Below are 284696 nucleotides of genomic sequence, written 5' to 3'. Positions count from 1 at the left end.
GCCCCAGGTAAGCGCCGCAGCCCCCCACCCCCTCCCAGAGTCTGCACCCCCACCCCCTCCCCACATACCCCTCCCATCCCCAAACTCTCTCCCAGAGCCTGCACTCCCTTCCCACAGCCCCCAAACTCCCTCCCAGAGTCTGTACCCCCTCCCCACACACCCCCAGCCCCCAAACTCCACCCAGAGCCTGCACCCCAATCTCCTACCCCAGACCTCCTCCCCCACCCAAACTCCCTCCCAGAGCCTTAGCCAGCTGGGGGGCGGAGTTTTGGGGGGCGGAGTTTTGAGGGCATGAGTGACATTATTGGTCCGCTGGGAGGCTTAGAGGACTGGCACTGGTTCTAAGGTAAAATGAGTTTGAGACCCCTGCTGTATGGACTAAGCTCATGTGGCCTCACACCTCTGAGTTCCGAAGATAGTAGTGCCCGTCTTAAAGATAACGAATCCACCAAAGAGCACCGTGGAAGGAACATGACCAGGGCTGGATTAAGACCTTTAGCGGCCCTAAGCACTGAAAAGATTATGGTGCCACCCCATATGCAATTCAAAATAAAAACAATACTATACTGTAACATAAAATTTTATTTTTCAAAATGACACAAAACTTACATGTAGGCTGAAATTAAAATAGCTTCTTTCTAGATTTTCTGATTGCAAAATTCTGGATAAGTTCATTGATGAAGCATGTCCACTTCTATACACAATAGGGAAAGTGAATCAAGTCTGTCCTGACACATTGTTGTTCTCAGAGGGTTTTTTATTCTTTTCAGCTGAGAAAAAGAGCGTTCTGTGGAGCAGTTAGTAATCATCAGTGTTAGAAAAATATGTAGTGCGATCTCTACATTTGGAAATACACATTGTATTCCGTCTTTCAATATTGTGTCATGAAGATCAATGTGACTGAATTTCATTTTTTCTGCTTCATTAAACTTTACGCACATATAACAGTGGAACTGCCATGCTTCTCCACAGAGATTCATGTTCAAGTCAACAGGGTATGAGTCAACTAGCTTTTGGGAACCTTGTGAATATTGTTCATCAGATAAGTGGTCTGCTAATGATTGACAGAGGTCTGCACATGTTTTCGAATCCAATTATTTTTCTTGGAGAGCTTGACTTGTGTGGTAAAAGTGTTGTAAAATTTCATTCCACATGGTCAACTTACTACAGACTCTAGTTCTTGCATCTTGTTTGCAATGTATTCTGTCTCTCGTATAGTTTCTCCCTTTTGTGATTGGTCTTCTGCTATACTTTCTAATGCATCCATAATCTTTGAGTAGGACTCCAGAATTGCACTTTTTGCCACTGCATGTGCCTCCCAGCGAGTATTAGAAAGAGATTTCAACACAGGATCATTGCCCAAATATATTTTAAGAACTGCCCATCCGTGTGCCGAGACAGAGAAAAATGTATAAAGTAACTGGACTGTTGAGAAAAAACTTACTTGCCACAGCACCCAGATGTCCACCCCACCTTGGAGTACCAACCCAAAATTGTATGAAATTTGCCTCTTCCCTCAATGTGGAGGAGGGTGTTCACAACTTCTTGCCCCTTAGTTAGAAATCACATAAACTGGGTTATATTGTAAACCAGAAATAAATTTATTAACTATAACAGGTGTATTTTAAGTAGTTAAGGAGGTAGCAGACAGAACAAGGCAGATTACTAAGAAAATAAAACAGTGCACAAAAACTAAACTTAATACACTAAAGAAACTGATTCCATGTAAGTTCTCACCCTAAATGTGGTTCTAAAAATCTTCTTCACAGGCCAGACGCCCTTCCAGCCTGGATTCAGTTCTTTCCCGCAGTTCAGTTTTAGCTATTTCCAGCAGTCATCTTGGGTGGGGTAGTAGGGGAGAACTCATGATCAGGTTTATCTCACTCCCCCCCCCTTAAATAGGATTTGCATAATGTGGGAGTCCTTTGTTTCCCTAGTTTGACCCCCCTTCCCTTACAGTGGAAAGTTACAAGAAGTCCCAGGTAATGTTTTAGAATCAAGTGACCAGACCACCGGATTCCGTAGGGCCCCGTAGCCATTCTTCACAAGCTGACTATAACAAATTGCTGACTCACTGGCACGGCGCCTCCTGATGGTTGTCCGGGAATTAGCTCTGTCCTAACCGTGGAGTGCCCTCTGCAGTTGGTGTCCCGCCCGTTGCTCTGCTCTTCGGTGCTGTCTGGGACCCGTGTTGCTCCCTGGCTTGCGGCATCCTCTTCTGGACACAGCCCTCCGGCTGTGCCCCTGTGCTGTTCTCCCCCATTCCGGGGGTGTATCAGCAGTCCTCAGTCTGCACCAGCCTTCGTGGCCAACTGCAGCCCCAAAATCTAGCCCCTTGCCTCAGTGGCAAGCCAGTCTGTATCGGGCCACACTGTTCCACAGCCAGGTGCAGTGTAAGGGGGGAGGGAGGGACCCAGGCCCCCCACTACTCTGGGTCCTGGCCCAGGGACCCTCTGGCAGCAGCCATGTCCCACCCTCCTTCTCTCCCCTCTACTGTTTGCGCTCCCTGGGCCACTTCCCTTTGGCCCTAGCACCTTCTCGGCTCTTTCTTTCAGGGGCCTCAGCCTGGCAGGTATCAGGCTGGAGCTTTCCCTCTGCTTCCCTGAGCCTGCCCAGCACTGCTCTATCTAAGGTGCTATGCCTGGGAGCCGGTCCTCCTCCCTTGCTTGTCAGGGAGAGACTCCTGTCTCCTCTGCTTTGCAGCCTTTATATAGAGCCCAGCCTGGCCCTGACCGGCTTCTTCTAAGCCTTCTCTGGTTGGCTGGGTTCTGCACAGCCGTTCCAATGGCTGCCATTAACCCTTTGTCTGCCAAAGTGGGGCAACTGCCCCACTACACTGACCCACAGGTTCACAGGAAGACTAAGCTCTTTTACAGTCCATTGTCTCTTGCTGATGGGCCATCAGCACTGTCGACCTTTTTCATTGTTGTACCTGAAGTGTTAGCAGGGGGCATCACACAAACTAGCATAGTTGAAATACAGATACATAGTCAATATTTCTAATTTCAGATACAGAAATGATAGAGGCATACAGATAGGATAATTGCATTCAGTAATCATAACCTTTTCAATGATATCTCACATGAGCCATCTTATATAAAGTATATCTCAGTTTATGTCATATTCATATCATAAGCATATTTTCATAAAGAATATGGAATGATACATCACACTTTTGTCATCCGAACTGGTGTAAAACAAGGATGTATATTGGCACCCACCCTTTTCTCCATTTTCTTAGCAGCCATGAAAACATTAACCCAAGACCGTCTACCACAGGGCATTGGCATCCAATATTGGATTGACGGCAACCTCTTCAACCTTTCTCATCTCCGTGCCAGAACTAAAATAATAGCAGCAACAATAACTCAAACTCCAGTATGCAGATGATTGTGCTGTAGTCGCACATTCAAAGGAGGATCTTCAAACAGCCCTTAATTGCTTCTCTGAAGCTTACAAAAGCCTAGGGTTAACTCTGAACATTGGCAAAATAAAAGTTCTCCACCAGCCATCCCTCGGTCAATCATCAGAGCTAGCGAGGAAGATCTACATCAACAAAGAAGAACTGGAAAATGTAGAATACTTTGCCTACCTTGGCATCCATCTGTCATGGAGGGCAGACATAGACGTCAAGATTCAGCACGGAATTTGCTATGCCAGCCTTGCCTTTGGCAGACTGTCTCGCCTGGTGTTCAATAATCACAACATCAGAATGCATAGTAGACTTTTAGTTTATAAAGCAGTGGTAATCCCAACTCTCCTCTATGGCTGTGAGACTTGGGTGACCTACAGAAAACATCTGAAAAACCTGGAACGCCAGCACCAACACTTTCTCTGAAAGACCCTCAACATAAAGCGAGAGGATCATCGCACTAATGTCAGTGTCCTCACAGAGGCCAGCATCGTCAGTGTTGAGGCCCTGATTATCCAGCACCAGCTGAGGTGGAGCAGGAACTGTGTGTGCATATCTGATATACGACTGCTGTTCACCCAACTCACCAAGGGAGAAAGGAAATGGGGAGGCCAAAAGAAATGCTTTAAAGACGCCCTCAAGATAACCATAAAGAGATGTGGCATTGACACCACACACTGGGAGACAGCAGTCCAGGAGAGGGATAACTGGCCAAGACTTGTCAGGGAGGGAACGTCCACTTCTGAGGAAAATCACCTTGCCCTGGTCACAGAAAAACTTCAGAAAAGAAAGGAAAGACAACTGTCACACAGCAATCATGGCACAACCCTGTCTTCCAACACCACCTGCAACATCTGCTAACAAGCCTGTGGCTCAAGGATCGGACTCCTCAGTCACCAAAGGACCCATGAAAAATAAAACCTGTGAAAGAGATCATCCTCGACCTCGAGGGATTGCTGACAACACAGCACACACCATTTGCACAACAGAGACCTGCTTGGGGTAAAAATAAACTAAAAATGTATTTAATAGAAAAGCCCCAGATTCAAGGATAGTGAGGAAAAGCCACCCAGACAAGCTACACAGAAAAGAAAAAGATGTAACCTCAATTCCGTACATTCAGCAAGGTCCTGCAAGCCAGGGCTGCATTGAACCTCCCTGCAAACAAAGGGCCTGGCAGATGGCATGGAGAGGGACAGAGACAGCAGGAGAAAATGGAGAAAGGCCCAGGAGTCCCAGCAGAAAAAGGAGAGGGAGATGCACGAGGACACAATGGGGCTTCTCAGGAAGCAAACACAGATGCTGCAGACTCTAGTTGACCGACAGGTCCAACAGTCACGGATTCGCCACCTTTTGCAGTCCTCAGAGAACTTTATGGGGGCAGCTCCCTACACTCCCCAACATTCACTGGGACATCATGGATTGCATCCTTACCCTGTCCCTCCACCCTGGGGGACAGCCACAGCTTCACCTACACTGACCTGTTAGAGCCATGGTTGGTGTCTGTGTAGCCAAAATATAGAGAAATGTTATTTTGTTATTAGCTGCCTTTCTCATTTTAAAGTTTTGTTCCATTAAATTATGTTAGAAATTAGTACTGTAATGTCAAAAAGAAAAGGAGTACTTGTGGCACCTTAGAGACTAACCAATTTATTTGAGCATGAGCTTTCGTGAGCTACAGCTCACTTTTCTTTTTGCGAATACAGACTAACACGGCTGTTACTCTGAAACCTGTCATTATACTGTAATGTCCTTTGTTATTTGCACATTGAGTTCTTTTGCATTGTTGTCTCACTCAATAAAGTACTATTGTTTGAAAATAAACCCATCTTTATTAGTTCCTCATACGTATTGCAGAATGTATAGTGGTACTCAAAACACCCAGTACATGTAAATGTACTGCACCACAGAACTCATATGTTCAACAAAACACCCAGTTATAGACTCATAGATTTTACAGCAAGAAGGGGCCATTGTGATCATCTAGTCTGACCTCCTGCACATTGCAGGCTCCAGAATCTCACCCATCCATTCCTGAAATAGACCCCTAACCTCTGGCTCTGTTACTGAAGTCCTCAAATCATGATTTAAAGACGTCAAGTTACAGAGAATCCACCATTTACACTAGTTTAGATCTGCAAGAGACCCATGCCCCCCCATGCTGCAGACAAAGGCAAAAAGCCCCCAGGGTCTCTGCCAACCTGACCTGGGAAAAATTCCTTCCCAACCCCAATTGCATGTGGGTAAGACCCAGTCAGATACCTGGAAAAGAATTCTCTGTAGTAACTCAGATCGCTCCACGTCTAGTGTCCCATCTCTAGGAGTTGGAGACTTTTGCTACTAGCAGTCACCGATGGGCCACATGCTATTGTAGGCAGAGTCCCATTATACCATCCCCTCCATAAACTTATCAAGCTCAGTATTGAAGCCAGTTAGGGTTTTTGCCTCCACTTCTTCCCTTGGGAGGCTGTTCCAGAACTTCACTCCTCTGATGGTTAGAAACCATCATCTAATTTCAAGCCTAAACAGGTTGATGGCCAGTTTATATCCATTTGTTCTTGTGTCAAAACTGGTGCTTAACTTAAATAACTCCTCTCCCTCCCTGATATTTATCCCTCTCATGTATTTATACAGAGCGATCATATCTCCCCTCAGCCTGGACCCTGTGATCGACCAATACACGCAGGTTTTTCTCCTTCTCTGTCGCTTCAAACTGATACATCCCCAGCTTATAGCTAAAATTCTGGTTGTTAGTCCCTAAGTGCATGACCTTGCACTTTGCACTATTAAATTTCATTCCATTTCTATTACTCTAATTTTCAAGGTCATTCAGATCTTCTTGTATGATATTCCGAGCTTCCTCTGTATTGGCAATACCTCTCAACTTTGTGTCATCTGCAAATTTTATTAGCACACTCCCACTTTTTGTGCCAAGGTTGTTAATGAAAATGTTAAATAAGATTGGTTCCAAGGCTGATCCCCGAGGAATTCCACTATTAACCTCCCTCCAGCCTGACAGTTCAACTTTCAGAATGATGTGTTTTAGTCTCCCCTTTAACCAGTTCCTTATCCATCTTTCAGTTCTCATATTAATCCCTACCTTCTCCAATTTAACTAATAATTTCACATGTGGAACTGTATCAAATCCCTTATTGAAAACCAGATAGATTAGATCTACTGCATTTCCTATGTAAAAAAAAAACAGTTATCTTCTCAAAGGAGATCAGGTTGATCTGGCATGATTTACATTTTGTAAAACCATGTTGTATTTTATCCCAGTTTACTATGTCCTTAAATACTTTCTCTTTCAAAATTTGTTTCAAGACCTTGTATATTACTGAGGTCAAATTAACTGACCTGTAGTTTCCTGGATCACTTTTTTTCCCTTTCTTAAAAATAGGAACTATATTAGCAATTCTGCAGTGATAGGGTACAACTCCTGAGTTTACAGATTCATTAAAAATCCTTGTTATTGGGCTTACCATTTCATGAATAGGCGCCGACTCCGTGGATGCTCTGGGGCACCCACAGGGAAAAATTGGTACTGGCAGCCAAGCTCCCCACCTCAGCTCACCTCACCTCCGCCTCCTCCCCTGAGTGTGTTGCGTCCCTGCTTCTCCTCCCAGTGCTTGCCACCACAAAACAGCTGTTTTGCAGCGTAACAAGTTCTGGGAGGGAGGGGGGAGGAGCGGGAACGCGGCGCGCTCAGGGGAGAAGGTGGGGAAGAGGCGGGGCCGAGGTGGGGATTTGGGGAAGGGGTGGGAATAGGAGCAGGGAGGGGGCAGAGTTGGGCCAGGGACTTTGGGGAAGGGATTGGAATTGGGGGGCGCAGGCGTGGGAGGGGGCAGGGCAGAGCACCCACCAGCACCTGCAGAAGTCGGCACCTATGATTTCATGTACCAGTTCCTTTAATATTCTTGGATGGAGTTTATCCGGTTTCATCCCAATAAGTTGTCTGAGTTTGAATTCCACCTAAGATGTGGTAATTTCTACTTTCATATCCTCATTTCTATTAGCCACACTGCCACTGCCATAGACTCATAGAATCATAGAATATCAGGGTTGGAAGGGACCTCAGGAGGTAATCTAGTCCAACCCCCTGCTCAAAGCAGGACCAATCCCCAACTAAATCATCCCAGCCAGGGCTTTGTCAAGCCTGACCTTAAAAACTTCAAAGGAAGGAGATTCCACCACCCTCCTAGTGAAAAAGTTTTTCCTAATATCCAACCTAAACCTCCCCCACTGCAACTTGAGACCATTACTCCTCGTTCTGTCCCTCAGCTCCTCATTACCCTTATTAAAAACTGAGGCAAAGTATTTATTTAGGTGTTGGGCCATGCCTAGATTATCTTTAATCTTCACCCCATCTTCAGTCTCTAGGAGTCCCACTTCTTCTTTCCTTGTTTTCGTTTTATTTATATCAGTATAGAACATTTTACTGTTGGTTTTAATCTCCTTTGCAAGGTCCAACTCTGCTTGGCTTTTGGCAGTTCTCACTTTTTCCCTACACTTTCTGACTTCCAAGTGGTAGCTTTCCTTCCTGATCCATCCCATCGTCCACTCTTGTAGGCTTTCTGCTTTCTCTTAATCACCTGTTTAAAATGCTTGCTCATCAAATTTGGTTTGCAACCCTTCCTTATGAATGTTTTCCTCTTCCTTGGGAGGCAGGCTCTAGCTAGCTTCTGCAAGTTTGACTTAAAGTAATTCCAAGTCTCCTCCACATTCAGATCCTTGAGTTCTTCTATCCTGTTCACTTCCCTAAGTGATTTATGAAAGTTTGCCCCTAGTTGCAGATCTGTTTTTGTCTATCCTTCAATTTAGTTTAAATTGAATTAGCTCATGCCCTTTAGGATCAGTTCTTCTATGAAGTCCTCACTACTCACTAATACCAAATCTAAAATGGCATCACCTCATGTTGATTCAGTGACTATTTGGTGAAGAAATCTGTCCGTTTTCTCATCCAGGAATATCTGGACCCTACCATTATTAATAGCATTTGTCCTCCAATCTATACCTGGGAAATTAAAGTCTCCCATAATCACACAATTCCCAGTAGCATTTATTTAATTAAAAGCATTAAAGAGGTCTCTATCCATATCCAGATTGGATCCTGGTGGTCTGTAGCATACCCCAAGCACTAGCCCACTGGAGCCTCTGTTGGCTTTCTTCCTCAAAGTGATTTTGACCAAAAACAGATTCTATTTTATCCATTCCATCACTTCTAGTTTCTTTACAGTCTATCTCCTCATTAATATACATAGCTTCTCCACCACCTTTACTTCTGTCTTTCCCAAATAGCACATACCCTTCAATATCTGTACTCCAGCCATGACTACTATTCCACCATGTTTCTGTTATCCCTCTAATATCTGGTTTCATTTCCTACATCAGTGATTCTAATTGCTCCATTTTGCATTGGTGTACAGACATCTTAATTGCTTCTGCTTGGCTTCACCCAGATTCCTCACACGGTCATTTTACTGCCAGTATCGCCTACCTGACCGTTAGTGTCTTTGGTATCAGCACTATATTTCCTCTTAATGACCCTTCTCCTACCCACTGCTGTTCCTTTCCCCATTGCTGTATCCTCTTTTACTTGATTTTCCTCCTGCTCAATATTAGAGTCAGGCGAGGAGATTACATGAGTATCTCCCAAACATTTTCCCTGAATTCCTAATTTAAAGCTCTTTTAATCAGTTCTGCCAACCTGCACTGCCGAAGTCTATTTCCCTCCCTACTCAGGTGAAGTCCATCCCATGAGGTTCTGTCCGTGAATGCCTCCCAGTGGTCAAACATAGAATCATAGAGTATCAGGGTTGGAAGGGACCTCAGGAGGTCATCTAGTCCAACCCCCTGCTCAAACCAGGACCAATCCCCAGTTTTTGCCCCCGATCCCTAAATGGCCCCTTCAAGGATTGAACTCACAACCCTGGGTTTAGCAGGCTAATCCTCCCCAAAAGCCCGCTTTATAGTGTTGGATCATATTAAAGAAGTTCTGTATTAAAATCACAAATGAGTTTGATTCCCCATTGTTTCAATTCCAGGATATTACTAATTAAGAGTACTTGGTTTTTGGTACTGTTTCTCTCCCTCTATGTGTGAAACTTGCAAGCTGCTAATTGCGTTAGTACATTCTAAGACAGAGTCTGTTCTCAAAGCAATTCTTTGTAATAACAACTACTCACACAGAGAGAGTCAAAGCAATACTCTGTAACAACAGAAACAGCACCCAGAGACTCCCCGCCCTTTTGTTGTATTCATCTTGCTTTGTTAAGAATTGTGATTTAAAATAGAGACAGAGGATGTATGTGGATGGATGCTTGGTGTGGATAATAACTGAATGATCAGGGAGGTGCCAGCCTAAGAATCCAGTGTCCATCGGCTGAAGAAGGCGTCAAGTGGAAATAACCAGAGGACCGCCGGAGGGCAGACTGGAATCCACCCAACAGCCTGAAGAATGGGAGAACCAAAGAACAAGATAACATCTAGCAGCACGGAGACGTCAGGAATGTGCCATCTGCTGATTGATTCAGCAACAGCATGATGAAGCAATTCCCATAGACTGGCATAGGAAGAAATTCCTATAAAAATGGACTCTAGAAAGTGAGAACTTTGGGGTCTGATTCTGCAAACCAACTTCCAGGAGCATCAGATGTACATCTGACAAGGCCCTGCTTCCTCCTCATGTCCAGGCAACCTGGCCAGTGGCTTGGCATGAGCAGCTCTAAGGCTGGTAACTATTATAACAACCTTGCAGAACCTCTGTTTGTGTGTGTGTGTGTATGAATGAATGTGTGAATAAATATGAGATTGAATGGAATGTTATAGCTATAACTAACTGCTTACTATGATTCTTTCTGTATTCACAATAAATGTGGCATTTTGCCTTTTCCCCTTTAATAAGATCCTGCTGGTTTTTATTTTATTGGTATAACAATAGCACCACTGCCTGCGCTATCTATTGATTATCATAATCTTGTTTTGCCTTCATTCTCCTCCTCCAGGGACAGGTAGAATCCCACTGAAGATCACCTGAGCCTCCATTTCCTTAAGCATCTTCTCTAGCCTGGCATAGTCTTCCTGGATGTGTTCCAGTGAGAATCTAGCTGTGTCATTTGTTCCCATATGAAGAACAATCAGTGGATTCTTTCCTGCTCCCATTAGGACCCTCTTCAGTCTCAGGTCCAGATCCTGTATCTTAGCTCCTGGTAGATAGCTCACCCCTCTGTTCTCTGGATCAGCTCTGGTGACAGACCTTTCAGTTTTTCTTAGTAGGGAGTCCCCAGTCATATAGACCTGCCTCTTCCTGGTGGTGATGAGATTCTCCAGCCTTCTTCCTGACCGTTCAGGCTGCAAGTCCTCTTGTCTTTTGTTCTCACTTGCAATCTTCTGTGAAAAGAAAAGGAGTACTTGTGGCACCTTAGAGACTAACCAATTTATTTGAGCATGAGCTTTCGTGAGCTACAGCTCACTTCATCAGATGCATACCGTGGAAACTGCAGCAGACTTTATATATACACAGAGAATATGAAACAATACCTGCTCCCACCCCACTGTCCTGCTGGTAATAGCTTATCTAAAGTGATCATCAGGTGGGCCATTTCCAGCACAAATCCAGGTTTTCTCACCCTCCACCCCCCCACACAAATTCACTCTCCTGCTGGTGCTAGCCCATCCAAAGTGACAACTCTTTACATAATCAAGTTGGGCTATTTCCTGCATAAATCCAGGTTTTCTCACATCCCCCCCACCCCCATACACACACAAATGTGATGATGTGAGATGTGAGAAAACCTGGATTTATGCAAAAAAACTTCAAATCCAGACTCCAGCGAGAAACTGCTGAATTGGAATTCATTTGCAAATTGGATACTATTAATTTAGGCTTAAATAGAGACTGGGAGTGGCTAAGTCATTATGCAAGGTAGCCTGTTTCCTCTTGTTTTTTCCTACCCCCCCCCCCAGATGTTCTGGTTTAACTTGGATTTAAACTTGGAGAGTGGTCAGTTTAGATGAGCTATTACCAGCAGGAGAGTGAGTTTGTGTGTGTATGGGGGTGGGGGGGATGTGAGAAAACCTGGATTGGTGCAGGAAATAGCCCGACTTGATTATGTAAAGAGTTGTCACTTTGGATGGGCTAGCACCAGCAGGAGAGTGAATTTGTGTGGGGGGGTGGAGGGTGAGAAAACCTGGATTTGTGCTGGAAATGGCCCACCTGATGATCACTTTAGATAAGCAATTACCAGCAGGACAGTGGGGTGGGAGGAGGTATTGTTTCATATTCTCTGTGTATATATAAAGTCTGCTGCAGTTTCCACGGTATACATCTGATGAAGTGAGCTGTGGCTCACGAAAGCTCATGCTCAAATAAATTGGTTAGTCTCTAAGGTGCCACAAGTACTCCTTTTCTTTTTGTGTCAGGCACGTAATTCATTCTCCCAAGAAATGACTTAGGTACTGCAGCTGCCTGACTCAGGAGAGGGGATCACAAGCAGAGATTGGTGCCTTGCTGCAGCCCAGATTTAGGTACATATCTCTGTGACAGAGGCATGGCTTTGGAAACACCCTTCTTATCAGCATCTCCCATTGGCTAGTTTAGGTGGGTCCCCAGCTAGAGTGTTGGCTTTTGTGGATCTCATTCATAGGTGTCTAACCTTCCCTATTTATTGCATAGGGAGCCTAGGCACCTAGCTCAGGCTTTAGGGACTGCTGTGCTATTCCTGTGATTTTCTAGGTACCTAAAAGTTGACATTGTGACTCCTAAGTCCCTTTGTGGATCCAGGCCTAATCCTGTATTTTATTACCTCATTTCAAATACAGTTATACTTAACCTAAATGCACAGGAATAAGCTTGCATCTCCTGTATATTCAGCTGCAGTATGATGCTGTGATAAAGTGATACCATGATATTCTCAAGGCTGGGTAGTTTGATCTTTTCTGAAATTCTAGATGACAATTTAAAACAATGGGAAGTTCAAGCAAAGGACATGAACGTATTGTAATCACACAGTACCATTAAATGCGTTTTCTTATTTGGAAACTTTCAGTATCATCAATATAAAAATAATTTGGGGAGAAAAAGGCAAATTCACTAAAATCCTAAAGTGCTAATTAAATTTAACTGCACAATTTCAATTAAAGCTCTATTAAAATAATGCTACCAACACCATAACCTCATTGAAATCTTCAGATTAGGGAGGTAAAAATGCCTCACAGAAAACAAGGAAAGACATTTTAATTGAAAGGAATTTTGCTGTCCATACAGTATGTAATTTTACAGGGAGGTTTCACCTCTCAATAATTTCCATAAACCAGGATCATTGTTGCTCAGACTTGGTCCACGCGAGGAACTTACGTTGGTATAACTATGTTGCTCAAGGGTATGGAAAATCGACACCCCTGAGTAAGTAGTTATACCAACCTAACCCACAGTGTAGACAGCGCTCTGTCAATGGGAGGGCTTCTCCCGTCGACATAGCTACGGCCTGTCAGGAGGTGGAGTACCTATGCTGACAAGGGAAGTTCACCCATTGGTGTAGGTAATGTCTTCACTAAGTGCTACAGCAGCACAGCTACACAGGTGCAGCTGCAGTGCTATAAGTATAGACAAGCTTTCAGAGCTCTCTCCTGCCAACAAACAGTGGCTACACTGCATAGTGCAGACATAGCCTAAAAGCACTACAGCATACTCACCCACGCCCAACCCCCGAACTGAACCCAAGATTCCTGCATATCAACATTGCTTTGTTCTCCAGCAAATAGCTGTGAATCCCCATAGCAAAGTTTGTGTCTTACCTGTAGTGGCTGGTCCACAAAGAGGATAACAGCCTACTGCTGCTACTAATTACTCAGTGAGCTCAAGTGATAGAGGTCTGTGCTGTGAATCTAAAATTTCCAGCCTTGGTGACACCCTATCTGGGTGTCAATGTGACTGATGGAATGGAATTTCTGTTTTTTTTTAGTTTGTGCTTTTAAAAACTTAGGAAATTGGGCAGCCTTAATTCTGGCGTTTCCTAACTTTTGTGTGCTTGACTGTGCAAGTCTAATGTTTTAGAGTAGTTTTTGCCCAATGTAATATCTATCTACCCTAGGTACTTATCTGTCCCCCCTCACTGTGTATCTGTGCACCTCACAGTCTCAAATGTGTTTATCCTCACAACACCCCGTGAAGTGGAAAAGTGCCGTGATCCCCATTTTAGAGATGGGGAACTGAGGCACAGTGATACTATATGAATTACCCAAAGTGACACACAAAGTCTGTGGCAGAGCAGGGAACTGCACGCAGGTCTCAGACTAGCGCCATATGTTTCTCAAATGTGGCCACCAGGGGTTTTCTTGCAGCCACAGCCTCCTGGGCAGTGACTGGGGGGTGGGGGCAAAGCAGCAGCTCCTTCCCTGGAGCTGCAAGAAGGGGTTGGGCCCTGCCATCCTCTGCAGCCAGAAACACCGGAGGAGCAAGCAGCCAGTGAGCTCTCCACCTTCCCTGGGACAGTGGGGCTCTGGCTTCTGGCTTCAGCCCTAGGGTGGCAGGTGGGAGGCTCCAGCCGGGGAGCAGCAGGTCCTGGTCATGGACTCTGACCATGGGGCCTTCGGTTGCACATCAGTGGGCTCCGTCCCCCAGCCAATGGGCTTCGGGTTCACCAGCCCCATCATCGCCCCTGCCCCCGCTGCCGCCCCCGGCCCTTCACACATTGTGTAAGCTGGGGTCTGAATGAGCTCTCTCCTGACATCCACTGATGAACTGGGGGAAAACACGTCAGGAACAGACTATATTTGCATAGAGACGCGACTCTGCCTATGTGATAAGCAGACAGAGCTGCTTTGCCAAAGTGATAAATTTTGGCTGTTCTGGGTTAAAATTCACTTTAGTCTTGAATGCAGAGGTAATGATATGTTATTACCCTTCTTGTAGGACTAAAGGACAGCAGAAATGTACTTAATATGCCCTACCGGAGGGGGTAATCCTAACTTTAACTTCACTCACTAAGCAGGGGGTACCGATGCCAAAACCAAGTAAAATTCAGCGGGACTGGGGACACGCGTTCCTTCCTGCTGTTGTGGATGCTATTTGACACTCTTTTGATCTAGGGATAGTGCTGCAGTAAAAGACAAGGCAGAGGCTGCAGCCACAGTAGAGATTCCCTACTACCTGGTAAAATCATTAAGAGCTGGACTAAGTGGTAGTACCTCAGAACATAGTGTTACAGCTAAAAGAAAAGGAGTACTTGTGGCACCTTAGAAACTAACCAATTTATTTGAGCATGAGCTTTCATGAGCTACAGCTCACTTCATCGGATGCATACCGTGGAAACTGCAGCAGACTTTATATACACACAGAGAATATGAAACAATTCATAGATTCATAGATTCATAGATATTTAGGCCAGAAGGGACCATTATGATCATCTAGTCTGACCTCCTGCACAATGCAGGCCACAGAATTTCACCCACCACTCCTAAAAAAGACCTCACATCTATATCTGTGCTATTGAAGTCCCCAAATTGTAGTTTGAAGACCTCAAGGAGCAGAGAATCCTCCAGCAAGTGACCCGTGCCCCATGCTACAGAGGAAGGCAAAAAACCTCCAGGGCCTTCCAATCTGCCCTGGAGGAAAATTCCTTCCCGACCCCAAATATGGCGATCAGCTAAACCCTGAGCATATGGGCAAGATTCATCAGCCAGATACTACAGAAAATTCCTCCCACCCCACTGTCCTGCTGGTAATAGCTTATCTAAAGTGATCATCAGGTTGGGCCATTTCCAGCACAAATCCAGGTTTTCTCACCCTCCACCCCCCCACACAAATTCACTCTCCTGTCCATCCAAAGTGACCACTCTTTACACAATGTGCATGATAATCAAGTTGGGCCATTTCCTGCACAAATCCAGGTTCTCTCACCAGCAGGATAGTGAGTTTGTGTGTGTGGTTTTTGGGAGGGGGGTGAGGGGGTGAGAGAACCTGGATTTGTGCAGGAAATGGCCCAACTTGATTATCATGCACATTGTGTAAAGAGTTGTCACTTTGGATGGGCTATCACCAGCAGGAGAGTGAATTTGTGTGGGGGGGTGGAGGGCGAGAAAACCTGGATTTGTGCTGGAAATGGCCCAACCTGATGATCACTTTAGATAAGCTATTACCAGCAGGACAGTGGGGTGGGAGGAGGTATTGTTTCATATTCTCTGTGTATATATAAAGTCTGCTGCAGTTTCCACGGTATGCATCCGATGAAGTGAGCTGTAGCTCATGAAAGCTTATGCTCAAATAAATTGGTTAGTCTCTAAGGTGCCACAAGTACTCCTTTTCTTTTTGCGAAGACAGACTAACACGGCTGTTACTCTGAAACCTATTACAGCTAGACGCACCCAGGAGAACCAATGGCCTGGTGTTTAGGATACTCACCTAGGAAGTGGGAGATGCAGGGTCTAAATCCAGTTCTCTGTTGATGTATTCAGTGGCAAGGTGCTCTGGTGCCAATATAGGTTTGTGTGTGTTGCCTCTTGCTCCACCACAGTTCAGAGATCCTATTGCTGCAAGTCCATCCACTATGTCCTGCACATTGCGAAGAGTGACAGTCCTGTGTAGCAGGGGATGAGTAATGGCTCTACACACTTGCTATCAGGGAGCACAGGTCTTGAACTTTGCCCCAGGTCTCTTTGGAGCTAGAACATTCCCACCTGCCAACTAGTGATCCACTAACAGTTGTCAGAATAGGAGCTCGGCTCCTGGGCACCTGTGCTCTCCTGCCCAGCCCCAACTGCAGCATTCCCATGCTGACCTGCCTCTGAGCACTACCCTGTGCCAGCTCGGAGGATGCTTTTCAGGCGGGAGGGGAAAGGACTGCCTGGCAGGTGCTCCTGTGCTTCCAGCGCTGGTAGCTACGCCCCTCGTGGAGGTGTTTTTTTGAGAGCGCTGGGAGAGCTCTCCCCCAGCTCCGTGCTGCGACCACACAAGGCACGTTAAAGCACTGCTGCAGTAGCAGTTTAGCATTGCCAGCGCAGACTAACCCCGAGTAACAGTGACCACTGCAAGCTTCCAGAATGTGATTGTGACTTGCTTCTCAGCTGTCAGTGCAGCTCTCATTCTGATGTCCCTGCGCGGAGAGCTGGGGCGAGCACAATGCACAGATCCAGGAACGTGGTCTTGCGCATCCACGAGTTCTGCAGCCACTGCTTGATATCCCAGACCTACATGACAATGAGATCCCACCAGTCAGTGCTCCTTTCTCAGACCCAGAAGTGCTGCTCCACCATTTGTAGCTGCTCTGTGAACACCACCAATGTTTTTTTCACTATCTCTCTCAGCAAACTGTCCTCCAAGAAATCATCATATCCCCCATTGTTACAGTTCTTCCTATGGGTCTGCAAATACTGGAGGATCATTTGTCCTGTATTTGCAATGTTCATGAGAACAGAGCAGAGCTCTGAGGACTCCAGGGTTCTGTCAGAGACGGCAGATACTGAAAAGTGTTGCATAGGTTTGTGGGGTTTAAAAAAAGGCACAAAAAATCTGGGATCAGAATGGCATTATTGGATAGAGAATGATGCATTCAAGGAACTTGATCCCTAGCTCATTTCTACCCTCCAACACATTGTGAAAACTTTCCCAAAGGCTTTGCACTGGATGTTGCCATATGCCACAGTGGTGCACTGCACATTGCATTGACACCAGCGCTCCTGGTGTGTACGAGCTGTGCTGATCCAAACAGCCAAGTGTGCATGCCCCGTGCGATCTACTAACAGTGGCAGCTGTACACTGACAAAACTTGCGTCAACCAAAATTTGTAGTATAGACGTGGCCATAGCTGTGTTTGCACTGTACACTCTACACTAGACAGCTGGTAGGAGAAGAACGTTCCTGCCTTTAGGAACTCCAGCACTTCCAGTTTCTCTCAGTAAAAATACATTTTCTGTAAAACAAATTCTGGTTTGAGCCTCCTTTACCTTTCAGAGTGGTGCTCTTTGCCAAAGGCTTCTGCTGACCCCTCAATCAGCACCTCGTGGAGTCGGCTTTTCTTTAACAGAATAAACTGAACTCTTTCCTCTTCCTCGGGTGAAACGTTGACAGAGACCATAGGTCAGCCTGGGCAGGCACAAGGCGCATAACAGGCCACTGCAGCTGCTGAAGAAAAAATGTAAACAGCTCCATGGTGATGGGCATTGTGCCAACAGCACTTGGTCTGCAGATTTGAAAATAAGGCGCCAAATGTGTTTTTGAAAGAATACAGAGTTTGTTTGCACTGCTGTTGGGACCACTGCCAAAGTTTTATGTAGTATTAGTATGGGACTATGTTCAAGACAGCTCCCCTCTAAAACACTGCAGCCTAGGCAGCAATGATCTCAGTGATTGCTACAGCAGGCTCTAAAGCTTGGACTAGGGAGGACTAATAAAGGGAGCTTCATGAATTCAGAGATTTAATCAGCAATCCGCTTCCTCTACTAATACTGAACATGTGGCCATCAGAGTCTAACAAATACCAAACAGATTATTAGTTCTGCTGAGGTGCACCCTACTGAAGATTGGTGAAACCTGAAACTCTGCACGTTATTAAGAACTCAACAATGATCATTCTGTCATGTTTGTACTAGGGGGTATGAACCCAGAAGCCAAGTGTGCAGACTATTCCTCTAATGGGCCAAACTGGAACCGCCGGTCTCAAAGCCCAGAATTATGGAGAAAGTTTGGATCTGGATTCTGAACCCTCAAATTCCAGAGAGTTCAGAGCTGGGGTTTGGTTTTGCCCACTATAGAGACAGGTCATTTGGATTCAGATCTGGAGTATGAGTTGAGGATTCTGCCCATTATATTAATTTAGTTTGATTTAAACACACCCCAAATACACCAGTCTCAGATTCCTTATGGTCCTCTGTGGATTAAAGACACAAGGCTCGATTTTCTCATCAGCTACAGCCCCTTTGCGCCACTCAGCAGCACAATGGGGCTGGATTCTGGCCATAAATGCACAGTGGAAAATGCCCCTTGTGCAGGGAAACTCCCCATTGGCATAAGGCATCAAAAGTAGCAAAGACAACTCCTGTGCCACCTCCCTACAGCTCCCCCTCTCCTTTGTATCCAAGTGCAGTGGAGAGTTGGGAGCACAAGCTATAACCAATATACCCATTGCAAACCAATCCTACCTCGCTACAGACAGGCACTAATAGGCACATTCAATTACAGCACCAAATCCCCTCCCAGGAAGCCCCGCGCCACCCACCATTTCCCTCCACAAAAGCCCACTCACAAAGGTGGAGGAGCTGGCGACTGAAATAAGGTGAGTGTGACTCACATTTAAAAACAATCCGAATTTTTTTTTCAAAATAATGAAACCTCAAAAAGCTTCAGTTTTTGTTTTCCCCTTTTTTAGATGCAACATGGAAAAAAAGAAAAGAAAGAGAAAAAACCCAGACCCAGACCCAGACCCAGAATTTGAATGTTGGGTTTGGTTTAGGCCCCTCTCATTTACAAAGTCTCACTTGCTGCCACAGCCCCCTGCAAGGGCTTTTTTAACTTTGGGGCGCTATCAATATAACTAGAATGAAACACTGCCCTGGGTCAGAATTTCAAACGGCACAAATTCTGGGTCTGTTGGGAGCAGAAGTGCTGGCTTTCAATTAAAACTTACATGAAGAACCATGCCACCTCCCTACAGCTCTCCCTCTCCTTTGTATCCAAGTGCAGTGGAGAGTTGGGCGCACAAGCTATAACCAATATACCCCTTGCAAACCATATGGAGTGGAAATCTATCAACTTCATGAAAAAACTTGTACAGATACAGACAGACATCATCTTCCTTTCCAAATGCAAACAGATGGACATCATACCAAAAGGACTGAAGGTAAAAAATCCATTACAATCTACATACCACACAGACTATGCTGACAGCTTGTGCCACACACTCTCAAAGAAACTGCAGAACCACCTGATCAACATCCTCCACAGCAAACAGGGAAAGATTAAGAATGAGCTCTCAAAACTGGATACTCTCATAAAAAACCAACCTTCCACACAAACTTCCTCGTGGCTGGACTTTACTAAAACTAGACAAGCCATTTACAACACACACTTTGCTTCTCTACAAAAGAAAAAGGACACTAAATTATCTAAACTACTACATGCCACAAGGGGCCACAGCAATGGTTCCCTTAACCCACCCAGCAATATTGTTAATCTATCCAACTATACTCTTAGCCCAGCAGAAGAATCTATCCTATCTCAGGGCTTCTCCTTCTGCCCCTCCACCCCCATGAACATGATACAGTTCTGTGGTGACCTAGAATCCTATTTTCAACGTCTCCGACTCAAGGAATATTTCCAACACACCTCTGAACAACATACTAATCCACAGAGACCTTCCTACCAACCCTACAAGAAGAAGGATTCTAGGTGGACTCCTCCTGAAGGTCGAAACAGCAGACTGGACTTCTACATAGAGTGCTTCCGCCGACATGCACGGGCTGAAATTGTGGAAAAGCAGCATCACTTGCTCCACAACCTCAGCCGTGCAGAACACAATGCCATCCACAGCCTCAGAAACAACTCTGACATCATAATCAAAAAGGCTGACAAAGGAGGTGCTGTTGTCATCATGAATAGGTCAGAATATGAACAAGAGGCTGCTTGGCAGCTCTCCAACACCACTTTCTACAAGCCATTACCCTCTGATCCCACTGAGGGTTACCAAAAGAAACGACAGCATTTGCTCAAGAAACTCCCTGAAAAAGCACAAGAACAAATCCGCACAGACACACCCCTGGAACCCCGACCTGGGGTATTCTATCTGCTACCCAAGATCCATAAACCTTGAAATCCTGGGCACCTCATCATCTCAGGCATTGGCACCCTGACAGCAGGATTGTCTGGCTATGTAGACTCCCTCCTCAGGCCCTATGCTACCAGCACTCCCAGCTATCTTCGAGACACCACTGACTTCCTGAGGAAACGACAATCCATCGGTGATCTTCCTGAAAACACCATCCTGGCCACTATGGATGTAGAAGCCCTCAACACCAACATTCCACACAAAGATGGACTATAAGCCATCAGGAACAGTATCCCCAATAATGTCACGGCAAACCTGGTGGCTGAACTTTGTGACTCACCCATAACTATTTCACATTTGGGGACAATGTATACCTTCAAATCAGCAGCACTGCTATGGGTACCCGCATGGCCCCACAGTATACCAACATTTTTATGGCTGACTTAGAACAACGCTTCCTCAGCTGTCATCCCCTAACGCCCCTACTCTACTTGCACTATATTGATGACATCTTCATCATCTGGATCCATGGAAAAGAAGCCCTTGAGGAATTCCACCATGATTTCAACAATTTCCATCCCACCATCAACCTCAGCCTGGACCAGTCCACACAAGAGATCCACTTCCTGGACACTATGGTGCTAATAAGCGATGGTCACATAAACACCACCCTATACCGGAAACCTACTGACCACTATTCCTACTTACAAGCCTCCAGCTTTCACCCAGACCACACCACACGATCCATCGTCTACAGCCAAGCTCTATGATACAACCACATTTGCTCCAACCCCTCAGACAGAGACAAACACCTACAAGATCTCTATCAAGCATTCTTACAACTACAGTACCCACCTGCTGAAGTGAAGAAACAGATTGACAGAGCCAGAAGAGTACCCAGAAGTCACCTACTACAGGACTGGCCCAACAAAGAAAATAACAGAACGCCACTAGCAGTCACCTTCAGCCCCCAACTAAAACCTCTCCAACGCATTATCAAGGCTCTACAACCTATCCTGAAGGACGACCCATCACTCTCAGAAATCTTGGGAGACAGGCCAGTCCTTGCCTACAGACAGCCCCCCAACCTGAAGCAAATACTCAGTAGCAACCACACACCACACAACAGAACCACTAACCCAGGAACCTATCCTTGCAACAAAGCCCGTTGCAAACTGTGTCCACGTATCTATTCAGGGGACACCATCACAGGGCCTAATAACATCAGCCACACTATCAGAGGCCCGTTCACCTGCACATCTACCAATGTGATATATGCCATCATGTGTCAGCAATGCCCCTCTGCCATGTACATTGGTCAAACTGGACAGTCTCTACGTAAAAGAATAAATGGACACAAATCAGATGTCAAGAATTATAACATTCATAAACCAGTTGGAGAACAATCTCTCTGGTCACTCGATTTCTGATCTAAAAGTGACTATTCTTCAACAAAAAAACTTCGAAAACAGACTGCAATGAGAGACTGCTGAATTGGAATTAATTTGCAAATTGGATACAATTAACTTAGGCTTGAATAGAGACTGGGAGTGGTTGGGTCATTATACAAAGTAAAACTATTTCCCCTTGTTTATTCCTCCCCTCCCTCCCCCCACTGTTCCTCAGACGTTCTTGTTAACTCCTGGAAATATGCTGGAAATGGCCCACCTTGATTATCACTTCAAAAGATTTTCTCTCCCCCCACCCCACTCTCCTGCTGGTAATAGCTCATCTTAAGCGATCACTCTCCTTACAATGTGTATGATAAACACCCATTTTTTCATGGTCTGTGTGTATATAAATCTGTATTTTCCTGTATTTTACTGTATTTTCCACTTTATGCATCCGATGAAGTGAGCTGTAGCTCACGAAAGCTTATGCTCAAATAAATTGGTTAGTCTCTAAGGTGCCACAAGTATTCCTTTTCTTCATGCCAGTGAGGTCAGTTTAGATTTTCCCGGACCCCGTCATAGTCCTGTTGTTATGCAATGTGTCTGCGCTTAATGAGCCTATGATGGCAAAATCCAGCCATTTATTTCCACTCAAATCTGCTGTACCCTTCATACTAGCTGCCTTTTGGTTTAGGTGGGAAGGCATTTCATTTCTATGGCAGATGAGGACTAATTACCATGACCCAGGAAAGTTCCTTCCTTTCTGCAGTATTGTTGAGATGGCTCGTTTTGGCACACAGTTCTCTGATGTTTGTGACTGCACCTTCTGAGTGACTCACTCAGCAGGCAAATGCAGCCAATTCAAATTCTGGCCAAGACACTGACTGGTGTGTGCTGTGTTGAACCCACAGCTCCACCTTCCTCTGTTTCTCTGTGGCCGGATGTGGAATTCAGTTCCTGACAGAAATGTTTTTATAGAATTCTAATTTCTTTCAGCTGGTACCAGGCTAGAACCAGAGGCCTCTCCAATTTCAGAACAAAAGGATCCCAGCACCCTGCTAATGGGAAGCACTTGCTTTTGTGCTAGAAGAAGCCAGGAATTCCAAACACAGATTAAAATTCTCCTCTCCAGTCGGCTCTTCCTCCCCACCCCACGTGGATCTATTGTGTATTCTGCCCTCATCCTGTACAAAATTCCCATGAACTGCATGCTGATTATGCAATAGAGAGATATTAACCCTTCTGCTTCAGGGTACCAGCCAACCCAGTGACAGAAAGAAACATTTCCTGTAGGCAGGGTATTCCACAATGTCGACCACTGGGTTTCTTGTACCTTCCTCTGAAACGTTTGGTACTGGCCATGGTCAGACACAGGATTCTGGACAAGATGGACCACTCTGGTATGGCAATTCCTGTGTTCCACAGGCCACCTTGCAGATATGAGATCTGTAGTTCTGTGAGGATATAGACTCATAGAATCACAGAATATCAGGGTTGGAAGGGAGCTCAGGAGGTCATCTAGTCCAACCCCCTGCTCAAAGCAGGACTAATCCCCAACTAAACTTTGCCATAAGTTTCAAGAAGCCCCAGGCTTGAAGAATCTAGTTACAGTACTGAGGGAAAGCCACTTGGCAAAGAATTCGTGGGTCTGACACACATCTCATCCTGTCCCAAACAGGCCCTTGTTTTACAGACGGTATCCAACCTGTATTGGTCTATTCCCCCAAATATGCACTGCGTTCCCCTCTGTTCCTTGGCTCTAGGCTTCCCCACAGCACCCAAGGAAAAGCTAGTCCAGTGGTCCCCAACCTTTCTGTTGCTATAGTATATTCATGTTCCCAGAAGAGTGTGGCAGGCGCTGGATGACCAGCCACCGAAAAGCAGTGTCATCAGGAAGCGTCGCCGCTGAAATGCCGCCGAGAAGCAGTGGCATTTCAGCAGCGACGCTTCTTGCCGTTGCCGCTTCTGGGCGGCATTTCAGCAGTTGGTTGTCGGGCGGCCATGCTCCTTGGTGGCAGGTTGTCTGGCAGAAGCGCTCCCTTGTCAGTAGGCAGGCGCATATAAATGCCCCGAAGGGTGCCATGGCGCCTGCGGGCACCGCGTTGGGGACCACTGAGCTAGTCCATGGTGCTTGGTGCCTTCATCAGCTTCCTCCCCTCACATTTATTTACAGGGACATTCTCACCCCTCTTGATGCTGGGTCCCAGGAGCTTTGGGTTCTATTCTGTCCTTTGTTTTTTAGAGTCCCAAGACAAAGCCTGCTCCCACTTCCCCATGTGAGTGCAGAAGTCCCAAACACTGAAGAACTTATGGGAACAGGATATAGGGAGTCCACAAAGGGGGTCTGCAACTCCGGCATTGCCTAGTGCTGCCCGCTGCAGGCTGGCTGTGTGCAGTGTGGTGCTGTGTGCCACAGGCTGGGTTTGTGTAATGTGCTCTACACTGTGTGCTGCAGGCTGGGTTTGTGCAGTGTGGTGCTGTACACTGTGTGTTGCACTGTTCTGCAGGCTGGGTTTATGCAGTGGTGTGCAGTGTGGTGGTGTGCACTGCTGGCTGGGTTTGTGCAGTGTGGTACAGTGTGTTGCCGCTGGGTTTGTGCACTGTGGTACTATGCGCTGCAGGCTGGCTGTGTGCAGCATAAGAACGACCATATTGGGTCAGACCAATAGTCCATCCAGCCCAGTCTCCTGTCTTCTGACAGTGGCCAATACCAGGTGCCCCAGAGGGAATGAACAGAACAGGTAATCACCAAGTGATCCATCCTCTGTCGCCCATTCCCAGCTTTTGGCAAACAGAGGCTAGGGACATCATTGCTGCCCATCCTGGCTAATAGTCATTGATGGACCTATCCTCCATGAACTTATCTAGTTCTTTTTTGAACCCTGTTATAGCCTTGGCCTTCACAACATCCTCTGGCAAGGAGTTCCACAGGTTCATAGAATCATAGAATATCAGGGTTGGAAGGGACCTCAGGAGGTCATCTAGTCCAACCCCCTGCTCAAAGCAGGACCAATCCCCAATTAAATCATCCCAGCCATGTCAAGCCTCACCTTAAAAACTTCTAAGGAAGGAGATTCTACCACCTCCCTAGGTAACGCATTCCAGTGTTTCACCACCCTCCTAGTGAAAAAGTTTTTCCTAATATCCAACCTAAACCTCCCCCACTGCAACTTGAGACCATTACTCCTTGTCCTGTCCTCTTCTACCACTGAGAATAGTCTAGAACCATCCTCTTTGGAACCACCTCTCAGGTAGTTGAAAGCAGCTATCAAATCCCCCCTCATTCTTCTCTTCTGCAGGCTAAACAATCCCAGTTCCCTCAGCCTCTCCTCATAAGTCATGTGTTCCAGACCCCTAATCATTTTTGTTGCCCTTCGCTGGACTCTCTCCAATTTATCCACATCCTTCTTGTAGTGTGGGGCCCAAAACTGGACACAGTACTCCAGATGAGGCTTCACCAATGTCGAATAGAGGGGGACGATCACGTCCCTCGATCTGCTCGCTATGCCCCTACTTATACATCCCAAAATGCCATTGGCCTTCTTGGCAACAAGGGCACACTGCTGACTCATATCCAGCTTCTCGTCCACTGTCACCCCTAGGTCCTTTTCTGCAGAACTGCTGCCTAGTCATTCGGTCCCTAGTCTGTAGCTGTGCATTGGGTTCTTCTGTCCTAGGTGCAGGACCCTGCACTTATCCTTATTGAACCTCATCAGATTTCTTTTGGCCCAATCCTCCAATTTGTCTAGGTCCCTCTGTATCCTATCCCTGCCCTCCAGCATATCTACTACTCCTCCCAGTTTAGGTTGACTGTGTGTTGTGTGAAGAAATACTTCCTTTGTTTGTTTCACACCTGTTGTCTATTAATTTCTTTTCGTGACCCCTGGTTCTTGTGTTATGAGGAGGAGTAAATAACACTTCCTTATTACTTTCTCCACTCCCAACATGATTTTATAGACCTCAATCATATCCCCCTTTAGTCATCTTTTTCCAAGCTGAAAAGTCCCAGTCTTATTAATCGTCTCATATGGCAGTCGTTCCATACCCCACATCATTTTGTTCTCCTTTACTGAACCTTTTCCAATTCCAATTTATCTTTTTTTGAGATGGGGCGATCACATCTGCACGCAGTATTCAAAATGTGGGGCGTACCATGGATATTATGAGGCAATATGATATTTTCTGTCTTATTATCTATCCCTTTCTTAATGATTCCCAACATTCTGTTTGCTTTTTTGATTGCCGCTGCACACTGAGTGGATGTTTTCAGAGAGGAGGGTGCAACAGGGGAGGCCTCCTGATTCTTACTGAGAAAGTAGGGCAATCGGCTAGTTATCTTAGGTGCCTGTTCACGAACGCAAGAAGCCTGGGAAACAAGCAAGAAGAATTGGAAGTCCTAGCACAGTCAAGGAACTACGATATGACTGGAATAACAGAGACTTGGTGGGGTAACTCACATGACTGGAACACTATCATGGTTGGGTATAAACTGTTAAGGAAGAACAGGCAAGGGAGGAAAGGTGGAGGAGTTGCGCTGTATGTAAGAGAGCAGTATGATTGCTCAGAGCTCCAGTATGAAACTGGGGAAAAGCCTGTTGAGAGTCTTTGGGTTAAGTTTAGAGGTGAGAGCAACAAGGGTGATGTCATTGTGGGTGTTTACTATGGACCACCAGACCAGGAGGATGAGGTAGATGAGGCTTTCTTCGGACAGCTAATAGAGGTTTCCAGATCACAGGCCATCGTTCTCATGGGGGACTTCAATTACCCTGACGTCTGCTGGGAGAGCAATACAGCAGTGCACAGTCCAGGAAGATTTGGAGATCATTGGGGACAACTTCCTGGTCCAAGTGCTGGAGGAACCAACTAGGGGCCATGCTCCTCTTTTGACCTGCTGATCACAAATAGGGAAGAATTGGTAGGGGAAGTAGAAGAGGGTGGCAACCTGGGTAGCAGTGACCATAGAGATGGTTGAGTTCAGGATCCTGACAAAAGGAAGAAAGGACAGCAGCAGAATATGGATCCTGGACTTCAGAAAAGCAGACTTTGACTCCCTTAGGGAACTGATGGACAGAATCCCCTGGGAGGCTAATATGAGGGGGAAAGGAGTCCAGGAGAGCTGGCTCTATTGTAAAGACACCTTATTAAGGGCACAGGAACAAACCATCCCGATGTGCAGAAAGAATAGCAAATATGGCAGGCAACCAGCTTGGCTTCACAGAGAAATCTTCGGTGAGCTTAAACAAAAAAAGGAAGCTTACATAAAGTGGAAACTTGGACAGATGCCTAGGAAGGAGTATAAAAATATTGCTCGGGCATGTAGGGGTGTAATCAGGAAGGCCAAAGCACAACTGGAGTTGCAGATAGCAAGGGATGTGAAGGGTAACAAGAAGGGTTTCCAAAGGTATGTTAGCAACAAGAAGAAGGTCAGACAAAGTGTGGGACCCTTACTGAATGGGGGAGGCAACCTAGTGACAGATGATGTGGAAAAAGCTGAAGTACTCAATGATTTTTTTGCCTCGGTCTTCACAGAGAAGGTCAGCTCTCAGACTGCTGCACTGGGCAGCATGGTATGGGGAGTAGGTAAGCAGCCCTCAGTGGTGAAAGAACAGGTTAAGAACTATTTAGAAAAGCTGGGCAAGCACAAGTCCATGGGGCTGGTTACAATGCATCCGAGGGTGCTGAGGGAGTTGGCTGATGTGATTGCAGAGCCATTGGCCATTATCTCTGAAAATTCATGGCGGTCGGGGGAGGTCCCAGATGATTAAAGAAAGAATAGTAAATATGGCAGGCGACCAGCTTGGCTTAATCGTGAAATCCTAGCAGATCTTAAACATAAAAAAAAAGCTTACAAGAAGTGTAAGGTTGGACATATGACCAGGGAAGAGTATAAAAATATTGCTCGGGCATGTAGGAATGAAATCAGGAGGGCCAAATCTCACCTGGAGCTGCAGCTAGCGAGAGATGTCAAGAGTAACAAGAAGAGTTTCTTCAGGTATGTTGGCAACAAGAAGAAAGCCAAGGAAAGTGTGGGCCCCTTACTGAATGAGGGAGGCAACCTAGTGACAGAGGATGTGGAAAAAGCAAATGTACTCAATGCTTTTTTTGCCTCTGTCTTCACTAACAAGGTCAGCTCCCAGACTGCTGCGCTGGGCATCACAAAATGGGGAAGAGATGGCCAGCCCTCTGTGGAGATAGAGGTGGTTAGGGACTATTTAGAAAAGCTGGATGTGCACAAGTCCATGGGGCCGGACGAGTTGCATCCGAGAGTGCTGAAGGAATTGGCGGCTGTGATTGCAGAGCCATTGGCCATTATCTTTGAAAACTCGTGGCGAACCGGGGAAGTCCCGGATGACTGGAAAAAGGCTAATGTAGTGCCAATCTTTAAAAAAGGGAAGAAGGAGGATCCTGGGAACTACAGGCCAGTCAGCCTCACCTCAGTCCCTGGAAAAATCATGGAGCAGGTCCTCAAAGAATCAATCCTGAAGCACTTGCATGAGAGGAAGGTGATCAGGAACAGCCAGCATGGATTCACCAAGGGAAGGTCATGCCTGACTAATCTAATCGCCTTTTATGATGAGATTACTGGTTCTGTGGATGAAGGGAAAGCAGTGGATGTATTGTTTCTTGACTTTAGCAAAGCTTTTGACACGGTCTCCCACAGTATTCTTGTCAGCAAGTTAAGGAAGTATGGGCTGGATGAATGCACTATAAGGTGGGTAGAAAGCTGGCTAGATTGTCAGGCTCAACGGGTAGTGATCAATGGCTCCATGTCTAGTTGGCAGCCGGTATCAAGTGGAGTGCCCGAAGGGTCGGTCCTGGGGCCGGTTTTGTTCAATATCTTCATAAATGATCTGGAGGATGGTGTGGATTGCACTCTCAGCAAATTTGCGGATGATACTAAACTGGGAGGAGTGGTAGATACGCTGGAGGGGAGGGATAGGATACAGAAGGACCTAGACAAATTGGAGGATTGGGCCAAAAGAAATCTGATGAGGTTCAATAAGGATAAGTGCAGGGTCCTGCACTTAGGATGGAAGAATCCAATGCACCGCTACAGACTAGGGACCGAATGGCTAGGCAGCAGTTCTGCGGAAAAGGACCTAGGGGTGACAGTGGACGAGAAGCTGGATATGAGTCAGCAGTGTGCCCTTGTTGCCAAGAAGGCCAATGGCATTTTGGGATGTATAAGTAGGGGCATAGCGAGCAGATCGAGGGACGTGAATGTCCCCTCTATTCGACATTGGTGAGGCCTCATCTGGAGTACTGTGTCCAGTTTTGGGCCCCACACTACAAGAAGGACGTGGATAAATTGGAGAGAGTCCAGCGAAGGGCAACAAAAATGATTAGGGGTCTAGAACACATGACTTATGAGGAGAGGCTGAGGGAGCTGGGATTGTTTAGCCTGCAGAAGAGAAGAATGAGGGGGGATTTGATAGCTGCTTTCAACTACCTGAAAGGGGGTTCCAAAGAGGATGGCTCTAGACTGTTCTCAATGGTAGCAGATGACAGAACGAGGAGTAATGGTCTCAAGTTGCAGTGGGGGAGGTTTAGATTGGATATTAGGAAAAACTTTTTCACTAAGAGGGTGGTGAAACACTGGAATGCGTTACCTAGGGAGGTGGTAGAATCTCCTTCCTTAGAGGTTTTTAAGGTCAGGCTTGACAAAGCCCTGGCTGGGATGATTTAACTGGGAATTGGTCCTGCTTTGAGCAGGGGGTTGGACTAGATGACCTTCTGGGGTCCCTTCCAACCCTGATATTCTATGATTCTATGATTGGAAAAAGGCAAATATAGTGCTCATATTTAAAAAAGGGAAGAAAGAGAACCCGGGGAACTACAGCCTCACTTCAGACCCCGGCAAAATCATGGAGCAGGTCCTCAAGGAATCCATTTTGAAGCACTTGGAGGAGAGGAAGGTAATCAGGAACAGTCAACATGAATTCACCAAGGGCAAGTCATGCCTGACCAACCTGATTGCCTTCTATGATGAGATAACTGGCCCTGTGGATATGGGGAAAGCGGTGGACATGATATGCCTTAACTTTAGCAAAGCTTTTGATATGGTCTCCCACAGTATTCTTGCCAGCAAGTTAAAGAAGTATGGATTGGATGAATGGATTATAAGGTGAATAGAAAGCTGGCTAGATCATCGGGCTCAACGGGTAATGATCAATGGCTTGATGTCTAGTTGGCAGCCAGTATCAAGAGGAGTGCCCCAGGGGTCGGTCCTGGGGCCGGTTTTGTTCAGCATCTTCATTAATGATCTGGATGATGGGATGGAGGGATAGCTCAGTGGTTTGAGCGTTGGCCTGCTAACCCCAGGGTTGTGAGTTCAATCCCTGAGGGGGCCATTTAGGGATCTAGGGCAAAAATTGGGGACTGGTCCTGCTTTCAGCAGGGGGTTGGACTAGATGACCTCCTGAGGTCCCTTCCAACCCTGATAGTCTCTGATTCTATGGATTGCACCCTCAGCAAGTTTGCGGATGACACTAAACTGGAGAGGTAGATACTCTGGAGGATAGGGATAGGGTCCAGAATGACTTTGACTGATTGGAGAATTGGGCCAAAAGAAATCTGATGAGGTTCAAGAAGGCCAAGTGCAGAGTTCTGCACTCAGGATAGAAGATTCCCATGCACTGCTACAGGCTGGGGACCAACTGACTAAGCGGCAGTTTGGCAGAAAAGGACCTGGAGATTACAGTGGATGAAAAGCTGGATATGAGTCAACAGTGTGCCCTTATTGCCCCGAAGGCTCACGGCATATTGGGTTGTATTAGAAGGAGCATTGCCAGTGGATCAAGGGAAGTGATTATTCCCCTCTATGTGGCCCTGGTGAGGCCACATCTGGAGTACTGCGTCCAGTTTTGGGGTCCCCACTCCAGAAAGGATGTGGACAAATTGGAGCGAGTCCAGCGGAGGACAACGAAAATGATTAGGGGGCTGGGGCACATGACTTACGAGGAGCGGCTGAGGGAACTGGGCTTATTTAGTCTGCAAAAGAGAAGAGTGAGGGGGGATTTGATAGCAGCCTTCAACTACCTGAAGGGGGGTTTCAAAAATGATGGAGCTAGGCTGTTCTCAGTGGGAGCAGATGACAGAACAAGGAGCAACGGTCTCAAGTTGCAGTGGGGGAGGTCTAGGTTGGATATTAGGAAATATATTTCACTAGGAGGGTGGTGGAGCACTGGAATGGGTATCCTCAGGAGGTGGTGGAATCTCCATCCTTAGAAGTTTTTAAGGCCCAGCTTGACAGAGCCCTGGATGGGATGATTTAGTTTGTCGTGCTTTGAGCAGGGGGGTTGGAGTAGATGACCTCCTGAGGTCTCTTCCTAGTCTTCTATCATCCTATGATTGGGATGGGCTGACGAGAGCCCAAAAGGCTAATTTTCCCATTACTCAAGAAGTCGGAAAGGCAGAGGAAGTAAGTGCTCAGGGGGGAAACGAGAGACTGGTAAGCTTTTCAGAGTCAGGAGAGATCTTTCAGGGGCAAAGTACTATCCGTCTCCCTCTTCTTGGCTGATTGTATTTACAGTATCATGCATTCCTGAGCTCAGAGCTGCACAGGTTTGTATGTGGGCTGGGAGAACACAGTGAAATAAATCATGAGGTATTTGACCAGAAGAAGGTCTCCGAGAGATTTGTTGCTTGAGAAGAGACAGACGTGTGACCCTGCCCTGTCTCAGGGCTGTGTAAGGTAATGTAGACAATATCAGATCTTAAAGTCTATATTAAGACCATCAGAGTCTATACAATTATCATGGAATACTTTAAATGGATTAAAAACTGGCTAACAGATGGGTCTCAAAATGTAATTATAAATGGGGAATCATCATGGAGCCGACTTTCCAGTGGGGTCTTGCAGAGATTATTCCTTGGCCCTTTGCTAGTTAACAGTCTTATCAATGATCTGGAAGAAAACAGAAAATCATCATTGATAAAGTTTGCAGATGACCCAACAATTGGGGGGTGGCAAATAATGAAGAGGACAGGTCACTGCTAGAGAGCGATCTGGATCACTTGGGAAACTGGGCGCAAGCAAACAATATATGTTTTAATACAGCTACATGTAAATGTATCCATTTAGGAACAAAGAACATTGGCCATACTTATAGGGTGGGGAACTATCCTGGGAAGCAGTGCCTTTGAAAAAGGTTTGGGGGTCGTGTATGGGCAGCGGGTGAAGCTTCCCCCGGAGGAGGCTAGCTCCCCATCCTGCCTGTTCCGCCCCTGGCCCCGCCCACATTGCATGCCCACTCCGCCCCAGGCCCCGCCCCTCCTTGCCCCGCCCCAGGCTCCTCGGCCCCCCTCGCCGGGCGGCTGAGGTGGTGTCTGCAACTCAGCTTCCTGGGTTCATTAATAATCTCCCTGGGGAGTCCAAGGGACCCGGGAAGCTGAGTAGCAGATGTCACGGAGTCCCTGGGCGATGCTCTGGAACTGCTCCCCGTGAAGCCAGTCAGGACTCTGGGTAAGTCTCCTCTCTGGGAGCAGACTGTCTTCAGGACACAAAGCTCACACAGCTTCCACCTTCCTGGGTCTGACCTCAGAGCATTCAGCATCCTCTGCCCCTCCGTGCGCTTCCCACAGCGAGTCCGCTCAGGCGGGGCTCCTGGGGAAGCCAGAGAGTCCTGCACCGCAACTTCGCAGTCAGATGTGACTCTCAGCCAGCCAGTAAAACTGAGGTTTATTAAACGACAGGAACATGGTCTAAAACAGAGCTTGTAGGTGCAGAGAACAGGACCCCTCAGCTGGGTCCATTTTGGGGGGCAGTGAGCCAGACAACCACATCTGCCCTTCACTCCATGTCCCAGCCAGCCCCAAACTGAAACTCCCTCCAGCCCCTCCTCCCCTGGGCTTTGTTCCTTTCCCGGGCCAGGAGGTCACCTGATTCCTTTGTTCTCCAACACTTTAGCTCTCACCTTGCAGGGGGGAAGGGCCCAGGCCATCAGTTGCCAGGAAACAGGGTGTCGGCCATTCTCTGTGTCCAGACCCCTGCACACACCTGCCCTCTAGGGCTCTGCAATGATCATACACCCTAACCCCACCACCTAGATACTTAAGAACTGCATAGGGGAAACTGAGGCACCCCCACAGTATTCAGAGGAAACATTAAGAACAGTCCCACTTCGTCACAGCAGATACCGCCTCTTCAGCCGCCCGGGAACCTGCATGGCACATAATAAATAAGCAAAAACTTCCCACGGAAGCCCATTCCCAGCAGGGAGGGGAAGAGGCGGGACCACCACCGCCCACAAGTCCGGCAGCAGAGTCAGCGGCAGCTCTGCCAGGGGAGGCTCAGCCTGTCCTGGCCTATTATACCTGCCACCAATGGGGTCATGGTGTGTGAAGGGGCACACCCACATTCTGGTAGAGAAGAGACTAATGAGCTCTTCTGGGCTCGTTCAGCACTAACAAGGTTCATCTGTAAGGCCTGTGCTGCCTGGAATGGGGGAGCAGAGCTTAAAAAGGGAAAACCTGCCACAGGAAGGGGCGGTGAACCAGGAAGAAAACAGTGACTGATACACCTCAGAGGCTGCTGACTACAGAGACAGATCAGCCAAGAGGGAGACAGTCGCAAGCCTCATGATCCTGAAACTGAATGGACCAGCTATAAAGCAGGGTGCCACAAGAGGAGGGGCTGGAGGTAGACCCTTCTTAAAGACAACAGACCAGCTGATAAGCCAAGCCCCAACGGGCTGACTCCAAAACAGACTGCCTCAGAGACAGGCCACCTTTGCCTTTCTTTTCTTTCACTCTGATTCCCCTCTCTCGTAAGGGAAAGTGAGAGAAAAGGACCTTTCTTTTGTTTGTTTGGTGAACCCCTCATATGCTACAAACTGGCGGAGGACATTATAAACAACCTGAAGTACTCAGGGGAGCCCCAACCTCGAACATGGTGTATGAGCTCCCACTGCAACGCTGTGGCCACAAGAGCTAATGCAATCTTGGGATGCATAAAGGGCAGGATCTCGATTAGGAGTAGAAAGGTTATATTGGGCACTGGTGTGACCACTGATGGAATACCGTGTCCAGTTCTGGTGTCCACAATTCAAGAAGGATGGTGATAAACTGGAGAGGGTTCAGAGAAGAGCCATGAGAAGGATTAAAAGATTAGAAAACATGCCTTATAGTTAAGGATATGATTTGGTCACGGGAGTCAAAGATTTCCATTACTTCTTCGGCTTGGGACCCCCCATGGCGGAGCTTGGACTCCACCGTGACCGTACCCCGATTTTGTATATTTTTAACATGACTGCTCCGTGAATTTTGCCTAATTTTACTAAATCATATCCATACTTACAGTGATAGCCTCAAAGAGCTCAATCTAGTTAACAAAGAGAAGGTTAAGGAGTGACTTGGTTACCGTCTGTAAGTATCTATGGGGGAATATATATTTGAATATGGGCTCTTCACTCTAGCAGAAAAAGGTCTAACACGATCCAACGTCTGGAAGTTGAAGCTAGACAAATTAAGACTGGAAATAGGGGCGTAAACTTTTAATGCTGAGAGAGAGTAACCACTGGAACAATTGACCAAGGGTCGTAGTGGATTTTCCTTCCCTGACAATTTTAAAACCAAGATTGGATTTTTTTTCCTAAAAGCTCTGCTCTAGGAATTATTTTGGGGCAGGTCTCTGGCCTGTGTCATACAGGAGGTCAGACTAGGTGATCACCATGGTTGCTATGAATCTATACGTTGTGAGGAAGGTTGAAGGAAGTTGATGTGGGACAAGGGGAGGTTTTGTGGCGATATGGTAGAAGTTTTCTGTATTTTGAAGGGGATTGATTACACTGTCGAGGAAAAATCTTCCAGAACTCTGACATTGTCATAAACTAGGGACATCATCTAAAACTGGGGCAAGTCAGAGTAGGGGAGCTGGGGCTGAGGTGCTTCAAGCAAAGGGGATGAACATTAGGATTAAGTTACCAATAAAAATGATTAGGGGACTGGAACACATGAGTTATGAGGAGAGGCTGAGGGAGCTGGGATTGTTTAGCCTGCAGAAGAGAAGAATGAGGGGGGATTTGATAGCTGCTTTCAACTACCTGAAAGGGGGTTCCAAAGAGGATGGCTCTAGACTGTTCTCAATGGTAGCAGATGACAGAACGAGGAGTAATGGTCTCAAGTTGCAGTGGGGGAGGTTTAGATTGGATATTAGGAAAAACTTTTTCACTAAGAGGGTGGTGAAACACTGGAATGCGTTACCTAGGGAGGTGGTAGAATCTCCTTCCTTAGAGGTTTTTAAGGTCAGGCTTGACAAAGCCCTGGCTGGGATGATTTAACTGGGAATTGGTCCTGCTTTGAGCAGGGGGTTGGACTAGATGACCTTCTGGGGTCCCTTCCAACCCTGATATTCTATGATTCTATGATTCTATGATGGAGGGAAGGGTTTAAATGAGTTCACAAGACACCATGCATGAGGGGTTTAATGGCAGAGCAGGAAGGAGGATATAAGATAAAACAAAAGAAAAAGTGTTAGACGGGGGCTTTTCTGCATTCCTAAAAATCATATTGTAGTTGATTCTAAAACTGCCTTGGTACCGATCTTCCAACTATTTGCTGGTGTGTTGCTGGTGTTGGGAACCACGAATGCTGGCAGAGACAAGAAGTACAACATAAGTGCACAGCTTGGTGCTGACAAGAGTTCACTGCTTTAACTGGTGAAGGCGAAGGCAGACTTGAAACAATACTTGCCCACAGACACTGACTCACCCCAGCGAGAGGGGTGTGGCTGGGCTCTGGAGCTGGGCCAGCAGCTGTTAGTTTGCAGATTCAGACAGGCGCCAAAATTCAAAAACTGCACTGTGCTTCAAATCCAAAGGATCAGCTGAAAACAATGTGGAAGGAAGTGGCTTCCAGCAGCCAATGGGCCCTCCCCTGGTGTGGCTCTCTGCCTTGGGCTGACAGATGGTGTACGGGCAAGCCTCCACTTGAGTGAAGAGCCCAAAGCACTGTGGGATTTGTAGTCCGCCTTTTCCTTCACCTCTTTCTAACAAATCCAAGCCCAACCGAGCTGCTTATGATTTCATCCTGGGACAAGAGTCACAGCAGAGCCATATCTTTTGAACTGGCTTGGTTAGAATATTAAAAGTCAACACCGAACTGAAAAGAGTGCTTGTGGTCATATAAAGAAAAGGAGTACTTGTGGCACCTTAGAGACTAACCAATTTATTTGAGCATGAGCTTTCGTGAGCCACAGCTCACTTCATCAGATTGTACACATCTGATGAAGTGAGCTGTGGCTCACGAAAGCTCATGCTCAAATAAATTGGTTAGTCTCTAAGGTGCCACAAGTACTCCTTTTCTTTTTGCGAATACAGACTAACACGGCTGTTCCTCTGAAACCTGTGGTCATATAGGAACATGCAAAAGGAATGTCACCATTACAGAAGGGTTCTGCGTTCAAAGGCAATTTTAACCCTTCTGCCAGGTGGTGTTGGCAGCAACAAGTGCAAGGTTCAGTAGCTAGGGGTTCCTCTTAACATTACAAAACAGCTCCCACCAATAAGTCTCGGAAAACTAACCACCACCCGTAGCCACCTCTAAGGGGCTATACTTCCTACTTGCAAGTGCTCAGTCTGTGTATAAAAAAGGAAAACTTTTATTAAAAGGGAAAGGGAACCCAGCATTAATTTGGGAAAACAGCACAAATACGATTCGAAAGTATGCATGTGAGAAGTAATCACCTGCCCCACAGTATCTTGGGCAACGTCCCTTGCCTTAATTTCCCACCTTCCGGTGTGAAAGTCCGATGGACACATGTTCCTTTAATACGCCACTGCCCTTTCACTCTGCTCCGCTGCACCCACAGCTGGTTGCCTGAAGTCAGAGAAGTACCAGCGGGGTATTTATGTGGGTTCAATACCCACTCCTTTAGGGGTGGGGTCAAGCAATGACTCTGCTGCTGCTTGCCACCATCATTGCCTCCTTTCCCGCTGCTCACTGCCATCAACCAAGCGGGAGGGGCCATTGAGCCCAGGCCACAAGTAAATTCTGAGGACATCAGCTGCCATCTAACCCTGGAGGTGCCTAAGCTTCAGCCAGCTGACATGCCCAAAACTGCCTCAGTCCTGGCCCCGCCAAGCTGCTCCGCCCCTAGCTGTCAGCTAAACTCTGGCAGGATTTGCAAACTAGCCATCTCTCCATCTCGTCTGTAAGCCGGGTCCGGTAGATGTGGTCGGAGCACAAAAGCTGGCCAAGGGGGTGATCAGAACAGGAATTCTGGGAGCTGGCTGGGTCTGTCCATCTCGGGGCACTGAATAGCCCAGCCATTCAGGCACTCACCTGTGACGTGAGAGACTTGTTTTCAAATCCCTGCCCTACTGGATTTAGACCCTGCATCTCCCACTTCCTAGGTGAGTATCCTAAACACCAGGCCATTGGTTTTCCTGGGTGCGTCTAGCTGTAATACTATGTTCTGAGGTACTACCACTTAGTCCAGCTCTTAATGATTTTACCAGGTAGTAGGGAATCTCTACTGTGGCTGCAGCCTCTGCCTTGTCTTTTACTGCAGCACTATCCCTAGATCAAAAGAGTGTCAAATAGCATCCACAACAGCAGGAAGGAACGCGTGTCCCCAGTCCCGCTGAATTTTACTTGGTTTTGGCATCGGTACCCCCTGCTTAGTGAGTGAAGTTAAAGTTAGGATTACCTCCTCCGGTAGGGCATATTAAGTACATTTCTGCTGTCCTTTAGTCCTACAAGAAGGGTAATAACATATCATTACCTCTGCATTCAAGACTAAAGTGAATTTTAACCCAGAACAGCCAAAATTTATCACTTTGGCAAAGCAGCTCTGTCTGCTTATCACATAGGCAGAGTCGCGTCTCTATGCAAATATAGTCTGTTCCTGACGTGTTTTCCCCCAGTTCATCAGTGGATGTCAGGAGAGAGCTCATTCAGACCCCAGCTTACACAATGTGTGAAGGGCCGGGGGCGGCAGCGGGGGCAGGGGCGATGATGGGGCTGGTGAACCCAAAGCCCATTGGCTGGGGGACGGAGCCCACTGATGTGCAACCGAAGGCCCCATGGTCAGAGTCCATGACCAGGACCTGCTGCTCCCCGGCTGGAGCCTGCCACTCTAGGGCTGAAGCCAGAAGCCAGAGCCCCACTGTCCCAGGGAAGGTGGAGAGCTCACTGGCTGCTTGCTCCTCCGGTGTTTCTGGCTGCAGAGGATGGCAGGGCCCAACCCCTTCTTGCAGCTCCAGGGAAGGAGCTGCTGCTTTGCCCCCACCCCCCAGTCACTGCCCAGGAGGCTGTGGCTGCAAGAAAAGCTCCTGGTGGCCACATTTGAGAAATATATGGCGCTAGTCTGAGACCTGCGTGCAGTTCCCTGCTCTGCCACAGACTTTGTGTGTCACTTTGGGTAATTCATATAGCATCACTGTGCCTCAGTTCCCCATCTCTAAAATGGGGATCACGGCACTTTTCCACTTCACGGGGTGTTGTGAGGATAAACACATTTGAGACAGGCAGGAATGTCTGTGAGGGGAGGGCTCCTGCCTCATACTGGGAATGAGGGGCGATCAACAGGTTATCTCAAGTGCTTATATACAAATGCACAAAGCCTTGGAAACAAGCAGGGAGAACTGGAGGTCCTGGTGATGTCAAGGAACTATGACGTGATCGGAATAACAGAGACTTGGTGGGATAACTCACATGACTGGAGTACTGTCATGGATGGTTATAAACTGTTCAGGAAGGACAGGCAGGGCAGAAAAGGTGGGGGAGTAGCACTGTATGTAAGGGAGCAGTATGACTGCTCAGAGCTCCGGTACGAAACTGCAGAAAAACCTGAGTGTCTCTGGATTAAGTTTAGAAATGTGTGCAACAAGAGTGATGTAGTGGTGGGAGTCTGCTATAGACCACCGGACCAGGGGGATGAGGTAGATGAGGCTTTCTTCCGGCAGCTCACAGAAGCTACGAGATCGCATGCCCTGATTCTCATGGGTGACTTTAATTTTCCTGATATCTGCTGGGAGAGCAATACAGCGGTGCATAGACAATCCAGGAAGTTTTTGGAAAGCGTAGGGGACAATTTCCTGGCACAAGTGCTAGAGGAGCCAACTAGGGGGGGCGCTTTTCTTGACCTGCTGCTCACAAACCGGGTAGAATTAGTGGGGGAAGCAAAAGTGGATGGGAATCTGGGAGGCAGTGACCATGAGTTGGTTGAGTTCAGGATCCTGACACAGGGAAGAAAGGTAAGCAGCACGATACGGACCCTGGACTTCAGGAAAGCAGACTTCGACTCCCTCAGGGAACGGATGGCCAGGATCCCCTGGGGGACTAACTTGAAGGGGAAAGGAGTCCAGGAGAGGTGGCTGTATTTCAAGGAATCCCTGTTGAGGTTACAGGGACAAACCATTCCAATGAGTCGAAAGAATAGTAAATATGGCAGGCGACCAGCTTGGCTTAATGGTGAAATCCTAGCGGATCTTAAACATAAAAAAGAAGCTTACAAGAAGTGGAAGGTTGGACATATGACCAGGGAAGAGTATAAAAATATTGCTCGGGCATGTAGGAATGTTATCAGGAGGGCCAAATCGCACCTGGAGCTGCAGCTAGCCAGAGATGTCAAGAGTAACAAGAAGGGTTTCTTCAGGTATGTTGGCAACAAGAAGAAAGCCAAGGAATGTGTGGGCCCCTTACTGAATGAGGGAGGCGAACTAGTGACAGAGGATGTGGAAAAAGCTAATGTACTCAATGCTTTTTTTGCCTCTGTTTTCACTAACAAGGTCAGCTCCCAGACTGCTACGCTGGGCATCACAAAATGGGGAAGAGATGGCCAGCCCTCTGTGGAGATAGAGGTGGTTAGGGACTATTTAGAAAAGCTGGACGTGCACAAGTCCATGGGGCCGGACGAGTTGCATCCGAGAGTGCTGAAGGAATTGGCGGCTGTGATTGCAGAGCCATTGGCCATTATCTTTGAAAACTCGTGGCGAACCGGGGAAGTCCCGGATGACTGGAAAAAGGCTAATGTAGTGCCAATCTTTAAAAAAGGGAAGAAGGAGGATCCTGGGAACTACAGGCCAGTCAGCCTCACTTCAGTCCCTGGAAAAATCATGGAGCAGGTCCTCAAAGAATCAATCCTGAAACACTTGCATGAGAGGAAAGTGATCAGGAACAGCCAGCATGGATTCACCAAGGGAAGGTCATGCCTGACTAATCTAATCGCCTTTTATGATGAGATTACTGGTTCTGTGGATGAAGGGAAAGCAGTGGATGTATTGTTTCTTGACTTTAGCAAAGCTTTTGACACGGTCTCCCACAGTATTCTTGTCAGCAAGTTAAGGAAGTATGGGCTGGATGAATGCACTACAAGGTGGGTAGAAAGCTGGCTAGATTGTCGGGCTCAACGGGTAGTGATCAATGGCTCCATATCTAGTTGGCAGCCGGTATCAAGTGGAGTACCCCAAGGGTCGGTCCTGGGGCCGGTTTTGTTCAATATCTTCATAAATGATCTGGAGGATGGTGTGGATTGCACTCTCAGCAAATTTGCGGATGATACTAAACTGGGAGGAGTGGTAGATACGCTGGAGGGGAGGGATAGGATACAGAAAGACCTAGACAAATTGGAGGATTGGGCCAAAAGAAATCTGATGAGGTTCAATAAGGATAAGTGCAGGGTCCTGCACTTAGGACGGAAGAACCCAATGCACAGCTACAGACTAGGGACCGAATGGCTAGGCAGCAGTTCTGCGGAAAAGGACCTAGGGGTGACAGTGGACGAGAAGCTGGATATGAGTCAACAGTGTGCCCTTGTTGCCAAGAAGGCCAATGGCATTTTGGGATGTATAAGTAGGGGCATAGCGAGCAGATCGAGGGACGTGATCGTTCCCCTCTATTCGACATTGGTGAGGCCTCATCTGGAGTACTGTGTCCAGTTTTGGGCCCCACACTTCAAGAAGGATGTGGATAAATTGGAGAGAGTCCAGCGAAGGGCAACAAAAATGATTAGGGGACTGGAACACATGAGTTATGAGGAGAGGCTGAGGGAGCTGGGATTGTTTAGCCTGCAGAAGAGAAGAATGAGGGGGGATTTGATAGCTGCTTTCAACTACCTGAAAGGGGGTTCCAAAGAGGATGGCTCTAGACTGTTCTCAATGGTAGCAGATGACAGAACGAGGAGTAATGGTCTCAAGTTGCAGTGGGGGAGGTTTAGATTGGATATTAGGAAAAACTTTTTCACTAAGAGGGTGGTGAAACACTGGAATGCGTTACCTAGGGAGGTGGTAGAATCTCCTTCCTTAGAGGTTTTTAAGGTCAGGCTTGACAAAGCCCTGGCTGGGATGATTTAACTGGGAATTGGTCCTGCTTTGAGCAGGGGGTTGGACTAGATGACCTTCTGGGGTCCCTTCCAACCCTGATATTCTATGATTCTATGATTCTATGAGACTGTGAGGTGCACAGATACACAGTGAGGGGGGACAGATAAGTACCTAGGGTAGATAGATATTACATTGGGCAAAAACTACTCTAAAACATTAGACTTGCACAGTCAAGCACACAAAAGTTAGGAAACGCCAGAATTAAGGCTGCCCAATTTCCTAAGTTTTTAAAAGCACAAAACTAAAAAAAACAGAAATTCCATTCCATCAGTCACATTGACACCCAGATAGGGTGTCACCAAGGCTGGAAATTTTAGATTCACAGCACAGACCTCTGTCACTTGAGCTCACTGAGTAACTAGTAGCAGCAGTAGGCTGTTATCCTCTTTGTGGACCAGCCACTACAGGTAAGACACAAACTTTGCTATGGGGATTCACAGCTATTTGCTGGAGAACAAAGCAATGTTGATATGCAGGAATCTTGGGTTCAGTTCGGGGGTTGGGCGTGGGTGAGTATGCTGTAGTGCTTTTAGGCTATGTCTACACTATGCAGTGTAGCCTCTGTTTGTTGGCAGGAAAGAGCTCTCTTGCGGACACAAAACTTCCATCCCCAACGAATGGCGTTAGAGTTGTAAAGCGCTGTTCACACAGGCACTTGTGATGGACAAAACTTTTGTCTTTTGGGGTGTGTGTTTTTTTTAACACCTCTGAATAAGTGAAGTTTTGTCTTTCACTTGCCAGTGTAGACAAAGCCTTAGAGGCTAGACCTTTATAGGGGTTCCCAGAACTGTCAGCCACTCTGTTACCCCACTCAGCCTAGGAAGTGAGAACTTTGCTGTTCAGATAGTTTATTCAGACAGTTAAAGTTTGGCAAATTATAAGCAACTGAAAACAGGGCCTTATAATGGAACTTTTTAGGCACCCTTAACCATAGGTTCACTGCCTATAAATGACATATTGTGAGACTTGAAATAAAATCATGAGAATTGGCAGCACTATACCATCTTTAATGGATTTGTTCTACAGAGTGTGTAGGGTGTTTGAGTATTCAATTATTTGTATATGAGATCTCTCTTTTCCATCTCCCTCTCTCAAGCCCTGGTCAAACGGTGCTGAATTTACAAAAAATGCCTAATTGACATACAGTCTGTGCTGTGGTGGCTGCTCACCTATTTGGTAGCTATTGGTGAATCTTCAGATACAAAAATGGAGAGTTTGCATTTCAGAAGAAGCCCAGCATGGATGGTTCCAAGCACAGCGAAGTGCTTCAGTTTTGCCAGGTTAAAAACAATGGATGCCTCCTGGAAATGTTTGATAGACATTTGATTTGGCTAAATCTGCTTATTTGTATCTTTATTTTCCTTCCAGTTTTTTACTACATGCAAACAAGGAGCCTGAGTACCCCGCTGACTCTGCGGCCAGTCGGACTTTTAGCAGCCCCACCGTGGTTCTGAGGCTAACCTCGGCAAAGCTGTGAGCTGCACAAGGAGAGTGGTTTTCAGTTGTGGTAGCCATAGCTGGAAAGCCGCAGTATGGTGCACGCTGTCATGCTTGCAGCCCCCTAGTGTCCCTGTTGTAGCCTAAGGGGGACTCCTGGACTCCCTAGCCCTAACGCTAGGCTGCTAAGGTGGCCTCAGAGGGGTCAGCCTGCCTCATGAAAAGGCTTTTCACTTTTAGTCAGGTAAAAGGACACTCCAAAGTGCACCCTGTCCGGCTCCTGTCCGGGCCTGAGGAGCTGTGTGGGTGGGGACGGGAGGCTCCGCCCCTTGCCCAGGGCCACGGCACCTCCCAGCGCAGCCTTGTACGCGGGAAATAAGAATTGACAGATCCTGCGCGGAGTCAGACGCAGAGTTGCTGGCATCGGGCCACAAAATGGAGGCCAGGTTGTGACTACAATCCCCAGCATGCTCTGCGATAGGGGTTCCCGCCATCCTTGATTCCCCGCCCCCCTCGGCCGCTCCCAGAGCCCAGCCGCCAGCGGCCATCTTGGTGCGGAGACTTCATTTCCCAGGTGGCGCCGCGCAGTGGGGAGGCGGTGGCCTCCGCCATCTTGCCGTTCCCTCCCTCAGTGCGGCTGGATTGAATGAGCGCGCCGCTTGCTTGTCCCGCGAAGCGAGAGCCATGTCGGGGACCCCAAGCCGCGCCGCCCCCGGCGGGACCCCGCTCTCCCCCGCCCGCATCTCCCGGCTGCAGGAGAAGGAGGATCTGCGGCAGCTCAATGACCGCCTGGCCGTCTACATCGACCGGGTGCGGGCGCTGGAGCTGGAGAACGACCGGTTACTGCTGAAGATCTCCGAGAAGGAGGAGGTCACCACCCGGGAGGTAGCGTGGGGAGCGGGACGTGGGGGCCGCCGGGACCCGCCCGCCCTCCTTGGAGCCCGGCTGGCGGGGGCTTACCGGAGTGAGGGGCCGGGGGTCTCTGATCTGTCATCCCGCTGGACTGGGGTGGCCCGCCGGGGACACTGGGTGCTGGGGGGTGGTCTCGAAAGAGGGATACGAGAGAGAGATTGCGCCAGTTCTGGGCGCCGCTTGCCTCAGTGGGGGGTAGGCTGCACCCAGCCTGTGGGGGTCTCGCCTAGCGCGGCATCGCGGGGGGGGGCTGTGGCGGGGCTGCCCGGAGGGGTCTCGCCAGGCGCGGCATCGCGGGGGGGCGGGGGGAGGCTGTGGCGGGGCTGCCCGGAGGGGTCTCGCCAGGCGCGGCATCGCGGGGGGGGGGGCTGTGGCGGGGCTGCCCGGAGGGGTCTCGCCAGGCGCGGCATCGCGGGGGGGCGGGGGGAGGCTGTGGCGGGGCTGCCCGGAGGGGTCTCGCCAGGCGCGGCATAGCGGGGGGCGGGGGCTGTGGCGGGGCTGCCCGGAGGGGTCTCGCCTAGTGGGGCATCGCGGGGGGGGGTGGGTTGTGGCGGGGCTGCCCGGAGGGGTCTCGCCTAGCGGGGCATCGCGGGGGCTGTGGCGGGAGTGGCTGTTGTGGGGAGGCTGTGGCAGGACTGTGTATTGTCTGGTACCCGAGCTTTACATGTTGCATTTGTTTGGTGGAGTTGATCAACAAGCAAGAGGGAATGAACTTTCTGAAGTCTTTCAAATACCTTTAAATTGTAGTAATAGAGATTTGGGCTCTAGTTATGCGATGGTCATATTTGTGATCTCAGTAGGGAAGATTTTTGTTAACAGAATGGGAGCTGTGTTAGTCTGTATCAGCAAAACTATGAGGAGTCCTTGTGGCACCTTAGAGACTAATAAATTTATTTGAGCATAAGCTTTTGTGGGCTAAAACCCACTTGTTTTTGTTAACAGAAGTGTCTCTAAAACTACTTATGGGAGGTGATCAGATACAAGGGTCATAGGTGTGACTGTAAGAACCTAGCTAGATCAGTGAATAGTTGCAAAGTACTCTGTAATGTATAACTAGTGAGACAGGGTCGGGCCAGATGGCTATAGGAGAGTAGTTTTTTTTTTTGTTTTTTTTTTTGAAGCAAAAAAGGTATTTTTTTATTTGCATAACACACTTACACATTGCATATGCTGTTTTGTTTTGTAACACAGCAACCAATCACCGTTGTTTTCTCATTAGCTTCAGGGGAGGGAAGTGTTCAAGCTTGCCTGGGCCCAGAGAAGGGGTCTTCCACCCTTCCGAGTTACCTGGTAGTCCAGAGCGAGGGGGCTTCATCGACTCTCAAGGTCTGCCACCCCCTCGAGTTACCTGGTGTCACGCCCGAGTGTCACCAACAATTCCCTCCTCTGAAAGCACCCAACGAAAGGGGCAGGCTATGGGGTAGACAACCGGGGGGGGGGGAGGGGCCACGTGAACCCAGGTGTGAAAGGACCCCTCTAAGGTGGTGGTGTCTGCAGCAGCAAGGGCTGGGGCTGGGGTCCCTTACTCTCTCCCCCAATCAAAGGCTCAAAACAAAGGGAGTCGGACGGGGACACCGAGCAGAGAACTTCGGACAGTGCCCACCGCTCCTCAAAAGCATCAAGGGAGTTGGTGGACTCCGTCCGGATACGTGAACGGACTGAGGATCAGAAAACGGCCCCACAGTCACAGGAAACTCCATCGGCCAACCTCCTCTCTCTGGTTTTATAGATGGCCATTTTAGCCAGGACCAGGAGGAGGTTAACTAGGAGATCCTGCGATTTTGTGAGGCCACGGATGGGGAGTGCATAAATAAAAAGGTTTGGGCAAAAATGCAACCAAAAACGTAATAAAAGATTTGTGAGGAGCCAGAACAGAGGCTGCAGCCTGGCACGCTCCAAATATACGTGTGCCAGGGTTTCCCTCACACCACAAAAGGGACAAGTATCTGGGATGGGGGTGAAATGTGCCAAGTACGTGCCCGTGCTCACAGCTCCGTGAAGGAGCCGCCAACTGATGTCTCCGACGGGCCTCGGAACCAAGGTGGAATATAGGCTGGCCCACGGGGGCTGCTCACCCTCCAAAGGTGGCAGAAGGTCTTGCCACTTTGTGTTGGGGCAGGGTGTGGAGCACAAGCATGTATAGATGTTTCCTTGGCGTAGTTTGGAGGCATACCGGCTGCAGTTCATGCAGCCGGCTCGCCATAAAGGGGTGGGGGGGTCGATTGGGTCTACGGGGCAGGGGTCCAATTAAAAGGTCCGGCGGGCCTGGGGTAGAGGGTGGGTGGGGCGTGCCCTCGAGCAGGACCCAATCGAGGTAAGCTGTAGCAGCGGGTGGCAATGCGGCCTTCACCTCCTGAAGTACGCGCCAGGGGGTATGAGGTCTGGAGAGCCCCATGCGCCGAGCGAGCGTCAGGGGATCCAGCCAGCCTCCCCGGTCGTAGTCCAGGTCTCCGACTCTCGTGACTTCTGCCAGGATCAAGCTCTGGCGCACCGAGCGGGACTCCACCACCTGCACATGGAGCTGGGGTTGTGTAGCAGGGTCTCCGTGAGGAGATCTACCCCCTCGGTGGCCGCCACGGACCTGGTGGTTAAAAACAGTTTCCAAGTCCGAAGGAGGTCCTGGTAGAAGACTGGCAGCCCGGAGAGGTCTTGCGGAAGACAGAGATAAAAGAGCTGCTGGTCATATCGGAGCCCTCAGATGCGGCGCAGGATGGCGTGCACCAGTATGTTCCACGCCAAACTGCCTGCACCATGAAGGAGCCTCTGTAGGGCCTGGAGGCGGAAGACGCAGACCTGAGTGTGCAGACGCTTCAGGCCCTGTCCTCCTTCCTTCAGGGGTAGATGAAGAACCCCTACAGGGGCCCAGTGCGTTCCTGACCAAAAGAACCCCAGAATCGATGTCTGGAGGCTGGTCAGGAAACCTGGGGCCGGGACCAGGGTGTTCAGCCAGTACCAGAGCATGGACAGGACTGGTTGATTAAGCACCAGTGCTCTCCCTCGGAGGGAGAGACATCGGAGTAGTCCCGTCCATTTCCGGAGCTGCTCTATCACCCCGCCCTCTAAGTTTTCCCAGTTCTCTGGTGGAGAGGGATGCGTGGGAGAAAGGTAAACGCCAAGGTAGAGCAGCGGACCCGCGCTCCACCGGATGGTCTGAAGCCTGGGTGGGAGGGAGCTCACCTGCTGCCAGTCTCCTACCGCCAAGACAGAGCTCTTCACCCAGTTGACCCGGGCGGAGGAGGCTGCCGAATAGATGGCCAAGTCGCCCGGGTCCTGGACCATGAGGAGCACATCATCAGCGTACACAGACAGGACCAGCCGCAGCTCCGGCTCACGCAGCACCAACCCTGTCAACCTCCTGCGGAGAAGACAGAGGAAGGGCTCAATCGCCAGAGCATACAGCTGGCCCGAGAGGGGGCACTCCTGCCGTACTACTCGCCCGAAGTTGACCGGTTCAGTCAGGGTCCAGTTGAGCTTAACCAGACACTCTGCAGAAGCGTACATCACCCGGAGAAAACCCACAAACTGGGGTCCGAAGCCAAACGCCTGCAGAGTGCTCAGGAGGTACCCGTGGTCCATCCTATCGAAAGCCTTCTCCTGATCTAGGGACAGGAGGGCGAACGACAGACAGTCTCTACACCCGAGTTCCAAAAGGTCCTGAACCAGTAGTAGGTTATCAAAGATACTGCGGTCCAGGACGGTGTAGGTCTGATCTGGGTGGATCATGTCCGCCAGCACAGACCCTAGCCGCAGCGAGATTGCTTTCTCTATGATTTTGTAGTCCGTGCTGAGGAGCGAGACGGGACGCCAATTTCGTAAATCGCGGCGGTCCCCCTTCTATACAGCAGTAAGGCGAGCATAGCTCGCCTGCACAAAAGAGGGAGGACCCCGCTCTGCAGAGACTCAGCCCAGATGGTGACTAGATCTGGGCCGAGGACGTCCCAAAACACGCGGTAGAACTCCACGGTCAGCCCGTCCGTGCCTGGAGACTTATTAGTGGGCATACGACGGAGGGCTTCCGAGAACTCTGCCAGAGTGAGAGGCAACTCTAGCCGGTCTCGGTCGCTCGCGCTGACCGTAGGGAGCTCCTCCCAGAGCACTCTGCAAACGCCAGGGTTGGGCGGATCCGGGGAGAAAAGACTTGCGTAGAAGGCTCGGGCCCTCCCGCGCGTCTCCACCGGTTCCGTGAGGGGGGTGCCGTCTTCTGCCAGGAGGCAGGTGATGTGTTTCTTGGCCCCCCTCGTTTTCTCCAGGGCATAGAAGAAGCGGGAGCCACGATCCATCTCCCGAAGGAGGCGGATGCGGGATCGAACAAAGGCGCCCCAGGCCCGACGGGCTTCTCTTGGCACACTCCGCAGAGGAGCGGGTCCTCGGGGCTGGCGGCCAGACGTCTCTCCAGCTCTAAGACCTCCCGTTCCAACTGCTCTATTGCTGCATTTCTCTGTCGGCTGGTGCCTCGGGTGTAGTCGCGGCAGAAAACCCTGGTGCACACCTTCCCCAGGTCCCACCACCGCCGCGCCGAGGGAAAAGCACGCCGCTGCCCTTGCCAGGCCAGCCAGAATTCCAGGAAGGACTCCACGAAGCCCTCATCCTTCAACAGGCTTTTGTTAAAATGCCAGTAGGCCGGCCCTGGCCTCTCCGCACAGAGGTAGGCTGTCACGGTGGCTAGATGATGGTCAGAAAATGGGGCCAGCCGAATGCTGGAGGTGTTGGCTCGTGAGAGATGGAAGCGTGATAAATAAATGCGGTCCAACCAGGAGTGGCTCGACCGATGGGCTTCCACCCGGACAAAGGTGAACGTGGAAGTGTCATCCGGGTGGTGGTCGTGCCAGATGTCCACTAGGGAGTGATGTTCAACTATCTCCCGGAGGGTGTCCGCGGCACCCGGGCTCCACTCGGTCCCCAAGCAGTCCTGTTCCTTGAGGGTGGTATTAAAGTCTCCTCCCAGGACCAGGCACTCGTGAGAATCTAAGGCGCTGAGGAAGGCGGACACCTGCTGATAGAATCATAGCCGCTCTGGGCCCGATGTCGTGGCATAGACGTTAACGAGGTTAACCACGAGCCCCTCCATATGGACCTGGAGATGCAGCAGGCGACCCGGCATGGCCTCGGCGACCCCTAGCACCTCGGGCCGTAGGTCGGGGGAGAATAGGGTCACCACTCCAGCCTGTCGAACCGTGGCATGGCTAAAGTAGACCCTGTCCCCCCACTCCAGCCGTCAACTGTCTTCGGTGGTCAGATCTGTATGGGTCTCCTGCAGGAAAACCGCAGGTCCCAGGTGCTCTCCTTCCTTCGGGAGGGAGGGTACTCTGTGGAGAGCCATCCTACAGCCCTGGGTATTCAACGTTGCGATGGTAAGAGGTGTCATGGGGAGGGTTGGGGGGCTTCTCACTGGCAGGGACGCTCGCATCTCCCAGCGGGCTGCGCAGCAGTCCGTGACCCGTCCCGTAGGTGAGTAATTGTTCACGGAAGACGCGGACCTGCCAGTGGGCCGCGGCATCCTGCTTCCCCGTCCCTTTACCTTCCCCCATGAGGGCCCTTGTGGCCCGGAGGATTTGAGAAAAGTCCCCCCCTCGCTGGAGAGCAAGTTGTACCTTGTTGCAGGAGCCACAGACATCCTGTAAAAACTTCCGCAGCTCTCCTCGCAGCTCATGGGGGGTGGGGTTACAGTTTCCCGGTTGTTCCCCAACGGGGCCATTGGGGCAGCCATGTGGTCCACTAAAACGGACAAGCAGGGTGCGGACCCCCGATGGGGTGCCTGATGGGCTGGAGCTCCTAGGCCCGCCTCAAGCTCTGGGGCGATAGGGGGCAGTGGAGGGAAAGTAGCAGCTCCTAATGGGTCAGGATAGGAGAACACAAAGGCCGCTCCCTGGGGGTCATCAGTTGGGAAAGGGAAGGAGACAGCCCCGGGGGCAGCAATGACACTGCAGGAGGTAAATTGGATAGGGGCAGGAGCAGAGGCGAGGTTCTGGGTTTTGGGAGGCAAGCAGCTGGACGCTGGCGCCTCCTGATCATGCTCAAGGGTTAAGGGGGTGGGGAGGGAGGTCTCAGTGACGCTGGGCGCGCGCTCTGTGGTGCATTTAGTGGCCACAGCATCAGGAGGTGGATTATCTTCTGTAGGGCCCCAGCCCGGGAAGGAAGTCGATTGCGCTGCACCAACGAGGGGTGCCCCTGTTGACTCGTGTCCCGGCCGCGTGGCACCGGCTGTCACCTGAGCAGGCTCGGTGGTTGTCAGCGGGGTGCCATCAGCGGCTGGGTCGGTGGAGCAGTCCAGGGGCTCCTCGGAAGTGGGAGCGGAAGCAGCAGTTAAGGGGAGGGAGCATGGGGAAAAGAGGGGTGGAGTCAGGTCGCCCAGATCGAGATTTACTGGCAAAAGATTGTCCTCCCCCTGGGCGACCGGGGTCAGATCTAAGGCCTCGATCTCCTCGAACATGGAGGAGAGGACACTTTCTGCCGCCCCAGGGTTCTCCCCGCCGGCACCTTCCATGACAGTTGCCTTGGGTTTCACGGGGGCTTCGGGTAGTGTCAGGACAGAAGGGGCTTCCTCAAGGGTCTCGGAGGGGAGGGTCGTCGGGCCCCGATATTGTGTATATGTAAATGATAGCAGTTATGAAATCTATGAAAAGGTGGTACAGGCTGAGGCCCATGCCCGAGCCGGAGCACAGGTTGCCTATACTGCCCCCGAGAGTGATTGGTTACAAACCTTGTTTTCAGGCTGGGGTTTGTCGTTTTGGCTTGGTGGTTTATTTAGCCTGTTATTGAAACTTCTCTTTCCTGTATTGCTTGTATTAATGGTATTATGCTGTGCAGTATCATGTGTCAGGAGCCCTTTTGCAAAAGTTAATAAGTCATTCTCTTCAGGGCTTTCACAAAGTGCTTATGCAAAGTCCTATTGTAAAGAAATAAGTAGCCCAAGTGAGAAAACTCAGAGCCAAGGCTGTTGAGTGTTCTCAAAGGAGGGAGTAGTTGTTGGGGACACTGGGCATGGCCACTAGGTAACTCGAGGGGATGGAAGACCACGAGTGTCGATGAAGCCCCCTTGCACTAGGCCCAGGTGTCCTTGGCCCCCCCGTCCCCGCCTGGAGGCACTCGCAGCAGTTATGCATAGTAGGCCCAACTGTCCTTGGCGGCCGCCCCCCTGCCTGGAGGCACTTGCAGCAGTTATGCTGAGGATCTGCAACGATATGTTGCAGAGTCAGACTGCCTGAAACTAAACAAGGCCAAACAGGGCAGATATGGAAGAACAATGCTGAATAAAGCAGCTTTATATATGGTTTAACAGATGGTACAGAGAACAAGGGAACTAGCTGGTAACTGGATTGGCTGGCTATATGGATACTTAGGGCAGCTTGCTATTGGATAAGTATGCTGAAGAAAGGATGTATAAAAGCCTGTGTAACTTCCTGCTCTGTGTGCAGGATTTGAGATTCTATTCTTCCTGTAGCTTGTTTGCAGCTGCAAATAAACTTTTCTGCTTCTCCACCCCTTTGTGATTATTGGGTGACGCACACCAGGTAACGAACCCCTGCTGTTGTTCGCCTCTGGCACTGGGTGCCAGCAACAATTTGAAAACTCAGTCTGCTGAATATTATCCTGTTGAAATGGGTGCAACAACACTACATGTTTCAGAGTAGCAGCCGTTTTAGTCTGTATTCGCAAAAAAAAAAGGAGGACTTGTGGCACCTTAGAGACTAATCAATTTATTTGAGCATAAGCTTTCGTGAGCTACAGCTCACTTCATTGGATGCATGTGTAATTATGAGATTTTGTTGTATGATTGTTACTGAAATGTTATAATTCTGAGTAGTACCCATGAGCCATTTCCTCAGAGACAAAGATGCACTAGCACACCAGTGAAGTGCTAAAGTGCCATTACCTGCTTAATCAGAGATTTTCCAGCAGGGGAGTTGTAAACAGGAAATTTACAATTCGTCTGGAGGACAGTTTGGTGCTTTCATATGCCATGGAACTGCCTGCCCATGTGACCCAGCAAGGATTTTTCCAGTACACAAGGTTTGGAGAATAAGAAGGGGGAGGAAAACACTTCTAGCTACCTCTCCTTCTCTACACCTTATATCGCTCTTCAGGCATTCACTGATGTTATGAGCAGAACACTGAACTACTTATTCCTAGCATATGCGCAACTTCCCTCAGGTGGCGCATGACCAGGATTCATCACTGAATTTGGACCGCTGATTGGATCATTACCTTCCTGGGCTGTGTACTGATAAGGAGTGCAATGTACTCAGCTGGGAGTGACTTTGCATGCTGGTGGCTGTGAGTGAGCAGTATCTGGAGGGGTTCGCTGTTCCCTAGCAAAGCAGCGTAAAAGGCATCCCAGGCTGGAGAGCTAAGGGGACTCTGCAGTTCCGGTTGCAGCCTGGGGAATGTCGCAGCAAGAGATCAAAGAATATGTGGTTCTACCTCCTGCAGTGCACACAGAAACCACTACAATCTCCCTGTGCATTGGCAAGCTAACCATCATTCTCATTATATATAAACCACGTGATGGACAGTGGCCTCGGCCAGCTCTGCAAATTGCACAGTATCTTGCTGTATTTGTGGGTGACTTTAATAGTCACCACACAATGGGGCTATGCAAACAACATTGCAGGTGAAGAACAGACCAACTGGGTGTTGGCAAAGGGTATGCTCCTCCTTTGTGATTCTAAACAGCACATCACTTTCCATTCCACAGGGTGGGTCAGAGGATACTTTACTGACCTGAGGTTCATCTCTAAAGATGATACAGGGGCACACATGCCTGCATTGTGGATTGTCCTTAATGACTTTCCGAACAGCCAGCACAGACCAGTACTGACCCGTATTGGCATCCTAATCCCAGTTCTCTACTCAAAACCAGCATTGTGCTGGAACTTCAAAAAAGCAGACTGTACCACATTCACAATGACTACGGACAATACAGTCTCCCACGTTCTCTCCTCTCCCACCCTCCAATGCCAAAGACTTTTGACTGTTTTGCTGCACTCCTAATCTCAGTCACAAAGAACATCCCCTGGGAGACAGGTCACCATATGTTCCTTGCTGGGCTGCAGAGAGCCAGGAGCTCCTCCACAAATATGATGTGTAGGGACCCAGAAATTGGCAAAGCCCTCCTGGTGTCGCTGCATGCAGCAAGGCAGAAATGGTGGTTTGAATGTGTAGAAGGTCTAAACTTCACACACTGGAGCAGACACACTTGTAACCTGCTGAGACAGTTGCGGGCTACAAATACCACACATGCCACCACGCTGCAGGTGAAAATCGGTGCTATCGCTGCTAAACTTTTGTGGCTGTCAAAACAATTAGTGGACAAACAGTACCACAGCATCAGCTTGGGCAGGTGATGTCCATATGTATTCCAGTGTCCCAAAGAACCATTCACAGGTGAGGAGATTGATGGAGCCACTGTAGCCACAAATTTGGGAAAAGCAGCAGGAAAAGATGTCTGTTCTGAGTTCCTATATAATCTGGGTCTGCTGGTATGGAAATGTATGAAGCAGATTTTCACCAACATCCTGCAGACTGGTGAAATCCCTGGTGTGTGGTGAGAAGCCACTGTCATTGCACTTCTAAAGCCTGGAAAACCTGCAGATCACCCTTCTAGTTACAGGCTAATCTCCCTTTTGAGCACAAAGTGATGGAGTGTATGATTCTGAACCGAATGGGGCCCACTGTGAATGCCAGCCACCTCAAGAAAGAAGCCTCTAAAGTGAAGACTTGCATCAACATGATTCAGAAGTTAACTGGAACCAGCTGGGAATCAACAGGCCTGGTGCTACAAACTTTGGCCTTGGCCATGGTGTATTTAGTTGCAGAGTACTGTGCATTTTTGTGGACAAGAAGATGCCATAACGAACTTGTCCAATTCAGCTGTCTTTACACATGTGAATCATCATGGGAACTTTTTAAAATCAACACTTCTATTATGGGTTTCTGTATTAGCTGAAGTTTCAGTGTTTTGCTATCTGTCAAGATATAGCCATAGCATGAGAACGTAAATGTGCTGAAGACTGCCTAGACCTCTCTATCTGGGTAGCTATGGATAACATACCCCAATAATGCCTGAAATCTCAAAAACAGTTATGGACCACATGTGACTTCTTCATGTCTCTGGATCCAGCCAGGGAATGGGAAAGTGTGTGGGCATCATCTACTGACACAGTAATCCCAGGATACAAAATATATAGGAATGACAGAGTAGATCATGAAAGCATAGTCAAACTATCACAGAATCCAGATATGGATAGAAAATACATGCTTGAATAAGACTGTAACAGTAGGAATATACTACTGAGGACCTGACCAGGATGGTGATTGTGAAATGCTCCAGGAAATTAGTGGCTATAAAAATAGAAAACGCAATTGAAATCCCCCATTATTGCTATCCCCATATTGACTGGGTACATGTCACATCAGGAAGGGATGCAGAGACAAAATTTCTAGACACCATAAATGACTCTTGCTTGGAACAGCTAGTCCCAGAACCGACAAGGGGAAGAGGCAATTCTTTATTTAGTCCTAAGTGATGCAGAGAATCCTGATCCAACGAGTGAATGTAACTGAATCACTCGGTAATAGCGACCATAATAGAATTAGATGTAAAATCCATGTGTGTGGGAAATTACCACAGTAGCATTTAACTTCAGAAAGAGGAACTACACAAAAATGAGGAAGCTAGTTAAAAGGAACACTCATAAAAATGCCTGCAAGCTGCATGGAAACTTCTTAACACCATAATAGAGGCTCAAATGAAACACATGTCCCAAATTTAAAAACCTAGCAAAAGGACCCAAAAGGTGCCACCATGACTAATCAAAGTAAAAGAAGCAGAGGCAAAAAGACATCTTTTCTTAAAACCTGGAAGTTAAATCCTACTCAGTTTTTTTTTTTTAATTTAAAGTCAGAAGAGACTATCAGTACTGCCACCAGGGGTTTTTCCTGCAACCATGACAGCCTCCTGGGCAGAGATGGGGGTGGGGGGGCAAAGCAGCGGCCCTCCCTGCAGCAACCAGGGGCTCTGGTGGCAGCAGGCTTCATTCCCTCCTCACTCCCCCTTCCCCCCCCGCAGCTTCGGGCTGTGGGCTCCAGCCCCCTGGAATGGTGGAACTCCAGGTTTCAGCCCTCTCTGCGTGTGCTGCCAGCCCCCCCCCCTTCCTTCCAGCTGTGGAGCTCCCGCTCTGGGCTTCAGGAGGACTGGCGTTACTGGGTGCTGTCATCAAGAGGCAAGGAGTGGGGTGAGCCTGGGGTTTGAGGCTGCGGAAGGGAGTTGGGGCAGTGGTGGTGGGCAGTGGGGAGCCTTGGGGACCAGAGGCGATGGGTGGTGGGCCGGGGGAGGCAGCAGGGACCAGGGGCACCAAAATATAACTTTACATTTTTATTATTGAGTCTACCAAAAAAACCCAATGATTTGGACATGTATATGTACATATTAATTTGTTTTTCCTAAAGTTAATCAAGCGTATTAGGAAAATGTCTGTCCACCAGCAAAAATTGGTGGCTGCACTCTGAGACCACCAAAAATTTTGTGAGAACCTGACCTCCTGCACATGACAGGCCACAGAACCTCACCCACGCATTACTGTAATAGACCCCAACCTCTGGCTGAGTTACTGAAGTTCTCAAATCATGGTTTAAAGACATCAGGTTACAGCGAATCCACTACTTATACTAGTTTAAACGTGCAAGTGACCTGTGTCCCATGCTGCAGAGGATGGCAGAGAATCTGGGGTTTTTTGCCTATCTGATCTGGGGAAAATTCTTTCCCAACTCCAAATATGGCGATCAGTTAAATCCCTAGCATGTGAGGAAAATAGAAAGGAGCATAAACTTTGGCAAGTCAAGTGTAAAAGTATAATTAGGTAGGCCAAAAGAGAATTTGAAGAGTAGCTAGCAAAAGATTCAAACCTACAGCAAAAAAAAATTAGTACATCTGAAGCAGGAAGCCTACCGAACAATCAGTGGGGCACTTGACTTTCAAGGTGCTAAAGGAGCAATGAAGGAAGACAAGGCTGTTGGGGAGAATCTAAAATTCTTTGCATTGGCCTTCAGAGTAGAGAATGTGAGAGAGTTTCATAGCAGAGCCATTCTTTTTAAGGGTAGGCTCTTTAGGACCAGGCTGAGGTGTCAATACAGGAGATTTTTGAAACAAATTGATAAAATAAACAGTAATAAATCACCAGGATCAGATGGTATTCACCCAAGCGTTCTGAAGGAACTCAGATATGAAATTGGGTAACTACTAAGTGTGGTATATAACCTATCAGTTAAATCAACTTCTGTACCAGAAGACTGGAGCATAGCTAATAAGACACCAGTTTTTTAAAAAGGCTTCAGAGGTGATCCTGGCAATTACAGGCAATTTACAGTACCAGGAAAATTAGTAGAAACTATGGTAAAGAACAGAATTCAGACACCTAGATTAATACAGTTTATTGGAGAAATGTCAACATGGCTTTGGTAAGGTATGATTTACCTTTACAAATCTATGATGATTCTTTGAAGGGGGTCAACAATCATGTAGACAAGGGTGATCCAGTAGATATAGTGTACTTGGACTTGCAGAAAGCCTTTGAGAAGGTCCCTCACCAAAGGCTCTTAAGGAAAGTAAGCAGTCATGGTAAAAGAGGGGAAGATCCTCTGATGGATCAGCAACTAGTTAAGACAGGAAACAAAGGAGAGGAATAAATGGTCAGTTTTCAGAATGGAGAGAGGTTTAATATAAACATAACTGATCTGGAAAAGGGGGTAAACTGAAGTGGCAAAATTTGCAGACTATACAAAACTACTCAAGATAGTGAAATCCAAAGCAGACTGAAGAGTTACTGAGGGATCTCACAAAACTGGGTGAGTGGACAAGAAAATGGCAGATAAAATTCAATGTTGATAAATGCAAAGTAATACACATTTAAAAGCATACATATGATGATGGTGTCTATATTAGCTGTTACCACTCAAAGAGATCTTGAAGTTCTTGTGGATAATTCTCTGAAAACACCTGTCGTGTTGTCAAAAAAGCTAAAGAATATTAGGAAAGCAATAGATAAAAAGAGAGAAAATATCATCATGCTGCTATATAAATCCATGGGATGCCCACACCTTGAATACTGCATGCGATTCTGGTTACCCTATTTCAAAAAAGATATACAGTAGAACCTCAGAGTTATGGACACTGCAGGAATGGAGGTTGTCCATAACTCTGAAATGTTCATAACTCTGAACAAAACGCAGCTCTGGCTCCAGCAGTTCACACTCTGGGCCAGGTTTCAGAGGCAACTAAGCAGCTTCCTTGCAGGCAGCTTCTTTCCCTGGCCTGGGCAAGCTTGTTTCCCTCCTGGCTGGGAGGGGTGGTGGTGAAAACAGCACGTCACCCTCCCGGTGGTGTGGGGGTGAAAACAGCACCCATGGCTTACAAGAAAGTAGTGCATACCCCAGTGCTGCTCTTGCTCTGGTTGCCTTGGGCTGGCAGTGGGGGCTCACAGCTTTGTTTGCAAATCTCAGCAACCTCCTAGCTGTAAGTGAGCGCCTCGTGCATGGAGGTGGAGGTAGGGTGGGGATAGGCAGCCCAGATGTGCTTATCTTTAAGGTGCAATACAAGCACAGTACGGTATTTGCTGGTTTTTTGTCTGCGCTCCTGCCTGATTGGTTACTTCTGGTTTCACATGGTGTCTGGTTAACCGGTCGGTCATTAACTCATGCTCATATTTTTGAGGTTCTGTTAGAATTGGAAAAGGTACAAAGAAGGGCAACAAAGATGACTCAGGCTATAGAACAGCTTCCATATGAGGACAGATTAAAAAGAATCATAGAATATCAGGGTTGGAAGGGACCTCAGGAGGTCATCTAGTTCAACCCCCTGCTCAAAAGCAGGACCAATCCCCAATTAAATCATCCCAGCCAGGGCTCTGTCAAGCCTGACCTTAAAAACTTCTAAGGAAGGAGATTCCACCACCTCCCTAGGCAATGCATTCCAGTGTTTCACCACCCTCCTAGTGAAAAAGTTTTTCCTAATATCCAATCTAAACCTCCCCCACTGCAACTTGAGACCATTACTCCTTGTCCTGTCATCTTCCACCACTGAGAATAGTCTAGAACCATCCTCTCTGGAACCACCTCTCAGGTAGTTGAAAGCGGCTATCAAATCCCCCCTCATTCTTCTCTTCTGCAGGCTAAACAATCCCAGTTCCCTCAGCCTCTCCTCATAAGTCATGTGTTCCAGACCCCTAATCATTTTTGTTGCTCTTCGCTGGACTCTTTCCAATTTATCCACATCCTTCTTGTAGTGTGGGGCCCAAAACTGGACACAGTACTCCAGATGAGGCCTCACCAATGTTGAATAGAGGGGGACGATCACGTCCCTCGATCTGCTCGCTATGCCCCTACTTATACATCCCAAAATGCCATTGGCCTTCTTGGCAACAAGGGCACACTGCTGACTCATATCCAGCTTCTCGTCCACTGTCACCCCTAGGTCCTTTTCCGCAGAACTGCTGCCTAGCCATTCGGTCCCTAGTCTGTAGCTGTGCATTGGGTTCTTCCGTCCTAAGTGCAGGACCCTGCACTTATCCTTGTTGAACCTCATCAGATTTCTTTTGGCCCAATCCTCCAATTTGTCTAGGTCCCTCTGTATGCTATCCCTGCCCTCCAGCGTATCTACCGCTCCTCCCAGTTTAGTATCATCCGCAAATTTGCTGAGAGTGCAATCCACACCATCCTCCAGATCATTTATGAAGATATTGAACAAAACCGGTCCCAGGACCGACCCCTGGGGCACTCCACTTGACACCGGCTGCCAACTAGACATGGAGCCATTGATCACTACCCATTGAGCCCGACAATCTAGCCAACTTTCTACCCACCTTATAGTGCATTCATCCAGCCCGAACTTCTTTAACTTGCTGACAAGAATACTGTGGGAGACCGTGTCAAAGGCTTTGCTAAAGTCAAGAAACAATACATCCACTGCTTTCCCTTCATCCACAGAACCAGTAATCTCATCATAGAAGGCGATTAGATTAGTCAGGCATGACCTTCCCTTGGTGAATCCATGCTGACTGTTCCTGATCACTTTCCTCTCATGTAAGTGCTTCAGGATTGATTCTTTGAGGACCTGCTCCATGATTTTTCCGGGGACTGAAGTGAGGCTGACTGGCCTGTAGTTCCCAGGATCCTCCTCCTTCCCTTTTTTAAAGATTGGCACTACATTAGCCTTTTTCCAGTCATCCGGGACTTCCCCCGTTCGCCACGAGTTTTCAAAGATAAAGACTGGGACTGGTCAGCTTGGAAAAGAGATGACTAAGGGGGGAATATAATAGAGATCTATAAAATCATGAATGTTGTGGAGAAAATGAATAGGGAAGTGTTATTTACTTCTTCCCATAACACAAGAACTAGGGATCAGCCAATGAAATTAATGTGGAGCAAGTTTAAAACAAAGGGAAGTTCTATTTCACACAATACACAGTCAACCCTTGGAACTCGTCAGTGAATGTTTTGAAGTCCACAACTGTATAACAGGGTTCAAAAAGAATTCGGTAAGCTTGTGGAGAATAGGTCCATCAATGGCTACTAGCCAAGATGGTTAGGGCCCCACACTCTGGGTGTCCCTAGTTTGTGACTGCCAGAAGTTGGGAGTGGACAACAGGGGATGGATCACTTGATAATTTGCCTGTTCTGTTCATTCCCTCTGAAGCACCTGGCGTTGGCTACTGTTGGAAGACAGGATATTGGGCTAGATGGACCATTGGTCTGATCCAGTATTGCTGTTATGTCCCAAACAGGTACATTTTTACTGATGTGACAAACTTCCCTCCCAGTTTCAACTTGCCATGCAGACTTCGGACCACGTTGAACCACATCCAAACAAACCATGGAAGATGCAGCTACTTGATGCACAAGTGGAAAATCAGAGTAGTCTTCAATGGTTTCCACGTTCTCCCCACAGTTCCATGAACACATCATAATGCAGATTCAAAGATGAACTGAATGATGTCCACTATGTTATAGAGGAGGCCTTGAAATGGCTTATGGACCTACAACTGCATCTATAGAATGTTGTTCTGCAGATGCCATATGTGAGAGAGAGGGACTATTAACTTGTGTCTGTGCAGTCACTGGAAGTGCACCGTGTCCTTGTTCCCATACCTAAAATGTGTGTTCCTCCTCACTTGATCTTCAAAGTTAATAAAAACTGATTTCTGATAACACATTTAAGCTATAAATTACCAATCCTGGTGAATGAGAGAAGCTTTCAAGCCACACAAAGCTCATCTTCAGGTCTGGGAAAGGTACTCCCAGCTTCACAGCAAAATGCAAGGTGGAACAGATTGTTTAGCATAAGTAGTTAGCGCACATTGTAATTGACCATTCAAGATGGTACAGTTATTTAGTATATATAATTTTCTCACCCACCATGTCTCTCTAACACAGTGGTTCTCAAACTTTTGCATTGGTGACCCCTTTCACACAGCAAACCTGAGTGCAACCCACTCCCCCTTATAAATTAAAACCCTTTTTTATATTTAACACTATTATAAATGCTGGAGGCAAAGTGGGATTTGGGGGTGGAAGCGGATAGCTCATGACCCCCTGAGGGGTCATGATCCCTGGTTTGAGAACCCCTGGTCTAATATCCTGGGACTGACACAGCTACAGTTACGCTGTATACAGTCCTGGTGAAAACTTCCTGGTGTAATACATGGTTGTGCACAGACTATAGAAAGGCCTTACTCAAATTTTGGAGTATGTCTGTGCTTCGTTCCTTCTTTGTGTGGTGTCTAGAAAATGAACTTGAACACCTTAATATCTGTATTCTGCTTGATTTGTCCCTGAGTTGGTCCACCTCCCTCTTGTTGTTCCTCTTCTGTGACATCTTGATCCTAAAGCATGCTTTGACATTGGCTGGGATCTCTCCAGCTGTTCTGTGGCCTTTCAACTGTCAATGAATACAAAGACAGGGTAATTAACCTCATTTGAAACTGGTTAAATAGGCATTTGTTTCTTATGATACATACTGTTAAAGCTGATGCTGCCTATAGCTCTTGTTGAAGTAAGTCTTAACTAAAATAATGTAGCTACCATGATTGAAGTCCCAAGCACAAGACTCTTCAGGAGAATGTGAAATAAAATTATTTATACAGCTACAAGTTTGTCATGGCGGGGGGGAAAAGCTCCCAAAGCATAATTTTCCTGTTTTGTCTGTGACACTCTTGTATCGGTCACTCAGCCGCAATGGTGACAGGTTTCAGAGTGGTAGCCGTGTTAGTCTGTTCAGCAAAAAGAACGAGGAGTACTTGTAACACCTTAGAGACTAACAGATTTATTTGGGCATAAGTTTATGCCCAATGTGACAAAGTTCCTGCTCTACCTTGGTGGGTCTTGCGCTTATTGGCGGATTTGCTCGCCTTGAAGCTTCATGGCAGCCCTCAGCTTGGCTGTTTTTCTGAATTCACAGTCCAGGTCGACTCCTCCTGTGTCTGACCAGGAGTTGGGAGGATTTGGGGGGAACCCGGGCCCGCCCTCTACTCCGGGTTCCAGCCCAGGGCCCTGTGGAATGCAGCTGTCTAGACTGCCTCCTGGAACAGCTGTGTGACAGCTACAACTCCCTGGGCTACTTCCCCATGGCCTCCTCCCAACACCTTCTTTAGCCTAACCATAGGACCTTCCTCCTGGTGTCTGATAATGCTTGTACACCTCAGTCCTCCAACAGTCCGTGTTCTCACTCTCAGCTCCTAGTGCCTCTTGCTCCCAGCTCCTCACACACACACCACAAACTGAAGTGAGCTCCTTTTTAAAACCCAGGTGCCTTGATTAGCCTTCCTTAATTGATTCTAGCAGCTTCTTGATTGGCTGCAGGTGTTCTAATCAACCTGTCTTAATTGTCTCCAGAAGGTTCCTGATGTTTCTGGAACCTTCCCTGTTGGGAAACGGAACGTCTTTTGCTTGCTCCTCAGCTATCTGCTTTCTGTTCTTTCCTAAAGCCCCCTGGCCCGGATTTTTCTTACTTTTTTGCACCTGCCTTAGTCCCCCCCCGACCGGGCCAGACGCTTTTTTGTTTTCTTTTCATTTTTTGTGTCTTTTTTCCCGTCTACGTGCTTCGGCCCTTAGCTTGCCAGCACCCGCCCCCCCACGCCTGCTTTCGGGCGCAGCTACATGCCTCAGCTGAGCCCCCGGAGGAGGGGGGGAAGATTGCCGATTTGCTGTCCGGAGGGGGGAGTGGAAACCCCCAGACCCAGCCGTTTTGCCAGCAGCTCGGACTTTACAACATTCTTAACATGCCGGAAGCCTTGGAACACAGCCAACACAGCCGGAGAAGAAGATTTCAGCAGACAGAAGAAATAATTCAGAAGAGCTATAAATCATCGTGAAGGGGCCGTAAGACTGAGTAATTTTCTGAATTATACTCTCGTGGGGGGGAGTTTGACTGTGATTACTTGCGTTTGTGGCGGCACAGGGGGTGTGGCGTGGAGACCCCCACCCCCGATCCATCGGTGCCCCTACCCCTCCATCGTTATTACAACTGTCACGGCCCCCCCGCCGTCTGTCCCTGCTGGCAACCTGCCATCTCCTTTCGGATCCAGCTGTTCGCTTTGAACTTTGCCGACCGGACCGGACATAATAGCCGACCAACCGAGACTCTTTGGAGAAACGTGTGTGGGTCTGCACCCCCCCCCCCCCGCATTGCTTATCCCACAACTTGCCCCTATTACCGGACCCCGTTTTTGTTTCCCCCCCCCCCCCAGTCTAATCCCCTCGGCATTCCCCCCCCTCCCCGCCCGCAGCCTAGCAGAAGGAGGGGCTACTCTGCTTCTCCCCTCCTCCTTCCGGTGTCTCCCTGTCTCTCCCTGCTCACAATGGCGGGGAACGAGAGGGGCGAGACTGCTTCAACAAAATTAGTTGTCCCTCCCCCACCACCACCCCTGCCTGACCCCCAAGGTCCCCCCCCTGCCACTATTGTCAAGATACTTGCCACCTCCCCTGCTGGGGCACCGGTAGCAGGAGGCATCAGGGTGATTGCTGCTGCTGCTGCTGCACCCACCGCCCACCCAGATTCTAGGAACCCCCCCCCCCCCCCCCGGTTCGCCGGAAGGGCCAGGGCTGGTGGAAAGGAAAGGGCCCCGCTAAAACCACTGAGCCCTCCATGGCAGGGGCTGCCCCCACCGCTGCGGCCTCGTCATCAACCGTGGCGCCCCTCCCTGCGTTTCCCTCCACCAGCTCTGCGATTGTCCCTCTGCCGGCCCCCAGGACATATGCCCGGGCGGCAGCGGGCTCCCCCCTGCCTGCCGCCTTGTCATCTCGCGCCCCCCACCCCCCCGCCTCCGCCACCATCACCAGTGGCCGAGGCCCTTTTCCCGCCTTGACCAGGAAGCACGGCGTCCGTTGTCTCCTGGTGCCCGCCTTGCCCCACGTGGAGACATACGTGCAGGCGTTGGCGAAGGTGGTAGGACCCACGGCTATTGTGGCGGCCTCCAAGATGTATGGGAAGGTTGTTTTCTTCTTAGCCTCGGAGGATGCCGCCCAGGAGGCGGTAGAGAGGGGCCTGACGGTGGGGGGGGTGTTTGTCCCCCTAGAACCGTTAGAAGACCTGGGCGTTCGCCTCGTCCTTACCTCCGTTCCTCCCCTCTTACCCATTGCTGCCCTGTTACCCGCTCTTTCCACCCTGGGGAAACTTGTCTCTGTCATTAGCCCTCTCCCGTTGGGCTGCAAGGACCCCACCCTCCCTCACATTTTTTCGTTCCGCCGGCAAGTGCAGCTTCTACCACCGGCGGGGGCGCGTGACGGAGAGGCGCTCAAGGGGTCCTTTCTAGTCCCCTACGAGGGAGCCCGCTATCGGGTCTTTTATTCTACCGGAGAGGCCTGGTGCTACCTCTGCCATTCAGCGGGGCATGTCAGCAGAGACTGCCCTTTGGCCCGGGGGGGAGGGGCACCCGAAACCCCCGAGACCCAGCAGGACATTGGCCCCGTCGCTGCCGACGCCCCTGGCTGCCTAGCACCTGAAACCAACCCTCCTCCTACTCGACCCACCGCTGCTCCCGTCTGGGCCCAAGAGATACCTTCCCTACAACGCCCGGGCGAGCAAGGGAGTTCCGCCCTTGCTAGTACCAATCCAACAGAGCCTATGGAGGAAGGTGTGGCAAGGATATTACCGGGTATAGGAGAGGGCCCTCCCCAAGGAGAAACCCCCGCCCCTCATGTTGCCTCACCGCTACCTCCCTGAACCCCTAAATCATCGCCTCCGCCCCCCGACACGACCCCTGCTAACCAGCCCCCAGATGACGCTATGGAGAGCTGGACCCTAGTCCAGGGGAAGCGAGGCAAGCGGAAGGCTCGAGCTCCGCTGCATCCACCCGACGCGGAAGCCCCCCGGAAGACCAGGAAAGGAGGCACTGCTATCGAGCCTCCCGCCACGGCCACGAGCGAGATCCATCCGCTGATGTTGGGAGGGGAAGACGGACTGGCATTGGAGGGCAGAATCCCCCCTCCACGGGAGACCCTCCCCTCCGAGACTTCGGAGGACGCCCCTTCTGCCTGGACACTACCTGAACCCCCCGCGGACCCCGAGGCGACCATTGAGGCGGGCCCTAGAGGGGAAGCCCCCGGGGTGGCAGGAGTTGGCCTCTCCCCCGTGTATGCGGAGATTGAGGCCCTAGATTTGACCCCGGTCACCCAGGGAGGAGATGATTTGCTGCCGGCTGGCCTTGAGCTGGGCAGCCTTACCCCAGCCTCCCTTTCCCCATGCTCCCTCCCCCTAATTGCCTTCCCTGGTGAGCACCCTGCAGAAGGTGGTCCCCCACCTGATGCCATGGCCGCTAAGACCACCATGGAGCCAGCACCTAGCATTATTGGGAGCCCCCTCCCTTACCCCTTAACCCTTGACTCTGCTCAGGAGGCACTTTCCTTTTGCTGCTTGCCTCCTGCACCCCAGAGCCTTGCCCCTGCCCCTGCCCAAGTTCCCACCTCCTGCACTGTTAATGCCGCCCCTGGGGTTATTTCCTTTCCGCCTTTTGCAGATTCCCCCCAGGGAGCAGTCTTTGCACTTTCTAGCCGCGACCCATTAGGAGTGGCAATTTTTCCCCTGCCATCCCCCTCCACCCCAAGGCGTGGAATGAATTTAATAACCCCAGCCTGTCAGACGCCCCGTCGGTGGTCCGCACCCTGTCTACCCGCCTTAGCGGACCACGAGGCTGTATTAAGAGGCCCATCAGGGAATACCTCGGGAATTGTAACCCCACCCCCCCATGAGCTGCGGCATGCGCTACGGAAGTTCCTAGAGCACACCCGTGGCGCCCGCGATAGGGCACAGCTGGCTCTTCAGCTATGGGGGGACTTTGATCAAATCCTCCAGGCCACAAAGGCCCTTATAAAGGAGGGCAGGGGGCAAGGAAGGCGCGGTGCTGCGGCCTACGAGCGAGCCCGCAGCTTCCGACGCAATCTACTCACCCCCGGGATGGGTCACGGGTTGCTGCGCAACCCGCCGGGGGCCCTGAATACCCCCGCCAATACGAGGCTCCCACCCCCCCAGCCCTCCGCATGACGCCTTTTATTATTGCGACCCTGAATACTAGGGGCTGTAGGATGGCTCTCCGCAGGTCCCAGGTGCTCTCTTACCTTCGGGAAGGAAGGTACTCTGTAGTTTTCCTGCAGGAGACCCATACGGACCCGGCCGCCGAGGATAGGTGGCGGCTGGAGTGGGGGGACGGGGTATACTTTAGCCACTTCGCGACCTGGCAAGCTGGAGTGGCGACCCTGTTCTCCCCCAACCTACGGCCTGAGGTGCTAGGGGTCAATGAGGCCGTGCCGGGCCACCTGCTGCACCTTCGAGTCCGTATGGAGGGGCTCATGGTTAATCTTGTTAACATCTATGCCCTGCAAATGAGCTCCAGGCGGCCACAATTTTATCAGCAGGTGTCCGACTTTCTCGGCACCCTGGATTCGCACGAGTGCCTGGTCCTGGGAGGGGACTTTAACACCACCCTCGAGGAATGGGACCGCTCAGGGTCCGAACCGAGTCCGGCCGCTGCAAATATTCTCCAAGGGATAGTTGACCATCACTCCCTAGTGGACGTCTGGCGTGACCATCACCCAGATGACACCTCCACGTTTACCTTTGTCCGGGTGGAGGCCCATCGGTCACACCACTCTCGGTTGGACCGTATTTACTTATCCCGTTTCCATCTTTCACAGGCCCACTCCTCCGCCATTCGGCCGGCCCCATTCTCCGATCATCATTTAGTCACCGTAACGGTCTCCCTCCATGCAGAGAGACCGGGGCCGGCCTATTGGCACTTTAATAACAGCCTGTTGGAGGACGAGAGCTTTGTGATGTCCTTCCGGGAGTTTTGGCTGGCCTGGCGAGAGCAGTGGCGTGCCTTTCCCTCGGTGCGGCGATGATGGGATCTCGGGAAGGTGCGCGCCAAGCTCTTCTGCCGTGACTACACTCGGGGCACCAGCCGACGGCGAAATGCGACGATAGAGCAGTTGGAACGGGAGGTCTTAGAGATGGAGAGGCGCCTGGCCGCCGATCCCGAGGACCCGTCCCTCTGCGGAGCGTGCCGGGAGAAGCGGGAGGAGCTCCGGGCCCTTGAGGACCACCGGGCCCGAGGTGCCTTTGTTCTGTCCCGCATCCGCCTCCTTCGGGAGATGGACCACGGCTCCCGCTTCTTCTATGCCCTGGAGAAAATGAGGGGGGCCAAGAAACACGTCACCTGCCTTCTTGCGGAAGACGGCACCCCCCTCACGGATCCGGAGGAGATGTGTGGGAGGGCCCGTGACTTCTACACAAGCCTTTTCTCCCCGGACCCGACCGATCCTGACGCTTGCGAGGTGCTCTGGGAGGAACTCCCCACGGTCAGCGTGGGCGACCGAGACCGACTAGAGCTGCCTCTCACCCTGGCCGAGTTCTCGGAAGTCCTCCGTCGCATGCCCACCAATAAATCTCCGGGCATGGACGGGCTGACCGTGGAGTTTTACCGCGCGTTCTGGGACGTTCTCTGCCCAGACCTAGTCACCGTCTGGGCTGAGTCCTTGCAGAGCGGGGTCCTCCCTCTGTCATGCAGGCGAGCGGTGCTCGCTTTGCTGCCGAAGAAGGGGGACCTCCGCGATCTACGAAACTGGCGTCCCGTCTCACTTCTTAGCACGGACTACAAAATCGTAGTGAAAGCAATCTCGCTGCGGCTAGGGTCCGTGATGGCGGACGTGGTCCACCCAGACCAGACCTATACTGTCCCGGGTCGCAGCATTTTCGACAACCTCTTTCTAGTCCGAGAGCTTTTGGAACTTGGGCGGAGAGATAGTCTATCGTTCGCCCTCCTGTCTCTTGATCAGGAGAAGGCGTTCGATAGAATAGACCATGGGTACCTCCTGAGCACTCTGCAGGCGTTTGGATTTGGACCTCAGTTTGTGAGTTTTCTCCGGGTGCTGTATGCCTCCGCGGAGTGTTTGGTTAGGCTCAACTGGACCCTGACTGAACCGGTCAGCTTCGGGCGAGGAGTGCGGCAGGGGTGCCCCCTCTCGGGCCAGTTGTACGCTCTGGCAATCGAGCCTTTCCTCTGTCTCCTCCGCAGGAGGATGACAGGGTTGGTGCTGCGGGAGCCGGAGCTGCGGCTGGTCCTGTCGGCGTACACCGATGACGTACTCCTCGTGGTCCAGGACCCGGGCGACTTGGCGCGAGTGGAGGCATGCCAAGCCATCTATTCGGCAGCCTCCTCCGCCCGAGTCAACTGGGTCAAGAGCTCTGGCTTGGCGGTGGGGGACTGGCGGCAGGTAAGCTCCCTCCCACCCGCACTTCAGACCATCCGGTGGAGTGCGGGTCCACTGCTCTATCTCGGCGTTTACCTTTCCGCCACGCATCCTTCCCCGCCGGAGAACTGGCAAAATTTAGAGGGCGGGGTGATAGAGCGGATCCGGAGATGGACGAGGCTACTCCGATATCTCTCCCTCCGAGGGAGAGCACTGGTGCTTAACCAACTAGTCCTGTCCACGCTCTGGTACCGGCTCAACACCCTGGCCCCGGCCCCGGGTTTCCTGACCCACCTCCGGAGATTGATTCTAGAGTTCTTCTGGTCAGGAATGCACTGGGCCCCTGTTGGAGTTCTTCATCTACCCCTGAAGGAAGGAGGGCAGGGCCTGAAGTGTCTGTACACTCAGGTCCGCGTTTTCCACCTCCAGGCCCTGCAGAGGCTCTTTTAGTAGTGCACGTAGTTCAGCGTGGAGCATACTGGCGCACGCCTTCCTGCGCCGTTTCCAATGGCTTCGATATGACCGGCAGCTTTTTTATCTTTCTCCGAGGGGTTTTCCGCGAGACCTCTCTGGGCTGCCGGTTTTCTACCAGGACCTCCTCCGGACCTGGAAACTGTTTCTAACAACCAGGTCCATGGCGTCCACCGTGGGAGCAGATCTCCTCACGGAGCCCCTGCTACACAACCCCCAGCTCCGTGTGCAGGTGGCGGAGTCCCGCTCGGTGCGCCAGAGGTTGGTCCTGGCGGAAGTCACGAGGGTCGGAGACCTCCTGGACTACGACCGGAGAGACTGGCTGGATCCCCTGACGCTCGCTCGGTGCATGGGGCTCTCTAGCCTCCGTACCCCCCGGCGCGTACTTCAGGAGGTGAAGGCCGCCTTGACCCCCGCTGCTCGGGCTTATGTTAGCCGAGCCTTGTGCGAGGGCACACCCCGCCCATCCCTTACCCCAGGCCCGCTGGACCTTTCCATCGGGCCCCCACCCCGTAGATCCCAACAAACCCCTCACCCTTTCACTGCAAGCCGGCTGCACGAACTGCAGCCGGTTAGCTTTCAAATTGCACCACGGAAATACTTATATACACTTACGCTTCACACCCTTCACGCCCACACCCTGGTGTCCCGCCCCGATACAAAGTGGCGGGATCTCCTGCCACCTTTGGAGGGTGAGCAACCTCGGTGGGCCAGCCTGTATTCCACCTTGGTCCCAAGGCCCGTCGGGGACATCAGTTGGCGGCTCCTTCACGGAGCTGTGAGCACGGGCGTGTTTCTGACACGGTTTACCCCCATTCCGGACACTTGTCCTTTCTGTAATGTGAGGGAAACCCTGGCGCACGTGTATTTAGAGTGTGCCAGATTGCAGCCCCTTTTTCGGCTCCTCACAAATATTCTATTACGCTTCTGGCTTCATTTTTCCCCCCACCTTTTTATCTATACACTTCCCATCCGTGGCCCCACAAAGTCGCGGGATCTTCTGGTCAACCTCCTCCTAGCTTTGGCTAAAACAGCCATTTATAAAACCAGAGAGAGGAGGTTGGCCCATGAAACGTCCTGCGATTGTGGGGCCGTTTTCCGATCCTCAGTACATTCACGTATCTGGGTGGAGTTCCTCTGGGCGGCGTCCACCCACTCCCTTGATGCCTTCGAGGAGCGGTGGGCGCTGTCTGGGGTTCTCTGCTCGGTGACCCCGTCCGGTTCCCTCCGTCTGACCCTTTGATTGAGGGGAAGAGCGAGAGACGCCAGCCCCAGCCATTGCCGCTGTGGATACCATCATTCCTGTCATCTAGGAGGGGTCCTATAATACCTGGGTGTCTACCCCCCCCCCCAAACCGCCCACCCCGCAGCCGTGCCCATCTTACCGGGCACTCTCAGGAGAGGGGAGGATCGGTGACACTGGGCGCGGCACTGGGTAACTCGAGGGGGTGGAAGACCACGAGTGTCGAGGAAGCCCCCCCGCTCTAGGCCACCAGGTAACTCAGGAGGGTGGAAGACCACGAGTGTCGAGGAAGCTCCCCCGCTCTGGGCCCAGGCTAGCCTGAACACTTCTCCCTCCTGGAAGCTGCTTTGTTATACCTTCTGGTTGCGTTGTTTTGTTGCATAGTTGTTTTGTTTCCTTTGGTAATTTTGTAAGCGTTACCAATAAACTTTCTTTCTGTTTCAAAAAAAAAAAAAAAAAACCTTCCCTGTTACCTTACCCAGGGAAAAGGAACCTACTTAGCCTGGGGCTAATATATCTGCCTTCTATTACTCTCCTATAGCCATCTGGCCCGACCCTGTCACACCAAATAAATTTTAGTCTCTAAGGTGCTACAAGTACTACTTTCTTTCAACCGCAATGGTGGCTCCTGTCTGATGGGGTTGGGCCTGGATGTTGCAGCTCAGGTTTGACTCTCCTGCACCTTTCTCATGGTGGGGAAATAGAGAGCTATGTCGGCCCAGTTTAACACAGGAGCTGCAGCTGCCCGTGACTGGGGTCAGTGAAAGATGGGCTCCTTTTCAAACCTGGGGTCCAGGCTTGTGGTTTATAGGAGCCACCCATGAATGTGGGGCAGGCTTGCTCTCTAGCTGCGGTTCCCCTCTGCATTGGGCTGGGATTAGGGATACAATGCTGCCGGGTTGGAGGGTGCTGCTGCTGTGGGTGCCCCCTCATTTTGTCAGGGTATTTTTTTATCAAATGTCACAGAGCAGTCACTAAACCTATGACTTTTACTAAAGTTACCATCATTGCAGTGTAATTTGTGATTTTAAAAGAAGCCATAACACATCTGTTGCCCTAATTTTGGCTGATGTATTTGTCCAAGGAACAAGTCTGTGACAGGAGAGATGATGGCTTCTACTTGAAGTCATGTCAGTATTTGGCTGCAGGACATCAGTCAGGGCTTTATAGTCACTCCATGACTGCATGAATAGCACAGTTTTATAGTGGCCCTTATATTTCTTGTTTCCCAAAGTGGAAGAATCCATTGAGTCTGCAGGGGGAGGCATTGTCCCATTCAACCTGCACACTGCAGAACTGAGGCAAGGAAGTAGCTTTAGACCTTCTCTCCTATCATGTAGCAGGAGGTGAAGGAGTCTAAGCTGAGTGGTTGGCCTTTTTCACCTCTGAGTACGGTATTGTGATGCATCTGAACATAGATTGATATGTGGTAAAAAGATGCACACCATGGAAATGAGGACACTGAAGAAAAAATAGAAGCAAATTCCTTAATTTTGGGGTTAGAAATGGTTTCTTTTAGCTGCCCAGAAAACGTGGGCTAATTGGATTGGCAGTTGAAAACTCAATCTTGCATCTTTTGTGCTGATAAGTGGGGTCTCGGGTCCACCAAAGAATGAGATCTTACCAAAACCCTTGCTTACCGTTACAACACTGAGCGGTTAACTCTAGTCCAGAGTTCTGTAAATCTGCCTCTGGCTTTCACTCATTCTAACTCTACTGTTGTGCATGTGTGCGCGCACACAAATAGGTAAAGCATTTAAAACTCAGATTTAAGGCTTTTTAAAACAGATATTCTGTACTCCTTTCCCTTTAATTTGTGTGGACTTTTATAGTTTGGAAATCTGGCTGTCTTTTCAGGTGACAATAGAATTTTAATGCTCTTTTGTTCCTGATTTTTTAAAAAGTTCTTCCTTACTGTCCTTATCAGTATGTGCTCCCAGTATGATTACCATTTCCTTCTCTTATCAATTGCCTACATCCTCCAACTATCATCTCTTAAAAGAAAAGGAGTACTTGTGGCACCTTAGAGACTAACAAATTTATTTGAGCATAAGCTTTCGTGAGCTACAGCTCACTTCATCAGATGTATTCAGTGGAAAATACAGTGGGGAGATTTATATACATAGAGAACATGAAACAGTGGGTGTTACCATACACACTGTAATGAAAGTGATCACTTAAGGTGAGCTATTACCAGCAGGAGAGTGAGGGGGGCGGGGGGCTTTTGTAGTGATAATCAAGGTGGGCCATTTCCAGCAGTTGACGAGAACATCTGAGGAACGGGGGGGGGGGGGGGAGAAGGGAGAGATAAACATGGGGAAATAGTTTTACTTTGTGTAACGACCCATCCGCTCCCAGTGTATATTCAAGCCTAAGTTAATTGTATCCAGTTTGCAAATTAATTCCAATTCAGCAGTCTCTCCTTGGAGTCTGTTTTTGAAGTTTTTTTGTTGAAGAATTGCAACTTTTAGGTCTGTAATCGAGTGACCAAAGAGATTGAAGAGTTCTCCAACTGGTTTTTGAATGTTATAATTCTTGACGTCCGATTTGTGTCCATTTATTCTTTTACGTAGAGACTGTCCAGTTTGACCAATGTACATCATCTGTTGTCTCTTTTCCATTTGATTTCTCATTTTTGTGTTATGCTCAAATAAATTTGTTCGTCTCTAAGGTGCCACAAGTACTCCTTTTCATTTTTGTGTTGTTGCTTAATGTCCCCACTTAACCAAGATGGCTTTCTAACCAAAGTAGCCTCTCTTGCAACAGAAGAACCGTACATAAGAATGGCCATACTGGGTCAGACTGGGTCAGGCTTTTAAGATCAGACTTGACAAAGCCCTGGCTGGGATGATTTAGTTGGGGATCGGTCCTGCTTTTTGAGCAGGGGGTTGGACTAGATCCCTTCCAACCCTAATATTCTGTGATTCAGACCAAAGGTCCATCAAGCCCAGTATCCTGTCCTCTGACAGTGGCCAGTGGCAGGTGCCCCAAAGGGAATGAACAGACAGGTGATCATCAAGTGATCCATGCCCTGTCACCGAATCCCAGCTTCTGGCAAATGGAGGCTAGGGACACCATTTCTGCCCATCCTGGCTAATAGGTCCATCAATGGCTATCTTCCATGAATCTATCTAGCTCCCTTTTGAACCCCGTTATAGTATTGGCCTTCACAACACCCTCTGGCAAGGAGTTCTAGAGGTTGACAGTGTGTTGCATGAAAAAATACTTTCTTGTGTTTGTTTTAAACCTGCTACCTAATTAGTTTGGTGGCCCCTTGTTCTTGTATTATGAGAAGGAGTAAATAACACTTCCTTATTTACTTTCTCTATACCAGTCTTATTAATCTCTCCTCATATGGAAGCCGTTCTATATCCCTAATAATATTTGTTGCCCTTTTCTGAACCTTTTTCAATTCCAATATATCTTTTTGGAGATGTGGCGACCACATCTGCACGCAGTATTCAAGGTGTGAGCGTACCATGGATTTATATGGGGGCACTGTGATATTTTCTGTCTTTTATTATCTATTCCTTTCTTGATTCCCAACATTCTGTTTTGCTTTTTTGACTGCCGCTGCACATTGAGTGGATGAATTTAGAGAAATATCCACAATGACTCCAAGATCTCTTTCTTGAGTGGTAACAGCTAATTTAGACCCCGTCATTGTATCACTGTAGTTTTTTGGTCCTCAAACATTTTGTTGAATAATATAACTTTAAACAAAGTGAACAAAAACTTCTTTCCAATAAATTTCTCAGTTATTTAGCTTTGAGAATTTGACCCCCTTTAAATAGTGTTTTTTAACAAAAAACAACCTCCCCCCCTCCCCCCCCCAATATTTTATTGGGACTATGGTCTGTTTGCCCAAAGTGTATCCCAAGATAATGCCGTTTTTCTTTCTGTACATGATAGAAAGATGCTTAAGGAATGTCTTGTCATTGTCTGTAATATTGGTGCCCCTCCTCTTGCTTCATCAGTTAGAACATTGATCTAGAAGACTTCCAAATCCTGTTTCTGAATTAATAACTTTAAAATAGGTAATGGAATCTCTGATATAGAATGTCACATCTTCTCTTACCCATTCTGTCCTTCCTAAATAGTTAAAATGAACCTGAAAGTATGTGGGAGAAATTTCTTTGATCTCTAGACAGGTATGACATTAAAGCTCTGATCGCCGTTCTTTTTACTGAATTGCTGCTGCTTTGTTTTCTTGTACTTATGTTGTACTGTGGCATGAGTGCTTCATAATTATACGTTCCTTGGTGCCCATTACACCCTGAACACTCACAATACATATTGGTGGTATAATGCACAGAAAAATAGGAAATGGGGTTCTCTTCCTTTCTCTTAGAGTATAATGTGGAGCCAAATACTAAAGTACACAGACAAGAATCTTGTCCCCAAGCCTTGCACCTTGGTTTAGTGTTCGTCTTTGAGTCTGCAACTGCACAGACTTTTGATCTTATCAAGTTTCACAGGCTAAGCAGTTAGGCACATTCAGTCCTTGGATGTGAGACTACCTAAAGAAGATGGAGTTGCTAGGGAGAAGTATAGCTGGGGATGCAGTGAATCATTACTGAACCAGTGGTGAATGAGTGTATTTGGATTTCTTAAGGGTCTATCCTTGGTCTTAGACACATTATTAAAGAGTTCACACTGTTCAGTATCAGATCTAAGAATGACCATTTCGTTCACTCACTTTGTGCTGTTCTGGAACAGTTGCTAACTGGCTTAACGTATCCAGTAACTCCATCTCTAAAGTAGGACGAGGAGTCCTACTGTAGACTGCCTCTTCTGACATGGTCTGCCAGCACTGCTCTGAACAGGGTTGCATAACATGGTGGTAAACATTGCCATTGGCCTGTGTATAATGTGAATATCAGTTTATCTCTACTGGTTTTAGCAAGAGTGGGAAACTTAAAAAAAAACAAAAAACAAAAACCCACCCACAACAAACCCCTAGTATAGATGGAGCCTCTGTGCAGGTGTTAGGGTAGCAGATCTGTAACAGTGGCAGAAATGGCAGTCTCTCCAACCCTACATCTCCAAATCCTCGTTAGTTGACATAATTTGCTGAAAAAAATGAGCAGGGTGTAACAGACTGTGTACTGGAGTTCACATCTTTCCCTCATTGCATTACTGCAGGCTGTCTGAGGCACATAGGATCCGAAGCCACTCTCCCATTTATATATGGCCTTGTCTATTCTAGGAGGGTTTTTCCAACATAGTTTACCAGCAAAACTTGTTTAGTGTAGATGCAGTTGTGTTATAACTGTTTGTCCAAGTATAAGCATGATTATACCAGTTCATCTGTATCCACACAAGGGCATATTTCAGTATAGCTATGCTGGCAAAAGATCACAACTCCAGCTGATGTAGTTACGTTACTACTTTTGTGTAGACCAGGCCTAAGACTCCTGGAATGTTGAATGGGGATGGAGCAGAAGCCTTTGCTTGGCAAGAACTCCACTCAGTCATACTGTACTGGAGGAACAGACCCCCCAGGAGCTTCTGAAAACCTTCAAAACTTGTGGAATCATAAAGTTTGCTCTGCATGCATCTTCCGCTTTGAGGGTTGCTCCTTTTTCTGGCTGATGGAACTGTCTAAGGAATCAAATTCTCTCTTTGTATACTGTGTGCCGTACCCAACATAAGAATGGCCATACTGGGTCAGACCAAAGGTCCATCTAGCCCAGTATCCTGTCTTCTGACCATAGCTAATGCCAGGTGCCCCCAAGGGAGTGAACAGAACAGGTAATCACCAAGTGATCTATCCCCTGTTGCCCATTCCCAGCTTCAGGCAAGCAGAGGCTAGGGACACCATAGAATCATAGAATATCAGGGTTGGAAGGGACCTCAGGAGGTCATCTAGTCCAACCCCCTGCTCAAAGCAGGACCAATCCCCAACTAAATCATCCCATTGAGGGCTTTGTCAAGCTTGACCTTAAAAACTTCTAAGGAAGGAGATTCCACCACCTCCCTGTCCCATGTTGTTGAGTGATGTACGAGTTAGATGGAACAACACACTGGGTGTGGCACAGAGGAATTTATCCCTGATATAGCCTGGGAAAGATTTGAAATTGTTCATTTTCAATTGACAAGAGCATGTGGGAGATTCTCCTTGTGAAACTGAAATTAAACCCTTTGGGAAGTTCCATCCAAATAATGTGTGATTCCAATGTACACTTACGGTTGGCACTGATGTGTCACCCAGAATGAAAGGTCCTCTGGATGTGAAAACTGCTACATTTCTATTGGTGTCACTGGCAAGTGCTGTGTGCAGGAGCAATAGTATAGCCATACTGAATCTCTGAAGAGAACTTCCTAAATTTTGCTATTTCCATACTGAGTTAAGCTCCTATGTGCTACATACAGCCTCCATGGTTATCAGCTGTGTAAACTAAACTTCTGGTGACTAGACCTTCAAATACTAGGCAGTGAGTTAAAGGAAATGAGTAAGAATGCATATGCAGCAAGTAAACTAAGGTTATATCACTGAAAAATGACTCTTGTGTGAAGTAATTTCTCAAGTTTTGCTTGGCAGAAACAACAAGGCTTACTTCTTAACAGGTCAGCATCGTAGTTGTATCCCATTTTTTCTTTAGATCAGGTGTAACTCCTCACTTAAAGTTGTCCCGGTTAATGTTGTTACGTTGCTTATCAATTAGAGAACATGCTGTTTAAAGTTGTGCAATGCTTCCTTATAATGTTGTTTGGCAGCCGCCTGCCTTGTCCACTGCTTGCAGAAAGAGCAGCCCGTTGGAGCTAGCTGGTGGGGGCTTGGAATCAGCTCCCTGCTCCTCTAAGTTCCCTGTGCGGCAGCTACCCAGCAAACTATCAGTTGCTGGCAGTTCAGCTGTTCTTCCCCCCACTGCCATGTGCTGCTCCTGCCCTCTGCCTTGGAGCTGCTCCCAGGAGCCTCTTGCTTGCTGGGCGGGGGGGGGAGGAAAGAAGAAGAGGGGTGCTAATGTCAGGGTATCCCTCTCCCCCCTGCTCCTGTGCACCTCCCCCCCCACTTACCCCATCTCCATAGAGCTGGCGGGGGTGGGGGGTGGGACGGGGACGACAGGGCTCAGGACGGAGGGAGCTTGCTGGCAGCAGCTTCCATCTCAACTTGCTGATCTACTTAAAAAGGCAATGTAGTTAGTGGGGTCAGCATACCTAAAGGGGCAATAAGCATCACACGCACGCACACACACGGTGTGTGTCTTTCTCCCATGTTGTCTCCCCTTCCCTCCATTTGTGCTGCCTTGTAGAGTGAGGCTACATTAACAACACTGTGTTAATCCTTGAGGGCTCAGCCGAGTGGTAGTTCATCATTTAGCAGTAAGGCATTCCCTGGGAAATATCCCCCCCTCTGACTTCACCACCTCAACTAAGCTTCACAATCATCATTGCTGTGTACAGTATTAAATTGTTTGTTTAAAACTTTGTGCGCGTGTGTGTGTTTGTATGTAGAAATTTTTTTTCACCAGACAAAGGACTATATAATTAATATATATAAATAAATAAATATAAAATAGTCCTTTGTCTGGTGAAAAAAATTTCCCTTGAACCTAGCCTCTTCTCCCCCCCCCCCCCATTTTCATTAATTCTTATGGGGAAATGGGATTCACTTAACATCGTTTCGCCTAAAGTTGCATTTTTCAGGAACATAACTATGTTAAGCGAGGAGTTACTATATCTGAGTTCATTCTTACTGCTGCTGCCACTTTCTGATCTAAATTGGCCTTTCTGGAGATAGTGCAGCACGCTTTATTTTTCCTTATCTCTCTCTCCTGCTTTGTCATCAAGTTTCTCTTCCTTTTCACCACTGTCTTCTTGGTATTTCTCCTGCCCCTGGATCTTTCCACTATCGTTAATCTCCTTCATGCTTCTGAAGTTAGATGCTAGTAGCTTTTTCTGTAATCGTTCATAGATCACCTGCAGTGATCCTGGTTGGACCTAAATTCTTGTACCTCCTATACCTTGCTTGTAGTCTCGTGTCCTAAAAGTAGAAAAAGCTTGGCAACTTAAAAACAAAAGCATAAAGAGAGATGGCTATTAGGTAGAGAAAGGGAATGAATGGGTGGCTGGAGACAGCGTGGAGGTGGCTTACATTTTCTAGGATTTCAGGGGGAAAACCCATACTACATAGTAGGAACAGCAGGAGAGGAAGCACACATCTTTGTAGGTGTTACTGGAAATAAACTGTTGGCCAGACTTACTGTTGGATTCTAAATTTAAAGATGTGAAACTGGGTTAAAATATCAAATCTTAATTTCCTCAATCCAAAGTCACTTGTGGTTTATATCTAAGGGATTATACTACCTCAAGTAACCCTATAAAACAGTAGTATTCTAAGTAAATGGAAATAGATAGTACTGATCCTAGGGCTTAATCCACTTCAGTTTGGTTCTTAGACTTGGTGTTGTAAACCTGAGTGTTCATTTCTCTATTTTTGTTCTTTAAATAAATCCTTAATTAAAGGAATGGATCACTTCTAAACAGTAGGTCCATGCTTTCTGTTCAGAGTAGCATGGTGTATCTTTCTTGTCTTAAAACAAGAATCAAGAAACCCATTGGTCACTTTCATAAATAGAGATTTCATTTAAATAAAACTTAAATTTTTTACTTTCTCTCTGAAATTCAATCTTCAGGACAATCACTGTATCTATTTCTTTCATTATCTTAGGTGAGTGGAGTCAAGACCCTCTATGAATCTGAGCTGGCTGATGCCCGAAGAGTTCTGGATGAGACTGCAAGAGAGAGGGCCAAACTACAGATTGAAATAGGAAAGCTAAGAACAGAACTTGATGAGGTCAATAAGAAGTAAGGAAACTGAACTTCAGTATGATTTTACTCCCATTCAGAATAATGGGTAACGTTAGCACATTTTAGATTGGGATTGATGGATGTCTTTCTAAAGTGTGCTATAGCTCTACAAAAAGTTACGGGCTTGATGCAGGAATCACTTGGTGAAATTCTCTGTCCTGCTTTGTGCAGTATTCTGACCAGATGACCATAATTGTCTCTCATGGCATTAAAATCTGACCACCTTCTTTGAGTGTTTGCACATATCCATTTCAATGTAAGTGTGTGCACCCCAAGCCCAGTTGCTGGAAATTTTTCCCTCAGCGGTATCTGTTTTGTCAGCTTTAATGTGTTCTGGTGTCGCATGCTCATAGCACCAGAATAAGGGGCCCTGCTGGATCCTACTCTCCTTCAGTTCCTTCTTACTGCTCGTGACGGTTGCTGGAAATCTCCTCCCTTAGTGTTTTTCTAATCTTTAAGAACATAAGAATGGCCATACTGGGTCAGACCAAAGGTCCATCCAGCCCAGTATCCTGTCTGCCGACAGTGGCCAATGCCAGGTGCCCCAGAGGGAGTGAACCTAACAGGAAATGGTCAAGTGATCTCTCCCCTGCCATCCATCTCCACCCTCTGACAAACAGAGGCCAGGGACACCATTCCTTATCCATCCTGGCTGATAGCCATTAATGGACTTAACCTAAATGAATTTAAACCCTGTTATAGTCCTAGCCTTCACAACCTCCTTAGGCAAGGAGTTCCACTTGTTGGCTGTGCGCTGAGTGAAGAAGAACTTTTTTATTTGTTTTAAACCTGCTACCCATTAATTTCATTTGGTGGCCCTAGTTCTTATATTATGGGAACAAGTAAATAACTTTTCCTTACTCACTTTCTCCATACCACTCATGATTTTATATACCTCTATCATATCCCCTCTTAATCTCCTCTTTTCCAAGCTGAAAAGCCCTAGCCTCTTTAATCTCTCCTTATATGGGACCCGTTCCAAACCCTTAATCATTTTAGTTGCCCTTTTCTAAACCTTTTCTAATACCAGTATATCTTTTTTGAGATGAGGACCACATCTGTATGCAGTATTCAAGATGTGGGTGTACCATGGATTTATATAAGGGCAATAAGATATTCTCCATCTTATTCTCTATCCCTTTTTTAACGATTCCTAACATCCCGTTTGGTTTTTTGACTGCCACTGCACACTCCGTGGACGACTTCAGAGAACTATCCACAATGACTCCAAGATCTTTCTCCTGATTAGTTGTAGCTAAATTAGCCCCCATCATATTGTATGTATAATTGGAGGTATTTTTTTCCAATATGCATTACTTTACATTTATCCACATTAAATTTCATTTGCCATTTTGTTGCCCAGTCACTTAATTTTTGTGAGAACTTTTTGAAGTTCTTCAGTCTGTAAATAATTCTCATAGTTTTTAGTTATTTAGTAGTTTTAGTTCTCATAGTTTTTAGTAGTTAGGGTAGGTTAAGATAGTTTGGATGCCTCCATTCATAGATAGCAGAGTTGTCCTTCTTCCTGGTGCCAAGACCTGCCTTTGGATGATCCGCACTCGAGCAAGTATTTAGGGGAAGCTCGTAGGAAGGACCTCTGCCAAATTTGTAAAGAATTCAAGCCCTGGACCTAGAAGGACCACACTGCTCATTTGAAGGTCCTCTGCATGGAGGCAGCCTTCAGACTGGCCTTGGACCCGCAGCTTCAGCTTCTGTGCAGAGTGCTCCTCCATCAACACAAGTCCCTCGGCACTCATCGTCTTCGCCAGTGCCTAAGAAGAAGCACCAGGAGAAGAGCTGGTCTCCGGTGCCAAAGGACAAAGACGGAGAGAGTGAGACCCATGCCAGGCTGCTCTTCATCCCCGGTACCACATCACCAGGTGCCCACAGCCCTGGTTCCGCAGCATCCTATGATGTCCACTCAAGACTATTGTACTGGCCAATTTATGGTCCCATCGATCCCTGAAGCATTTGCAGCTGCAAGGGTTCTTTTGACCCTACCGGAACCAGACTCCCCTGTCAGGGCTTGGCACCGCCAGTGTCCCAAAGTGGCAGGGAATTGATGCCAGTACCTAGACAGTCAGTGCGTCAGCTGTCCAAGAGGAAACCCTTGTTGATAACCTCAAGGTCCCCCAGGCAGCCTTCTCCGGCACCCAGTGGCACAACACTCCAACTTACCTCTCCTTCCTCATTGGACTCGGAGGAGGATTAGTATTTCTACCCCCCCACCCCCACCAAAGTGTCCGACTTCGCTGCTCTCTGGGCTGTTCCCACTCCATTATGGCACTGAGTTCGTCAGGACCTCTGGGTGCCTGGCCACCATACCCATGGGGCCCAACCATCATGCAGTGGCCTTTTTGGAACCCGTGAGGGTTTCGTCCACCACAAAGGGACTCGTTAGAGATTATCTTATTTGATTGTGTTGGAGCATCCCTAGTACTGCAGCATCTCTAGACACCCTGGAACCGGACTCCGGTACCAACCATGGTACCAAACCCCAAGAGGAAGCCCCTTCATGCTCCCCATCTGGGTTTAGCTTCCTCTTCATCCACTCTGGATGAAGCCACAGTGGCACCCGGGGTCTCTCCACCTCCAGATGACCACAAGGCATACCAAGACCTACTGAAATGGGTAGCCTCAAGCCTAGGGGTCCAAGCAGAGGTGGTTAAGGAGGTGACACAGCCTCATGGATATTCTGTGGTCAGTGGTCCTGTCCAGAGTTGCTTTGCTTCTACACAAGGCCGTCATGGACCCTTTTAAGGGGCTATGGCAAACCCCTGCCTCCCTTCCATCAACAGCAAAACACTTGGCGTGTAAATACTTTGTTCTGGCCAAGGGATATAAGTTCCTCTTTTCTTCTGGGTTCATTGGTGGTTGCAGTGGCCAATGAGCAAGACTTCCAGTGAGGGCCAAGCTCTGTGCCCAAGGCAAAGGACCCTAAGAAGCTGGATCTCCTTGGGCGCAAGGCTTACTCTTCAGGGGGCCTGCAACTTCATACAGCAAACCAGCAGACCATGCTGGGGTGCTACCACTTGAATGCATGGGAGTCTTTGCTTAAATTCATGGAGCCCCGCGTAAATGCAGATATCCGAGGAGCTGCAAGGCTCTACTGGGAACAGCAGTGGCGAAAGCAGCTGTACATCAGGCCACTGCATTCAGGATCCAGCGCCCCACGTGGGCAGCTCCTCCTGCATGGCTGTACCGCTCCCAGCCCTGCTCAGTGGCAGCTGTCTGGAAGTGTGCAAGCTATGACTCAGACCTCTGCAAGCTTGGTTAGCTATTGTCTACTCCCGCCTATCACCATCTCTTGGACTCAGTTCTCAGTCCTGGCCCGGGTCCTAGACTCGCTGCAGTGGTGGCTGGACAGACAACGCACAGTCAACCTGTGGAACTCCTTGCCTGAGGAGGTTGTGAAGGCTAGGACTAAACAGGGTTTAAAAGAGAACTGGATAAATTCATAAAGTCCATTAATGGCTATTAGGCAGGATGGATAAGGAATGGTGTCCCTGGCCTCTGTTTATCAGGGGGTGGAGATGGATGGCAGGGGAGAGATCACTTGATCATTACCTGTTAGGTTCACTCCCTCTGGGGCACTTGGCATTGGCCACTGTCGGTAGACAGGATACTGGGCTGGATGGACCTTTGGTCTGACCCAGTATGGCCATTCTTATGTTTGTACTGAATCCAGAGGAGCAAGTTTGCTTGGAGCAAGTCTATGAGATCCTAATGGGCAGTAGCTTGGCTGGATGGCTGTCTGTCTACTGGCAAAATGGAAAAGGTTCTGCATCTGGTGTTCACAATGACCAGTCCTGTCTCTGCAGTCTTCTCTGTAGCTCATTCTAGACAAGTGGTTCCCTAACTTTAACAACCTGTGAACCCTTTTCAATAAAATGTCAAGTCTTGCGAACCCCCTCCTAAAAGTGAATATTTCCAGGGATTTTCTCCTTTATCTGAGAATAAATTTAAAAAGCAGTGATCTTGGAAATATAAAATTTGTTTTTATGACATGCTTATTACACACTACCCTGAAAAAGAAAAGGAATACTTGTGGCACCTTAGAGACTAACCAATTTATTTGAGCATGAGCTTTCGTGAGCTACAGCTCACTTCATCGGATGCATACCGTGGAAACTGCAGAAGACATTATATACACACAGAGACCATGAAACAATACCTCCTCCCACCCCACTGTCCTGCTGGTAATAGCTTATCTAAAGTGATCATCAAGTTGGGCCATTTCCAGCACAAATCCAGGTTTTCTCACCCTCCGCGCCCCCCCCCCCACAAACTCACTCTCCTGCTGGTAATAGCCCATCCAAAGTGACCACTCTCTTCACAATGTGTATGATAATCAAGGTGGGCCATTTCCTGCACAAATCGAGGTTCTCTCACCCCCCTCCAAAAACCACACACACAAACTCACTCTCCTGCTGGTAATAGCTTATCCAAAGTGACCACTCTCCCTACAATGTGCATGGTAATCAAGGTGGGCCATTTCCTGCACAAATCGAGGTTCTCTCACCCCCCTCCAAAAACCACACACACAAACTCATTCTCCTGCTGGCAATAGCTCATCCAAACTGACCACTCTCCAAGTTTAAATCCAAGTTTAACCAGAACGTCGGGGGGGGGGTGAGGGGGGTAGGAAAAAACAAGGGGAAATAGGCTACCTTGCATAATGACTTAGCCACTCCCAGTCTCTATTTAAGCCTAAATTAATAGTATCCAATTTGCAAATGAATTCCAATTCAGCAGTTTCTCGCTGGAGTCTGGATTTGAAGTTTTTTTGTTGTAAGATAGCAACCTTCATGTCTGTGATTGCGTGACCAGAGAGATTGAAGTGTTCTCCGACTGGTTTATGAATGTTATAATTCTTGACATCTGATTTGTGTCCATTTATTCTTTTACGTAGAGACTGTCCAGTTTGACCAATGTACATGGCAGAAGGGCATTGCTGGCACATGATGGCATATATCACATTGGTGGATGTGCAGGTGAACGAGCCTCTGATAGTGTGGCTGATGTTATTAGGCCCTTTGGTGGTGGTGTCCCCTGAATAGATATGTGGGCACAGTTGGCAACGGGCTTTGTTGCAAGGATAGGTTCCTGGGTTAGTGGTTCTGTTGTGTGGTATGTGGTTGTTGGTGAGTATTTGCTTCAGATTGCGGGGCTGTCTGTAGGCAAGGACTGGCCTGTCTCCCAAGATTTGTGAGAGTGTTGGGTCATCCTTCAGGATAGGTTGTAGATCCTTAATAATGCGTTGGAGGGGTTTTAGTTGGGGGCTGAAGGTGACTGCTAGTGGCGTTCTGTTATTTTCTTTGTTAGGCCTGTCCTGTAGTAGGTGACTTCTGGGAACTCTTCTGGCTCTATCAATCTGTTTCTTCACTTCCGCAGGTGGGTATTGTAGTTGTAAGAAAGCTTGACAGAGATCTTGTAGGTGTTTGTCTCCGTCTGAGGGGTTGGAGCAAATGTGGTTGTATCACAGAGCTTGGCTGTAGACGATGGATCGTATGGTGTGGTCAGGGTGAAAGCTGGAGGCATGTAGGTAGGAATAGCGGTCAGTAGGTTTCCGGTATAGGGTGGACTACAAGCCGTCAAGAACACTATCCCCGATAATGGCACGGCTAACCTGGTGGCTGAACTTTGTGACTTTGTCCTTACCCATAACTATTTTACATTTGGGGACAATGTATACCTTCAGATCAGCGGCACTGCTATGGGTACCCGCATGGCCCCACAGTATGCCAACATTTTTATGGCTGATTTAGAACAACGCTTCCTCAGCTCTCGTCCCCTAAAGCCCCTACTCTACTTGCGCTATGTTGATGACATCTTCATCATCTGGACCCATGGAAAAGAAGCCCTTGAAGAATTCCACCATGATTTCAACAATTTCCATCCCACTATCAACCTCAGCCTGGTCCAGTCCACACAAGAGATCCACTTCATGGACACTACAGTGCTAATAAACAATGGTCACATAAACACCACCTTACACCGGAAACCTACTGACTGCTATTGCTACCTACATGCCTCCAGCTTTCACCCTGACCACACCACGCGATCCATCGTCTACAGCCAAGCTCTATGATACAACCACATTTGCTCCAACCTCTCAGACAGAGACAAACACCTACAAGATCTCTGTCAAGCTTTCTTTCAACTACAGTACCCACCTGCTGAAGTGAAGAAACAGATTGATAGAGCCAGAAGAGTTCCCAGAAGTCACCTACTACAGGACAGGCCTAACAAAGAAAATAACAGAACGCCACTAGCCGTCACCTTCAGCCCCCAACTAAAACCCCTCCAACGCATTATTAAGGATCTACAACCTATCCTGAAGGATGACCCAACACTCTCACAAATCTTGGGAGACAGGCCAGTCCTTGCCTACAGACAGCCCCGCAACCTGAAGCAAATACTCACCAACAACCACATACCACACAACAGAACCACTAACCCAGGAACCTATCCTTGCAACAAAGCCCGTTGCCAACTGTGCCCACATATCTATTCAGGGGACACCACCACCAAAGGGCCTAATAACATCAGCCACGCTATCAGAGGCTCGTTCACCTGCACATTCACCAATGTGATATATGCCATCATGTGCCAGCAATGCCCTTCTGCCATGTACATTGGTCAAACTGTACAGTCTCTACGTAAAAGAATAAATAGACACAAATCAGATGTCAAGAATTATAACATTCATAAACCAGTCGGAGAACACTTCAATCTCTCTGGTCACGCAATCACAGACATGAAGGTTGCTATCTTACAACAAAAAAACTTCAAATCCAGACTCCAGCGAGAAACTGCTGAATTGGAATTCATTTGCAAATTGGATACTATTAATTTAGGCTTAAATAGAGACTGGGAGTGGCTAAGTTATTATGCAAGGTAGCCTATTTCCCCTTGTTTCCGGGGGCGGGGTGAGAGAGCCTGGATTTGTGCTGGAAATGGCCCACCTTGATTACCATGCACATTGTGAAGAGAGTGGTCACTTTGGATGGGCTGTTTCCAGCAGGAGAGTGAGTCTGTGTGTGTGGTTTTTGGAGGGGGGTGAGGGAGTGAGAGAACCTGGATTTGTGCAGGAAATGGCCCACCTTGATTATCATACACATTGTGAAGAGAGTGGTCACTTTGGATGGGCTATTACCAGCAGGAGAGTGAGTTTGTGGGGGGGGGGGGCGTGGAGGGTGAGAAAACCTGGATTTGTGCTGGAAATGCCCAACTTGATGATCACTTTAGATAAGCTATTACCAGCAGGACAGTGGGGTGGGAGGAGGTATTGTTTCATGGTCTCTGTGTGTATATAATGTCTTCTGCAGTTTCCACGGTATGCATCCAATGAAGTGAGCTGTAGCTCACCAAAGCTCATGCTCAAATAAATTGGTTAGTCTCTAAGGTGCCACAAGTACTCCTTTTCTTTTTGCGAATACAGACTAACGGACGGCTGTTACTCTGAAACCTGACACTATTATTAATAATTTATCATTATAGTATTTTTTACATTATGAAAACGGCAGCACTCTTCCAAGATCTCACTTTTGTAGCTTATATCACTTTGAATGAGCCTGTTATAAGACAAGGCTCCTATGTTTCATCAAGGAGTATCAGATGTGAAACATCATGAAGATATTTAAGCAGCCAACTCAGAGTTCCTCCTATACGAGCATTCAGGTCTTGAGCAGTCCAGGCAAACAATGCACGTTACAACAAAGCTTTAACTTGTTCTTTATAATAATTTTAAAAACAATACTAGCTGCCTATTTAATTTTAAAAACAGCAAAAAATATTCACCTCCCTTTCCATTTCTTATAAGGAGTCTTGAAGTTTAAATCTCCTCAGTGTGATAGATGTGCTTGCTTTGATCTGCTTAGCTCTTGGAAGTCCAGGGGCTCCGGGCTGCTGGCTCTGTGCTGCCTGGGCTCCTTAGGGACAGCTGTCTGCCATTAGAGAACTTTTTCCTGGGAACCCCCTGTAACTTTTCACAAACCCCAGTTTGGGAACCACTGTTCTAGACTACCTGCTTTTGTTAAGACCTCAAGGGCTAGCCCTTTCCTCAGTTAAGGTCCATCTAGCAGCCAGCTTGGCCTTCATCCCATGATTAACAACCATTCTGTCTTTTCACATGACATGGTAGTTGTTTTCTCATAGGCCTAGCAAAGGTATATCCTCAAGTTAGGAATCCATCTCTCCCCTCCTCCCTTGGGACCTAAACCTGGACCCCTATTTGGACCACTGTCAACTTGCTTGCTGTTAAGCCTCTCTTGAAAAGTAGCCTTCCTGGCGACAGTCACCTTGCCCAGATGGCTTTGAGATCTGAGCTGTCACTTCGGAATCCCCATACATGGTCTTTTTCAAGGACAAGGTCCAGCTGTGACCACACCTGTTGTTCCTCCTGAAATCTGTATTAGTTCCATTGCAGTCAAGCACTTTTTCTGCCAGTGTTCTACTCTAAACTGCATGTGAACAGGGAAGATGTTAGATTAGATGTCATTAGATGTCCATCATTAGATGTCCAGTGTGCCCTGGCCTTCTACATACACAGGACCAAGCCATTCCACAGATCCATTCAGTTGTTCCTAGTGATAGCAGAAAGAATGAAAGGTCTCCCAATTTCACCAGAGAATCTCATTGTGGATCACTTCATGTATCAAGGCATGTTACATCCTTGCGAACATATCACCCCGGCTAACCTAACAGCTCTACCATGTCTCAAGCTTCTTCCACAGCTATTTTAGCACAGGTTCCAATTCAGGACTTCTGCAGGGTGAGAACCTGGTTGTCAGTTCATATGTTCACCATGCTATACGCCATTACACAACAGGCCAGAGACTGTTTCAGTTGGGCTGTATTACAGTCAGCTTGCCCTTGATCTCTGAACCCACCTCTGGGGCAGCTGCTTGTGAGTCACCTACATTGGAAGGGACATGTGCAAGCACTCAAAGAAATGGTTACTAACCTCTCTCTAACTTTTCTTTGCAATGTGTTGCACATGTCTGTTCCAAAACCCATCTTCCGTCCTCTCTTTGGAGGCGGTCGATCAGAAGAAACGGAAGGAGGGTAGGGTCTGCAAGGCCCCTTATACTGGTGCTATGAGCACGTGACACCAGTGGGCGCTAGAGCCGACACAACGGATGCAACTACGAGAATTTCTGGCAGCTGTGCTTGGGGCACTCACACCTACATGGAGTGGACATGTGCAACACATTTTGAAGAACAATGGTTACAGAAAGGTTAGTAACCATTTTTTGTCTGTGTCCAGATATGTTTTATTTCTGAAGTTTAACAGGAGTGTGTGTGGGTGGCCTGGATTTGGTTTAGTATACCCAGGGCTTGAAAAACCTTTCTCCTAGGTGAAAACAAAACCTTGCCTACTGAGGTATTGGGCATCTACATCAGCTATACTGCTTCTGTGGAATCTATGGTCTGTTCCTGCTCCAAGCAACAGCAGAGTGGTGGTAACAAGACTTGCCAGGTTCAGTGCTTGTTGTATTCAGTACCATGTGGGCAGCAATAAAACTGAGAATATCAAGTTAATTAAGATGCTGCTTGGTAAAGAAATGAGCAGCAGAGGAAGATATTGGAGTTACATAGGACAACGACCCCCAAACAAACTGTTGGAGGAGTAGACTAGCAGATCCTGCTTCATCTTCCCTTCTTCCAAATAGACCTGACTGCTGCAGGTGTGTGTGTAGGGAAGGCAGGAATTCATTCTCTTTAAGCAGCTAGAGGGGGTTGAACTTTACGTTTTTCAACTACCTACTAGACTGTGGGAAAGAGCCCCTAAAAAGTGTCCAGAAACAGCACCTTGGTAAATCCCAGCTCATTTCCCTTCTAAACAGCTGGTTGCATAGGAGCAGGATTTGTACTGTGGGATTTGAGGGTGGCTTCTCCTGTGCCTTGCTGGTGGGTTTTAGTCCTTTACTTCAGCCTCAAAATAGATATGAAAGATTTTCAGGTGGGGAGGAGAAAATCCACCAAAAGGGTTCAGGAGAAACCCCCTGGTACTTGCCCACCACCAGCTGTCAGGAAAAGGAAGGAGGCTGGGATATAAATCTCTAGATGATAGGGGCCTGGCAGACTTCAAGTCCTGAGTATGCTTGTTTTGTTCCTCGTTGAGCAGTTAATGAATGCTTATGGCTAAATGTTTCACATTACACAACAGTGAGAGTCAGTATGACAAGTGAAATCAGTTTTTGTAAATTTTGGTGTGAAACATAGCTATAACTGAGGAAATTATTATGAATCCCGTAGTTCATTTATATTCTGGAAGCTGAATAGTATAGAATGAAGAATCAAAGCCTCTTCTCTTCATTAGTGTTCAGACACCAGAGCATGTACATAGCCAACAATTCTGTAAATGTACCAGGGATAACCTTTCTTGTAGTAACTGGATTTGTTCAATTCCAGTGTCTAAATTTCTGATTTAGTTGTGTATCAAATAGAACCTGCTTTAAAAAAAAGATATTTAATTGAGCAAAACTTAATCATTCCGTGAAGGCTACTTTTTCTCGGTGAAGAGGCAGGTCTGGCTTGAAATGGGGAGAGGTTTCTGTTCCTTTCAAATAAAGATTTCTTTGAATGCTGTTATGCAAGTTATAAGATCTAAAAGTGTGGCTTTAAAAAAACCTGTGTGGTCAGAATGTAGTTTTGCTTTAACTTTATTTTAACTCCATAAGCAAATGAGGCATTGGATTTGTACATGTGAATGGATCTCACACACACAATTTAATCTGAGAATTTGTACCTGTCATCCTTTCTCCACACTTGTAGAATAAATGTGTAACCAAATGCAGTGGCTACCATTCAAACTGAATGTGTCAGTCTTATTCCAACCGTTTTATTTTAACTCCAAAGTAAGGTGGAAACTAGTCAACAAGGAAGAAAATAATACTGTAGACAACTGGAGTGTAATGAAAAATAGGGTTGGTACATCCTGTTGTAAATTCAGGCCTCAATCCCGCAGTTGGATGTGTCTGAGAACCCGTTGTGTCCAAAGTAAGCCACATTTAAAAAAATTCACTATTTACTTCAAAGACAACTTAGAATGAAATGTTGTAAAGATTGTGTGGCTTCTCAGATGTTTGCAATAGTTGCTTACCACTTATTTGGAGTTGAACTTCCACTTTATTACGAGATCTATTTCTATGCAATGAGATCTTACACTTTATAGTTACAAAGAATGCCTCTTATAGGCACTGTGCTTTTTACACACACACGTTCTGGCCTCAAGCAATACGGAATCCAGAGGGATTTCGTATTTTTATTCACTTTCTGTGAACTATCTGCTAGAAATAGGAATGCCTACATGAATTTCTCTCATGAGTAAGAGTACTTTTTCCATATTTTACAATAGATCCCTGTTTTTGGAAGTAATGTTGCTCTTCTCTCTGGCTTATCCATTTCCAGCTCTTGCTATTTTCTGGTTTCTGAAGTGGTAAAGGACAGACACAGATTGTGAAACTAATCCATAAATGTTGATATGGCACCCTTAAACCAGTGTTCCCCACCTTAAAAGTTCTGGGTTTCCTGTTGACCTGAGGATATTGAATTGCAGGAAAATACTAAAATCCCTTTTTATTTAAGCTGTTTTTCAGCTGGTGTCTTTCCAAAGGGTTAATAAAGAAGGGGCAAAAGTGAGGGCTGGATCATCAAGGGGAATTGATTCAGGGAAGGTCTGTGGCCTGTATTACACAGGAGGCTAGACTAGATGATAAGTGGTCTCTTCTGGCCTTATCTATAAAAGGGTGTCCTTATTTCACATGTGAAGGTCAGTGAAAACTTTCTGAGAACGACTACAGATAAGGTGTTCTCAATAACACTGGCCTGCACTTTCAAAGCGAACTCCTGATTTTGAATGTGGGGCTCCCAGCTTGAGATACCAGAAAGGGGGCCGCCTGATCACAAGTGCTGCATATCTGATCATTGAACATCAAAACCCTTTGCAGTTTCAAGTTGCACACACAATATTACTAATTATGCTTGAAAACTTAAGCTTGCTTTCTTATAAACCTGTGCAAATAACTCGTTTGCAGTGTAACTTTACTTAATAGAATTTGGTTAATGTGGTAATGGTTAATTTGAACTTAGAATTTACAACTGGGTTGTATCAGTTTTGTGTTTTAATACTTGGCACAAAGTATTTTTCAGAGACTCTCATGAGACTTTCTTCAGCAGTAAAGCATCTTGAGTTATGTATGTCATTTTACAGGTGAGCAAACTGAGTCACAGAAGTGTAAAGCTTTTTGACCAAGGTGACGAGTGAGTCAGCACCAAAAAAATATTTGAATAAACATGAATCTCTTTATTATGGGAAAGCTGTTTGTACAGAAACAGTTCTGACTGTTAAATCTAACACACAGCTCCAGTTTGTGGTCAGTTATCCACTAATGTTGGGTCTCTTGAATTTCTAGTAATCAATCTAGTGACTCACTATCTAATGATCATCACTCCCTGTGACTCCTTGTGTGATGATGACACTTAGCACTCTTTGTATGTCTCAAAGTGCATCCAAAAAGGTAGGCATCACCCCCATTTTACCATCAGGAAAACTGAGAGTCAAAGAGGGGAAGTGACTTGTGCCAAGTTCACCCAAGTTGTCTTACTCTCAGCATAGTGTCTGTGTCTGGGGCCATGCTGTCTTTAAATTGGTTTGCAGGAGGAGTCCAGCCTTTATCAGCTTCAGCAGAGTCCTAGGATTACTATTGACCCATAATCCCACAGTGTACCTGTGTTGAGACCACTGGGTTAATACGCATCTTTCTGGCATTTCAGTATAGAGTTTTAAATTAGAAAGTGATGTCTTCCACTAAAAGATCACTTATTGGCTTCTAATTAAACTGGTACAATTAGTTGTCTTTTGAGTATTACAGTTAATATTAGAGCATCTAACTTTGCCTCTGGATGCAAACATGCTAATAGCGATCTTTCTGCTTCTGAATCCTGGTTATATAAAGGAGGTGACAGTCTTGGAAGGAAGTTTTCTATGAAGTAAGAATTTCTTTGCAATGTGAGGTGTATGATTTCTTCAAACTTAAAGAAACAGAACTCATTTTCCCCAATATTTTGAGAAGTGTTCCTGAATGTCTTGCTTTTCTTCCCCTTTCTCCTCTGATCCTGCATGATTTGCATGATGATTTATCTCCTAGTGCTTACATAAGGATGACTGAGTTATCCCTTTTTCAGACAATCTTTATCCTCCTTCTCTGCAGTCATTAAAACAGTCAGGCAGAAATGACCTGGGCTTAAACTTATCCAAAAGATAGGGCATCAACGATGCAAAATAGCGTCTCTTCTCTTCTATCCATAGTCCCTGGCCAAAGAATGCTATATGCTCAATATTGAGTATGTTAAATCACTCCTAGTGCAAGATCCCGACAGACAATTTGAGCATTCTGCCATCAGCGAGATTAGTATATTTAAATTACTGTAAACCACAATCTCAGTTAAACTAAAATATTTCAATGGCAAGGAGATCAGCTTATTTAGTAGGGCTTGAAATTTCAGTGATGAAGTTTTTCACTTAGCTTATATTTCAGAACTCTGCATGGTGGTACCTGAACTGTTATAACATGGCTTTTTTTCCCTGTGTACACTAGTCATCTAACCGTGTTAGTGAGTTTTTAGCCTACTTGGGTTAAACATGGCTATAATACATTTTTCTGTCCACACAGACAAGACTGTTTTTAGGGAATATGTATATGCATCTATAAATGAGACTATTCTCTTTTAGGGAATATGTGTATGCATATACATTTTAAATCCAAACAGAAAAAAAGAAACCACGTTTTAACAATACCTTCCCCATCCTGTTTTTCTGTTATTTTGCAGACAGATCCTTATTCTGGGAGCACTGTCTAGCATGTGAAACAAGTTTGATGTTCAAGATATTACATGCCTATGTTAAAATTACCTCTGAATGTAGGTGATACCTATTATATATAATTTAGTTTAGGGAGAACGCGCTTACAGCAAATTGGCTTTAGTAATATTTCTCTTTCAAATGTATGTACTTTTAGTAAATATGGGCAAGCACACATACCAAATGGTTCTCATTGGGTGATTTAAAACTGCATGTTGTGAATAAATGCCAAATGTTTAGCATCTTTTTCTGTTTTAACTTCTGCGAAATTATTTGAAATACTTTACAGTTCGCTTTGCACTGACTGGATCATTGCTGATGCCAAAAGGGAGGGTTTTCCAAATAAATCTTTAATGTTTGATCTGAAACTCTGCTGCTAGTTCAACGTTATTGATAAACAATTGCTAAAATTTGATTCCTCTGCATGTTAGCATTATGGGAATGCTAATTTACACATGTGGCAATTGTGTAAATAGTCTCACTTTTATAATTTCCCTAAAAGGAGATTTATATCAGGATGAAACTTGATGGTCTTGGTCTGAGTCCATTAATTAGTTCCTGTGTGTGTGTTTAAAAAAAAAAAATACATCACTGCTGAAAAGGCTTGTATTCTGGTTTTATAACTTTTGGCCATGCTCCAAATTTGATGTCCTCCCTCTTGAGTCAAGTAACTTGTTACATGCTGGAGACTTTAAAAAGTATCTGTACTGAGTGGCAATCCATTATCCTATTTCAGCTGCAGGTTTCATGGCAGAACCTGCCTTTCTACATAAGGCAACGGAATTATGAAAAAACTATTGTCAACAATTGATGCAATGTATGGTTTCTCTGTGATGCGACGTTTGAGGAACCCTGTTGAGGCTGGTATTTTAATATTGTTGCTAAACAGGCTTAATCTGGCGACTTTTTATTCCCCCACTTTCCTGATAATGGTGTGCAAATCAAGCATGTGTGTGGATGCATGCAGAGGTGAACTGGCAGCAGTAGAAGAGCAGAAGTAAATATTCTTCTTTGAGTGGTTTCCCTGTGGATCCTCCACTCTACACGTCGTTGCATCCCTGCGCCAGAGATCGGAGATTTCTCGCAGCAGTACTTGGTTGGGGGAAGGGAGCACACAGGAGTAGTCTCGTGCAGCCGTTGGCACCTCCTGCAGCTTGCGCTCCCCCCCACTGTCCCCTTGGTTCCTTCTCAACCGTTCTCGGCTGCAGACGGAGCTCCGTGGCAGTGCTCTTTGATATTTTCAGGGGAAGAAGGGGGAAAAAAAAAAGTTACAAGTTACATAGGAACTTCTTTTTGGTCTACACTTAGTTACATTGTTTAGGTTTCAGAGTAGCAGCCTTGTTAGTCTGTATCTGCAAAAAGAAAAGGAGGACTTGTGGCACCTTAGAGACTAACAAATTTATCTGAGCATAAGCTTTCGTGAGCTACAGCTCACTTCATCGGATGCATCCGATGAAGTGAGCTGTAGCTCACGAAAGCTTATGCTCAGATAAATTTGTTAGTCTCTAAGGTGCCACAAGTCCTCCTTTTCTTTTTACATTGTTAGTCTTAGTCTATACATAGTTTTCTCAGTTCCTCTTAGGTTCCCCTCCCCCCCCACACGCAAAAAAAAAGAAAAAAAAGAAAAGACTTTCTCTCCTTAACTCCGCGTTTGGGAACAGTTTCTACAGTTTATCATTATAATTAACTCCCACCCTTATCTCTTGAGAGACGGGAGAGGCTTAACTGCAATCATGCTGGGCTCAACGGGATTTAAAAAGTGTGACTACTGACGGCCACACATCCTGCATTCAACTCATATCTCCCAGAAATGCATACATTGCAGCAACTTAACAACAAGAGCAAGATGTGACAGGGATCTCCGTTTGAAAATGCTGCTGCTGGAGAAATCCCCTTCAACTTCCACAAGAAATGTCCTCCAGTGAGTCTCATAAACCGAGATCCCTGAGCTGTGATAAGGCTCCGACTTCCAAAACTGTCAGGAAGCGAGCCTCGACCTCTCCAGCAAGAGGGTCTCAGAAAAAAAGAGCTTCCCCAGCGAGGTCTTTACCCTCAGTGCTCCACTCATCCGGAGTGAGCACTTACAAGGCACCGGCACCGTCCCTCAGCGGACCCGTGCTGAGCCCCAACATGTGGCACCGGAGCTGAGACATCAAGTTTCCTCCATGGCACCGGCAGTGGCACCGCAGTCAATGCTGCTGCCACCGGCACCAACCCAAGACTTGCTGCCGCCTAACAAGCCGAATCTAGCACCAATCAGCTCTCCAATGCTCGACCGCAATCCCAAGGTGGGACCAGCGCAACTCCTGCGTCCTGCTGACATAGCAGTTTCTTTGGCACCACAGTCACCACTGCTCAGCATCGAACACTCCCCGAGCTACATAGCACGGTACCATCCTTCATCTCCTGAACCATTCTCCATGCATAGTGGTGAGGAAGGAGATGTGCAGGACAACTGCTTCTCTTAATGTTCATCCCCATCACAGATGAGACCTACATGGAATGCTGTGAAGCCTAAGCCTCATCCCTCCGAGTATTCACAGCCCTGGTATGCACAGCACTGGCCTTACCCATTACCACCTTATCCCATGCAATGGCCACAATGGGGTCATTGGCCCACATACCAGAACCCCTATTCTGGTCCTCCTTCCCCAGCAACAAGAGGTTCCAGAGTACACCGATCATTACCACATAGAGAAACCTCTAACCCCCCTGAGACAGAGATAGAAGAAGAGGAGATACGATCTCAGGCAGACCTGGATGATTCACCACCTGCCCCACGGTCATCTTCTGCACCAGACAAAGCAGTGACACTGTCTACCCCATGACACCAGATCTGAAACGGTTCCAAGAACTCTTCAAAAGAGTAGCAAACAGCCAAGAAATTGCCTTACATGAGGTGCAGGAGAAACAAAATAAACAAAATAAGTTGTTAAAAATCTTACAACCAGCATCATTGACCAAGATTGCCCTCCCCATGGATAAGGCTATAATAGAGCCTGCGGAGGTAATATGGCAAACACCGGCATCGGCACCACCCACCAACAAAAGGGCTGACAGAAAATACTTCGTTCCAGCTAAAGGCATGGAATTTTTGTTTTCACACCCGCAAGCCTGTTCTCTGGTGGTGGAGGCTGCTATCAGCGCAGTAAACAGCCTCATTTCTGCTCCTCACTGCAAGATAAAGAACACAAGAGACTGGACCTCTTTGGGTGGAAAGTTTACTTGTCAGCCACCCTTCTGCTTAGACTTGCCAACTATTCTGGTCTACTAGCAAATTACGACTACTCTAACTATAGTAAAATACAAGAGCTCGTGGAGGACCTCCCTGAGCATAAACGTCCTCAACTCAATGCCGTTATCAGCAAGGGTCAGTTAATAGCCCGCACAGTGTTGCAAGCCTCAATGGATGTAGCGGGGACAGCTGCCCGAACAACTGCAACAGCTGTGGTTATGAGAACATCATGGTTGCCAGTTCGGGAATTCCAAAAGAACTACAGCTAAAAGTGGAAGACCTCCCCTTCAATAGGGATAAACTATTCTAGTCTCAAACAGACGACCTCTCCCATACCATGAAGGCCTCCTGAGCGACGCTGCGTACACTAGGCATAAACCCACCATGTGACAAACGCCCTGGCTTTACACCATAGCAGAGGTCATGAGGCACCTCGTTTAACCATCAACAACCACAATACTTCACTCAGAACAGACCCAAACAATGGGCTCAGACAACGAACTCCACAGAACCAGGCCTCATCCATCTACATCTAAGCCACAATTTTGAAGTCTTGGTCAAGGGTATGCATGACCTCCCCACACCTCTAGCACCAACAGATACCCCATCCCACTATTTTGGTCACCGCCTATGCCCATTTTACCATGCCTGGGCTGCGATAACCACAGATCAGTGGGTTTTGGAGATCATAGAATCTGGCCACACCATTCCTTTCACAGCCATCCCCCCTACCCTTCCCTGTTCCTCTTCAGGGACCCCTCTCACAAGCACCTTCTGCAACAGGAAGTGATCACCTCCTACTCCTGGGTGCTGTAGAACTTGTACCATATCAATACCGAGGGAGGAGTTTTTATTCCAAATATTTCCTGACAGAGAAAAAGGAGGGGGATGGAGACCAATCTTAGATCTCTGAAAACTCAGCAGGTGTATACACAACCACAGGTTCAAAATGGTCACTCTGGCCACAATAATTGCAGCGCAAGATGGGGGGGACTGGTTTGCAACCTTCGACCTCCAAGATGTATACTTCCATATTACAATATATCCTGCCCACAGATGGTTCATAGAATATCAGGGTTGGAAGGGACCTCAGGAGGTCATCTAGTCCAACCCCCTGCTCAAAGCAGGACCAATCCCCAATTAAATCATCCCAGCCAGGGCTTTGTCAAGCCTGACCTTAAAAACTTCTAAGGAAGGAGATTCCACCACCTCCCTAGGTAACACATTCCAGTGTTTCACCACCCTCGTAGTGAAAAAGCTTTTCCTAATATCCAACCTAAACCTTCCCCACTACAACTTGAGACCATTACTCCTTGTCCTGTCATCTTCTACCACTGAGAATAGTCTAGAACCATCCACTTTGGAACCACCTCTCAGGTAGTTGAAAGCAGCTATCAAATCCCCCCTCACTCTTCTCTTTTGCAGACTAAATAAGCCCAGTTCCCTCAGCCTCTCCTAATAAGTCATGTGTTCCAGACCCCTAATCATTTTTGTTGCCCTTTGCTGGACTCTCTCCAATTTTTCCACATCCTTCTTGTAGTGTGGGGCCCAAAACTGGACACAGTACTCCAGATGAGGCCTCACCAATGTCGAATAGAGGGGAACGATCACGTCCCTCGATCTGCTGGCTATGCCCCTACTTATACATCCCAAAATGCCATTGGCCTTCTTGGCAACAAGGGCACTCTGTTGACTCATATCCAGCTTCTCGTCCACTGTCACCCCTAGGTCCTTTTCCGCAGAACTGCTGCCTAGCCATTCGGTCCCTAGTCTGTAGCGGTGCATGGGATTCTTCCATCCTAAGTGCAGGACCCTGCACTTATCCTTGTTGAACCTCATCAGATTTCTTTTGGCCCAATCCTCCAATTTCATAGAATCATAGAATCATAGAATATAAGGGTTGGAAGGGACCCCAGAAGGTCATCTAGTCCAACCCCCTGCTCAAAGCAGGACCAAATCCCAGTTAAATCATCCCAGCCAGGGCTTTGTCAAGCCTGACCTTAAAAACCTCTAAGGAAGGAGATTCTACCACCTCCCTAGGTAACGCATTCCAGTGTTTCACCACCCTCTTAGTGAAAAAGTTTTTCCTAATATCCAATCTAAACCTCCCCCACTGCAGCTTGAGACCATTACTCCTCGTTCTGTCATCTGATACCATTGAGAACAGTCTAGAGCCATCCTCTTTGGAACCCCCTTTCAGGTAGTTGAAAGCAGCTATCAAATCCCCCCTCATTCTTCTCTTCTGCAGGCTAAACAATCCCAGCTCCCTCAGCCTCTCCTCATAAGTCATGTGTTCCAGACCCCTAATCATTTTTGTTGCCCTTCGCTGGACTCTCTCCAATTTATCCACATCCTTCTTGAAGTGTGGGGCCCAAAACTGGACACAGTACTCCAGATGAGGCCTCACCAATGTCGAATAGAGGGGAACGATCACGTCCCTCGATCTGCTCGCTATGCCCCTACTTATACATCCCAAAATGCCATTGGCCTTCTTGGCAACAAGGGCACACTGCTGACTCATATCCAGCTTCTCGTCCACTGTCACCCCTAGGTCCTTTTCCGCAGAACTGCTGCCTAGCCATTCGGTCCCTAGTCTGTAGCTGTGCATTGGGTTCTTCCGTCCTAAGTGCAGGACCCTGCACTTATCCTTGTTGAACCTCATCAGATTTCTTTTGGCCCAATCCTCCAATTTGTCTAGGTCCTTCTGTATCCTATCCCTCCCCTCCAGCGTATCTACCACTCCTCCCAGTTTAGTATCATCCGCAAATTTGCTGAGAGTGCAATCCACACCATCCTCCAGATCATTTATGAAGATATTGAACAAAACCGGCCCCAGGACCGACCCTTGGGGCACTCCACTTGATACCGGCTGCCAACTAGACATGGAGCCATTGATAACTACCCGTTGAGCCCGACAATCTAGCCAGCTTTCTACCCACCTTGTAGTGCATTCATCCAGCCCATACTTCCTTAACTTGCTGACAAGAATACTGTGGGAGACCGTGTCAAAAGCTTTGCTAAAGTCAAGAAACAATACATCCACTGCTTTCCCTTCATCCACAGAACCAGTAATCTCATCATAGAAGGCGATTAGATTAGTCAGGCATGACCTTCCCTTGGTGAATCCATGCTGGCTGTTCCTGATCACTTTCCTCTCATGCAAGTGCATCAGGATTGATTCTTTGAGGACCTGCTCCATGATTTTTCCGGGGACTGAAGTGAGGCTGACTGGCCTGTAGTTCCCAGGATCCTCCTTCTTCCCTTTTTTAAAGATTGGCACTACATTAGCCTTTTTCCAGTCATCCGGGACTTCCCCGGATTTGTCTAGGTCCCTCTGTATCCTATCCCTACCTGCCACCGTATCTACCACTCCTAGTTTAGTATCATCCACAAATTTGCTGAGAGTGCAATCCACACCATCCTCCAGATCATTTGTGATTCCCGAGGTTTACAGTAGGACCCAACCACTACCAATACAGTGTCCTTCCCTTCAGACTGTCCACTGCTTCCCCCGTATTCTCAAACGCTTGTGGTAGTAGCAGCACATTTACGACACAAACGAGTCCTAATCTTCCCCTATTTGGACAATTGCCTTCTCAGGGGTGCCAACCGACAAGAAATGGCAGGCATGTTGAAGACCACACTAGACCTGTTTCACCAGCTGGGTTTACAGATAAACTCCAATCGTTGGGTTGGTTCCAGGGTGGATTTCTTTTAGTTTATCGGAGCCGACTTAGACTCCATACAAGCCAAGGCAATATTGCCAAACCACAGATTCACTACATTGACCAATCTTATTTCCACTGTGACCATCAGCCCACAAACTTCAGTGAGGACATGCCTTCAGATTCTGGGACATATGGCACCTTACTACGAAAGTTGTAACTATGCCAGACTCCATATGTGCTGTCTGCAGCACTGGTCTGTGCACCCAGCAAACACTCTCTCAACAGACGTGTGACACTACCACCAAGGGTTATCCTCTCCTTAAAATGGTGGACACAGCCAGGGAATGTATGCTCTGGGATTCCCTTTCAATAAGACCTCCCATCAGTGACTATTACAACAGATGCCTCCCTGATAGGTTGGGGCGCCCACTTGGGTCAACACAGTGTACAAGGCAAGTGGTCTGGGACTACATATCTATCTCCTGGAACGCCACGTGGTACACAATGCATGCCGACACTTCCTCCCACTCATATGAGACACCTCAATCTCTATTCTCACCGACAACGTGGCATGCATGTTTTACATCAGTCACCAAGGAGGAGCCAGGTCTCACTTGCTATGCGTAGAAGCCAGGAATTTATGGAACTTCTGCATCTGCAACAATATAAACATCACAGCATCATGCCTACCAGTGTGCCAAAACACTACAGCAGGCACTTCTCACAGGAACATAAGTGGGAAATCCACAACAGTGTTTTCGACATAATATTCCAAAAATGAGGTCACCCAGCAATCGACCTTTTGGCCTCAGCGACAAATCACAAATGTCCACTATTTTGCTCCAGGGCAGGCCTGGCACCGGGATTGTTAGGGATGCCTTCCTCATCCCGTGGAACGAGTCACTCATATGCCTTCCCATTGATACCACTGATCCAACGGGTCATCCGCTAGATATGACTCAACAGAACATACAACTTTTTCATTGTCCCCACATGGCCCAGACAGATTTGGTTTCCATAACTTTCACATCTAGCAGTCTGTGCCCCACAACAGCTGCCTTTCCAGATGGACCTCCTGTCCGAGAACAAGGGCCTGACAACTCCATCTAGACCCAGCGAAACTCCATCTCAAAGCTTGTCTCCTCTCTGGTTCCAACATGGGGAATTGAACCGTTTGGAGAAAGTAAAACGGCTATTATTAAATAGTCATCCCATCGCCTCATCATGAGAAATACTTATCACCACAAGTGGAGAAGATTCTCCCTTTGGGGTCAGCAAAAACAGCTAGACGCGACCAAGGCACTTCTGTGATCCTAGACTACCTACAAGAACGGAAGGAAAAGGGATTAACCATAAGCTCTATTAAAGTACACCTCCCTGCCATTACGACTCGCCACGAACAGACAGAAGGAACTTCAATATTTGCTCACCCGATTACACAGCGCTTTCTAGCAGGTATACAGAACATTTACCCAGAAGTACGCCAACCTGCACCACCATGGGATCTCAGTCTTGTGCTCAGATGTCTCACAAGACCACCCTTCGAGCCTCTAGCAACCTGCTCGCTCCTTCATATATCAATGAAGGTCACATTCTTAGTGGCAATCACGTCTGCCAGATGTGTCAGTGAAATAGGAGCATTGATGGCTGAACCACAGTACGCTGTATTTACCAAAGACGACAACATGTTATGTCCTCACCCAAAATTCTTGCCCAACGTGGCTACAAATTTTCATATTAACCAAACTGTACACTTACCTGCCTTCTATCCCAAGTCACATAACGACTCTCGAGAAGCAATGTTGCACATGCTAGATGTCAGACAGGCTGTAACCTTTTACTTGGACAGAACTAAACCATTTTGCAAGTCACCAAGACTATTTGTCTCTATAGCAGAGTGCTCCAAGGACTCTACAAAATTGACCCAGAGACTCTCCAAATGGGTCTCTACCTATATTCAAACTTGCTACCATCTGCATCACAAAGAACCACCAGCCCGCCGCCACCCCCGCTGGTGGACATCAGATCCCACTCAACGCGAGCCATGGTGAAATTGTGCAAGAATACAACCGATGTCCCCCGAATAGATATTTGTAGAGCTGCAACCTGGACATGGGAGCACACTTTTGCAAAGCATTATGCTATCACCCAAGGCCTTGTCTCAGATTCTATTGTTGGCCTTACAGTGCTCTCATCACACACTTGTACATAACTCCGAACCCCTACCACCCTGGTGGGGTACTGTCCTACAAGCACCTAGAGTGGAGCACCCACAGGGACACCACTTAAAGAAGTAGTAGTTACTCACCTTTTGCAGTAATAATGGTTCTTCGAGTTGTGTCCACCTGTGGGTGCTCCACTACCCACCCTCCTTCCCTCCTACTTGTCAGGGGAGCGCGCTACAGGAGGCGCCAACGGTTGCACAAGACGACTCCTGTGCCCTTCCCCCGACTGAGTACTGCTGCGAGAAATCTTCGGCGCAGGGACGCACCGACACCTGGAGTGGATTACCCACAGGGGGAGACATCTCGAAGAACCATCGTTACTGCACAAGGTGAGTAACTTCTTCCCATCTTTCATTTGAAAGAGGCCCGATCAATAGAGCTTTAGAGTGGGCTTTGTTTTCACTAGGTAAAAAGGGGAGTTAACTCAAGTTAGCTAACATGAGATAAACTCCTAGGGAAGACAAGTCAGTTTAGTTTTCATGTGAATTAGCAGGTCAAACCAGGGTAACCTTAGGCTTCCCTCTAGTCTTTAACTTGGTCTGCTAATACACGTGAAGCTACAGACTGCTTGTCTTAACTAGGATTTTAACTCAAGTTAGCTAATTTAAGTTAAGAACACACTTTGAAAAAAAAAAGTGAAACGCCTTTAGCCTCCTCCCCATCCATCATATTAATAGATTCCAAGGCCCAAAGGGACCATTGTGATCTAGTCTGACCTCCCATATAACTTCCCCAAAATGAAATAAAGCATTCAGGAAATGCATGGGATACCAGAGACTTAGAGGAAGTAGTATAATTTTTCTACCACAGTGAACATTTTAAGCAAAGGAAGCTAGGAAGTTTCATCCTTTAAATTTAAACTGCTGACTCAGTGACGTATAGCAACTTATGTCCACTAATTTGCCAGACAATTCTTAATCAAAGATTAGCTGGTGGCACCTTGATTTTATTTTATATTCCAGCAGCTATACATAAACTCTTCATTGAAGGATGTAATCAGCCAGAAAACTGTACCTCCTGATGGAGGTTTTATGGGCCGTGCCCTCTCCTCCTCCCCCCACCTTCCGCCCCCATCAGTCAGGTTGAAAACAGTGTATACTCTTCTGTGAATAATGGCTAATATCCTAAATCCAACACCTTTTTTTTTTTTAAATCTACTCATTGTACCACCAAAGTAGTGTAGATAGACAATGTTTCTTCAAAAAGAAAAGGAGTACTTGTGGCACCTTAGAGACTAACAAATTTATTTGAGCATAAGCTTTCGTGAGCTACAGCTCACTTCTTTGGATGCATTCAGTGGAAAATACAGTGGGGAGATTTATATACACAGAGAACATGAAACAGTGGGTGTTACCATACACACTGTAAGGGGAGTGATCACTTAAGATGAGCTAATACCAGCGGGGGGAGGGAGGGGAGAAAACCTTTTGTAGTGATAATCAAGATGGGCAATTTCCAGCAGTTCACAAGAAGGTCTGAGGAACAGCGGGGGGGGGAGGAGTGGATAAAGATGGGGAAATAGTTTTACTTTGTGTAATGACCCATCCACTCCCAGTGTGTATTCAAGCCTAAGTTAATTGTATCCAGTTTGCAAATTAATTCCAATTCAGCAGTCTCTCCTTGGAGTCTGTTTTTGAAGTTTTTTTGTTGAAGAATTGTCACTTTTAGGTCTGTAATCGAGTGACCAGAGAGATTGAAGTGTTCTCCGACTGGTTTTTGAATGTTATAATTCTTGACGTCTGATTTGTGTCCATTTATTCTTTTACGTAGAGACTGTCCAGTTTGACCAATGTACATGGCAGAGGGGCATTGCTGGTACATGATGGCATATATCACATTGGTAGATGTGTAGGTGAACGAGCCTCTGATAGTGTGGCTGATGTGATTAGGCCCTGTGATGGTGTCCCCTGAATAGAAATGTGGACACAGTTTGCAACGGGCTTTGTTGCAAGGATAGGTTCCTGGGTTAGTGGTTCTGTTGTGTGGTGTGTGGTTGCTGGTGAGTATTTGCTTCAGGTTGGGGGGCTGTCTGTAAGCGAGGACTGGCCTGTCTCCCAAGATTTCTGAGAGTGTTGGGTCATCCTTCAGGATAGGTTGTAGATCCTTGATGATGTGTTGGAGAGGTTTTAGTTGGGGGCTGAAGGTGATGGCTAGTGGCATTCTGTTATTTTCTTTGTTGGGCCAGTCCTGTAGTAGGTGACTTCTGGGTACTCTTCTGGCTCTGTCAATCTGTTTCTTCACTTCAGCAGGTGGGTACTGTAGTTGTAAGAATGCTTGATAGAGATCTTGTAGGTGTTTGCCTCTGTCTGAGGGGTTGGAGCAAATGCGGTTGTATCGTACAGCTTGGCTGTAAACAATGGATCGTGTGGTGTAATCTGGGTGAAAGCTGGAGGCATGTAAGTAGGAATAGCGGTCAGTAGGTTTCCAGTATAGGGTGGTGTTTATGTGACCTTCGCATATTAGCACCACAGTGTCCAAGAAGTGGATCTCTTGTGTGGACTGGTCCAGGCTGAGGTTGATGGTGGGATGGAAATTGTTGAAATCATGGTGGAATTCCTCAAGGGCTTCTTTTCCATGGATCCAGATGATGAAGATGTCATCCATGTAGCGCAAGTAGAGTAGGGGCATTAGGGGACGAGAGCTGAGGAATCTAGCCCAGTCTGAAATTTAATACTGCCCACTACTTTCAGAAACAAAAGGAGACTTTGTAACTCATTTTCAACCCACTTTACTATGCCACCATGCCTGTGAGGTTGCTACCATGTGCCTTCATAATGAGAGTTCAAATTCTTTTTCTTATGAACAATTGGACACCTGGATACATATCTAAATCATGAAGCCTGCATGATCATCAGGCAGACCAGCTGTGCCTTTTCTGCATTGGAGAAGGAATTTAGAATGATCAACAAGCACCTTTATAGTAGTCAAGAAAAATAAGCTTCGTAGAGTGCATATTTGTGCCTTACAAAAACTATCACTAGAGAAAATAACTGGTGTATTTGATGTATATATTTTCAGATGCTCTTAGTGGTACGTATAACACTGCATAGAGGGAATTAACCACATTGTAGTAAATAGTTTCTTTAAAATAGAAACAGGAAGAGGATTTTTCATATTAATTTTTTTTTAAAAAAAATCTACCTTAAGAGACACAACAGTAAATGCACATTATCCTCAGCATTTTTCCAACGAATGGCTCAGCAGCAGAAAAGGACCTAGGGGTTACAGTGGACAAGAAGCTGGATATGAGTCAACAGTGTGCCCTTGTTGCCAAGAAGGCCAATGGCATTTTGGGATGTATAAGTAGGGGCATTGCCAGCAGATCGAGGGACGTGATCGTTTCCCTCTATTCGACACTGGTGAGGCCTCATCTGGAGTAGTGTGTCCAGTTTGGGGCCCCACACTACAAGAAGGATGTGGAATAATTGGAAAGAGTCCAGCGGAGGGCAACAAAAATGATTAGGGGACTGGAACACATGACTTATGAGGAGAGGCTGAGGGAACTGGGATTGTTTAGTCTGCAGAAGAGAAGAATGAGGGGGGATTTGATAGCTGCTTTCAACTACTTGAAAGGGGGTTCCAAAGAGGATGGCTCTAGACTGTTCTCAGTGGTAGCAGATGACAGAACAAGGAGTAATGGTCTCAAGTTGCGGTGGGGGAGATTTAGGTTGGATATTAGGAAAACCTTTTTCACTACGAGGTTGGTGAAAAACTGGAATGCGTTACCTAGGGAGGTGGTGGAATCTTCTTCCTTAGAAGTTTTTAAGGTGAGGCTTGACAAAGCCCTGGCTGGGATGATTTAATTGGGGATTGGTCCTGCTTTGAGCAGGGGGTTGGACTAGATGACCTCCTGAGGTCCCTTCCAACCCTGATATCTATGATTCTATGATTATGATTAGAATAGGCTTGAGGGAAAGGGTGGAAGCACCATTGCTTTAAACATTTAAAACTATGCTAGAAAAAGAACTGATAGAGGCATTACAATGAACAATCCTGCATTAGCATGGCTTGGAGTTAGTTTATCATGGTCTTTCCCATCTTTAATATCTATTATGTTCTTAAAATTATATTAGCTGAAAAATGACTGGATAAAAATGAGGATACCTAATGTGATGCCAGTTTTTAAAAAGGGCTCCAGAGGCGATCCCAGCAATTACATGCAAGCAAGCCTGACTTTTCGTACTAGGCAAACTGTTTGAAACTACAGTGAAGAACAGAACTGTCAGACACATAGATGAATTAGGGCTGTTGATTAATTGCAGTTAACTCAAGCGATTAACTCAAAAAAATTAATCGCAGTTAAAAAAATTAATCTCGATTAATTGCACTGTTAAACAATAGAATACCAGTTTAAATCTGTTAAATATTTTTGGTTGTTTTTCTACATTTTCAAATATATTGATTTCCAACACAATACCAAGTGTATAGTGCTTACTTTATATTTTTGATTACAAATATTTGCACTGTAAAAATATAATAAATACTATTTTTCAGTTCACCTTATAAAAGTACTATAATACAGTCTCTTTATCATGAAAGTGTAACTTACAAATGTACATTTCTTTTGTTCCATAACTGCACTCAAAACCAAAACAATGCAAAACTTTATACAAGTTGTTTTTTTTTCATTTACGGGAGTTACTGCTGCCTGCTTCTTATTTACACTGTCCCCTCAAACTGGGAACAGGTGTTCGCTTGGCACTTTTGTAGCTGGCGTTGCAAAGAATTTACAGTAACTCCTCACTTAACGTTGTAGTTATGTTCCTGAAAAATGTGACTTTAAGCAAAACAAGGTTAAGCGAATCCAATTTCCCCATAAGAATGAATGTAAATGGGGGGTGGGGTGTTAGGTTCCAGGGAATTTTTTTTTGCCAGACAAAAGACATTATGTGCAGTTTGACTCATACCTGTGACTAGATAAGTGAAAATCCTCTGGCCCCAGAGCTCTGGTGAGGGTATGAGCCAACAACACACTCAGCCCTAGGACTGTAGGGTTCTCCCTGTGCAAGCTCTGTGGGTTTGGGCTCGACACAAGAGCCAGGCAGAGCAGGGAAGTGGCACCACATAGAAAGGGATGCTACTGCATCCTTCCTCAGCATGCGATGGGGATGTCATGCGATGGGGAGAAGGCGGGTGGTGATGGTCGGGGACTCTCTCTGCCGCCCTGACCGGGAAAACCGAGAAGTCTGCTGCTTGCCGGAGGCTAAGATTCGCGATGTGACGGAGAGACTGCCGAGACTCATCAAGCCCTCGGATCGCTACCCTTTCCTGCTTCTCCACGTGGGCACCAATGATACTGCCAAGAATGACCTTGAGCGGATCACTGCGGACTACGTGGCTCTGGGAAGAAGGATAAAGGAGTTGGAGGCGCAAGTGGTGTTCTCGTCCATCCTCCCCGTGGAAGGAAAAGGCCTAGGTAGGGAGCGTCGAATCGTGGAAGTCAACGAATGGCTACGCAGGTGGTGTCGGAGAGAAGGCTTTGGATTCTTTGACCATGGGATGGTGCTCCATGAAGGAGGAGTGCTGGGCAGAGACGGGCTCCATCTTACGAAGAGAGGGAAGAGCATCTTTGCCAGCAGGCTGGCTAACCTAGTGAGGAGGGCTTTAAACTAGGTTCACCGGGGGAAGGAGACCAAAGCCCTGAGGTAAGTGGGAAAGCGGGATACCGGGAGGAAGCACAGGCAGGAATGTCTGTGAGGGGAGGGCCCCTGCCTCATACTGAGAATGAGGGGCGATCAGCAGGTTATCTCAAGTGCTTATATACAAATGCACAAAGCCTTGGAAAAAAGCAGGGAGAACTGGAGGTCCTGGTGATGTCTAGGAACTATGACGTGATTGGAATAACAGAGACTTGGTGGGCTAACTCACATGACTGGAGTACTGTCATGGATGGTTATAAACTGTTCAGGAAGGACAGGCAGGGCAGAAAAAGTGGGGGAGTAGCACTGTATGTAAGGGAGCAATATGACTGCTCAGAGCTCCGGTACGAAACTGTAGAAAAACCTGAGTGTCTCTGGATTAAGTTTAGAAGTGTGTGCAACAAGAGTGATGTAGTGGTGGGAGTCTGCTATAGACCACCGGACCAGGGGGATGAGGTAGATGAGGCTTTCTTCCGGCAGCTCACGGAAGCTACTAGATCGCATGCCCTGATTCTCATGGGTGACTTTAATTTTCCTGATATCTGCTGGGAGAGCAATACAGCGGTGCATAGACAATCCAGGAAGTTTTTGGAAAGCGTAGGGGACAATTTCCTGGCGCAAGTGCTAGAGGAGCCAACTAGGGGGGGCGCTTTTCTTGACCTGCTGCTCACAAACCGGGTAGAATCAGTGGGGGAAGCAAAAGTGGATGGGAATCTGGGAGGCAGTGACCATGAGTTGGTTGAGTTCAGGATCCTGACGCAGGGAAGAAAGGTAAGCAGCAGGATACGGACCCTGGACTTCAGGAAAGCAGACTTCGACTCCCTCAGGGAACGGATGGCCAGGATCCCCTGGGGGACTAACTTGAAGGGGAAAGGAGTCCAGGAGAGCTGGCTGTATTTCAAGGAATCCCTGTTGAGGTTACAGGGACAAACCATTCCAATGAGTCGAAAGAATAGTAAATATGGCAGGCGACCAGCTTGGCTTAACGGTGAAATCCTAGGGGATCTTAAACATAAAAAAGAAGCTTACAAGAAGTGGAAGGTTGGACATATGACCAGGGAAGAGTATAAAAATATTGCTCGGGCATGTAGGAATGAAATCAGGAGGGCCAAATCGCACCTGGAGCTGCAGCTAGCGAGAGACGTCAAGAGTAACAAGAAGGGTTTTTTCAAGTATGTTGGCAACAAGAAGAAAGCCAAGGAAAGTGTGGGCCCCTTACTGAATGAGGGAGGCAACCTAGTGACAGAGGATGTGGAAAAAGCTAATGTACTCAATGTTTTTTTTGCCTCTGTCTTCACGAACAAGGTCAGCTCCCAGACTGCTGCGCTGGGCATCACAAAATGGGGAAGAGATGGCCAGCCCTCTGTGGAGATAGAGGTGGTTAAGGACTATTTAGAAAAGCTGGACGTGCGCAAGTCCATGGGGCCGGACGAGTTGCATCCGAGAGTGCTGAAGGAATTGGCGGCTGTGATTGCAGAGCCATTGGCCATTAACTTTGAAAACTCGTGGCGAACAGGGGAAGTCCCGGATGACTGGAAAAAGGCTAATGTAGTGCCAATCTTTAAAAACGGGAAGAAGGAGGATCCTGGGAACTACAGGCCAGTCAGCCTCACCTCAGTCCCTGGAAAAATCATGGAGCAGGTCCTCAAAGAATCAATCCTGAAACACTTGCATGAGAGGAAAGTGATCAGGAACAGCCAGCATGGATTCACCAAGGGAAGGTTATGCCTGACTAATCTAATCGCCTTTTATGATGAGATTACTGGTTCTGTGGATGAAGGGAAAGCAGTGGATGTATTGTTTCTTGACTTTAGCAAAGCTTTTGACACGGTCTCCCACAGTATTCTTGTCAGCAAGTTAAGGAAGTATGGGCTGGAAGAATGCACTATAAGGTGGGTAGAAAGCTGGCTAGATTGTCGGGCTCAACGGGTAGTGATCAATGGCTCCATGTCTAGTTGGCAGCCGGTATCAAGTGGAGTGCCCCAAGGGTCGGTCCTGGGGCCGGTTTTGTTCAATATCTTCATAAATGATCTGGAGGATGGTGTGGATTGCACTCTCAGCAAATTTGCGGATGATACTAAACTGGGAGGAGTGGTAGATACGCTGGAAGGAGGGATAGGATACAGAAGGACCTAGACAAATTGGAGGATTGGGCCAAAAGAAATCTGATGAGGTTCAATAAGGATAAGTGCAGTGTCCTGCACTTAGGATGGAAGAACCCAATGCACAGCTACAGACTAGGGACCGAATGGCTAGGCAGCAGTTCTGCGGAAAAGGACCTAGGGATGACAGTGGACGAGAAGCTGGATATGAGTCAGCAGTGTGCCCTTGTTGCCAAGAAGGCCAATGGCATTTTGGGATGTATAAGTAGGGGCATTGCCAGCAGATCGAGGGACGTGATCGTTTCCCTCTATTCGACACTGGTGAGGCCTCATCTGGAGTAGTGTGTCCAGTTTTGGGCCCCACACTTCAAGAAGGATGTGGATAAATTGGAGAGAGTCCAGCGAAGGGCAACAAAAATGATTAGGGGTCTAGAACACATGAGTTATGAGGAGAGGCTGAGGGAGCTGGGATTGTTTAGCCTGCAGAAGAGAAGAATGAGGGGAGATTTGATAGCTGCTTTCAACTACCTGAAAGGGGGTTCCAAAGAGGATAGCTCTAGACTGTTCTCAATGGTATCAGATGACAGAACGAGGAGTAATGGTCTCAAGTTGCAGTGGGGGAGGTTTAGATTGGATATTAGGAAAAACTTTTTCACTAAGAGGGTGGTGAAACACTGGAATGCGTTACCTAGGGAGGTGGTAGAATCTCCTTCCTTAGAGGTTTTTAAGGTCAGGCTTGACAAAGCCCTGGCTGGGATGATTTAACTGGGATTTGGTCCTGCTTCGAGCAGGGGGTTGGACTAGATGACCTTCAGGGGTCCCTTCCAACCCTGATATTCTATGATTCTCTGCCAGGTTGCATGGTATGCTTTGGATGCACAGCGCAGAGGCACTGGGTCTCTATATCCCTGTATCCCTGGAGACAGCCGTAGGCTTCTGGGGCCACAGGCACTGACTTTTCAAAATGCTGGGGTGTACTTGCACTTTGGCTCTGCCCCAGGCCCTGTCCCCACTCCACCCCTTCCCCAAGTCCCCACCCTGCCTTTTCCCACCCCTGCTCCACCCCCACCCCGCCTCTTTCTGCCCAATTCCACCCCTCCCCCAAGTGTGCTGGGTCATCAGTCCTCCTCCCAGCCTCCCTGCACGCTGCGAAACAGCTGATTGCGGAGGGTGGGATGCATGGAGAGGGAGGGGGGAGACACTGATCCGTGGGGCCCGCTGGAGGGCAGGAGGTGTTGTGGGGTGGAAGGCGTTAAAACATTGCACAACTTTAACAAGCATGTTCTCTAATAAATAGCGACTTAATAACAAAACAACTTTAACCGAGAAGACTTGAGGGGGCCATTTAGGGATCTGGGGCAGATATTGGGGATTGGTCCTGCTTTGAGCAGGGGGTTGGACTAGATGACCACCTGAGGTCCCTTCCAACCCTGATATTCTATAACTTTAAGTGAGGAGTTACTGTACATGCCAGATATACTAAACATTCGTATGCCCCTTCATGCTTCAGCCACCATTCCAGAGAACATTTTTCCATGCTAATGATGCTCATTTAAAAAAAAAAAAGCGTTAATTAAATTTGTGACACAATTCTCTCCCAAGGAGTTCAATGTCTCCTGTTCTGTTTTACCCACATTCTGCCATATATTTCATGTTATAGCAGTCTTGGATGATGACCCTGCACACGTTCGCTTTAAGAATGCTTTCACAGCAAATTTGAGAAAACGCAAATAAGGTATCAGTGTGAGATCTCTAAAAATAGCTACGGCACTCGACCCAAGGTTTAAGAATCTGAAGTGCCTTCCAAAATCTGAGAGGGATGAGGTGTGGAGCATGCTTTCAGAAGTCTTAAAAGAGCAACACTCTGATGTGGAAACTACAGAACCTGAACCACGCAAAAGAGAAAATCAACCTTTTGCTGGTGGCATCAGACTCAGATGATGAAAATGAATATGCGTCAGTTCGCTTTGCTTTGGATTGGTTTCAAGCAGAACCCATCATTAGCATGGATGCATGTTTTCTGAAATGGTGGTTAAAGCAGAAAGGGACATATGAATCTTTCGCACATCAGGCACGTAAATATCTTGCCACACCGGCTTACAACAGAGCCATGCAAATGCCTGTTCTCAGTTTCAGGTGACGTAAACAAGAAGTGGGCAGCATTATCTCCTACAAATTATAACCAAGCTTGTTTGAGTGATTGGCTTAACAAGAACTAGGACTGAGTGGACTTGTAGGCTCAAGTTTTACATTGTTTTATTTTTGAATGCAGTTTTTTTGTACATAATTCTACATTTGTAAGTTCAACTTTCATGATAGAGTGCATTACAGTATTTGTATTAGGTGAATTGAAAAATACTGTTTTTTTTACAGTGCAAGTACTTGTAATAAAAAAAGTGAGCACTATATACTGTGTATTCTGTTATAATTGAAATCAATATATTTGAAAAGGTAGAAAACATCCAAAACTATTTATTTTTAAAAGAGTATTCTGTTTTATAGCATGATTAATTGTGCGATTAATCATGATTAATTTTTTTAATCACTTGACAGCCCTAAGTTGAACATAATTGTTAGGGAAGAGTCAACATGGTTTTTTTAAAGGGAAAATCATACCTCACCAAAATACTAGAATTCGTTGAGGGGATCAACAAGCATGTGAACCAGGGGGATCCAGTGGATATAGTGTACTTAGATTTGCAGAAAGCCTGTGACAAGGCTGGGGGGGAGGGATAACTCAGTGGTTTGAGCATTGGTCTGCTAAACCCAGGGTTGTGAGTTCAATCCTTGAGGGGACCATTTAGGGATCTGGGGCAAAAATTGGGGATTGGTCCTGCTGTGAGCAGGGGTTTGGACTAGATGACCACCTGAGGTCCCTTCCAATCCTGATATTCTATGATTCTAAGGTCCCTCATCAAAGGCTCTTAAGCAAAGTAAGCTGTCCTGGGATAAGAGGGGAAGGTCCTCTCATGGATCAGTATCTGGTTAAAAGATAGGAAACAAAAGGTAAGAATAAATGGTCAGTCCCCAGGGGTCTGTACTGGAAACAATACTAATCAATATATTCATAAATGATCTGGAAAAAGAGGTAAACAGTGAGGTGGCAAAATTTGCAGATGATACAAAACTACTCAAGATAGTGAAGTCCAGAGCAGACTGTGAAGAGCTACAAAGGGATCTCTCAAAACTGGGTGACTGGGCAACAACATGGCAGATGAAATGCAAAGTAATGCACATTGGAAAACATTATCCCCACTATAGATATAAAATGATGGGGTCTAAATTAGCTGTTACCACTCAAGAAAGAGATCTTGACATCATGGATAGTTCTCTGAAAACATCCGCTCAATGTGCAGTGGCAGTCAAAAAAGCTAACAAAATGTTGGGAATCATTAAGAAAGAAAATATATTGCCTCTATATAAATCCATGGTACGCCCACATCTTGAATACTGCATGCACATGTGGTCGCCCATCTCAAAAAAGTTAAACTGGAATTGGAAAAAGGTTCAGAAAAGGGCAACAAAAATGAGGTGGGGTATGGAACAGCTTCCATATGAGGAAAAATGAATAAGACTGGGAATTTTCAGCTTGGAAAAGGGATGACTAAGGGAGGATGTGAATAGAGGTCTATAAAATCATGACTGTTGTGGAGAAAGTAAATAAGGAATTATTTACTTCTCATAACATAAGAGCTAGGCGTCACCAAATGAAATTAGTAGGCAGTAGGTTTAAAACAAACAAAAGGAAATATTTCTTCACAGAACGCACAGTCAATCTGTGATACTCTGGCAGAGGATGTTGTGAAGGCCAAGACTGTAACAGGGTTAAAAAAAGAACTAGATAAGTTCATGGAGGATAGGTCCATCAATGGCTATTAGCCAGGATGGACAGGAAGGGTGTCCCTAGCCTCTGTTTGCCAGGAGCTTGGAATGTTAAAGGCAATAAGAAGTGGTTCTTCAAATATGTCAGACAAAAAGAAAGATCAAGGACTGTATGGGTCCGCTGCTCAGGTGAGCTGGTAACGGAAGATGATAGGAAGGCAGAGCTGCTCAATGCCTACTTTGCTTGTCTTCTCACAAAAAATAACACGTGACCGGATGACTAACTAAGTTACTATAGACAATAAAGGGGAAGGGAAGCAGATCGGGATAAGTAAAGAACACATCACGGATCTTCTGACCAACTTGAATGAATTCAGATCAGTGGTGCTGGATGCTATTCACCTGAGGGTATTGAAGGAATTAGCTGAAGAAATATCAGAGCCAGTAGCAATAATATTTACAAACTCATGGATGACAGGAAAGGTCCCAGAAGATTGGAGAAGGGCTAACATAGTGCCCATCTTTAAAAAGAGGGGAAAGAGGCTGAATGAGAGACAGTCAGCTTGACTTTGATACCTGAGACGCTAGAGACTAGAGCAATATATAAAACGTTCAGTTTACAAATACCTGGAGGACGAAGTGGTACTAACTAGCAGCCAGCATGGATTTGCCAAGAACAAATTGATTTTCTCCTTTGACAAGGTAACTGATTTGGTGGATGGGGGGAATGCAGTAGACAGAATATACCTGGACTTCAGCAAGGCTTTTGACACAGTCCCACATGACATTCTGATAGGTAAGATGGAGAAAAACAACTGCAAACAAAGAGTAACTACTAATGGAAAGATGTTGGGTTGGAGGGAGGTCACAAGTGGGTCCCACAGGGATCTGTTCTGGTTCCGGTGTTTAACATCTTTATTACCTACCTGGATGTAGGTATAGACAGCATAGTGATCAAGTCTGCAGATGACACAAAGCTAGGGGAAGTTGCCAATACTTTGGAAGATGGAGCTAAAAATCAGAAGGATCTTCATAAATTGGAGAACTGGTCTATGGGTGACAAAATGAAATTCAACAAAGACAAATGTAAGGTGCTACACTTAGGGAAGAAAAACCAAATATAGAATTGGGGCTAACTGGCTTGGCGGCAGCACTGCTAAGAATGATCTGTGAATTGTGGTGGATCACAACCTCATGATGAGTCAGCAACGTGATGCTGTTGCGCAAAAAAAAAAAGAAAAAGCAATTGCAATTTTAGGTTGCATGAACAGAGGCATAGCATGCAGGTCACCGGAGGTGATAGTACTGCTCTGCTTGAGGCCTAACCAGTGACAGCTGGAGTAATGTCCAATTGTGGTCACCAATGTATAGAAAGGATGCAGAGAAACTGGACAGGATCCAGAGATGAGCGACAAAGATGATCAAATGGATGGAATGCAAGCCATATGAGCAAAGGCTGAAGGAACTGGGTATGTTTAGTTTGGAAGAGAGGCGACTGAGAGGATATGGTAGTGGTCTTCAGATACTTGAAAGGCTGCCATGAAAAAATGGAGAAAAGTTGTTCTCTTTTGCCACAGAAGGTAGGACAAGAGGCAGTGGGTTTAAACTACAGCATAGCAGATTTCAATTAAATCTCAGGAAAAGCTTCATAACTGTAAGAACAGTAGGACAATGGAACAGACTGCGTCGGGAGGTTATGGAAGCTTCTTCACTGGAGTTTTTCAAAAGGAAGCTGGATAGCCATCTGTCTTGGATATTTGAGACAGAACGAATCCTGCATCTTGGCAGGGGGTTAGACTAGATGACCCGTGCTGTCCCTTCTAACCCTATGGCTCTGTATAGTTCCTCTTGTTTTTCTTGTATATAGTAGTAATTAGTGTTAGTCTATCCTGAGTGGGGTATGCTTCCTTTGTTTTTCACCTCCCCCCGGGGGACTATGCCCCGCATTCCAGGGTTTAAAAATTGTTTCTTGCTCACACTCATTCTCTCTGAACAACAAGCACCAACGGTGTCTTTTACTGCCTCAGGGAGGCTCACATCGCCACTCGTTGTGCAATTTGCAAGTCTTCCCTGTCCTGGACTCGGGAAGTGTGGGAGCTCTGCTTCTGAAAATACCTCATGGAGGAAGCCATGAGACCGCACACGCAGTTGGATCTGGGACCCTTGGAACCATCAGTGCAGCATCCATCACCACCTCCTCCCAGCACTTCTCACACCTTGGATCCGACAGTACCGGCGGTGAAGGACAAACCCAGATATGAGGATAGGAAGCACTCATGGGCACAGGAGCAAGTCACTGTCGATGACTGCTTCTAAGCACAGTGTTTCCTCCCCAAGCTGAGTTGAGTCACATCAGGTGAGATGTTACGTGCCACCACCAGTACCCAAGCTTCCCTACATCAAAGGTAAAGCAAAGCACAAGAAGGATCCGGCGGCACTACTGGTCACCCCAGTATCCTGCCCATCTGGAGCAGTCCCTAGCACACCCACCATCCATCCCACCTTTGCACCCTTCAGTCCAGCCTCTCCCATGGACGCTGCTGTGGTCTTCTGGCATCTTCAAGGGCACTCCCCAGACTCCTTCCATTTGGAGACCCTTCTCTCGCCAGAGGAACTGGAGATACCTTACCTGCCTTCTCCGCTTCTCTCTGGTCCCCCAGTCACCCACGAGTTTCTCACTCCAGCCAAGCGCTTAGACCCTTTGGGGATGAAGGTCTGTTCCTCAGCGGTGCTGCAATTTTGAATAGCAGATTACCAGGTTCTGCTAGCCAAATACGATTTTAATAACTATGCCAGGCTAGCAGAGTTCAAGGACAAACTGCCATCTGACCAGCAGCAGCAATTTCAGGCACCTGGTTACCAGTGTGGTCCTCCAAGTGGCAGTCGATGCAAATAACATGTCCTTGCACTCCCTTGCAATGGGCATTGTCATGCACTGCAACTCATGCAACTCAGTCCTCTGGCTTTCCTCAGGAGGCCCAGACCACTATAGAGGACCTCTCCTTTGACCAGGACAAGTGCTTTTGCTGAAAGACGGATGAGTCCCTTCATTCCTTCAAGGATTCTTGAGCCACACTATGATCCCTGGAGATCTATACTCCGACTCCACATCGCAAGAAACAGCACCAGAAGTTCTGCCCCCGGACATATGTGCACTACCCAGCCTACTCCCAGTGGCAGCAGGAACACCCACACAGGTGCCGCCAGTCCCAGTGGCAGTGACCCTCTGCCACGGCCACTTCCTCATCCCTTGCCCACCAATAACCTAAACAGTTTTGACTTGTTGCTCAAGAACTGCAAACCCTCCCTGTTGCCATCCATGGCACCCCATGTCATCTTTGGGGGCCGTCTTGTCCTGTCTGCCCAAAATTGGGGCCAGATCACCACAGGCTGTTGAGTACTGGAGATAATCTATCACGGTTACTCCATAGAATTTATTTCTTTCCCCTACACTGCTCTATCAGATCCCTCCTTCTCATCAATGCCTTGTCTAGCAGGAGGCAGATGCTCTTCTCACAAAGGGCGCCACAGAGCATGTGGCACCTCTGTATGAGAGGAGGGTCTTTTACTCCCCATATTTCATCATCCTGAAGAAGGGCAGAGGGCTCCACTCTATTCTCAATCTTTGGCTACTAAACATCTTTATCAGGAAACCCAAGTTCCATATGGTGATGCTGGCATCTATTATCCCCTCCCTTCCCCATGGGGCCTGGTTCGTGGCTCTTGATGTGAAGAACGCCTGCTTTTATGTGAGCATCCACCCAGCCCACTGGAAATTTCTCGATTTCCAGATGGGACAGCCCCACTGCCAAGTCTGAATCCTCCCTTTCTCCACAGATCTGAATGTCTTCATGAAGGTCTTCATTGTCACGGCAGCACAAATATGCTGTCTTGGCTACACAGTGTACTTCTACCTGGACGCTGGCTTCCGGTTGTGCTATCCCAACCAGAGCTTCCCTCCGCTATCCTCTCCCTTCGCAGTCTCCTGACCTCTCTGGGTGTCTAAATCAACTAGGAGAAATCGGTGCTTGTACTACACAATCAACTTAATTGGGATGCGGCTCAACTCAGTTGTGGCATGGACCTTCCTTCCAGCAGACCACTTTGCAACGCTGACAGCCACAGTTGTGGACCTCCATCACAATTCTCGCACTACGATCCACCTGGGACATATGGGAGCCTGCATCTCTGTGACCCCACAAGCTTGTCTACATGTGCACTGCCGCCATCAGTGGCTCTTCTCCATCTACAGGCCCCATACGGACTATTTGGAGTCCAGAGTCATTGTCCCCCAGACAGTTCTGGCCTCTCACCTGGTGGACCGACCCTTCCAAGGTCATGGTCGGAACCCCTTTTGTTATACCAATAAAATAAAAACCAGCAGGATCTTATTAAAGGGAAAAAGGCAAAATATCACATTTATTGTGAATACAGAAAGAATCATAATAACATTCCATTCAGTCTCATATTTATTCACACATTCATTCATACAAACACACACACAGGTTCTGCAAGGTTGTTATCATAGTTACCAGCCTTAGAGTTGTTCTTGCCAAGCCACTGGCCAGGTGGCCTGGACATGAGGAGGGAGCAGGGCCTTGTCAGATGCTCATCTGATGCTCCTGGAAGTTGGTTTGCAGAATCAGACCCCAAAGTTCTCACTTTTTAGAGTCTATTTTTATAGGAATTTCTTCCTATGCCAGTCTATGGGAATTGTTTCATCATGCTGTTGCTGAATCAATCAACAGATAGCGCATTCCTGACGGCTCCATGCTGCTAGATGTTATCTTGTTCTTTGGTTCTCCCATTCTTGAGGCTGTTGGGTGGATTCCAGTCTGCCCTCCGGGGGTCCTCTGGTTATTTCCACTTGACGCCTTCTTCAGCCGATGGACACTGGATTCTTAGGCTGGCACCTCCCTGATCATTCAGTTATTATCCACACCAAGCATCCATCCACATACGTCCTCTATCTCTATTTTAATCACAATTGTTAATACAACAAAAGGGCGGGGAGTCTCTGGGTGCTGTTTCTGTTGTTAGAGTATTGCTTTGGGTCTCTCTCTCTCTTTGAATTGCTTTGAGAACAGACTCTGTCTTAGAATGTACTAACACAATTAGCAGCTTGCAAGTTTCACACATAGAGGGAGAGAAACAGTACCAAAAACCAAGAGACCTCTTAATTAGTAATACCCTGGAATTGAAACTATGGGGAATCAAACTTATTTGTGATTTTAATACAGAACTTCTTTAATATGATCCAACACTTTCACTACCTCCACTCCGCAGGCCACCATCACAGCAGACCCCTTCCTCTTGGGATCAGGGGCCCACCTAGACTGTCACACAGGCCAGGGTATCTGGTCATTGCTGGAGGCCAGAATGTACATAAATGTTCTAGAACTGCAGGCAGTTTGTTTAGTATGGCAGGCATTTCTTCTTCAGATTCAGTCATGCCATGTTCAACTACTTTCCGACAACGTTGCAGCGGTTGTGTACATCAACAAACAAATCTCCATCCAGATCTCCATCCTTCTATTCTGAGTCAATCCACCTTTGGAACTGGTGCATCAGCCATCATGTGATGCTCCAAGCCACGTACCTCCCGGGCTCCCAAAATTCCACAGCCAATGTGCTCAGCAGGACTCTGTACCTCAACCACGAGTGGGAACTGCACAATGCCACTCTCTTCTACCTCTTCCGCAATTGCTCTGGGGAGCCATGGGGGAGAACTCACATTGTGACGCTCTTTTACTGTCCTGGACAGGTGACCTCCACTATGCCTTTCCTTCCATTCCCCTATTCCCAAAAGTCCTAATTAAGATTTGCTGGGACCGAGGTACCGTAATACTCATAGCCCCGTTCTGGCCATGTCAGTTTTGGTTCACAGACCTCCTTGGACACTTCACCCTAACACTTCTAGATCTCCTCATGCAAGATCAGCATCCCAAACCAGGCCTTCTTGACATCACCTTTGGATGAGGCTTGAGGGTAGACAAAGCGTGCTCCAGTGCAACACATCCTTACTCAAAGCTGGAGGACATGCAGAAGGGCCTCTACTGGGCTAAATGGAAACGTTTCACCTCATGGGCTCACTGCCATCACCACCAACTGAGTGCAGTATCCATACCTATCATCCTTGATTACCACCTTGGGCTCAAAATGGTGGGCTTTCCCCTCAGTTTTGTACAGGTCCACCTGGTAGCACTTGCCCTGCTCCGTCTGCCTGCCCAGCACCCCTCCTGGGGAGTGGAGTTGGGATGTGGGGGCTTGCCCCACTCTGCCTGCCCAAGGGGAGCAGGGCAAGCACCCTGACTCTGCTCTCCAGCAGGAGTGCCGGGGGGGAGAGGGGCAGGGCAAGCCCCAACCCTGTTTCCCCGGCAGGAGTGTGGGGGTGACGTGGCTGACTGCAGGCAGAAGGGGTGGGGGAGGGCACCACTTGTCCTGGCCCAGGGCCCCACAAAAGCTTAATCCGCCTCTGATGGCAAGGTGGCATTCCATTCACACATTCATAGCCCACTACGCTATCACCAAAGAGCGGCTGCAGACGCTGCAGTGTGCCACGCCATGCTACAGATACTGCACTTCCACTTTATCCTTGCACCCAACTCTGCGCTGCTCACTCATATTTGGAGTACATGTAGGGACCATCACTCGAAGAAGAAGAAGAAGAGGTAACTTACCTGTATTCCAAAACCTGCCTTCCACACCTCTACCACAGACTGGACTACTCAGCGGTATCAGGGTCACTGGAGAGGTGATGACACACACGGCTGCTTATAACCTTGTCTGGGAGCACGAGGGGATGCATGACAGACATGGGTCAACAGACACTGTTAAGAAAACCTTCTGGCACATGGCGCACATCCGCACCCGCATTTGGAATACCAGTAGGGACCACACATTTCAAAGAACCTCCAGTTACAGGTAAGTAACCGCCTCTTTCTTTGTTTAGGATAGACTTGTTTAACAACTTCTTGCTGACTTTTCAGTGCCACCTTTCTTGACACTGAGCGTTTGTGTATCCATCACATTGGTATTGACACCACACACACACACACACCCCGCAGCTTCTTCCTGCTCCCCCATACTGGTTAGATAGCTTTCACCTTATGGCAGGTTAGTCAGTTATCTAGGTCAGCTAGTGCAATCATGGAATCTAGAGACTAGAGGTGGAGTGAGGAAGATCAGAGTGCAGAAGTGGACGAGCAATTAATTTCAGCTCCAGTATCCTCCTCCTGATGACACTGTTTTAATCCATCCATGCCACCCATCAGATAATCTCAGAATCTTCCACGACTTTGTGAAACATGTAGCTGAGACCCTTTACACGGGAGGTGGTTCAAGAGAAGCCTAAAATTATTTGGTATTCTGCACCACACTATACCTGGAAATCTTGTAATGCTGATCAACAAGGAATTATTGGAGCCAGCTAAGGACCTGTGGCAGACCCTAGCCTCTGATATTATCTACATCTAAAAGAGCTGATAGATGATACCAATGCTTCCTAAGAGCTTTGAGTATTTCTACTCACATCAGGTGCCAGGATCTCTTGCAAGAAAAGTCTGAACAACAAGGATTTCCTAAGATGACACCAAGGGACAAGGACTCTCTAAAAAGCTTGATCTTTTCAGCAGGAAAGCCTGTTCTTTTATCAGTCTACAAATTCACATTGCCAACTATCAAGCGTTCCTGGCTATCTGCATTGGGGAAAAATGATCTGTCATAGTTTGTGGTGTATTGTGCTGGGTACTGTTAAATGGTTGCTACTTTGCTTCCAAGAAGTGACTGCATTTCAGTGGTGGGTGAAATGATTTTTTGTTTTGTGAATGAGTACATTATGTGGAATGGCCCTGATCCTTAGAAGTACTGAACACCTGCAACACGCATTGACTTCAGTGGGAGTTGCAGGTGCTCTAAGGATGAGGTACAAGGTTTGTAAGGCTCCTGGGGATGAAATGTGCTATCCAGCTTTTAAGTTAATTGATTAATGGAATTTTTATTCAACACTGAACATTGTGCAGTGTGTATATAATGCTGACTTTATCACTGTTTCGGAGACAGTTTAATGTAACTTTTCCCGCCACAAGTGGCTAAAGTTGCTAAAGTTTCTTTTCAGTAATCTACAGATTTGCAACAGCTCAATGGAAACAAGTTTTTTCAGAGTGGTTTGTTACTTTTAATAACTTCAAATAGATATTAATCTGGGGCCACCTAGTGGTACACAATGGGTAATAATTGCTAGAGGTCAGTTTGGGATATGGAACCTCAATGTAACAAAACCTTTTGAAAGAAATAAAAGTAGCAGCCAACTTGTGGAAATAAGATATATATATATATTATTTTTTTAGCTACAAAAAGAAAGATGCAGATTTGTCCGTGGCTCAGAGTCGCATTAAGGATCTTGAAGCCCTGTTCCATAGAAGTGAAGCAGAACTCAGTACTACTCTTAATGAGAAGCGCAGTTTGGAAGCAGAGATTGCTGACCTGCGGGCCCAGCTTGCTAAGGTATGTAAATGAATATTTTAGAGTTTACCTACATACATAGAAACACTCTATCCTGTTGAATTTGTTACTTTAGTTTACTGTTGTAATGTGTTGCACAGCCAAACTAATACATCTACTAAGAGATTGATATGTGAAATACAGAGATTAAATTTGTATGTGTGTGGCTCTTGCTCCATAGAGCAACTCTGGTATGCAGATGCCTGTCTTTCTCAACTGGTTTATGAAACCCACAAATATTTGTTCATAAGCAAGGGCAACCTAACATTGTCTTGAGTAAAGTCTGGCGTCTCAGCACTGCTTCAGCACCATCCTTTTACATCATCAAGTACATGCAGAAGTAATACCCAGGCTGTCCCAATGGAAAATATTTAAAGTCTACTCCACGTATAAAGTATGGGGAGCTAACAATTCCCAGTTATGTTATCAGACGGTACTGAGATAAACATGAACTGTAGTAGGTGATACTAGCATATGAAAGTTGTTTTAAATGTAGTCACTGGTATTCTTTTGGGAAACTCATTAACTCTGTCATGGGAACAGACAAATAGTTGGGAACAGGCAGTTAAATTAAGGGCACTGTGTAGAGTTTCATAAATAGAGAACAAGGATGCAGTTGAACTTAAATGCAGCTTTAAAATTTTGGATTCTGAATTTATCACTAGGCAGAAGATGGTCATGCTGTGGCTAAGAAGCAATTGGAGAAGGAGACGTTGATGCGGGTGGACTTGGAGAATCGCTGCCAGAGCTTACAAGAGGACCTGGATTTCCGGAAGAACATATTTGAGGAGGTAAGATCAATCTGACAACTTAATCTTAATACAGAGTTTATGTAGCCTTGGCTCAAAGTGCTCTACAAACATTGACTAATCTTGTAAGTTAGGGAAATGATCATCATTGTCCCCATTTTATAAATAGAGAAACTGAGGCACAAAGCTGTTAAATGACTTTCATAAAGTCACGTGTTAAATCAGTGGCAGAGCTGGGGTAAACACCCAGAACCACCTGGCTCTGCACTTCTAGTTATCTTTGCATATAAAGTACACCACAAGATGAAACTCTCTCTGTATCAGATGAAGACATATCACATTGAGTGGAAAGGCATTTTTTCATAGTTTGAGAGTCTCTTTTCTGTTTGCAGCTGTAGGGTATTCCTCTAAGACAATTTGTAAAGTCGTTCTGAATTCCTGTTAGCCTTCTGTGTATGTTGCCCATGCATGCAAACATGTTGAAAGGTTATTTTAGCGCATCAGGAGACCACAGTTCTCTGGAGGGAGAGAATGTTTGAGTGAAAACAATAACGTTCAAGAGGATCACATTTTAGGTCCTTGTTATACTTCTGGGAAAGAAGATATATGTAGGGTTTTTTTTACTGTTAATTCAAAGTCTTAAATGAATAGGGCTCATCCAGATTGAACTCTTAAGTGCACACCCATATGAATTCATTATTTTCACTTCATTGTAACTGTTTCACAGTGTACCCATTTGTCAAGGTTCCTTCCCCACTCTGAACTCTAGGGTACAGATGTGGGGACCTGCATGCAAGACCCCCTAAACTTATTCTTACCAGCTTAGGTTAAAACTTTTCCAAGGTACAAACTTTGCCTTGTCCTTGAACCGTATGCTACCACCACCAAACGTTTTAAACAAAGAACAGGGAAAGAGCCCACTTGGAGACATCTTCCCCAAAAATATCTCCCCAAGCCCTACACCCCCTTTTCTGGGGAAGGCTTGATAAGAATCCTCACCAATTTGTACAGGTGAACACAGACCCAAACCCTTGGATCTTAAGAACAATGAAAAATCAAGCAGGTTCTTAAAAGAAGAATTTTAATTAAAGAAAAGGTAACAGAATCACCTCTGTAAAATCAGGATGGTAAATACCTTAGAGGATAATCAGATTCAAAACATAGAGAATCCCTCTAGGCAAAACCTTAAGTTACAAAAAGACACACAAACAGGAATATACATTCCATCCAGCACAGCTTATTTTACGAGCCATTAAACAAAAGGAAATCTAACGCATTTCTAGCTAGAGTACTTACTAATTTACAGGGGTTGTGAGGCTGCATTCCTGATCTGTTCCCGGCAAAAGCATCACACAGACCAGAAAAACCCTTTGTTTTCCCCCCCTATCCCCTCCAGATTTGAAAGTATCTTGTCCTCTCATTGGTCATTTTGGTCAGGTATCAGCTAGGTTACCTTAGCTTCTTAACCCTTTACAGGTAAAAGGGTTTTGCCTCTGGCCAGGAGGGATTTTATAGCAGAGTATACAGAAAGGTGGTTACTCTTCCCTTTATATTTATGACACCATTTTTACAGAATAATATATGAATCTCTACAGAGAGTGTCGTCTACCAGTGGGTTTAGTGTGTGTGTTGAGGGGGGAAGGTTTTGTGCTGCGCTTGTTCTGCTGTTAAAACTGATATTTGATCCTGCTCTCTCATTTGGTTAATGCAGCACAGAGTAGCCCCTTATTTTAGAATCTCTTTGCATTTTTTAAGTGAAGACAATTAATGTTTGAACATATTTATAAATTAGCTCCTGTAGAAAGGGACCAGATAACTTTATATCTGTTAAAACATTGAGCTCACCTTAACAGATCTAAAGTTTGTGTTTTTAACTGTGTTGCACTTTGTGAGATGCTTTCAATGCGCTGGCAGCTAAATAACATAGACATAATTAATTGTGGTGTAAAAGAAATTGATCATGTTGTTTACCCTAACTTGGACCTTTGCCTGCATTTTTGTTTATGTAGGAAGTAAGAGAGACAAGGAAACTGCATGAGCACCGTTTAGTTGAGATAGACAGCAGTCACCAGCAGGAGTATGAATCCAAAATGGCCCAGGCCCTGCAGGATCTGCGCAATCAACATGACGAACAGATCAAACTGTACAAAATGGAGCTGGAACAGACCTATCAGACCAAGGTAGATATTACCAGTATCTTAGTGGTCTACTGACTGTCTCATAATTAAAGGGAAAACTCTATCCCTACCTCAGGAAGCTTTCATGCTACTATGGAAGCACCCTGGGTAGCCCCATAGTTAAGGTAACACCAGGACGTTCTTTGTAATGGGACCTTCGCAATTTTCTAATTCCACCTTGAATATTTTTTGAAAAATGTATCTAAGTACACTGTTTCTCTGGGTTTCTCTAAGAGGAGGCAAGGTCACAGTAATGCGCCTTGCCCTTGAAGTAGAAGATGGGGAGGTTTATTATGGTTCGTAGTTCCTGGGGGAATTAATTCTGCAGTCTTGGTCTGGCCTTCGAGAAAGCTCTGTCTCCTGCACAAACAAGCTTTATCCTTCTTGTAGAGAGTCTCATTGTGTGAGCATCATAGTCTTCATCCCAGAGTTTTAGATAGTCTTTCAGATACCCTGGGCCCAGGCTCTTGAACACCTTGAAGGTAAGGACTGAGACCTTGAACTTGATTCAGTGTTCTGTGGGAAGTCAGGAGCCAGTGTTGCTGAGGTGTTGCATTCTGTACTAGTTGGAGTTTCCTAAATGCTGATGGCATCAGACCCAGGTGCTCATAGAATCATAGACTTTAAGGTCAGAAGGGACCATTATGATCATCTAGTCTGACCTCCTCAACAATGCAGGCCACAGAATCTCACCCACCCACTCCTGTAACAAACCCCTAACCTATGTCTGAGCTATTGAAGTCCTCAAATCGTGGTTTAAAGACTTCAAGGTGCAGAGAATCCTTCAGCAAGTGACCCATGCCCCACGCTGCAGAGGAAGGTGAAAAACCCCCAGGGCCTCTGCCAATCTGCCCTGGAGGAAAATTCCTTCCCGACCCCAAATATGGCGATCAGCTAAACCCTGGGCACGTAGGCAAGACTCACCAGCCAGACACCCAGGAAAGAATTCTCTGTAGTAACTCAGATCCCACCCCATCTAACATTCTACCACAGGCCATTGGGTATATTTACCGCATATTTACCGCTAATAGTCAAAGATCAATTAATTGCCAAAATTAGGCTATCCCATCATATCAAGCCCTCCATAAACTTATCAAGCTTAGTCTTGAAGCCAGATATGTCTTTTGCCCCCATTGCTCCCCTTGGAAGACTGTTCCAGAACTTTTCACTCCTCTGATGGTTAGAAACCTTTGTCTAATTTCAAGTCTAAACTTCCTGATGGCTAGTTTATATGCATTTGTTCTTGTGTCCACATTGGTACTGAGCTTAAATAATTCCTCTCCCTCCCTGGTATTTATCCCTCTAATATATTTATAGAGAGCAATCGTATCTTCCCTCAGCCTTCTTTTGGTTAGGCTAAACAAGCCGAACTGTTTGAGTCTCCTTTCATAAGACAGGTTTTCCATTCCTCGGATCATCCTAGTAGCCCTTCTCTGTACCTGTTCCTGTTTGAATTCATCCTTCTTAAACGTGGGAGACCAGAACTGCACACAGTATTCCAGGTGAGGTCTCACCAGTGCCTTGTATAACGGTACTAAAACCTCCTTTATCTCTACTGGAAATACCTCGCCTGATGCATCCCAAGACCGCATTAGCTTTTTTCACGGCCACATTACATTGGCGGCTCATAGTCATCCTGTGATCAACCAATACTCCGAGGTCCTTCTCCTCCTCTGTTACTTCCAAGTGATGCGTCCCCAGCTTATAACAAAAGTTCTGGTTGTTAATCCCTAAATGCATGACCTTCCACTTTTCACTATTAAATTTCTATTACTATTACTCCAGTTTACAAGGTCATCCAGATCTTTCTGTATGAGATCCCGGGCCTTCTCTGTATTGGCAATACCTCCCAGCTTTGTATCATCCGCAGACTTTATTAGCACACTCCCACTTTTTGTGCCAAGGTCAGTAATAAAAAGATTAAATAAGATTGGTCCCAAACCGATCCCTGAGGAACTCCACTAGTAACCTCCTTCCAGCCTAACAGTTCACCTTTCAGTATGACTCGTTGTAGTCTCCCCTTTAACCAATTCCTTATCCACCTTTCAATATTCATATTGATCCCCATCTTTTCCAATTTAGCTAATAATTCCCCATGTGGAACCGTATCAAATGCCTTACTGAAATCAAGGTAAATTAGATCCACTGCGTTTCCTTTGTCTAAAAAATCTGTTACCTTTTCAAAGGAGGAGATCAGGTTGGCTTGGCACAATCTACCTTTTGTAAAACCATGTTGTATTTTGTCCCAATTACCTCAATGTCCTTAACTATTTTCTCCTTCAAAATTTTTTCCAAGACCTTGCATACTACAGATGTCAAACTAACAGGCCTGTAGTTACCCGGATCACTTTTTTTTCCTTTCTTAAAATTAGGAACTATGTTAGCAATTCTGCAGCCATACGGTACAACCCCTGAATTTACAGATTCATTAAAAATTCTTGCTAATGGGCTTGCAATTTCGGGTGTCAATTCCTTTAATATTCTTGGATGAAGATTATCTGAGCCCCCCGATTTAGTCCCATTAAACTGTTTGAGTTTGGCTTCTACCTTGGATGTGGTAATATCTACCACCATGTGGATAAATTGGAGAGAGTCCAGCGAAGGGCAACAAAAATGATTAGGGGACTGGAACACATGAGTTATGAGGAGAGGCTGAGGGAGCTGGGATTGTTTAGCCTGCAGAAGAGAAGAATGAGGGGGGATTTGATAGCTGCTTTCAACTACCTGAAAGGGGGTTCCAAAGAGGATGGCTCTAGACTGTTCTCAATGGTAGCAGATGACAGAACGAGGAGTAATGGTCTCAAGTTGCAGTGGGGGAGGTTTAGATTGGATATTAGGAAAAACTTTTTCACTAAGAGGGTGGTGAAACACTGGAATGCATTACCTAGGGAGGTGGTAGAATCTCCTTCCTTAGAGGTTTTTAAGGTCAGGCTTGACAAAGCCCTGGCTGGGATGATTTAACTGGGAATTGGTCCTGCTTTGAGCAGGGGGTTGGACTAGGTGACCTTCTGGGGTCCCTTCCAACCCTGATATTCTATGATTCTATATCCTCATTCCCATTTATCATCCTACCATTATCCAGAAGCTCCTTATTAAAACTGAGGCAAAGTATTTGTTTAGATATTGGGCCATGCCTAGATTATTACCTCCCCTTCATCCCCAGTGTTTAGCGGTCCCACTTCTTCTTTCCTTGTTTTCTTCTTATTTATATGGTTATAGAACCTTTTACAGTACAGACCTGCTTAATGCACGAATCCGCTTAACGCGCGGTAGTGCCATGCCTCCCAGTGCTACCTATTTAATGAGAGACTCGTTAACACGCGGTACAGGAACTTGCTATGTAGCGCTACAGATTTGCTCACTGACATAGAAATCGACAGGAAGTGTGGAGCAGAAATGTGTTGTACGTCTTTACCGATATTAGTAAAGACGTATCACGCACGCTTAGTTATTGTCACACTAGAGAGATATATAATATATAGTAGTTATATAGTAATATATATATACACTACATTAGAAAATTTTGACTGGAGGCCTAATATAATGGCAGAGGGCAAGTGTCAGAGTTCCTACACTGTAGAAGAAAAGCTAGCTGCAATAGATGCAGTAAATAGCAAAGAAACCCAGGCCAAGGTTTCAAAAGATATTGGGATTGCCGAATCTACTCTCAGAGGATGGCTAAAAAACAAATCTAAATTGAACGGCTTTGTACAAAATATCGATTCTGCCGCGGGGCTTAAGCGAAAACGTGTGCGCTATTCAGGAAAACCCACAATATACAAAGCCACATGCATGGGGTTTGCTCAGGAAAGGCTGAAAGGAATGCCGCTCAGTGGGCCAATTCTTCAAGTTCAAGCGACAAAATTTGGAAATTTGACGGGGGATGAATCATTCCTAGCCAGCAAGGGGTTTATAAATTGTTTTAAAAAGCGTCATGGTATCATAGCACAGGTATCGATTTCTGGAGAAAGCCTATCAGCTGATGAATCGGCCGCGAACACGTTTCATCTGCGGTGAATGACAGATTTCATAAGAAAGGAAAAAAAAATGTGAGCCAGAAAGAGCAGAAAATAACGGCGTTTTTTCCTAAGTGAATCATAGACACTTTTTTCAGCATGGCCCTCTTAACCTGCGGTCTGTTAACAGCTTGACTCCCGACGTTCACTCATAAACAGGTCTGTACTGTACTATTGGTTTTAATTCCCTTTGCAGGGTCCAACTCTACATGGCTTTTGGCCTTTCTCACTTTATCCCTACACGTTCTGACCTCAATGAGGTAGCTTTTCTTGCTGATCCGTCTCCTTGTAGGCTTTCTGCTTTTTCTTAATCACCTCCTTGAGATGCTTGCTCATCCAGCTTGGTCTACAACTCCTGCCTATGAGTTTTTTCCCCTTTCTTGGGATGCAGGCTTCTGATAGTTTCTGCAACTTTGAATTGAAGTAATTCCATGTCTCCTCCGCCTTTAGATCCACAAGTTCTTCAGTCCAATCCACTTCCCTAACTAATTTCCTTAATTTTTTAAAGTTAGCCCTTTGGAAATCAAAAACCCTAGTCACAGATCTATTTTTGTTTATCCTTCCATTTAGTTTGAACTGACTTAGCTCGTGATCACTCGAATCAAGGTTGTGCCCTAGGACCATTTCTTCTATGAGGTCCTCACTGCTCACCAAAACCAAATCTAAATGGAAACCCCTCTTGTTGGTTCAGCAACTACTTGGTGAAGGAATCTATCAGCTATTGCATCCAGTAAAATCTGAGCCCTATTATTATTACTAGCACTTTAACTTCCCGGATATAAACTGAAGTACAAGTCTCCCATGACCACACAATTCCCATTAGTATTTACTTCATTATAAGCATTAAAGAGGTCTCGATCCATATCAGATCCCGGTGGTCTATAGTACACCTCAAGCACTATCTCAGGAGAGGCTCTAGTAGCTTTGTTCCCCAATGCGATTTTTGCCCAGACAGACTGTCTTATCCATTCCATCACTTCTTATTTCTTTACAGTCTTTATATATAGAACACCTACCAAATAAAAGTATTTAAAAATGCTCTTATCTATTAGAAACCCTGCCCCTGAGTAACATAGTTCACAGTACTATTAATTATAAACCAATGGACACATTTGCTGTAAATGGTGAAAGTGAATTAACATGAGATTCAAAACCACAAACAGTGGGAAATAAGAGATTAATCCCATGAGAACAATGGCATCAAACAGAGGGCCAGGTTAAGGTTGTATGGATGGCAGATGAAGTTCGATATTGATAAATTAAAGTAATGCACATTGGAGAGGAAAAGGTAAACTACTCCTACATCTTACAGGATTCTAATTAACTGTGTCAACTCCCACACCTGAAGAAAAGGTCTGTGTAAGCTTGAAAACTTGTCGCTCTCACCAACAGAAGTTGGTCTAATAAAAGATATTCCCTCACCTACCTTGTCTCTCTAATATCCTGGGACCAACATGGCTACAATAACACTGCATGTATCAACTCAGCAATGCAACCTGGGCATCATTGTAGACAGCTCTATGAAGACTTGCTCGATAATCAGCTGCCAGTAAAAAAGCTATCAAAATGTTTGGATGTTTAAGAAAAGGGATAGAAAATAGATTATAATAGCATTATAAAAATCTGTACTGTATTGTCCTCCCCCTCACAAAAAAAATACTATGGAATTAAAGGGGGTTCAGACAAGGACATTGAATATTATTAGAGAGCTGGAAAAACTTTCACATGAAGAGAGACTGAAAAAATGTATTGTTTACCTGGGGTTGGGGGAGGCTTGATAAAAGTATATAAAATAATATCTGGTTTGAGGTGGTGTATCAGGAGTTTTTGTTCTCCCTGTGTCAAAACACAAGAACAAGGGGAGTTTCAATGAAATTAGAAGGGGTGACAAATTCATAATAGACAAAAAAAAAAAAAAAAAACTTTTTCACACAGCACATAATTAGACTGTGAAACTCACAGGATGTCACTGAGACCAAGAATTTAGCAAGATTCAGAAAGGGATTGGACATTTGTAAGGATAACAGATATCCAGTGTTATAGTTAATGCTAACAAAAATTTTGGAAGGGTTAATAAATCTTGTGCGTCAGGGCTACAACCAATCTTTGAACTGCTAGAGATCACCATAAGACCTAATGAGGGGAGCGGATTATCTGCCAGCTGCAGGGCTTTTACTCCTTCCTCTGAAGTATCTGGTACTGATGGACCTCCACTGGACTCGATGGACCTTGTTTCAGATATCAGTACTGCAGGATTTCCTGGTGCCTGTGGCAGGGCCCACTCACTCGTACCTCTGCTCAAGTCCACAAACCACTGAGAAACCTTAATGCTAGTAAAACACCCAGTGCAGTTTATTTACAATGTCGGTTCCCACCACACTTGTACAATATACAGCCGTACTCCTAACGTCTTAGGGAGCCCTCAGCTCCTGAGGTAAGCAGGAAAGAGCAGTCTCTCTCTCCGTCTCACTGCCTGCCTTCCCCCTTCCTACTTCCTTCCTGTGCCTTTTTGTATCCTTGGCCGAATGGCTTAATTAGCCTTCCAACTCTCCTCCACCCACCAGTTAGGCACAGCTCTTCTTAACCAGGTCTGTTCTGGGGTGTTTAATTGGAGCTGCAGTGACCGGTGCTGGCTCAGCTGTTGTTGCCCAGCATTCTGTCACAGTGCCGTTTATGCCCAAGGCTTATGCGGCAGCTTGGGAGTTATTCATCCTGTCAGTACCGGTTTTTCTGGCTGTTCAGGATTCTCACCCAGCTCCGGTGTCTAAAGTATCGATGTTGACTGTTTCTCTGATGCCTCATATGGTACCTTCGGGCCCACCCTTTAAAATACATCTCAGATCAGTAGCAAGTAGGGAGGAACCAGCCATGATTTCGCAGTACCTCCAACCTCCAGGCTTTTAACCTGTCTCCCCAGTACCAATGGTGTCAGCTCTCTCCTGGTGGGAGGATGAGGACTTGTCATTGGATTCCGAGGTTCTTACATGTCACTGCCTGAATACATACAGCAGTTCCCGTGGAGCGCCTATCCACCATGGTACCAGGCGCAGTCACACGAAACCAATGACCTGGTCATAATTGGGGTCCGGTGGCCATGTCAGTGGCCTTTCATGAATCCTTGGGGATCCTCCTCAATCTGGGGCATGCCTGCATGTCTCACAACTTGCCTTTGCAAGTGTCTTTACCAGAGTCACATCAAGCCACCCTCGGTACCAGACTTGTACATGCAGAGATTTGCTCTCAGGAGTTTCCCTTAGAGGAATCAGAGGATGGTCCACCTTATCAGCCCTTGGCCACCTCCTCTTCATCCACCAATGAGGCAGTGGTAAGTAGAGTCTGTTTCTCCTGCACCTGATGATTACAAAGGCCAACGGGAGATGCTGAAGAGGATGGCTGCACCTCTGAATGTCCAGCCAGAGGAGGTCCAGGAAAAGTCACACATGCTTGTGGACATTTTAGCCTCCATGAGACCCTGTAAGGTAGCTCTCCCTATTAAGGAGGCTGTCCTTGAGCCTGAAAGTGTTCTGTTGCAGACCCCATCTTCCCTGCCCACCACTGCAAAAAGAGCGGAGTAGTTATTACATCCCCTCACAGGGCTCGAAACATTTCTAAAATCATCCCTCTCTGGGCTCCCTATTAGTCTCTGTAGCCAATGAAAAAGAGGAGACAGGGTCACTAGGCGTTAATGCTGAAAAGCAAAGAAGTAAAGAAATTGGACTTATTTGGAAGGAAGCTTTATTCCACTGGAGGTTCATAGCTTTGAATTGCAAACCAGCAGGCTCTGCTCGGTCATTACAATATTATCTCACAGGGTAAAATGTAAAATTTAAGGACAGGCTTCTAGACAAACTGAAACAGGGATTTACTGTGATGGTGGATGAGGGGAAATTAGTTGCCAGAACGTCTTTGCAGGCTGGTCTAGATGCAGCTGACTCTGCAGCTTGACACATGGTCTCTGCCATCAATAGGTGGTGGTGTTCATGGCTGCAGTCATTTTGGGTCATTCCTGCCCGCTCCTCCCCTGCCCTGTGCCCCCTGAAGTTCACGAGACTATTCAAGACCTCCAAAAGGGTACTTACTATAGAGGGTGGTGCCAATAGACCATTCAAGATCCCTTTTGAGGGTCCTTCACTCTTTTCTGGAAAGACGGACAAGAGGCTGCGTAGTCTCAAGGAATCAAAAGCGACCCTTAAGTCTCTGGGTATTTATATGTTGGCAACAAAAAGAAACTCCTTTTGCCCATAGCACTTCCACTATCCAAATTTCATGACCTGTACCAAGGACGTATCCAGGAAGGGCAGAAGTTACAAGAGATGTCTTCCACCTCTTTCTGCCTCTGCAGTGCTGGTTCATCTAGGCAAGCTGGGTCCTCCAAACAAACAGTTTGATGCACTGGTCAAGGACAGACTGCCATGGTCCGCAGAGTACCATCTTTTCACATCCCCCATTTGCTAATCACCACTTCCTAAATTCTTGGTCTGGCATCGCCACAGATCTTAAGCATAGTGGAATTGGGATATACCCTTGAGTTTGTTTCCATCCCCCCCTCCCACTCCTGTTCCTTGCCCTTATTCAGGGACCTCTGTCATGAGGCTGTTGTACTATAGGAGGTCCAATCTCTTTGTCTCATGGGAGCCATAGAGGAAGTTCCTCTGTTACTCGCAGGAAAGAGGTTTTATTCCTGCTATTTTCTAATCCCAAAAGCAAAAAGAGGTCTCAGGCCTATTTTAGATCTGAAAGAACTCAAGTTCCTGAAAAAAATAAAATTCCAGATGGTCACCCTAGCTTCCATTATTCCTTCTCTGGATCCCAGGCACTGGTATGCTGTCATCAACTTAAAAGATGTGTTTGACCCTAAGCACCTCTATATTTACATTTTACACACTACTGCAATGAGGTTTGAACAAAATATGCCCTGTAAGGCATTTGAAACTAACACCACACTGGTCATTAATATTATAAAATGCATGTGTTAAATTTATATGTGAAGTTATTAATTCCCTTTGTATAATGTTATTAAAACATGTTTAAAACAAAGACATTCTAGCCTAGGTAAAAGTGATAAACAGGTCTGTCTTAAACAAAGAAATGTGGGTTAACCTCAGTTTACATATTAGCCACAAACAAAGCTATCAGGGAGACCAGCAGGGATTGTCTTAACCTGAACTTGAGAGAGAGAGAAGAGGGAATTAACATGGCTTCTGCACCCCAGAGGGACACTAGAGGCTGAATCTCCAGGAGGCTTTCCTAACTTAGAATAATGGCAATTTTTTCGGAATATAATTTACTCCTGAGGGAATTCTGCACCCAAAAAAAAAAAAAATTATATCCACAGATACAGTATCCTGACATATCCACACCCATGGAACTTGAATCTAATTTCAGCAAAGCTGACTGGTTCCCCCTTTGGGTTTCTGGCAATCTGTTCACTGCTACACCTTTCAATTAAAGTGCCTTTTTTTGGCTGCTGTTACATTGGTCAGAAAAGTTGGGAAAATGGAAGTCCTAGTGTGTCAGAGCCTCCCTATATTGTCTTCTGTAGTAACAGTTTGCCTTTGTCCTCACTCGAAGTTTCTTTCTAAAGCGGTTTCCAGTTTTCACCTTAATTAAGCAATCTGATGACTGGTCTTCTTTCCAAAGCCTCATATGCATAAAGACAGGGAAAAGCTTCTCACTCTAGATGTTAGAAGAGCTTTGGCTTTTTACCTGAATCAGATTAAATCGTTTAGGTCTTCAATACCACTGTTCATCACAATTGCAGACAGAATGAAAGCCTGTCCAGTGTCCACTCCAAGAATCTTTTCTTGGATATCCAGTTATATTTGGTTATGCTATCAGTTTGATAATGTGACGCCCCTGAGTAGAGCGTCAGCCTGTTCAGCAAGGTCTCAGGCAGCTTTTGCGGTTTTTCTGGCTCACGTGCCCATCTTGGACATTTGTAAGGCAGCAACCTCGTCATCATTCCATACATTTGCCTCTCACTTTGCTACCTCTCAGCAATCCAGAGACAATGCCAGATTTGGATGAGTAATCAAATCCCTATTAAAGTAAACACTGAAACCACCTCCAGTTCGAACTGCTTGTGAGTCACCTACAGTGGAATGGACATGTGCAGTCACTCGAAGTAGAAACTGTTACTGGGTTTTTTTGGTAACTTCAAGATGTGTTGCACATTTCTGTTCCACGACCCTCCCTCCTTCTCTCTATTGGAATTGTTCTAGTAAGAAGAGACTGAGGGGGGTCAGGGCAGTTCCACCTTGTATACCTGAATGCAGTAGTGCAAGGCAGCAGAGGGCACTCAAGTTGCCCCAACAGGGACTGCCATGGGAAAAATTTCTGACAGCTGTGCAGTAGGTGTGCACACACCTACAGTGGAATGGAGATGTGCAACACATCTTGAAGAACGACAGCTACAGAAAAATAGGTGAGTAACCATTTCTTATTAATGGAATGGCTATAACCTGGTTGTACAGCTGACATTTAACTTTGCAGAAAGTTAATGAAAGCAGTTAATTTTAAATTTGACTTATTTGAAATTCTCTATTAAACTGTTGTTTCTAGACACAGACTGTATTTCTTAGCTAGTTTTGCAGTCATATTAAAATTGTGTGTGTGTGTAAAATGGAAAAGATGATGGACTTTGTTCTAGTAGCACAACCAGGTTTAGCCAATGCAACCCTAAGCCTGTGAAGCCTAGTCTAATGTGAGTATCCTGTGCCAAACTCTCTTCCAGTTGGAGAATGCCAAACTGTCCTCTGACCAAAATGACAAAGCTGCCAGTGCTGCCCGGGAGGAGCTGAAGGAAGCTCGCATGAGGATAGAGTCTCTCAGCTACCAGCTTTCTGGCTTGCAAAAACAGGTGAAGAGACTACATTTCCGTACATCTAAAACTCTGTGAACGGTTGGTCAAATAAAACTTTAATTCCTTTCCCTTTGTTCACGCTCCATGAATGCTCTGGAGAATGAGTTGACTAGCAGGTATGTTTGTAGAAAACAGTACATTTTATACATATTTTTGTAGAAGGTGAATTTTAAACTTGTAATTGTGAGTATTTGCACTGAAAATATTATTGTAAAGTTACTTATCAGACCATGTGACCTGTATCCCATTTTACACTAATTATTAAACTGCCATTATAGCCCCAATCCTACCAACTGTTCCTGGTACAGTAACCCCTGTTGCATATATTCCATCTCAAAACTCAACTTTTTTCCTACATTTCAGGGGATGAAAGGGGTTTCCTGAAAGATTAACTAGTCTGGATTTCAGTAGACAAGGGGCCTAGTGAATATCTAAGTTGCAGGAGCATACCCTGCCAAGAGTTCCCTAAAGCCCTGTTGCTTACACCATTTAAAGCTAGAGTGAATAATACACTGCCCTTTCCCTGTGGGCTGGGCTAGATGGGGACCCATATGTCTGTTCTGCCTCTGGAAACGCATGGCTGTAATTGAATTCCTGAGTCTAGCTGCCTGGTTTTGTTTCCCCATTTGCAATACCTGTCATAGGGAAATCACGTATCCTCCTCTGTCTCCATACACATGCCAAGTTGATTTCTTGTTTTACTGTGACCATAGGCTAGTGTTGCAGAAGATCGCATTCGGGAACTGGAGGATATGATGGCTGGTGAGCAGGACAAGTTCAGGAAGATGCTAGATGCCAAGGAGAGGGAAATGATGGAAATGAGGGACCAGATGCAGCAGCAGCTTGCAGAATACCAGGAACTGCTTGATGTCAAATTAGCGCTGGACATGGAGATCAGTGCTTACCGAAAACTTCTGGAGGGTGAGGAAAAGAGGTAGGTATAGGTTTCACATGCTTCACACTCTGCACTGGTGGGAATTTTTCCCAGCTTTGACATTGTTTTGTCCTATTTGAACAGCAGTGCCCAAACGTCGCCTAATTGAGGGCCACGCTGGCCTCTTGGAACCTGGGGCCACTATATATATAATGTTCATAAAGTGAGGCAGTTGCAGCTGCTCTCATCTGAACCACCTACCTATTCAAATGTTTAGAAATACTGTGGATAAACATGTGCTTGACATTCAGCTCCTTTTGTACTTACCTGCCAAAGGTTGCAGGGCTCTGTGTTTCTCCTGCTTCTGTCATCGTGCCTTAAAGCAGTTCATGTAAAAGCCTAGGGTATTGGTGTACTGTGGCATGTTACTGTGTAGATTAATTCTCTCAAATAATCCCCTGGACTAGTCGTGAGAATCTAACTTCAGCCTTCTTCATCTGGTTAAAATGTCTGTTTGATTGCGTTAAGGTTGAAGCTCTCTCCAAGCCCGTCCTCCCGTGTGACAGTCTCCAAGGCTACCTCCAGCAGCAGCAGCACCAGCACTTCGGTTCTTCGCTCTTCTCGAGGCAAGAGAAAACGGGTTGAAGCAGAGGAACTTGCAGGCAGTGGTACAAGTGGAATTGGCACTGGGAGTAGTAGCACCAGCGGTAGCAGCAGTAGTTTCCAAATGTCCCAGCAAGCCTCAGCCACAGGAGGCATCAGCATAGAAGAGACAGACCTGGAGGGAAAATATGTTCAACTTAAGAACAACTCTGAGAAAGTGAGTATGAGCAGAACCTTTAGAAAGGCTGCAGTGAGCTAGCACCCAGATGTGACATGGCCTTTTGTAACCCAAACATACTGCTCCCCCGGAGAGAGATGATGGCTAATCTCCCTTGGGCACTGCTCCTTTGAAGTGACAAAGTGGTACTTAAATGCTGATAGTATTGTTTCAGCACCAAAACTGAGGTCAGCGCTGTACAAGACACAGAAGAGGGAGATAGTTAGTGTTCCAAGAAGCTTACCATTTAGTAGCCTGATCCTGCAAACATGCCTCTAGGTAAGTTTACTCATTTGAGAGTCTCATTGACTCTCATGGGATTAGTGGAAGAGTGAAGTTACTTGTGTTTTTGCAGGATTGGGCCTTAAATAAGAAGCTTGCAATCTAAACTATTCACTGGATTAAAAAAAAAATACTCCCAGAATCTACGGTGCATGTGACCCAATAACAAGCTGTGGGAAAAGCTAGTGACTCTGTATCTGTAGCATTTTAATAAATACAAAGGCATTAGAGATGCCATCTGTCTGGCTCTAGATATCTGTTCCTAAATAAACTTTTATATCTTTCCATTAGGACCAGTCTCTGGGTAACTGGAGACTGAAGAGACAAATTGGAGATGCAGAAGAAATTGCTTATAAATTTACTCCAAAGTATGTCCTCAGGGCTGGGCAAACTGTTACAGTAAGTCACTGAAGAGACACTTTTGTTGCTGCTGTGGCACCTGGTATGAATGTGAGTGTTTAACTGGGCTTGATATAGGGCTTGCCCCTGCTCCCATTGAGCTCACTTGTTTGGCGTAAGATCAGGCTCCTAAAGAATACCATATGGGAATTGAATTTCTGCAGTACTAGCTCAATGGATTAAGAACTGTAGGGTTAGGCCTGGTATCTGGTATTTTATATGCATTTTTGTGTTCTCCAAATGATCATTACTAAATTAGATCTTTTGTCTGCAGCCTGCATTAAAAGTCCCTCCATAGGAAAGGAGCTGCTTTCCTTGTATTATTGCTTAAATATTTGCCATAGCAAGTGGGAACTTATAGCCTCTTAAAAGGTTAACGGGATGTGCATGCAGCTGTATTTTGTCTCTGGGCTCTATCAAGAAAGTAAATGCACTGAGTCCAGGAGGGCTAATTGCTGTATGTAGAAAAGAAAAGACAACTGAACTATTAAACTCCATTTATTTTCTCTTCTCTGTAACTGTGGTTGCTGTTAACTTACAGCCTCTTAACGTTGTGTAGGGAAAAAAACATTTTCCTGCAAATAGTATAGCTCTAGTTTCATCTACTTCGCTGTCACTGGGAAATGAGAAGGAGCAAGTGGGGTGGCAAGAAAAGAGTAATGAGAAAAGGAAAAATATAGGGTTTTTTAAGTATATAAAAATAAAAAGGGTACAAACATCTGCTTATAGAATTTCTTTTTCTTAGATCTGGGCTGCAGATGCAGGTGTGACTCATAGCCCCCCATCTGTCCTTGTGTGGAAGAATCAGAGCAGCTGGGGCACTGGAGGAGACATCCGCACATATCTGGTGAACTCTGATGGAGAGGTAAGCTTTGTCTCCTGGAAAAAGATGTGGGTTGCATTACCTCCCAAACCCGTCTATGCATTTTTGACAAAATCGCAGTTTCATTTGTCTGTAACGTTTAAGGGATAGGTTTCAGAGTAGCAGCTGTGTTAGTCTGTATCCGCAAAAAGAAAAGGAGGACTTGTGGCACATTCGAGACTAACAAATTTATTTGAGCATAAGCTTTTGTGAGCTACAGCTCACTTCATCAGATGCATGCAGTGGAAAATACAGTGGAGAGATTTTATATACACAGAAAGAAAAGGAGTACTTGTGGCACCTTAGAGACTAACAAATTTATTTGAGCATGCGCTTTCGTGAGCTACCGCTCACTTCGGCTGTAGCTCACGAAAGCTTATGCTCAAATAAATTTGTTAGTCTCTAACGTGCCACAAGTACTCCTTTTCTTTTCTTTTTTTTTTTTTAGCGAATACAGACTAACACGGCTGCTACTCTGAGACCTGTCTATATACACAGAGAACATGAAACAAATAAATTTGTTAGTCTCTAAGGTGCCACAAATACTCCTTTTCTTTTTGTTTAAAGGATAAACATCTATGAGCTCATCTGTAGTTTTAGGAAACATGCCGTTCCACATACTGATCACTTTAGTTGATCTTTTTAGTGAACTGTTCTGGAGAGAGAGGATTTGAGTATATATTTCCAGTAGAGAAAGCAAATGTGCACTGCTCATTATTTCAACTGATGATACTTAGCATGTAAATAATAATAAATAGCATGTAAATCATAGCATGTAAATAATAATAATGCAAAAAAATAGAGATTTCTTCAGTGCTGCAACCATTTCAGGAGTTTCCAGTGGGCACAGGTTCCTGAGTATTCTTCATTGTCATGCATCATCCCACAACTGTTTTTGAAAACTGTCCCTGCAGAAGAATCTTGCAAGGGAGGATCATGCTTTGGCTGCTATTGGTAAACATGCATTGCTTCAGCTGTCCAGTAGCCACAGCAAAATAAAACTGACCAGCATTGTATCAGTTTTCATGCCTTTCTTGCTGACAGTTCTGTGAAGGTACTGCAGGAACAGCAGCACAAGACACAGAGGTAGGAAAAGAGGTCACTGATATACACAGGGAAGGGAACTGGCTCAGTATTCAAATGGGACACATTTATTCAGTTAGTAGCTGAAGGATCCTCAAAAATAAAATAACCTCTCTTCACAACCTGAAATTTGTCAGTCCCTCCACTTGGACATGTCTGTATCTAGGAAGATTTCCCCAGATATTCAGGTGTACCCCCAACATACAATTCCAATGTGCAACTGCTGAGAGGACCAACAGCTTCTTATTCCTAATCTTTGCTACAATAAATTAGGAAGGGTGGAAACTTCCTGAGTTTTAAAATAATCCTGGTAGTAGTTCAGTGAAGACAATAATTCCAAATAATTGATACATGCAACTGACATAGAATATGAGTGGAAATTAGATAGGGGTTTCTCAATGTTCAGTTTAGCTATGTAATAGTTCAGAGAAATAAATCAGATGTTAGCACATTCCGCAGTCTTTTATGACACAGTTCCCAGCCCATTAGTAGGTTGTTTAAAAAGAATAAACCCCACATGAGAGGTAGAAAGGCATCTTACCTGCTCCCTCTCAAACTTCTTGGAATAAGAGAAAATAGCTGAAGATAAGGATGATTGAAAACAAAAATTACATCACTACAGTTAGAGATGAGCCGAAATAAGGGAGGGCCTGTAGTTTGCAGAACTTTATTGGCTAGGATTTGGTTTCATAAAAACCCCAAACCAGGGTGATGGTTCAAATATGCGGCCAACTGCTTTGAATTCACCAAAGTTTGGGTGACAGGGCAAGAGTTAATGGCACAGCAAAAAGAAAAGGAGTACTTGTGGCACCTTAGAGACTAACCAATTTATTTGAGCATGAGCTTTCGTGAGCTACAGCTCACTTCATCAGATGTATACCGTGGAAACTGCAGCAGACTTTATATACACACAGAGAATATGAAACAATACCTCCTCCCACCCCACTGTCCTGCTGGTAATAGCTTATCTAAAGTGATCAACAGGTGGGCCATTTCCAGCACAAATCCAGGTTTTCTCACCCTCCACCCCCCCACACAAATTCACTCTCCTGCTGGTGATAGCCCATCCAAAGTGACAACTCTTTACATAATCAAGTCGGGCTATTTCCTGCATAGATCCAGGTTTTCTCACATCCCCCCCACCCCCATACACAGACAAACTCACTCTCCTGCTGGTAATAGCTCATCTAAACTGACCACTCTCCAAGTTTAAATCCAAGTTAAACCAGAACATCTGGGGGGGGGGGGAGGAAAAAACAAGAGGAAACAGGCTACCTTGCATAATGACTTAGCCACTCCCAGTCTCTATTTAAGCCTAAATTAATAGTATCCAATTTGCAAATGAATTCCAATTCAGCAGTTTCTCGCTGGAGTCTGAATTTGAAGTTTTTTTGTTTTAAGATAGCGACCTTCATGTCTGTGATTGTGTGACCAGAGAGATTGAAGTGTTAAAGATTAAAGCAAACACCCGTGTCTGTCCCCTTGTCTAGGAAGTTGCAGTAAGAAGCATCACAAAATCAGTTGTGGTGCGGGAGAACGAGGAGGATGATGAAGCAGAGTTTGGAGAAGAGGATCTCTTTCACCAGCAGGTAATATGATGTGAACCATTTGTTTAAACTCAGGCTATTCTCCCACTTCTCCTCACTTGTGCCTGGTGAATTGGGTTAGATTCAAGCATGGAATGGTGCGTCTTCCAACAGCGTTTGCGAGCTGTGACCCTTCTGATCCCAGCTTTTGGAATAGGTTCCTGTAAACGATGTGCCCAAGAGAGCATTCTGCAATCCCTGCTCCTGAGCTCTTAACTTCAGGAACTGATGTATCCTGTTGGGCCCCACGAGATGCACTGTAGGCAGTGACTGCTGGCAGGTCAGGGTGCCATAGACTTTGGGACATAATCCTGGTGCTAATGGATTTGCAACAGCAGTGTTTCTGAGAGACACTGTGAGCAGAGTGATAAAAATCAATGATTTTAAAAAAAAATGGATTTTTTTATTTAAATCAGATATTTTTGATAAAATGCTTTTTGAGTAAAAAACCAATCTAAAGATGGTTTTAATTAAGATACATTATAGCTCAAAGATATTTCATTACAGAATTGGGATTATAAATTCTAATTCTATAGTATGAGACAATATATTCATGTAATGTTTAAGAAAAGTTTTGTAAATGAGTTCCAATAGTTCATGGATTAGGGACCCAATCTTACGAGGTTCCACAGACTTTTCTATCTACCCAATGGGACTCAGTGCTCAGTCTAGAAGATACCATCAGAGATGCTTAGTTTTGCAGTTCTGAAACTGTGGATTTGTGTCTCCAGAGGTAACCTTTATATCAATTTGACTTAAATCATAAGAACATAAGAATGGCTATACTGGGTCAGACCAAAGGTCCATCCAGCCCAGTATCCTGTCTACTGACAGTGGCCAATGCCAGGTGCCCCAGAGGTAGTGAACCTAACAGGCAATGATCTAGTGATCTCTCTCCTGCCGTCCATCTCCACCCTCTGACAGACAGAGGCTAGGGACACCATTCCTTACCCATCCTGGCTAATAGCCATTAATGGACTTAACCTCCATGAATTTATCCAGTTCTCTTTTAAACCCTGTTATAGTCCTAGCCTTCACAACCTCCTCAGGCAAGGAGTTCCACAGGTTGACTGTGCGCTGAGTGAAGAACTTTTTTATTTGTTTTAAACCTGCTACCCATTAATTTCATTTGGTGGCCCCTAGTTCTTATATTATGGAAACAAGTAAATAACTTTTCCTTATTCACTTTCTCCATACCACTCGTGATTTTATATACCTCTATCATATCCTCCCTTAGTTTCCTCTTTTCCAAGCTGAAAAGTCCTAGCCTCTTTAATCTCCCCTCATATGGGACCCATTCCAAACCCCTAATCATTTTAGTTGCCCTTTTCTGAACCTTTTCTAATGCCAGTATATCTTTTTTGAAATGAGGGGACCACATCTGTATGTAGTATTCAAGATGTGGGTGTACCATGGATTTATATAAGGCAATAAGATCTTCTCAGTCTTATTCTCTATCCTTTTTTTTAATGATTCTTAACATCCCGTTCGTTTTTTTGACTGCCGCTGCACACTGCATGGACGTCTTCAGAGAACTATCCACAATGATGCCAAGATCTATCTCCTGATTAGTTGTAGCTAAATTAGCCCGCATCATATTGTGTATATATATAGTTGGGGTTATTTTTTCCAATGTGCATTACTTTACATTTATCCACATTAAATTTCATTTGCCATTTTGTTGCCCAATCACTTAATTTTGTGAGATCTTTTTGAAGTTCTTCACAGTCTGCTTTGGTCTCAACTATCTTGAGCAGTTTAATATCGTCTGCAAACTTTGCCACCTCACTGTTTACCCCTTTCTCCAGATCACTTATGAATAAGTTGAATAGGATTGGTCCTAGGACTGACCCTTTGATCCCTGTCTTTTAACCAGTTCTCAATCCATGAAAGGATCTTCCCTCTTATCCCTTGACAACTTAATTTACGTAAGAGCCATCGGTGAGGGACCTTGTCAAAGGCTTTCTGGAAATCTAAGTACACTATGTCCAGTGGATCCCCCTTGTCCACATGTTTGTTGACCCCCTCAAAGAACTCTAATAGATTAGTAAGACATGATCTCCCTTTACAGAAGCCATGTTGACTTTTGCGCAACAATTTATGCTCTTCTATGTGTCTGACAATTTTATTCTTTACTATTGTTTCAACTAATTTGCCCAGTACTGACATTAGACTGTAATTGTCAGGATCACCTCTAGAGCCCTTCTTAAATATTGGCGTTACATTAGCTATCTTCCAGTCATTGCTATAGAAGCTGATTTAAAGGACAGGTTACAAACCATAGTTAATAGTTCCATAATTTCACATTTGAGCTCTTGGGTAAATGCCATCTGGTCCCGGTGACATGTTACCGTTAAGTTTCTCAATTAATTCCGAAACCTCCTCTTGTGACAATTCCTCAGATTTGTCACCTACAAAGGACGGCTCAGGTTTGGGAATCTCCCTAACATCCTCAGCTGTGAAGACTGAAGCAAAGAATTCATTTAGATCTCCACAATGACTTTATCCGTCTTTAAGTGCTCCTTTTGTATCTCGATCGTCGAGGGGCCCCACTGGTTGTTTAGCAGGCTTCCTGCTTCTGATGTACTTAAAAAACATTTTGTTATTACCTTTTGAGTTTTTGGCTAGCTGTTCTTCAAACTCCTCTTTGGCTTTTCTTATTAAATTTTTACATTTAATTTGGCTGTGTTTTATGCTCCTTTCTGTTCTATCCTTCCGATATATATAGTGTCGCATTGATTGTCCTCACTCCACCAGGTTTCTGTGATGTCTATTATATCAATATCCTCCCTTAACATGAGGCACTCTAGTTCACCCATCTTATTATTTAGACTTCTAGTATTTGTGTACAAGCACTTTAAAAACTTGTCACTGCTTATTTGTCTGCCCTTTTCTGAAGTGTCACCTTCTTTATGTGAATGTTTCTTGTCTGATCTGGCCCATACTTTATCCTCTTCCATCCCCTCCTCCTGACTAAAACCTAGTCAAATCCACCCTGGCCGTGAGGGTTGGTGATAGCGTAAACTCCATAGAACAAAGAAACATCTTTATTGCCCTGTAGATTCCTATTGCTGCTCTTCGGCAGCTGGATGAAATAAGAGCTGGGAAATTGTGTGATCAGTGATTCCCACCAGCATGTGCTGCCTTCCCTACTAGCAGGGATAGCACTAATGTCTGTAGCATCCTTGCTCTAAAGAGATGGAAGATATTCTGAGAAATATGGCAGTTAATTACAGGGAAATGGACAATCATGTTCCCACTATGGCAGCTGGGCTTTGCTGGGGTGTTTTCCTGCAGGATACAAACGTTACGCATTACATAAACCTGGCTGATCTTGTTAATATCACCTTAAAATTCCAATGCTTTAGAATGAGCATGGGAGAATGAATGGCCAGCAGCTAATGGGGCTGACAGAAGAGAAAAATTTTGTGCATGTTATACTAGAGGGCACTTTCAAACTACTGTAAAATGTTGCCATATATTCAGATTTGATCAGTGGCCATTAGTAGCCTCTGTCACAATGAACTCAGCAGGCTGGGCCAATGCAATTTTAAAATCAACTTCTGGACACTTCTTGGTTTCAATGAGATTGAATTCAGAGAGTGGAAGAATCTGAAAACAAATGTACAGTGTTGTGTGTTTTGTATCCGTAGAAGCATGGTGCCAGGATACAGCTCTGTGCCAGATATCTGGTCGAGCTTCATTGGTGTGTGTTTGTGCATTATTAGACTGCATTTAGAGGAAGGATAATACAGTTCTAAAGATGGCTCAATATCACACTTCTTCCCTCCTCTCTGCCAGTGTGGGTTAATAGCAGGGAACTTTGCCAGCACTGCTTCTTGCCATACTCCCAGCATGTTTAGTGATAGCCCCCACTGGGGGTCTATCTGGATTAGGAGAAAGATGCTTTTTAAACCAGTATGATACCTGAGCCTAGGTTACAACATGACCAACTAGGTGCCAAATGGTGTTTCAAGTCATGTTAGCTAACTTGAGTTATCTTTTGTACTAGTCAAGCCAGGACATGAGGTGCTTGTGGCCTGCTATCGTTCTACTGTGCACTAACTAATTTCTTTGTTCTAGGGGGATCCCAGGACAACGTCTAGAGGATGTTCAGTGATGTGAAAAAAACATTATTATTTGCTATTTTTTCCTTTCTTTACTTTTATTTTTGCTATTTTTTTCCTCCAGAGCCACTGAAAACTATTTTTATATGTATCATCTGATTTCTTTAAAAGTTTACTGCTTGGTACATTTTTATAGAAAATTTTAATCAAGCAAAACTGCCAAGATTTTTAAATAGACTTCTTTATCCTCCCCCCTACCCACTGTTGGAATATTGGATTATTTTCCCACCATTAAAACTTTTGTCATATATTCAAACCTGCAGTAGAATGAATTTTAAGCTAAAATGGGACAGGACTCCTTGAGTGTAGGGTAAATATTAGGGCTGTCGATTAATCACAGTTAACTCATGCGATTAACTAAAAAAAATTAATCTCGATTAATCGCACTGTTAAACAAAAGAATACCAATTGTAATTTATGAAATATTTTTGGATGTTTTTTATGCATTTTCAAATATATTGATTTCTATAACACCACAGAATACAAAATATACAGTGCTCACTTTATATTATTGTTGATTACAAATATTTGCACTGTAAAAATGAACAAAAGCAATAGTATTTTTCATTTCACCTCATACAAGTACTGTAGTGCAATCTCTTTGTTATGAAAGTGTAACTTACAAATGCAGATTTTTTTTGGTTACAAAACTGCACTCAAAAACAAAAAAAGTAAAACTTTAGAGCCTACAAGTCCACTCAGTCCTACTTCTTGTTCAGCCAATCGCTAAGACAAACAAATTTGTTTACATTTGTGGGAGATATTGCTGCCTGCTTCTTATTTGCATTGTCACCCAAAAGTGAGAACAGACATTCGCATGACACTTTTGTAGTGGGCGTTGCAAGGTATTTACATGCCAGATATGCTAAACATTTGTTTGCCCCTTCATGCTTCGGCTACCATTCCAGAGGACGTGCTTGCATGCTAATAATGCTCGTTAAACAAATAATACATCAATTAAATTTGTGACTGAACTCCTTGGGGGAGAACTGTATGTATCTTGCTCTGTTTTCCCCGTGTTCTGCCATATATTTCATGTTATAGCAGTCTTGGGTGATGACCCAGTACATGTTTTTTTAAGAACACTTTTTCACAGCAGATTTGACAAAACACAAAGAAGGTACCAACTGAGATTTCTAAAAATAGCTACAGCACTAGAGTCCAAGGTTTAAGAATCTGAAGTGCCATCCAGAATCTGAGAGGGATGAGGTATGGAGCATGCTTTCGGAAGTCTTAAAAGAGCAACACTCTGATGCAGAAACTACAGAACCTGAACCACCAAAAAAGAAAATCCACCTTCTGCTGGTGGCATTTGACTCAGATGCTGAAAATGAACTTGCGTTGGTCTGCTCTGCTTTGGATCATTATCGAGCAGAACCCGTCATCAGCATGGACGCTTGTCCTCTGGAATGGTGGTTAAAGCATGAAAGGACATATGAATCTTTAGTGCATTTGGCACGTAAATACCTTACAGTGGCATGTGAACGCCTGTTCTCACTTTCAGGTGACATTGTAAACAAGAAGCAGGCAGCATTATCTCCTGCAAATTGTAATCAAACTTGTTTGTCTGAGCAATTGGCTGAAGTAGGACTGAGTGGACTTGTAGGCTCGTTTTACGTTGTTTTATTTTTGAATGCCATTATTTTTGTACGTAATTCTGCATTTGTAAGTTCAACTTTCATGATCAAGAGATTGCACTCCAGTACTTGTATTAGGTGAATTGAAAAATACTATTTCTTTTGTTTTTTACAGTGCAAATATTTGTAATAAAAATAAATATAAAATGAAGAGAGTACACTTTGTATTCTGTGTTGTAATTGAAATCAATATATTTGAAAATGTAGAAAACAGCGAAAAATATTTAAATAAATGGTATTCTATTACTGTTAAACTGTGCGATTAACCACAACTAATTTTTTTAATCGCTTGACAACCCTAGTAAATATGTCATTCTTTAACCTCAAACTGGTTTTTAAAGAACAGATTTAAGGCAGTGTGAACCTGTACAGGGCTTTCGGAGTGCTTCCCACAGTACTGGAGTCATTTAAGAAAATGGTAATATCCTTTTGATATACCGAGTCTTGTATACACTCGGAAAACTATAACCCAGAATTTACCCAGATGCTTCTCCACTAGTGGAAGCAATGAAAGAAGCTGCAGTGTAGAAAGAGGAGGCAAGAGTACCATGGCATTTAAGCCTGTTCCAAGTAGGATTAGACAACGTGGTAGTAAAAACATCTGCACCCTGTCTGCATTATCACTCGGTCATTGTTAACACTGCTGGAGAATGATGGGTTCCAGTTATTCTAGGGCAGGCATAGTCTGAATGTAAGGAGGGACCAAAGCTGAAATTTTTCAGTTTTATTTATTGGGACTTTCAGTCATAATTGAGACCCTAATAAATAGTGGCTGCAAGGCTGAAATTGTGATGTACAGTAGCTATGATGATATGAATCATGATCTAACGGATCTGAAGTATTTGGCATTAAACAGAACTTTTGGTTTCAATATTTCAGATTTTAGATGTTAAAATATTTTATTTTTGGCTATGATAAATATTTGATGGTTAAAAAGCAATCGTAAAAAAAAATCGCTGCTACATTCAGTTTATTAATAGTTCTGTTGTATGTAAAGAGACATTGTCAAATAGTTTAGGCAACAGAGTATTTGCAAAATGTCTTAGAAGTGTTCTCATGACACTTGCATTTACAAAAACAAAAGTGAGAAGTTTTTGGTTTGGGGGTAAGCAGTTTCTTGCATTGTTTGCAGCAGAAGGTTGTCCAGCCTGACTGAAATGCTTTAAGTAAACAAACACAAATAATGTAAGTATAATACATATTACAACAGAAGTAAGACATTACTAAAAAAAAAATTATTTTATCTGGTAATGTCTCTTTAAGCTCAGGTTTCCTCTCTTGTGTTTTTACCAGAGGTAACTTTTGACTACCAGAAGCATTAGGATTCAAGTGGTAGTGAACCTCTATACACTATGAAGTATAATTGACTGCTCCAAAGACTATATTGACTGCAATGTAAGCAGACATTTTTTCCCAGTAGTTGGTCATTTGGATACTATTTGATGCCAGCATAGAACTCAATTGTATTACATGCACTCTTGAACTCTCATCTTGTTATTCAAGTAGTTTAGATTCATTACACAAGCTAGAAGGTTTGGATGTTTTCGGTGGCTTTTGGACATTATGTTCTCTGAACAATATTTAGACTGACAGATATAACTTAGAAGGCCAGGTTAGTGGCTTTAATTGATGGCTTTGTTGCAATGCAGGCAGGGTGGGAAAGAAACTGATTTTAAAAAAGGTTATCAACTTTTTCTCATTTAAAAAATGTCAGAGGTGCTAATTTTCTGCAGGTGTTCACAAAATGTTCACCTCAGTAAGGTGATTTAATTATCACAATTAAATACTAGTAAAAGTATTTAGAATTATATTTTAGTCCATTATCAACAGTTCATTGTGAAAAAGCAGTAAAAAGAAATGGATTTTTGGAATAATGTTTCTCTTTGTCCTTGTATTTGGTCATTTTTCTTATATTCCCACTCTGCTGAGTAGGTGGTTGAATATGTAGTAAATCATACCTATCGCTGTAAAATATATATAGCTTAAATTGTGTTTCTCAACCATACCACTACCAATTACCTTTTCTAAATTATTGTTATGCAAATGAATGCAATCAGGGTGAAACTGTTTTTGCAATATACCTTCTAACCACTGGACTCTGTTTCCCTTTCCAACTCTGTTTTCATGATTTACCTTATATAGAAGATACTTGGTTGGTTTTTTTTTTTTTTTTTTTAAGCTCTTTATATATATTTTTTTTATATTGGCCAGTATTCAGAGTGCTCATTCTGCTTTGTGGTAGACTTAACTCTTTTAATATTTTAAACTATATAGAATAATATGTAGTTCATTGAAGAATCAGTTGGCTTTATTTAGTGAATTTCCTTGTAAAGTCTGGGCTAGAAGGGCAGCTTGTATCAGAAAAGACCTCATGTGATCTGAGCCATAATTTTTGCAACACCTACTGAATATGAGACTATGCCTTGCTTTAGAGTCTGATGCTTGCAGACTTTTACTACTGGCTGTAGTGCCCTTTACCCTGAACTGGCTCACGGAAGTCAGTGGGACTGACCAAGGTAGTGAGCACAACATCCCCTAGTAAGTGTCCACAGAATTGGGCCCTGAGTTTGGATTTGTTTCCTATGAAACTTCCTAGAAGCTTGTTCAAATGTCAGTGCTGGTACAGGTTTCAGAGTAGCAGCCGTGTTAGTCTGTATTCGCAAAAAGAAAAGGAGGACTTGTGGCACCTTAGAGACTACCCAATTTATTTGAGCATAAGCTTTCGTGAGCTACAGCTCACTTCATCCGATGCATTTATTTGAGCATAAGCTCACGAAAGCTTATGGTCAGATAAATTGGTTAGTCTCTAAGGTGCCACAAGTACTCCTTTTCTTAGTGCTGGTATGGATTAACTTATTTTGAGTTCTGCACATGCAAGGTTGAAGAGCTTGATGTTTTATGGCCTTTGTTAACTGTAATAATCCTGCCTGAAATTGACACACAAGCTTACACCATTAAGAAGGGCAAAAAAGGCTGCAACAGTGATTTCTGGATGTAAATTGCTTCTTTGCCATGCCATGTTTATGTAACATGTGTGCTTAGGGATGGTGGTGATGTGGGACAATATAAGACTAACCTCCTAAAAGCATCTTTGCTTTGGTGATTGTTACCCCTGCATTTTTCAGAAGGCTACTTAAAATGTAAGAAGCAATTCCTGATTGTAAAGTGCAAGACACAGTGTAAAACTACTGTATTCTCCTTCTTGTTTGCATTAATGTGTCTATTCTGAAAACACCACCTTTCCCATTTATGTTTGACTTGCTGAACATTCAGTCTGATTCTTCCATCAGATTAAAGTAGGCACTTCAAACTGGAAGCATTTTCTGCTATACCAGATCTAAAGCAGCACTGTTGGGTTTTGTGGGGTTTTTTTGGGTATTTATTTTTCTACTTTTTTTTGGCCAATCCCAGTAGTTAGTTAAAGCTTTGTGTTCAGACCAAGTGTAGCTTCTCCCTACCTGGTCATCTTTTTCTGTTAGATCCTGCAGGTGAGCCATTCATGTTGTATGTGGAAGTTCATCAGAATTTCCATAGCAATAGACTAATATTACAAATGCAGGTTTCCTGAAGAAGGCAGAGTTGGCCTGTGAGGGAGAATTGGCCAGTCTAATTATCACAAAATAATTATTTTGCTCTAGCTTTGCCAATATAACTCACTGGTGTGGACATTCTATTCATAGAATCATAGAATATCGGGGTTGGAAGGGACCTCAGGAGGTCATCAAGTCCAAACCCTTGCTCAAAGCAGGACCAATCCCCAACTAAATAATCCCAGCCAGGGCTTTGTTCTGGAAATTCTATTCTGGAATTCAAGTCATTTTATTCTAAATAGAGTATCCACTTAAGGGAGTTACACCGGAATAGTTATAGCTGGTCAGTTTTCCCATGCAGGCAAGCCTTTATTCACTAATAGCAAAGGGAACAGCACTGAAGAGCTGTGTAAAAAGCATGCTGTAAATGCCCCCTCTCCCAGGTTTGCATATTGTGAAGGTACTTGCCGTGGGGGAGGGGAGCAAATCCAGCCCCCTCCTGCATGGCATGGCCATAGAGGAATCTGAGCTCCTGGTGTGACAACATGCAGTGGGAGAGGCATGGCTGCACAGATCCTCCTGTCCCTCTCCTTCCTGACAATCTGCTTCAGGTCACACTTCAGATATTGTGCTGCAGTAGCCTCTGGGAAATGACAGCTCTGCCCAGGCAATGGAACAGCCATGATTCCTCTCTCCCTGCACATGCCTAGTACCTAGTCTGGCTACCTGGGCTGGTACAGGAATCTGGATTTGCCCTTGGAAGCATAAAAGAGTTAGAAATGATTTGTAGGTCTTTGATCAGTGTTGCTGTGCCAATGTCTGGGGGTTGGCCAGCATATAGCATGCATTCATAGTAAGAACCAAAAATAGTTTCACGAAGGGGGGGAGAGAAAAGTCAGCTTCCCACAGCCTGAAATGTAGAGGCTAGGTTAGTTTGACTCTGCTGAATGTAATTGCTGTTGGTTACATTACAATGTGAACCAGAATGTACTGTGAAGGGAAATGAATTCAGTATACATGTTTTTTGTTGAGCAACAAGGCACACAGAACCCACAGCATGTACCCAGAGGGGTTTAATGTTCTTTATACACTTTAAAATACTTGCTTTTTAAACATCCCATGTAAAAATCCTTAATCTGAAACCGGTTAGACATAGTGTGGGGGTCCTAGCAATTACTTTGCACCCTCATCCCATCTGAAAGGTGAATCCTTCCTTTCGTAGTCCCCTGTATTAATAGGAGAAGGATAGATAGTTCAAGTCGCAGTCTTTTAACAATATAATGCATGCCCTGTAGCCACTTATCTCACTTTCTCAGTCTTAAGCCATTTGATAATTATTTCTATATCTAGTTTTGAAAAGCTAACGTCTAAACAGAAGGCATGTCCATATTGGACACTGGCCTTTACCATTACTGTTGGGCCCAATTCCAAACCCATAAGTTGGAAGGAAACAGCCTTATAGGGACCAGTGAGTGGAAGGATGGTTGGTGATTGCATTTCAAAGCATTGCATTAGCTGAATGTGGAGACAAATTATGTTAGATTTTTTTTTTTTTTTACTGTCTGAAACTTAAAATGGTCTGGGAAACATAATTTCTATTTGCCCTTAAATATGCTTAGCTTTAAAATAATTTAAAGGTGATTTTTATATAAGCCCATATTTACATTCAATTATTATTTGTAAACATAATGCCTTTCTTGAAATGCTAACGTCTAGAGGAAAAAAAAGATGCTTACTTTTGAGAGAATTAGTTCAAAGAAGCACAATGCACTGTATTGACTTTGGGGATAGTAAAAGAAAAATGTCTTCTATTGAATTTCGAAGAATTTATAGTCATGAGTTCATGTAGATTTGATGTAGTCTACATGGTGTAGTCTGCTAGGTCGGACAGACATTCTGCTGTTTTTTAGATACCCAGATTGTTACACTAATATTGCAAGCAATAAGCTGTTTTAAACAAAGTTTAAGCCAAGAGGCTTTACATTTGGACAAAATGATATTGTCTTGTTTGAACTCTATTTTCGTAACAGTGATGAATTGTAATTTTTTACCAAAGCCTTTTCAGTAGCTCCAGGTCTAGGAGCTCACCTTGATTGACATTTCCTTGGGAAAGTTGCTGTAAAAGAGCTCTTTGATAATGGCTTATTGATTTTTAAATAAGTAATTATGAAAAAAATCTGCTAATTGGAGAGAAATAGAAAATGATGGTGTGGAGCATATGAAAACTACACAAAGATCTAGACTTTATCATTTCACAATTTTTTGATTTAAGAATATGCATGCCAAATGTCTCTTTCCATGATTTGTAATATACATTTTCTGACTGGAAACTTTTTTGTACAACACACTCCAATAAATGTTTTGAATTTTATCTCTTACCTTTTTTTGTTTAAAACAAACCCCATGCAAAGGCTGCCTTGTGTGTCATAACTTGGTGTTATCCTCACGTAAACAAACAGTGAAGAGAGGATATCAGTGCAATATGTTATCCTCTACGGTGTGGTGCAGGGATAAATGAGCCCTTTTCTACTCTGGCATCTGGTTTCCGTTTTCTTTTACTTTGAGTAAATTTAGCACTTACAAAGTGGCATTATAACCCTGATAGCTGTATTCTGCTAAGGAAAGCAAAGAAAAGAGCCTGGGCAATAGTAGCAGTGCAAACTTCCACCTCCCTTTCCCTCATTTCAGGAAATCCTGACCCCACTGGATTTTGTGCAGCGTCTCCACCCTGTTCTGGAGGGATTGTTTCTATTGGCTTCCTGTGATGACCAAAAAGGGGGGAATCATTGGCAGCTCATGTTTTAATTAGGGCTGTCAAACTATTAAAAAAAATTCATTGTGACTTTTTTTTTTTAAAAGTGATGATCAATTTTAATTGCACTGTTAATAATAGAATACCATTTATTTAAATTTTTTGGGTGTTTTCTACATTTTGGAAAGTGCTGTGTGAATGCCTTTTCTCACTTTCAAGTGACATAAATAAGCGAGCAGCATTATCTCCCTTAAATGTAAACAAACTTGTTTGTTCTAGAGATTGGCTGAACAAAAAGTAGGACTGAGTGGACTTGCAGGCTCAAAACTTGCAGGTTTTACATTGTTTTGTTTTTAAGTGCACTTATGTAACAAAAAAATCTTCATTTGTAAGTTGCACTACAGTACTGGTTTGAGGTGAATTGAAAAATACCATTTCCTTTGATTACATATATTTGCACTATAAAAAAAATAATCAAAAGTAATAATATAAAGTGAACACTGTACATTTTCATAGAATATCAGGGTTGGAAGGGACCTCAGGTGGTCATCTAGTCCAACCCCCTTCTCAAAGCAGGACCAATCCCCACTTTTTGCCCCAGATCCCTAAATGGCCCCCTCAAGGATTGAGCTCACAACCCTGGGTTTAGCAGGCCAATGCTCAAACCATTGAGCTATCCCTCCCGCCCTTCCATGCTTTGTAGTCTGTGTTGTAATTGAAATCAATATATTTGAAAAAGTAGATAAACATGCAAAAATGATTATAATAAATTTAAATTGGTATTCTATTGTTTAACAGTGCAATTAAAACTGGAATTAATTGTAATTTTTAAAAATCAAATTAATTTGTTTTGAGTTAATTGCTTGAATTAAATGCAGTTAATTAACAGCCCTAGTTCTAATGCAGCCTTTGGTCACTACCAACCTGAGTTAGATTTCCAGCTAGTGATTGAGACCACCCGAGCCAGCTGGTTTTAGGCATTGGTTTACACTTCTATTGGCTGCTTTCTCTACTCAGTGTCACTATTGTTTACTGGCAGTGTGGGCCCTTTAGAGGACCTCTGCCTGTACAATTAGCCCAGCTTTTTTCACCATTACCATTTATAGTAAACACTTAGTACTTGGCACCCCCAAAGAATTTAATGAGCATTACCTGATCAACTATTCTTCCTCCGGGAGTTAGAAAATTCTCTCTCATTTATAAGTGGGAAGACTGACAAATCACAACTCCTTCTATCTGAATTAATCTAGTTTCTGTTCAGAGCAACATTTCCTAGTTGTTGGATCATGGGACATGGGACACCTGGGTCTATTCTCAGCTCTGCCACTGGCCTGCAAGATATTTTCTTTCTGTGCCTCAGTTTCCCATCTAAAATGGGGATGATGACAAAACTGGGCTGCTTTGTTCTCTGTCTCAAATCTTTGACACAGGTGGGATGCTCCCCTAGCCTGATCTGGAGGACAAGAGACAACAGTTTTAGTGCCTTTCATCTCCCTAGGGTTGCTAATCCTCCAGGATTGTCCTGGATAGGGTTGCAACTTTTTTACTTGCACAAAATTGAACACCCTTTCCCCACCCCCTCCCTCACCTCTGAGGCCCCACCCCCACTCACTCCGTACCCCCTCCCTCTGTTACTCACTTTCCACACCCTCACAGGCTTGCTTGTTTTCAGCAGGCTGGCTCAGGGGTTTGGTGTGTGGGAGGGGCTGAGGGCTCTGGCTGGGGGTGGGGGTTCTGGGGTGGGGCCAGAAATGAGGAGTTCAGGATGTGGGAGGGGGGCTCCGGGCTAGAGGGTGGAGCTAGCGGATTCAGATTATGGGAGGGGGCTCTGGGCTGAGATAGAGGGTTGGGGTGTGTGAGGCAGTACAGGCTCTTGGCTAGGGGTGTGGGTTCAGGGTGGGGCCAGAAATGAGGGGTTCAAGATGCGGGAGGGCACTGTGGGCTGGGGCAGGAGGGTGGAGTGGGAGTGAGGGCTCTGGTGTGGGGATGGGGCTCAGGGTGCAGAAGGGCTGGGGTAGGGGGTTGGAGTATGTGGGGGGGTGAGGACTCTGCTGGGGGGTGAAGACTGGCTGGGGCTGAAGGGTTTGGGGTGCAGGAGGGGGCTCTGGGCTGGGGGGGTTCAGAGGGGGATCGGGTGGGGCAGAGATGCAGGCTCAGGGTGGTACTTATCTCAAGCTGCTCCCCAAAGCAGTGGCATATCCCCCTCCCCGACTCCTACACTGAGGGGTAACCAGGCGGCTCTACCCTGCCCTGTCTGCAGACGCTGTTCCCATGGGAGCTGCAGAGTTGGGGTGGGGCCTCCCTCAGCCCTGCAGCGCAGCTGACAAGAAGATGCCATGGGACCACAGGACTAAAAGGGACCTGGAGAGGCCATCTGGCCCCGCCCCGCCTCATGGCGGCCTAAGCATTACGTGTTACGTCCCCCGATGAACCCTCCAAAGAACAATGGCACCTGCAATCGCCCCCCGCTCCAGCCGGGGCAGGGCCCCGAACCCCGGCTGCGAGCGCGGAGCCACCTCTCGCAGCCCTTTGCTACTGGCGGCAGCTGCCAGGGGGCGCTGTGGCGCGGGAAGTCAGGGGCGCCGGCCCCGCGCCCGGGGAAGCTCTCGGGGTCGCGCGACCTCCGGCCCGCCAGGCACAGCGTAGGCCACGCCCTCTGTCCCGTGATGCCGCGGGCGGCAGCCGTAGCGCGGTGCATGCTGGGAGTTGTAGGCCCGGCGGCCTCTTCGTCCCGTGGTGCCCCGCGCGGGCTCTTCAGTTCCGGGCGGGCGCGGCGGGCAGGCGGCGGTGCGGGGATGGAGGGCGGGTTCGGCTCCGAGTTCGGGGCCGCGGGGGGGAAGCTGGACCCGGGCCTCATCATGGAGCAGGTGAAGGTGCAGATCGCCGTAGCCAACGCGCAGGAGCTGCTGCAGGTGGGGCGGGGCCGGGCCTGGCGGCGGACTGGGGCGCTCTGGGGGGCGGGGCGCGGGCGGTGGGCTGGGGGCTCGGGCGCTCTGGGGGGCGGTGGGCTGGGGGCTGGGACGCCCTGGGGGGGGAGGGGCTGGGGCGCCCTGGGTGGGGCGCCCTGGGGGGGGCGGGGCACGGGCGGTGGGCTGGGGCGCCCTGGGGGGGGAGGGGCGCGGGCTGTGGCGCCCTGGGGGGGGCGGGGCGCGGGCAGTGGGCGGGGGCGCCCTGGGGGGGAGGGGCTGGGGGCTGGGGCGCCCTGGGGGGGGCGGGGCACGGGCGGTGGGTTGGGGTGCTCTGGGGGGGAGGGGCAGTGGGCGGGGGCGCCCTGGGGGGGAGGGGCTGGGGTGCTCTGGGGGGGAGGGGAGGGGCTGGGGCGCCCGGGGGGGGCGGGGCACGGGCGGTGGGCTGGGGTGCTCTGGGGGGGAGGGGCTGGGGCGCCCGGGGGGGGCGGGGCGCGGGCGGTGGGCTGGGGTGCTCTGGGGGGGAGGGGCTGGGGCGCCCGGGGGGGGGCGGGGCGCGGGCGGTGGGCTGGGGTGCTCTGGGGGGGAGGGGCTGGGGCGCCCGGGGGGGGCGGGGCGCGGGCGGTGGGCTGGGGCGCCCTGGGGGGGGCGGTGGGCTGGGGCCCGTGCTCTGACGCTCTCCGCTCTCCCCAGAGGATGACCGACAAGTGTTTCCGGAAGTGCATCGGGAAGCCGGGGAGCTCGCTGGATAACTCGGAGCAGGTGAAGGGCCGCGCCTCAGGGCTGGTTCCCCGCACTCAGGCCGCGCAGACATCCGGGCTGAGACCCTCCTACCTCACAAGGCCACAGAGCCCGAGCTCTAGCCTGAGCCTGAACATCCGCGTCTTCCAGCCCCGCAGCCTGGGCCCCGTGCGCCTGAGACGGTGGCGGGGCTCTCGGTGCCCTGTGGACGTGTTCAGAGGCCCCGCGCTGCCTGCGCGCGTCCCCCAAGGCTGCCTGAAGGCCCAGCTCAGCGGGAATGTGGCCGCTGTGCCCTGGAGCCTGTGGTTCTCCGCTGCACGGGCACAGCCCCCAGGAGGTGCCTGCCCAGCCCTTGCTGGGCGCCAGGCCTGGACATGCCTGCAGCTGCACGGCTCGCTAGGTCACAGCCTCACTGTGATAAAACTGCGGCCCACCTCATTTCAGTGGGGGAAGTGTCTAATTTAAACGTGCCAGCAGGCACTGGGATGGTGTAATCCAGTGGTTTTCAAACTTTTTTCTGGCGACCCAGTGGAGCTGGGGGTGACGGGTTTGCAGTGTGAGACGGGCTCAGGGCTGGGGCATAGGGTTGGGATGCAGGGGTGAGGGCTGTGGGGTTGGGCTGGGTCAGTGCTGGGGGTGCAGGCTCTGGGGTGGAGCTGGGGATGAGGGGTGCAGGAAGGTGTTCTGGGTTTTTGCGGGGTTGGGGCTCAGGTCTGGGGCAGAGGATTGGGCACAGGTTTTTCTTGGGTGGCTCTTGGTCAGCAGCGGTCCTAAGGCAGGCTTCCTGCCTGTCCTGGCACCACAGAACGTGCTGTGCTATGGAAGCAGCTAGCAGTAGGTCCGGCTCCTAGGCGGAGGCGTGCAAGTGGCACCACGGGGCTCTCATCTGCAAGCACCATGTCTCCGTCTCCCCACCCCACCCCCCCGCTCCCATTGGTCAGTTCCTGGCAGTGCGTGAGGGGAAGCAAGGGCAGCGCACGGGACCCCATGGCCACCCAGCTAGGAGCCAGACCTGCTGCTGGCCGCTTCCAGGGCACAGTGTGGTGTCAGAACAGGTAGGGACTAGTCTGCCTTAGCCGGGCAGCACCACTGACCAGACTTTTAACAGCCTAGTCGGCAGGGCTGGCTAGAGCCACCATGACCCAGTGCCTTACGTTCCACGACCCAGTATTGGGTTGCAACCCACAGTTTGAAAACCACTGGTGTAATGCCACGTGTCTCATAAGAACAGAAGAGCCTTCATACTGGGTCAGACCAAAGGTCCATCAAGCCCAGTATCCTGGTTTCCAACAGTGGCCAATTCCAGGTGCCCTAGAGGCAATGAACAGAACAGGTAATCATCAAGTGATCCCATCCCCTGCTGCCCATTCCCAGCTGCTGGCAAACAGAAGTCTCTGTAGCCTGCCTGGGGGAGGGGGAACTGCTGATCTTTGCAGTGTTGCCCAGAGTGGATTCTCAGAGTTGGGCTGCTTTGTGCTATCTCCCTGAGGCTCTCAAAGCACTTTACAAGGTGAATATCCTCATCTGTGTGATGGGAAAAGCTGCTGAGAAAGGAAATGATTTGCCCAAGGTTACTTGGAGAGAGCGAAGGCCAGGGACTCCCTGTAACATGCTTTAGCCAGCTGCCCTGGCACTTGCAATGTTCTGTTGCCTGAACTTTGTGCTTGCTTTGGTGTGGCAGATAGTGCACTGGATCTGGCTTCTGTTCCTAGCTCTGTCACTTGCCTGCTCGGTGACCTTGGGCAAGTCATCTACTCTAACTTGGGGATAATGAGCTCTGCCCTCCTTGCTAAAATGCTTTGGGTCTGGGATGAAGAGTGAAGAAGCATTATTATTCTATTTCAGAAGTGTATTGCCATGTGTATGGACCGGTACATGGACGCCTGGAACACAGTCTCACGAGCGTACAACTCCCGGCTGCAGAGGGAGAGAGCCAACATGTGACCGGCTTCCAGCAGCCCTGACAACATGCTTCAGTACTGCCCCCTGCTCTGGGAGAGTGACTTGATTCCTGGACTAGCCAGGGTGGCCCCGTGAGAATGAAAGGAAAAGTGGTGGGAGTGAAAATCCCTGTGATTTGGTAAATTTGGCATTTTCATCATGGTAGAGCAATAAAGCCACGTATGGAGCCTCTCCCCGTTATTAGCCTGCGTGAGTTCAGTGTCTGAGTAGTGCAAAATGCAGGCTCAAAGCAGGGAGGGGTGATGGTGCCTGGCCAGAGGGGTGGCTGCTGCCCATTCTGTCAGTGCCGTCACCTGCTAGTAGGCTTTGCTTAGTGCCCTGGGTGGAGTCTGAGGCCCAGGGTAGGGGGCTGAGAGACTGGCTAGGGAATATTTTCATTGACGGGTGCCCTATGAAAGGGCTACAGGGGCAGGGAACCCTTCCTGAAAGGCTGCTGAGCAATCCACTTGTCCCGCTCCCCAAGGAAGTGAACGTGAGCCTTATCGGCAGTGCACATCCATCCCTGGACTGCGGGTTTGGTGTCTCTAGTAGGAAGGTTGGTCTCTGAGCTGGGCAGGCAGGTTTGGTGGATTCACAAGGAAATTGTTAGGCAATGGTGTGGGGCTCACCGCTTGCTGCCAAGTATCCCACAGGTGGGAGGATTTCAATACATGGGGACGTTGGATTGTTACAAGAAATAGTCTGGCCTGCCTTGTCTGGTAGTGCATCAGCCCCAGCCCCTGCAGCAGCACTGTGCCATACAGCCGCGTGGGCTGCAACCCCAAGAGTTGCTGCCAAATGAGAGATTTGGAATTAAAAATCTCCACCTTTGTCCCAGCATAGAGCTCAGCTGCAGGCCCCCAGCAGCCTGTCCTGGCCAGCCTGTGCTGGCCTTTCCTGCGTCACCAGTGCACCTTGTCCTGGCTCTATGGCCTCTGCTGGCTTCGTTCCATTATTGAGGTGCCTGACAAGAAATCTGCAAGGAAATGAGTGCCAGGATTGCTGGGGGGGGCGTAGAGAGGGGCTGCGTGGAATTGCGAAGAGCAAAGGTTAAAGGAGCTGACTCCGCCAGCTGGCCTCTTGCTGTTTGTTTTCCCTGTCATGCCCCTTCACTTTCAGTCTTTGCCCTTTGCTTTTCGGGGCCATGAAGTGGGGGCCCTTCCCCACTTGGGATGTGATGAATCTCTGCTCCAGGTATTGGATTAAATACTGTGACCAGCTAATGGCTGCTGGCCCCCTCAGGGCCATCTCTGGGGTTTAGACCACTTGACCAAGGGTTGGATGGTTTCATAGGGGCCCTAAGCCAGAAGCCCCAGAGGGCAGGACCAACAGCTGCCCTAGTCCTTCCAGCTCCTACAGTGCTCCCCTTTTGCTCTTACCCAGTCAGTGGGTCCCCTGAGACTGGTTATTCCTTGAGTCATTGAGAACCTGTGGACCAGGAGAAGGGACCAAACGCCCAGGAACTGTCTGTAAAAATGTCAGGTGTTTTGTTCAGCTTTTTGCCCCAGCTCAGTTGAGGGGGAAGTTAAATAACAGCGTGAGGGGAGCTGAGTGCTGGGGCTCTGCAGCGCAGTGCTCGCGGAGGTTCTACTCCGTGTGCTGCTGTGATCCAGAGCCAGGCGGTGGTAGAGCTCTGCGCCACTCCTGGGATTTTATTATCAGCTCAGCCTAACACCCTGTGGGCTTTTTCTTGATCACAGCTGTGCATGGAGCAGATGCCTCCCTGAGCCTTATGCTGAATAGGACCAGAATCACATCTGGGCCTTCACTGGGCCTCAGGGTGGTCGTCCTGCTCTCTGGTCCTGCACAGGTGCATTATGGAGTTGTGCGCAGCCTGAGGCTTGTCAGTGTCTTGTGCTTAGGAACACAGGGTTTGCCAGAACAAAGCAGGATTTGTGGGCAGGTGGAGTCTGCCTCCAGGAATGTTTAATAGCTGCTGGGGCCAGCAGAGCCCAACCCACTCTGCTAGGAGATAGCATTGCAATCCCAGAATCCTAGGGCAGTTCCAAGCCAAAAGGATGTTGGATTGTGACCTGGGGAATCATTGCTGCATAAACAACTCAGCAAAGGCTTGAAGTTGCCTTCTAAGCTGCACTAAGGTTAGAACATAACATCTAATGGCAGAAAGGGTTGGAACCAGTCTCACAACCTCCCTGACGCCACGGCAGGGCTGTGGGCACTTATAGTAGATCCACAGCCTGGAGGCCTTTTTAAATCAATGGGCCTAGCCAGGAGCCTGTCCAGGAGCCCCTAAGCAGGGGCCATGCCTGGACCACCCAACCAATGGCTGCATTAGCTCATACTGTGCTCATCTGAAAGGACTCTGGGCCCAGCCTGTGTTGTAATGCAGCACAATGGTACCTAATGGGAGCTCTATGGGCAGGGCTGCACTTTGGCCATGGTAGGCTGAAGGATTGTCTCTGCACCAGATGTTCACGGTGGGTTGCATCCTGAAATCCTCAAACCCATCTTCCCCCTCCCCGCCCCACTCAGCTGCTGCCTCACCTTGGAGGCGCCTAAATTTCTAGCCGCTGATGTGCACAAAATTACCTCAGTCCTGACACCACCAAGCTGCTCTGCCCCTCACTCATAGAATCATAGAACATAAGGGTTGGAAGGGACCCCAGAAGGTCATCTAGTCCAACCCCCTGCTCGAAGCAGGACCAAATCCCAGTTAAATCATCCCAGCCAGGGCTTTGTCAAGCCTGACCTTAAAAACCTCTAAGGAAGGAGATTCTACCACCTCCCTAGGTAACGCATTCCAGTGTTTCACCACCCTCTTAGTGAAAAAGTTTTTCCTAATATCCAATCTAAACCTCCCCCACTGCAGCTTGAGACCATTACTCCTCGTTCTGTCATCTGATACCATTGAGAACAGTCTAGAGCCATCCTCTTTGGAACCCCCTTTCAGGTAGTTGAAAGCAGCTATCAAATCCCCCCTCATTCTTCTCTTCTGCAGGCTAAACAATCCCAGCTCCCTCAGCCTCTCCTCATAACTCATGTGTTCCAGACCCCTAATCATTTTTGTTGCCCTTCGCTGGACTCTCTCCAATTTATCCACATCCTTCTTGAAACTGGACACAGTACTCCAGATGAGGCCTCACCAATGTCGAATAGAGGGGAACGATCACGTCCCTCGATCTGCTCGCTATGCCCCTACTTATACATCCCAAAATGCCATTGGCCTTCTTGGCAACAAGGGCACACTGCTGACTCATATCCAGCTTCTCGTCCACTGTCACCCCTAGGTCCTTTTCCGCAGAACTGCTGCCTAGCCATTCGGTCCCTAGTCTGTAGCTGTGCATTGGGTTCTTCCGTCCTAAGTGCAGGACCCTGCACTTATCCTTATTGAACCTCATCAGATTCACTCACACCTAGGCGTCCCCCCATCCCCTGTGGGCCTGATCTGGTAGGTGTGCTCCGAGCACAAAAGCTGGGCAAGGGGGTGACCATCTCAGGAATTTTTGAGACTGGCTGAATCTGTTGATCCCAAGACACCAAATAGCCCAGGTGTTTGGGCACTCCTCTGTGATATGGGCCAGCTGTTTTCAAATCCTTGCTGTGCTGGATTTAGAACTGGGCTCACCTGCCTTCCAGGCGAGTTCCCTAATTGCCTGGGCAATGATTCTCCTGGGTGGGAGTCTCTCAACCTCTTGCTGAAGCTGTTTCCCTTTGTATAACTAACTCTTGGCAGCCAGAGAGAACGCAGCAAGAGCTGTGTGGTGAGGGCACTCCCCAGGGAGGTGGGAGACAAGTCCTTGCTCCACCTCAGGAAGAGCAGGGATTTGAAAACTGGTTTCCCACCCCAGCTGAGTGCCCAAAGACCAGGGCATTGGGCTATAAGGGAGGCGTGGGCTGCTTTGCCATGTGGCTTTGCCTGGGAAAAGCTGAAGTGGCATTCTCAGGTGAGTGCCCTGTCTGGCTAAGGACAAGTGAAGACAGGTGCCACGTTACCTTGGAGGGGCTGGGCTTATCCTGGGGGGGGACGGACCGATAGCTCAGTGGTTTGAGCATTGGCCTGCTAAACCTAGGGTTGTGAGTTCAATCCTTGAGGGGGCCATTTAGGGATTTGAGGCAAAAATTGGGGATGGGTCCTGCTTTGAGTGGGGGGTTGGACTAGATGACCTCCTGAGGTCCCTTCCAACCCTGATATTCTATGATTCACTCGGTATTACCCACTGGCTGACATAGGCAGCTCCCCACTCAGTGCGCAGGGTTGAACATCCCTGTCTTAGGTGAGTGACTTTCCCCTAAGGGCACCTGTGAGTCAGGCACTGCAATACTGAACATTGTGATACCAAAGTCCTGCCATCCCTGGCAAGGTGCTTGAGGCTGGCTGGGGCATGGGTATAGATCTGGGGTGGGGCTTCTGCCAGTGAGGGGCATCCAAGCTGTGGTACAGTAGGTGGGTTTGGTCTGGTTTCTTGTCGCTAGCAGCCCAGCCCTGAAACCCAGGGGCAGAGGGTCTGCAGAGCCGCCTCCTGGAGCATGTGTGCAAGCACCAGTCATGGGCCCCTCGGGAAGGGCCTTGTTGCATTAGCACCAGGGTATAAATCACCTGCTCGGAGCTGGTGATCCCGCAGCCACTGTGGTGATAGTGGGTGGTTTTTACTCTATGCAGCCTGGGTTTCCAGCAGTTCGGGGCCCATCTAGCCCTCACACACACTGCGCTGCAGGGGCTTGGGTGAAACAGGCCATATTTATTTACAGGAGCCACTGTCTAGAATTGCACCATTCTAGGCAACCAAGCTCTGATTAGTGCATGCCCTGGTGCTGAACCATAGCTGGTGCAGAGCATCAGCTGCACCTGCCTTTGGCATTGGGCCATCTTCACCCCTCGGCAGTATGAAGGAGTGTATGTGGGCTAAGGAAGTAGTGCCCCAGGCACTCTGGTAACCATTCCATCCCACGCTTCTTTCCTTCCCTGAGTACAAAAATGCAGCTTCACAGCTTGAGGTTCTGCCTGATCCAGCCCCGGACGGCGGTGACTTTGGTGTAAACGCCAGGGAAGTAAGGCCTTGCACAGCCATAGCCCCAGCTTGTGATTCCAGCTAAAAACCAGCGCCCTGAGGGTTCCTTGCAGGCCAAGGGGCCACCTGCATCGCCCTGCGGAAAGAGGGAGACCAGCCTGTGTCAGGGCAAGAGACCCCAGCCATCCTCGACATATGCTCTTGCTCCCAGCAGCCGATTCCTGAGAGTCACCTCAGGGGCCCAGCCCAGCTCCATGGGGACCTGCTCCCCTCAACTCCCTGCTTCTGGGGTGGCTCTGCACATGAGCTTGCGTACACAGGCTGTGGCCTGAGATTAGGGATCTCTTGTGGGGAGAGAGGCACTGGGAATGGTGACTGTCAATGAAACACAGAGCTGTTAGCAGGGGGAGAACAGCAGCTGCCCAATGCCCCTTGGCTGCCTGGTGTTCCCCTGACTCTCGCTGCTAGGGGCCAGCCAAGGGACACTAGATGGGGAGAAGAGATCCCAAGCAGTCAGTGAGAGAGCAGGGCAGGGGCCCAACAAGGGAGAGGTTGGGCTGAGGGAAGTTTCTGCCCTGTGGGCCCAGCTCCAGGGTTCCCTTGGCCAGTCTGTGCTCACCAAGCAGCTGTCGATGGTGCCCTGTGGGAAGCCGGCACACACCATCCTGCTGCTGATCTGAATGGGGTAGAATTTCTTGCAGGCCTGGTCGCCAATTACATTTACTGCTGCCTTTTGCAGGTGCTTGGACATGATGCCTACAAAGACAAAGATCACTGTCAGCCTGTGCACCTGACCCTGGAATTTGGGGAGAGAGGGGCATGGGGTTTAGGGAGTGGGGTGTCCTGTGGTGCTTGGCTGCAGCATGTGGCACCCAGGCTATGGGCCGGCTCTTGTGGCATGCGGGTGAGGCCTCTGTTGGGGAAGGCTGGGCTCTCTTCCTGCCAGAGCAGGCATGCACTGGGCAGCTGGATTTGTTAGTCATGGGTTGTGTTGATAGGAATGGTGCAGGTGTTCACGGGCAGATGATTTAGCTGGAGTGTGGAAATCAGGGATGGCACAGGCGACAGCCAAATGGGGATGGTGCACGCATCAGAGCAGGGTGAGTGGGAGCACAGATGTAAGGGGCAGGCATGGATGTTGGCTGCACTGTGCGGGTGCATGTATCATATGAGAGGAACAAGCTAGAGGGGGTGTTGGTGTTGGCTGGACAGATATGGTGTAATGTGGGTGTTGGCTGGAGGGTATGGCATGGAGGGCAGCATGACTGTTGGCTGGCGGGATATGGCGCGGTGTGGGTGTTGGCTGGCGGGATATGGCGTGCTGGGGGCAGCGTGGGTGTTGGCTGGAGAGGTGGGGGCAGCGCGGGTGTTGGCTGGAGGGGTACGGCATGGAGGGCAGCATAGGTGTTGGCTGGAGGGGTACGGCCGCGGTGGGGGCAGCGCGGGTGTTGACTGGAGGGGTACGGTACGGTGGGGACAGCGCGGGTGTTGGCTGGAGAGGTGGGGGCAGTGTGGGTGTTGGCTGGAGGGGTACGGCCGCGGTGGGGGCACCGTGGGTGTTGGCTGGAGGGGTACGGGCATGGTGGGGGCAATGTGGGTGTTGGCTGGAGGGGTACGGCACGGTGTGGGTGTTGGCTGGAGGTGTACGGCCGCGGTGGGGGCAGCGTGGGTGTTGGCTGGAGGGGTACGGGCATGGTGGGGCCAATGTGGGTGTTGGCTGGAGGGGTACGGCATGGTGTGGGTGTTGGCTGGAGGGGTACGGCCGCGGTGGGGGCAGCGCGGGTGTTGGCTGGAGAGGTGGGGGCAGCGTGGGTGTTGGCTGGAGGGGTACGGTACGGTGGGGGCAGCACGGGTGTTGGCTGGAGAGGTACGGTGCGGTGTGGGTGTTGGCTGGAGGGGTATGGCATGGTGGGGGCAGCACGGGTGTTGGCTGGAGGGGTACGGTGCGGTGTGGGTGTTGGCTGGAGGGGTACGGTACAGTGGGGACAGCGCGGGTGTTGGCTGGAGAGGTGGGGGCAGTGTGGGTGTTGGCTGGAGGGGTACGGCATGGAGGGCAGCATAGGTGTTGGCTGGAGGGGTACGGCATGGTTTGGGTGTTGGCTGGAGGGGTACGGGCGTGGTGGGGGCAACGTGGGTGTTGGCTGGAGGGGTACGGCACGGTGTGGGTGTTGGCTGGAGGGGTACGGCCGCAGTGGGGGGAGCGCGGGTGTTGGCTGGAGAGGTGGGGGCAGCGCGGGTGTTGGCTGGAGGGGTACGGTGCGGTGTGGGTGTTGACTGGAGTGGTACGGTACGGTGGGGGCAGCGCGGGTGTTGGCTGGAGAGGTGGGGGCAGCGCGGGTGTTGGCTGGAGGGGTACGGTACGGTGGGGGCAGCGCGGGTGTTGGCTGGAGAGGTGGGGGCAGCGTGGGTGTTGGCTGGAGAGGTACGGTGCGGTGTGGGTGTTGGCTGGAGGGGTACGGTGCGGTGGGGGCAGCGCGGGTGTTGGCTGGAGGGGTACGGTACGGTGGGGGCAGCGCAGGTGTTGACTGGAGGGGTACGGTACGGTGGGGGCAGCGCGGGTGTTGGCTGGAGAGGTGGGGGCAGCGCGGGTGTTGACTGGAGGGGTACAGCACGGTGTGGGTGTTGACTGGAGGGGTACGGTACGGTGGGGGCAGCGCGGGTGTTGACTGGAGAGGTGGGGGCAGCGCGGGTGTTGGCTGGAGGGGTACGGTGCGGTGTGGGTGTTGGCTGGAGGGGTACGGCGCGGTGTGGGTGTTGGCTGGAGGGGTACGGCCGCGGTGGGGGCAGCGCGGGTGTTGGCTGGAGGGGTACGGTGCGGTGTGGGTGTTGGCTGGAGGGGTACGGTACGGTGGGGGCAGCGCGGGTGTTGGCTGGAGGGGTACGGTGCGGTGTGGGTGTTGGCTGGAGGGGTGCGGTGCGGTGGGGGCAGCGCGGGTGTTGGCTGGAGGGGTACGGTGCGGTGCGGTGTGGGTGTTGGCTGGAGGGGTGCGGTTGGGGCAGCGCGGGTGTTGGCTGGAGGGGTACGGTGCGGTGGGGGCAGCGCGGGTGTTGGCTGGAGGGGTAGGGTGCGGTGGGGGCAGCGCGGGTGTTGGCTGGAGGGGTACGATGCGGTGGGGGCAGCGTGGGTGTTGGCTGGAGGGGTACGGTGCGGTGTGGGTGTTGGCTGGAGAGGTACGGTGCGGTGTGGGTGTTGGCTGGAGGGGTACAGTGCGGTGTGGGTGTTGGCTGGAGGGGTACGGTGTGGTGGGGTGTTGACTGGACGGGTAGGCCGCGGTGGGGGCAGCGCGGGTGTTGGCTGGAGGGGTACGGTCGCGGTGGGGGCAGCGCGGGTGTTGGCTGGAGGGGTACGGTGCGGTGGGGGCAGCGCGGGTGTTGGCTGGAGGGGTACGGTGCGGTGGGGGCAGCGCGGGTGTTGGCTGGAGGGGTACGGTGCAGTGTGGGTGTTGGCTGGAGGGGTACGGTACGGTGGGGGCAGCGCGGGTGTTGGCTGGAGGGGTACGGTGCGGTGTGGGTGTTGGCTGGAGGGGTACGGTGCGGTGGGGGCAGCGCGGGTGTTCGCTGGAGGGGTACGGCCACGGTGGGGGCAGCGTGGGTGTTGGCTGGAGGGGTACGGTGCGGTGTGGGTATTGGCTGGAGGGGTATGGTGCGGTGTGGGTGTTGGCTGGAGGGGTACGGTGCGGTGTGGGTGTTGGCTGGAGGGGTGCGGTGGGGGCAGCGCAGGTGTTGGCTGGAGGGGTACGGTGCGGTGGGGGCAGCGCTGGTGTTGGCTGGAGGGGTACGATGCGGTGGGGGCAGCGCGGGTGTTGGCTGGAGGGGTACGGTGCGGTGTGGGTGTTGGCTGGAGGGGTACGGTGCGGTGTGGGTGTTGGCTGGAGGGGTGCGGTGGGGGCAGCGCAGGTGTTGGCTGGAGGGGTACGGTGCGGTGTGGGTGTTGGCTGGAGGGGTACGGTGCGGTGGGGGCAGCGCGGGTGTTGGCTGGAGGGGTACGGTACGGTGGGGGCAGCGCAGGTGTTGACTGGAGGGGTACGGTACGGTGGGGGCAGCGCGGGTGTTGACTGGAGAGGTGGGGGCAGCACGGGTGTTGGCTGGAGGGGTACGGTGCGGTGTGGGTGTTGGCTGGAGGGGTACGGCGCGGTGTGGGTGTTGGCTGGAGGGGTACGGCCGCGGTGGGGGCAGCGCGGGTGTTGGCTGGAGGGGTACGGTGCGGTGTGGGTGTTGGCTGGAGGGGTACGGTACGGTGGGGGCAGCGCGGGTGTTGGCTGGAGGGGTACGGTGCGGTGTGGGTGTTGGCTGGAGGGGTGCGGTGCGGTGGGGGCAGCGCGGGTGTTGGCTGGAGGGGTACGGTGCGGTGCGGTGTGGGTGTTGGCTGGAGGGGTGCGGTTGGGGCAGCGCGGGTGTTGGCTGGAGGGGTACGGTGCGGTGGGGGCAGCGCGGGTGTTGGCTGGAGGGGTAGGGTGCGGTGGGGGCAGCGCGGGTGTTGGCTGGAGGGGTACGATGTGGTGGGGGCAGCGCGGGTGTTGGCTGGAGGGATACGGTGCGGTGTGGGTGTTGGCTGGAGAGGTACGGTGCGGTGTGGGTGTTGGCTGGAGGGGTACGGTGTGGTGGGGTGTTGACTGGATGGGTAGGCCGCGGTGGGGGCAGCGCGGGTGTTGGCTGGAGGGGTACGGTCGCGGTGGGGGCAGCGCGGGTGTTGGCTGGAGGGGTCGGTGCGGTGGGGGCAGCGCGGGTGTTGGCTGGAGGGGTACGGTGCAGTGTGGGTGTTGGCTGGAGGGGTACGGTGCGGTGCGGTGTGGGTGTTGGCTGGAGGGGTGCGGTGGGGGCAGCGCGGGTGTTGGCTGGAGGGGTACGGTGCGGTGGGGGCAGCGCGGGTGTTGGCTGGAGGGGTACGGTGCAGTGTGGGTGTTGGCTGGAGGGGTACGGTACGGTGGGGGCAGCGCGGGTGTTGGCTGGAGGGGTACGGTGCGGTGTGGGTGTTGGCTGGAGGGGTACGGTGCGGTGGGGGCAGCGCGGGTGTTGGCTGGAGGGGTACGGCCACGGTGGGGGCAGCGTGGGTGTTGGCTGGAGGGGTACGGTACGGTGCGGTGTGGGTGTTGGCTGGAGGGGTGCGGTGGGGGCAGCGCGGGTGTTGGCTGGAGGGGTACGGTGCGGTGGGGGCAGCGCTGGTGTTGGCTGGAGGGGTACGATGCGGTGGGGGCAGCGCGGGTGTTGGCTGGAGGGGTACGGTGCGGTGTGGGTGTTGGCTGGAGGGGTACGGTGCGGTGTGGGTGTTGGCTGGAGGGGTGCGGTGGGGGCAGCTTGGGTGTTGGCTGGAGGGGTACGGTGCGGTGTGGGTGTTGGCTGGAGGGGTACGGTGTGGTGGGGTGTTGACTGGACGGGTAGGCCGCGGTGGGGGCAGCGCGGGTGTTGGCTGGAGGGGTACGGTCGCGGTGGGGGCAGCGCGGGTGTTGGCTGGAGGGGTACGGTGCGGTGGGGGCAGCGCGGGTGTTGGCTGGAGGGGTACGGTGCGGTGGGGGCAGCGCGGGTGTTGGCTGGAGGGGTACGGTGCAGTGTGGGTGTTGGCTGGAGGGGTACGGTACGGTGGGGGCAGCGCGGGTGTTGGCTGGAGGGGTACGGTGCGGTGTGGGTGTTGGCTGGAGGGGTACGGTGCGGTGGGGGCAGCGCGGGTGTTCGCTGGAGGGGTACGGCCACGGTGTGGGCAGCGTGGGTGTTGGCTGGAGGGGTACGGTGCGGTGTGGGTATTGGCTGGAGGGGTATGGTGCGGTGTGGGTGTTGGCTGGAGGGGTACGGTGCGGTGTGGGTGTTGGCTGGAGGGGTGCGGTGGGGGCAGCGCAGGTGTTGGCTGGAGGGGTACGGTGCGGTGGGGGCAGCGCTGGTGTTGGCTGGAGGGGTACGATGCGGTGGGGGCAGCGCGGGTGTTGGCTGGAGGGGTACGGTGCGGTGTGGGTGTTGGCTGGAGGGGTACGGTGCGGTGTGGGTGTTGGCTGGAGGGGTGCGGTGGGGGCAGCGCAGGTGTTGGCTGGAGGGGTACGGTGCGGTGTGGGTGTTGGCTGGAGGGGTACGGTGCGGTGGGGGCAGCGCGGGTGTTGGCTGGAGGGGTACGGTACGGTGGGGGCAGCGCAGGTGTTGACTGGAGGGGTACGGTACGGTGGGGGCAGCGCGGGTGTTGACTGGAGAGGTGGGGGCAGCACGGGTGTTGGCTGGAGGGGTACGGCGCGGTGTGGGTGTTGGCTGGAGGGGTACGGCGCGGTGTGGGTGTTGGCTGGAGGGGTACGGCCGCGGTGGGGGCAGCGCGGGTGTTGGCTGGAGGGGTACGGTGCGGTGTGGGTGTTGGCTGGAGGGGTACGGTACGGTGGGGGCAGCGCGGGTGTTGGCTGGAGGGGTACGGTGCGGTGTGGGTGTTGGCTGGAGGGGTGCGGTGCGGTGGGGGCAGCGCGGGTGTTGGCTGGAGGGGTACGGTGCGGTGCGGTGTGGGTGTTGGCTGGAGGGGTGCGGTTGGGGCAGCGCGGGTGTTGGCTGGAGGGGTACGGTGCGGTGGGGGCAGCGCGGGTGTTGGCTGGAGGGGTAGGGTGCGGTGGGGGCAGCGCGGGTGTTGGCTGGAGGGGTACGATGTGGTGGGGGCAGCGCGGGTGTTGGCTGGAGGGATACGGTGCGGTGTGGGTGTTGGCTGGAGAGGTACGGTGCGGTGTGGGTGTTGGCTGGAGGGGTACGGTGTGGTGGGGTGTTGACTGGATGGGTAGGCCGCGGTGGGGGCAGCGCGGGTGTTGGCTGGAGGGGTCGGTGCGGTGGGGGCAGCGCGGGTGTTGGCTGGAGGGGTACGGTGCAGTGTGGGTGTTGGCTGGAGGGGTACGGTGCGGTGCGGTGTGGGTGTTGGCTGGAGGGGTGCGGTGGGGGCAGCGCGGGTGTTGGCTGGAGGGGTACGGTGCGGTGGGGGCAGCGCGGGTGTTGGCTGGAGGGGTACGGTGCAGTGTGGGTGTTGGCTGGAGGGGTACGGTACGGTGGGGGCAGCGCGGGTGTTGGCTGGAGGGGTACGGTGCGGTGTGGGTGTTGGCTGGAGGGGTACGGTGCGGTGGGGGCAGCGCGGGTGTTGGCTGGAGGGGTACGGCCACGGTGGGGGCAGCGTGGGTGTTGGCTGGAGGGGTACGGTACGGTGCGGTGTGGGTGTTGGCTGGAGGGGTGCGGTGGGGGCAGCGCGGGTGTTGGCTGGAGGGGTACGGTGCGGTGGGGGCAGCGCTGGTGTTGGCTGGAGGGGTACGATGCGGTGGGGGCAGCGCGGGTGTTGGCTGGAGGGGTACGGTGCGGTGTGGGTGTTGGCTGGAGGGGTACGGTGCGGTGTGGGTGTTGGCTGGAGGGGTGCGGTGGGGGCAGCTTGGGTGTTGGCTGGAGGGGTACGGTGCGGTGTGGGTGTTGGCTGGAGGGGTACGGTGCGGTGGGGGCAGCGCGGGTGTTGGCTGGAGGGGTACGGTACGGTGGGGGCAGCGCAGGTGTTGACTGGACGGGTACGGTACGGTGGGGGCAGCGCGGGTGTTGGCTGGAGAGGTGTGGGCAGCGCGGGTGTTGACTGGAGGGGTACGGCATGGTGTGGGTGTTGACTGGAGGGGTACGGTACGGTGGGGGCAGCGCGGGTGTTGACTGGAGAGGTGGGGGCAGCGCGGGTGTTGGCTGGAGGGGTACGGTGCGGTGTGGGTGTTGGCTGGAGGGGTACGGCGCGGTGTGGGTGTTGGCTGGAGGGGTACGGCCGCGGTGGGGGCAGCGCGGGTGTTGGCTGGAGGGGTACGGTGCGGTGTGGGTGTTGGCTGGAGGGGTACGGTACGGTGCGGTGCGGTGTGGGTATTGGCTGGAGGGGTGCGGTTGGGGCAGCGCGGGTGTTGGCTGGAGGGGTACGGTGCGGTGGGGGCAGCGCGGGTGTTGGCTGGAGGGGTAGGGTGCGGTGGGGGCAGCGCGGGTGTTGGCTGGAGGGGTACGATGCGGTGGGGGCAGCGCGGGTGTTGGCTGGAGGGGTACGGTGCGGTGTGGGTGTTGGCTGGAGAGGTACGGTGCGGTGTGGGTGTTGGCTGGAGGGGTACAGTGCGGTGTGGGTGTTGGCTGGAGGGGTACGGTGTGGTGGGGTGTTGACTGGACGGGTAGGCCGCGGTGGGGGCAGCGCGGGTGTTGGCTGGAGGGGTACGGTCGCGGTGGGGGCAGCGCGGGTGTTGGCTGGAGGGGTACGGTGCGGTGGGGGCAGCGCGGGTGTTGGCTGGAGGGGTACGGTGCGGTGGGGGCAGCGCGGGTGTTGGCTGGAGGGGTACGGTGCGGTGTGGGTGTTGGCTGGAGGGGTACGGTGCGGTGGGGGCAGCGCGGGTGTTGGCTGGAGGGGTACGGCCACGGTGGGGGCAGCGTGGGTGTTGGCTGGAGGGGTATGGTGCGGTGTGGGTATTGGCTGGAGGGGTATGGTGCGGTGTGGGTGTTGGCTGGAGGGGTACGGTGCGGTGTGGGTGTTGGCTGGAGGGGTGCGGTGGGGGCAGCGCGGGTGTTGGCTGGAGGGGTACGGTGCGGTGGGGGCAGCGCGGGTGTTGGCTGGAGGGGTACGGTGCGGTGTGGGTGTTGGCTGGAGAGGTACGGTGCGGTGCGGGTGTTGGCTGGAGGGGTGCGGTGGGGGCAGCGCGGGTGTTGGCTGGAGGGGTACGGTGCGGTGTGGGTGTTGGCTGGAGGGGTACGGTACGGTGCGGTGTGGGTGTTGGCTGGAGGGGTACGGTGCGGTGCAGTGTGGGTGTTGGCTGGAGGGGTGCGGTGGGGGCAGCGCGGGTGTTGGCTGGAGGGGTGCGGTGTGGTGGGGGCAGCGCGGGTGTTGGCTGGAGGGGTACGGTGCGGTGTGGGTGTTGGCTGGAGGGGTACGATGCGGTGGGGGCAGCGCGGGTGTTGGCTGGAGGGGTACGGTGCGGTGTGGGTGTTGGCTGGAGGGGTACGATGCGGTGGGGGCAGCGCGGGTGTTGGCTGGAGGGGTACGGTGCGGTGTGGGTGTTGGCTGGAGGGGTGCGGTGCGGTGGGGGCAGCGCGGGTGTTGGCTGGAGGGGTACGGTGCGGTGTGGGTGTTGGCTGGAGGGGTACGATGCGGTGGGGGCAGCGCGGGTGTTGGCTGGAGGGGTACGGTGCGGTGTGGGTGTTGGCTGGAGGGGTGCGGTGCGGTGGGGGCAGCGCGGGTGTTGGCTGGAGGGGTACGGTGCGGTGTGGGTGTTGGCTGGAGGGGTACGATGCGGTGGGGGCAGCGCGGGTGTTGGCTGGAGGGGTACGGTGCGGTGCAGTGTGGGTGTTGGCTGGAGGGGTACGGTGCGGTGCAGTGTGGGTGTTGGCTGGAGGGGTACGGTGCGGTGCGGTGTGGGTGTTGGCTGGAGGGGTGCGGTGGGGGCAGCGCGGGTGTTGGCTGCAGGGGTACGGTGCGGTGGGGGCAGCGCGGGTGTTGGCTGGAGGGGTACGGCCACGGTGGGGGCAGCGTGGGTGTTGGCTGGAGGGGTACGGTACGGTGCGGTGTGGGTGTTGGCTGGAGGGGTGCGGTGGGGGCAGCGCGGGTGTTGGCTGGAGGGGTACGGTGCGGTGGGGGCAGCGCTGGTGTTGGCTGGAGGGGTACGATGCGGTGGGGGCACCGCGGGTGTTGGCTGGAGGGGTACGGTGCGGTGTGGGTGTTGGCTGGAGGGGTACGGTGCGGTGTGGGTGTTGGCTGGAGGGGTGCGGTGGGGGCAGCGCGGGTGTTGGTTGGAGGGGTACGGTGCGGTGTGGGTGTTGGCTGGAGGGGTACGGTGCGGTGGGGGCAGCGCGGGTGTTGGCTGGAGGGGTACGGTACGGTGGGGGCAGCGCAGGTGTTGACTGGAGGGGTACGGTACGGTGGGGGCAGCGCGGGTGTTGGCTGGAGAGGTGTGGGCAACGCGGGTGTTGACTGGAGGGGTACGGCACGGTGTGGGTGTTGACTGGAGGGGTACGGTACGGTGGGGGCAGCGCGGGTGTTGACTGGAGAGGTGGGGGCAGCGCGGGTGTTGGCTGGAGGGGTATGGTGCGGTGTGGGTGTTGGCTGGAGGGGTACGGCGCGGTGTGGGTGTTGGCTGGAGGGGTACGGCCGCGGTGGGGGCAGCGCGGGTGTTGGCTGGAGGGGTACGGTGCGGTGTGGGTGTTGGCTGGAGGGGTACGGTACGGTGCGGTGTGGGTGTTGGCTGGAGGGGTGCGGTTGGGGCAGCGCGGGTGTTGGCTGGAGGGGTACGGTGCGGTGGGGGCAGCGCGGGTGTTGGCTGGAGGGGTAGGGTGCGGTGGGGGCAGCGCGGGTGTTGGCTGGAGGGGTACGATGCGGTGGGGGCAGCGCGGGTGTTGGCTGGAGGGGTACGGTGCGGTGTGGGTGTTGGCTGGAGAGGTACGGTGCGGTGTGGGTGTTGGCTGGAGGGCTACAGTGCGGTGTGGGTGTTGGCTGGAGGGGTACGGTGTGGTGGGGTGTTGACTGGACGGGTAGGCCGCGGTGGGGGTAGCGCGGGTGTTGGCTGGAGGGGTACGGTCGCGATGGGGGCAGCGCGGGTGTTGGCTGGAGGGGTACGGTGCGGTGCAGTGTGGGTGTTGGCTGGAGGGGTGCGGTGGGGGCAGCGCGGGTGTTGGCTGGAGGGGTGCGGTGTGGTGGGGGCAGCGCGGGTGTTGGCTGGAGGGGTACGGTGCGGTGTGGGTGTTGGCTGGAGGGGTACGATGCGGTGGGGGCAGCGCGGGTGTTGGCTGGAGGGGTACGGTGCGGTGTGGGTGTTGGCTGGAGGGGTACGATGCGGTGGGGGCAGCGCGGGTGTTGGCTGGAGGGGTACGGTGCGGTGTGGGTGTTGGCTGGAGGGGTGCGGTGCGGTGGGGGCAGCGCGGGTGTTGGCTGGAGGGGTACGGTGCGGTGTGGGTGTTGGCTGGAGGGGTACGATGCGGTGGGGGCAGCGCGGGTGTTGGCTGGAGGGGTACGGTGCGGTGTGGGTGTTGGCTGGAGGGGTGCGGTGCGGTGGGGGCAGCGCGGGTGTTGGCTGGAGGGGTACGGTGCGGTGTGGGTGTTGGCTGGAGGGGTACGATGCGGTGGGGGCAGCGCGGGTGTTGGCTGGAGGGGTACGGTGCGGTGCAGTGTGGGTGTTGGCTGGAGGGGTACGGTGCGGTGTGGGTGTTGGCTGGAGGGGTACGGTGCGGTGCGGTGTGGGTGTTGGCTGGAGGGGTGCGGTGGGGGCAGCGCGGGTGTTGGCTGGAGGGGTACGGTGCGGTGGGGGCAGCGCGGGTGTTGGCTGGAGGGGTACGGCCACGGTGGGGGCAGCGTGGGTGTTGGCTGGAGGGGTACGGTGCGGTGTGGGTATTGGCTGGAGGGGTATGGTGCGGTGTGGGTGTTGGCTGGAGGGGTACGGTACGGTGCGGTGTGGGTGTTGGCTGGAGGGGTGCGGTGGGGGCAGCGCGGGTGTTCGCTGGAGGGGTACGGTGCGGTGGGGGCAGCGCTGGTGTTGGCTGGAGGGGTACGATGCGGTGGGGGCAGCGCGGGTGTTGGCTGGAGGGGTACGGTGCGGTGTGGGTGTTGGCTGGAGGGGTACGGTGCGGTGTGGGTGTTGGCTGGAGGGGTGCGGTGGGGGCAGCGCGGGTGTTGGTTGGAGGGGTACGGTGCGGTGTGGGTGTTGGCTGGAGGGGTACGGTGCGGTGGGGGCAGCGCGGGTGTTGGCTGGAGGGGTACGGTACGGTGGGGGCAGCGCAGGTGTTGACTGGAGGGGTACGGTACGGTGGGGGCAGCGCGGGTGTTGGCTGGAGAGGTGTGGGCAGCGCGGGTGTTGACTGGAGGGGTACGGCACGGTGTGGGTGTTGACTGGAGGGGTACGGTACGGTGGGGGCAGCGCGGGTGTTGACTGGAGAGGTGGGGGCAGCGCGGGTGTTGGCTGGAGGGGTACGGTGCGGTGTGGGTGTTGGCTGGAGGGGTACGGCGCGGTGTGGGTGTTGGCTGGAGGGGTACGGCCGCGGTGGGGGCAGCGCGGGTGTTGGCTGGAGGGGTACGGTGCGGTGTGGGTGTTGGCTGGAGGGGTACGGTACGGTGCGGTGTGGGTGTTGGCTGGAGGGGTGCGGTTGGGGCAGCGCGGGTGTTGGCTGGAGGGGTACGGTGCGGTGGGGGCAGCGCGGGTGTTGGCTGGAGGGGTAGGGTGCGGTGGGGGCAGCGCGGGTGTTGGCTGGAGGGGTACGATGCGGTGGGGGCAGCGCGGGTGTTGGCTGGAGGGGTACGGTGCGGTGTGGGTGTTGGCTGGAGAGGTACGGTGCGGTGTGGGTGTTGGCTGGAGGGGTACAGTGCGGTGTGGGTGTTGGCTGGAGGGGTACGGTGTGGTGGGGTGTTGACTGGACGGGTAGGCCGCGGTGGGGGTAGCGCGGGTGTTGGCTGGAGGGGTACGGTCGCGGTGGGGGCAGCGCGGGTGTTGGCTGGAGGGGTACGGTGCGGTGGGGGCAGCGCGGGTGTTGGCTGGAGGGGTACGGTGCGGTGGGTGCAGCGCGGGTGTTGGCTGGAGGGGTACGGTGCAGTGTGGGTGTTGGCTGGAGGGGTACGGTACGGTGGGGGCAGCGCGGGTGTTGGCTGGAGGGGTACGGTGCGGTGTGGGTGTTGGCTGGAGGGGTACGGTGCGGTGGGGGCAGCGCGGGTGTTGGCTGGAGGGGTACGGCCACGGTGGGGGCAGCGTGGGTGTTGGCTGGAGGGGTACGGTGCGGTGTGGGTGTTGGCTGGAGGGGTACGGTGCGGTGGGGGCAGCGCGGGTGTTGGCTGGAGGGGTACGGTCGCGGTGGGGGCAGCGCGGGTGTTGGCTGGAGGGGTACGGTGCGGTGGGGGCAGCGCGGGTGTTGGCTGGAGGGGTACGGTGCGGTGGGGGCAGCGCGGGTGTTGGCTGGAGGGGTACGGTGCAGTGTGGGTGTTGGCTGGAGGGGTACGGTACGGTGGGGGCAGCGCGGGTGTTGGCTGGAGGGGTACGGTGCGGTGTGGGTGTTGGCTGGAGGGGTACGGTGCGGTGGGGGCAGCGCGGGTGTTCGCTGGAGGGGTACGGCCACGGTGGGGGCAGCGTGGGTGTTGGCTGGAGGGGTACGGTGCGGTGTGGGTATTGGCTGGAGGGGTATGGTGCGGTGTGGGTGTTGGCTGGAGGGGTACGGTGCGGTGTGGGTGTTGGCTGGAGGGGTGCGGTGGGGGCAGCGCAGGTGTTGGCTGGAGGGGTACGGTGCGGTGGGGGCAGCGCTGGTGTTGGCTGGAGGGGTACGATGCGGTGGGGGCAGCGCGGGTGTTGGCTGGAGGGGTACGGTGCGGTGTGGGTGTTGGCTGGAGGGGTACGGTGCGGTGTGGGTGTTGGCTGGAGGGGTGCGGTGGGGGCAGCGCAGGTGTTGGCTGGAGGGGTACGGTGCGGTGTGGGTGTTGGCTGGAGGGGTACGGTGCAGTGGGGGCAGCGCGGGTGTTGGCTGGAGGGGTACGGTACGGTGGGGGCAGCGCAGGTGTTGACTGGAGGGGTACGGTACGGTGGGGGCAGCGCGGGTGTTGACTGGAGAGGTGGGGGCAGCACGGGTGTTGGCTGGAGGGGTACGGTGCGGTGTGGGTGTTGGCTGGAGGGGTACGGCGCGGTGTGGGTGTTGGCTGGAGGGGTACGGCCGCGGTGGGGGCAGCGCGGGTGTTGGCTGGAGGGGTACGGTGCGGTGTGGGTGTTGGCTGGAGGGGTACGGTACGGTGGGGGCAGCGCGGGTGTTGGCTGGAGGGGTACGGTGCGGTGTGGGTGTTGGCTGGAGGGGTGCGGTGCGGTGGGGGCAGCGCGGGTGTTGGCTGGAGGGGTACGGTGCGGTGCGGTGTGGGTGTTGGCTGGAGGGGTGCGGTTGGGGCAGCGCGGGTGTTGGCTGGAGGGGTACGGTGCGGTGGGGGCAGCGCGGGTGTTGGCTGGAGGGGTAGGGTGCGGTGGGGGCAGCGCGGGTGTTGGCTGGAGGGGTACGATGTGGTGGGGGCAGCGCGGGTGTTGGCTGGAGGGATACGGTGCGGTGTGGGTGTTGGCTGGAGAGGTACGGTGCGGTGTGGGTGTTGGCTGGAGGGGTACGGTGTGGTGGGGTGTTGACTGGATGGGTAGGCCGCGGTGGGGGCAGCGCGGGTGTTGGCTGGAGGGGTACGGTCGCGGTGGGGGCAGCGCGGGTGTTGGCTGGAGGGGTCGGTGCGGTGGGGGCAGCGCGGGTGTTGGCTGGAGGGGTACGGTGCAGTGTGGGTGTTGGCTGGAGGGGTACGGTGCGGTGCGGTGTGGGTGTTGGCTGGAGGGGTGCGGTGGGGGCAGCGCGGGTGTTGGCTGGAGGGGTACGGTGCGGTGGGGGCAGCGCGGGTGTTGGCTGGAGGGGTACGGTGCAGTGTGGGTGTTGGCTGGAGGGGTACGGTACGGTGGGGGCAGCGCGGGTGTTGGCTGGAGGGGTACGGTGCGGTGTGGGTGTTGGCTGGAGGGGTACGGTGCGGTGGGGGCAGCGCGGGTGTTGGCTGGAGGGGTACGGCCACGGTGGGGGCAGCGTGGGTGTTGGCTGGAGGGGTACGGTACGGTGCGGTGTGGGTGTTGGCTGGAGGGGTGCGGTGGGGGCAGCGCGGGTGTTGGCTGGAGGGGTACGGTGCGGTGGGGGCAGCGCTGGTGTTGGCTGGAGGGGTACGATGCGGTGGGGGCAGCGCGGGTGTTGGCTGGAGGGGTACGGTGCGGTGTGGGTGTTGGCTGGAGGGGTACGGTGCGGTGTGGGTGTTGGCTGGAGGGGTGCGGTGGGGGCAGCTTGGGTGTTGGCTGGAGGGGTACGGTGCGGTGTGGGTGTTGGCTGGAGGGGTACGGTGCGGTGGGGGCAGCGCGGGTGTTGGCTGGAGGGGTACGGTACGGTGGGGGCAGCGCAGGTGTTGACTGGACGGGTACGGTACGGTGGGGGCAGCGCGGGTGTTGGCTGGAGAGGTGTGGGCAGCGCGGGTGTTGACTGGAGGGGTACGGCATGGTGTGGGTGTTGACTGGAGGGGTACGGTACGGTGGGGGCAGCGCGGGTGTTGACTGGAGAGGTGGGGGCAGCGCGGGTGTTGGCTGGAGGGGTACGGTGCGGTGTGGGTGTTGGCTGGAGGGGTACGGCGCGGTGTGGGTGTTGGCTGGAGGGGTACGGCCGCGGTGGGGGCAGCGCGGGTGTTGGCTGGAGGGGTACGGTGCGGTGTGGGTGTTGGCTGGAGGGGTACGGTACGGTGCGGTGCGGTGTGGGTATTGGCTGGAGGGGTGCGGTTGGGGCAGCGCGGGTGTTGGCTGGAGGGGTACGGTGCGGTGGGGGCAGCGCGGGTGTTGGCTGGAGGGGTAGGGTGCGGTGGGGGCAGCGCGGGTGTTGGCTGGAGGGGTACGATGCGGTGGGGGCAGCGCGGGTGTTGGCTGGAGGGGTACGGTGCGGTGTGGGTGTTGGCTGGAGAGGTACGGTGCGGTGTGGGTGTTGGCTGGAGGGGTACAGTGCGGTGTGGGTGTTGGCTGGAGGGGTACGGTGTGGTGGGGTGTTGACTGGACGGGTAGGCCGCGGTGGGGGCAGCGCGGGTGTTGGCTGGAGGGGTACGGTCGCGGTGGGGGCAGCGCGGGTGTTGGCTGGAGGGGTACGGTGCGGTGGGGGCAGCGCGGGTGTTGGCTGGAGGGGTACGGTGCGGTGGGGGCAGCGCGGGTGTTGGCTGGAGGGGTACGGTGCGGTGTGGGTGTTGGCTGGAGGGGTACGGTGCGGTGGGGGCAGCGCGGGTGTTGGCTGGAGGGGTACGGCCACGGTGGGGGCAGCGTGGGTGTTGGCTGGAGGGGTATGGTGCGGTGTGGGTATTGGCTGGAGGGGTATGGTGCGGTGTGGGTGTTGGCTGGAGGGGTACGGTGCGGTGCGGTGTGGGTGTTGGCTGGAGGGGTGCGGTGGGGGCAGCGCGGGTGTTGGCTGGAGGGGTACGGTGCGGTGGGGGCAGCGCGGGTGTTGGCTGGAGGGGTACGGTGCGGTGTGGGTGTTGGCTGGAGAGGTACGGTGCGGTGCGGGTGTTGGCTGGAGGGGTGCGGTGGGGGCAGCGCGGGTGTTGGCTGGAGGGGTACGGTGCGGTGTGGGTGTTGGCTGGAGGGGTACGGTACGGTGCGGTGTGGGTGTTGGCTGGAGGGGTACGGTGCGGTGCAGTGTGGGTGTTGGCTGGAGGGGTGCGGTGGGGGCAGCGCGGGTGTTGGCTGGAGGGGTGCGGTGTGGTGGGGGCAGCGCGGGTGTTGGCTGGAGGGGTACGGTGCGGTGTGGGTGTTGGCTGGAGGGGTACGATGCGGTGGGGGCAGCGCGGGTGTTGGCTGGAGGGGTACGGTGCGGTGTGGGTGTTGGCTGGAGGGGTACGATGCGGTGGGGGCAGCGCGGGTGTTGGCTGGAGGGGTACGGTGCGGTGTGGGTGTTGGCTGGAGGGGTGCGGTGCGGTGGGGGCAGCGCGGGTGTTGGCTGGAGGGGTACGGTGCGGTGTGGGTGTTGGCTGGAGGGGTACGATGCGGTGGGGGCAGCGCGGGTGTTGGCTGGAGGGGTACGGTGCGGTGTGGGTGTTGGCTGGAGGGGTGCGGTGCGGTGGGGGCAGCGCGGGTGTTGGCTGGAGGGGTACGGTGCGGTGTGGGTGTTGGCTGGAGGGGTACGATGCGGTGGGGGCAGCGCGGGTGTTGGCTGGAGGGGTACGGTGCGGTGCAGTGTGGGTGTTGGCTGGAGGGGTACGGTGCGGTGCAGTGTGGGTGTTGGCTGGAGGGGTACGGTGCGGTGCGGTGTGGGTGTTGGCTGGAGGGGTGCGGTGGGGGCAGCGCGGGTGTTGGCTGCAGGGGTACGGTGCGGTGGGGGCAGCGCGGGTGTTGGCTGGAGGGGTACGGCCACGGTGGGGGCAGCGTGGGTGTTGGCTGGAGGGGTACGGTACGGTGCGGTGTGGGTGTTGGCTGGAGGGGTGCGGTGGGGGCAGCGCGGGTGTTGGCTGGAGGGGTACGGTGCGGTGGGGGCAGCGCTGGTGTTGGCTGGAGGGGTACGATGCGGTGGGGGCACCGCGGGTGTTGGCTGGAGGGGTACGGTGCGGTGTGGGTGTTGGCTGGAGGGGTACGGTGCGGTGTGGGTGTTGGCTGGAGGGGTGCGGTGGGGGCAGCGCGGGTGTTGGTTGGAGGGGTACGGTGCGGTGTGGGTGTTGGCTGGAGGGGTACGGTGCGGTGGGGGCAGCGCGGGTGTTGGCTGGAGGGGTACGGTACGGTGGGGGCAGCGCAGGTGTTGACTGGAGGGGTACGGTACGGTGGGGGCAGCGCGGGTGTTGGCTGGAGAGGTGTGGGCAACGCGGGTGTTGACTGGAGGGGTACGGCACGGTGTGGGTGTTGACTGGAGGGGTACGGTACGGTGGGGGCAGCGCGGGTGTTGACTGGAGAGGTGGGGGCAGCGCGGGTGTTGGCTGGAGGGGTATGGTGCGGTGTGGGTGTTGGCTGGAGGGGTACGGCGCGGTGTGGGTGTTGGCTGGAGGGGTACGGCCGCGGTGGGGGCAGCGCGGGTGTTGGCTGGAGGGGTACGGTGCGGTGTGGGTGTTGGCTGGAGGGGTACGGTACCGTGCGGTGTGGGTGTTGGCTGGAGGGGTGCGGTTGGGGCAGCGCGGGTGTTGGCTGGAGGGGTACGGTGCGGTGGGGGCAGCGCGGGTGTTGGCTGGAGGGGTAGGGTGCGGTGGGGGCAGCGCGGGTGTTGGCTGGAGGGGTACGATGCGGTGGGGGCAGCGCGGGTGTTGGCTGGAGGGGTACGGTGCGGTGTGGGTGTTGGCTGGAGAGGTACGGTGCGGTGTGGGTGTTGGCTGGAGGGCTACAGTGCGGTGTGGGTGTTGGCTGGAGGGGTACGGTGTGGTGGGGTGTTGACTGGACGGGTAGGCCGCGGTGGGGGTAGCGCGGGTGTTGGCTGGAGGGGTACGGTCGCGATGGGGGCAGCGCGGGTGTTGGCTGGAGGGGTACGGTGCGGTGCAGTGTGGGTGTTGGCTGGAGGGGTGCGGTGGGGGCAGCGCGGGTGTTGGCTGGAGGGGTGCGGTGTGGTGGGGGCAGCGCGGGTGTTGGCTGGAGGGGTACGGTGCGGTGTGGGTGTTGGCTGGAGGGGTACGATGCGGTGGGGGCAGCGCGGGTGTTGGCTGGAGGGGTACGGTGCGGTGTGGGTGTTGGCTGGAGGGGTACGATGCGGTGGGGGCAGCGCGGGTGTTGGCTGGAGGGGTACGGTGCGGTGTGGGTGTTGGCTGGAGGGGTGCGGTGCGGTGGGGGCAGCGCGGGTGTTGGCTGGAGGGGTACGGTGCGGTGTGGGTGTTGGCTGGAGGGGTACGATGCGGTGGGGGCAGCGCGGGTGTTGGCTGGAGGGGTACGGTGCGGTGTGGGTGTTGGCTGGAGGGGTGCGGTGCGGTGGGGGCAGCGCGGGTGTTGGCTGGAGGGGTACGGTGCGGTGTGGGTGTTGGCTGGAGGGGTACGATGCGGTGGGGGCAGCGCGGGTGTTGGCTGGAGGGGTACGGTGCGGTGCAGTGTGGGTGTTGGCTGGAGGGGTACGGTGCGGTGTGGGTGTTGGCTGGAGGGGTACGGTGCGGTGCGGTGTGGGTGTTGGCTGGAGGGGTGCGGTGGGGGCAGCGCGGGTGTTGGCTGGAGGGGTACGGTGCGGTGGGGGCAGCGCGGGTGTTGGCTGGAGGGGTACGGCCACGGTGGGGGCAGCGTGGGTGTTGGCTGGAGGGGTACGGTGCGGTGTGGGTATTGGCTGGAGGGGTATGGTGCGGTGTGGGTGTTGGCTGGAGGGGTACGGTACGGTGCGGTGTGGGTGTTGGCTGGAGGGGTGCGGTGGGGGCAGCGCGGGTGTTCGCTGGAGGGGTACGGTGCGGTGGGGGCAGCGCTGGTGTTGGCTGGAGGGGTACGATGCGGTGGGGGCAGCGCGGGTGTTGGCTGGAGGGGTACGGTGCGGTGTGGGTGTTGGCTGGAGGGGTACGGTGCGGTGTGGGTGTTGGCTGAAGGGGTGCGGTGGGGGCAGCGCGGGTGTTGGTTGGAGGGGTACGGTGCGGTGTGGGTGTTGGCTGGAGGGGTACGGTGCGGTGGGGGCAGCGCGGGTGTTGGCTGGAGGGGTACGGTACGGTGGGGGCAGCGCAGGTGTTGACTGGAGGGGTACGGTACGGTGGGGGCAGCGCGGGTGTTGGCTGGAGAGGTGTGGGCAGCGCGGGTGTTGACTGGAGGGGTACGGCACGGTGTGGGTGTTGACTGGAGGGGTACGGTACGGTGGGGGCAGCGCGGGTGTTGACTGGAGAGGTGGGGGCAGCGCGGGTGTTGGCTGGAGGGGTACGGTGCGGTGTGGGTGTTGGCTGGAGGGGTACGGCGCGGTGTGGGTGTTGGCTGGAGGGGTACGGCCGCGGTGGGGGCAGCGCGGGTGTTGGCTGGAGGGGTACGGTGCGGTGTGGGTGTTGGCTGGAGGGGTACGGTACGGTGCGGTGTGGGTGTTGGCTGGAGGGGTGCGGTTGGGGCAGCGCGGGTGTTGGCTGGAGGGGTACGGTGCGGTGGGGGCAGCGCGGGTGTTGGCTGGAGGGGTAGGGTGCGGTGGGGGCAGCGCGGGTGTTGGCTGGAGGGGTACGATGCGGTGGGGGCAGCGCGGGTGTTGGCTGGAGGGGTACGGTGCGGTGTGGGTGTTGGCTGGAGAGGTACGGTGCGGTGTGGGTGTTGGCTGGAGGGGTACAGTGCGGTGTGGGTGTTGGCTGGAGGGGTACGGTGTGGTGGGGTGTTGACTGGACGGGTAGGCCGCGGTGGGGGTAGCGCGGGTGTTGGCTGGAGGGGTACGGTCGCGGTGGGGGCAGCGCGGGTGTTGGCTGGAGGGGTACGGTGCGGTGGGGGCAGCGCGGGTGTTGGCTGGAGGGGTACGGTGCGGTGGGTGCAGCGCGGGTGTTGGCTGGAGGGGTACGGTGCAGTGTGGGTGTTGGCTGGAGGGGTACGGTACGGTGGGGGCAGCGCGGGTGTTGGCTGGAGGGGTACGGTGCGGTGTGGGTGTTGGCTGGAGGGGTACGGTGCGGTGGGGGCAGCGCGGGTGTTGGCTGGAGGGGTACGGCCACGGTGGGGGCAGCGTGGGTGTTGGCTGGAGGGGTACGGTGCGGTGTGGGTATTGGCTGGAGGGGTATGGTGCGGTGTGGGTGTTGGCTGGAGGGGTACGGTGCGGTGCGGTGTGGGTGTTGGCTGGAGGGGTGCGGTGGGGGCAGCGCGGGTGTTGGCTGGAGGGGTACGGTGCGGTGGGGGCAGCGCGGGTGTTGGCTGGAGGGGTACGGTGCGGTGTGGGTGTTGGCTGGAGAGGTACGGTGCGGTGCGGTGTGGGTGTTGGCTGGAGGGGTGCGGTGGGGGCAGCGCGGGTGTTGGCTGGAGGGGTACGGTGCGGTGTGGGTGTTGGCTGGAGGGGTACGGTACGGTGCGGTGTGGGTGTTGGCTGGAGGGGTACGGTGCGGTGCAGTGTGGGTGTTGGCTGGAGGGGTGCGGTGGGGGCAGCGCGGGTGTTGGCTGGAGGGGTGCGGTGTGGTGGGGGCAGCGCGGGTGTTGGCTGGAGGGGTACGGTGCGGTGTGGGTGTTGGCTGGAGGGGTACGATGCGGTGGGGGCAGCGCGGGTGTTGGCTGGAGGGGTACGGTGCGGTGTGGGTGTTGGCTGGAGGGGTGCGGTGCGGTGGGGGCAGCGCGGGTGTTGGCTGGAGGGGTACGGTGCGGTGTGGGTGTTGGCTGGAGGGGTACGATGCGGTGGGGGCAGCGCGGGTGTTGGCTGGAGGGGTACGGTGCGGTGTGGGTGTTGGCTGGAGGGGTGCGGTGCGGTGGGGGCAGCGCGGGTGTTGGCTGGAGGGGTACGGTGCGGTGTGGGTGTTGGCTGGAGGGGTACGATGCGGTGGGGGCAGCGCGGGTGTTGGCTGGAGGGGTACGGTGCGGTGCAGTGTGGGTGTTGGCTGGAGGGGTACGGTGCGGTGCGGTGTGGGTGTTGGCTGGAGGGGTACGGTGCGGTGCAGTGTGGGTGTTGGCTGGAGGGGTACGGTGCGGTGCGGTGTGGGTGTTGGCTGGAGGGGTGCGGTGGGGGCAGCGCGGGTGTTGGCTGGAGGGGTGCGGTGTGGTGGGGGCAGCGCGGGTGTTGGCTGGAGGGGTACGGTGCGGTGTGGGTGTTGGCTGGAGGGGTACGATGCGGTGGGGGCAGCGCGGGTGTTGGCTGGAGGGGTACGGTGCGGTGTGGGTGTTGGCTGGAGGGGTGCGGTGCGGTGGGGGCAGCGCGGGTGTTGGCTGGAGGGGTACGGTGCGGTGTGGGTGTTGGCTGGAGGGGTACGATGCGGTGGGGGCAGCGCGGGTGTTGGCTGGAGGGGTACGGTGCGGTGTGGGTGTTGGCTGAAGGGGTACGATGCGGTGGGGGCAGCGCGGGTGTTGGCTGGAGGGGTACGGTGCGGTGTGGGTGTTGGCTGGAGGGGTACGATGCGGTGGGGGCAGCGCGGGTGTTGGCTGGAGGGGTACGATGCGGTGGGGGCAGCGCGGGTGTTGGCTGGAGGGGTACGGTGCGGTGCGGTGTGGGTGTTGGCTGGAGGGGTACGGTGCGGTGTGGGTGTTGGCTGGAGGGGTACGATGCGGTGGGGGCAGCGCGGGTGTTGGCTGGAGGGGTACGATGCGGTGGGGGCAGCGCGGGTGTTGGCTGGAGGGGTACGGCGCGGTGTGGGTGTTGGCTGGAGGGGTACGATGCGGTGGGGGCAGCGCGGGTGTTGGCTGGAGGGGTACGGCGCGGTGTGGGTGTTGGCTGGAGGGGTACGATGCGGTGGGGGCAGCGCGGGTGTTGGCTGGAGGGGTACGGTGCGGTGTGGGTGTTGGCTGGAGGGGTACGGTACGGTGCGGTGTGGGTGTTGGCTGGAGGGGTACGGTGCGGTGCAGTGTGGGTGTTGGCTGGAGGGGTGCGGTGGGGGCAGCGCGGGTGTTGGCTGGAGGGGTGCGGTGTGGTGGGGGCAGCGCGGGTGTTGGCTGGAGGGGTACGGTGCGGTGTGGGTGTTGGCTGGAGGGGTACGATGCGGTGGGGGCAGCGCGGGTGTTGGCTGGAGGGGTACGGTGCGGTGTGGGTGTTGGCTGGAGGGGTGCGGTGCGGTGGGGGCAGCGCGGGTGTTGGCTGGAGGGGTACGGTGCGGTGTGGGTGTTGGCTGGAGGGGTACGATGCGGTGGGGGCAGCGCGGGTGTTGGCTGGAGGGGTACGGTGCGGTGTGGGTGTTGGCTGGAGGGGTGCGGTGCGGTGGGGGCAGCGCGGGTGTTGGCTGGAGGGGTACGGTGCGGTGTGGGTGTTGGCTGGAGGGGTACGATGCGGTGGGGGCAGCGCGGGTGTTGGCTGGAGGGGTACGGTGCGGTGCAGTGTGGGTGTTGGCTGGAGGGGTACGGTGCGGTGCGGTGTGGGTGTTGGCTGGAGGGGTACGGTGCGGTGCAGTGTGGGTGTTGGCTGGAGGGGTACGGTGCGGTGCGGTGTGGGTGTTGGCTGGAGGGGTACGGTGCGGTGCGGTGTGGGTGTTGGCTGGAGGGGTGCGGTGGGGGCAGCGCGGGTGTTGGCTGGAGGGGTGCGGTGTGGTGGGGGCAGCGCGGGTGTTGGCTGGAGGGGTACGGTGCGGTGTGGGTGTTGGCTGGAGGGGTACGATGCGGTGGGGGCAGCGCGGGTGTTGGCTGGAGGGGTACGGTGCGGTGTGGGTGTTGGCTGGAGGGGTGCGGTGCGGTGGGGGCAGCGCGGGTGTTGGCTGGAGGGGTACGGTGCGGTGTGGGTGTTGGCTGGAGGGGTACGATGCGGTGGGGGCAGCGCGGGTGTTGGCTGGAGGGGTACGGTGCGGTGTGGGTGTTGGCTGAAGGGGTACGATGCGGTGGGGGCAGCGCGGGTGTTGGCTGGAGGGGTACGGTGCGGTGTGGGTGTTGGCTGGAGGGGTACGATGCGGTGGGGGCAGCGCGGGTGTTGGCTGGAGGGGTACGATGCGGTGGGGGCAGCGCGGGTGTTGGCTGGAGGGGTACGGTGCGGTGCGGTGTGGGTGTTGGCTGGAGGGGTACGGTGCGGTGTGGGTGTTGGCTGGAGGGGTACGATGCGGTGGGGGCAGCGCGGGTGTTGGCTGGAGGGGTACGATGCGGTGGGGGCAGCGCGGGTGTTGGCTGGAGGGGTACGGCGCGGTGTGGGTGATGGCTGGAGGGGTACGATGCGGTGGGGGCAGCGCGGGTGTTGGCTGGAGGGGTACGGCGCGGTGTGGGTGTTGGCTGGAGGGGTACGATGCGGTGGGGGCAGCGCGGGTGTTGGCTGGAGGGGTACGGTGCGGTGTGGGTGTTGGCTGGAGAGGTACGGTGCGGTGTGGGTGTTGGCTGGAGGGGTACGGTGCGGTGTGGGTGTTGGCTGGAGGGGTACGGTGCGGTGTGGGTGTTGGCTGGAGGGGTGCGGTGGAGGCAGCGCGGGTGTTGGCTGGAGGGGTACGGTGCGGTGTGGGTGTTGGCTGGAGGGGTACGGTGAGGTGGGGTGTTGACTGGACGGGTAGGCCGCGGTGGGGGCAGCGCGGGTGTTGGCTGGAGGGGTACAGTCGCGGTGGGGGCAGCGTGGGTGTTGGCTGGAGGGGTGTGGTGCGGTGTGGGTGTTGGCTGGAGGGGTACGGTGCGGTGTGGGTGTTGGCTGGAGGGGTACGGTGCGGTGCGGTGTGGGTGTTGGCTGGAGGGGTACGGTGCGGTGTGGGTGTTGGCTGGAGGGGTACGATGCGGTGGGGGCAGCTCGGGTGTTGGCTGGAGGGGTACGGCCACGGTGGGGGCAGCGTGGGTGTTGGCTGGAGGGGTACGGTGCGGTGTGGGTGTTGGCTGTAGGGGTACCGTGCGGTGCGGTGTGGGTGTTGGCTGGAGGGGTGCGGTGGGGGCTGCGCGGGTGTTGGCTGGAGGGGTACAGAGCGGTGTGGGTGTTGGCTGGAGGGGTACGGTGCGGTGGGGTGTTGACTGGACGGGTAGGCCGCGGTGGGGGCAGCGCAGGTGTTGGCTGGAGGGGTACGGTCGCGGTGGGGGTAGCGTGGGTGTTGGCTGGAGGGGTGCGGTGCGGTGTGGGTGTTGGCTGGAGGGGTACGGTGCGGTGGGGGCAGCGCGGGTGTTGGCTGGAGGGGTACGGTGCGGTGTGGGTGTTGGCTGGAGGGGTACGATGCGGTGGGGGCAGCGCGGGTGTTGGCTGGAGGGGTACGGCCACGGTGGGGGCAGCGTGGGTGTTGGCTGGAGGGGTACGGTGCGGTGTGGGTGTTGGCTGGAGGGGTACGGTGCGGTGTGGGTGTTGGCTGGAGGGGTGCGGTGGGGGCAGCGCGGGTGTTGGCTGGAGGGGTACGGTGCGGTGGGGGCAGCGCGGGTGTTGGCTGGAGGGGTACGGTGCGGTGGGGGCAGCGCGGGTGTTGGCTGGAGGGGTACGGTGCGGTGTCGGTGTTGGCTGGAGGGGTACGGTGCGGTGCAGTGTGGGTGTTGGCTGGAGGGGTGCGGTGGGGGCAGCGCGGGTTTTGGCTGGAGGGGTGCGGTGGGGGCAGTGTGGGTGTTGGCTGGAGGGGTACGGTGCGGTGTGGGTGTTGGCTGGAGGGGTACGGTGCGGTGTGGGTGTTGGCTGGAGGGGTGCGGTGGGGGCAGCGCGGGTGTTGGCTGGAGGGGTGCGGTGGGGGCAGTGTGGGTGTTGGCTGGAGGGGTACGGTGCGGTGTGGGTGTTGGCTGGAGAGGTACGGTGCGGTGTGGGTGTTGGCTGGAGGGGTACGGTGCAGCGTGGCTGTTGGCTGGAGGGGTACGGTGCGGTGTGGGTGTTGGCTGGAGGGGTAGGCCGTGGTGGGGGCAGCGTGGGTGTTGGCTGGAGGGGTACGGTCGCGGTGGGGGCAGCGTGGGTGTTGGCTGGAGGGGTGTGGTGCGGTGTGGGTGTTGGCTGGAGGGGTACGGTGCGGTGTGGGTGTTGGCTGGAGGGGTACGGTGCGGTGCGGTGTGGGTGTTGGCTGGAGGGGTACGGTGCGGTGTGGGTGTTGGCTGGAGGGGTACGATGCGGTGGGGGCAGCGCGGGTGTTGGCTGGAGGGGTACGGCCACGGTGGGGGCAGCATGGGTGTTGGCTGGAGGGGTACGGTGCGGTGTGGGTGTTGGCTGGAGGGGTACCGTGCGGTGCGGTGTGGGTGTTGGCTGGAGGGGTGCGGTGGGGGCTGCGCGGGTGTTGGCTGGAGGGGTACGGAGCGGTGTGGGTGTTGGCTGGAGGGGTACGGTGCGGTGGGGTGTTGACTGGACGGGTAGGCCGCGGTGGGGGCAGCGCAGGTGTTGGCTGGAGGGGTACGGTCGCGGTGGGGGCAGCGTGGGTGTTGGCTGGAGGGGTGCGGTGCGGTGTGGGTGTTGGCTGGAGGGGTACGGTGCGGTGGGGGCAGCGCGGGTGTTGGCTGGAGGGGTACGGTGCGGTGTGGGTGTTGGCTGGAGGGGTACGATGCGGTGGGGGCAGCGCGGGTGTTGGCTGGAGGGGTACGGCCACGGTGGGGGCAGCGTGGGTGTTGGCTGGAGGGGTACGGTGCGGTGTGGGTGTTGGCTGGAGGGGTACGGTGCGGTGTGGGTGTTGGCTGGAGGGGTGCGGTGGGGGCAGCGCGGGTGTTGGCTGGAGGGGTACGGTGCGGTGGGGGCAGCGCGGGTGTTGGCTGGAGGGGTACGGTGCGGTGGGGGCAGCGCGGGTGTTGGCTGGAGGGGTACGGTGTGGTGTCGGTGTTGGCTGGAGGGGTACGGTGCGGTTCAGTGTGGGTGTTGGCTGGAGGGGTGCGGTGGGGGCAGCGCGGGTTTTGGCTGGAGGGGTGCGGTGGGGGCAGTGTGGGTGTTGGCTGGAGGGGTACGGTGCGGTGTGGGTGTTGGCTGGAGGGGTGCGGTGGGGGCAGCGCGGGTGTTGGCTGGAGGGGTGCGGTGGGGGCAGTGTGGGTGTTGGCTGGAGGGGTACGGTGCGGTGTGGGTGTTGGCTGGAGAGGTACGGTGCGGTGTGGGTGTTGGCTGGAGGGGTACGGTGCAGCGTGGCTGTTGGCTGGAGGGGTACGGTGCGGTGTGGGTGTTGGCTGGAGGGGTACGGTGCGGTGGGGTGTTGACTGGACGGGTAGGCCGTGGTGGGGGCAGCGTGGGTGTTGGCTGGGGGGGTGCAGTGCGGTGTGGGTGTTGGCTGGAGGGGTGCAGTGCGGTGGGGGCAGCGCGGGTGTTGGCTGGAGGGGTACGGTGCGGTGTGGGTGTTGGCTGGAGGGGTACGACGCGGTGGGCGCAGCGCGGGTGTTGGCTGGAGGGGTACGGCCACGGTGGGGGCAGCGTGGGTGTTGGCTGGAGGGGTACGGTGCGGTGCAGTGTGGGTGTTGGCTGGAGGGGTGCGGTGGGGGCAGCGCGGGTGTTGGCTGGAGGGTTACGGCCACGGTGGGGGCAGCGTGGGTGTTGGCTGGAGGGGTACGGTGCGGTGTGGGTGTTGGCTGGAGGGGTACGGTGCGGTGTGGGTGTTGGCTGGACGGGTAGGCCGCGGTGGGGGCAGCGCGGGTGTTGGCTGGAGGGGTACGGTGCGGTGGGGGCAGCGCGGGTGTTGGCTGGAGGGGTACGGTGCGGTGGGGGCAGCGCGGGTGTTGGCTGGAGGGGTACGGTGCGGTGTGGGTTTTGGCTGGAGGGGTACGGTGCGGTGTGGGTGTTGGCTGGAGGGGTATGGTGCGGTGCGGGTGTTGGCTGGAGGGGTGCGGTGGGGGCAGCTTGGGTGTTGGCTGGAGGGGTACGGTACGGTGGGGGCAGCGCGGGTGTTGGCTGGAGGGGTACGGTGCGGTGTGGGTGTTGGCTGGAGGGGTACGGTGCGGTGGGGGCAGCGCGGGTGTTGGCTGGAGGGGTTCGGCCACGGTGGGGGCAGCGTGGGTGTTGGCTGGAGGGGTACGGTGCGGTGTGGGTGTTGGCTGGAGGGGTACGGTGCGGTGTGGGTGTTGGCTGGAGGGGTGCGGTTGAGGCAGCGCGGGTGTTGGCTGGAGGGGTACGGTGCGGTGTGGGTGTTGGCTGGAGGGGTACGATGCGGTGGGGGCAGCGCGGGTGTTGGCTGGAGGGGTACGGTGCGGTGCAGTGTGGGTGTTGGCTGGAGGGGTACGGTGCGGTGCGGTGTGGGTGTTGGCTGGAGGGGTACGATGCGGTGGGGGCAGCGCGGGTGTTGGCTGGAGGGGTACGGTGCGGTGCAGTGTGGGTGTTGGCTGGAGGGGTACGGTGCGGTGCGGTGTGGGTGTTGGCTGGAGGGGTACGGTGCGGTGTAGTGTGGGTGTTGGCTGGAGGGGTACGTGCGGTGCCGTGTGGGTGTTGGCTGGAGGGGTGCGGTGGGGGCAGCGCGGGTGTTGGCTGGAGGGGTGCGGTGTGGTGGGGGCAGCGCGGGTGTTGGCTGGAGGGGTACGGTGCGGTGTGGGTGTTGGCTGGAGGGGTACGATGCGGTGGGGGCAGCGCGGGTGTTGGCTGGAGGGGTACGGTGCGGTGTGGGTGTTGGCTGGAGGGGTGCGGTGCGGTGGGGGCAGCGCGGGTGTTGGCTGGAGGGGTACGGTGCGGTGTGGGTGTTGGCTGGAGGGGTACGATGCGGTGGGGGCAGCGCAGGTGTTGGCTGGAGGGGTACGGTGCGGTGTGGGTGTTGGCTGGAGGGGTGCGGTGCGGTGGGGGCAGCGCGGGTGTTGGCTGGAGGGGTACGGTGCGGTGTGGGTGTTGGCTGGAGGGGTACGGTGCGGTGGGGTGTTGACTGGACGGGTAGGCCGCGGTGGGGGCAGCACGGGTGTTGGCTGGAGGGGTACGGTCGCGGTGGGGGCAGCGTGGGTGTTGGCTGGAGGGGTGCGGTGCGGTGGGGGCAGCGCGGGTGTTGGCTGGAGGGGTACGGCCACGGTGGGGGCAGCGTGGGTGTTGGCTGGAGGGGTACGGTGCGGTGTGGGTGTTGGCTGGAGGGGTACCGTGCGGTGCGGTGTGGGTGTTGGCTGGAGGGGTGCGGTGGGGGCTGCGCGGGTGTTGGCTGGAGGGGTACGGAGCGGTGTGGGTGTTGGCTGGAGGGGTACGGTGCGGTGGGGTGTTGACTGGACGGGTAGGCCGCGGTGGGGGCAGCGCAGGTGGTGGCTGGAGGGGTACGGTCGCGGTGGGGGCAGCGTGGGTGTTGGCTGGAGGGGTGCGGTGCGGTGTGGGTGTTGGCTGGAGGGGTACGGTGCGGTGGGGGCAGCGCGGGTGTTGGCTGGAGGGGTACGGTGCGGTGTGGGTGTTGGCTGGAGGGGTACGATGCGGTGGGGGCAGCGCGGGTGTTGGCTGGAGGGGTACGGCCACGGTGGGGGCAGCGTGGGTGTTGGCTGGAGGGGTACGGTGCGGTGTGGGTGTTGGCTGGAGGGGTACGGTGCGGTGTGGGTGTTGGCTGGAGGGGTGCGGTGGGGGCAGCGCGGGTGTTGGCTGGAGGGGTGCGGTGGGGGCAGTGTGGGTGTTGGCTGGAGGGGTACGGTGCGGTGTGGGTGTTGGCTGGAGAGGTACGGTGCGGTGTGGGTGTTGGCTGGAGGGGTACGGTGCAGCGTGGCTGTTGGCTGGAGGGGTACGGTGCGGTGTGGGTGTTGGCTGGAGGGGTAGGCCGTGGTGGGGGCAGCGTGGGTGTTGGCTGGAGGGGTACGGTCGCGGTGGGGGCAGCGTGGGTGTTGGCTGGAGGGGTGTGGTGCGGTGTGGGTGTTGGCTGGAGGGGTACGGTGCGGTGTGGGTGTTGGCTGGAGGGGTACGGTGCGGTGCGGTGTGGGTGTTGGCTGGAGGGGTACGGTGCGGTGTGGGTGTTGGCTGGAGGGGTACGATGCGGTGGGGGCAGCGCGGGTGTTGGCTGGAGGGGTACGGCCACGGTGGGGGCAGCATGGGTGTTGGCTGGAGGGGTACGGTGCGGTGTGGGTGTTGGCTGGAGGGGTACCGTGCGGTGCGGTGTGGGTGTTGGCTGGAGGGGTGCGGTGGGGGCTGCGCGGGTGTTGGCTGGAGGGGTACGGAGCGGTGTGGGTGTTGGCTGGAGGGGTACGGTGCGGTGGGGTGTTGACTGGACGGGTAGGCCGCGGTGGGGGCAGCGCAGGTGTTGGCTGGAGGGGTACGGTCGCGGTGGGGGCAGCGTGGGTGTTGGCTGGAGGGGTGCGGTGCGGTGTGGGTGTTGGCTGGAGGGGTACGGTGCGGTGGGGGCAGCGCGGGTGTTGGCTGGAGGGGTACGGTGCGGTGTGGGTGTTGGCTGGAGGGGTACGATGCGGTGGGGGCAGCGCGGGTGTTGGCTGGAGGGGTACGGCCACGGTGGGGGCAGCGTGGGTGTTGGCTGGAGGGGTACGGTGCGGTGTGGGTGTTGGCTGGAGGGGTACGGTGCGGTGTGGGTGTTGGCTGGAGGGGTGCGGTGGGGGCAGCGCGGGTGTTGGCTGGAGGGGTACGGTGCGGTGGGGGCAGCGCGGGTGTTGGCTGGAGGGGTACGGTGCGGTGGGGGCAGCGCGGGTGTTGGCTGGAGGGGTGCGGTGGGGGCAGTGTGGGTGTTGGCTGGAGGGGTACGGTGCGGTGTGGGTGTTGGCTGGAGAGGTACGGTGCGGTGTGGGTGTTGGCTGGAGGGGTACGGTGCAGCGTGGCTGTTGGCTGGAGGGGTACGGTGCGGTGTGGGTGTTGGCTGGAGGGGTACGGTGCGGTGGGGTGTTGACTGGACGGGTAGGCCGTGGTGGGGGCAGCGTGGGTGTTGGCTGGAGGGGTGCAGTGCGGTGTGGGTGTTGGCTGGAGGGGTGCAGTGCGGTGGGGGCAGCGCGGGTGTTGGCTGGAGGGGTACGGTGCGGTGTGGGTGTTGGCTGGAGGGGTACGACGCGGTGGGGGCAGCGCGGGTGTTGGCTGGAGGGGTACGGCCACGGTGGGGGCAGCGTGGGTGTTGGCTGGAGGGGTACGGTGCGGTGTGGGTGTTGGCTGGAGGGGTACGGTGCGGTGCAGTGTGGGTGTTGGCTGGAGGGGTGCGGTGGGGGCAGCGCGGGTGTTGGCTGGAGGGTTACGGCCACGGTGGGGGCAGCGTGGGTGTTGGCTGGAGGGGTACGGTGCGGTGTGGGTGTTGGCTGGAGGGGTACGGTGCGGTGTGGGTGTTGGCTGGACGGGTAGGCCGCGGTGGGGGCAGCGCGGGTGTTGGCTGGAGGGGTACGGTGCGGTGGGGGCAGCGCGGGTCTTGGCTGGAGGGGTACGGTGCGGTGTGGGTTTTGGCTGGAGGGGTACGGTGCGGTGTGGGTGTTGGCTGGAGGGGTATGGTGCGGTGCGGGTGTTGGCTGGAGGGGTGCGGTGGGGGCAGCTTGGGTGTTGGCTGGAGGGGTACGGTACGGTGGGGGCAGCGCGGGTGTTGGCTGGAGGGGTACGGTGCGGTGTGGGTGTTGGCTGGAGGGGTACGGTGCGGTGGGGGCAGCGCGGGTGTTGGCTGGAGGGGTTCGGCCACGGTGGGGGCAGCGTGGGTGTTGGCTGGAGGGGTACGGTGCGGTGTGGGTGTTGGCTGGAGGGGTACGGTGCGGTGTGGGTGTTGGCTGGAGGGGTGCGGTTGGGGCAGCGCGGGTGTTGGCTGGAGGGGTACGGTGCGGTGTGGGTGTTGGCTGGAGGGGTACGATGCGGTGGGGGCAGCGCGGGTGTTGGCTGGAGGGGTACGGTGCGGTGCAGTGTGGGTGTTGGCTGGAGGGGTGCGGTGCGGTGTGGGTGTTGGCTGGAGGGGTACGATGCGGTGGGGGCAGCGCGGGTGTTGGCTGGAGGGGTACGGTGCGGTGCAGTGTGGGTGTTGGCTGGAGGGGTACGGTGCGGTGCGGTGTGGGTGTTGGCTGGAGGGGTACGGAGCGGTGCGGTGTGGGTGTTGGGTGGAGGGGTACGGTGTGGTGCGGTGTGGGTGTTGGCTGGAGGGGTACGGTGCGGTGCGGTGTGGGTGTTGGCTGGAGGGTGCGGTGGGGGCAGCGCGGGTGTTGGCTGGAGGGGTGCGGTGTGGTGGGGGCAGCGCGGGTGTTGGCTGGAGGGGTACGGTGCGGTGTGGGTGTTGGCTGGAGGGGTACGATGCGGTGGGGGCAGCGCGGGTGTTGGCTGGAGGGGTACGGTGCGGTGTGGGTGTTGGCTGGAGGGGTGCGGTGCGGTGGGGGCAGCGCGGGTGTTGGCTGGAGGGGTACGGTGCGGTGTGGGTGTTGGCTGGAGGGGTACGATGCGGTGGGGGCAGCGCAGGTGTTGGCTGGAGGGGTACGGTGCGGTGTGGGTGTTGGCTGGAGGGGTGCGGTGCGGTGGGGGCAGCGCGGGTGTTGGCTGGAGGGGTACGGTGCGGTGTGGGTGTTGGCTGGAGGGGTACGGTGCGGTGGGGTGTTGACTGGACGGGTAGGCCGCGGTGGGGGCAGCACGGGTGTTGGCTGGAGGGGTACGGTCGCGGTGGGGGCAGCGTGGGTGTTGGCTGGAGGGGTGCGGTGCGGTGGGGGCAGCGCGGGTGTTGGCTGGAGGGGTACGGCCACGGTGGGGGCAGCGTGGGTGTTGGCTGGAGGGGTACGGTGCGGTGTGGGTGTTGGCTGGAGGGGTACCGTGCGGTGCGGTGTGGGTGTTGGCTGGAGGGGTGCGGTGGGGGCTGCGCGGGTGTTGGCTGGAGGGGTACGGAGCCGTGTGGGTGTTGGCTGGAGGGGTACGGTGCGGTGGGGTGTTGACTGGACGGGTAGGCCGCGGTGGGGGCAGCGCAGGTGTTGGCTGGAGGGGTACGGTCGCGGTGGGGGCAGCGTGGGTGTTGGCTGGAGGGGTGCGGTGCGGTGTGGGTGTTGGCTGGAGGGGTACGGTGCGGTGGGGGCAGCGCGGGTGTTGGCTGGAGGGGTACGGTGCGGTGTGGGTGTTGGCTGGAGGGGTACGATGCGGTGGGGGCAGCGCGGGTGTTGGCTGGAGGGGTACGGCCACGGTGGGGGCAGCGTGGGTGTTGGCTGGAGGGGTACGGTGCGGTGTGGGTGTTGGCTGGAGGGGTGCGGTGGGGGCAGCGCGGGTGTTGGCTGGAGGGGTACGGTGCGGTGGGGGCAGCGCGGGTGTTGGCTGGAGGGGTACGGTGCGGTGGGGGCAGCGCGGGTGTTGGCTGGAGGGGTACGGTGCGGTGTCGGTGTTGGCTGGAGGGGTACGGTGCGGTGCAGTGTGGGTGTTGGCTGGAGGGGTGCGGTGGGGGCAGCGCGGGTTTTGGCTGGAGGGGTGCGGTGGGGGCAGTGTGGGTGTTGGCTGGAGGGGTACGGTGCGGTGTGGGTGTTGGCTGGAGGGGTACGGTGCGGTGTGGGTGTTGGCTGGAGGGGTGCGGTGCGATGCGGTGGGGGCAGCGCGGGTGTTGGCTGGAGGGGTGCGGTGGGGGCAGTGTGGGTGTTGGCTGGAGGGGTACGGTGCGGTGTGGGTGTTGGCTGGAGAGGTACGGTGCGGTGTGGGTGTTGGCTGGAGGGGTACGGTGCAGCGTGGCTGTTGGCTGGAGGGGTACGGTGCGGTGTGGGTGTTGGCTGGAGGGGTAGGCCGTGGTGGGGGCAGCGTGGGTGTTGGCTGGAGGGGTACGGTGCGGTGGGGTGTTGACTGGACGGGTAGGCCGTGGTGGGGGCAGCGTGGGTGTTGGCTGGAGGGGTATGGTCGCGGTGGGGGCAGCGTGGGTGTTGGCTGGAGGGGTGTGGTGCGGTGTGGGTGTTGGCTGGAGGGGTACGGTGCGGTGTGGGTGTTGGCTGGAGGGGTACGGTGCGGTGCGGTGTGGGTGTTGGCTGGAGGGGTACGGTGCGGTGTGGGTGTTGGCTGGAGGGGTACGATGCGGTGGGGGCAGCGCGGGTGTTGGCTGGAGGGGTACGGCCACGGTGGGGGCAGCATGGGTGTTGGCTGGAGGGGTACGGTGCGGTGTGGGTGTTGGCTGGAGGGGTACCGTGCGGTGCGGTGTGGGTGTTGGCTGGAGGGGTGCGGTGGGGGCTGCGCGGGTGTTGGCTGGAGGGGTACGGAGCGGTGTGGGTGTTGGCTGGAGGGGTACGGTGCGGTGGGGTGTTGACTGGACGGGTAGGCCGCGGTGGGGGCAGCGCAGGTGTTGGCTGGAGGGGTACGGTCGCGGTGGGGGCAGCGTGGGTGTTGGCTGGAGGGGTGCGGTGCGGTGTGGGTGTTGGCTGGAGGGGTACGGTGCGGTGGGGGCAGCGCGGGTGTTGGCTGGAGGGGTACGGTGCGGTGTGGGTGTTGGCTGGAGGGGTACGATGCGGTGGGGGCAGCGCGGGTGTTGGCTGGAGGGGTACGGCCACGGTGGGGGCAGCGTGGGTGTTGGCTGGAGGGGTACGGTGCGGTGTGGGTGTTGGCTGGAGGGGTGCGGTGGGGGCAGCGCGGGTGTTGGCTGGAGGGGTACGGTGCGGTGGGGGCAGCGCGGGTGTTGGCTGGAGGGGTACGGTGCGGTGGGGGCAGCGCGGGTGTTGGCTGGAGGGGTACGGTGCGGTGTCGGTGTTGGCTGGAGGGGTACGGTGCGGTGCAGTGTGGGTGTTGGCTGGAGGGGTGCGGTGGGGGCAGCGCGGGTTTTGGCTGGAGGGGTGCGGTGGGGGCAGTGTGGGTGTTGGCTGGAGGGGTACGGTGCGGTGTGGGTGTTGGCTGGAGGGGTACGGTGCGGTGTGGGTGTTGGCTGGAGGGGTGCGGTGGGGGCAGCGCGGGTGTTGGCTGGAGGGGTGCGGTGGGGGCAGTGTGGGTGTTGGCTGGAGGGGTACGGTGCGGTGTGGGTGTTGGCTGGAGGGGTACGGTGCGGTGTGGGTGTTGGCTGGAGGGGTACGGTGCGGTGGGGTGTTGACTGGACGGGTAGGCCGCGGTGGGGGCAGCGCGGGTGTTGGCTGGAGGGATACGGTACGGTGGGGGCAGCGCGGGTGTTGGCTGGAGGGGTACGGTGCGGTGTGGGTGTTGGCTGGAGGGGTACGGTGCGGTGGGGGCAGCGCGGGTGTTGGCTGGAGGGGTACGGCCATGGTGGGGGTAGCGTGGGTGTTGGCTGGAGGGGTACGGTGCGGTGTGGGTATTGGCTGGAGGGGTATGGTGCAGTGTGGGTGTTGGCTGGAGGGGTACGGTGCGGTGCGGTGTGGGTGTTGGCTGGAGGGGTGCGGTGGGGGCAGCGCGGGTGTTGGCTGGAGGGGTACGGTGCGGTGGGGGCAGCGCGGGTGTTGGCTGGAGGGGTACGATGCGGTGGGGGCAGCGCGTGTGTTGGCTGGAGGGGTACGATGCGGTGGGGGCAGCGCGGGTGTTGGCTGGAAGGGTACGGTGCGGTGTGGGTGTTGGCTGGAGAGGTACGGTGCGGTGTGGGTGTTGGCTGGAGGGGTACAGTGCGGTGTGGGTGTTGGCTGGAGGGGTACGGTGTGGTGGGGTGTTGACTGGACGGGTAGGCCGCGGTGGGGGCAGCGCGGGTGTTGGCTGGAGGGGTACGGTCGCGGTGGGGGCAGCGCGGGTGTTGGCTGGAGGGGTACGGTGCGGTGGGGGCAGCGCGGGTGTTGGCTGGAGGGGTACGGTGCGGTGGGGGCAGCGCGGGTGTTGGCTGGAGGGGTACGGTGCAGTGTGGGTGTTGGCTGGAGGGGTACGGTGCGGTGCGGTGTGGGTGTTGGCTGGAGGGGTGCGGTGGGGGCAGCGCGGGTGTTGGCTGGAGGGGTACGGTACGGTGTGGGTGTTGGCTGGAGGGGTGCGGTGCGGTGGGGGCAGCGCGGGTGTTGGCTGGAGGGGTACGGTGCGGTGGGGGCAGCGCGGGTGTTGGCTGGAGGGGTACGGTGCGGTGTGGGTGTTGGCTGGAGGGGTACGGTGCGGTGTGGGTGTTGGCTGGAGGGGTACGGTGCGGTGGGGTGTTGACTGGACGGGTAGGCCGCGGTGGGGGCAGCGCGGGTGTTGGCTGGAGGGGTACGGTACGGTGGGGGCAGCGCGGGTGTTGGCTGGAGGGGTACGGTGCGGTGTGGGTGTTGGCTGGAGGGGTACGGTGCGGTGGGGGCAGCGCGGGTGTTGGCTGGAGGGGTACGGCCATGGTGGGGGTAGCGTGGGTGTTGGCTGGAGGGGTACGGTGCGGTGTGGGTATTGGCTGGAGGGGTATGGTGCAGTGTGGGTGTTGGCTGGAGGGGTACGGTGCGGTGCGGTGTGGGTGTTGGCTGGAGGGGTGCGGTGGGGGCAGCGCGGGTGTTGGCTGGAGGGGTACGGTGCGGTGGGGGCAGCGCGGGTGTTGGCTGGAGGGGTACGATGCGGTGGGGGCAGCGCGGGTGTTGGCTGGAGGGGTACGGTTCGGTGTGGGTGTTGGCTGGAGGGGTACGGTGCGGTGCGGTGTGGGTGTTGGCTGGAGGGGTGCGGTGGGGGCAGCGCGGGTGTTGGCTGGAGGGGTATGGTGCGGTGTGGGTGTTGGCTGGAGGGGTACGGTGCGGTGCGGTGTGGGTGTTGGCTGGAGGGGTGCGGTGGGGGCAGCGCGGGTGTTGGCTGGAGGGGTACGGTACGGTGCGGTGTGGGTGTTGGCTGGAGGGGTACGGTGCGGTGCAGTGTGGGTGTTGGCTGGAGGGGTACGGTGCGGTGCAGTGTGGGTGTTGGCTGGAGGGGTGCGGTGGGGGCAGCGCGGGTGTTGGCTGGAGGGGTGCGGTGTGGTGGGGGCAGCGCGGGTGTTGGCTGGAGGGGTGCGGTGCGGTGTGGGTGTTGGCTGGAGGGGTGCGGTGCGGTGGGGGCAGCGCGGGTGTTGGCTGGAGGGGTACGGTGCGGTGTGGGTGTTGGCTGGAGGGGTACGATGCGGTGGGGGCAGCGCGGGTGTTGGCTGGAGGGGTACGGTGCGGTGTGGGTGTTGGCTGGAGGGGTGCGGTGCGGTGGGGGCAGCGCGGGTGTTGGCTGGAGGGGTGCGGTGCGGTGGGGGCAGCGCGGGTGTTGGCTGGAGGGGTACGGTGCGGTGGGGGCAGCGCGGGTGTTGGCTGGAGGGGTGCGGTGGGGGCAGCGCGGGTGTTGGCTGGAGGGGTACGGTGCGGTGTGGGTGTTGGCTGGAGGGGTACGGTGCGGTGTGGGTGTTGGCTGGAGGGGTACGGTGCGGTGGGGTGTTGACTGGACGGGTAGGCCGCGGTGGGGGCAGCGCGGGTGTTGGCTGGAGGGGTACGGTCGCGGTGGGGGCAGCGTGGGTGTTGGCTGGAGGGGTGCGGTGCGGTGTGGGTGTTGGCTGGAGGGCTGCGGTGCGGTGGGGGCAGCGCGGGTGTTGGCTGGAGGGGTACGATGCGGTGGGGGCAGCGCGGGTGTTGGCTGGAGGGGTATGGCCATGGTGGGGGCAGCGTGGGTGTTGGCTGGAGGGGTACGGTGCGGTGTGGGTGTTGGCTGGAGGGGTACGGTGCGGTGTGGGTGTTGGCTGGAGGGGTGCGGTGCGGTGGGGGCAGCGCGGGTGTTGGCTGGAGGGGTACGGTGCGGTGTGGGTGTTGGCTGGAGGGGTACGGTGCAGCGTGGCTGTTGGCTGGAGGGGTACGGTGCGGTGTGGGTGTTGGCTGGAGGGGTAGGCCGTGGTGGGGGCAGCGTGGGTGTTGGCTGGAGGGGTACGGTGCGGTGGGGTGTTGACTGGACGGGTAGGCCGTGGTGGGGGCAGCGTGGGTGTTGGCTGGAGGGGTATGGTCGCGGTGGGGGCAGCGTGGGTGTTGGCTGGAGGGGTGTGGTGCGGTGTGGGTGTTGGCTGGAGGGGTACGGTGCGGTGTGGGTGTTGGCTGGAGGGGTACGGTGCGGTGCGGTGTGGGTGTTGGCTGGAGGGGTACGGTGCGGTGTGGGTGTTGGCTGGAGGGGTACGATGCGGTGGGGGCAGCGCGGGTGTTGGCTGGAGGGGTACGGCCACGGTGGGGGCAGCATGGGTGTTGGCTGGAGGGGTACGGTGCGGTGTGGGTGTTGGCTGGAGGGGTACCGTGCGGTGCGGTGTGGGTGTTGGCTGGAGGGGTGCGGTGGGGGCTGCGCGGGTGTTGGCTGGAGGGGTACGGAGCGGTGTGGGTGTTGGCTGGAGGGGTACGGTGCGGTGGGGTGTTGACTGGACGGGTAGGCCGCGGTGGGGGCAGCGCAGGTGTTGGCTGGAGGGGTACGGTCGCGGTGGGGGCAGCGTGGGTGTTGGCTGGAGGGGTGCGGTGCGGTGTGGGTGTTGGCTGGAGGGGTACGGTGCGGTGGGGGCAGCGCGGGTGTTGGCTGGAGGGGTACGGTGCGGTGTGGGTGTTGGCTGGAGGGGTACGATGCGGTGGGGGCAGCGCGGGTGTTGGCTGGAGGGGTACGGCCACGGTGGGGGCAGCGTGGGTGTTGGCTGGAGGGGTACGGTGCGGTGTGGGTGTTGGCTGGAGGGGTGCGGTGGGGGCAGCGCGGGTGTTGGCTGGAGGGGTACGGTGCGGTGGGGGCAGCGCGGGTGTTGGCTGGAGGGGTACGGTGCGGTGGGGGCAGCGCGGGTGTTGGCTGGAGGGGTACGGTGCGGTGTCGGTGTTGGCTGGAGGGGTACGGTGCGGTGCAGTGTGGGTGTTGGCTGGAGGGGTGCGGTGGGGGCAGCGCGGGTTTTGGCTGGAGGGGTGCGGTGGGGGCAGTGTGGGTGTTGGCTGGAGGGGTACGGTGCGGTGTGGGTGTTGGCTGGAGGGGTACGGTGCGGTGTGGGTGTTGGCTGGAGGGGTGCGGTGGGGGCAGCGCGGGTGTTGGCTGGAGGGGTGCGGTGGGGGCAGTGTGGGTGTTGGCTGGAGGGGTACGGTGCGGTGTGGGTGTTGGCTGGAGGGGTACGGTGCGGTGTGGGTGTTGGCTGGAGGGGTACGGTGCGGTGGGGTGTTGACTGGACGGGTAGGCCGCGGTGGGGGCAGCGCGGGTGTTGGCTGGAGGGGTACGGTACGGTGGGGGCAGCGCGGGTGTTGGCTGGAGGGGTACGGTGCGGTGTGGGTGTTGGCTGGAGGGGTACGGTGCGGTGGGGGCAGCGCGGGTGTTGGCTGGAGGGGTACGGCCATGGTGGGGGTAGCGTGGGTGTTGGCTGGAGGGGTACGGTGCGGTGTGGGTATTGGCTGGAGGGGTATGGTGCAGTGTGGGTGTTGGCTGGAGGGGTACGGTGCGGTGCGGTGTGGGTGTTGGCTGGAGGGGTGCGGTGGGGGCAGCGCGGGTGTTGGCTGGAGGGGTACGGTGCGGTGGGGGCAGCGCGGGTGTTGGCTGGAGGGGTACGATGCGGTGGGGGCAGCGCGTGTGTTGGCTGGAGGGGTACGATGCGGTGGGGGCAGCGCGGGTGTTGGCTGGAGGGGTACGGTGCGGTGTGGGTGTTGGCTGGAGAGGTACGGTGCGGTGTGGGTGTTGGCTGGAGGGGTACAGTGCGGTGTGGGTGTTGGCTGGAGGGGTACGGTGTGGTGGGGTGTTGACTGGACGGGTAGGCCGCGGTGGGGGCAGCGCGGGTGTTGGCTGGAGGGGTACGGTCGCGGTGGGGGCAGCGCGGGTGTTGGCTGGAGGGGTACGGTGCGGTGGGGGCAGCGCGGGTGTTGGCTGGAGGGGTACGGTGCAGTGTGGGTGTTGGCTGGAGGGGTACGGTGCGGTGCGGTGTGGGTGTTGGCTGGAGGGGTGCGGTGGGGGCAGCGCGGGTGTTGGCTGGAGGGGTACGGTACGGTGTGGGTGTTGGCTGGAGGGGTGCGGTGCGGTGGGGGCAGCGCGGGTGTTGGCTGGAGGGGTACGGTGCGGTGGGGGCAGCGCGGGTGTTGGCTGGAGGGGTACGGTGCGGTGTGGGTGTTGGCTGGAGGGGTACGGTGCGGTGTGGGTGTTGGCTGGAGGGGTACGGTGCGGTGGGGTGTTGACTGGACGGGTAGGCCGCGGTGGGGGCAGCGCGGGTGTTGGCTGGAGGGGTACGGTACGGTGGGGGCAGCGCGGGTGTTGGCTGGAGGGGTACGGTGCGGTGTGGGTGTTGGCTGGAGGGGTACGGTGCGGTGGGGGCAGCGCGGGTGTTGGCTGGAGGGGTACGGCCATGGTGGGGGTAGCGTGGGTGTTGGCTGGAGGGGTACGGTGCGGTGTGGGTATTGGCTGGAGGGGTATGGTGCAGTGTGGGTGTTGGCTGGAGGGGTACGGTGCGGTGCGGTGTGGGTGTTGGCTGGAGGGGTGCGGTGGGGGCAGCGCGGGTGTTGGCTGGAGGGGTACGGTGCGGTGGGGGCAGCGCGGGTGTTGGCTGGAGGGGTACGATGCGGTGGGGGCAGCGCGGGTGTTGGCTGGAGGGGTACGGTTCGGTGTGGGTGTTGGCTGGAGGGGTACGGTGCGGTGCGGTGTGGGTGTTGGCTGGAGGGGTGCGGTGGGGGCAGCGCGGGTGTTGGCTGGAGGGGTATGGTGCGGTGTGGGTGTTGGCTGGAGGGGTACGGTGCGGTGCGGTGTGGGTGTTGGCTGGAGGGGTGCGGTGGGGGCAGCGCGGGTGTTGGCTGGAGGGGTACGGTACGGTGCGGTGTGGGTGTTGGCTGGAGGGGTACGGTGCGGTGGGGGCAGCGCGGGTGTTGGCTGGAGGGGTACGATGCGGTGGGGGCAGCGCGGGTGTTGGCTGGAGGGGTACGGTTCGGTGTGGGTGTTGGCTGGAGGGGTACGGTGCGGTGCGGTGTGGGTGTTGGCTGGAGGGGTGCGGTGGGGGCAGCGCGGGTGTTGGCTGGAGGGGTACGGTACGGTGCGGTGTGGGTGTTGGCTGGAGGGGTACGGTGCGGTGCAGTGTGGGTGTTGGCTGGAGGGGTACGGTGCGGTGCAGTGTGGGTGTTGGCTGGAGGGGTGCGGTGGGGGCAGCGCGGGTGTTGGCTGGAGGGGTGCGGTGTGGTGGGGGCAGCGCGGGTGTTGGCTGGAGGGGTGCGGTGCGGTGTGGGTGTTGGCTGGAGGGGTGCGGTGCGGTGGGGGCAGCGCGGGTGTTGGCTGGAGGGGTACGGTGCGGTGTGGGTGTTGGCTGGAGGGGTACGATGCGGTGGGGGCAGCGCGGGTGTTGGCTGGAGGGGTACGGTGCGGTGTGGGTGTTGGCTGGAGGGGTGCGGTGCGGTGGGGGCAGCGCGGGTGTTGGCTGGAGGGGTGCGGTGCGGTGGGGGCAGCGCGGGTGTTGGCTGGAGGGGTACGGTGCGGTGGGGGCAGCGCGGGTGTTGGCTGGAGGGGTGCGGTGGGGGCAGCGCGGGTGTTGGCTGGAGGGGTACGGTGCGGTGTGGGTGTTGGCTGGAGGGGTACGGTGCGGTGTGGGTGTTGGCTGGAGGGGTACGGTGCGGTGGGGTGTTGACTGGACGGGTAGGCCGCGGTGGGGGCAGCGCGGGTGTTGGCTGGAGGGGTACGGTCGCGGTGGGGGCAGCGTGGGTGTTGGCTGGAGGGGTGCGGTGCGGTGTGGGTGTTGGCTGGAGGGCTGCGGTGCGGTGGGGGCAGCGCGGGTGTTGGCTGGAGGGGTACGATGCGGTGGGGGCAGCGCGGGTGTTGGCTGGAGGGGTATGGCCATGGTGGGGGCAGCGTGGGTGTTGGCTGGAGGGGTACGGTGCGGTGTGGGTGTTGGCTGGAGGGGTACGGTGCGGTGTGGGTGTTGGCTGGAGGGGTGCGGTGCGGTGGGGGCAGCGCGGGTGTTGGCTGGAGGGGTACGGTGCGCTGTGGGTGTTGGCTGGAGGGGTACGGTGCGGTGCGGTGTGGGTGTTGGCTGGAGGGGTGCGGTGCGGTGGGGGCAGCGCGGGTGTTGGCTGTAGGGGTACGGTGCGGTGTGGGTGTTGGCTGGAGGGGTACGGTGCGGTGTGGGTGTTGGCTGGAGGGGTGCGGTGCGGTGGGGGCAGCGCGGGTGTTGGCTGGAGGGGTACGGTGCGGTGGGGGCAGCGCGGGTGTTGGCTGGAGGGGTACGGTGCGGTGTGGGTGTTGGCTGGAGGGGTACGGTGCGGTGTGGGTGTTGGCTGGAGGGGTGCGGTGGGGGCAGCGCGGGTGTTGGCTGGAGGGGTACGGTGCGGTGGGGGCAGCGCGGGTGTTGGCTGGAGGGGTACGGTGCGGTGGGGGCAGCGCGGGTGTTGGCTGGAGGGGTACGGTGCGGTGTCGGTGTTGGCTGGAGGGGTACGGTGCGGTGCAGTGTGGGTGTTGGCTGGAGGGGTGCGGTGGGGGCAGCGCGGGTTTTGGCTGGAGGGGTGCGGTGGGGGCAGTGTGGGTGTTGGCTGGAGGGGTACGGTGCGGTGTGGGTGTTGGCTGGAGGGGTACGGTGCGGTGTGGGTGTTGGCTGGAGGGGTGCGGTGGGGGCAGCGCGGGTGTTGGCTGGAGGGGTGCGGTGGGGGCAGTGTGGGTGTTGGCTGGAGGGGTACGGTGCGGTGTGGGTGTTGGCTGGAGAGGTACGGTGCGGTGTGGGTGTTGGCTGGAGGGGTACGGTGCAGCGTGGCTGTTGGCTGGAGGGGTACGGTGCGGTGTGGGTGTTGGCTGGAGGGGTACGGTGCGGTGGGGTGTTGACTGGACGGGTAGGCCGTGGTGGGGGCAGCGTGGGTGTTGGCTGGAGGGGTGCAGTGCGGTGTGGGTGTTGGCTGGAGGGGTGCAGTGCGGTGGGGGCAGCGCGGGTGTTGGCTGGAGGGGTACGGTGCGGTGTGGGTGTTGGCTGGAGGGGTACGACGCGGTGGGGGCAGCGCGGGTGTTGGCTGGAGGGGTACGGCCACGGTGGGGGCAGCGTGGGTGTTGGCTGGAGGGGTACGGTGCGGTGTGGGTGTTGGCTGGAGGGGTACGGTGCGGTGCAGTGTGGGTGTTGGCTGGAGGGGTGCGGTGGGGGCAGCGTGGGTGTTGGCTGGAGGGTTACGGCCACGGTGGGGGCAGCGTGGGTGTTGGCTGGAGGGGTACGGTGCGGTGTGGGTGTTGGCTGGAGGGGTACGGTGCGGTGTGGGTGTTGGCTGGACGGGTAGGCCGCGGTGGGGGCAGCGCGGGTGTTGGCTGGAGGGGTACTGTGCGGTGGGGGCAGCGCGGGTGTTGGCTGGAGGGGTACGGTGCGGTGGGGGCAGCGCGGGTGTTGGCTGGAGGGGTACGGTGCGGTGTGGGTTTTGGCTGGAGGGGTACGGTGCGGTGTGGGTGTTGGCTGGAGGGGTATGGTGCGGTGCGGGTGTTGGCTGGAGGGGTGCGGTGGGGGCAGTTTGGGTGTTGGCTGGAGGGGTACGGTACGGTGGGGGCAGCGCGGGTGTTGGCTGGAGGGGTACGGTGCGGTGTGGGTGTTGGCTGGAGGGGTACGGTGCGGTGGGGGCAGCGCGGGTGTTGGCTGGAGGGGTTCGGCCACGGTGGGGGCAGCGTGGGTGTTGGCTGGAGGGGTACGGTGCGGTGTGGGTGTTGGCTGGAGGGGTACGGTGCGGTGCGGTGTGGGTGTTGGCTGGAGGGGTGCGGTTGGGGCAGCGCGGGTGTTGGCTGGAGGGGTACGGTGCGGTGGGGGCAGCGCGTGTGTTGGCTGGAGGGGTACGATGCGGTGGGGGCAGCGCGGGTGTTGGCTGGAGGGGTACGGTGCGGTGTGGGTGTTGGCTGGAGAGGTACGGTGCGGTGTGGGTGTTGGCTGGAGGGGTACAGTGCGATGTGGGTGTTGGCTGGAGGGGTACGGTGTGGTGGGGTGTTGACTGGACGGGTAGGCCGCGGTGGGGGCAGCGCGGGTGTTGGCTGGAGGGGTACGGTCGCGGTGGGGGCAGCGCGGGTGTTGGCTGGAGGGGTACGGTGCGGTGGGGGCAGCGCGGGTGTTGGCTGGAGGGGTACGGTGCGGTGGGGGCAGCGCGGGTGTTGGCTGGAGGGGTACGGTGCAGTGTGGGTGTTGGCTGGAGGGGTACGGTGCGGTGCGGTGTGGGTGTTGGCTGGAGGGGTGCGGTGGGGGCAGCGCGGGTGTTGGCTGGAGGGGTACGGTACGGTGTGGGTGTTGGCTGGAGGGGTGCGGTGCGGTGGGGGCAGCGCGGGTGTTGGCTGGAGGGGTACGGTGCGGTGGGGGCAGCGCGGGTGTTGGCTGGAGGGGTACGGTGCGGTGTGGGTGTTGGCTGGAGGGGTACGGTGCGGTGTGGGTGTTGGCTGGAGGGGTACGGTGCGGTGGGGTGTTGACTGGACGGGTAGGCCGCGGTGGGGGCAGCGCGGGTGTTGGCTGGAGGGGTACGGTACGGTGGGGGCAGCGCGGGTGTTGGCTGGAGGGGTACGGTGCGGTGTGGGTGTTGGCTGGAGGGGTACGGTGCGGTGGGGGCAGCGCGGGTGTTGGCTGGAGGGGTACGGCCATGGTGGGGGTAGCGTGGGTGTTGGCTGGAGGGGTACGGTGCGGTGTGGGTATTGGCTGGAGGGGTATGGTGCAGTGTGGGTGTTGGCTGGAGGGGTACGGTGCGGTGCGGTGTGGGTGTTGGCTGGAGGGGTGCGGTGGGGGCAGCGCGGGTGTTGGCTGGAGGGGTACGGTGCGGTGGGGGCAGCGCGGGTGTTGGCTGGAGGGGTACGGTGCGGTGGGGGCAGCGCGGGTGTTGGCTGGAGGGGTACGATGCGGTGGGGGCAGCGCGGGTGTTGGCTGGAGGGGTACGGTTCGGTGTGGGTGTTGGCTGGAGGGGTACGGTGCGGTGCGGTGTGGGTGTTGGCTGGAGGGGTGCGGTGGGGGCAGCGCGGGTGTTGGCTGGAGGGGTATGGTGCGGTGTGGGTGTTGGCTGGAGGGGAACGGTGCGGTGCGGTGTGGGTGTTGGCTGGAGGGGTGCGGTGGGGGCAGCGCGGGTGTTGGCTGGAGGGGTACGGTACGGTGCGGTGTGGGTGTTGGCTGGAGGGGTACGGTGCGGTGGGGGCAGCGCGGGTGTTGGCTGGAGGGGTACGATGCGGTGGGGGCAGCGCGGGTGTTGGCTGGAGCGGTACGGTTCGGTGTGGGTGTTGGCTGGAGGGGTACGGTGCGGTGCGGTGTGGGTGTTGGCTGGAGGGGTGCGGTGGGGGCAGCGCGGGTGTTGGCTGGAGGGGTACGGTACGGTGCGGTGTGGGTGTTGGCTGGAGGGGTACGGTGCGGTGCAGTGTGGGTGTTGGCTGGAGGGGTACGGTGCCGTGCAGTGTGGGTGTTGGCTGGAGGGGTGCGGTGGGGGCAGCGCGGGTGTTGGCTGGAGGGGTGCGGTGTGGTGGGGGCAGCGCGGGTGTTGGCTGGAGGGGTGCGGTGCGGTGTGGGTGTTGGCTGGAGGGGTGCGGTGCGGTGGGGGCAGCGCGGGTGTTGGCTGGAGGGGTACGGTGCGGTGTGGGTGTTGGCTGGAGGGGTACGATGCGGTGGGGGCAGCGCGGGTGTTGGCTGGAGGGGTACGGTGCGGTGTGGGTGTTGGCTGGAGGGGTGCGGTGCGGTGGGGGCAGCGCGGGTGTTGGCTGGAGGGGTACGGTGCGGTGTGGGTGTTGGCTGGAGAGGTACGGTGCGGTGTGGGTGTTGGCTGGAGGGGTAGGCCGCGGTGGGGGCAGCGCGGGTGTTGGCTGGAGGGGTACGGTGCGGTGTGGGTGTTGGCTGGAGGGGTACGGTGCGGTGTGGGTGTTGGCTGGAGGGGTACGGTGCGGTGGGGTGTTGACTGGACGGGTAGGCCGCGGTGGGGGCAGCGCGGGTGTTGGCTGGAGGGGTACGGTCGCGGTGGGGGCAGCGTGGGTGTTGGCTGGAGGGGTGCGGTGCGGTGTGGGTGTTGGCTGGAGGGCTGCGGTGCGGTGGGGGCAGCGCGGGTGTTGGCTGGAGGGGTACGATGCGGTGGGGGCAGCGCGGGTGTTGGCTGGAGGGGTATGGCCATGGTGGGGGCAGCGTGGGTGTTGGCTGGAGGGGTACGGTGCGGTGTGGGTGTTGGCTGGAGGGGTACGGTGCGGTGTGGGTGTTGGCTGGAGGGGTGCGGTGCGGTGGGGGCAGCGCGGGTGTTGGCTGGAGGGGTACGGTGCGCTGTGGGTGTTGGCTGGAGGGGTACGGTGCGGTGCGGTGTGGGTGTTGGCTGGAGGGGTGCGGTGCGGTGGGGGCAGCGCGGGTGTTGGCTGGAGGGGTACGGTGCGGTGTGGGTGTTGGCTGGAGGGGTGCGGTGCGGTGGGGGCAGCGCGGGTGTTGGCTGGAGGGGTGCGGTGGGGGCAGCGTGGGTGTTGGCTGGAGGGGTGCGGTGTGGTGGGGGCAGCGCGGGTGTTGGCTGGAGGGGTACGGCCACGGTGGGGGCAGCGTGGGTGTTGGCTGGAGGGGTACGGTGTGGTGTGGGTGTTGGCTGGAGGGGTACGGTGCGGTGCAGTGTGGGTGTTGGCTGGAGGGGTGCGGTGGGGGCAGCGCGGGTGTTGGCTGGAGGGGTATGGTGCGGTGGGGGCAGCGCGGGTGTTGGCTGGAGGGGTACGGCCACGGTGGGGGCAGCGTGGGTGTTGGCTGGAGGGGTACGGTGTGGTGTGGGTGTTGGCTGGAGGGGTACGGTGCGGTGCAGTGTGGGTGTTGGCTGGAGGGGTGCGGTGGGGGCAGCGCGGGTGTTGGCTGGAGGGGTACGGTGCGGTGGGGGTAGCGCGGGTGTTGGCTGGAGGGGTAGGGCGCAAACAGTGGCCTGTTTGGAGCAGCGTGGCTCATGTAGTGGCTGGACGCACAGGGGGCCATGGCTTATCCTGTGTACAGCACAGTACCATCTGGGTTCCTGGGACCATACCTCCTTCCTTGGTGGCACCCCAACCTGTGATGAAACAGCGTGCCCCATCCCTGAAGATGTGGGAATTGTCCGGGAGGCAGATGGGCTTGATGGCACTGGTGAACCGCACAGCTGTGGCCATCTCCAGCAGTGCCACATCGTAGTCCAGTGTGTAGCCGTTGTAGAACGGGTGCTTGTAGATGCGGAAGATTTTCTCCACCCTCCCGTCCGTGCCACTCAGGAATGGCGTCCCCAGAATGCCCACCCACATCTTGGGGTCACTGTAGCTGCAAGGTGGGAGAGAGCAGTGGGGCTGTTTAGGAGGGGGCTCAGCACAGCCAGCAAACGGTCGCCTTCCTGCAGGCACTTCCTGCAGGCATACGCCATGGCAGCACTTGCTGAGCCATGCGAGGAAGCGTTTGCCCCGGCCCTGAGCTCAGTGAAGGCCCAGCAGCGGGCAGTGCTGGCAGGAGCCATCCCCTTGCCCATGGTTTCAATGGCAGTGCCCCCATGACTGGTTCTCCATGGTCTCTGCCCCTGGGCAGAAGCTGTGTGGTGGGTCTCTGACACGGGGCAGGAGTGCTGGCTTGGCAGCCTAGGACATGTGGAGGAAGAGCTGAGCAGACAGCCCCGAGGAGGGCCCAGCTGGGCCAGGCCACAGTGACCCTGTCTCACTTACATGTCGAAGCAATGAGCTGCTGAGAGCAGCCATTTGTCAGCAATGAGGACGGCCCCACACTTGTGCTCCTTCCGCCGCAGCCAGAGGCTGACCTGCCAGGGCCACTCGCCCTTGGCTGCTCCGCTGCCACCCACTATCTTGCTGAAGGCCACGGCAGGGGTCATGCCGCAATCTGAGACAGAGGAGGAAGGCAGCTGCTGGTTAAGCAGACATGAGTGTCTGAGCTCCCTCCCTGCCCCACAACAAGCAGGCTCCTGGGAGAGGCGTGGGCGAAGTCCTCAGGGGTAGCCCACTGGGGGGGATGTGGGGAAGGAAGGAGCTGGGTTTGACAGATACGGAGTTAACAGGCCTTGCTGGGACCCCGGTGTGAAGAACCCAACAGCTGTCACAGAGGGATTGGGTTGGATGATCAGGGGGTACTTCCTGCCCAGGCAGGCTGGGCCATCGGGCTCTATGGAGCTGCTGGACCAGATCATGATCAGACTGGGGTTGAGTGGCATGCAGCAGGGAGGGGCCTGTGGGTAAGCGACAGGATAGGAGGGGGACAAGCGGTAGGCCATGGGTGCCCACTTCCTGTCACAGATTTGTACATTTTGGGTGGGGCTGGGCCTGCAGCTCCCCTCAGGAGCAGAGACTGACTCAGAGGAATGGGTTGGAAGCTTGGGGACCCCAAGGCTCAGGCTGGGTGGCAGGGGCAGGAGCAGCGTGCGGCCAGGTGGCAGAACTGGGAGAGAAAAGCTTGGTAGGGCTTGTGGGGGGGGCGGGGAGAATGGAGCATTCAGGGCTGGGCAGAGGGAACCAGGTGGGGCTTGGCTCGGGGGCAAGACAGTAGGGAGGGCCGGGCAGTGGGGAGGGCCGGGCAGGACAGCCAGGCAAGAGGGCCAGGCGGGGCTGGGCAGTATGGAGGACTGGTCAGGAATGCCGGGAGGGCCAGGCAAGGTGGGGCAAGAAGGCCAGGCAGTGGTGAGGGCCAGCAAGGCTGGGCAGTGGGGAGGGCCAGACAGGAATGCCAGGCGGGGCTGGGCAGTGTGGAAGGCCAGGCAAGAGGGCCAGTCAAAACTGGGCAGTGGTGAGGGCTGGACAGGAGGGCCAGCAAGGCTGGGCTGTGGTGAGGGCTGGACAGGAAGGCCAGGCGGGGCCGAGCCATGGGGAAGTCCAGGCAAGAGGGCCAGGCAAAACTGGGCAGTGGGAAGGGCCAGGCGGGGCCAAGCAGTGGGGAGGCCTGGGCAGGAATGACAGGCAGGACAGCAGGGATGGCCAGGCAAGAAGGCTGGGCAGGAATGCCAGGCAGTGGTAAGGGCCAGGCAGGAGGGCCAGGTGGGGCTGGGGACTGGGGAGGGACAGGCAGGAATGCCAGGAGGAACCAAGCAGCGGGGAAGGCAGGGCAGGAGGGACAGGCAGGGCCGAGCAGTGGGGAGGTCTGGGCAGGGCAGCGGAGAAGGCCTGGCAGGAATGCCAGAAAGAGCCGGGCAGTAGTGAGGGCCAGGCAAGGCCGGGTAGTGGAAGGGCGGAAAGGAAGGCCAGGCGAAGCCGGGCAGTGGGGACAGCCAGGCAAGAGGGCCAGGTGGGGCCAGGCAGTGGGGAGGGCCAGGCAGGAATGCCAGGTGGGGCCGGGCAGGGGGGAGAGCAAGGCCAGGCAGTGGGGAGGGTTTGGCAGGGTGGGGCAAGGCAGTGGGGAGGGCCGGACATATGGGACTGGGCAGGAAGGCAAGGCGAGCCTGGGCAATGGGGACAGCCAGGCAAGAGGGCCAGGTGGGGCTGGACAGTACGGAGGGCTGGGCAGGAATGCCAGGAGGGGTTGGGCAGCGGGGAGGGCCAGGCAAGGCAGGGCAGGAGGGCCAGGCGGGGCCGGGCTGTGGTGAGGGCCAGGCAAGGCTGGGCAGTGGGAAGGGCTGGACAGGAAGGCCAGGCAGGGCTGGGCAGTGCGAAGGGCCAGGCAAGAGGTCCAGGCGGGGCAGGGCAGTGGGGAGGGCCGGGCAGGGCTGGGAAGCAGGGTGGGCAGGAAGGCCTGGTGAGGCCAGTCAGTGGGGACAGCCAAGCAAGAGGTCCAGGTGGGGCCAGGCAGTGGGGAGGGCCAGGCAGGAAGGCTGGGCCGGGCAGTGCAGATGTCTTGGCAGGGGGGACCGGGCAGGAAGGCTGGGCAGTATGGAGGGTCGGGCAGGAATGCCAGGCAGGGCGGGTCAGTGGTCAGGGCCATGCAAGGCCAGGCAGTGGGGAGGGCGGACAGGAAGTCCAGGTGGGGCCAGGCTGGCCAGTACTCACTGCAGTTGCGCTCGTCAGAGCCGTTGCTGCAGTCAGTGACGCCGTCGCACTCCGGGTTCGCTTTCCCAATGCAGATCTTGCTGGAGCACTTGAAGGTGAAGCTGGTACAGGTCACCACTGGAAGGTGACAACCCACAGCCAACTCAGCGTGTGGCCCGCGGTGCCAGGCCTGTCTGATATGGGGCTGGATTGTTCCCTGCGATGGGAGGTGCTTGCTGCATGGCAAGGGTGCTTGTCCCCCCCCATACTCCAATGGTGCAATGGAGGTCCCCCCCTCCACTGGTGCCTGCCATGCAGTTTGGGTGCCTCCCCCCTCCTCTGGTGACTGATGTGTGGTGGGGGCTCTCCCTCCCCCTTCACAGGCGCCCCAAGCCTGGCTCAAGTCTGGTACCTGGGAGCTGGTTGGGCCTGGCAACCCCTGTGGTCTTTGGAGCAGCAGTGGTGGTTTTCCTGGGGGTAGCAGCTGGCTTGGTGGTAATTTGGCTGACTGGGCTGGTGGCTGCCTCGTTGCTGCTGGGCTGGGCTGGGGAGCTGCTTGTGGTGGAAGTCCTGGCAGTTACCGGGCTGGGCGAGGTGCCTGCTCCAGAGCTGGGGTTGGGCTTGGATGAGATGGCATCTAGGATCCAGTCCTTGAGTTTGGTTATTCTAGAGTACACCCCCGGCCTCTTAGCCTGAGCACAGCCAATCCCCCAGCTTACAACACCGGCCAGGTAGAATAAGCCCGGGGTCTCCTCACAGGCTAGCGGGCCGCCCGAGTCCCCCTGGGGAGAAGCCAGGTAGCGACAGCTCAGTATACTCTTCCCAGAGCCCCTGAGGGAACTCCTCAAACAGAGGAACCACCAGGTGCTACAGAGAAATGGACAAGAAACTGTGCATTGCACATTTGTGGAATATCCTGCATGTAGGGGGAATTTCACCCAGCCTCTCAAGGTCAGCTCATGCCCTGAAGCTCCCATACCCTCTCACCCCATCTAGTGTGACTGTGCACACTTTCTTTAGCTAATCAGTGGCCAGCTGTGTTTAGACTCTGGGCCTCACTGATATCCTGTGGCATTGAGTTCCACAGGGTAACTATGTAAAACAGTATTTCCTGTTTTGAGTTTTCAGTGCACTGCCCTTCTCTTGTACAGAACAGCCCCTTGTTCTCCAGTTAGGAGGGTTTGGGGTCAACAAGTGCAGCTCACTGACCTGCCTTATGGCACTCAGCATTTCTACAGGCCTCCAGGAAGCAGTTACAGTCTCTCTAGACAATCCTATGTCCAGCTATTAGGGGCAGGGGCAGCAATTTGTACCTGGGGTCTTGAATATTCCTGTGGTGTAGCAGGATTGTGGTTTAGAAGGTCACTCACTAAACTGCGTGGGGCTTCATTTACCTTCCCTAAGACAGCGAAGAGCCAAGCTGCCCCAGCTGATGCTGGCAGATGGACTGTCCTCCTCATCTGTCCTTGTCAGGGGTGGGCAAACTTTTTGGCCCAAGGGCCACATCTGAGTATGGAAATTGTATGGTGGGCCATGAATGCTCACAAAATTGGGGGTTGGAGTGTGGGAGGGGGTGAGGGCTTCGGCTGGGGGTGTGGGTTCTGGGGTGGGGCTGGGGATGAGGGAGGGGGGCAGGGGAATCGGGGCTGGGGCAGGGGGTTGGGGCGCAGGAGGGGCATCGGGGTGCAGGCTCGGGGTGGCATTTACCTCAAGCAGCTCCTGGAAGCAGTGGCATATCCCCTCCTCCGACTCCTAAGCAGAGGCACAGCCAGGAGGCTCTGTGTGCTGCGCCGCCCTTGCAGCTCCCATTGGCCGTGGTTGCCAGCCAATGGGAGCCATGGGGGCAGTGTGCAGATCCCCCTGGCTGCCCCTATGCATAGGAAGCAGAGGGGGAACATGCTGCTGCTTCCGGGAGCCACGCGGAGCCCCGGCATGCACGGAGCGGGGCAAGCCCCCCACCCCACTCCCTGGCTGGAGCTTGAGGACCAGATTAAAACATCTGAAGGGCTGGATGCAGCTGCCGGGCCGTAGTTTGCCCACCTCTGGTCCATGTAGATCTTGCTTATGGCAGCACATAGACAAAACCTCTGGAAGTACCACAGTCCCTGTGCAGTTTGTCCCCACCTTCCCCCAAGGCAGATGCTGAGCCCACGAGCTCCCGGCAGCTCTCTGGGTCTTTCCAGGGTGGCCTGGAGTGAGTAAAGAACCCCAAGGTTCTTACCTGGCACGAGTCAACCCTCCCCTCCAGGAAGCCTGCACAGATCATCCGGTCAGTGAGGGAGAAGTTGTAGAGAACACTGCAGGTCTTCTGGTCAATGATGCCGACAGAAGCTTTCTGCAGGCTCTCGGGCTTCGTGACTGCATGAAAATAAAGGGATTAGCAAGCATGGGGATGCGAGGAGAAGGGGAGCTGACGCCCTCTTGCTCAGGACACGGCAGCCCAGATACCAGGGGGCCACGCGCCACACGGAGTACAGCAGTGACCACTCCGATCCTGCTGGGACTCCGCCTTGGCAGACGGCATTTCCTTCCACTCCGTGTAAGCTACAGCTGTGCAGCCCTTGGGCTTTCGTTACGCTGCCAGGCCGGCTCTTGGGGGCTGGAGCCAGGCACTGCTACTCTCTGGGCTCAGTAGCTGTGTAAGCAGGACCTGAACAAGTTCTCCCCTGACATCTAGTGATAGGCAGGGGGACAAGCCGTCAGGAGCAGGCCGGGTTTGCATAGACACCTGCTCTGCCCAGGCATGCAGCAGGTGGCTGCTTTGCCACAGGGATCAGTTTGGGCGGGTTTCGGGTCACAAACCCTCGTATATTGAATGCTGTTTTCCTGAAGGACCAGTGAAAGGGCAGCAGAACTGTGCTCAGTTAGGGCATGCTGCAGCCTCAGCTGAGCTCACTTGCTAAGCAGGGAGGGCTGCCAAAAGCCAGTGAAGAGCAGAGGGGGTGGAGCCAGATGTTCTTACCTCCATGGGAGCCTCCCTTCTCTGGGGTTTAAGGATGGAGCCAGTTGGGTTCCAAGGAGAGTCCTGAGTGCTGGTCAGTGATTGCTGGGGCTGAGCTCACTGAGGGGCCACGGACCCTTCGAGCTGGATTGGGGCCAGTGCTGCAGCAGAGCGGCTCCCTGCTACCCAGCGAGGTCACGGAGAGCTGGACTCGGAATGTGGCATCACACAGGTGGCCAGCAGCAGCAGGTGAGACAGTGCTGGACACCCCCCCTTCCGGGGTGGGGCTGGACCCATGGGAATGCACCTTTGCTGACTAAAGGCAGCCAGCCACCTATGAGGGGGTGCAGTGCAGGGACAGGGAAGTGGTGTGTTTGAGGGACATTGGTTTGGACTTTCATACCGCAAGGCAAAGGACACTGTGGGTAGATGTTTGCTTTTGGTCAGGTGCTTTTGAACATGGTGTTTTCCCAATTGAATGCTGGGTTCCCTTGGGGGGTGATGGATTCTGCCTGAAGGGGGGGGAGGCATGAGGCCCTGCCCCCTCCATGGCCATGCCCCTGCCCCCCTCTTCCCCCAAAGCCCTACCTCCTGGCCAAGCCAGAAGCCAGAGCCAGGCCAGGGAGCCTGGGTCCCTCCATCTTCCCAAGATGCGGGGAGGGGCCCGAGAGGAGCCCCTGGCCTGTGTCCCCGTCCCTGAGCCCCCCGTCCAGGGCAGGTGGAGGGTTCACGGTTCCCCACAGCTGCCCGTGTGACTCTTACCCTGACCTGGCTCTGGCCTGGACAAGAGGCGGCCAGGCCTGGGTGAAAAGTGGACAGGCCAGTCCCTTTGCCCCCCTGTCCCGGCACCGCTGGTTCCTTTTCCCTTTTAGTATAAGTTTTATGCACCAACTCAGTGCTTGTGAGTGGGGGAAGTCTTGCCTCTCAGAGGCACCCAGGGGTAGTGTTTGGTTTTCCCAAGTTGCTGGGTGGTTCTGTTTTGTCTTGTTAAGAGGATCCCCTAGATACTGAACCTAGCCCTTGTTGCTGCTGCCACCGCTGCTTGGCAGAAGGGTTCCAGATGTTTAACTTTTTCTAGTGCCCAGGATCTTGGAAGCTTCCTAGTGGTCTTTGTCCCCTGCCTAACAGGGCAACAGGCTCCCTTTGCTAGTGCATGTGCCTTAACCCAGTCCCTGTCCCATCCCTAGTGTCTATCCCCCTGTCTAGTGATATCTGGTCCAGTCTTAGCTGTGAGCTTGAGCTCTCTGAAGCAAGGACCTCGTCAATGTCACTTGGACAGTTGTAGACAGACAATGCTCCACCACACTCTGCCCCAGGCTCTGACCAGCTGCCAGCTCCCTTGTCTTGCTCCCTGATGGCAGAGGGTACTTCCTTGGCCCTAGTTCTCTCCCTTGGGGTCCCGGAGCGCTTGTTGATTTCTGGCTCTCTCTGCTGGACACCCCACTTCTTCAACCTCTTTCCTATTCCCCTGGCCTGTTCAACGTGGGTGGCTGCAGCCGTTTTGCTGCTCGGTCTCTCCCTAGCTCACAGTAAATCAATAGATAAATCACATTACTCACTGTTGCCTTCTCTGATGTTTCCCCATCCAGAAATCATGCACTTTTTGCCAACGGGAAACTTCTGCACAGCTAATGGGAGGCACACGGGTTGGATGTACTTGTTGAAATGAAGGGGGCTGGCCAGTTCTAGCACAGCCACGTCGAAGTCCAGGATGATGGGGTTGTAGGAGGGGTGCTGCACCACTTTCTTTATACTGACTTTCACCGCGTTGCCATCTGCACCAGTTAAGGATGTGGTGCCCAGGTAGGCTTTCAGATATTCCAGCTTTGTCCTGCAAGTGCACAGGACACCCCCCCCCCCGCCCCCCAGACACCCACTGTGAATTCTGAACAGCTAAAGCTTAAGCATCTTATGAATGTCAATAGGTTTCAGGGCCTGCAATGCGCTGTTCAGCATGGACAGAACCTTGCTGGTTAATGTGCTCTTGTGAAAGGAGGCTCTTGCTTTTAGGTGACCTCACCTTGGCTAGAGAGAACTATCACCATTCACAACAGCAATTCCATTACAAGGCTAATGCTCATCCGCCAAGGCCGACCATGCCGGTTCCTGCGGCTTCACTTCCCTGACAGCCGGGGCCTGTGGGGCAGGCTCAGGGTCAGCAGTCACCTTTCAGAACTGACACTCTGCCAAGGACTTGCTCTAGTGGAGGAGAAAACTGGAGCTAACTGGTTACAAGCCATACAAGTCCTTTTCTAAAGCAGCTCGTGGGGCACAGGCACAGAGGAAGGGCTGGTCTGGGTCGGGCCCGAAGACTGTCCAGCCCAGTGTCCTGTCTCTGACTGGCCAGCACCAGGTGCTTCAGAGGAAGGTGCAAGAAACCCACAGTGGCAGACATAAGGTAATCTGCCCCCCATGAGGGTCCCAGGCTAAACCCTGACAGAGACTGGTTTAAACCCTGAAGCACAAGGTTTCATTTCTCTCCAATATTCTTGTTGTTTGCATTAACTATTGTAACTCTGCCTATTCTTGTTGTCCATGATACAAAAGTCCAGTCCCACTTTAAATCTTACTCAGTTCTAGACCTCAATGACATCCAGTGGCACTGTTGCACAGTCTAATTATGTGTATGTAGAGGTAAAAGCATTTCCCTTCATCGGGTTTTAATTTGTACTTTTCAGTGGCAAAGAGACTGCTCTTGTCCTTGTGCTGTGAGACAGGGAGAACAGATGTGCCTGACCTATTTCTACACCATTCATTATTTTTATAGATTTTTATCAGGTCCCTTCTTCTAGCCTCCTCTCTAAGGCACAGTCTGTCTCTTCAACCTCTGATCCGAGGAGAGTTTTTCCAGAGCCCTAACTGGTTTTGTTGCTGTTGGCTGAACCCTTTCTAACCCTGCCCTGCCCTGCCCTTCCTGAGATGGGGTAACAGTGCAGCACAGGTTCCAGATGGGGCGCTCTCACTGATTTTTATAGTGGCATTATAATCGTTTCTGTAGGATTTTCCATCTCATTCCTTATGCACCCTAACATCATGTTGCCCTTTCCTCTAGCTTGGTTCAAGCACTCTGAAGTTCCTCACGTCCTCTCTGGTCCTGACTCACGTTAATTACTTTGTGTCATCTGCAAATTTTAATTCCTCACTGCTCAACCCCTTCCTGCATCATTAGTAAATGTATTGAAACACCCTGGGACCTAGTACGGTACCTTGAAGTACCTGCTGTTCACCTTCTGCCATGGTGAAGGTTGGTGATGGATTCCTACTCCTTGTTTCTGATCCATGACAATACTTTGCCTCTTACCTCAGTAACAAAAGCTCTCAGCAGCCCCAGATGATGCAGTGTGACTGGGGCTGGGGAAACTGGAACAACAACACAATATACAGAGCTTTCAAGAGGAGATGGGCTCTTACTGATTGAAGCAGTGAGCTGCCGACAGCAACCAGCGCTCCCCAATGACAGTGGCCCCACAGAAGTGCCTTGACCCCTCCTTCAGGCTGACCTGCCAGGGGATTTCTCCTTTGGAAGCCTCGATTCCTCCCACGATCTTGCTGGGTTTTGAAAGCCCAGGTCGCCCACCGCACTCTAAATAGAAGCCAAAGCACAGCCCATCAGTGCTTTCGCTGACTCTGGGGATGGGCAAGGAGGGAGCCCTGAGCCCTGCTGGCTGGTGATGGCTCAGGGCCAAGTCAGGGAAATTTATTTAAGTCCTTCCTGCCAAGCTTGCTGTTTCCACCAACAGGTGCCCTACTCCCCCAGGAGGTGCCCAGGTATAGCCACCCATGGTCCTCTCCAGGGCTTCTGCCTGCTTTCATCAGGACCCTCAAGCCCCTCCGTTCTCAGCGGCAGTGTGCTGGGATGGGGCTCACTAGTGCCTGCACTCCAGTGACCCCTCATCCCCATGAGCCTCCACCAAAGGCCCGAAACTGGAGGAACACCCAAAATCTACCTCCTCCTTCAGAGGAGGGGTGACCGAGAACCAGGTGAAATGAGCTGACAAACACAGGCTGGCTTCCGGAGCTTGCCCTGCCCCCTGGCCTGTGTGGGGTTGCAGGACTCTCCTTGGGTGCAGAAGTAGGCTTTGAATTACCAGGAGATCTTTGAGTGGCAAAGGACAGCAAGGGCCTTGGGAGCAAGCACAGCTGTGTGCAATTCTGCTCCCTCAGCCACTGCGCTCAGGGCATGGAGAGAATTCCTGGTGTTTCCCCATGGTAAGGGCTGGCAGTAACACTGCCAAGATCCCAACACACCTGCAGCTTGATTTAGTTGGGAATTGGTCCTGCTTTGAGCAGGGGGGTGAACTAGGTGACCTCCTGAGGTCCCTTCCAACCCTGATATTCCATGATTCAAGCTATGAAGCACCTGATCTTCAGAGTGCAAAATGTGCACAAAACTTCCCAGCAGAGGCTGTGCTTTGTGTTTGAGGCTCATGTGGGCCATGCTGGACACAATAGAAAAGGCTGTTTCATTTCAGTGGAAAGGCAGAGCCCTGAACTTCAAGCCTGGGAAGCTCATTGTAACTAGACAGCCCAACCGTCCCAGCACCTTGTGGCCAAGAAGCAGTAGCTGGCTTGCTGGCCGTGGGTGCTGATAAGGTGGAGGACACAGGTCTGTGTTTGCTCATGGTGCTGTTGCTGATCCCCTCCATGGTGGCAGCATCACCGTTTGTGCTGGAAAGTGTCATTGGGACGGTAAGAGCTGCAGGTGTGGGGAAGGTGGAGATAGCATCAAGGATCCAGTCTCGGAGTTGGGTCACTTGGGCATAGACCCCAGGCCGCTTGGCTTCAGCACAGCCAATTCCCCAGCTCACAATACCGGCCAGGAAAAACTTGCCAGATGGCTCTTCACAAACCAAGGGGCCGCCAGAGTCACCCTGCAAGAGACAAAAAGCATGCATCACCAGAGTCAGGGGCCAACTCCAGACTGGCCACCATGCACTTCGCCTCCCTATGCTTCGCTCTGTGTCCTAACCTGGTGTGCAGCATTGCTGCATGCTGCTAAAGAGTTGCTATGTCCCACCCCACAGCTGGCTGCATTTCAGGTGTGGGTGAAGGATCCCAAATCTGTAATGTCTTTTGGGATCTGCCTGGATGAAACACGTTAAGTGAATGTAACTAGTGGAGACACTTAGCTGCAGAGTGGCCTCTCAGATGGCCAGCCTTAAATCTGAGCCCTTGCTGCACATCAAGGGGGAAATCACCTTTCCAGTGACCTAGCCAATAGCCTCCAGCTCTTAATAGTCTCTTTATTAATGAGATTGACCACCAAGTCTTAGGTCAACCTTCATTTTCCTCACTGGGCCCAGTGCTCCTCCTGGGCTAGTGGCTGTTACTCATCTGGGCTGTGTACAGAGCACGTGTCTGAGGCTTTCCTGAGCACCGACATTTCATCAGTTTGCACTAAGCTTGCAGAGTTGGTCTTTGACTTTGTTCTCATAAAGCCTGAACAATGGCCCTGCTGTGTGATTGCTCCGTGCATCTGCCCAGCAGTCAAGCTACTAAATTACAAAGATTACATTCCAACCTCAAGCCTTTTGCAGCCCATCTGGGCTCTGACACTGCACCTATCCCCAAGGTATCTGAGAGCCTCTCAAAGGTATCTGGTGCTGCAAAGATCTATCTTCCTCTAAGCTGTTCCTAGAAGGGCAGGGATGGTTGTGAGCTTGCGGGTGGGCTGTGACTGTGGGCGGGCCAGGCTGAAGGAGTGGGCTGGGCAGTTTGCTGTGCCCAGGCTGAGGGGTTTGCTGCAAAATTAAAGGGCATTTTCCCTTAATGGATTTTCATGTTTTGTTACATTTCCTGGTTGGTTTTCTCTCTTTGCCTTCCACGTGGCACATGGTGATATTTCCCTTGTGCCTGTGGTCCTAGCACTGAGCAAGGAGCATTTAGGCTACTTCTTTGTAGGTGTCCCAGCAGCACCCCTGATGCCAGTCCTGCTTCCAGGAGAGGCAGAGCAAAAGCCCCTGAAGAGTGGCTTTGGTTTGATTTGGACCATCTCGGCAGCAAACGTGTGTTTCCCAAGCATGGAGACTTAGAATTGGCAGGTTGAGTCTTTGCAGTTAGTAGCTCTTTGCCCTGACATATGGGCTTCCATCCAGAGGCCTCTGAACCATTCACTAACAGGAATGAATTAATCCTGGCAACCGGCCCCTCCCCCAGCAAGGCAGCTCAGTGCCAGGATTCTAGTTTCAGACATGGGGAAATGGGCACAGAGACGTTAGCTGATTTGCTCAAGGACATGTAGCAAAAATCAGTTGCAGAGCCAGGAGCAAAACGCAGGAGTCCTGACTCCACGTGACCTGCTCCAGCCACTGCCTGATAAATCCCTGCCTTAATTTGGTTTTAAAGAAGCAAGATCTGCCTTGGCCCATCCTGTGCAGCTGCAGACAGGGCTGGATTAAACCACTGCTGGGCACTAGGCAGACACTGGGCCCCATCTTCTCAGAGGAATAACAACAAACAGCTGATCGAAACAATCATTTGCACTTGCTCCAACATACCCAGGGGCTCCTCAAGACAACCTACCACCTTAGGTAAAACTTCTCTCTGTCGTGCCCTGGTGCCCCCAGAACAGAGGTTTTCAGTCCCTGGGGTGTGCCCCCTGGCGGGGACACGGACTTTCTGAGGGGCACAGCAAGGCTTCTGATGGTATGGTGCTTTTGGTGGAAGGGGAGGGGCTGGTGCTCAGGTCTGGCCTGGCCACCCCCCATGTGGACTGAAGGGCTGCTGAGCCACATTTGTATGAGTGGCATGGCAACTCTTTGAGGCTTCGCCCAGGAACGTGGACCCTAAGCACATGCCTAGTTTGCCTGTGTGTTCATCCAGCCCTTGCAAAGGAGGGCGCCGGTGGCTGCTCAGAGCTCAGCCCGTCGGGGCAGACAGATGCAGCTGGCTAGTGTAACAAGTGCCAGAGCCTTTAGCTGGGCAGGGGGCTGTAATGGGCCACTTGCAGGGACTGTGAGCGTAACTGAAAGGGAAGGAGCCCCTGCCCTGGCAGCATCTCTGGGAGTGGATGCCCGCAACACTGCTGCCCGGTGCTGAGAGAGGCCCCTCCTCACCTGGCAGGAGTCGATCTTCCCCTCCAGGTAGCCGGCACACATCATCCTGTCGGTCAGGGTGTGGCTGTACAGACTGGCACACAGGGCCTGGTCCAGCAACTCCACTGTCGCCTTCTGCAAGGTCTCTGGTTTCACCACTCGTGGGAAGAGACAAGGTAATAAACTTGATCCACCCGTTGGGCCAACGGCCCTGAGCCCACGGGCCCCTCCTCCCTGCAGAATCAGCCACAGGCCGAGCGGCTGGATTGGGAGCTGCCAGCCTAGTCGCCAAACACCACAACCCCGTGGTTGGGCAGAGCGTGGAACCCGCCCTTGCTTCTGCACAATCAAACGCCCCCCTGGCCTTTCTTGGGTGTGCCCCTCCCGCCCTTCACAGGATCTCACCCTGCTCTTCTCAGGGTGTGCCCCGCCCCTGCCTTTCACAGGGTGTGTACCTAGGGTTTCCAGGCTCCAGTTTTCAACCAGAATGCCCAGTCGAAAAGGGACCCTGGCGGCTCCGGTTAACGCGGCTGACTGGGCCATTAAAAATCCGGTCGGGTCTGGGGCTAAGGCAGGCTCCCAGGCTCCATTCGCTGCCCGCGCCCCTTGTGCTGGCTCTGCAGCTCACACTGGCTGAGAACTGTGACCAGTGGAAGCTGCAGTGATGGCATCTGCAGGCGTGAGAGCTGCGCATGGAGCCTCCCTGGCCGCCCATGCGCCTAGCGGCTGCAGGGACCTAACGGCCAATTCCTGGGAGCTGCGGTAAGCACCACCAGGACACCACACCCTGAATCCTCTCCTGCACCCCAACTTCTTGCCCCACCCGGAGTCCCCTCCTGTACCCCAAACCCCTCATCCCCAGCCCCACCCCCAGCCAGAGCCCTCATCCTCCCACACCTCCTGCCCCAGCCCTGAGCCCCCTCCTGCACCCCAACCCCCTCATCTTCAGCCCCACCCAGAGCCTGCACCCCCTCCTGCACTCCAAACCTCTCGGCCCCAGTCTGGAGCTCCCTCCTGCACCCAAAGCCACTCACCCCCAGCCAGAGACACCCCACCCCAACCTCTGCCCCAGCCTGGTGAAAGTGAGTGAGGGTGGGGGAGAGCAAGCAGGGGTGGGGCCTCAGGGGTGTTCTGTTTAGTGCAATTAGAAAGTTAGCAACCCTATGTGCACCCTCTCTCCCCTGGCCCTTCTTGGGGTGCGCCTCCCCCCTCCTTCCCCCCTTCCTTCTTAAGGTAACTCCCCACCCACAGCCCTTCTCAGGGTGTTCCCCAACCCTTCTTGGGCTGTGCCCTGCCCCCTCCCTGACCCTTCACAGGGTGTACCTCCTCCTCCCTCACCCCTCAGGATTCCCTCATACCCACAGCCCTTCTCAGGGTCCCTCCATCCCTTCTTGGGGTGTGCCCCCTTCCTCCCCACCCCCGGCCCTGCTCAGGATGTGCCCCCTGGCTTTTCTTGGGTTCCCCCTACCCCTGGCCCTTCTCAGGAGTCCCCACCCTCTCCTCTCCCCTCCCGTTCTTGGGTGCCCCACCCCAAGGAGGCACTGCTTACAGAAGTCTTCCTTGAGATAACCCCAGCCAGAGATGAGGCACTTCCTGCCAGCCGGGAAGCGGTGCCCAGGGCCTGGCAGGCACGCAGGCTGGATATACTTGTTAAAGGGCACGGGGCTGTCGAGCTCCAGCACAGCCACATCGAAGTCCGCGGTGTCGGTGTTGTAGGAGGGGTGTGGGATAATGCGGCCCACGCCGGCTTTCACGGTGCTGCTGTCTGAGCTGCTGAGGGAGATGGTTCCCATGTAGGCGGCCCAGACCGCTGGGTCCTGAAACCTGAAATGCACAGACATGTGTGATCCCTTCCAAGCTGCCCCTGCACAGCCACTGGGCATGTCAAAGGTGAGGCCTGGTAGTAGAGGAGGCTGCTGGGCCTTGACCTCAGCTGAGCCACAGCCGTCGTGACACATGCCCCGCCACGTGTCCTGGTGCCCTGCCCTCATGGCACAGTGCGTCCCAGGGTGCTGACGTGCCAGGCTGCATGGGCTTAGAATGGCTGGAGTTGGGCTGTGGCCCTAGGGCCAGGGCCAGATTTACACCTTACGCACCCCTAGGCACAGTGTCTTGAGAGCCCCCCTGACGACAGCTGACCTTCATGTTGGGCACAGGTTTAGAGAGGTAAGGTGCCCCTAGAATGCTGGCGCCTGTAGGCATGCGCCTGCTGGGCCAAACAGGAAATCCGCCCTGCCGAGCCACTGCAGCAGGAAGCAGGATCCCAGCTGAGATGTGGCAAGAGGCTGAATATGAGGCTAGAGCAACCCGCGGGCTGCTTGCGGCCCAATCCCATGAGACATCCTCAGGGCCCTACAGGTAGTATATATAGTGTGTGGATGCAGCCTCCATAACACATAGAGAGCCACGTATGTGACCCACGATGGTGAACAGGTTGAGAAGCACTGGGCTAGAGGGCGCCCCAATCCTGGCTCTGCCCATGGGAAGGGGGTCAGGGAAGGTGTCATGGCCGGGGCCATACTCGTTGAAGCAGTGAGCCGCAGACACCAGCCACTTCTCAGTGAGGATAGTTGCACCACAGAAGTGTTCGTTGTTCTCCCTCAGGCTGACTTGCCACGGGAACTCCCCTCTGGAGGCCTCGGTGCCACCCACGATTCTGTGGGCTGTCTGCATGGTGGGGCGGCTCCCACAGTCTGAAAGGCAGAAGAGACCTTGTGTGAGCCCTGCAAACTCCTTCATTCCAGCCACAGGTACAGACAGAGGCAGGTGGCTGCTGCAAACCTGTCCCAGCAGCCTTCGCTGGGGTTGGGGATGGATTCATTTCAGCAGAGCATATACCCATGGCCCAGCCTGCTGAATGCCCCGGAGAGTGAGGCCACTGCCTGGAATGCCACAAATGGAGCAGATTTTAAATTATTCTTGGAGTAGATCTAGGAGGCCACGGGACTGGTGAGGACCCACGTAGTGAGGACTTGCGAACACCCACAGAATGAGGATGGATGATGACCTATGCAGCGGGGATGGGGTTGCCAGGTGCCTAGTTTTTGACTGGAAAGCCCAGTCGAAAAGAGGACTTGGCAGTGTCCGATCAGATGTACTGACTAGACACAAAAATTCAGTTGCCACGGGCACGGGCTGGGGGAGGTGCCAGGTCATCAACCCAGCCCAGACCCTGGTCAGCTGGGGCCACCTCCCACCTACATCTTATGGACAGGCAGACTCTGCATCAAGCTGCAGCTCTGGATCAGAGGGAGCCCAGCTCGGGGTGGGGGAGGGAGGTTTAGAGGATTCAGCTACAAGGAACGGGGTGTGGGTAGAGTAGCAAGTGAAGGAGGAGCGGGGAGAGAAGCGAATGGGGGGGCAAGGCCTTAGGGGAAGAGGCAGAGTAGGGGTGGAGTCTCAAGGGAAGAGGTGGGGCAGGGGAGTCTGGTTGTCAGCCATTAGAATGTTGGTAACCCTAGCAGGAACAGGCAAGGACCCACGCAGTGGTACATATGATTTTTGAGCAGTTTCCTCACCAGAAACCAGTGTTCATTAAGGTCATCCAATCAGGGAATGGAATCATATCACAAGATCTGCGTCCAGTAAAAACCAACCAAAAAAAGCTCGAATATCCTTCAGTGACCAGCTGGGAAATGAGCCTAGCCCAAGGTGCCATGGCAGGGAAGAACTTGGAATGAGTTTCAACTCCATTGCCTGTGATTTCACAAGAACAACCATACTGTGTCAGACCAATAGAGCCCAGTAGCCTGTCTTCCAACAGTGGCCAGTTCCAGACAGTTGGGAGGAAATGAACAGAACAGGGCAATTATCGAGTGATCCATCCTCTGCTGTCCAGTCCAAGTGTCTAGCAGTTGGAGGTTTAGGGACACTTAGATCATAGAATCATAGACTATCAGGGTTGGAAGGGACCTCAGGAGGTCATCGAGTCCAACCCCCTGCTCAAAGCAGGACCAATCCCCAGGTAAACCATCCCAGTCAGGGCTTTGTCAAGCCTGACCTTAAAAACTTCTAAGGAAGGAGATTCCACCACCTCCCTAGGTAACGTATTCCAGTGTTTCACCACCCTCCTAGTGAAAAAGCTTTTCCTAATATCCAACCTAAACCTCCCCCACTGCAATGACCATTACTCCTAGTTCTGTCATCTGCTACCACTGAGAACAGTCTAGATGCATCCTCTTTGGAACTCCCTTTCAGGTAATTGAAAGCAGCTATCAAATCCCCCCTCATTCTTCTCTTCCACAGACTAAACAATCCCAGTTCCCTCAGCCTCTCCTCATAAGTCATGTGTTCCAGTCTCCTAATCATTTTTGTTGCACTTCTCCCAATTCTAATATATTCTTTTTGAGATGGGGCAATCAGAACTGTGTGAAGTGTTCAACGGGTAGGTGTCCCATGGATTTATATAGTGGCATTATGATATTTTCTGTTTTATTATCTATCCCTCGCCTAATGTTCCCTAATGTTAACTTTTTTACTTGTTGCTGCACATTGAATGGATGTTTTCAGAGAACTATCCATGATGAGTCTAAGAGCTCTTTCTAGAGTGGTAGCAGCTAATTTAGACCCCCATCATTGTGTATGTATAGTTGGGATTACATTTTCCAATATGCTTTACTCTGTATTTATCAACACTGCATTTCATCTATCATTTTGTCACTCAGTCACCTAGTTTACTGAGATCCCTTTGTAACTCTTTGCAGTCAGCTTTGGGCTTAACTATCTTGAGTAATTTTGTACCGTCTGCAAGTTTTGCCACCTCACAATTCACATCCTTTTCCAGATCATATATAAATATGTTGAGCAGCACAGGTCCCATTACAGATTTTTGGGGGACCCCACTGTTTATCTCTCTCCATTGTGAAAACTGACCATTTATTCCTACTCTTTGTTTCCTGTCTTTTAACCAGTTACAGATCCAGGTGAGGACCTTTCCTTTTATCCTATTACTATTTACTTTGCTTAAGAATCTTTGGTATGTGACCTTATCAAAGTCAAGTACACTATATTGACTGGATCACCTTTGTCCACATGCTTTTTGACACTCTCAAAGAATTTAATAGATTGGTGAAACATGATTTCCCATTACAAAAAGCTGTGTTGACTCTTCCCCAATAAATTGTATCCATCAGTATTTCTAATAATTCTGTTCTTTACTAGAGTTTCAACCAGTTTTCCTGATACTGAAGAGAAGGTTACTTACCTATAACTTTGGGATTCTTCCAGATGTATGGTCCCTATCTGTATTCCACTGTGGGATGCACACCTTGCACCCAGAGTTGGAAAATTCAAAAGTAGTGTCTGTTGGTCCGCGCATTCGCCCTGACTTGCCTCAAGATCCTGTCCAAGGCAATAAAGGGTGGGGCGGTCTGACCGCAGCTCCAGTTCCTTGTTCATTGTGATTCTGACAGATCCAGAGCAGTGGGGAAAGAGGGTGGGAAGTAGAATACAGATAGGGACCACACATCTCAAAGAGCCTCCAGTTTCAGGTAAGTAACCTCCTCTTCGAGTGGTAGTCCCTATCGTATTCCCATGGGTGACTGGCAAGCAGCATCTACGTTGGAGGAGGCTGAGGACAGAAGCATTGGTGTAAAACTGCTGTGCCAAAGGAGTCACCCACCGCCAAGTCTGGCACTAAGGGGTAGTGTGGTGTGAACGTGTGAGCACAAGTCCACATGGGTGCTCTACATCTGTCTGTGAGAGGCACTTCCTGAAGGGATGCCGTGGCTGTTGCTTGAGCTCTGATGGAGTGAGCCTCTACCCCGTGCGGGGAAGTAGATTCAACAGCTGGTAGCAGAGTTTAATACAACTGGAAATCTACTTGGAGAGTCTCTGGGTGGAAATGGCCTGACCCCTGATTCTTTCTGCCACTGCAATAAACAGTCTAGGGGACTTCCTGATTATTTTTGTTCTCTGTAGGTAAAAGGCCAAAGCTCTTCAGACATTGAGGGCATGGAGTCTACATTCTTCTGCAGATATGTGTGGTTTCGGAAAGAAAACGGATAAGTGAATGGATTGGTTACTATGAAACTGGGAGACCACCTTTGGTAGAAATTTTAGATGTAGATGTAAGGAGACTTTATTCTTGTAGAATATGGTGAATTGTGGATCCACCATCATAACTCCGAGTTTACCGACTTTTCTCACTAAAGTGATAACAACAAGGAAGGCGACTTTCATGGAGAGGAGGGACATGGAGCAAGATGCCAGTGGTTCATTGGCTTTGTGTGTTAATACTGATAGTATTAGATTCAGGCCCCATTGAGGTGTGATGGTTTGGAAAGGTGGAATGGTTCTTAGAATCATAGAACCATAGAATCGTAGGACTGGCAAAGACATAAAGAGGATGTCTAGTCCAGTCCCCTGCACTTATGGCAGGGTTAAGTATTATCTAGACCATCCCTGACAGGTATTTGTCAAACCTGCTCGTAAAAATTCCACAACCTCCCTAGGTAATTTGTTCCAGTGCTTAGCCACCCTGACAGTTAGGAAGTTTTTCCTAATGTCCAACCTAAACCTCCCTTGCTGCAGTTTAAGCCCATTGCTTCTTGTCCTGTCCACAGATGTTAAGAACAACAATTTTTCTCCCTCCTTGTAACAACCTTTTATGTCCTTGAAAACTGTTATGTCCCCGCTCAGTCTTCTCTTTTCCAGACTAAACAAACCCAGGTTTTTTTCAATCTTCCCTCATAGGTCATGTTTTCTAAAACTTTAATCATTTTTGTTGCTCTTCTCTGGACTTTCTCCAATTTGTCCACATCTTTCCTGAAATGTGGTGCCCAGAACTGGACACAATACTCCCATTGAGGCCTAATCATCGCGGAGTACAGTGGAAGAATTACTTCTCGTGTCTTGCTTACAATACTCCTGCTAATACATCCCAGAATGATGTTTGCTTTTTTTGCAACAGTGTTACACTGTTGACACATATTTAGCTTATGGTCTACTATGACCCCCACATCCCTTGCCACAGTACTCCTTCCTAGGCAGTCATTTCCCATTTTGTATGTATGCAACTGATTGTTCCTTCCTAAGTGGAATACTTTGCATTTGTCCTTATTGAATTTCATCCTACGGACTTCAGACCATTTCTCCAGTTTGTCCAGATCATTTTGAATTTTAATCCTATCCTCCAAAGCACTTGCAACCCCTCCCAGCTTGGTATCATCCACAAACTTTGTAAGTGTACTCATTATAGCATTATCTAAATCACTGATGAAGATATTGAATAGACCCGGAACCCGAACTGATCCCTGCAGGACCCCATTTGTTATGCCGTTCCAGCATGACTGTGAACCACTGATAACTACTCTCTGGGAACGGTTTTCCAACCAGTTTTGTACCCACCATATAGTAGCTCCATCAAGGTTGCATTTCCCTAGTTTGTTTATGAGAAGATCATGCAAAACAGTATCAAAAGCTTTAGTAAATTCAAGATATATCACGTCTACTACTTCCCCCCCATCCAGAAGGCTTGTTACCCTGTCAAAGAAAGCTATTAGATTGGTGTGACATGATTCGTTCTTGACAAATCCATGCTGACTGTTACTTACCTTATTATCTTCTAGATGTTTGCAAATTGATTGCTTAATTATTTACTCCATTATCTTTCCAGGTACAGAAGTTAAGCTGACTGCTCTGTAATTCCCAGGGTTGTCCTTATTTCTCTTTTTATAGATGGGCATTATATTTGCCTTTTTCCAGTGTTCTGGAATGTCTCCCATCTTCCATGACTTTTGAAAGATAATTGCTAATGGCTCAGCTATCTCCTCAGTCAGCTCCTTGAGTATTTTAGGATGCATTTCATCAGGTCCTGGTGACTTGAAGAAATCTAACAGGTGTCTAAATAATTTTTAACTTGTTCTTTTCCTATTTTAGCCTCTTCTGATCCTATCTCATTTTCACTGGTATTCACTATGTTAGACTTCCAATCACCACCAACCTTCTTGGTGAAACCCGAAACAAAGAAGTCATTAAGCACCTCTACCATTTCCACATTTTCTGTTATTATTTCCCACCCCCCCAAACCCCACATGGGTCTACCCTGTCCTTGGTCTTCCTCTTGCTTCTAATGTATTTGTAGAATGTTTGCTTTTTATCCTTTATATCTCTAACTAGTTTCACCTCATTTTGTGCCTTGGCCTTTCTAATTTTGTCCCTACATACTTGTGTTATTTGTTTATATTCATCCTTTGTAATTTGACCTAGTTTCCACTTTTTGTAGGACTCTTTTTTTATTTTTAGATGATTGAAGACTTCCTGGTTAAACGAGGATGGTCTCTTGCCATACTTCCTATCTCTCCTAGGTGGTGCCCTTTGTGTCTCTTTGAAAAACAGCCAACTGTCTTCTATTGTTTTTCCCCTTAGACTTGCTTAACATAGGATCTTACCTACCAACTCCCTCAGTTTGCTAGTCTGCCTTCTTGAAATCCATTGTCTTTATTTTGCTCTTGTTCCTCCTACCATTCCTTAGAATCATGAACTCTACCATTTCATGATCACTTTCACCCAAGCTGCCTTCCACTTTTAAATTCTCAACCAGCTCCTCCCTATTTGTCAAAATCTAATCTAGAACCGCCTCTCCCCTAGTAGCTTTCTCCATCTTCTGAAATAAAAATTTTTCTCCAATACATTCCGAGAACTTGTTGGATAATCTGTGCCCTGCTGTGTTATTTTCCCAACAGATGTCTGAGTTGTTGAAGTCTCCCATCACCAGCAAGTCCTGTGCTTTGGATGATTTTGTAAATTGTTTTAAAAAAGCTTCATCCACCTCTTCTTCCTGGTTAGGTGGTCTGTAGTGGACCCCACCCCACAAGGGTGTTATCAGCCTTGTTTTTACCCCTTTTATCCTTACCCAGAGACTTTCAACAAGTCTTTCTCTTACTTCTATCTCAACCTCAGTCCAGGGGTAGACATTTTTAATATATAAGGCAACACCAGCTCCCTTTTTTTCCTGCCTGTCCTTCCTGAGCAAGCTGTACACTTCTATACCAATATTCCAGTCATGCGTATTATCCCACCAAGTCTCTGTGGTGCCAAGTACGTCATAATTTATTTACTAGCATTTCAAGTTTTTCCTGCTTATTCCCCATAAGAATACAGACATTTAAGATACTGATTTGATTCTCCTGCATAATTTATCTCCCTTATCCTTGCTATAATAGCCCATGCTCCCCGCCCAAATTCCAACCCTTCTCCCAGGTCTCCATGTTTTTGACTTACCTGTGGGCTTTGGTCACCTGCCCCCTTCGAACCTAGTTTAAAGCCCTCCTCCCGAGGTTAGCCAGTCTGTATCCAAATATGCTCTTCCCCTTCCTCGATAGGTGGACCCCATCTCTTCTTAGCAGTCCTTATTCCTGGAAAAGCATCCCATGCTTCAGGAAGTTGAAGCCCTCCTGGCAACACTTAGAATGCCTTTCCAAAATCTAGCGGTTAGCAGGTGTGTAAAAACAGAGTAACCCTCTGTAGGAGGATGGAACACGCTATTCACTACTAGGTGGACTTGCAAAGTGCTGAGGATGAGATCCAATGTCTTTAAGGATAGAATATAGTCCAGGATTAGGGTAATCTTTGCAGTTTCTGGTATAACACCTTTCTATTGAGCCCAAGATGAAAAACGTTTCTTCTTAGTCTGGTAACGTTGTCAAGTTGAATCTTTCCTACTGTTCGAGAGAATGACTTGTACTGCCAAGAAACATGCCCATTCTATGGCTGATGCCCATCCAAATACCATGCCCTGGGGCGTAGAAGTTGCAGATCAGGATGCTTGATCCTGCCATTGTACTGAGTGAGAAGGTTGGGGGAATTCAGGATGGTGATCCGTGAATGGGATGACATGCACAGGAAATTGGGGAACTAGAAGTGGCTGGGCCAGAAGGGGGCAATCAGAATGACTGTGACTTTTTTTGTTGGATCTTGTGTGGCACCCACTGTAGTGGAGGGAAGGAGTAGTTGTTGAATTGGCCAGACCAGGAGAGAAGGAGAGCATTGCCCTGGGAGCTGTAACCGAGGGATCCCCTAGAGCAATACCTGGTGCACTTGTTTCTCTGAGAGGTGAATAGATCTCTGGTTGGGGTCTCCCATTGTGTGAAGATGTTGAGTAACACTTTATTGTTAAGTTCCCACTCGTGGTTGATTGCAAAGTGTCTGCTGAGTGAGTCTGTGAGTAGATTCTGTGTCCCCAGAAGACAGGCTGCGGATAGGGTGATCTGATTGCTGATGCACCAGTTCTAGAGATTGACTGTTTCTGCACGTAGAGCAGTGGATTTCACTCCTCCTTGTTTGTTGATGTAGAAAACAGTGGCAGTGTTGTCTGACATGATCAGGAAATTATGAGCGTGAATGAGTAGAAGGAAGAATTCACATGTCCTCATTACTGTTCAAAGTTCCAGAATATTGATGTACTTCCTGGATTCTTGAGATGTCCATGTCCCTTGTCATGTGGTCAGCCATAGGGGTTCCCTAGCCTAGTAAGGACATGTCGATGATAGTTTTGTCTGGGGATGAGGGAAGAAAGGGGACTCTCCTACATTCATGATATGGGTCTGTCCACCACGGGAGGGAGGACAGTACCTTGGTTGGGACTGTCACCATGAGGTTCATAGAATGGTGGTTCAGTGATTATACGGACTGCAGCCATGTCTGAAGTCAACAAAGGTGAAACCTCACAAAGGGGACCACGTAAGTGCATGAGGCCATATGGCCAAGTAGAGTCAGACAAGTCTTGGCCATGATGTGAGCTATCATGTCACGCATCTCCTGAACTCTGTCTGTGGGCAGGTATGCCTGTAGAGTTTAGGGTAGCCCTAATGAAGTCCAAAGATTGCGTGGGGTTGAGGATCAACTTTTTGACATTGACGCTGACTACCAGAGAAGAAAGGTTGAGTATCACAGAGGTTGATGTGTGGGTTTCCTGGTTGGGCCTGGTGGCTAGGAGCCAGTGCTCAAGGTATGCAAAAACAAGGAGATAATAACATCTGATATGACCTGCTACTATGAAAAATAATTTGGTGATGACTCTGGAAGAGGTAGCTATTCCAAAGGGTAGTACTCTCTATTGGAATCCTCTTTGGACTCCCCCTTCAGGTAGTTGAAGGCATAGGCTCCAACTCCGTGGGTGCTCCAGGGCTGGAGCACCCACAGGGAAAAATTGGTGGGTGCTGTGCACGCATCGGCAGCCAAGATCCCTACCCCTCCCCAGCTCACCTCTGCCTCCGCTCCACCTCCGCCTCCACCTCCTTCCCGAGCGCTCTGTGTCCCCACTTTTCCCCCTAGCTCCCAGTGCTTCCCACTGCGAAACAGCTGTTTCATGGTGGCAAGCACTGGGAGGGAGGGGGAACACGATGTGCTCGGGGAAGAGGTGGGGCTGGGGCGGGGATTTGGGGAAGGAGTCCAATAAGGGCAGGGAGGGGGAAGAGTTGAGGGGGACTTTGGGGAAGGGGTTGGATGTGGGTGGGGCAGGGGTGGAGTCTGGGCAGGGCCAGGGGCGGGTCAAGCATCCACCAGCGCCAGGAAAAGTTAGCGCCTATGGTGGAAGGCTGCTATCAAATCCCCCCTCATCCTCTTCTGCAGACTAAAGAACTGTGATGTGTTAGGCTCAGTGGTTGGAGCTCTCAAGCTCACATAAAAAATACCTCTTTGCTTGTGGCTGGGTTTGAGATGTTGAAGCCTGATAGAGGGGCCTGGGGAAGCTAGACCTTTGGACTTTTTGTCAAGTGCATGGAGGTTCCTAGGGTCTCTGCTGGTAAAAGAGGTCTCTGCTGGAGACCTGTATCTCAGTGTGGACTACTGATGGTGGAAGTTTCGTTTTGGTGCAGGTGTTTATATGCCCGAAGAGCAAAGGATAGCTCTGGAGTATTTTAGGGTATGTAGAGACTCATCTGTCTTCTGGTCGAAGAGTTGGTACTCATCAAAAGGAAGGTCCTCGATGGTGTTTTGGACCTCCCTACAAAACCAGATGCATGAAGCCAAGGCTCTCTTTTCATCAGCCATGCCCTGGAGGAAGTATCAGCCACATCCACTGTGGATTGGAGGTCAGTTCTGGCTATTTACTTTCCTTCCTCGACAAGGGCCTGAAAGCTGGCACAGTCTTGCTGCGGAAGACTGTTAGCAAAGTCCTTGCACTCACTGTAATTCAGGAAGTCATATTTAGCCAGCAGTGCTTGATAATTGGCTGTCATAAATTGCAAACTGGAGGAAGAGAAAACTTTTCTCCCTAGGAGATCTAGATGCTTCCTTTCCTTATCCACAGGCGCGGATCAAGGGTTTTGTTGTTTAGCCCTCTCTACGGCAGCTGAACCACCAGAGAGTTCAGGAGCTGGGTGGGAGAATAGGAATTCTGAGCCTTTAGCTGGGACTTAGTAACGTCTCTTCACTCCTTTAGTGGTGACAATACATGTAGTGGGGGCTGCCGCACAGTCCTGGCTAGCTCCAGTATGGCTTCGTTGACTGGCATTGCTCTTCTCATCAGTCCCAAAGTGTGGAGAATGTCCAGAAGCTTAAGCTGGGAGTCTTGGATCTCTTCCAGTGGGATCTGGCGTTCCCCCATGACTCTCCATAAAAGATCTTGACAAAGTCTGAAGTCATCTGGTGGAGAAGAGAATGATGCAGTAAAAGCTTTGTTCAGCGATGAGGATGGAAATCTAGCCAGCTCCAGCAGAACCAACAGAACTGGTGTATAAATCCTTCCTACGCCATCGGATTCAGGGACATGCTTGGTGGGCCCCGTGGGGAAAGCAGGTGGCAATTCCCTCGTGGATCAGGTAGGCTTTGAAGGAGGAAACTGACCCCAGGTCACCCCATATGACCAATAGGCAGGATCAACTGGAGCTTTCAGGGCTTCCCACAGCATGGTGGCTCTGGGGAGGGTGAGGATGCTCCCATGGGCGTCGGTGCACGTGGTGGTATCTTGGAGAGTCAAAGGAAAGGTGGGTCTTCCCCAGGGTCTGATTCATTGGAAGAGGAAAAGGCAGACTCCAGTTACAACGGCAGTGTACCGTCGGAGTTGAGGAAGAGATGTATAGCACATGCAAGGGAGTGATAGACCCTGCTCCACAGGTATGTCTCGCAGCAGGGACATGAGTTCCCTGTGGGTGAAGGGACCTGATGGAGGAGCCAACTCTGAATCCAGTAAGGTGAAGACATCTTAGGGTGTAGCCGTAGATCCATATCTCATGAGTATAAGGAGCACTCTCTTACTACAAGCCATCAGGAACAGTATCCCCTATAATGTCACGGCAAACCTGGTGGCTGAACTTTGTGACTTTGTCTTCACCCACAACTATTTCATATTTGGGGACAATGTATACCTTCAAGTCAGCGGCACTGCTATGGGTACCCACATGGCCCCACAGTATGCCAACATTTTTATGGCTGACTTAGAACAATGCTTCCTCAGCTTTTGTTCCCTAATGCCCCTACTCTACTTGCGCTACATTGATGACATCTTCATCATCTGGATCCATGGAAAAGAAGCCCTTGAGAATTCCACCATGATTTCAACAATTTCCATCAACCTCAGCCTGGACCAGTCCACACAAGAGATCCACTTCCTGGACACTACAGTGCTAATAAGCGATGGTCACATAAACACCACCCTATACCAGAAACCTACTGACCACTATGTCTACCTACATGCCTCCAGCTTTCATCCAGACCACACCACACGATCCATTGTCTACAGTCAAGCTCTACGATACAACCACATTTGCTCCAACCCCTCAGACAGAGACAAACACCTACAAGATCTCTATCAAGTGTTCTTACAACTACAATATCCACCTGCTGAAGTGAAGAAACAGATTGACAGACCCAGAAGAGTACCCAGAAGTCACCTACTACGGGACAGGCCCAACAAAGAAAATAACAGAATGCCACTAGCCGTCACCTTCAGCCCCCAACTAAAACGTCTCCAACGCATCATCAAGGATCTACAACCTATCCTGAAGGACGACCCATCACTCTCACAGATCTTGGGAGACAGGCCAGTCCTTGCCTACAGACAGCCCCCCAACCACTTTCCATTGATGAAGTGGTGAACCAATTAATACATTTTCACTGCTCATCTTAAGCAGTGCAAGGCAGTATATTCCTGAGGTACAAGGCTGGGAGCTGAGGGGATTTGTCTGGTGCCTTTCTCTGTGTGATTCGTGAGCGGCTCTGGGAGCATTCATGCAACCTAGCTGGGTGTGCATCTCCATATGCTGTTGTGCTGAGTGATAAGAGCATCTGGAAGGGTTTGCTGCTTGTCACTAGCAACACTTGTGAGACAGCTCAGGCTGGAGAGATAAGGGGGCACAGTAGTCCCACAGTCGCAGGCTGTCTCCAGGGATCCCATCACATAGAGTCCCCCTTTTAACTCGTTCCCAAAGGATGGCACCTTCTGAGCCGTGTGTGGCTCAGCACTTGTTGGGTTTCCTCACCCTTAGTTTAAAAAGTCCTCTACAACCTTTTTAATTTTACATGCCAGCAATCTGGTTCTGTTTTGATTTAGGTGGAGCCCATCCTTCCTGTAAAGATTCCTCCTTTCCCCAAAGGTTCCCCAGTTCCCAATAAATCCCTCTTCACAACACCATCATCTCATCCATGAGACTCTGCAGTTCTGCCTGTCTAACTGGCACTGTGTGTGGAACTGGAAGCATTTAGAGAATGCTACCACAGAGGCCTTGAACTTAAATCTCTTATCTAGCGGTCTAATATTGTCCTTCAGGACTGCTCTCCTGCCTTTCCGTATGTCGGCGTCTCCCCGGTACAGCACATAAGTCTGTCTAGATGTCTCATGAGCTCCACAAACTTCATACCCAGCAGACAATTCGCCCTGTAGTTCTCCTAGTCATCGCAAAACCAGCTATCTATTTTTCTAACAACTGAATCCCACATTGCTATTACCTGGCTCTTCCTAGTACTGGGGTTCACCAGAGGGGTGTCCTCAGTGTGAGAGGATAGCACAACATCATCAGGAAGGAGGGTCCCAACTATGGGATTGTTTCCCTCTGTCTCAAGCTAATATTCTTCTTCCGCAAGTGAAGGGTTCATGTTTAGCTATTCCACCTGGAAGCAGGCAGGGCACACCCTGACTGTTTTGTAGAAGCAATGCACACATTGCTCTATCCAAGGACAAGGGCTAGATATGAACCATGAGAACTTGATTGTTGGGACAGCAACTGTGGGAAGCTTTCTTAGCCTGGGCTCAAGGCCTGAGAACCAGGATTGTAGTAGATAAAGGATGGTAAATAAGTATATTAATCAACGTCATACATTCCTTTGTGTATCTTTTTGCGGTAGCAGTGTGTAATGCTTAGGGGGGAGAAATATAATAAAAGGAGAAGGTGGAAGGCGGGGGGGCAGAACAGCCCATCTCAGCTGACCAGCCTGCTTGCTTGCATAAAGCTGTGTTCTGTCTCATCATTGAACCGCCACAACTGGCGCCCAAACGTGGGGCCCTCAGCACTCACCTCGCCCGGCAAGGGTTTCAGACGCGTCACTCATCCGCTTCGTGGATCCCGGTGAGTATTTTTCATTGTAGTAAGTATGGGAAGCTCCCTCTCTGCTTTGCAAGTGCAACACCGCAATGAGCTGCAGTATTTGCTGCGTAAGGCTCAGCATGACTGCCCCGCTCGAGCACTTACTCTCCTGCTACAGGAAGTGCGTGCCCAGTGCCCGTGGTACCCTGAAGCCGGAAGCCTTAAGCTAGCGGACTGGGAGCGATTGGGCCAGACATTGCACAAAGAGCCTCGGGCGCCCGTGCAGGCTTTACATGCCTGGCACCTCTGTCGCGACGCGATACTGCGTGTCACCTCGGATAGGCCCTCTTTCACGAGGCTGGTGATCTCGCCACGCTCGTCGGCTCCTGTAGCCATCCCCGTTGCAGCTCTCCCCCCTTCTACTGATGCAACCCAGCGTGTCGCTTCGGAAAGACCCTCTCCCGTACCCACAGCCCCCCCTCTCCCTGCTTTGCCCCCAGTGTCTTCATTACCACCGCCTCCCTTGCCTTCCCCACCGGAGCCAGTGTGTGATCACCCTCCGTCCGTGGGGCCCCATGCTCCGGGGCCCCCCGGAGGGTCATCTGTATCTGCTCAGAAGCTTTCGCTGGTGCAACAAATGGTTCACGCAGTGAAAGCTCGATCAGATCTTACAGCGGAGGAGCTGGCTGATCTGGTCTCAGTTTGCCCGGTGACCTGGCAGAATGATGACCAGGGCAACCCCGTGGGCACCTGGACCACTTTGCCATACTCGGTGGTTAGAGAGGTAAAGAAAGCAATTCGTGAGTTTGGCCTGACTAGCACCTTTGTGCGTGGTCTCATTGAAGGGATAGGTACTGGGTACTCCCTAATCCCTGAGGATTGGAAAATGCTGCTGCGCATGATGTTATCACCCAGTCAGTATGTTATTTGAATTAGTGAGTATCGGCAGATGGCAGAACGCCAAGCTCAGGTACATAGAGAGCACGGTATCATTTATGAGCATTTGGCAGGGGAGGGTCCGTTTGCTACTATTGAGATGCTGTCTCAACTCCCTCAGGCCGTCTTCCCCATTATTTCCACCTGTGCCCAGCATGCTTTCAAGAAGGTCCCGGATTCAGGCAAGCCTACCAAAAGCTTTGTCAGTATCCGTCAGGGTGCCTCAGAGTCCTTTTTGGATTTTACCAACAGATTGCATGAGGCTATCCTCCGACAGGTGGATAACACTGAGGCAGCTCACGAGCTCCTGTTAAAATTGGCAGTTGAAAATGCAAACAAGGATTGCCGCCGTGCTCTCCAGGCAGCGCAAGCCTCTGCTATTTTAGAGCTCTCAGACATGCTGCGGGCGTGCCAGAACATTGGCACACAAGCCCACAAGGCTGGAGTTCTGGCTGCCGCCCTGAGAAAAACTGGGAAGGAGGGGAAGCGTTGTTACCGCTGTGGTAAGGAGGGTCATTTTCAGCGGGAGTGCCGCTCATCTAAGGCACCAGCCCGACCCTCAAAGAAGTGCCCCAAGTGTGGGAAAGGTTATCACTGGGCTAATCAGTGTCGTAGCGGGTCGGGAAACCACGCGAACCCAGGGCCAAACGGGGGTGTTTCCCACTCAGACAACCGCTCCTCTGCCTTAAAATCCGTAGACTCTATGAGGGCGGCGACTGCTGGAAGTGCAGGGCTTGATTTGATCATGCAGGAGGACACTGACTTTCGGCTGCCAGGGGAGGTCTGTGCCATACCTACACAGGTGACGGGACCTCTCCCTGCCGGCTTTGTAGGTCTTCTTCTCCCTCGCTCACATGCTGGGAAACAGGGCTTTTTTGTCATTCCAGGGGTCATTGATGCTGATTACACTGGCATTATTAAGGTTCAGGTGTGGACTCGTCTTCCACAGTCGCTCCCGTGTGGACGGTCAATTGCACAATTGATTTTAGTCCCCTATCAGGTGCCAGCTGCCGAGGATCGAACTCGGGGCGGAGGCAGCTTTGGATCGACGTTGTCTCACTCGCCGTCTCACAGCGCGTCTTCTCCACTTGTTGCTCTGACAGTGTCAGTCCGCCCCTCGAAACCTCAGTTAACACTTCTCTTAAATGATGTTCCTTTTACAGGGCTGGTGGACACTGGAGCTGACGTTACGGTGATTCGTGATCTGGAGTGGCCGGTTAGTTGGCCTACGGTTCCTTCTAAAGAATTGTGGGGGATCGGGGGTAGTAAACCCGGGCGCCACAGTTTGTCTTGGGTCACAGTCTCTAAACTGGGAGGCCGTACCCTTGCTACTATCCGCCCTTTTGTACTCCCTGTCCACCTCAATATTTGGGGCCGTGATTTACTTACAAAGTTAGACACCACCCTCGATATTAACATCTGATGGCCCAAAACCCTCCCTCACCCACCATGCCCTCCGCATTACCCTTGGTATGGCAATCCTTAGAGCCCGTATGGATTGACCAGTGGCCCCTCCCTCTAGAAAAGCTAAAAGCGCTTCATTCGCTTGTGCAGCAGCATTTGCAAGCACAGCGACTGGAGAGCTCCACTAGTCCCTGGAACACCCTGGTGTTCGTTATTAAGAAAAAATCGGGTGCTTGGCGGCTGTTACATGATTTAAGGGAAATAAATAAACGCAACCAACCTATGGGCCCCTTGCAATTTGGCTTACCAAATCCAAATTTAATTCCTCAAACCGATCAACTTTGTGTGTTAGATTTAAAAGATTGTTTTTTCACCATCCCCCTTTGCCCTCAAGATGCGAAAAATTTGCATTTACGGTGCCACAGTATAATAATCAGCAACCCTCTCAAAGGTATCAGTGGAAGGTCTTGCCCCAGGGAATGCAAAATAGTCCAACCTTGTGTCAGCTTTTTGTGGATCGAGCCCTTGCCCCTTTCCGTGCCCGGTACCCTTCGCTAAAGGTCTACCATTACATGGATGACATTTTTCTAAGTGGTCCCCGGGTCACGGCACAACAGCTTGAATCTTTATCTCAGATTCTCGGCCAAAATGGCCTGTTAGTGGCACCAGAAAAAATCCAACGCTCTTATCCCTACCGCTACCTCGGATATAAGGTTTTACAAACCTATGCTGCTCCGGTTCGTCCGGAATTAATTCTACCTCAACCCCTAACCCTTGTTAAATTACAACAGATTTTGGGCCATTTAAATTGGATTCGGCCCTACTTTCGTCTCCCCACGTCAATGCTGCAGCCGTTGTTTGAGCTCCTGCGTGGAGCCCGGGCACCGGGTGCGGTTATTGCCATCACTGAGGAGCATACTGCCGGCATTCAACAAATCAATGCAGCATTGAGTCAGCAGTTTGTGGACAGACTCCCAGAGGTCCGTCCCTTACGGTTGGTTCTTCTTGCCACCCCTCATACGCCAACTGCGGCTCTGTTTGTACCCCGTACAGACACAGCCGTCTCTATTATAGAATGGCTATACCTTTCATCCACCCCTCCTCGAAATATTTATCCTTATTTAGATGCCCTATCTGATCTTGTTCGTAAAGCCCGCCACCGTGCAGTGCAACTCACTGGCACTGATTTAGTTGCCATTGTGCTCCCCTTGTCCCGTACTGAATTTGACTCTTTGTGCCACACCTCCTTGGCCTGGCAGGTTGCTCTTTGTGATTATGTGGGAGAGATTTCTTACAATCCTCCAAAAGATCCTCGGTTGGTCATTACCCAAAAGGTGCCCCTAGTTGTTCATCGTCTTAGCCACTCTCAACCCATTGTTTCCGCTGTCACTCTTTTTACTGATGGCTCTCCCCACCGAGGTGTAGTCACTTATCAGTTGGGTGACCCCCCTCGTTGGCATTCTCGTTTTACAACTGCCTCAGCGTTCTGCACAGCGTTCAGAATTGGCTGCTGTTATTTTGGCCTTTCAACTTTTTGCTGATTGTCCCTTTAATTTAATTGTGGATACCCATTATGTTTATCAGGTAATTGATCATTTACCCCTTGCCCTCATTACCCCTCAGGTTGATGCAGACCTCCTTCGCCTGTTTTTGTCTTTGCAGCATCTTCTTGCCACTCGTCATTTCCCTTACTTTGTTGCTCATATTCGCAGTCATACCCCTCTGCCTGGGCCACTCACTGAGGGCAATGCACACGCCGATCGCGCGTTGCGTGGTCAGGTAAATTCCCTTTTTTCTGACCCCATTGAAAGCCATGCCTTTTTTCATCAGTCTGCCTCTGTTTTGGCCCGGCAGTTTCACATTCCTGCTGATCATGCACGTTCCATTGTTCGTTCCTGCCCCCACTGTGCTGCTGCTGCTCCTACTTTTTCTTATGCCGTTAACCACCGAGGTACCGCAGCAAATCAGCTGTGGCAAATGGATGTTACTCATGTGCCACAATTCCGCCCCTATTCGTTTTTACATGTTTCCGTTGATACTTATTCGGGCTTCCTTTGGGCAACCCCACAACGTGGGGAAGCCACTAACAAAGTTATTCACCATTTGCTGGCCTGCTTTTCTGTTATGGGTCGCCCCTGCCAAATTAAAACAGATAATGCCCCAGCCTACTGCTCTGCAGCCCTCTCCACCTTTTGTGCCCACTGGGACGTCCGTCTTAAACACGGAATCCCTTATAATTCCACGGGCCAAGCCATTGTTGAACGTGCCAATCGCACACTCAAAACCTTGCTAGATAAACAATTAAAACAAGGGGAGCTGCGTCTCCGAACCTTAGGAGACATTCTACAACAAATGCATATCCTCTTGTTTACTTTCAATAATTTAACACTGAATGCAGATCAGCAGACCCCTGCGGATCGGCATTTTCACAAATCTGAGGTACTGGAAAGACCGCGTGTCTTTTACCGTCAGCTGCCCGATCCACAGTGGCTGGGCCCAGTACCTCTAATCACTTGGGGTCGGGGATATGCTGCTGTGTCTCTCCCTGCAGGACCGTTGCGGGTTCCAGCTCGGTGTGTGCGACCGGCACTTAAACAACATGGCGTGGCACCAGGGGCTGTCGAATCCCATACCAGAGTTTCAGCTGACTTTGGAGGAGACCGCGTTGCCCCCCGAGTCGACAACGACGGGACGGAAACGGAGGAGGCGTAGTGTCCCAAACCGGCCCGTGACATGGGGAGCAGTAAAAGCATTGGTCGCCGCGGCCCAACGAAGACTGGCAGCAGATCAACAGCCAGAGACTCCTGAGACTTTGTTTGTGGCGATTCTCGCCCAAATCACTGCTAATTCTGTGATGATTGTGTGCCTTTTGTGCCTGCTATTTCCTGTAGGGGTTGGCTCGGAAGCGCTTCCCCCATTACGAGCCCGAATGACATATAACATATGGGAAAGATTGGCTTCAATAGCAAATGTTACCCACTTTTGTCTATCTAATTCTGTAGCAGCCGGAGATTTGTTAGGTACATGCCTTATTCCAGTATGTCATCACCCTGAGGAGATGGAGAATAAGACACTGTTCTCTGCTTATGCGAATCTTTCCTCCCAGTACTCTAGCATGGCTAATTGGGGCCCGGCCAACTATACTCTGCCTCGCACGGCTATATCCCTCCACACACCGTACCCGGCCGGGGCTCACAATGTCACCTGTGCGCGTGTAGTTAACTGCACTAGTACAAAGGTGCCCTTGGGCTGTCGAAAAATTTCTCAACCCCTTTTAAATTGTTCCCATGCTGTTAATGTTTCATATAATTATGGCCATATCATCCTACCATCAGGATGGTTTTTTACTTGCGGTTCACGAACCTTTAATTATATTCCTGCAAATTTAAGTGATGGCACCCTTTGCTGTCTTAGTAGAATGACACTTATATTGCCTTTTGCTGGTCAAAACCGTAGTAAAAGAAGTGTACCCCTTTCAGATGATTGTATTGCAGATGTTGAGCTTTTTAGTCGTGCTGAGTATACTGCCTTAGCGGCCTCTATTGTTGGGGTCCCCGCGCTTGCTATGTATTCCGCCAGAACTTTAAATAACCTGGCATGCTTTGCAGCAAAGGCAATTAATACAACATCCCAGGCTATTGCCTTACTTAACACAGAACAACACGAATTAAGGGATGCAATCTTGGATAACAGAGCAGCCATTGATTTTCTGCTCCTGAAACACCATCTAGGCTGCTCCACATTTCAGCACATGTGTTGCTTTAATTTAACTGATAATAGTCGCTCCATAGAAACTAGACTGGCTGAATTGACCAGTCTTACAACACACATACGCCAAGATCTGGGGTTTGAGGGTTTTTGGAATTGGCTTACAGATTGGCTGCCCTCTCTAGAATGGCTGCGACAGCTTTTTGGTTATTCTGTGTTTGTAATCATTGGGCTTATTTTTTGCTGCTGCTGTGTACAATGTATTCCTTCCTTGTTAAGACTTTGTAAAATTTCACCCTGGAAAGCTCCCCAGGTTATGTCCTTGTCTGTCTGGGAGTTAAATAGCATGACAAAACAAATTGACGGCTACCATGAGATGGCCAAATATCATTAAATAAAAAACGGGGGGATGAAGGGTTCATGTTTAGCTATTCCACCTGGAAGCAGGCAGGGCACACCCTGACTGTTTTGTAGAAGCAATGCACACATTGCTCTATCCAAGGACAAGGGCTAGATATGAACCATGAGAACTTGATTGTTGGGACAGCAACTGTGGGAAGCTTTCTTAGCCTGGGCTCAAGGTCTGAGAACCAGGATTGTAGTAGATAAAGGATGGTAAATAAGTATATTAATCAACGTCATACATTCCTTTGTGTATCTTTTTGCGGTAGCAGTGTGTAATGCTTAGGGGGGAGAAATATAATAAAAGGAGAAGGTGGAAGGCGGGGGGGCAGAACAGCCCATCTCAGCTGACCAGCCTGCTTGCTTGCATAAAGCTGTGTTCTGTCTCATCATTGAACCGCCACACGCAAGACTTTCTCTCTTCTCAACAGCACAGAGGTTGCCAGACTGGGGGTGGGACCAACTCTGCTGTGTCCTGAAAGTCTCCCTTAGCTCCTCCAGTTCAGCCACTCTGGCCTCAAGAGCCTGTACTGTGTCTCTGAGGTCAGAAGCTCCTTGCACCAAGTGCACACGCACGCAAGGCAGGTAACTGTACATAAACTGGATAACCCCACTCTGCTGCTGGACTTCTACCTGCGTTCTTTTGCAGAATTCTCTGAATGAATCACTAGCTGTGAACTTGCTGCCCTAATTAGTCAGTCATTGTGTTTGTAATGACCGTCAGCCCCAGCGAAGGACGCTGGGTGACCTCTGGAGATGGGCTTGGTTAACAAGCCCTAGAGTAGAGACAGCGTGGGTACTATCTTGACCAGTATCCTGTAACACTGCCTGCCAGAGTGCATCAGCCCTGGAGGGGCCACCTCTGGGCTCAGAGGTGCATTCACGCTCCATGGCTCCCTGCTGACACTGCCAACAAGGGCCCAAAATGCTAGTGGGCCGGGTGGTGTTTGTGCTGGGGACACAGGGAGCTGGGCCATCTATATGAATGTTGGTGAAAGACAACAGTGGGGCATGGATTCTCCTTGTGCTCTGCCTGCAACTGCCCTTGGCCTGCCAGGCCTCTGCCCTTAGCACCTGGAGACAGTACTAGGCTACAAACGATCCACTCATCAACTGCTTCAAAGCAGCTTCCTCCAAGGAGGAACAGTTAGTAAGTCCTCTTAATTAGACAGCAAGTCCATATCTCCCCAGGAATGCTGGTCCACTATCAGCCTCCCAAACACATGTCCCACTGGCCATGTGTGCCCCCAGCAGATACAACCCCAGTGCGAGAGACCTACCGCAGCCTGCCTCATCAGAGCCGTCGGAGCAGTCGACTCGGCCGTCACACTCAGGATTCTCTTTCCACACACACTGGCTGTTCTGACAAGTAAATACATATCCAGGGCAACTGCCTGAAGGAACAGGAAGGTGGTGGTTAACCTGGCCCCTTCACACTCTACAGTCTTCCAGAGCTCCCGACCAGAAAGGGGACTGCCGATCCAGAGCCTCCCTGTGCAGGGACCCATCCCCTGGTGCCGGACTCATTCTAAGCTTGTTCTGCAGAGAACAAAGACTGGAGCTGGTGTCAGAGGCTGGGCGCATCCCCAAATGGATGATGAGAAAGTCCAGGACTGGACCCTCATGGAGAAAAGAGAGAAAGTGTCTCTGAGCAAACTGGCTTCCCAGCCCTTCCACATTGCTAATGTTAACTACATAAAACGTCCACCCCCAACCTCTTCCCCAGTATCCACAGGAGACATTGTACCAACACAAGCAGGTGTGAACCCCAATGAGGCTGAAAGGAGCAGCTGTTACACCAGGGCTGCCCTTTGCCCATTATCAGCCTGTTGTGATTGCAGGTGCATTTTGGTAGCTCAATCAGGCCTGGGTCTGTGCCAATACCCCAGAGCCACCCCATCCTCGGGGAAAGTTCAGACTTCAGACCCAGACCTGACTGGAACATCACAGTCAGATCCATCTCTGTAACAGGACCTGGGATCCCCTGGCTCAGGGACCAGAGGCAAGGAGAGGCACTGCTGTACTATGCATGGACATGACTTATGGATGGGTCAAGCCATGTTACAGATTCAGAACAAAGCTACAGCGTCGACAGCCTTCAGAGCTCCAACCTCCAGAGCAGAAGGGAGCAGGGGGTGGCTCTGCTAGCCCTCACTGTGAGCATGGCTGGATCCTCCTGGGTGATCCAGCTGGCATGGGCTAACCCTGGGAGGGTTCTACTCCTTTGGAGGATGCAGGCTTCTGGGTATGAGCAGGCAAGGCACTGATTCAGGGAGAACTCATACCTGATTTTAATCCAATTCCATACAGAAATGCCCCACTTGGCCCTGTAACACAATGGAGAGATGGGGAGGGTGAGAGGATGCAGTAATTCTAGGGTCACAGGTCCAGGTATCTTTCAGAATGGGGTTGGCGAATGGCAAAAGATGCTGGGATGTAATATTGAGATGCTCATCCTTTTAGTTCTCACAAGTGTAGCAGCCACCATCCTGGTCACCTGGGCCTTCCAGCTCTGAATGCCTGAGCCTCCATGGATTGAGCTAAAGAACCAGGCTCTGCAGCTGGCAGCTCTAACAGACTTTTGTCCTCTGTGGATCAGACATGGGGGGCTCACAACAGACATTGACCAGTGGGTCACCAGCTCACCAGGGCAGCGTTGAGGAACTCTGACATCTTAGGGCGAGTCCAGTGACTTTCCATGGCTATTTTTCCAGTCAGTGACAGCCAAGAACTAACACCTCTCAGCCCTGAGCCTGGTGAGAGGGGCTTCCAGCTCCGACAGTAACTGGAGATGGTCTCACTGAGCACAGCCAGGGGTGCTCCAGCACACCCCATGTTTTCCTCTTCAGACACCCCCCAGGCCAGCGTGGGAAGCAGCAGAGGAGCAGTGAAAATACTGAAAGAAATCTTTTCTAGAAATCTTTCCAGGAGGCTGGAGGTCACCTGCAGCTAACCCCCAGCTGGGAGACATACTATTACACAGGGGAAAGCATGTTATACTTGCTATACTATAGTATACTTTTTGGCCATTAGGTGGTACTCGCTGTAACATCCTTTATTTAAACTCACAACAGCCATTGTTGACAATATATTAAGGGATCAAACAACTCAGGTATATCAGTATATCATGGAAGCTCTGTAGCCAGTCGATATCTGGTACAGAAGCCTGACGTGCGAGTAGCAGCCCAGCAACCTGTCATAGAATCACAGAATATCTGTGTTGGAAGGGACCTCAGGAGGCCATCTCATCCAACCCCCTGCTCAAAACAGGACCAACCCCAACTAAATCATCGCAGGCAGGGCTTTGTCAAGCTGGGCTTAAAAAACCCCTAAGGACGGAGATTCCCACACCTCCCTAGGTTACCCATTCCAGTGCTTCACCACCCTCCTAGTGAAATAGTGTTTCCTAATATGCAAACTAGACCTCCCCCACTGCAACTTGAAACCATTGCTCCTTGTTCTGTCATCTGCCACAACTAAGAAAAGCCGAGTTCCATCCTCTTTGGAAACCCCCTTCAGGTAGTTGAAGGCTGCTATCAAATCCCCCCCTCACTCTTCTCTTCTGCAGACTAAATAAGCCCAGTTCCCTCATCCGCTCCTCGTAAGTCATGTGTCCCAGCCCCCTAATTATTTTTGGTGCCCTCCGCTGGACTTTCTGCAACTTGTCCACATCCCTTCTGTAGTGGGGGAACCAAAACTGGACATAATACTCCAGGCGTGGCCTCACCAGTGCCGAATAGAGGGGACTAATCATTTCCCTCGATCTGCTGGCAATGTTCCTACTAATGCAGCCCAGTTGGCCTTCTTGGAAACAAGGGCACACTGCTGACTCATATCCAGCTTTTCGTCCTCTGTAATTCCCAGGTCCTTTTCTGCAGAACTGCTGCTTAGCCAGTCGCTCCCCAGCCTGTCACGGTGCATGGGATTCTTCCTTCCTAAGTCCAGGACTCTGCACTTTTCCTTGATGAACCGCAGGTTTGTGTAATTTTTGGTGGTGCCCAGAACGTCCACAGGAGAGACCGGGGCAGCTGCCCCGGGTCCCATGCTTTGGGGGGGCGGCTCTGCACTTCAGGAGGATGTGGGGTCCAGGGTGGCCTAGGGGGTCAGCAGGGGGCCCGGTGCTGGCAACAGTGAGTGACCTGGCCCCAGCCCACCCCACTCCAGTCCTCCCGACATCGCTCGGGGGAGGCGGTGGAAGCCCGAAAGAGGCGGGTGGAGACTTGGGGGAAGGGGTGGAATGGGGGTGGGGAGGGAATGGAGCAGGGTGAGCTGGGGCTGGGTCACTTTCTGCTGCAGGCGCCAGACCCCCCACTAACCCTCCAGGTCTCCCTGGACCCCGCGTCCCCATGAAGCAAGGTGCCCCCCAAAACACGGGCCCTGAGGCGGTTGCCCCCGATTCGTCCTATGGACATTCTGGGCACCACCAAAAATTATACAAACCTGGCTCCGATGCTTGCTAGTCAATCCTTTGGAGCCTACCAGAGCTAGCATCTCCCTGTTCTGTGTCTGATGCATTTGTATATGATGTGGCAAATTGCCAGTACAATTATGATGGGTCCCGCGCTTCCTCTTCTTGGGTGGGGTTCGGGACACAGTTTCCTGCCCCTGAGCTCGGGTTTCTACTGTCCCAGTAGTAACCCAGAGAAGGGTAGTGGAGAGGGAGGGACCCAGGCCTGCCCTCTACTCCGGATCCCAGCCCAGGGGCCCAAGGGATAGTGGTAAAACACTTGAACTAGCGGTTCCTTCCCCTGGGCTACTTCCCTCTCTGCACCTAGGCCACAGCACCCAGCCACAGCACTTCTCCAAACTCTCCTCTGCTCCAACTCCTCCAAACTGCTCTCTGCTCCAACTCCTTCCCTTGTCTGATCGAAGCAGGGGGTTTCTATCAGGTGACAGGCTTCAGGTGCTGTAATTGGCTTCAGGTGCTTTTAATTAATCTATAGAAACCGTTCTTCCCTCTACAGGGAATAAGGCTTCTCCTCATCCTGGGACTTACAAATCTCTCCTAGATCACTCTCCTGCTGCCTTCTGGCCATGCTGTATCACAACGGCCATTGGGCAGGGAGATTGAATTGGGCTTTAAAAACCAAATTGAGATAAAGCTAAAGCTGAGGTGATTGTTTGTGGCTTTGCTAAGTGCAGCCCTTGCCTGTTATCAGCCTCTGCTCAGGTTACTTCTCTCTGGCGACAGGCCCTGCCTGAGGATGGAACCTTTCGTGCCTCTTGGCAGGGACAGGAGATGCTTACCTGTGAGTAAGGCCGAGGAGATGGTCCCATAGGTGGCCAGCGGGATGCCCTCCTCCCTCAGTGCTGCAGCCAGCCCATGTCTGAGGGCCTCTTCCTCCACACTGGCGCTTAAAGGCCAGGAAGCCTGCGGGCTGAATTGCAGCCGGAAATGGACAATCACACTGGAGTTCCCATTCCTGCTGGAGGAAAAGACTCACTGAGCACATTTCCTCACGATAGTACAAGGATGAGCTGTGATCACAGGCCTGTCCTCTCTCCACCCGCCCTTGGCCCCACACCACAGAGCTCCCCGGGGAGCCTGTGGGTAGATGCCAACCTATTTGCTCAGTAATAAAATGTCAGGGTTTCCACACTGATTCTGGTCTGGAGGGTTCAGAACGGGCCTGTCGCTTGCTTTACAAAGATTAATGAAAAAATACGATAATTACAATTTTTATCAAAAATGTTACTGAAAATCTGATCTACAAAATTAACCACATATTTGTTTGACCAAAAAATTAAGTTTTTGTCAAAAAAATAATGACAACCATTTTAATCACATTTTTATAAGGATTAAACATACTCAACATTTTTTGAAGAAAAAAAAATCCCAGAGTTGGCAAAAGGCCACATTTTGACAAAAATAAATAAATCCTTTCCCCCGCCAAAAGAGAGCGACCAGAAGTCAATGCAGGCCAGACTCATGGAGCCGCAGTACTCCACGGCTGGCTGTAGGGAGCCACAGAGCAGCACACACTCACCTGTACTCCAGGACAGCACAGCCAACACAGCTCCCTTCCAATGGAGAGCCTTGGAAGCTGGTTAGAAACTACAAGGCAAAGAAGAGTGAGGCCGGCAAACACTGGCTCAGATTTTCTTTAAGCAAAAAGCCCTGGGGAGAAGAGACCAAGGCTCCAGAACCTTGGGGAGCCGTGTCTAAGAAGTGATTCTGAGCTCTGAGCCCGCTGTCCCCCATGCCCTGGGCAATTTAACCTCCTTGCCAGCTAGCTCCAGAGACGTGCTTTCACAAAGCTGTTTTTCCATTTGAAAGCCAGACTGTGCTGCATACGATAAGAGGAACCAGCCACAGGTGCCACCAGAAATGTTTCCCTGAAGAGAGATCCCTACTGCAGCTGCTGGTCCCAGTGTCTCGCTTGCCTTCCAGCATGGCCCATCCATGGGCAGTGTCTCTCCCCATCCCTGAGAAGGGACACAAGCTGCTGGAAGGAAGATGAAGCTGGATAGGCCCTTGGGGGAGCCGGCTCCATGGTAGCAGAAGAAGGAGCAGCGCTGACCTCCCCACTGCCCAGTGTGCTCACTCAGCTTTGGCCCTGCAGCCCCTCCATCGACAAACTTAGCAGCACTGTGACCCCTTGTGCATGGGGCTTGCAATGCCATTCACTCTATTTTGGCCCCACTGCCCCTCCAGGGCTGAGTGGACAGTGGGGTGGCCATTGCTAATGGCATGCAGCATGTGTAATGTGTACAGCTGTGGGTGCCACTGGAACCACCATCTCACGTGTCCTCAAAAGCTGGTCTGGCCTTAGCCAGCTGTTAGCCAAGTGTCCTTAGCTTTGAGTAGGGCATGTTCCACTCCTGCATCTGCTCCTGTCCTCAGTCTCTGTTTGCTTTTCTCTGTGCCATTTCCCTCCAATCTGTGCAGTTATGCAGAATGCCACGAGCATGGCAGCATCTCCATCCCCATTTCTCCCTGAGAATCACCCGCCTCCCTTTCTGCTGCCTCCCATCACCTCTCCTTTGCAGGGCAGGAACCCAAGAATGTTCCAGGTGGGTCAGGACATCCCAGCCCACAATATCAGGAGGTCTGTCGAGGTCAGGCCCTGCCAGCCCTTTCCCACTTGCACATGATTGTTGAGCAGGTTGCCTGCTCACATGAAGCTGTGCTGTGTCACTTCTGCAGCCTCATGCATTTCCAGAGCATGAGACTCCAGTGGTTTTCAAAAGAGTCTCTGAAGTATGGACTCCTCTGCCACTATCACTCGTTGGGGCACCTCAGACAGATGCTCGTGGCAGGGGGCTCTCTGGGACCCCTGGCCAATATCAGAGGAACACCTCACTCCTTGCACCATTTTTCTTTTACTTCTAATATTCCCATGACCCCATGTCATGGCCACTGCATCCTTTGGACTGAGGAAATCAGGAGGGGGCTGTCTTTGGAACTCCAGGTGTCTCTTTAAACAACCACAGGAGCCAGTGCTGTGTGATGAGAGAGTCCCAGCCTCCCCTTCCAGGGGCTGCTTCCTGCTGAGATGGGGCCACAGCCATGCAATGCACAGGCACCTGGGACTTTCACTGCAAGCTGAGTGCTTAGCCCATTGGAGGTTCTGGTTACCCATGGAAGAATCCAGCCAACTCACCAGCCTTTGCAGAGCGGGGGTCAAAGTCCTGTAGTAGTCCGAGTTCTCCCTTTTTAAATTGCTGTCATATGCAATTCCTCTCACTTCCACGGTGTGCTCAAAGCTGAGCTCTTGTGCAGAGCAATAAGCTGCAGACAGAGGGCAAGAGTTCCACAAGGGAGACAAGCAAAGGGGACTTGGAAGCTGACAACGTCTAGGGGTCTGGACCAGCTTCTAGAGTTTGGAAATCACCCATTTTAAAAACAAGATTATCTGTCTCCCATCTTCCTGGTGCCTCTTTGATTTTGTGCTTCCTTACACAGCTCCCCTGATCTCCCATTAGCATCCCGGAAGCTCCATGCAGACAAGAAGAGCAAAATGACAGAGATGGGATTCCTCATGTGTATATAAGAAGAGATTTTTGCCCTGACTCTTTATCTAATCTGAATGTCAAAAGTGTGGAGTTTTATTAGTGCTGGAGGAGCTCTCAGTGTTCAAGGCAGCAAAACATTAGCAGAGACTCTTGGTAATCCCAGCTATAGTCATGCAACAGGGTTTCATCCAACTGGACTGTGCTTAGCGATTGGAATAAACATATTGCTATTGGGATAAGCAGAAAGCAGAAAAAGAAACCAAGAAGTAGCCATTAAGATTTTATTTTCATTGCCCTAGAGCTGCTTTTCGTTTCCTGTAGGGGCAGGAAATAGTGGAGTCTGGAGCCCTGCAACAATCTTGCACACAGTCCCAGGGTCACAGCTGGTCCCAATACAGCAAACCATCCCGCAGCTACAGCCTGGGGCATGCTCACTGAGCACAGAACTTTGTGGGGTGATCAAGCCCTACTGAATGCGAGAGCATTGCAGTGAGCTCATCCACAACTCCAGTCTTGGGAATTAGCATCAAAAGGCCATGCAGAGGATGTAGCTTTGTGGCAGCATTTGAATGCAGAGGTGGGCTGGAAGGGGTCAGCTGGCAAAGGAGCAGAGGGAGGGAGTCCCAGGCTCAAGGGAGAGCATCTCAAAGAGGGTGTGTAAACGGCAGAGGGAGAGGAGAACCAAAGGACCATCTTGGGAGACGCCACCCTAGACGACGGGAGAAAGAATAGGAGGAAAAGAGAGTGAGACAGAGTCGTGGTGGTGTTGTGCAGGATCTTGAAGGTAGAGATGAGAGATTGAAAGGATACGTAAAGTGAGAGGAGGCCATACCCCCTCACAGAGGGGAGGGGAAGGGCATCACTGTTTGGTGTCCTCACCAGAAGACTTCCCCGATATCCCTGCTTTTTTTCTACCTCTCCTTGTGCTCCTGTGGTGGCAGCCATCCTTGGCCAGAGAGGACTGAGCGGGAGCTTACAAGTGCTTTGCTTTGCTGTTGAGAAACAGAAAGCTCTCTCCCATCCAGATCTCATGAGTTCAATGAATGTCTGGAAAAGCATCTAACTCCTGAGCTGAACCTAAACATCCTGTCTTTTGAGGTTCACCTGCCATAGGAGAACAGGCCTGGGACACTTGGACTGACTGCCCAGCCTGTTGTTCACAGACAGTTTTTCCTTTGTAGCTTATAAACAGTAAGAGCGGATCCAACTGCAAACTTACCCATTATAATGCCCAGGGAAAGGAGAAGAGAGCCACCCACGAGTACAGTCGCGATGGTTACCTTACAGCAGGTGCTGTGTGCCGCCAATCTCACCCTCTCTATGTCTGCCGTTGGCTTTAGAGCTAGGTCCGTTTGGTCCATGCTTTCAAAACAACTCTACAGGTGACCTAGGTGTTTGAAAAGAAGGAGAGGGCATGTTGGGACGACATGCAAGAGCTCAGATACGTTCATGTCAAGAGGCCCAACACAGGTGTTACCAGCCAGGAAGAGCATCACACATGAGGTCCCAGCACTCATCACTTCCCCAGAACATGCGTCAGGTTATGAGTGAAGGGCTTTTTTACTAGATCAGGCTTACAGGGTCTGAGATAACAATCACTCTGGTCACCTCATTGGCCAGACACCAGTGGCCAGTACTGTCATTTCCCAATGCTGTTGCAGTGATTAGAGAGCTAGGATGGGAGACCCCTCGACACAACAAAACACAGCCTGAATTTTCTCCCCAAACTCAAACTTGTGGGTAACTCCTTTGATCCATCACATTGTATTGGTATGTGCTCTGTGCTTTGGGTTCCAGTATGGATGGTAGGTGAATGGCTTCAACAACAAGCAAAAGCTCCTCTTGGATGCAATATTTCCAGACTGGCCGGAAAGTTCACGGCAACTCGTGCTGGGGAGGTTTCTAGATAGTTCAGTGATTGAATATAGTTCCGCTCAGAAACCACCTGTTTGGGTTCTTCATTGCACCCTCCCTCCAAGAATGTGGAGGTTCACTGCTTGCTATAAGGAATCCCTCATGTTTTCAGCTGTGGAATTTCGGTTCCATCTCGTTACGTTCATGTTTTGGTCAGATCATTCCCTGAACAGGGCAATTATTGAGTGGTCCATCCCCTGTCATCCAGTCCCAGCTTCCGGCAGTCAGAGGCTCGGGACACCGAGAGCATGAGGCATCGTCCCTGACCATCTTGGCTAATAGCTACTGATGGACCTATCTGCCATGAACTTATCTAGTTCTTTTATAAACACTGTTATAGTTTTGGCCTTCACAACATCCCCTGGCAATGAGTTCCACAGCCTGTATGTGTTGTATGAAAAAGTACTTCCTTAGGTTTGTTTTAAAGCTGATGCCTATTAATTTCATTGGGTGACCCCTGGGTCTTGTGTTATGGAAAGGAGTACATAACACGTCCTTATTCACTTTCTCCTCACCTGGCCTGATTGTATAGACCTGTCATATCCTCTACACTTTGTCATCTCTTTTCTAAGCTAGCTGAATAGTCCCAGTGTTTTTAATCTCTCCTCATTGCGAAGCTGTTCCAGACCCCTCATCATTTTTGTGGCCATTCTCTATACCTTTTCCAATTCTAATATATTTTTTGAGATAGGGATGACCAGAACTGCATGCAGTACTCCAGGTGTGGGCGTACCATGGATTTATACTTTTTGTCTCATTATCTATCCCTTTCCTAACGGTCCCTAACATTCTGTTCGCTTTTTTGACTGCCACTGCACATTGAGTGGATTTTTTCAGAGAACTATCCATGGTGACTCCAAGATCCAAATACTTTGCATTTATCAACATTGAATTTCATCTCTTCAATTGTATTTAAATAGTCCTGAGCAGTGTTCTAAAGCACAAGCCCTTGAGGGGGCCCAATCAGTCTTTCAGGTCATGTTCTCACTTCTGTTGACTTTCCATGTGGAGGTCCATGTGATGCCCAAAACATCCATAGGATGAATCTCGGGCAACCGCCCCTGGGTCCGCACTTTGGGGGGCACCGCGCTTCATGGGGACGCGGGGTCCCGGGAAACCTGGAGGGTTAGTGGGGGGTCTGGCGCCTGCAGCAGCAAGTGACCCAGCCCCAGCTCACCCTGCTCCATTCCCTCCCCACCCCCATTCCACCCCTTCCCCCAAGTCTCCACCTGCCTCTTTCCGGCTTCCACCCCCTCCCCCAGCGATGTCGGGAGGACCGGAGCGGGGTGGGCTGGGGCCAGGTCACTCACTGCTGCCAGCACCGGGCCCCCTGCTGACCCCCTAGGCCACCCTGGACCCCACATCCTCCTGAAGTGCAGAGCCGCCCCCCCCAAAGCATGGGACCCAGGGCGGTTGCCCCGGTCTCTCCTATGGACGTTCTGGGTATCACTGGCAACCCCCCAGGCTGCCCTGGACCCCGTATTCCCCCTGAAGCATGGGGCCCCCCAAAGCGTGGTAAGCCCAAACATTGGTGGAGCCGAGCCAAGTTCCTAAATATTGATGGAGCATGGGCACCATGGGCCCATATAACTCACTGTCTATGCTAGCAAGGTGTCATGTACCCCGTATACACAGTAGGTTGCAGGGCTGCTACTAGTAGCCGGATTTGGACTGGCTACAGAGCTTCCATTATATCGAGATACACCAGAGATGTGTTTGCTATGAGATCCTTTAACGTACTGCAAACAATGGTTGTTGTGAGCTTAAGGTACCGTCTAGTGGCCAAACAGCACAATACAGTTTAACAGTCTATCACTCCTCCCCCTTTGAGTAAACATACATCTATCTGTTGGACTATGAATTTTTCAACATCTTGTGCATTTAGTCTTGAAAGAGTTGTCATTAACCAGGATCTCCGTCATAGCCTCAGGACTTTTAGAGTAATGACTTTTAGCACTCTGCTGTGTCTGTTTAGAACTTAAAAAGAAAAGGAGTACTTGTGGCACCTTAGAGACTAACCAATTTATTTGAGCATGAGCTTTCGTGAGCTACAGCTCACTTCATCACATCTGATGAAGTGAGCTGTAGCTCACGAAAGCTCATGCTCAAATAAATTGGTTAGTCTCTAAGGTGCCACAAGTACTCCTTTTCTTTTTGCGAATACAGACTAACACAGCTGTTCCTCTGAAACCTGTTTAGAACTTGTGCTTCTAAGTTAGTTTCAGGTTTTTTCAAGTTCCTCCTGCCTTTTTGTCTACTGTTCACAATGCTCTGCTTTCTGTATAGCTGTGGGCAGATTTAAGTCTGTCTTTAATTGTAGTTGCTGTGAGAAACTTTTGTCTGTTAACTCAATAAACAGCCTGTCTCTGATATTTTCATGTTCTGCAGTCCCAAAATCACAGTTTTCAGCCAACGCATGCAGGGTTCTTATAAAACACTCAACATCTCCCTCTGCTTCTTCATTTCTCTGGTGAAAACATGCTCTTTCAGAAACCACTTTTTGCTGACATCTAAAATATGCATCAAACGTTCTTTATGCATCTAACAAAGCAGAACCCTTTCACAATCATCTTTGTGACTGTCTTCAGTAAAGGTAAAAGATTTAAAAATACATTCTGCCTGCTTTCCCAAATAAATTAAAGAAGATATCTGAATATCGCCAGTTTTTAGGGGAGTTTAGTAGTAATGAAAAAGCCATAAATCCAGCATCTCTGTTCAGACCATTATGTTTAGTTGTGAATTTAAGCTCCGAGGCTCATCTTTTGAAAGTGGTGTGCAGGTTTCCTTTGAGGATGAGAATTGATTAGACACTAAAAATCAGGGTCTTAATAAAGACGCTGGATTTATGACTTATTACAACAATCTGTAACCCACTGACCCTCCTTTTTGTACTATGACTAAAGGGGTGTTAATGAGCAACTTCACCTCGAACGGTTACTTACAATATGTGCTAACTCCTTGTGCTAAACTGTCTGTTAGGTCTTTTATTTAGCTGTGACATTTTGAGTACTCGTCCCAGTCTGGAGGAAGAACTCGGTGTAGCTCCAAAGCTGGTCTCTCTCACCAAGAGAAGTTGGTCCAATAAAAGATATTAGCTCCCGCACCATGTCTCTCTAAATAGTTTTAAGGAATTTGAAGTTTATTTTGAATTGTTGTGTATCTACATTAGTTTACAATTTAAGCTTTATTTTTTTTATTACAAAGACAGTGAACTATGCAATGGTTATAGGTTTCCTGGTCCTCCAGGTTTACCAGAGGGGACCAGAAGGAGCTTAATAAATGTGGGAACTTCCTGGTTACGAGTTCTCTAGCTGCTGCTTTAAATTTGGCTCTTTGTGTCTATGTCCTCACACTCCACACAGAACATGGGGTCCTGTTTAGCGATAAACTTCATCTGCTTGCCCTTCTGCCCCAGCTGTCCATGCCTTAGGGTCTGTTTCTCTAGAGCCACATTGTCAGCTGGTTTGGGGTGACTGCTTGAAAGATCTACATAAAACTACCCTGAACAGGGAGCAAAGACAGACAGTTGATAGGACACTAAAGCAAAACTCCAAAAAAATAAAAGTTAGTGGAAGAATCCCCATAATTACAGCCGAGTGTTCCAGCTGGAAAGAACATTTTAAATAACTGTCCTTTCCTTAGTCATCAGGTAGATGACTGGGTACAAAATAAATATCTAATTTGACCCCAGGATCTTAATGCACCTGGTTCTTGCCTTTGATACAGAAACCACTGCAGGGCTTCAAAATTAAGGGATACTCATATGATCTGTCATGCCATTGCTCTGGGCTAAGTAACTGTGAGCCAGGAGCACAAAGATTCTTGTCTTTTCAAAGCTGTTGTATGTGTGAGATGCCCACTCAGGCAGCTAATTGGGGCATGGCTGAGGAGTCAGTTCCAGCCAAGTACAGTCATTAGAAAATTGTTCTTCTGTGTTGAAACTGGCACACATGGCCAGCTGCCACACGCCCCACGCCTCCTCTGCCACGATAGAGTCCTTTTATTTTAAAAGAGCGAATATAAGGTCTCATCGGCATTAGCAGCAAGATGTTCTCAGCATGTGGTCTGGGGACAGGGGAGAGACTCCAGGTCTCAGGATGAAAGCCATTGGGCTAATGCTGCTCCACTTCTCATTTACAAACTTGGGGCCTGTTCCTGCTTGCTCTGAATCTATCGTGAGCGTCCTCTTGACTTCCACAGGGGCAGATCAATTAATTATGATCCGGATTGTTCCCAATGTTTTGAAAACCAGGAATCACCATTAAAAATGAAGGAAACTTTTCAATTCCATTAAGCCCAAGGGAAACAACTCACCTGTTATTTACAGCCCCTGGCCCTGCCATTCTTCTGCATGCAAACCTGCCTTGACGCCAAAGGGCACAATGGACATGTAAGGTCAACAGGACCAGGGTATGTGAAAGTGCAGGTAGGGCCCTGTGACAGCCCTGTGACAACAGCACCAAATCCTGCGGCATCATTGGTTTATTCTGTTGTCACAAGCTACCCTTCATGCCCCCCTCCCCACGAGCTGAGGCTCAGAGCTGAGATACACAACGATGCAAAACTTGAAAGTGAGTATTCTTGAGAGATTATTTTTGAAGATGGGTTTTGCATTCTGCTCTCTGGGCAGCCCAGCTCAGAGCCTCTTTCCCCGTGTGAGCTGGGGAAGAGGGCAGCTGCCCATCTTCCTGGCCCCATGGCCCTTGGCTGCTGAACTGTTCTCAAGACTGCTCACCAGCCACATTTCTGGCATTCGTTGTTTCCTAGCTGCAAGCTGGGTGCCCACCTCTTCCCAACCCCTGCAGTCTGACTCCAAAGAACAGTGCAGGGAGCTCTCTCTCTTACATGGAAAGATGGAGACCACAGAGCAGGTGCAGGCAGAGCTCAACAGAGCAGGGAGACAGAAAACCAAATGCCAGGCATTTGGCTCCCACAAAATGACTAATTCCACTTGAAAAAGGCTGAATTCTGAGGCATCTTAGCAAAGAGGCATGTTTCTCAGTCACAGAACAGCGTCCATGGAGCCATGCTTGAGCTGAACGGGGCAGTTCAGACTCTCAGAAATGTTGTTTCAGGATCTCTGCAAATTCAGGCAGATATCGCTGCATCAGTTACACCCCGTTTATTTTCAATTATAGCGCTGCAGGCTGTCGCTGTCTCTGAACCTATCTCCTCACTGGAAGCTGAGGTTCTGCAGCATATGCTGCAGTGAGGGGCAAATACTGTGGCTGCAGAATGGTTTATTTATTAAATCCAGCAATTAAAGGGTTAATTCTCTCTGTTCTAGTTTGTGTGTTGAACAGGTTGGACGGTAAAGCAAAGCATCCAGGAGAGGGATCGCCAGGTTTGCAGATCATGGAACCACAGGTCAGGTGGACAGAATTACATGCAGGAGACATTGGAGCTGCTGGCGGTAGGTAGTTATGGTGGCCAAGTTTGGGTCAGGACATAGATCTGATGAATATACAGCATAGCCCATTCTGTGGCTGCCACTGCATCCTGCCATCCCTGAGACGGCATAGCGGAGAATTCAGCTTGCAGAAAAGGACTAGTTCCCAGAGGTTCCTTGCAGACACCGGCACATATTTGAGATGGCCAGATGCAATAGCCTGACCTTGTAGCAGCGTGCACGAAAGCATGTGGAAATCCGAGGAACTGGTTTGGTGCTCACAGGGTTCCATAAGGGGCAGCAGCTCTTGAGTGGCGTGTGAGGAATTCCAGGGTCACAGCGGTGAGGGAGGGTAAAACCTGATGGGCTGGATGTGGAACGTGAAGGCTCATGGGGAAATGGCGCAGTGGGGAAGACAAACGAGCAGCAGCTAAAGGCCAATATCTATAAAGACATTTAACCTTGATCCCCACAAGAGGGGCTCTGAGGCAGAGACCGAACTTGAGACAAGCCCAGGGAAGTCAGCAGCTGAACTCTTGAGACAAACCAGGCCTGAGAAGATTGCTACTCATGAAGAAGAGGAGCTGTGTGACCCTGCTCAGCGACGCCATGAGGAACCTACCCGAGCTCTGTGACCAGCCAGAGCAAACAGCCGGTTCTAATGCCTACCAGGAGGAAGGAGAAATGACGGGAACTGGCATATCCCTGGGGCCTACCCACTGTTTATAGCTCCGAGGGAGCAAGCGCCAGTGAAGGGCGGTTTGATATTAAGGATCATTTCATGGACTGATGAAACCTGAAGATGGGAACACCTTGGAGACCTTCCAGGTGTGCAGGGAGTGAAGGGAAGACTGATTCTATAGGACAGGAAATGGGGCAAGGAGGAGTATGGAGAGCACTGGAGCCCTTTGTAATGAGAGGAGTCTGTTGGGATTAGACAGCCTCTCAGGGTCAAAAAGGCAGGGCTTGTCAGGTGAGCTTCAAGCTAGGTACGAAATAGGGAGACGGGGCCCATTCAACTAGACAACCTGATGGGCACTCCCCACCCACAGGGGTGCTGCAGAACTGCTCAAGGTGCTTTTCCCAGTGTTCCCTCCTCCCAGCGTTCAGTGCTTTGCACTGGCTCAGCACTCCTGAGCATAGCTATGTGGGGAGACGAAGCTTTTCCTTTTTCTGATTCTGCCCCGCAGACACAGAGGCTACATTACCACCAGCTGCTTAGCTGCTGAGCTTGGAGCCCATTCAGGGCAGAGTAGATGTTGACAGCAGCCAATCTGCCTTGGAGCCCAGCCAGGACGCTCTGTTCTGCCAGCCATTACCTGGGATGAGCAGGCACAGAGGAGAAAACCTTCTCTGGCATCAAAAGGTTACGAGGCAGCAAGAGGATAAGCGCTGGGGAATGGTACGCAAACAAAGACAGAGGAAACACTCACTCCTTTATGCTCACATTTCAAAGGACACTTGTGCTCCAGGAGAGCTAACTGCAAACTGGGGAGGAATGACGGTTGTTCTGAGGAGGTGAAATACATGCTCTCTGGGGCTGGACGATTAAAAAAAAATCAAGGGATTGTTGCGGTTTGCTTTAACTTAATAACACCCCCTCCTGCCATCAGTAAAGCAATTCTCAACTTTGATACATTTACCCAGCACTGCACCTTCACATAGTGCTTCATACAGCTTGGTGGGTATTGTACCATTTACAGAGCAGGGTCTCCCCCAAGCCCCACCAAGCTGGGCCCCACTGTACAGGGTCATGCACAAACACCCAGTCAATGAGGATGAGCCAGGCCTGCCCAGACCGCACTGTAGCTTGATTGGACTTTTCTGGCCCTCAGTACTATGGTGACCATGGCACTGTGGAAGTACGTTCTCCAGGGTAGGTGACTGGAACTGCACACTGCACTGCACGGATCATTGCAGAATGGAATTATTTGTCCCTTATTATTTTGTACCCGTTTCTAGGATTCGATTCTCTTTTAAAGCTGTACCCAACTATCTTACATGCCCTTGCAGATCCAGGGGAGACTGCAGTGACTGTAACTTCAGTGGGAGTGTTCCCTGCATGAGGGTGGAGCAAGAACTGCAGGATTCCATCCAATGAAAGCAAGAATAAAGACCTAGGAGTGGAATCAAACTTTTATTCCCTCCATTAGTTGTATCTAACCAGGCCTAGAGCAGACAGCAACTCAGGATAGGGTGACCATATTTCCCTATGCTGAACATGGGATACCTGGTACAATTACTTGTATTAAAGTGAGTTCAATGGCAATCAATCAGAACTACACAGTACAAACATTCAAATTAACATCAAGTTGACTGAGCCCCTATTAAAAAGCAATATTGTGTAGTTGGATTCTTTTTATTTATCTTCTTATTTTTAAGGCTTTAGGGTTCACACAGAGAGGAGTGACACACACATACCCCTGCGTCCCCCGACACACATGGGGTGGGGGTGACACACACACACTCCCATACGCCTCACTCACATGGGGGGGGACCAACCTACCCTACCCTCCCTGCTGGCACTCTCTACTCTCCATGCCTGGCTAGGCTCCCGGGACAGACCCGTCTCTCCTGGAACCTGGCATCATGTTCCCAAGGCAACACATGGGCAGGGGGCATGCAGTGTCACGTGGCCCCCCAGATTTCTGCCAGGGTTCACACCAGAGTGTGGCCCGCAGCAGTCTTTCAGCACTGTGTGTTAGGGAAGGTACGGGAGCTGCTTCCAGCTGCAAGGGAGGAACGGGGGGAACGAATGACCTGGCCCTGTCACAGAACTCATCTCTTCCCTTCCTCCCACCCCGGCTGGAAGCAGCTTCTCCCTTCCTGCCCGCACAGTGTTGAAAGGCAGCAGCTAACACCTCCAGGCTGCTGTTAGCCACCGATATAATCTGTTCCCCAGCTACAGCACGGGCAGGAAGAGGTTAATCCCTAAGGCTGCATTGTGCACCAAGGTCCAGGTAACCTGACTGCAGGGGCTTCAGCGAACCTTACCAATGTGGTAGTTCAGCTGGGGAGGGTGCCTAGGGGCCGGAGCAGCCCCGTGCTCCCTGGGAGCAGGAGCCAGGGTGGGTGGGAAGAGGGTGCTAAGCCCCTGCCCTCAGGGCTGCGTGTAGCCTGCAGCCCCTGCCACTCCAGACCTCAGCTGAGGGGCGGAGAGGCTTCTCTGTTCCAGCACTGTGCGGGGCTTTGACACATGCAGGGTTCGGCTCCTCCTGGCCAGCACCAGCCCAGCCCGAGGCAGTAGGGGAAGGAAGGAGCCTGCTGGCCAGGAGCAGGATCCACCAGTACTAATGGGGTGGAGAAAGAAAATATGGGACAATTCTCCCTTTTTTAAGAAAAAGTTGGGACACCTCCAGGAGGGACTGTCTCTTTAAAAATGGGAGTTCTGGTCACCCTAGCTCAGGGAAACACGATGACAGGCACACAAGAATATTAGCAGGAGCTAGAGGAGCTGAAATTTTGCATAGAAAACCTGACTGATGAAATCAACCCCAGGAAGCCAGGGACCTGGCCACACCCCAGGGGAATGGGAAGCAGCAGTGCAGTGTTGGGTGTGTAAGTGGTGCTCTAGTGCCCTTTGGAATCTGTGTGCTAGTTGCAGGGGACTTCACCAGTAGAACTCCCTTGGTGTCTGCTTCCTTGGCTCCCGATGGTCTGTCTGTCAGTCTGCCATGGCCTGGCCCTCCAGCCAGATCACTTGCTCAGTCCCCTTCCGGGCGCTAACAACTAGTTCAACTATAATCCAAACGAATATCTAACTCCTCATTCTCCTGCCTCCCTCGGGCTCCATTAAAGTTTTCTGCTCCGTAGCCCCTAATCCTTGGAGCAGAGCTTCTCATTGGCTGCCAGCCAGCTTCTCCCAAGGGACTCTGTCCGCTTCCCCCACAGCTCTCCCTGTTCTTTTACAGGTCCTAACACTGGGCACCCTGCTGGAACCTAACCTGCTCCCTGTGGGCCTCTTCCAGCCTGACGTCACCAGGCTCTTCCCTTACTCCTCTGTCCTAGGTATCCTCCCTTAAGGAATACACAGCCCTCTCTGCTCCCCTGGGGTCAATTATTATAATGATCTCCATCACACTCAACTGGGCAAATTGCTGGCTGGTCACACTGAATAGTGAGGCTGATTTCTCTCCAGTACTGGCTGTTTCCAGGTATTTTAGGCTTTATCGTTCTTATTCCCGTATTCTTTCTGTCTCACTCAGGGGCATGCCATGTGTTCTGTTCCTTGTCTCTCCTCCTGGTCTCAGTGCCATTCGGAATAACTAAGCGACCTACTAAGCAAGGAGTGGTGGGCTTAGCTGGCAGTAGCAGCAGGTGCTGAGCCTTTGGCTGAACTGGACCCAGACTCCCACTGGGTGGGGGGAGCACTATAGCCACAAGTAGACCAAGAATAACTCAGCTGAGCACTAGAACTGGGAAAGACCGATCCCCCTGGGGTAACGCTGGTTGCTCCTGGGTGTTGGGAAGGAGGATCCCACAATCAAGTTTGCAGTGGGTCCCAAAGGATAAACATTGCCATTGGCAGAAAGTAGTTCCCTGGGCAAGTGTACAGTGCAGCTGCTGGGCTGGGAGGAAGTCAGTTTAGAAAGTCTTGGTCCTGGCACAATGGGACAAGTGCCAGGTACATGGGAGAATCAGATGCCCAGACGAAGAATTTCACAGGCAGCTTGCAACACATTCTCAAAAAGAGCTGGCATTCTTCCCCTTGGCAAAGCCTCCCCATGCCGTCCCCTTGCTTCCACCTGTGCAAATCTGATAGGAAAGGCAAACCTCGACTCAGCTGCCAGGGCTGGGGTATATTCTAGTGGCAGCAGCTGCTGCTTTTCCGTGCTTGGATCTTTTTGATTCTTTACCTTTATTCTGTTCTTCCCCACTGCCCGCTATCGGGCGGCACACAGATCTTGGGGAGGGAGGGAAGAGCTGAAGTGGCCTCACCAGGTAACAACCACTCTGAAAAAGAGAAAAAAATCAGTCCCTTGGCTGCTTGGGAAGGACATAACCAATGGTCTGTGAGGCAAAGACCCATTTGTGGCTCTATATAGTCTGTGTGATGTCAACAGGGCTTATGCTTTCCTCTTGGGCTTTGCTCAGATGTAACTCATCAGAGCAGGAATTTCTTTGAGGAGGATGACAAACATTGGCTTCGCATAGCCAACATTGAATCCAAGTTCTTAATTATTGCCACATCTAGACTGGCTGGTATGGACGACTCAGGCAATAATTTTAGATCCGCCCACAGAACACAGTCAGCTTTTCCCTCCATTTAGCACCATGCTGTAGTTCTCAGAGGACGTCAGGGGAAGCCTGTGACAAAAAGGGAGTCTCTCTCTCTCTCTCTCTCTGTCTCTCTCTTGCACTTTGGAAATACCGGTATGGCTTGCGCTGGCAGTCTGACCTCATGGTGGGATAATGGTTAATTTTTCTGTGCCCTGGCTGGGGTTTCCCAGGAATCTGATGGGTGTCATGGCTTGTTAGAGTGGGGATCCCAATGGAACTGACTGCATGTCCATGAGCCGCATTCTTCATGGTGCTGCATGCCGTCTGTTCCCACTACTTTCAATGGACTCTCAGCACCTCACAGACTGCCCCTGTGCTCCTCAGTTCTAGGACTAGAAATGATACCATAAGGGGAAGGGACCAAGAGAAAATGGTATGGGGAAGATCCTGAGCTGGTGTGGATTGTCATTGCCACAGACCCATTGATGTCAATGGAGCTATCTACAGACCTGGGGGTCTGCCCCAATGTGGCCTTAAAAATTAGTGTCACATAATCTGGGTCCACAAACACCAAATGCCTCACTCCTCATAGAGGCACCTTAGAGACTAACAAATATATTTTTGCATAAACTTTCGTGGGCTAGAATCCACTTCATCAGATGCATGGAGTGGAAAATACAGGAGCAGGTATAAATACATGAAAAGATGGGTGTTGCCTCTTTAGACTGACTTCACACTTGGTAAGGCAATTCCCATCTTTTCATGTATTTATACCTGCTCCTGTATTTTCCACTCCATGCATCTGATGAAGTGGATTCTAGCCCATGAAAGTTTATGCCCAAATAAATTTGTTAGTCTCTAAGTTACCACAAGGACTTCTCGTTGTGTTTGCTGATACAGACTAACATGGTTACCATTCTGAACCTCCACTCCAGTGCAGAGTCATTGTTTTGTGGGTGCCCTACATGTACATTTCCAGCCTGTGAAATGTTTGAATTACTTGTAAATCTAAACTTAGCCTTGAATTTTATGGGTTTGTAATGTGTGGGTTGGGGACAATGACAGCCCCCTTGTAATGTATTGTACCCTAAATCATCAATTAGTAGTGTCAGCCCAAACCAGCTTAACATCTGGTTTGGCTGAAAACGTACCATTGATGCATTAAAACTTTCTCGAAGTTAAAAATAATTATGACCAACTGAAATTGTGAGGAAAAATGTAAAGAGATGTGTAAACAAAAATTGGGTGTTGTCCAAGCACTTGTTATACACTGCCCCAAAACCTGCAAATTCTCAGTTGCAAAAAGGCTACTTCACTCAAAGTTTTTCTTTTTGTTTTTAAAATCTTGATTAAAGCAAGGACATGAAAGTAGCAATAAAAAAAGGAAAACCAGAAAGCATTATATAACAAATGGAAGGAAGAAGAAGAGGGCAATGAATAGAAATCAGAAGTTTGAAATGCAGGTAATTGATGAGAGAACCTAAAGGTAACAACAAAATATCTATGGACAATAGGGTCAAGGACAACAATTTTTTTTTAAAAAAAATATATCAAAGAACTAAAGGAATCCCAGTAGTAGTATAGATCCAATAGGGTTAGGGTTACCTGTTTTAGGCAGGGACTTTTTGATCTGTGTTTTTGCAGTGCCCAGCACGATGGGGTCCTAGTCCATGATGGGGCTGCTTGGTACTACTGCAATACAATAAGTGCACGTGACACACAGATGTAACATCTGCCAGGGCCAGTTCTAGGGCATTTAAAGTGTGACTGGGTGCGGGGTGGTACAGGTTAATGGTGATGAGCAAATCTGCACACGGTATGCTTGCCCTCCTCATGGAGGCAAAGCTTCCCAGCTTCCATGTGAACTTGTGGGGGGGAACACACAGATTAACCGGTAGCTAGGGAACTTTGGACTCACAGGCAGGATCAGAAGAACAGCTGGCACAGCAGACTCACTGCGGACACCGCACATGTGGCAGCGACTTCTAGAACATCTCACTCAGCATTTCCTCAACAGCTGTGATTTGCTGACTCAGAATTCCAGGCTACCTCAGAAGACATCTCAGCCAGATCACTTCGACACCAGTTGACTAACCCTCTTCTGCTGCTGCATCTCCCTCTGTCCGTGACATCGAGCCATTGCTGTGAAGATGATTGTGACGCTCTAAATGAGACTATGATTGTGGCTGGAGAGTGAGAAGGGGTGGTGGTGGCAGGGCCTGATAAGGAACAGAGAGCCTTTTGTCATCCAACAAAATCTAGCCCTAAAAGGGGGAAAGGGAAGAAAGAGACCCAGAAAATAGAGCAGCAGAAATAGTCTCGGAAGAGAAGGGCTTTTCAGTGTTTTTTAGGAGGCATCAGCGGCCCTTTTAAGTGAAGCTTCCCGATAAGAGACTTTAAAGGTCACCTCTTTGTGAGGAAAGACACCGAGAGAAAGCAGAGGGGGAGATCGTCTGTCCAAACTGCCTTTTTTATGAAGCTCAGCGTATATTTTTCAACTGTAAATGAGTCTCTGCAGAGATAGGGCAGACACTGGCGCTTTCGGCCTCTGTGTTTTGTCTGCAGTGAGTGTGTTTGTTAGCAATCTCTTGATTTGACAATGCAGATGCCGCAAAGAGGAGAGAGGTAAGAAACATTTTTCCAGAGGCATCTGTGACCTAGATGCATGTGAATGAGCTCTCTCCCCCATTGTGTTGAGGGTCTTGGAGCCATCAGCTCTGTCACGGCATATTCAGATGCCAGAAAATGAAGGTCAGAGGCTGGTTTGGATTCAGTGACCAAATCAGCGAGCAACAGTCACGGATGTTAACTTACTTCCAGCAGGACAACAACACTGAAGAAAGACTCAGGCAGCAAAGGTGAAATTGATGAGGAATGGATTTGTATTCGAAAACAGACATGTTTTAGAACAATTGTATCTTGGCTGCTGGTGAAGACTCTGGGCAAAAGATGCTTGGAGTCCTAACAGGGAGTTCATATTATTGATTTCCTTAGTTAGTGGGTGGAAGAAATGTTCAGCGAAGGATGTTTCTTCCCTCCCAAAACAATCAGTACGCATCCTCTTTGCTCCACAATTTTGCTTAATAAAGCTGCTATTCGTTCAGAGAGCGTGTATGGTGGGGGTTAAAACACAGGGACCAGGAAAATCTAACAATGAAAAGGAATTTAAAGTCCGCTCCGCTCTTTCTCCTCCAGTGCAGCCCTGGATTTGCATCTCAGCACAAGGGATTCTCTGGGTGCTTGAAGCTGTCGTGTGCCTCAGTGATGCTGGAGGTTTACAGTCCTAACACCAAGAGATGACGCAGTACTGATGGAGACGTTATCTGCACATGTCTAGCATCATCTCACCTGCCTTGATCATTCTCAGTCATGGTCAAACATAGCAACATTTCCTAGTGCAGATCAGGCTGATAGGTATTCTGTATTTGGAGGTGATTTGCTCAAGTTTCCCTAGCAGCTATAGGTAGCTACATTTCTGGTCTACACTAGAAAGTTTTACTGGAAAAACTTCCCTTCTGTCAGCACAGCTGTATGTGCATCCACTCAAAACTGAGTCCTGCTTAAAAAAAACCCGTAAATTTTTGTAAGCAAATTTAAACCAGTTACCCAAGAAAAACAAGTAATCTGCTGGCATAGTTCTACTGGCAATATGCTTCTGTGCAGGAAGAAGGATCTGTACTGGTACAGCCAAGATTGGGGGTTCATGGTGGATAATTGGCTGGACATGAGCTCCCAGTATGACACTGCCACCAAAAGAGCAAATGCTACCCTGGGATGAACAAATGGGAATCTCAAGTAGGAGTAGAGAGGTTATTTTACCTCCGAGTGTGACCACTGCTGGAATCCTGTGTCCAGTTCTGGTGCCCACAATTCAAGAATGATGTTGATAAATAGCAGAGGGGTCAGAGAACAGTCACAAAATGATTAAAGGATTAGAAAACCTGCCTTCTAGTGATTGAACAGCTTGAGTCTATTTAACTTAATATACTGATTACAAACTGTAAGTACTTTGTCACACAGTGTGTCACTCACCACTGGACAGGCGCCTCCTCCAGGTCGCTCTGGGGATTAGCTCGATGTTGATGCCCCTGTCTACAGTCTGCACAATGTCAGTCCTTCCCTGCAGTCCCCTCTCAGCATCAGGAACTTCAGTGTCCTCTTCGTGGCTTGGCCCACCAGCTGTGTCACTGTCCGTGTTCCCCCCTTCCACGGGGGAGGTTTAGCTCCTCGGTAGTCCAGGCATTTCCCCCGTGGCGACTGCAGTCAGTAGTCCTGCCACTTCCCCAGTGGTGAGTGGGGGGGACCCAGGCCCACCCACTACTCTGGATCCCAACCCAGGGACCTTGTGGATTGCAGACTTCTGCTGCACCTCAGATTCTTCTCACTGCTGCTATGTCTCCCTGGGCCACTTCCCTATGGCTCTCGCACCTTCTTTGTCTTTCCTCAGGGCCTGCAACTTCCCCTTCTTTGGCAGTGTGAGGTGGACCCCCCATCACAATGGGGAACTAATATTTAATAATGAGTTTTTCAATATAACAGAGAAACATATAACATGATACAATGGCTGAAAGTTGAAGCTAGACAAATTCACACTGGAAATAAGGTGTACAATTTTGATAGTGAGTGTAATTTATAGAATGGGAACAATTTACCAGTTACCATTACTGTCACTACCTAAATCTAGATTGGATGTTTTTGTAACCAACCTGCTCTAGGTATTATTTTAGGGCAGTTCTCTGTCCTGTTTTATACAAGAGGTCAGACTAGATACTCACAATTGTCCTTTTTGGCCTTGGAATCTATTAATCAATCCTCTAGCAAAAAGCCAAATATTTTGAATTCTGTCTCCAAGGGGCCTTCAGGCCCAGGCACCCAGGTGTTGGTCACACCTGTATCTATGGGGCTCTGCAAAGAGCAGACAATCTTTCCCCTCACCTAGTTAACCATGCATCACTTAGGGGAAATTGAGGCACACACCATACTCATACAAAATATTATGAAAAATCCCAACTCCGCCACCAAGAGACAATGAAGATGATTAAATGCGGAAGCTGTGGAGTGTACATTATTCTGGAGTGGGTACCCAAAAAGAGTTTTGTTTGTATGAAGTGCCACCTGATAGAGCTGATGGAAGAGAAGATCCAAGGCTTGCACATGCAGATGGAAACAATGGTTGACGTCGGAGGCAATGCATGGGGAGGAACGTGGGGCCAACTTCCTTCCCAGATTTCTGCTTGGCCTCTCTGGGGGAAGGGAGAGGGGTTCAGTTCTTCTCCCACTATGCCTGCCCCCAGCATGCTTGGCCCCTGTCCCTGTCAGCCAGGCCCGGGCAGGGAGCAGAAGTTGTGGAACCAGCCACTTCACACGCCGTGTTCAGTGGCTGCCTGAGAGAGAGTCTGACAGGGGAGGTGGCAGCAGGCTACTCCCTGCCTGGGCCCAGCTGCCAGGGAGAGCGGCTGATCATGTTGCGGGAGGAGGCACAGTCTGAGAAGGAGAGAGCTCCTTCTTCCAGCAGGTAACTCTGGTGGGGCGGGGAGAACATGGCAGGCAGGGTTGCTGGGCAGAGGAGACATGTGTCCCCCCCCACCCAGTATGGGGAGGCAAAAGTCATCTATGGTTGAGTTTCAAGGGGGATTTGAGCAGATGATGGAGGGAAGGCTGAAGGGAAAAGTCAAGACTTGCAGATACAAGCTGAACTGCAGAACTGTGAAGGGAGACTGCTGGGTGAGGAAAGTGGCCAGTGGAATCATGTGACTACAGGAACCAGGCAGAGGAAAAGACGGGCTAGTAAAGGAAAAACAGAGCTCAGGAACAGGTTTGCTGAATTGAAGAATGAAGCAGGGGCACAACAGCCACTAACAGAAAGTGGGAGGAAAATTGCAAGTGAGAACAAAAGACAAGAGGAGTTGCAGCCTGAAAGAAAAGGAGGAAGGCTGGAGAATTGCATCATCACCAGGAAGAGGCAGGTCTATGTGAATGGGGACTCCCTACTAAGAACAGCATACAGGCCTGTCAGCAGGGCTGATCCAGAGAACAGAGAGGTGTGTTTTCTATCAGAAGTGAAGATACAGGATGTGGACATGAGACTGAAGAGAGTGCTAATGGGAGCAAGAAAGAATCCACTGATTGTCTTTCACATGGGAACAAATGACACAGCTAGATTCTCACTGGAATACATCCAGGAAGACTATGCCAGGCTGGGGAAGATGCTTAAGGAAATGGAGGCTCAGGTGATCTTCTGTGGGATTCTACCTGTCCCTGGAGGAGGAGAACGAAGGCAAGACAAGATTATGATAATCAACAGATGGCTCAGGCAGTGGTGCTATAAGGAGGGCTTTGGGATGTTTGACCACTGGGAGGCATTCCCGGACAAATGACTGTTCTCATGGGATGGACTTCACCTGAATAGGGAGGGAAATAGACTTCTGGGATGGAGGTTGGCACATCTGATTAAAAGAGCTTTAAACTAGGAACTTGGGAGATGCTCATGTAATCTCCATGTCTGATTTTAACAGTGGGAGGAAGATCAAGTAAGAGAAGATACGGCAATGGAGAAAGGAACAGCAGTGGGTGGGAGAATGGACATCAAGAGGAAAGATAGTGCTGATACCAATGAAGCTAACAGTCAGGTAGGCAATACTGTCTGAAGAATGACTGTACCCAAATGGGTGAGGAATGTGAGCGAAGTCAAGCAGCAACAACTAAGATGTCTGCACACAAGTGCAAGGAGACTGGGTAACAAAATAGAGGAATTAGAACTACTGGTGCAGGAAGTGAAACCAGATATTAGAGGGGTAACAGAAACATGGTGGAATAGTAGTCATGGCTGTAGCACAGGTACTGAAGGGTATGTGCTGTTCAGGAAAAACTGAATAAAAGTCAAGGTGGTGGAGAAGCTCTGTATATTAATGAGGAGATAGACTGTATAGAAATTAGAAATGAAGGAATTGATAAAACAGAGTCTGTTTGGGCCAAAATCACTTTGGAGAAGAAAGCTACTAGAGGTTCCCCTGGGATATGCTTGGGGTGTGCTACAGACCCCCAGGATCTGATCTGGATCTGGATAGAGACCTCTTTAATGTTTTTAATGAAATAAATACTACTGGGAATTGTGTGATTATGGGAGACTTTAATTTCCCAGATATAGATTGGAGGACAAGTGCTATTAATAATGGTAGGGCCCAGATATCCCTGGATGTGATAACTGACAGATTTCTTCACCAAATAGTCACTGAATCAACAAGAGGAGATGCCATTTTAGATTTGGTATTGGTGAGTAGTGAGGACCTCACAGAAGAACTGGGGGCAACCTTGGTTCAAGTGATCATGAGCTAATTCAGTTTAAACTAAATAGAAGGCTAAACAAAACTACAGCTGCAACTAGGGGCCTTGATTTTAATAAATTAAGAGAATTCTTAGGGAATTGGACTGGACAGAAGAACTCAAGGATCTGAATGTGGAGGAGGCTTGGAATTACTTTAAGTCAAAGTTGCAGAAGCAAGCTGAAGCCTGCATCCCAAGCAAGAAGAAAAAAATCATAGGGAAGGGTTGCAGACCAAGCTGGTTGAACAAGCATCTTAAACAGAAAGAAAAGGAGTACTTGTGGCACCTTAGAGACTAACCAATTTATTTGAGCATGAGCTTTCGTGAGCTACAGCTCACTTCATCAGATGAAGTGAGCTGTAGCTCACGAAAGCTCATGCTCAAATAAATTGGTTAGTCTCTAAGGTGCCACAAGTACTCCTTTTCTTTTTGCGAATACAGAGTAACACGGCTGTTCCTCTGAAACCTGTCATCTTAAACAGGTGATTAAGAGAAAGCATAAAGCCTACAAGGAATGGAAGATGGGATGGATCAGCAAGGAAAGATACCACTTGGAAGTGAGAAAGTTTTTGTAAAGAGAAATCATGCCTCACCAATCTATTAGAATCCTTTGAGGGGCTCAACAAGTATGTGGACAAGGGGGATACACTGGATATAGTGTACTAAGATTTTCAGAAAGCATTTGACAAAGTCCCTCACCAAAGGTTCTTAAGGAAAGTAAGCTATCATTGGATAAGAGGGAAGGTCCTCTCATGGATCAGTAACTGGCTAAAAGACAGGAAACAAAGGGTAGGAATAGATGGTCAGTTTTCAGAATGGAGACAGGTAAATAGTGGGGTCCCCCAGGAGTCTGTACTGGGACAAGTACTTTTCAACATATTCATAAATCATCTGGAAAAAGGGGTAAAACTAAAGTGGCAAAATTTTTAGATAATATAAAAATACTCAAGATAGTTAAGGCCAAAGCGGACTGCGAATAGTTACAAAGGGATCTCACAAAACTGGGTGACTGGGCAGCAAGAAGGCAGATGAAAATCAATGTTGATAAGTGCAAAGTAATGCACATTGGAAAACATAATCCTAACTGTACATATACATTGATGGGGTCTAAATTAGCTGTTATCACTCAAGAAAGGGATCTTGGAGTCCTTGTGGATAGTTCTCTAACATCCACTCAATGTGCAGCGGCAGTCAAAAAAGTGAACAGAATTTTGGGAATCATTAAGAAAGGGGTAGATAAGATAGCAAATATCATAATTGCCTCTAGAAAAATCCACGGTACACCCACATCTTGAATACTGGGTGCAGATCTGGTTGCCCCATCTCAAAAAAGATAAATTGGAATTGGAATAGATTCAGAAAAGGGCAACAAAAATGATTAGGGGTATGGAACGGCTGCCATATGAGGAGAGGTTACTAAAACTCAGACTTTTCGGCTTAGAAAAGGGATGACTAAGGGTCATTATAGAGGTGTATAAAATTATGGCTCGTAACACAAGAACTAGGGGGTCACCAAATGAAATTAATAGGCAGCAGGTTTAAAACAAACAGAAGGAAGTATTTCTTCACACAACACACAGTCAACCTGTGGAACTCCTTGCCAGAAGATGTTGTGAAGGCCAAGACTATAACAGGGTTCAAAAAAGAACTAGATAAATTCATGGAGGACAGGTCCATCATGTGCAAGCAATGCCCCTCTGCCATGTACATTGGTCAAACTGGACATTCTATACGTAAAAGAATAAATGGACACAAATCAGATATCAAGAATTATAACATTCATAAACCAGTCGCAGAATACTTCAATCTCTTTGGTCACGTGATTACAGACAAGAAAGTTGTGATATTACAACAGAAAAACTTCAAAACCAGACTCCAGCGAGAGACAGCTGAATTGGAATTCATTTGCAAATTGGATACAATTAACTTAGGCTTGAATAGAGACTGGGAGTGGTTAAGTCATTATGCAAGGTAACCTATTTCCCCTTGTTTCCCCCCTCCCCCCACTGTTCCTCAGACCTTCTTGTTAAACCCTGGATTTGTGCTGGAAATGGCCCATCTTGATTATCATACACATTGTAAGGAGAGTGATCACTTTAGATAAGCTATTACCAGCAGGAGAGTGGGGTGGGGGGAGAGAAAACCTTTTGAAGTGATAAACACCCATTTTTTCATGATCTGTGTGTATAAAACATCCTCACTGCATTTGCCACTTTATGCATCCGATGAAGTGAGCTATAGCTCACGAAAGCTTATGCTGAAATAAATTAGTTAGTCTCTAAAGTTCCACAAGTCCTCCTTTTCTTTTTGCGAATACAGACTAACACGGCTGCTACTCTGAAACAGGTCCATCAACGGTTATTAGCCAGGATGGACAGGAAGGGTGTCCCTAGCCTCTGTTTGCCAGAAACAGGGAATGGGGGACAGGGGATGGATCACTTGATTATTACCTGTTCTGTTCATTCCTTCTGAAGCACCTGGCATTGGCCACTGTCAGAAAACAGGATCCTGGGCTAGATGGACCTTTGATCTGACCCAGTATGGCCGTTCTTATGTTAAAATACAACACGGTTTTACAAAAGGTAGTTTGTGCCAGACCAACCTGATCGCCTTCTTAGAGAAGATAACTGATTTTTTTTAGACAAAGGAAATGCATTAGCTCTAATGTGCCTGGATTTCAGTAAGGCAATTGATAGAGTTCCACATGGAAAATTATCATACTGAAAAGTGAACGCTCAGGCTGGAGGGAGGTTACTAGTGGAGTTCCTCAGGTCTTGGGACCAATTTTGTTTAACATTTTTATTAATGACATTGGCATAAAAAGTTGGAGTGTGCTAATAAAATTTGTAGATGACACAAAGTTGGAGGTATTGCCCATATAGTGGAGGACCGGAATCTCATACAAGAATATCTGGATGACCTTGAAAATTGGAGTAATAGAAAAGTGATTAAATTTAATAGTGAGAAATGCAATCAGGGCCTAACAGCAAGAATTCTTGCTATAAACTGGGGCCATATCAGTTAGATGTAATCAGTTAGATGTAATGTTTGGTTGATCACAGGATGACGAAGAACCTCCCAATGTGATACAGCCATGAAAAAAGGCTAATGCAGTCCTAGCATGCATCAGACCCGGTATTTCCAGTAGAGAAAAGGAAGAGTTAATACCATAATATAAGGCACTGGTGAGACCTCATCTGGAATATGGTGTACAATTCTGATGACCTATGTTTAAGGAAGATGAATTCAAACTGGAACAGGTGCAGTGAGGGCCTACTAGGATCATCAGAAGAATGGAAAACCTCCCTTATAAGACGAGACTCGAGGAGCTTGGCTTGTTTAGCCTAACCAAAGGCTGAGGGGAGACATCGCTCTCTATCAATACATCAGAGGGATAAATAGTAGGGAAGGAGAGGAGTTATTTAAGTTAAGGGCCAATGTGGACACAAGAACAAATGCATATAGACTGGCGATCAACAAGTTTAGGCTTGAAATTAGATGAAGGTTTTTAACCATCAGAGGAATGAAGTTCTGGAACAGCCTTCCAAGGGGAGTAGCACAAGGAAAAACTGGCTTCAAGACTGAGCTTATGGAGGGGATGGTCTAATGAGACTGCTTACAATGGCATGTAACCCATCTGCAACTGCTAGCAGCAAACATCCCCAAAGGCCAGAAGGGAACACAAGAGAGGGAGGGCTGTGAGTTACTACAGAGAATTCTTTCTCTGGTGTTTGGTTTTTCCTTTCCCACATGCTCAGGGTCTAACTAATTGCCATATTTGGGGTCATTAAGGAATTTTTCCCCAGTTCAGACTGGCAGAGACCCTGAGGTTTTTAGCCTTCCTCTGTGGCATGGGGCACGAGTCACTTGCTGGTTTAAATTAGTGTAAATGGTGGATTCTCTGTAATGAAGTCTTTAAACTATTATTTGAGGACTTCAGTAACACAACCAGAGGCTAGGGGTCTATTACAGGAGTGGGTGGGTGAGGTTCTGTGGCATGCAATGTGTAGGAGGTCAGGCTAGAATACCATGATTGTTCCTTCTGGCCTTAAAGTCTGAGCGTCTATTAGTAACGTTTAAAGCCTTTCTCCTTTTGAAGGAAAAATATCAGTCTCAGATTTTCAGAATAACCTTTCTTTGATGAAAAGAGTTAATTTTATTCTCAGACCTGATGCGTACAGGGTATCTATTTATCCTGCTCTTAACAAACAGACAGACCAGATGGAGGAGACAGAGGGTAGAAAAAATGGGTGACATCTGGCTTTGGTTAATGTTTTTGGAACATTGGACCGCTGGTTAGTTACCAGTGAATGCTCTTGTCTGGGAGTTAATCACACCACCTGCTGCTTGGATCCTGGTTTATGGTCTAGACAGGGACTTCATCTGATTGGATCTTTTCTTATGAGACAAGGCAGGCTTGGATGAGTACAGCATAGTTGTCTTCAGGATTTGATGAAAAGCTGGGAGAGAGGGTAGAAGGAAAGAAAGCGGGGGGGAGGAGGGGGAGGAAGAAAATACAAAAAGAGAAGGAAAAAACAACACAGGATCTTTATGTGCCACTGCTGTGCTGGCAATTAGGCAGCCCCGCTGATGGGCTGAGGACTGGTTGTCATGATAACGTGTTGACTTTCAGCACTCACAGGTGAAAACAAAGTTGCTTAAACAAAATTCAGGCCAGCTGGCCTTCCTTTCAGGAAGAAAGTCCTTTCAAACAATCAAGATAGAAGAAGATGATTAGTGTTTGAGGAGATCTCAGGAGGTCATCTAGTCCAACCCCAACTAAATCATCCTTGCCAGGGCTCTGTCAAGCCGGACCTTAAAAACCTGTAAGGATGGAGATTCCACCAAACCTCCTAAGCTTACTTTACCAGCTTAGGTTAAAACTTCCCCAAAGTACAAACTATTTTACCCTTTGCCCTTGGACTTTTAATAGAAGAATTTTAATAGAAGAAACAGTAAAAAAGAAGTAACAATAAAAAGAATCACCTCTGTAAAATCAGGATAGTAAATACCTTTCAGGGTAATTAGATTCAAAACATAGAGAATCCCTCTAGGTAAAAAGTTAAATTACAAAAAGACACACAGACAGGAATATCCATTCTATTCAGCACAGCTTAATTTCTCAGCCATTTAAAGAAATCATAATCTAACGCATATCTAGCTAGATTACTTACTAAATTCTAAGACTCCATTCCTGTTCTGTCCCCGGCAAAAGCAGCATACAGACAGATCCTTTGTTTTTCCCTCCCCGCCAGCTTTTGAAAGTATCTTGTCTCCTCATTGGTCATTTTGGTCAGGTGCCAGCGAGGTTACCTTTAGCTTCTTAACCCTTTACAGGTGAGAGGATTTTTCCTCTGGCCAGGAGGGATTTTAAAGGGGTTTACCCTTCCCTTTATATTTATGACAGATGGAGATTCCACCACCTCCCTAGGTAACCCATTCCAGTGCTTCACCACTATCCTAGTGAAATAGTTTTTCCTAATATCCAACCTAGGCCTTCCCTACTACAACTTGAGACCATTGCTCCTTGTTCTGTCATCTGCCACCATTGAGAAAGGCCTAACTCTACAGGCTGGGGACCAACTGGCTAAGCAGCATTTTGAGCTGTATAAGTAGGAGCATTGCCAGCAGATCGAGGGAAGTGATTATTCCTCTCTATGCGACACTGGTGAGGTCACACCTGGAGTATTGCATCCAGTTTTGGTCCCCCCCACCACAGAAGGGATGTGGACAAATTGGAGAGCATCCAGTGGAGGCCAACAAAAAAGATTAGGCGGCTGGAGCACATGACTTACTAGGAGAGGCTGAGGGAACTGGGCTTATTTAGTCTGCAGAAGAGAAGAATGAGCGGGGATTTGATAGCAGCCTTCAATTACCTGAAGGGAGGTTCCAAAGAGGATGGATCTAGACTGTTCTCAGTGGTGGAAGATGACAGAACAAGGAGCAATGGTCTCAAGTTGCAGTGTGGGAGGTCTGGGTTGGATATTAGGAAACTCTATTTCATTAGGAGGGTGGTGAAGCACTGGAATGGGTTACCTAGGGAGGTGAGGGAATCTCCATCCTTAGAGGTTTTTTCAGGCCCAGCTTGACAAAGCCTTGGCTGGGATGATTTAGTTGGGGATTGGTCCTGCTTTGAGCAGGGGGTTGGACTAAATGACCTCCTGAGGTCTCTTCCAACTTTAATATTCTATGATTTTTCTAGGGACTGAGGTGAGCAGAGATGAACGGCAGTGTGGCAGCTCAGGGCTGAACTGGGATGTCAGGTGGACAGACGATGAGGGACAACTGAACTGACCTTGATTTTTTAGAGTCTCTCTTTGAGGAACCCAAAAAAGGAAAAGCGGCCATCCCAGTTCATCTCCCTCGTTATTTTATCCACCAGTTAGCCCTAATATCCATCACACCAGATTTGGTCTTTTAACTTCTGGTTCCACATGTTCTGTTTTTACTAAGCATAATTTCAAAAGTCCTTGGATTATATCAGTGTGACCTTTTTGGTTTAGACTAATCCAGTTTCTTTTTTTTTTTTTTTTTTTTGCACTTGTTACAATATTCGTATTCTACACAAAATTGACCTATTTTTCATGGTTATTGTAACATCCTATGAACTTTCACATACATTTTAGCTCACAAGAGGGGCACACCTTGCAGGCCTAATAGGTACAACAGAGCCAATCAAGTTAACCTCAGGCTGGATTAAATCTCACTCTGTGGTGGATGCACGACAGGACAACCCAGGGAATTGCTGCATGGATTTGGCACAAAGTGAGGATGTGTAGTGTTAGTATATGGGTCTGTTTGTTAGCCTGGGATAGAATTTTGGGCTTGACTTTCGATACTCCTATCTTATATTAATATGTGTAAACATAGGACAAAGACTCTGATGTTGCTTCTGTCTAGTCAGCTGGATTTGTTAGTACAATGGAAACAGACAAGAGTGGTGAAAGTGTTACTGGAGAGCACTTTAAGATTGCCTCAATCTCAAGGCAAAGTCAAGCAACCAGTTGGGAGGGGCAAAGGGGGGCGTCAGGGGAAGGTATAAAACACAAAAAGACCAAAGAAAGGCCCATCCCTGACCGCAGCACAACCTCACTCCTCATCCCTCCCATGAGGTACAAAAGGGGTGGGACTGTTGGTATGCATTGCAGGTATATTTGGGCCTGCTAAGGAGGAGGGAGGAATGGGACACAGGCAAAGCTCTGCAGCATCAGAGCTGGGAGGGGAACACTGCAAAACAGACCCTGCTGGCGTAGAGCTCTGGATATGCTTGCTTGGAACTAACCCCAATCAACATCGAATTGCCTGCACTTCGGACTTCTGCTTTCTGTCTGTGTGACAAGAACCAGGGGAGAGGGTAAAGGGAAATTCCTCTAACATATGGGAGGGAAGAAGAAGGGATAAAAATGGAAAATTGAAATAGTCAGAAGCACAATTCAATGTGTGTTTATTAACGTTCTGAAACTGTAGAAGGCAGAAGGATAAAGCATATCTGTCCTGAACCCCACAGTAATGGGTTATAATTCTTTGGTGGGGCAGCAGAAAGCACAGGTTGATCCAGAGGAGTTGGAGGAACTCAGAAGGCGTGGATGCAGCCACGGGTGGAAATGGCCAGTGATAATAGTTGAAAACAAATGTCTCAATTAAAGACGGTGCCCAGCCTTGTACTTTCACTCTCTGTGGCCAGGAATTTCTGGGTGTCAAGACATCATGCATCAGCAGCCTGTCATAGGAGTTGCTGATTGACCAAACACAGACTGAAGCATTTTGCAGACACTTTATAATCTATAGCACTGATCCTGGAGAACAGGTGGCATAGTGAGATAGTGAATAAGGCTGCCACTTTGGAGAGCTAGGTTTAATCCTAACAACGAGTTTAGTGCTCACATCCCTGTCCCTATTCGTCACATCACAACCCTATCATATTATGGCGCAACAGAACAGTAGGGCTCAAAAACCAGGCTTGGAACACACAGAGGTTCTGCAGGTCAAGACTGAGGTGCATCAGTAGAGCTGGTGGGGAGCCCAGGTCTGGAATACATGAAATGTGCTGTAATAATTGTGCTGTAATAATTGGGCCTACATTTACCCTAACTGTGAGTTCAGCTGTAGGAAGTAAGGGAAAGTTTACAGGATGTCCCAATAACCTGGAGTAATAAATGTTGATGAGAAAAGGCATGAAAGGGAGACAGAAAAACTGAATTTGTCCAAACAAAAAGGCCTCCTGGTAGAACTCAAGGACTGTGTTAAGGTCATGCCTGGTAAACAAGAGAAATTGAGGACTGAAAATTAAACAAAAATTGGTATGTCAGAAATTAAGCTTAATTGGTGGTCAAAATAATGAGGGGTTAGGCTATTGCACCCATCATTCCCTGATGGGGTCCTTGAAAGGAGACTTTGCGGAGAACAATTAGCTACTGGAGAGAGCTTCACCCCCATGGCTGCTACCCCCTCCATCTCCTGGGACCCCGGACCTTCTTCATCCGAATTCGAGAGCTGTCCTGACCAAACTGGGCTGGAGACAGGGAGCCTGATGACATTACCAGCCTGATGACATCATCAGCAGAATCCCAACCAGCACCTGGGATGTGAGACTTTGTCTCCTCGCACCCCAATGCGTCCTTTTCCTTCCCTCCCTTATTTCTTCTCTTTTCTAGCCCTCTTCTTTGGCCTCTGTCTGACAAGAGCCTGGCTTGGCCAGCCCAGGCTGCATAGTTTGCAACACTGCTGTAAGCCTGTGACTAGAGAGGCAGCTCAAAGTGATGCCCTAAACAGCCCGGTGCTGGTACAAGTTTGCCAGGTCTTGGAGTAGCTCATCACACCATGGGCTGGGCCTGTGTTTTTCCAGCAGGGAGGTGGCATGTGGGAGTCAGCACCAGAGACAGAAGCTGCATTTTCAATTTAAGTTTGCAGGGTCTTTGATTCCTATGCTAGGGGCTCTTTTTTACTGATAAAAAATGAATTCCTAAACACGAACAGCTCAGTAGCTGCCATAGCGAGCAATCTGCTAATAACCCCCATGTGCTGTGTGGAGTTAACAGTTCCTGGCTCTTTAGAATAAGTGCTTTGATTGTGATCCACAGCCATGCTGGGTCAAAACCAAGCATGCATATTGCAGGTATATTCTGACAAATCCTTTTCCCTTAACAAAACTTACTGACGTGTGACTCTAAAAATGGCCTTGGAAGTCTCCTTGTTTAGTGACCCTCTCAATCTCCAACCTTTGCTCAGTTTACAAGTAAAAAGATTTTTTCCCCCTACCTACCAGCCCCGCAACCTCAGCCCGGAATTGGAGAATCATGTTGGGTTTGTCTCTGGCTCTCATATTGTCACCAGTAACAATGGTTCTAAGATCAATTACAACTGTCCAAATTCAGCGTCTTCAAATTCTCTATCTAGAGTAGATTCTCAACCTAGATAGATAGATAGATAGATAGGATTCTCAACCTATCCTGAAGGATGACCCAACACTCTCACAAATCTTGGGAGACAGGCCAGTCCTTGCCTACAGACAGCCCCGCAACCGGAAGCAAATACTCACCAACAACCACATACCACACAACAGAACCACTAACCCAGGAACCTATCCTTCCAACAAAGCCCATTGCCAACTGTGCCCACATATCTATTCAGGGGACACCATCAAAGGACCTAATAACATCAGCCACACTATCAGAGGCTCGTTCACCTGCACATCCACCAATGTGATATATGCCATCATGTGCCAGCAATGCCCCTCTGCCATGTACATTGGTCAAACTGGACAGTCTCTACGTAAAAGAATAAATGGACACAAATCAGATGTCAAGAATTATAACATTCATAAACCAGTCGGAGAACACTTCAATCTCTCTGGTCACGCAATCACAGACATGAAGGTCGCTATCTTACAACAAAAAAACTTCAAATCCAGACTCCAGCAAGAAACTGCTGAATTGGAATTCATTTGCAAATTGGATACTATTAATTTAGGCTTAAATAGAGACTGGGAGTGGCTAAGTCATTATGCAAGGTAGCCTATTTCCCCTTGTTTTTTTCTCCCCCCCCCCCCACGTTCTGGTTAAACTTGGATTTATGCTGGAAATGGCCCACCTTGATTATCATGCACATTGTAAGGAGAGTGGTCAGTTTGGATGAGCTATTGCCAGCAGGAGAGTGAGTTTGTGGGGGGGGGGAGAAAACTGGATTTGTGCTGGAAATGACCCACCTTGATTATCATGCACATTGTAGGGAGAATGGTCGCTTTGGATAAGCTTTTACCAGCAGGAGAGTGAGTTTTTGTGTGTGTGTTTTTTTGAAAAAAAGGGGGTGGGGGGTGAGAAAACCTGTATTTGTGCTGGAAATGGCCCACCTTGATTTTCATACACATTGTGAGGAGAGTGGTCACTTTCGATAAGCTATTACCAGCAGGAGAGTGAGTTTGTGGGGGGGGGAGGGGGAGGGTGAGAAAACCTGGATTTGTGCTGGAAATGGCCCAACTTGATGATCACTTTAGATAAGCTATTACCAGCAGGAGAGTGGGGTGGGAGGAGGTATTATTTCATGGTCTCTGTGTATATAATGTCTTCTGCAGTTTCCACAGTATGAATCCGATGAAGTGAGCTGTAGCTCACGAAAGCTTATGCTCAAATAAATTGGTTAGTCTCTAAGGTGCCACAAGTCCTCCTTTTCTTTTTGTGAATACAGACTAACACGGCTGTTACTCTGAAATCTACCTAGAGTGCAACTCTGATTTGGCACCTGCAGTTGCTATTTACATAAAAGTTCTGTTGAGTATGAGAGAGCTAGACTGTACTCTAGCTCCCTGTCCCATTACTGTGTGGCTCCCTAGGGCTATATACACAATAAAGAGCTAGAACACTGAATACACACAGGGAACACATCTGTAGAGTAAGACAATGCCATTTTTACCGAGTAACTTTTCCAAATAGAACCACCATCTAAGCCTCTGCTTTCCAGCCCAAGAACTAAACACATTAGTGTTGAAAATAGCTCATTTGCTTAAATAACTTCTAAGCCCACATGTCTCCTTTTGGTCACAGCCCCTTTCCCCCTCCGCTTAGGACGTCTGTCCTAATATAAAGAATGAGGAGCAAATTCTGACTCCATTGAAGTCCGTGTAAGTTTCAGAGTGGCAGCCATGTTAGGCTGTATCGGCAAAAACAACCAGGAGTCCTTGTGGCACCTTAGCGACAAACACATTTATTTGGGCATCAGCTTTCATGGGTTAGAACCCACTTCAGCAGACGCGTTCGATGAAGTGGGTTCTAGCTCACGAAAGCTGATGCCCAAATAAATGAGTTCATCTCTAAGGGGTGCCACAAGGACTCCCCGTTGTTTTTAGTGTAAGGTTTGTCACTGACATCACTGGAGCCAGGATTTCACCCTAGAATATTAAGGGTTTAACCGGAGGTCTCCACCTTGTGGATAAACAGGAGAATTGACTGACATAAATTAGCAGCAGTGTTTACGCTTCACCTTCACATAGGCTCAACTTGTTTTCAAGTTTGATGGTTTATTGATAGATGTTTATTAGCACAGAAATCCTGTATAGGCTGGGAAGTGTCCTTTGCAATGAGTGCACACACAAGGGTAGAGCTACCTAGAACCCAGGTGACTTCGCTTCAGGAACTGGACCCAAAATAGGAGTTAAATCGGGTGATTGGAATCAGCATCAGTTGAGTCAGTGGGAGTTTTTATCATTGACTTCTATGGTTGTAGGATCAGGCTCCACATATTTTGATATTGCATAATGTCCATCTCAGAGCCTGGAGAAAGGTCTGGACTTGGCCCCTGAGAACTTAACGCTGGGACCAACCTTTGAACTGTCCAGTCAAACCCACCCCGGAATGATGTGATGTGGGCCTTGAGGATGATGCAGCTCTGAGGCAGGGCCATTCACACACAGGGCAAGACTGGCTCAAAGCCAAGAGATTCTGGGGAATGCTTGAAAATACAGAGTGCTTCAACTCTCAGCCAGTCTCTTCTGCTGACAGGCTCTGCACCCTCACCCTAACAAAGCAGCTCATGTACTGACTCAAGTACTAGCTGTAAATACAGAAACTATGCACAGTACTTGGTTGTTCTACTTCCCAGTTAATTATTGACTATACTCAATCCAATGCTCATACTGTCCAGTACCCACATCACACCAGTACCCATACGAATGTCAACATGCTTTACAATCCCGAGTTTATCCCACATGTGCATGTTGAACATATTTAATACATTTATTGGTTTCCCCATTATCTATATTGACTGCTCTTAGCACTGTATTTTTATTTCCAATACAATTTGTATTTCCTCTGACTCTGAATGGTTATAATGCTGTGCACCTTTTAAGGGTTGTGTACCTTGATTTGTGGCTTCCAGCACTGTGACTACTGCCGTCCTTTCTTAGCCAAGGCATTCCAAAAAGGGCTCAGAAACAGCATTTTCCAAAGAAACCAAGGCTCTTTTCTTGACGGCCAGGCTCTGGCAATGCTGGAAAGTGACACCGCCCGCTGGCTTATCACCGAATTAAATTCCTTGGAAAGATCCATAGCTGGGGAGCTTGGCAACGAGATGCGTTATTTCCCTGGATCGTCAACGGGCGTTAAAATGCCATTCGTGCCTTTGCAAATCTCCCCAACATTGCTAATATGCAAGCGAAGGATCCCATTAAAACTAGACGTGTACCCTTCTCCCAGTTACAGGTGTAACAAACACAGAAACCAACTCTTCTGAACCAGTAAGAGAACAGCACTATGTTCCATTGTTAAGGAAAATTACTTATCCTTAAGTGACTGGGAAATACTGGCACCTTAGTACTAAGTTATCGACATGTAACACATTAAAACATTTTTAAATAAAATAAAATAAAATAAACCAAAATAAAAACAGCCTATTAATATTCAAGAACTTCAGCAACTAACGTCTGGTTCCCCAATTCCAATCAAACAGCCAGGCTCTCTCTGTGCATGTGGATTTATTCTTTAGAGAGGAGCTGCTCTTGGTGCCCTGTTCAAGCAGGGGACCTGTTCCTAATCTTGAAATCTCTTGGCTCAGAGAGCAAGAAATTAGCGGAGAAATTGTGGAGAAAGAGACAAGGCGTGAAGGATTCCAACCATCCAATCGCTCCAGTAGCTACTGCAGACTTCTGCTGGGGGGTCACTTGAAAAAGAGTCTGAGTTTACTTTTTCCTACTGTAGGTGCAGAGTGTGTGCAGCTCAGAAACTAGTGCAGCAAGAAACCGGCAGGGTTAATGAGAACTCATCCAGGAATCACCAGCTTGGCTCCAGCTATGCAACGATGCTAACCTGCAGGGAAATGAAGAGTGACTTTTAGAAAGTTGCAGTAACTTACCTGCTTTGCTCTGCCTCTTTCCACTGAGGTGCTTCCCCTAGAAAAGCCCTTTTGTCCAGCGCCGGTGCCTCCCCATAGGCTCCGCTCACTCACTGCCCAGTCAGTTACACGAGCTGAGGGAGGTTTGCTGGGGAGAGGGAGGAGTGCCGGGAGTTTGCATACGGAGCTTAAAGGCACAGGGCTAAGAGAGGCACAGGAGGTTCCCCTTGAAATGCAGTTCTGCTCTGATGGGCCTGTGTCGTGGTTCATGATCCTTCACGCTCCACACGCAGGGGTTCAGTTTAAAGCACAAAGACAGTGCCCGAGGCACTTAGTTCACAGCTCTGGTGCTGTTGGGCAAGCAGAACGGAACCCACCCTGCTCCCCAGAGCTGGGCCAGCCTCGGTAAAATATGCTGGTGAGAAGAACAGGAGGTCTTGTGGCACCTTAGAGACTAACCAATTTATCTGAGCATAAGCTTTCATGAGCTACAGCTCA

At 51.3% G+C, this 284696-nt stretch overlaps 3 protein-coding genes and 2 long non-coding RNA genes across 7 annotated transcripts; 2 read left to right on the top strand and 3 right to left on the bottom strand.

Moving 5' to 3' along the window:
• Positions 1–10197: 10197 nt before the first annotated feature.
• LOC125627027 (uncharacterized) lies at positions 10198–17522 on the bottom strand. The gene is made up of 3 exons (XR_007353912.2): positions 17354–17522; positions 15813–16597; positions 10198–10801 (listed from the first exon to the last, which is right to left on the bottom strand). It is a non-coding gene; the product is annotated as an uncharacterized LOC125627027 (long non-coding RNA).
• A 25400-nt stretch (positions 17523–42922) lies between these two features.
• On the top strand, positions 42923–144942 carry LMNB2 (lamin B2). The gene is made up of 12 exons (XM_048830707.2): positions 42923–43207; positions 77356–77492; positions 120405–120561; positions 121224–121349; positions 123317–123487; positions 134234–134359; positions 135076–135296; positions 135765–136056; positions 136630–136737; positions 137483–137602; positions 140173–140271; positions 144352–144942. The coding sequence occupies exons 1-12, from the start codon at positions 43007–43009 to the stop codon at positions 144391–144393; spliced, it is 1800 nt and encodes a 599-aa protein (XP_048686664.1). The 5' UTR covers positions 42923–43006; the 3' UTR covers positions 144394–144942.
• Positions 134403–149778, bottom strand: LOC125627026 (uncharacterized). The gene is made up of 3 exons (XR_012666087.1): positions 149491–149778; positions 135564–136014; positions 134403–135276 (listed from the first exon to the last, which is right to left on the bottom strand). It is a non-coding gene; the product is annotated as an uncharacterized LOC125627026 (long non-coding RNA).
• A 5302-nt stretch (positions 149779–155080) lies between these two features.
• Positions 155081–158103, top strand: TIMM13 (translocase of inner mitochondrial membrane 13). Its single transcript, XM_048830715.2, has 3 exons — positions 155081–155226; positions 155914–155982; positions 157807–158103. Exons 1-3 carry the CDS (start codon positions 155110–155112, stop codon positions 157903–157905), a joined length of 285 nt encoding a protein of 94 aa, XP_048686672.1. The 5' UTR covers positions 155081–155109; the 3' UTR covers positions 157906–158103.
• A 4479-nt stretch (positions 158104–162582) lies between these two features.
• Positions 162583–284308, bottom strand: TMPRSS9 (transmembrane serine protease 9). Of its 3 annotated transcripts, XM_048831130.2 has the most exons (21): positions 284220–284308; positions 263192–263288; positions 252252–252419; positions 250681–250808; positions 249064–249131; positions 248324–248499; positions 245362–245403; positions 244357–244470; positions 223687–223858; positions 222715–222989; positions 221187–221323; positions 218675–219002; positions 217543–217714; positions 215691–215962; positions 213412–213548; positions 211603–211972; positions 211212–211328; positions 208950–209121; positions 208292–208557; positions 163492–163628; positions 162583–163008 (listed from the first exon to the last, which is right to left on the bottom strand). In XM_048831130.2, the coding sequence occupies exons 3-21, from the start codon at positions 252391–252393 to the stop codon at positions 162847–162849; spliced, it is 3387 nt and encodes a 1128-aa protein (XP_048687087.1). In that variant the 5' UTR covers positions 252394–252419; positions 263192–263288; positions 284220–284308; the 3' UTR covers positions 162583–162846. The 3 variants fall into 3 exon arrangements, with proteins under 3 accessions (XP_048687087.1, XP_074979289.1, XP_048687088.1); XM_075123188.1 differs by lacking the exon at positions 245362–245403; XM_048831131.2 differs by lacking the exon at positions 263192–263288.
• Positions 284309–284696: the final 388 nt, after the last annotated feature.

Source organism: Caretta caretta, chromosome 25 (assembly GCF_965140235.1).
Source record: "Caretta caretta isolate rCarCar2 chromosome 25, rCarCar1.hap1, whole genome shotgun sequence".
Taxonomy (NCBI): domain Eukaryota; kingdom Metazoa; phylum Chordata; order Testudines; family Cheloniidae; genus Caretta; species Caretta caretta.
Note: the sequence above shows the minus strand (reverse complement) of the source record. Positions and strands in the feature narration are given on the sequence as shown.

Bases quoted from the DNA above. Each gene is read 5' to 3' on its own strand.
- LMNB2 (XM_048830707.2), top strand. From the start codon at position 43,007: ATGTCGGGGACCCCAAGCCGCGCCGCCCCCGGCGGGACCCCGCTCTCC. The intron at 121,350-123,316 runs GTAAGATCAATC...TTGTTTATGTAG, and splicing joins GGAAGAACATATTTGAGGAG to GAAGTAAGAGAGACAAGGAA. The intron at 134,360-135,075 runs GTGAAGAGACTA...CTGTGACCATAG, and splicing joins TTTCTGGCTTGCAAAAACAG to GCTAGTGTTGCAGAAGATCG.
- TMPRSS9 (XM_048831130.2), bottom strand. From the start codon at position 252,393: ATGGACCAAACGGACCTAGCTCTAAAGCCAACGGCAGACATAGAGAGG. The intron at 215,963-217,542 runs GTAAGAGCCCAT...GTGCACTTGCAG, and splicing joins GCAGCTCACTGCTTCAATCA to GACAAAGCTGGAATATCTGA. The intron at 208,558-208,949 runs GTAAGTGAGACA...CCCACCTTGCAG, and splicing joins GCAGCTCATTGCTTCGACAT to CTACAGTGACCCCAAGATGT.
- TIMM13 (XM_048830715.2), top strand. From the start codon at position 155,110: ATGGAGGGCGGGTTCGGCTCCGAGTTCGGGGCCGCGGGGGGGAAGCTG. The intron at 155,227-155,913 runs GTGGGGCGGGGC...CGCTCTCCCCAG, and splicing joins ACGCGCAGGAGCTGCTGCAG to AGGATGACCGACAAGTGTTT. The intron at 155,983-157,806 runs GTGAAGGGCCGC...ATTCTATTTCAG, and splicing joins CGCTGGATAACTCGGAGCAG to AAGTGTATTGCCATGTGTAT.